The 288358-nt window shown below is 39.2% G+C and overlaps 2 protein-coding genes across 8 annotated transcripts; both read right to left on the bottom strand.

The window, feature by feature from the left end:
* Positions 1-29836: 29836 nt before the first annotated feature.
* scn3b (sodium channel, voltage gated, type III beta subunit) lies at positions 29837-46838 on the bottom strand. 5 transcript variants are annotated; one of them, XM_031905037.1, is made up of 7 exons: positions 46689-46838; positions 45664-46281; positions 37304-37425; positions 36037-36262; positions 35149-35287; positions 33984-34071; positions 29837-30644 (listed from the first exon to the last, which is right to left on the bottom strand). In XM_031905037.1, exons 2-6 carry the CDS (start codon positions 45716-45718, stop codon positions 34008-34010), a joined length of 606 nt encoding a protein of 201 aa, XP_031760897.1. In that variant the 5' UTR covers positions 45719-46281; positions 46689-46838; the 3' UTR covers positions 29837-30644; positions 33984-34007. The 5 variants fall into 5 exon arrangements, with proteins under 5 accessions (XP_031760897.1, XP_012821967.1, XP_012821968.1 ...); XM_012966513.2 differs by having other exon boundaries at positions 37262-37425; positions 46689-46828; XM_012966514.3 differs by having other exon boundaries at positions 37262-37425; positions 45664-46107; positions 46689-46828.
* A 20387-nt stretch (positions 46839-67225) lies between these two features.
* gramd1b (GRAM domain containing 1B) lies at positions 67226-190100 on the bottom strand. 3 transcript variants are annotated; one of them, XM_031905706.1, is made up of 20 exons: positions 190024-190100; positions 163661-163871; positions 135625-135648; positions 113400-113420; positions 89683-89767; positions 88263-88366; positions 84833-84928; positions 84654-84734; positions 84332-84447; positions 80813-80969; positions 78877-79054; positions 78131-78274; positions 73906-74024; positions 73626-73768; positions 73431-73534; positions 71797-72003; positions 71242-71326; positions 70451-70558; positions 69559-69679; positions 67226-67917 (listed from the first exon to the last, which is right to left on the bottom strand). In XM_031905706.1, exons 2-20 carry the CDS (start codon positions 163772-163774, stop codon positions 67834-67836), a joined length of 2091 nt encoding a protein of 696 aa, XP_031761566.1. In that variant the 5' UTR covers positions 163775-163871; positions 190024-190100; the 3' UTR covers positions 67226-67833. The 3 variants fall into 3 exon arrangements, with proteins under 3 accessions (XP_031761566.1, XP_031761567.1, XP_031761565.1); XM_031905707.1 differs by lacking the exon at positions 135625-135648; XM_031905705.1 differs by lacking the exons at positions 113400-113420; positions 135625-135648; positions 163661-163871; positions 190024-190100 and adding an exon at positions 94574-95111.
* Between the last annotated feature and the right edge of the window lie 98258 nt (positions 190101-288358).

Raw genomic sequence — 288358 nt, 5'->3', positions numbered from 1 at the left:
CCCCGACTAAGCCCGGATACTGCTGGCAATTCAACGAGACCAGCTGCAAGTGGGGCACCTCATGCAAGTACAAGCACGAGTGCTCCAACTGCGGAGGTTCTCATGCATACGCCCGTTGCTTTAAGCGGGGAAAAGGGGCAGGCAAGCCAGGCGAGTCTGCAAAAGGGGAGGACCCCGGTGAGGTTAGGCGCGATGCTACCGTGGCTCGCCCGCTACGGTAGACGGGAGGCCGCGGTACTACTGACAGAGGGTTTTCGGGAGGGGTTCAGGATTCCATTTCGGGAGAGGGTGGGGAAATTGGTATTACGTAATCTAAAGTCAGCGGCACAGTACCCAGAGGTGGTGAAGGACAAGCTGTTCAAGGAGGTGGAGTTGGGCAGGATGGCGGGCCCTTTCAGCAGCCCGCCCCTGGACAACCTAAGGGTGTCCCCCCTGGGAGTGGTCCCCAAAAAAGAACCCGGTAAATTCAGGTTGATCCACCACCTCTCACACCCAAAAGGCGAATCAGTCAATGACGACATTGACAGAGAGCTATGCTCGGTGTCATATACGTCATTTGACCAGGCAGTGGACTTGGTACGCACCGCAGGGCACGGTGCACTAATGGCTAAGGCCGACATTGAGTCGGCCTTTCGCCTGCTACCAATCCATCCAGAGTGCCATCATCTGTTAGGTTGCTGGTTCGAAGGGGCATATTTTGTGGACCTGTGTCTGCCTATGGGCTGCGCCATATCCTGTGCCCACTTCGAGGCCTTCAGTACGTTCCTAGAATGGGTCGTAAAGGTTAGATCGGGATACAGATCAGTGGTGCACTACCTGGACGACTTCTTCTGTGTCGGACAGGCAAAGTCAGATACCTGCTTCCATTTACTAGAAACACTCCGGGAAGTCACAGCGAGTTTCGGGGTCCCGCTAGCAGCAGATAAGACCGAGGGGCCAGCAACCGTGATGCGGTTCCTGGGACTGGAAATTGACTCATTGGCAGGAGAGTGCCGGCTCCCAACCCAGAAGGTTGCGGACCTGATGCGCGAAGTGGGCAGCTTACGTAGGGACAAAAAGGCTACCCTCCAGAGGCTTCAATCAGTACTAGGCAAGCTGAACTTTGCATGCAGGGTCATTCCAGTTGGCAGAGTGTTCAGTAGAAGACTAGCGCAGGCCACCGCGGGAGCGCGGGCTCCGCACCACCATGTGAGAATAACCAAGGAGGTCAAGGCAGATCTGGGGGTATGGGAGGCATTCCTAGCAGACTTCAACGGTAGAGTTCTGTTCCGGGCGTCAGAAACCACGGCGCAGGAACTAGAACTCTACACAGATGCAGCAGGAAGCAAGGGCTTCGGAGCTTATTTGGCGGGCCGGTGGTGCGCAGCCCAATGGCCTCAGGAGTGGGTGGAGGCAGGGTTAGTACGCAATTTGGTTTTCCTTGAGCTGTTCCCCATAGTAGTGGCCTTGTTCATTTGGGAAGCAGAATTGAGAGATAGACGCATAATTTTTTACTCAGACAACATGGGGGTCGTACAAGGGATCAACAACTGGTCGGCATCCTCTCAGCCAGTACTCAGGCTGCTGAGGGCATTAGTTTTACGATGCCTCAAGTTGAACGTTAGTTGCAGGGCTCGGCATGTGGAGGGGTGCAAGAACGATATCGCTGACGCCCTCTCTCGCTCTCAATGGGAGCGATTTTGGCAGGTGGCACCAACAGCAGAGAAGGAGGGGACTCCTTTCCCAAGTCAGCTGTGGCAACTGGGCAACGGCGTCTAATGGAGTTGGTGAAAGCGTCAGTTGCAGAGTCCACCTGGGTGGCATATGGTAAGGTGTGGGAAGAATGGTGGCAGTTAGAACAATGGGCAGGCGGTTTCAAGACCAAGGAGGACAGACGGGATGCACTGGTCTGGTATGTAGTATGGCTAGCAGAGCAAAGAAAATCAGTGGCGATGGTAGAGAAGCGCATGGCGGGGCTGGCATTCTTGTTCAAACTCGCTGGTGTGGAAGATCTCACGAAGGAATTCATCATTAAGCAAGCTATTAAGGGCTTCAAGAGAGGAAAGGTTTCTAGAGACACTAGGCGGCCCATTTCATTTGACCTGCTGGGCAAGCTGCAAGCCGGGTTGGTACAAGTGTGTTTCTCAGAATTTGAGGTCCGGTTGTTCCAGACAGCATTTGTACTGGCCTTCTTTGGGGCATTTAGGGTGGGAGAATTGACCAGCAAAAGTAAAGCAGTTCCCGGGGGCCTGGCAGTCACAGATGTACAGGTTGATAGCGAAAAAGTGGTGATCAGGCTAAGAAGGTCAAAAACGGACGTATGGGGAAAAGGTGTGCTGATAACCCTATATAAACTGGATGGGGGGGGTGCCTGCCCAGTGGGATGTTTGCAAAAATACATGGAAGTAAGGCCAAACTCAGGCACTTCGCTGCTGATTCACGAGGATGGTAGTCCCTTAACACGGTTCCAATTTGGGAAAGTGTTGCGCATAGGGTTGCAGGCGGTTGGGGTGAACCCGAGCGACTTTGGTACCCACTCCTTCCGGATTGGAGCGGCAACGGAAGCGGCAAGACTGGGGATGGGCGATGACATGGTAAAAAAAATTGGTAGGTGGGAATCCCTGCGGTTCCGGAGTTATGTACGGCCAGCATTGCTGGTCTAGACACAGTTTAAAAAAAAAAAAAAAAAAAACTGCTTCCACATTGGTATACACACGTTTTCTGGTGTCTGTTTGATTTGATTACAGGAGGACGATCCGTGTGGGTGATCGGCCACTCCTTCGTATGTTGGGCCAGACGGCGAGCCGCAGTTAAAAGACACGGGGTGCAGCTGGGCTTTCCGGAAGGCACGGTGCGGTTTCACTGGTTTGGTAGACCCGGTATGAGGTGGAAGGGCGTGTGCCTCACCTTGATGCAGAATATCAGAGCCGGCGGGCGTCCGGACATATTGGTAATTCACGCCGGAGGTAACGACTTGGGCGTCATCCCGCAAAGGGATTTGGTGGATGTAATGAAACAGGATTTAACCAACATCTGGCGCACATGCCCCGGTGTGGTGGTGGTTTGGTCGGAAATGGTACCCCGACTGGTGTGGAGGTTTGCAAGGGATTGGGCAAAATTGGACAGGAGCAGGGGTAAGATAAATAAGTTACTAGCCAGTTTCGTCCGAAAATCCGGGGGTGTCGCGGTGAGGCACACAACCTTAGAGGAGCGTTTGCCGGGATACTACGGCAGGGATGGGGTCCACTTATCCGATGTAGGCTGGGATTTGTTCAATTTAGCCATTGCGGACGGGGTTGAGAAGGCCTTGCTTTTGTCAAGTGGAGGGTCGTGCCATGCTTGAGGAGTCAAGCAGCCACTCGGTGGCGGGGGGTGGGGTCGACGTTGAGCCCCAGAGGATATTAAAAAGGTGCAGTGAGCGGGTAACCGGGTAGGCCTGGGGTCACCAGGGAGGTGGATAATCCCAGAATGGGACTTGGGTAGTAGGCAGGACACAGGCTCCGGGCCTGGGCTCAGGGTCAGACCTCTTTGGAGGATATAAGTACTGCTGTTTAATGTTTGAATTTACAAACGGTTTAATACTAGTTATGGTTGTTGATATATAGAATTGCTGATTTATAAATGATTTGCAATAAACAACTGCGGCCTTCTCTCCCCAATTAAGTGTCCGTTGTTTTATTGGGAGCAAGGGGGTAAAAGGGTGGGGGGCAACAGGCTCGACGCTGCATTAGTCAGGAAGCCCAATGACCCGAGGGAAGCAAAAGGGAAGAAGGGCATGACTAAGCTAGGAGGCAGACCCCCCCCTTTTTCCCCCCCCCCTTCTTCCCTTTCCGGATATCTCAGTGATACAGGCCAGGGCAAGGAAATAAGAAGGTCCCTCCCCGGATGTTAGCTCACCAGATCTTTTCGGCGGGCAAGAGGAGCAGGAGCTGACAGCATCCCGCCCTCCCTCCCCAATGGGTTAGTGTCAGTAGTCGCAGTGTGGGGGGTGGGGTCGACGTTGAGCCCCAGAGGATATTAAAAAGGTGCAGTGAGCGGGTAACCGGGTAGGCCTGGGGTCACCAGGGAGGTGGATAATCCCAGAATGGGACTTGGGTAGTAGGCAGGACACAGGCTCCGGGCCTGGGCTCAGGGTCAGACCTCTTTGGAGGATATAAGTACTGCTGTTTAATGTTTGAATTTACAAACGGTTTAATACTAGTTATGGTTGTTGATATATAGAATTGCTGATTTATAAATGATTTGCAATAAACAACTGCGGCCTTCTCTCCCCAATTAAGTGTCCGTTGTTTTATTGGGAGCAAGGGGGTAAAAGGGTGGGGGGCAACAGGCTCGACGCTGCATTAGTCAGGAGTCCATTAATATTAGAAGCTATAACTGACATGTTGAGAAGGACAGTCAGGTTGGCAAAGTAGTCAGGTTTAGGAACTTCAAGTAACTATTACTTACAGAAGCAAACCTTTTGATAAAAAATAATCAGCATGAACACTACAGTAGGTAAATTTTCATGTACATTAATATTTTGAAAAGTAGTTTTTGTGTCAGTATCACTTTATTATTATTAACTATATGTACAGCTCATTTAGAAGCACTGGCAATCTTAACTACTGCATTATCAGCTGTAGGCTTTGATAAGTGTAAAAGTGATCTACAGATGGTTTTAGCCCTATAATTTCAGGTTTTAATTTAATAGTGCTTAACATTATATTATACAGCAGAATAAATATTGCATCAACCTAGAGCCATCAAGAGCTGTGCATGAATACAAATTAATTGAAAACTTAAAAAGATTATTGCAATCAGCAAATAAAAATAGAAAACAGCTCTACATTAAGGGCCATAAAGGCAGTGTGCAAAGTGCATTTCCAAATGCAATTGTCGTGTCATTTTTGCATCATGCAATTGTGGTCAATGCATCAAAATGAACACAGTTGCATTCACACTTTCATGCAAATTGGACGTATAGATGCAAGTGCACAAGATATATGCAGGCTTACATCTGCAGTGTGTTACGTGAATGACCTCTACTGTTTTCTTTGTGCTGCTAATATTATATTTACAAGGCAAATCAAGTCTCTACTTTAGTTATCGTATACCTATATACTGTATTTTGAAGGCAGATAAAATATACTATAACTATACTATAACTAGCCAAGAAAGACCACAAGACACTTTGATGAGCACAGGTGCTACTTGGCTATTTCCTCCACCCAGGCAGTTATTGCATTTGCTTTTTCTGCAGGACCACTTATTTTTGGACCTTTTGTTATAACCATCCTAAAGTCACAGTACAGGTATGGGATCCCTTATCCGGAAACCCATTATCCAGAAAGCTCCGAATTACGGAAAGACCATCTCCCATAGACTCCATTATAAGCAAATAATTCTAATTTTTAGAAATGATTTCCTTTTCCCTGTTTTTGGACTTGATCCCAACTAAGATATAATTCAGGTGCCCATAAGGTAGATCATGTTCTACCACTTTAAAGTTTCTGGTAGACCTTGAGGTGGAATGCAGTGGGATGGCATCCCGCCACTTCATTTTTCCCCCCAGCATACTGGAGCTTTTGAGTGCTGCTGCTCAAGCCATCCGTCTTTGTAGTTTCATCCCAGTATAGAAGATTGTCCCCACCGGGCTGCCCGCTGCATATACAGTATTTGTTCCCACTTTATATATGTTTCTGTGTCAGACTACAAAGTGGGCCATAAAGAAGGGAAGTAAAATCTACTAAAATCCTTTCACATTAAACTTGAAGTTGGCACTTGAATAATGTTAAGTGGGCATTAAATGTGAATTTGGCACTGCATTTATATATTGCTATGTGTATTTGTTAAACATTGATTGATACTTTTTCTTGCTTATTGCGCCAAATGATAGACGTCGCACAATTTTAACTGTGGTAGATCTCATGACGGAGGCCAGGAAGCAAGAGTAGATCCAAGGTGACAAAGTCTGGGCACCCCTGATATAATTAATCCTGATTTGAGGCAAAACAAGCCTATTGGGTTTATTCAATATTTAAATGATTTTTAGCAGGTCCCAAGCATTCTGGATAATAGGTCCCATACCTGTACTAATATTTGTGAATGCCACTGTACAGGGATTGCAGCAACAGCAACATATCTTAGCTGTAAGAGATAAAACAAGAAAACAAAAAAAAATAAAGGCACAAAGACCAACTAAAACAGTAAATTAGGAAGAAGACTATAGAGACAGTGAGAATTAGGGCAGGTTGATGTAACCGGTAAGGGAATTAAAAAAAAAAAACAATTAAAGGAAAACTATACCCCTAAACAATGTAGGTGCTTCTAATAATATATTGCATAAAAAAAGCTTATTTGTAAAGCCCTGCTTTATCTGAATGGGCCATTTTCATAAAACGTTTTAAGTAGTGTGTTCCATTTGGTAATTCTAAATAGAAAACTATCATTTTAAGTATTAAGGGCAACCTCCTGGGATCATAGAATTCACAGTGCACTCAAAAAAATCAAGGGCACACATACATATTACATGATCAGCCAGTTACTGGAAAAAGTTCTTTCCCTTGTGTCCCATACGGCAGAAACCCTAATATTTATTTTTGTTCTCCTAATTGGTAGGACAAGGTGATAAAGAGTTAAAAAAAAGTGTTAAAAAACAGACAATAAACCCCACCTATAAGTAGGAGTTACCTTAAATCTCATTAGTGTTTTTTTGTCCTAGGTGGTAGGAGGCGATCAGAGAATTCATCGACTCCAGGGTATTGGGGCCAGTTCCTCTCTCAGAGACTTTTCAGGGTACCTATTCAAGGGCGGCTCTTTCTACGCTTCTGGATAGATCACTTACGACTGCCCCTATAGTCAAGCGGTTTGTGAGAGCCATTTCTAGGATTCGTCCTAGGATCCGTCATCCTCTTCCAACTTGGGATCTTCCCCTAGTTCTGAGGAAGCTGTGTGAATCTCCATATGAGCCTATTCAGGAGTGTTCTTTCAAATGTCTCATGTTTAAGACTATATTTCTGGTAGCCATTACTTCCGCTAGAAGGATTGGAGAGATTCAGGCGATATCCTCTAAGGAGCCATATATCTCTTTCCTGCTGGACAGGGTAGTATTAAGAACTCTACCTTACTTCAGACCTAAAGTGGACACTATCCTGCCAAATGTTAATCTGGAGACGCAGGCTCAAGATAGCCAACCTCATCTTCTGGATGTGGGCAGAGCATTGACGGTCTACCTTGAACAGACTACAGTTTTTACGAAAGATGAAGATCTCTTTATCAGTTTTGCTGGGAAGAACAGAGGTTTGAAAGCTTCTAAATTTTCTATTGCCCATTGGATTAGCGAAACTATACAGATGGCATATATAAAGAATGATCTCATTCCACCCTTCAAGATAAGGGCGCATTCTACACACAAAATATCCTGGGCCGAAGTTGCAGGAGTTTCTATGGAAAATATTTGTAGAACAGCAACTTGGAGTAATCCTAACACTTTTGTAAAGCATTACAGAAGGGACATCTTAGCCTCCCAGGAAGCTTCCTTTAGCAGTTCTGTTCTCCAGAAGGCAACTTAAGACCCACCCTATTTTTGCTAACTTTCAGGGCTGCTGCCATATGGGACGCAAGGGAATTAGTAAACTTATACTTACCGAAATTTACTTTTCCCTTAGTCCCTTCGGCAGCAAGCTTGCTACCCTCCCTATTAAAAATTATGAAGCATATTGCCTGGTTACTGTGTTTATTACACTAATGAAATTTAAGGTAACTCCTACTTATAGGTGGGGTTTATTGTGTGTTTTTTAACCCTTTGTCTTCTTGTCCTACCAATTAGAGGAACAAAAATAAATCTCAGGGTTGCTGCCAAAGGGACTAAGGGAAAAGTAAATTTCGGTAAGTATAAATTTACTAATTTACTCTCACACTTCTTCCTTTTACAGTTAGGGCTACATAGTTTTTGGTCATGTGATTTCTGACCATCACAAAATGGTGGCTAAAGGTAAAAAAATCAAAAGAGCAATATTTAATGATATATTTATATATTCCAGTTTTGTAGAATTATTTACTACTTAATATGATATAAACCAATGCTGTCCAACTGGTGGACCGTGGCCCCCACCTATCTGGCTGCTGTGACTGCTTACCTTTGTGTAAGCTTTAAATGGTATCAGTACTGACATTAACCAGCCCCCTGCATTGTTCACACCTCATATTCAGGCTGTAAACCCCCTGTATTTTTTAACCATGCAATTCCCTGCACTGTTCACACTTTTTAGTCCCTGCATTATTCACCCCCTGCATTGTTCACTCCTCTGGCTCAGACTGTAAGCCACATAATTCACTTGTTCACACCTCATACAGACTGCAGGAGCAGTGCCAGCATTGTGTCACTGTAAGTACTACCTGCCCTATGCTGCCTGTGTGTATGGCTCCCACAGATAGCATAGGGCAGGCAGAGTATGGCACACACAGACAGAATAGGGCAGGCAGAGTCTGGAAAACACAGCCACCATAGGGCAGGCAGAGTATGGCACAAACAGGCATGGTAGGGCAGGCAGAGTATGGCACACACAGGCAGGGTAGGCAGGCAGAATATAGCACACACAGGCAGTACTTTGCCTGCCCTATGCTGCCTGTGTGTGCCATCCTCTGCCTGCCCTGCCCTGCCTGTGTGTGCCATACTCTGCCAGCCCTATGCTGCCTGAGTATGCGATACTCTGCCTGCCCTATGCTGCCTGTATGTGCCATACTCCGCCTGCCCTATGCTCCCTGTATGTGCCATACTCTGCCTTCCCTATGCTGCCTATGTGGCATACTCTACCTTCCCTAGGTGAACCTAGGTTGGTAATAAAAAACGTGCTTTTAAAGCATTCAAGTTAGCTGGGACAGTGGAAACTTTCATCAGGTACAAGGAAGCAAATAAAGCTTGCAAAAAAGCTATCAAGCAAGCTAAAATAGAGATGGAAAGGGATATTGCAGCAAGGAGTAAAAAGAATCCAAAATTATTTTTTAATTATGTGAATAGTAAAAAAATGAAGCAAGAAGGGGTGGGAACTTTATTATCACGGGGGGGGGGGTACGTTGGTTGATGAGAACGGGGAAAAAGCAGAAATTTTGAACTCCTATTTTTCATCTGTCTATACATCTGAGGAGCCAGATAATGAAGGCTTCCCTTTTAATATGCCCAGTTCTAGTAATTTAGCTACTGACGCATGGGTCACTCAGGAGGAAATTCAAAAGAGACTTGAACATGTAAAGGTAAACAAAGGTCCAGGGGATTCATCCCAGGGTATTAAATGAGCTGAGCGCTGTGATTGCCAAGCCTCTTCACATAATTTTTCAGGATTCGTTGAGGTTTGGCATGGTGCCGAGAGACTGGCGGATTGCTAATGTGGTGCCATTATTTAAAAAGGGATCTAGTTCTCAGCCTGAAAACTATAGGCCTGTTAGTCTGACATCAGTAGTAGGAAAGCTTCTGGAAGAGGTAATAAGGGATAGGATAGATGAATACATTGCAGTTCACAATACTATTAGTTTGTGCCAGCATGGTTTTATGCGTAACAGATCTTGCCAGACTAATTTAGTTGCCTTTTATGAGGAGGTGAGCAGGAACCTTGATGCTGGAATGGCAGTTGATGTCATCTACTTAGATTTTGCTAAAGCGTTTGATACAGTACCTCACAGAAGGTTAATGATCAAATTGAGGAATATTGGCCTAGAACATAATATTTGTAATTGGATAGAAAACTGGCTGAAGGATAGAGTACAAAGAGTGGTGGTAAATGGAACATTTTCTAATTGGGCCAGTGTGGTTAGTGGAGTACCGCAGGGGTCAGTCCTTGGTCCTTTGCTTTTTAACTTGTTTATTAATGACCTGGAGGTGGGCATAGAGAGTACTGTTTCTATTTTTGCTGATGACACTAAATTGTGCAAAACTATAAGTTCCATGCAGGATGCTGCCGCTTTGCAGAGCGATTTGACAAAATTGGAAAACTGGGCAGCAAACTGGAAAATGAGGTTCAATGTTGACAAGTGCAAAGTTATGCACTTTGGTAGGAATAATATAAACGCGAACTATCTACTGAATGGTAGTGTGTTGGGGGTTTCCTTAATGGAGAAGGATCTAGGGGTTTTTGTAGATCACAAGTTGTCCAATTCCAGGCAGTGTCATTCTGTGGCTACTACAGCAAATAAAGTGCTGTCTTGTATAAAAAAAGGGCATTGACTCAAGGGATGAGAACATATTTTTGCCGTTTTATAGGTCCCTGGTAAGGCCTCGCCTTGAGTATGCGGTGCAGTTTTGGGCTCCAGTCCTTAAGAAGGATATTAATGAGCTGGAGAGAGTGCAGAGACGTGCAACTAAACTGGTTAAGGGGATGGAAGATTTAAGCTATGAGGTTAGACTGTCGAGGTTGGGGTTGTTTTCTCTGGAAAAGAGGCGCTTGCGAGGGGACATGATTACTCTGTACAAGTACATTAGAGGGGATTATAGGCAGTTGGGGGATGTTCTTTTTTCCCATAAAAACAATCAACGCACCAGAGGTCACCCCTATAGATTAGAGGAACGGAGCTTCCATTTGAAGCAGCGTAGGTGGTTTTTCACGGTGAGGGCAGTGAGGCTGTGACATGCCCTTCCTAGTGATGTGGTAATGGCAGACTCTGTTAATGCCTTTAAGAGGGGCCTGGATGAGTTTTTGAACAATCAGAATATCCAAGGCTATTGTGATACTAATATCTACAGTTAGTATTACTGGTTGTATAAATATAGTTTATGTATGTGAGTGTATAGATTGGTTAGTATAGGTTGTGTGCTGAGTTTACTCGGATGGGTTGAACTTGATGGACAATGGTCTTTTTTCAACCCTATGTTTGAACCTCAATAAGTTTCTGACTGCACAGCGAGTTTGGGAGCTGCTAGCGAGTCTTGCATGTAATTTAAAGTGTTGCATGTAGATTAAGTGTATAGTAGGCGTTAAAAACAAAAAAGGCACTATACAAGGGATTGCACTCGGGAGACTGTAAGTACCCAGTGGCAATATGAGTTGCAGTATGATTGCTGGTGTTACTCAGTGTGCATCTTGCCGCATGTATGTGGTCCTGGAGCAGCAGTTCCATGCAGCATTTACTTGTGAGAGATGCAGGTGGGTTTTCCTCTTGGAGTCTGAGGTGCAGAATCTAAGAGGGGAACTGGCAGCACTGAGGGCAGCTGCAAGCATGGGGGAGAACAGGAGGCTCACTGAGCAACCACTGGCAGGGGCCGGTGTAGTGGGGGTGGAGAAGGGACAGTGGAGGTTAATGAGGGAGACAAATTTGTAACAGTTAAGAGGGGAAGTAGGGGACACAAGGGTAGGGGGGCTGGTTCACAGCTTGTACAATCCAACAGATTTGCCGCTTTAGGTGAAGATGCTGGGGAAGACAGCTCTGAGCTAGCATGTATGGAGCGGGCTGACTCTCAGAGCACCCTGGGAGCCGGCACCTCTAATACAAGTGGGGGGAATAGTGCTAGGAAGGGAAGGCAGGCTATAGTTGTAGGGGATTCAATTATTAGAAAGGTGGATAGGGTAATTTGTCGCAAAGACCCTACATGCCGAACTGTGTGTTGCTTGCCTGGTGCTAGGGTTCGGCATGTGGTGGAACGAGTGGACAGATTGTTGGGAGGGGCTGGGGAAGACCCGGCGGTCTTGGTACACATAGGTACCAATGACAAAGTTAGAGGAGGGGGGGAAGTCCTCAAGAACGATTTTAAAAAGCTAGGTGCGAAGTTGAGGGCGAGGACTTCCAAGGTAATTTTCTCAGAGATATTACCTGTGCCACGAGCAACATTAAGAAGGCAGTGGGAGCTTAGGGAGATTAATGCGTGGCTGAGAGATTGGTGCAGGGAGGAGGGCTTTGGGTTTCTCCAGAACTGGGCTGATTTCTCAGTCGGCTACAGGCTCTTTGCCAGGGATGGGCTGCACCTCAATGATGATGGGGCAGCTGCTTTGGGGGAAAAGATGGCTAGAGGGTTGGAGGAGATTTTAAACTAGGAGTGGGGGGGGAGGGTGCAGAGGGAAATTCTGTGGTAGACAGGATAGATGAGGTAGTGGGCATAGTAAGGGAAAATGGGGGAGGAGACTTGCTTCGGGATACTGATAATGGCAGGGAGGCCCATAATTTGTTTACACTTCATTCTCACGCCGGAACCAGTATTAAATGTATGTTTACCAATGCAAGGAGTCTGACTGGTAAAATGGGAGAGCTGGAGGTACTGGCGTTGGAGCGGAAATATGATGTGATTGGAGTTGCTGAAACTTGGTTGAATGAGTCTCATGACTGGGCAGTTAATATTGGGGGGTATACATTGTTTCGGAGGGACAGGGGCAATAGAAAAGGAGGAGGAGTGTGTCTGTTCATTAAGCAGGAATTAAAAGCAAATATTAGGGAGGAAGTGATGGGGTTAACAGAGGGAGCTGAATCCTTATGGGTTGAGCTTCTCACAGATAGTAAGGAATCTACCAAACTAATTGTAGGGGTATGCTATAGACCCCCTAATGTAAGCGAAGAGGAGGAGGCCCAGCTCCTGTTGCAAATAGAAAAGGCTGCTAGTTTGGGGCAAGTGATAATAATGGGGGATTTTAATTACCCTGATATTGACTGGAGCCATAGTACTGCCAGGACAGTAAATGGGAACAAGTTTATAAACTTGCTGCATGACAACTTTATGTCACAAGTTGTTGAGGAGCCAACCAGGAACCATGCTATACTGGATCTAGTGATCTCTAATGACCCAGAACGTATAGCAAATGTGCAAGTGGTTGAACCCCTGGGTAATAGTGACCATAATGTTATTTCATTTAATGTTTGGTGCAGGAAACAAATTTACACGGGGGCAACAAAGACAATGAATTTTAGGAAGGCAAATTTTAGCTCCTTAAGGGCAGCGCTTCAGGGCATAGATTGGGGCATTATGTTTTCTGATAAAAACACAGAGCAGAAATGGTTGTCATTTAAAATGATATTAAATCATTACTGTTCTCAATTTATTCCATTAATAAGAAAAAGTAGAAGTGTTAAGAATCACCCTATGTGGCTTAACTCTGAGGTAAAGAAGTTAATAGGGAGAAAAAGGAAAGCTTTTAAGAAATATAAGTCAGAGGGGACAGTAGCTGCGTTTAAGGATTATAAACACTATAACAAGTGTTGTAAAACAGCAATCCGGAAGGCAAAGATAGAAAATGAGGAGCGCATCGCGGCCGAGGCCAAGACTAACCCCAAAAAGTTTTTTAAGTATATTAATAGTAAAAAGATGCAGGTTGAGGGTGTGGCCCCATTGAGTTATAGTAACAATATGGTTACAGCGGATACAGAAAAGGCAGATGTGCTTAACCAGTTCTTTTCTTCTGTGTATACAGTAGAGGAGCCAGTGGGACAAGTCCCACCCAATAGCTGCACTGTTGCCTCAGCTCCAACTACACAGTGGTTGGCACAGGATATGGTGCTTAAAGGGTTACACACGATAAATGTAAACAAGGCACCTGGGCCAGATGGAATACACCCTCGGGTACTGAGAGAGCTAGGGGCAGAATTGCAGTGGCCCTTGTTTCTGATATTCTCAGACTCTCTTTCATCAGGTATGGTACCTAGGGATTGGAAGAAGGCGAATGTCATTCCCATATTTAAAAAGGGAGTAAGATCTCAGCCTGGCAATTATAGGCCTGTAAGTTTGACATCCGTGGTGGGCAAGTTATTTGAAGGCTTGTTAAGGGATCACATTCAAAATTATGTAGCGGAGAATGCCATTATGAGCAGTAATCAGCATGGCTTTATGAAGGACAGGTCATGTCAGACCAATTTAATTGCTTTTTATGATGAGGTAAGTAAGAAGCTGGACAGTGGGGATGCAGTAGATATAATCTATTTGGATTTTGCCAAAGCATTTGATACCGTTCCTCACAAACGACTGCTTTCTAAGCTAAGGTCTATTGGTCTTAGAGAAGCCGTTTGCACATGGATAGAAAACTGGCTACAGGATCGGGTACAGAGGGTGGTTGTTAATGGTACATTCTCTACTTGGAATAAGGTCCTCAGTGGGGTCCCTCAGGGTTCTGTACTGGGTCCACTTTTGTTTAATTTGTTCATAAATGACTTAGGGGAGGGTATTATGAGTAATGTATCAGTGTTTGCAGATGACACAAAACTCTGCAGACCAGTCAATTCTATCCAGGATGTGACATCCCTGCAGCAGGATCTTGACCAACTGGCAATCTGGGCAGCTAAGTGGCAGATGAGATTTAATGTGGATAAATGTAAGGTCATGCACCTGGGATGTAAAAATATGCAAGCCCCGTATACCCTTAATGGGACTGCACTAGGCAAATCCCTAATGGAGAAGGACCTTGGAGTCCTTGTAGATAATAAACTTGGCTGTAGCAAGCAATGCCAGGCAGCAGCTGCAAGGGCAAACAAGGTTTTGAGCTGTATTAAAAGGGGTATAGATTCACGGGAGGAGGGGGTTATTCTTCCCATTTACAGAGCGCTGGTAAGGCCCCATCTAGAATATGCTGTTCAGTTTTGGTCTCCAGTGCTCAAACAGGACATTACTGAGTTAGAGAGGGGTCCAGAGAAGGGCAACTAAGCTGGTAAAGGGTATGGAAAGTCTCAGTTATGAAGAAAGACTGGCCAAGTTGGGTCTGTTTACACTGGAGAAGAGACGCTTAAGAGGTGACATGATAACTACGTATAAATATATAAGGGGATCATATAATAACCTTTCTAATGTTTTATTTACCAGTAGGTCCTTCCAACGGACACGAGGGCACCCACTCCGTTTAGAAGAAGGGAGGTTCCATTTAAACATTCGGAAAGGATTTTTTACAGTGAGAGCTGTGAGGTTCTGGAATTCCCTCCCCGAATCAGTCGTGCTGGCTGATACATTATATAACTTTAAGAAGGGGCTGGATGGATTCTTAGCAAGTGAGGGAATACAGGGTTATGGGAGATAGCTCTTAGTACTAGTTGATCCAGGGACTGGTCCGATTGCCATCTTGGAGTCAGGAAGGAATTTTTTCCCCTCTGTGGCAAATTAGAGAGGCTTCAGATGGGGTTTTTTGCCTTCCTCTGGATCAACTAGTAGTTAGGCAGGTTATATATAGGCATTATGGTTGAACTTGATGGACGTATGTCTTTTTTCAACCCAACTTACTATGTTACTATGTTACTATGTAACTATGTAACTATGTAACTATGTAACCTGGAAGAATTTGTTTTGGGAGTTTATTAGCATTTGGAAATAGTCATTACATGGTCCCTAAGGTGAGTAATTATACGCTGGGGGTTGCTGTGCTAGCCACAGGGGAGGAGGTATATGGATTTAAGGGGATGTCTTAATATGACATAATATAATTCTTCAACATATGAATGAAGGGTGATATCCAGTGAGCACCAACCATTTGGGTTTTTGCTGTGCCACCGAGATTAATGTGGTTATGGTCTTAAAAGCTTTTGTGATAACATTTGTGTGGTTTAACGTTGGTGCGGTTTAAAACAGAGGAGTGGTCAAAACTGGCTTCCATTATACGCCCTCCGCCATGTAGGCCAGAAAAATTCCGGCCCTTGGTACCACCGAAGTTGGACATCACTGATATAAAATCTGTTTGTTAAGTATTCATTCTGGGGGTATAGTTTTATTTTCACTCATGGGATATTGTAGAAGTGACAAGGAAGTAGATAAAAAGGTAATGGGTGTGTAGGGTAGTAACATCAGAATATACAATAAAAATAATTTGCATGTTTAATTTTTATCTGCCAGCTTTGGTGTCTCAGACAGTAAAATGTACTGGAACGCCCATGTATATTTTACAGTGAGATTTGTTATTCCCCTATATAGCTGTAGCATGAACCCAGACACAGATCAGTAATGATACTAAAAGCAATGGATATTAGAAATGTTAATATGCAAAGGAAAATTTTGCACACACCTGAATAATAATAATGATCTAGTGTACGGAAAATTCTATCATCTATCTATCTATCTATCTATCTATCTAGGACTTAATTAATAACAAATTAAAAATGGGACCAAAATGTCAACTTAATGAACTTAATTATTTTTCAGCATTAATAATGCCCAATGACTAATGTTTTTATTTTGGGCTATTAATTATTTTTTTTCTAGCACTTGGACCACCATATACTGTATGATTGAAATGGAGTATGTCATTACTCCTATATTTTTGCACAGCAGAATTCTAGAGATTTTTGGAGAGAACAGTGTTTTTTTGGGGGGTCTGTAATTTTTGATCAGGGCAAAATGTTGGGTTAAATTGCCACCCAGTGGCCTTTGCGTTATTTCATGTACCCACATACACGACATAACAGTTAGCTAAAAAATATTATTATTAAAAAATAAAAAACATTATTATGTATATATAATTTCAGCTCTAGTAGTAACTTTAAAAATTAGCACCAGATTTGATTTTATTTGTGGCATCATTCTTGTCAACCTCACAAATTAAATGTATTTCTTTACATGCCCAAACAGTTTTTTTTTACCAATAGTCAATTACTTTTTTAGAGGTGATTGAGGAAGGTGCTTAGTAATAATACAACTTAAGCCCTTAGGACCCTAGCAGTGAAAGGCAGTTATGTCAAACACTGAGCCATCATGCTGCTTTGTTTGTCAATACCAAACAGCTATTCAGAAACATTAAAAAATTCAAGGATGTGTCATCTTGGCAAAGAGATCTGAATACATATAGTGCCAAACTGGGTGGCTTAGTGGCAGATGAAATTCAGTTCACTCTAATGCGCAAGCGAACGAAACAGGAAGAAGGAAGCGATTGCAGCTACCCTGGGCTGGTGCGGTTCTCTCCTAACAGGGGCACCAGCCCAGGGTAAAAGGTAAGCAATTTAAGTCACTTGGGGGTGCCTAACATTTTGGCACCCCCAAGTGACTTAGCCTTTCCTTCTCCTTTAAAAGTAAGTCTAAAGGCATTATTTTTGAGTACTTACTGCATATCTAAATTCCCAGATCCCTGCTTGCTTCTCTGAGATATGGTGCTGGCAGCCTACAGCAGTGTGAAGACTACAGTGACATCACTGAAATCTCTCTTCCCTTCCTGTAAGCTGTCTATTCTCTGAGTATGTGTGTAACTTGATCCTGTCTGCTGTTCTGAGCTGCACATACCCACCAGCCAATCAGAAGCGGATCTGGCAGAGGGGAGGGGGGGAGGGAATGAAACACATGTGCAGTATGAAGCAAGGAGGGAAAGGAAGGGAGAATAACTTTTTAGAGATGGCTGCCTGTTCTAGAAAATGTGAAGTAAGTGTGACTGAGTAAATATTTGATTAGGTGAGCCAAAAATGTGGCGTTTTTACTAAACAATAGGAGGACCATTGGGCAGTATGCTTTTTAAATTTTGACTTGCATTCTCCTTTAAGCCCTCATCTAGAATATGGAGCATAGTACTGGCCTCCTGTGCTAAAAAGGGACAAAAAAAAGACTAGTGAAGAGTGATTGAAATTAACTGAAGTGAACTGAATTTAATGAAATTAACTCTTAATACAAAATTAATCATATATATGATCTAATTACCCTTTCAAAGTCAGAGAGGAATTTTTTTGAATTGGAAATAACTTCAGACAGTGTTTTTGTTTTCCTTTTAAACACCTAGAAGTCATGTAGGTTCCACTTTGACAAAATGATTTTTCAGGCTCAACTATGTAACTATATCATATATGTTCAAGAATATGTTAATGGGAGGGGTGTGGCCACAGCATGGAGGAGTAGGGATGTGTTTCACAGAGGCTTCGGGGCCAACAAGTATTAATCACCACTATAAGCAATACAGAAACCTATCCTGAGGAATCCTATCCTGCTCTGGCTGCTTACAACATTTACAGCATTAAAATATGCTGAGTAATAATATAAGGGGCTCGAAAATCTTCTGTAGAGCCACAGTAACAGTTTGAGGAGGTGATGTGGAGTGCGCACATAGGGTCTGGAACAGTTCATACTGCCCTATCGCCTTTTTGAAACAGCAAAAAGAGGTTTGTTATGATGGTATTTTTGCATAAAGCTCTTAAAGGGGTTGTTAACATTAACATTAGCTATTAGCATGATGTAGATATTCTGAGACAGTTTGCAATTGGTCTTTACTTTTTATGGTTCTCAGTTATTTAGCTTTTTGTTCAGCAGCTTTTTAGTATGGTATTTTAGCAACTAATTGATTGCTAGGGTCTTTTTCCAACGAGGCAGTAGTTTGAATAAGAGACTGGAAAGGGTCTGAATGGGTAGATAAGTAATAAAAACATTAACAATAAAATTGTAACCTCACAGAGCAATAGTTTTTGCATGCTGGGGGCAGTGACCCCATTTGAAAGCTGAAAGGAACAAAAAAGGAAGGCAAATAACTTAAAACTATAAAGAATAAATAATGAAGACCAATTGCAAGATTGCTAGAAAAAGGCCATTCTATAACATACTCAAAGTTAACTTAAAGGTGAACCACCCCTCTAAAATTGAAAGAAAGCTTTATTCACTGAGGAGTGCCAAATGTTAGGCACCCCACAGTGATTGCAATCACTTGCCTGATACCCAAGGCTGGTGCTTCTGTTAGCAGTAAACTGCGCTGGCCCGGGGTACTTCTGTGGCAGCAACATGAACAGCAGAGTAAAAAAGATGGTTTTATTGCTAAAGTTTGGCTTTAAATTTGAGTAAGCGACACAAAGTACCCCGGGTCGCTGCAGTTTTCTGCTAACAGGAACACCAGCCCAGGGTATCAGGTAAGTGATTATAATCACAGGGGTGTGCCTACTCAAGATGGGCTTAATATTTACCTATTCACTGATGTAGGGACCTATAGGGTCAATATCCCCTATAGCTTTAAACTCTACCTGTCTTATTTCCATTGTTACTGGATAGATGCCTATGTATCTTTTTTTTCTATTTACATATTGTAGATTATTGGCCATAAGCCTTATGACCACTACCTGCACACTGTAATATAGTGTTTAGCAGGAGGTGGGTACTTCCTCCTTGGCCTGCATCTGTTGAACCAGGCTGATGTTCCACTGAGCTTGGGATAAACAAGGCCCAAGTAAAGCATCATTGCACTAAAGAAGTCATTTATCTCTATTGAAGATGGGGAGCAGGGGTCCCATGAACAAGGATTAGAGTACTTATGTTTTTTATTTATTTAATTTTGTCTTGTGTTATTGATATTGCTAGGGTGAAGATGACACTGCAATTAATGACATCCTTTTTTGGGGTACGCATTTTTTACATCACAGGAAATTTAAATGCTATACTTTACTAAGGGGCACATTTACTAACCCACGAACGGGTCGAAATGAGTCTGAATGCGTTTTTTTTCGTAATGATCGGTATTTTGCGATTTTTTCGTATTTTTTGCGTTTTTTTCAGCGTCTTTACGAATTTTTCGTTACCAATACGATTTTTGCGTAAAAACGCGAGTTTTTCGGAGCCATTACGAAAGTTGCGTAAAATCGCCCGATTTTTTCGTAGCGTTAAAACTTACGCGAAAAGTTGCGCCTTTTTCGTAGCGTTAAAACTTAAAAGGTGCGAAGTTTCGCGTAAGTTTTAACGCTACGAAAAAAGCGCAACTTTTTGCGCAAGTTTTAACGCTACGAAAATTCGCCAGATTTTACGCAACTTTCGTAATGGCTCCGAAAAACTCGCGTTTTTACGCAAAAATCGTATTGGTAACGAAAAATTCGTAAAGACGCCGAAAAAATCGCAAAAAATACGAAAAAGTCGCAAAATGTTCGTTTTCAAGTCGGAACTTTTCCAGTTGGGGTCGGATTCGTGGGTTAGTAAATCAGCCCCTAAATGTCTGCCCACAGATATAAGGTTTTTCTTTAAACCCCTTGGTGCAAGAGCCTGCCTACCCCATTGGGCAAGGTCTAAAACAAGTCACACTCAATTCTAGACTTGTGCACAAAAGAAGAAAATAAATCCTGTGCTTCTTTTGATAGCATTTTGACAGCATTTCTGTGATTTTTTTTTATGGCTATATTTACATAGAACTTTCTGATAAAGCTTAATTAGTTTTTTCCTTTTCTTCTTCTTTAAGGCTTGGGGAGGATAAGCCTCCCCAAACCTCCCTGCTACATGAAGAATAAAAAAAAAAATGAAAAGAAAGTGATGATTAGCTATGTGGCGCAACTGACACACTGACAGACAGGGTGGGAGGCTGTCCGGTTTGTAGCCAGTTTTTATTCAGGAGATTGGTTACTGTCTGGCTCCATCCTTTGTAAACCATTTCTTACTGCATTCCTGTAGAACGGGATCACACTCTCTTGTCTTGGCTGTTTACCTATATTTGGAATTCGGTAGCCTGGCCCCCTTTGCATGAAACTGAGATTTACATTGTACTGCCTCTGGGCACTGAGGAGTAAACTTCAGGGGAATTCCATTAGGAAAAATAAACACACAGTTTGCTGCAACAAAAATTAACTTTATATAAACGATTAATACACCAGGTAGCACTAGCTGCCCTAAAGAACCTCTCCCTTTGGATAAAGCAGTTGATCCCACATAGCAGGCTTACAAAAAAACACCTGTCCTCACACATGGCACACACAAAGATGGCAACCGGCATCCACAGCAGCTGAACAAGAAGCAGAACACTCTTTCTCTTTAGGGCTGGAGCTCAAAGCTGTCCCAAGCTGAGCACACCACAGCTTCTCTAAATACTGGCAGTTCTTTCACTTCTCTGCTGCTGGTTATCCTTTATAACCTCTGCTGGCCCACCCCCTGGTGCTGGCCTCCAAAGCAAGGCAGTCCCAGGATCCTTCTCTTTTCCCAGAAGTGCTCTAGGGCTCCCAGCCAATCAGATTTCTCTCCAATCTGTAACTAGGCTGGATGATGTAACAGACAGAAAAAGAGGAGAAAGGGTTTTCTGATCCTCTACACTTTCCTCATAAAAATTTCCTTGAACTGTGGGTGGCATGTGGGAGTGAGGGAGCCACATTAGGTCAGATGTCTGATGAAGAGGTGATGTCATGGATCTCCCCTCTCATGTAAAGTTGTGTTCCTAAGCATATGCAGAAGCTTTTGCAGTTGCCATGAAGGAGTAGCTGTAGCTAAGAAGCTAGGCTGCTTCAAACTATCCTAACATCTGCTGAGCTGACCCCTGTCTTTAATTTGAATCATTTGAAATTTGTCACTGTCCTAATCTGAGCACTCTGCAGCCTCTTCAGTTACTGGCAGTTCATTTGCTGCTCTGTTCCTCTAAAACTGGCTCTCTCTGGCTGGCACTGCAGCATGTATCCCTTTATAACCAGCTCGCCCAACCGGTGGTTTTAGCTCCAAACCCAGGCACTCCCTGGGTCCTCCTCTTCTTCCAGAAATACACTGGATCTGCCAGTCAATCTGGTTTCTCTCCAGTCTGTAAGCAAACTAGCAGTCTTTTCTATATGCAACAGGAGCTGAGCCTCTTCACTTACATTAGGGGGTCGGTAGCATATTCCTACAATTATCACATTATGTTCACAGATAATGGCTTGCCTTTAAGTATTTTGGACACTGACTTCTCCTATTGATCTCATATTAATAAAACAAGCTAAATGTTGGCTCCCCCCCAAGATTGTGTGACAAATCAATAGGATTATATGGAGATGTCAATATTAGTGTAATCCTATTTATGTGTGACACTACTTGAAAATAGCCAATACCTTTGTTAAACAATACTTCCTTGATACAACATACCCACAACTCCACCTCTGTGCCCTTGCCACATTGGCCCTACACTTTTACTGAACTCTGTGCCCTCATCCCTGTTCCTTCTCTTATTAAAGTTCCCTTTCCACCTGACTCCTTCTTTAATTCTGTAACCTCAAAGCCTATTTAAGGACAAATGTTTTCTATGTTCAGTCTGTACATTGTCCAGTCTTCTCTCCTTGCTTTTTTGATGTACCTATTGTAACAAATAAGCACTTATTTTTAGCAACATATTATAAAAAAGTAATGCTATTTTGACATCTAATGAAGTTCTGTACAGACCCAAAAGAGAACTATTGAAATGCTTCAGCATATCTTTTAATTTGGAAAACTTAATTTGGAAAATGGTGCCAAATTGCTGTGATAAAATGGTCTTAGCAATTATGAAATAGACCTTAAATGTATTGTGTTTTCCATGTAGCTATTTTAGTCTGCAGCTGTAAATGTTTTCCACTCTTTTTGTAATATTCACAGCAGTGCCTTATCCCCTGTAAAGTAAAAAGCATACACATATGCAGGTTACATGGGAAATTGGAATACTCTAAAAGAATTTATTTAACAAAAGATATTGTTCATTCAAACTTTTTCTTGTTGGCCTGATACTTCAAATAAATGAGGGTACTGTGTGATATTCTCTGGGGTAAAATGCAGTAACACCGCATGAATATTTTTGTACTGTGATCTCAGTAATTGATCTCCTACCACAGTTAACGTCAACAAATATAAGGGCTGATTCACTGAAGTGTGTTAATTTTTATCGCACGCTTTTTTGCGTTAAAATAGACACGAAAAGTAAAGTGTGATTCACTACAGTATTACCGCGTGCGTTAATTTGCGTGCACATGCATTAATTTTAACACATCATTAATTTGCGCGCCGAAATAACACTAACACATGATTCACAAACACTTAGACGAGCTAAATATCGCATTAGTCTATGTGAAAATGAACACCTACTTGGACCAGCGGTAATTATAGAAAAGTACAGTAAATGAGCTTTTGGCAACACAATATGGACTTTGCAGTGTTATTTATTCAAGTATGTGTTGGCCCTAGAGTGACGCAGCCTTTAGTTTGCAGGGAAATGGTCATTTTCAGTACAGTAATTTTCCGCAAGTATTGGCATGTATGGCTAACATGGCGTGCGTTTATTCGCACGACTCAATTGCCTTGAGAGGAAACTTCCGCGATTTCACTGAAATCGCACCGCCGCGTATGCCATTCCACCGGCGATTTACATTTTCGCCGGTGGGATGGCATTTTGGGGGAGATTAGTCGCCCGCGAACAAGGAGATTTGTCGCGGGCGACTAATCTCCCGTGTGCCAGAGCCCTAAAAAGGAGAGAAAGTGCCTTGCAAGTTGTTGCATGACAAGATTAGATAATATCTGACACACAAAATCTGATCAAAATCTCCGGTGGAGTTTAGCTCCTTAGCCAACACCTGCTTTTGTATCATGAAATCATGCCAGGTAGTTTGAGTAAAGGCTAAACTCTACCTGAGATTTTGATCAGATATTATCTGATCTTGTCATGCAAAAGCTTGCAATGCTGAGCAACAGAATGCAAGAATGCAATGTATTTCAATGAGAAAAAAGTTTGTCGGGCACCATCAGATTTTATCTTGTTTGATAAAGACACAGCATGCAATGTTCCCTTCCAAAGGCATGTCATGGTTGATGGCAGTCCTTTCATGTAGTTTACACATCAGATTTTTATATCAGTCCCATTATATTTTAACCCATCTGACTTGTAAGATGTGTTTAATCGATTCAATACCATCCTACAAAATCTTCCGTGGAGTATAGCCCTTAATTCACACAGTAAACAAAGACAATGCTAGCCTGATCCTTATTACAGCTAATGGCTGTGCTTATTGCACATTTCATTTTGCTTCATTTAAAGTGGATCTGTCATGCAGACATAAAAATCTGTATAATAAGTACTTTTCAAATTAAACAAGAAACCCAAATTAATTTCTATATTAGCACATCCAAACCCATTATAAAGGCATTTAATAATCCCAGCAGTCAATCATATATTGCCTGCCATACCTCTATGCCTTAGGCATAGAGGCGGGGTAGATGAGTACTTTAAATTTCAATTCAGCTCTCACTTCCCCCTCCCTCCTAACCATCTAATTGTGTAGCCAGTGCATGGGCATCTGGTCCCCCCGTACTGGCACATACACAAGATTTTGGGGTTATACAAAATTTGCCTTAATAACAGTGTCCACAAAATGGCACCTGCCTATTTGCTGTGATGGTGTAATTCCAGGACTGAAGGAAACAAGATTTATATTACTTATATAGTGTAGTTTATTTTGCTTAACAGACACAACAGAAAATAATTTTGAATTATTTCTTAGGGTGACATGTCACCTTTAATCCAGGGATCCCCAACCTTTTATACCCGTGAGCCACACTCACATGTTAAAAGAGTTGGGTAGCATGAAAAATGTTCCTGGGGTGCCAAATAAGGGCTGTGATTGGCTATTTGGTAGCTCTTGTGTGGACTGGTAGCCTAAATGAGGCTCTGTTTGGCAGTACACCTGTTTTTTATGCAACCAAAACTTGTCTTCAAGTCGGGAATTCAAAAATAAACACCTGCTTTGAGGCCATTGGAAGCAACATCCAAGGGTTTGGGGAGCAACATGTTGCTAGGGATCACTGATGAGACACACAGGTAATAGAAGGTAATTTTGGAAAGAAATCAACAATGAGTAATGGGGATTAACTAGAACCAATGAAATTATTGTGAACATATGGCAGAAGTTGCTAGACATAGCTGCATATTACTGTAGAAGCCAGTAGAGTACAGTAACATATGCACAGCTTGGTGGATTGCAGATAAAATGGTATTGCCCGATGATATTGCAGTGCCATACCGAAAAATCATAATACTTACCATACAAGTGCCACTCAGTTCAAGCCTTAGTTTTCTTTTTTTTTTCTTTTCCTAGCTTCTTCTTTCCCATCAGGTTGTCCTTGTTTTTTTATTATTCTTTTCTTCTTCCTTTATTGGTACTATATACTACAATGTAACCGACTTTGTATCACAGAACAAACAAACCTGTAACCTTTGATTTGTTTATAACACTAAAGATCTTGTTGAAATACAAAAAAAAAAAGGTATTGCCTTGTGCCTTGGTTTAAAGATAGTATAGTCTGGGGGTGTAATAAACTGCTGGCTAGCAGTGAGTTAATGCTTCTGCTGTGTTAGTTCAGGTGAAGTCTGGAAATTTTGGTATATTTATTAGAACATGGCAGGTAGATCTGTCCGGACAGCAGGCTCCGTGCAGGGGGTGGGGTTGTTCTCTGAGCCATCATGCTCAGTCACGTGGCCTTTCTGGTGACACCTGAGGCCTCCCCATTCGAATAACACTCTGCCATGGCAGACAATAGATCCCCTATACACCGGCCTATGGATAGGCTAGGCCCTACGTATCCTAATCCCTATCTTTTCTGGTCCCTAACTGGGCAAGTACCACTGGGATACTAGTCCCTCACTTTATCTTTGCTGGAGCCTCAGCTGCTCGACTCACTACCCTTCTGCTAGCTCTCATCAACTGCAGTGAGCTCCACCAGATCTTACTATTGCTATCTTTCCTACTGTTTCCTACCAAGCAACTACTGAGGAGGCTAGCCCCAGGCTCCCTGGCTTCATGTGTTATCCCCATCTTTATCAGCCAAAACAGGAAGTACACGCTGCTGGACTGCTTTATATATGTCTCCAGATGTGCTTGGTGCCACCTACTGGCCAGCCTTGCACATAGGGTTAACTATTTACATTAACAGAGTAAGACTGAGAAATTAGAGGAGAAATGACACAGATGATGGACTGAATTAGAATATGGCACAAACAGAGGTTTTTGGTTAAGTGGAAAACATGTTCTGTGCAAACCCAGTTTATCTTTCATGCAAAGGGTAGATCCAACACATAGAAATTAAAAAACTTGGATTCCCTGTGCAGAACAAGTAATTACAATACAACAGGTACATCTGTAAGGTGCTTGTGTTGCAAGGAGCAAGGAAAAAAAAAAGGTTGTAATTACATGTTCATAAAAATCTATACAGGAAAGATTTGGGCCTTGCAAGCAGATTTGGGACCATGCCCCTAGAGTTCTTAAGACATGTGGTAGCTTTAATAATTAAAGCCAGTGCTATAAAAGCAAGGGAGCTCTGTACCTTTTCCTTGCAATTAAGGCATCTGGTAAGCCTATGGATGCTTTAAAACACCCACTTGCAAATTTTTTGCACCAGCTAAATAGTACTTCAAAGGAAGGCATGTAAAAGATCTGGGATACCTACTGTACATGAATACTGAAAATTTAGTTACTACAAATAAATGAACTTTAATTTATATTTTTATTTAATTTTTTTGATAAATGCGACAATGTTTTGACACGCGGCAATTTTTTTTGCCGTGTGTCATTTTCCGTGTTTCACGATCTTTCCGCCGTTTCGCAAATCTTTCAGCAAAGCAAAAGGGAATAGATTCACTCAGCACTAGTTATTGTAGTCATCTGACATATAGTTATTTTTAGCTGTACTGAGATATTGGCTGCAAAGCAACTTAGTCATCACTGTCCAAAGAGTTAAAGTTAGATAGTTCCAGGAGAAAGATAATTGTATATAAAAAGAATCAGTTAACAACAGGCAACAGGCACTGTCACTTAATGTGCTGACCTTCTTTTGTGCAGCAGGAACAAACGATTCATTTCACATGTGAAAAATTGCCTCTCCTGAAGTGTTTGTTTTATGCTATTCAAATAGCAGCACATTTTTATTTTGATGGCAGTAAACAACACAGCATTTCAACACATTTGCATTTGTGAATGAAATTAGGTCTGTAAATTAAAATGTTGTTAGTTGAAATGGGCATACCAGAGTGAGTGGCATCAATAATGGCATTTGTGCAGCATTTATTTGGCACAAGAAGGGGTGGCTTTTGGTGCATGCAAAGTTCAGGGCACCTTTGCACCAAAGAATGCATGTGCAGGCATATTGGCACAGGGAGCATGGATAGACAGGAGCATACATTTTAATACCATTTTGACTGGTGCAAATTTATGCCAATATTTTTTATATTTTTTATAAAAGGAAGCCATTTGTTTTGTGCTAAATAACATGGAAAAATATGGGCATTTGCTCTATTTAGTTCTATTCGGTAGCTATGAGTTACCGCTATTTTAAACAACAAAATCAAATGGCAATCTACTAGAGAATGAGTGATCAAGCTCCATAATTTAGTAATTTGCTTGTGAAAAAAAGACACATATGCCACAATATACCCATAGATGCACCTCATTGTCTTTACTTGGCAAAAGGAAATATAAATTGCTTTCTTATTCTTCTGACCGTTTAAGAATTGTATAATAACTGCCACATGTTTTCCATTATGCAGCTCCACCTGCTCTATTCTATCTAATAAGTAATACCACAGAGTGGCAACTTGGCATTGTGTCAGTGCATGGCTGCTGTTCCTTATTCTCTGGTTACAGGCTATATCATCTGCTCAAAGACATTTATAGCTTCAGTTGATATTCCTTGGCACAGTTAATAGAACCATTTCTTCAGGGGAAATAGATGTTCATACCATTTACAACTATACGCATACATTTTTTTAGGCAGAAACAGAATTTGAAAATAAGAAAAGACCACTAAATATAATTTTAATTGTTAGGGTTTTCATCTGAACATAGTCATTTTCCAGATTTGCTTTCTTCTTCTGAAATCACCTTTTGCCCATCCGTTCGCTGCTCATCTTGGCTGTTCTTTCAGGCTCTTACTGGCTTGTCATCATCATAATTTTTCATGTATTTCAGCTACTGTATACAAAATACTGTAAACAAAAAGGGACTAACAAAATCAGCTGTGCAATGATATTGATTGCTGCATGCCCTTAATAAATGCATGGCCACTCCTTATCTCAATCCTGAAACAGAAGAATCCAAGTTGGCCTTTATCTCTGTCCATATTTATACAGTTAGATGAAGGACTGAATTTCCCTAGAAGAAGTCTTGAGAATAACAAGTGAAAGATGCTTAACATAAGCATCATAATTATAGTGCAGGGACATACCACAGGGTATATGCACAGTGTATATTAAGCATGTGTTTAGGGATGCTGTGCTTAGTAAATACATATTTACTCAGAATAGTCAAGTTTAATGAGCATTTCTTTTTTAATGTTAAATATGTTCTGAATAATAACTACCTTTTTCCTGTTTCAGTTTGTATGAGACATTTTGTGCCATAGTATTTTCATTCTGTGAGACTAATAAGATATTTCTCATAAATGTGTGACTATCACAGCACTGCATGAAAGGACAAATGAAGCCTCTAATAAATGCTGAATTGTTTAAATAGTATTAATAGTATTATTGTTTACCTTCACTTGGGTTTGGGTTCATTCAACCCTTTTACATCTAAAAACTTGTGTAGTGCAACTTTTGTATTGGTGTGAGTAACTGTGGGCAAAAAGGAATGTGGGGGTAATGCAATAAATGGTTCAAGGTTTGCTACTTGTCTAATAACCTACAGCAACAAATCAGCACATTGCATTTGCTAGTCATTTGCTAGTCATTTTGACAACATACATCTGACTGGTTGCTATTGGTTACTAGATATAGTCAAACTTTAGAATTTTTATTACATTCTGTCTGTTGAGACATGGATGTGGCTAGACCAGGATCATGGTCTTTTTTGTGGATAATACTAAGTAGACTACTGTACTGTACTGTATTTTCTTTGAAGAAGTCTGTAGTCTGTGTTTGCATTTCAAGTAGGTGGCCCAATTAATATATATTTGTCTATTCATAAGACATATTTGTGTTTTTTTTTTTTATTTGCTAGGTGTATGGACAGTTAATTCAAGTATGCCAGGTGCAGTGTGATGAATTCCCTATATGCAACTAAAGGCACAAAATTTGCCCCATAGTTCTAAGTAGTTTCTATACATTTCTTTATCTGTAAAATCCTGTACCCTTTATTTAGCTAACCAATTAAGTTGACAAGTTGTCACTTTTAAATGATCTGACCTTTACAACTCTGACTTGTGTTAGCAATTGCACAGTAATGTAGCATATAAGTTGGAGCTGGCTCCATGGGTTAAGCTTCCTTTCTCTGCTTTCATGTCCATGCATTTTGGATGCCCATAACTTTTGTAGTCAATAATCTGTAGGAACTGTATTCAGAGTTATCTAGCAATCCGGATAATAGATCTCATACATGTATATAGTAATTGATGAATAAATAAAACCCCTACATCAAATCTTATGACTGCTTCAATGTCATAATGAATAAATCTTCACTTACCACCATACTAGGATGGTTAGAAGATTATTTTCAAAAGTAATTGTGCTCCATTAAAAAGACTTCTGTGCCAGTGTGTCAGATGGAACTTGAAAGTTGTTGTTGTTGTTATATAGCACAGTACCTGCTACACCTGACATAAGTATATAGGCATGATTATCAGGGCCGGATTTCTGTTTTGGGCGCCCCGAGGCCGCCCCTGTCGGTCGCCCCCTCCCCACCCATGCGCATGCGCGAAAGCGCAGCCCCCAGTGCGCATGCGCGAAAGCGCGCGCCCCCCCGTGCGCATGCGCTCCTTAAAACTCCCATACGGAGCAGTGGGGAGAGGTCCCGACTGCTCCGTATGGGAGCCAAATTTTTAAAAAAAATTTGCGGTGGGGCGGCATGCCGCCCCTAAACTTCTGCCGCCCTAGGCCCGGGCCTTTGTGGCCTCTCCACAAATCCGGGCCTGATGATTATTTGTGCAAAATCTTAAGCAGATCTTTATGTGTTACAGTGTGACATTAGCTGCTACGGATTGCACTAGTTTGCAGAACAAATGCTTCTAGTCAGTTTAAAAACGTAAATCTAAAAAGAAGCAGCTATTTGCCTAAAATATATATAAATAACACTTTTTGGTTTATAAAGAAGACATTTATTTACCTTAGATAAGTTTTGAAGGAAGACAATACTGTTCAAGAGCTTGTTCTGTAATGGCAGTGCACGCTAAAGGCAATAATAATCCATTTTCATATTAGATTAAGTCATCCAATATTGTTCCATTTCTTTGCATCTCAGTGTGATCTTCAGTTATTAAGAATAAGCATATAAAGTTATTTAACGCAGTAAATAAATGCATGGACAGGTGTAAGTGAAAAAAATAAGGTATATTTTTATGGTACCACTGGCAGTTGATATAAACACAGGAATACAATATCCTTATCAGCTAAAAAATGCATTCTCTAGTAGTTAAAGACCATACTGTGTAATATCCTAGTAGACATAATGTGCACAGTATATGGCAGTGCAGGGAAGAAGTTCCCTTTTTTATGCAGTGTATCTCAAAAAGTACTTTAAATATGTGGCAGATATATGTTCACTGTAGTGATATTAATATTATAAGCAACCATATCTCTGTGGACATTAAACACATTAACTGTGTAGAATTGTCTCAAAGTTTAAAAAGTCCATGGGATCCTTCTGTTATGTTGCATTAATATAAGCCTTCTTATGCTCCAAGCCAAATTATAGACTACACTATAGGATCTAGTACAGAGAAAGGCCATTATAAATTAAATGTTCTTTAGTGATCTAAGGCATTGTGCTCCATTATGAAGACCTATTATATGGAAAACCTCAAACCATTCTGGATATCAGAACCTATACTTGCACAATATTTTGTAGCCAACAGCTCTTCTCCACTACATATTTCCAAAACTTGTGCTTTGTACATATTCTATTCTTCCCCTTAATGGACACATTTTGGGAGACAGAATACTTACATCTTACTGTAAATAGGAAACTAATAAACACAGAAGTGTATATAATGGCTAAGGCATTTATACTGGATCCCACAAAGAAGTAATAAATTCATTTAGGGAGACTCCACGTGTATGGCTAGTTTCAGTTTGATTGTTGACAAGATGCTGATCAACCTGTTCTGAGGTTCTTACAACCTAAAAGAAATAAGAAAAAAGTGTCATTAGCAGGCTTGAAGGAAGGGATGCAAATTCATGCACCTAGACTAGAAGAGGGCCAATGGGCACTAAAATAATATCTTTTACTAGTTCTTTCTTGTCCTTTAACATAACAAATTAAGCAATTTGCCTGATTTACCTATTATCCTACAGATTGTCTCATATATTTAACAGTTAATATTCAACTGGACAATCCAAAAGGCCAAAATAGCAATAAAAAATTTGGCTCCAATGAGTGGATAATAATGGGAAGCAGTTGCTCCTCACTTCCAGATCTGCCAATGCATACTCAGACTGATGGTGATCCCATTGAAAAGCACTGCAACGTGGCAAAAAATAATCACCATATTTTTCCAATACCCTCATGTATTACATTTTTCACACCAGGGTCCACACAATTTTTGTTGGGTCCCATGTTTGCTAATTGCTATTTTGTTCTAAAATGTTGCTTCACTTATTTGTGAATACATAAATAATAATAAATAATGCTTATAATGAGAGTACAACAGACACCACACATTATTCCATTTCTGGAATATCTTTCTAATGGGCAGATTTATCTAAGTGTGAAAAAAGAGCCCAGCACAGTAAAATTCTCTCACTCTCCTGTTCCCCCAATTTCTATGGTATTTTTAAGCTAATGTCCCACAGAGTGATTAATTCGCCCACGATAGATCTCTGCTACCCCTGGTGACTAATCGCTCTGAAATGCCTTTCCACCAGGAAATTGCCAGTGGAAAGGCCTACGCATCACTTTGGTTTTCAGAAGTAGCGTGAAGTTGCCTGCAGGAGGAAAATTTGCGCGTCTTTGGAAAACCAAAGCTATGTGTAAACCTTTCTACCGCCGATTTCCTTTGTTGCTGGTGGAAAGGCATTTCAGAGGGATTAGTCACCTACGGTAGTAGAGATCTATTGCGGCTGACTAAATTGCTTTGTAGGACATGGGGAAAGGTGCAACTAACCCAAGAAGACAGAGACTCATACTTATATCAACCCCTAATTTGATTCACCTTTTCTTAATGTATATTTTACTGTTCAACAAAGGGAATGTAAGTCAATAGAAGGAATCTGAGGGCAGAACATGCTGCTGTGGAGAATACAATCTTTGATTGCAGAGGAAGTAAGGAATTTAGGGTAGTCCCCTTTGTTACACAGTACAATGTAAACTAGCTTGTGTGCAATCAAGTGGTAAAGTTCATACCCTTCTCAATGATATAAATATGTCTTGGACAACATCTATGATTTTGCACATACTGTACCACCACACACACAAATAAGGGCTCTGGTACACGGGGAGATTAGTCGCCCGCGAGCAGGGAGTTTTGCCGCGGGCGACTAATCTCCCCGTGTACCAGAGCCCTAAGTGGTTTTATAGAGGTTATTTACAAAACAGAATGAGTAAAAAAAAGGTTGCAATTGGGCATTTCCTTGTGTGTCCATTTCAGAGCTCAGAGACCTGCCATGTCATTCACAAATACAGTGCTGACTGAGTTTATAATTACAAAATCCTTAATATGCATGTTGAAAGATTTTTTTTCTTTTTTAATCTTCAATTTTTCTGGAAAATGGGTGCAGTTTAATAGAAATAATATTAGACAGATGTGTACTTGTTGACGTCACAGTCTACACCTCAGAAGGTTTATTTTTTACTTGTCTCAAGGTGCAGAATGCAGCGAGACAAGGAGAATGTGTGTAGCTCATGTTGCTTTTAGGAAACACATTTTATGTTATAGAATATTCATTGTATTTATATAGCTTTACAATAAGTGCCATTACCACTTTAACAAACCATTTTTTATTGCTTTAGGAAGCCTTAACGGAAAACAGCATTTGCACAGAAAAATGCACAATGCTCAACTCTTGTGTTTAACATAATACTGTCAGAGCTGTAAATGAGTGCAGTAGCCAGTTTCAAATGGTGTCTGGAACCCCACACCCACTACTGTAGTAGAATATCACAGCAATGCACAGGTAAAGGTGTAAAGAAGAGTGCCAGCCACAAAGGGACAAGGCACATTGTTGCTGCTGGCCAGAAAAGGGATAGTTGGTTAGTTCAAATTGCAATTTTATTTTTATTATTTTATACAATATCTAATTCTTTCAGGCCATGGTGCCACATGTTCTATGGACTACAATACACCCCATCTTATAACTCTGTAGCCTTAAGCATTGGTTCCTAAATGGCGTGACTGGCTTTACAATATAAAAGTGAGGCCTAACCAAGTCTCTCAATCAAAGGCAGACATTTTGAGGCTTGATTAGACTAGGCAAGTTTAATCTCCTGCCTACTCCAGGAAAATAAAAACAGATAACTATGCAACTTGTGTAGTGCATTGTAACTTTTGTATTGGTGTGAGTAACTGTGGGCAAAAAGGAATGTGGGGGTAATGCAATAAATGGTTCAAGGTTTGCTACTTGTCTAATAACCCACAGCAACAAATCAGCACATTGCATTTGCTAGTCAGCATTTTGACAACATACATCTGACTGGTTGCTATTGGTTACTAGATATAGTCAAACTTTAGAATTTTTATTACATTCTGTCTGTTGAGACATGGATGTGGCTAGACCAGGATCATGGTCTTTTTTGTGGATAATACTAAGTAGACTACTGTACTGTACTGTATTTTCTTTGAAGAAGTCTGTAGTCTGTGTTTGCATTTCAAGTAGGTGGCCCAATGAATATATATTTGTCTATTCATAAGACATATTTGTGTTTTTTTTTTATTTGCTAGGTGTATGGACAGTTAATTCAAGTATGCCAGGTGTAGTGTGATGAATCCCCTATATGCAACTAAAGGCACAAAATTTGCCCCATAGTTCTAAGTAGTTTCTATACATTTCTTTATCTGTAAAATCCTGTACCCTTTATGTCCATCTCCATAGATTCCATTTTAAACAAATAATTCTAACTTTTTAAAAATGATTCCTTTTGCTCTGTAATAATAAGGAAAAACAGTTGTAATGGGTTTAATTTATGTTTAAATCTTTTAGTAAATCTTTTAGTCTTTTAATTATGAAAACACGCCTTATCTGAAACACCCTGGGCCCAGACCATTCTGGATAACAAGTTCCATAGCTTTACCAGCACACTACCTTGCATTTTGTGGACTAGTTACATAGTTAACTAGTATAAAAAGGCAAACTCCAATTTATATAGGTATGTGTATATACAAGATACCCTAACAAAACCCATGTTACTCAGTGCATATTATTGAAAACAAGCTTTGCAATGCATGGATTTGCCAGACTACCACCCTTTTTCCAGTAATGCAGTACAATTGGCAGATACAGATTCGATTACTCATAAGGACATACCTTTTATCTGCTTCTGCTGAAATCTTATTCTTCCACTGGAACAGAACAGTTTTCCTTGTTTTCAGATGGTATGGCTAAATAGTCAGTACTGGAAAAGGTATATAGTTTAAATTATTATTTTTCTCAAAATTCCTACATCCTACTTTAAAATGTACAATGAGGAAAAAAAACTCTTCAGAATCATAAAAAGAGAACTAAAACTTAATTAAGGAAGTAGGCTAGAAACGTTGTACATTATTTTTGGGGGTTCTACAAGCCCAGGGCACCCACAGCCCTTTAGCAGGGAAGATCTGTGCCTCCAAAGATGCTCCCAGTAGCTCCCCATCTTCCTTTTTGCTGATTTGCTGCAAATGCTCTCTGCTCTTGTCACCTGAGATAAGGAACCAACTCACAATATACGGTATATACAGAATATAAATGACACAATATAAGGCTGATTGGTAATTAATACAGATTATTAGTACATGGCAGCTCTGAAAACAGTGCAACTAGAATCAGACAAAACATCCCTTGTTTTCTTCCCACCAGCCAAAATGCAAATTACCAGTGGGCAAACTTACACTGTTTGGCTACTTTCCTAAGTAGAGCAATGTTTCCTTAAGAGCCAACTTCAGGCTATTTTGCGAAGTAGCTGTGCATGTTTCCCCCACCAGTGATTTGCATTGTAGCTGATAAGAAAGCATTTGAAGGAGGCTGATCTCCTCAGGTGTCAGTGCCCTATGGATGATTGTAGACCCTATTGGCAATATGTAACAAAAGTCGTAAAGTGAATAAAAATTTACAAAAATAATAACAATTTGCATTTCCTAAAGTAATAATCGTCTCTACACAGATTATTGGATTGCAAATTTTATAAGAATGCTGTAGATGTCTAATATCTGCTTAAAAGTTGGATGACTTTATGAGGGCACAATAACTGCTCTCTCGGTAAGACATTCTATTATATTCACTTCACCCTGAAATAAACAACAATTTAAGGCGTAATTTTTATGCCAAACATAGCCTAACTGTGCACAGTTTAATACATATTGCGGTACTTAGGCACACTAGAAAACCCTAACAGCATCATAATAGCCATTACTTTACAAGAAAACATCCTTCTTTCATATTTACTTGAACATATTGTGATGCACTTGGCTGCTTCATTGCCTAATTTCAAACTTACACGCTTTCTTGTGTGACTTCCTCTGCCTTGGAGATCTTCCTGTAGCAATATACAACTTCTACTAATAGCCAGAAGGTAAGGAAGGCAAGAAGAAAATACATCATAATTTCAGAAAGAACTGAAGTAAAGTCTTCACCAGCTGTTGGGGAAAGCAAAACTAAGTTGTTAGGCACAATTCAAAGAATACAAATCAAAAACAGTGACTTCATCAGATTTATGTAAGTGTACATTGAAAAAAATACTTTTATTCTCTAAAATGAGCACAAACCAACTACACAAAAAATTGGCATATACCTTATATACCCAGCATAATAAAATATTACCCAGTTACCTCTTATAATACATTACATTGCCTACAGTAACAATTTCACAATACCATAGCACTCTTTTAAACTCACGTTACATTTTTTATTTAAACAAAGTGGCATTAGCTGCTTCGGTGTTCTTGTTTCAAACATAAACCACAGCATATTGTAAGTAGTCATGTGATTTTAAGGATGTGGATTTGGCGAAATCCAAGAATGTGTTCTTAGTTTGTTACAATTAGAGGGAACATGCAGCATTTTTTAAAACCACCTTTATGATGTAGAAAATTCATAATATATGGTGACTTTGTTAGAGTTCCCTATAGATCCTCTCTGGCCCTTTGTCTGTTACAAATATGGATTTTAGTGCTCTTGCCCTTGTAATAAAGACAACTAACACAGAAATGTACCCCATCATTTTACACTGTATCAGGCTTATTGTAACCCATTTAACTTTAAGGGATATTATTTATTTTTATACATTGTTATTATGTCTTTTTACACAGCTTTATAAATAGGCCCCATACTATTAAAGGTGCAAATGCTGAAATGAATGGGTTTGCGTAAGTGAAGCAATTGTCACCTTCTTCCGTGACCTTTAGTGTGATGCTTTTCTTGCTTTGCGTTAAGTGACGGTGTGCCTCAAAGTGCAGAGTACGGTTCACATAGCAGGTAAAAAGTCCTGAATCATTGGTTGTTACATTGAGGATGGTGATAGAAACATCCTGCAGATCTTTGCTTCCAGTCCACTGAAGCCGACCTTGCAGTGGACTTTTTGATTCCAAAGGTTTTCCATCATATTCATAAATCTGTGTTGAGAGAATAGGAAAAACATGTAATGTGCTCTTCTAAAACTGGTCTATAAGTGGCTTACATAGTGACAATGGGCACAGCGGATTACGTCTAGAAATATATCAGCATTGTAAGCTAAGGTAATCGCTCACAATCAAATCAGTCTCAATCCTGAAATTAAATTTTGAAAATGTGCAACAAAGCAACTTTATACAATAGGACTGTTTTAAACATGAAGATGTCTCTAGTCTGCAATGCTGGAGTATTTTGAGTATTTTGCTACTCACTTGGGTGACAATACACCTTGTCTGATGCTGCCTTTAAGTGGTCTCTAAGTTCTAATGAACTAACTCTTATATATGTGTACCCTATATTCACAACTTTTCCCTATACTTTTTTCTTTCTAGCTAACCAGTATATGCAACCACTAGATGCTCATTATGCCTTGCTAGACCTGAAGCAATCTTTGCAATTGCAATCTTTTTAATTTATTTTAGATTGTTTGTTTACTCTACTCACATAACTATGGTAATTTAGAAAAATGTTTGTAGGCACAAAAGAGGGATGTTGGAGACAAAGGGTGCAAAAAAAAAACTCCACAAAACATACCTGGGATTAAATCGAGTATTATTAATATGTAAATGTTGTGTTTGCAAAACTAAAATGGAAAACTAAAATAATACAACATTTCAGTGTCTCTCCTGCCAATAAAATCTTTAATGGAACATTCTCCTATTCTCCTCATATTAATTCATGAAAACATTTTGAATGTACAAAATCACAGACAGCCACAATTTATGTAACCACTCTTAATTTAAAATAAAAAAATAATTGTAAAATTTGTCGTTTGATTTAGAAACACTGTATAGTATGTTGCAGAATTTGTGAGATATCATGTCATTTAGATAATGTAAAAAAAGAGATGTGTTCCATGTTCCATTATTTTGCATCCACTTCAAATCTTGGACAGAACAATATCCATCTCAGTGTAAGTGACAGTAATACAAAATACATACAAGTATTTCTTGCCCATCCTCTGGTTGATAGAACCACCTTACATTGGTGGTGGCAGCAACTTCCTCCCTCTTCATGCAAGAGATGCACAACAAGGTCATGTTCTCTCCCTTTACAGCGTCTGTACCAGATGGGACTTCAACACACACAGGAGAACAAAGGACAACTAGAAAGTATCATAGCGACACAAAGGAAGGAGGCATCCAACAAGCAAAAAAATTGGGAATGGGAGGAAAATGGAACTCCATAGTTGGAAATCCCATAAGCACACACAAAAGCGTAACAGAAACCACAACAGTGGAAACAAAAGGCACAGTTTTATTAACACAACCCAAAGCAAAGTTAGTAGCAAAATAACACACCACACCAAACATGATATATGGGAACAAAGAGAGAGAGAATCACGGAAGACAAAATAAATAAAACACAAAGAAGGGAGACAAAATAGGAAGACTTTTTTAGTTTATTAAACTTTTATGTATATTGCTACATATTTAAATTAGTAAAACTATGGCTCAGATTATCTTATGTTTCTTGCCAAGGGTCTCTATTACTAACAACATTTGTTAAAATTATTATTTCATTACCATTGTACAGAATTGGATCACAGAATTAGATAATAATTCTTAAACTTCCAAAATACTTCCCAAAATAATAAAAAAAATAGTCCACTATTTATCAAACACTGTCAGAGGAGCTTGTCGCCATGACACACTATTTTGTGCTGTTATTTTAACATACACATGGAGCCACAGTACTGCTCAGAGGAGTTATTATCCTTTTTTATATAGTGCTGACATATCCTGGGCAATTTCCAATCAACAGATAAGGCCTCTGCTGCTTATTTCAAAGCCAAGTAAAAATTGAATTTTAGGTAATGTAGGGGATTATTTACACTTATTATATTCATTTAAAAAATGGCCCTGTTTACAGAGTATCCATTACTTTCCATTAGTGCTTTAGGAAAAAGAAAGGAAAATATTGATTTTCTTTTTAAATGAAGCCCTATTTATTGGGCTGTAAATTTATTGGGCTGGGTGTTTATGACTGTTTCAATTTCTTTAGTGGGAAGTGCTTCATTTTTTCTCCATTTTAGACTATGGTGTCTAAAACACCAGAGCAGGTTTCTTTGAACACTTCTGTCACTGCAGATTTTCTGTTGCACATGTATACTATAACTTATTTTGCCATACATGCGTAAGCTGTTTTGCAACATTTACTAAAGACTAGAAATGTCTACTAAACAGTTTTATGACCAATATGCATACAATTTAGGGGCTGATTGGAAAAATTCCGATCATTACGAAAAAAACACATTCGGACGCCATCGGAACAATCGTGAGTAAGTAAATGTGCCCCTTAGTATTTGGCATCTGGGGACCCAATGAAAATAGCACACATACATTTTCTTGACTTGCGCTTCAGCTTCTGCAAACAAAGCAACCTGTCTGCTTATTCTGTGCAGACCCCCTATACATAATACCTAGTGCAAACCATATATTTTTGAAAAGTACAAAAATGTGACAAATTTAAAATTGGTAAAGATATATTTCTAGTCCAAACTACTAAACTGGAAATCTGTGCTAAATGCAGCAATATTGCAATTAAAGGAATAATGTCATGGAAAAAAAATGTTTTTCTCAAAATGCATCTATTAATTGAAATGCATTTTTCAAAAACACAAACACAGATTTTTTTATATTTAATTTTGAAATATCACATGGGGCTAGCCAAGTTCCTCTTTTCCCAGGGTGCCACATACATGTGACCTGTGCTTTGATAAACTTCAGTCACACTTTACTGCTGAGCTGCAAGTTGGAGTGATATCACCCCCCTCCCAGCAGCCAATCCGCAGAACAATGGGAAGGTAGCCAGATAGCCGCTCCCAGTAGATATCAGAATAGCACTCAATAGTAAGAAATCCAAGTCCAGCTTGGGACTCCTCCAGTTACAAGGGAGTAGGAGAAACAACAGTTTACCTGAAAGCAGTTCTAATGTGTAGTGCTGGCTCCTTCTGAAAGCTCAGACTCAGGCACAATGCACTGAGATGGCTGCCTACACACCAATATTACAACTAAATGAAAATACATTTGTTGGTTCAAGAATAACCTTTTAAATGCTAGAGTGAATTATTTGCAATGTAAACAGTGTAATTTAGAAATAAAAAGTACACCATAAAAATCATGACAGAATCCCTTTAACCACATTGACATCTCATACCAAGATAAAACATCCTAAATATGAACACCGGAGGTCTACTGAACAGTTTTATAACCAATGTGAATAGAGTTACCAAGTTATGGGGTCTGTAGGTACCCCAAAATAAAAAAAATAGTAAATATTTTTTTCAGCTGCCAATTCAGCTTCTGCAAAAAAGCATCCTGACTTCAAATTATGTGCCATAAGACCCCTGAAAATCCCTTGTGCATATTTAATTCATGGCTTACAACTCCCCAACTACCAGTACTTATGCCTGTTTTATGTGTGGACCAATGCAAAAACGGCTTCATCAGCACTCGGAACAGCCATGGTATTTAAAAGAAACCTTTATTTATTCCATTTAAAAACACACAGAGGCCTAACGCGTTTCGTGCACTAGGCACTTAATCATAGGCATATATTGAACAAACAGAACATGATTTAAATAGTCTATGCATTAGTGACATCACACAATTAAAACCAATGAAAAACCAGGGAAGGAACAAAAAAAGGCAGGGTTACAAACGAAGCAAACAATTTACCATAGCCACTTATTTAGGAGGAACATAACAGTTAATGTCAAAAGCAGAATTTAAACCATGTGGATGGCGAGTGCCTAAAAGGAAAATCCATTTAACTTCTGCTCTTAAAAGTCTAGTCCATGGATCACTATCTCTCTCATCTGGAAGGATTCTATCTATTACTTGAATTCGCAACAAAGAATCATCCCCATTGCAACAATTTATAAAGTGTCTTGAGACTGGACTGTTTCCATTCCTTGCCACTATGTGTCCAATATGCTCCCGCATTCTACACTTCAGTGAACGAATTGTACATCCCACATACTGAATAGAACAACGGGCACAGGTTTTATGTGTGGTAAAAGAACAAAAAAAGGAATTGTAACCCCTTGAAAACAAAATATTTTTAAAAAGTACACAAACTACAAATCTATGTTAAAAACATGCAACAAACAATAATGCAGGTATAAAAATGCAATATAAAAATTCAAACTTTAAAAAAATATGCAAATAATGATCAAAATACCTGATGCAATAACCTCACTACTAAATAAACAGTTTTAGAGGAAAGAAAAAATCCAAAATAATAACATGAAAAAATCAAGTAGAGCGTTTATAAAATAAATAGTGTATGTGTATTTATGTATGCCTGAACAAGTGTTCTGTGATTGTTGTGTATGTGAGTGTGCAAATGTGTGCAAAAGGAGAAAAGGCATAAAAAGATAAACCAAAAATATAACTTTTGTAAAATGTGTGTTTTGTGTGTGAATTTGTGTAGAAATGCAGGTCTTGCCTTTTTTTTTTTTTTTAGCAGGAGGGCCACTAGCAGCAATGGAGCCCCTTTTCCCTTGTGCAGCAAAGAATGATTGACACATGTCTTATATTTGGTCCTGCCATAATTGCTTCACAGGACCGTGTTGACAACCCTCGTGGCACATTGTCCTCGACTCTCACTTTTCTTTTTGCCACCAGTGTAGAAAGAAACTCTGCAAAAGAAGGTATGTGCTACTTTCCTGGATAATAGAGCCTTTGCCTGGGGGTATGCAAGTGCAAAAGCACTAAGGGGCAGAAGAGTGCATCCATTTGTGCCCATCTATGGAGCCCTGGTGGCCCCTCTACTCTGCGCTGAGTGCTGGGTAAAACATTTGGCATCAAGGAGGAGTGCAGAGTCAGCATGCAGAGCTAGCCCTGTCCTTAAGGTACAGCAAAGATGCATGTGTCTATTTGCACAATGCCCCACACAGTGGACAAAAAAAAATGTAAATTGTAAATAAGCATTTCTATACTATACTACTGTAATTCTTCTTTAAAAATGCTTTCTTAAGGTAACCTGAAATAAACACCAAACATTAATAAAGCGTACGGAAAGTGAAAATAAATTGGTTTGGGTGATGTGTTAAGAGAAAAGGAAAGTTATACTGTAATCAGCTGAATATCTTTTATCTTTTTATTATTTAATCAAAACTTAATATTTCTGCCTTGAAGGTCCTGAATTTCTAGTTGTTTTATTATAATTCACTGAAGGAAAATGTCATTATAAGTAAAGTATAAATCAACAAAAAAAAAAATCCACGTTGGTTGTTACAGACATTATTCTAAGGCACTGGAAGGATGAAGACATGACTGGGTGTCGCACACATACTATGTGCCATTTGACAAACAATAGCATTTAATCCTTTGTGTATAAGAAACACAAAGAATAATACGTGCAGGTTTTAAGGCTAAGGCTTAGTATTAACAAGGGCATGCTACATTATTTCCCCTTAATATTTACTCTTCCTAGAAGACACATTCATATCAATCATCCATCCTACAAAGCACTAACATATTACAAAGCTGATTTAAATGAGTGGTGTAACAGGTCTGGAAGATTAATTATTACCATTGATTTTCCATTTTAAAGGTGACAGGTCACCCAGACATAAAAAGCTGTATAATAAAGTAAATTTTAAATTAAACATGAAATCCATTTTTTTAAATTAAAACATCCATACCTGTTATAAATGTATGTAAATGTATCAGCAGTCAATCATATATTGCCTGCCCCACATCTGTGTCTTAGGCACAGCAATCACTTTCACTTTCCATTCTACAATTCCCAGATGTCACTGTGCTTCCTCCTCATGGGCATAGGAATTAGATCTCCTATTCGTGCACATAAACAAGATTTTGGGATGATGTAAAGCTTTCCTTAATAAGAAAATTGCCCCTGCCTGCTTGTGCACAGAAGGAAATAAGATTTAAATAATTTATGTAGTGTAAGTTACATTTATTTGACTTGACTAAAATAAGAGAAAATAATCTGAAATATTTCTTAGGGTGACAGGTCCCCTTTAAACTACAACTTTCTACCCGATTGCACTTTGTGAAAAAAAGATTCTCTTATAGACATAATCACTTATATACAGAAGTTTTTCTCACTTTACAAAGAACTTGGATTTTCAGTTTAAGAGGAGGAAAAAGGAACTTGCCTTAATATCCAGTGAGATTTGCTCAGACTCATGCACATGTAATTGTTCAAAGCTGCTTCCAATACAGATTTATGTTAAAGTAATGTGCCTGCTTTTTGCAAACCTCACATTGAATTAAAGTGAGTGTGTCATTAACATTTCATGTGTTCCATCCAGCTCAGTCTGCACTCACAGATAAACCACTAACATGCATTAGACCTGCTGCTACCAGGCTTCTGACAGCTCAATTGGAAATCTTATTACCAAAATACCTTCATTTATACTAATCGTTATTAAAGTTTAATTTAAGTTAATAAAAATTTTATTCATTAAGAAAAAACAAAATGTCAGAAATATTGTGTCACAGAGAAAAGCAAAATAAGACAGTAGTGTTTGATACATATCAGGGTTAGTGATAGTGTGTATGTTAATAATAAGAGCACAGTGAAGTTAAGTTAAAAGAATGCATGATTCTGAGCAGTGGGAGAAATGTGAAGCATGTTTAAATAATAAGAATGTAAGTAAAGCTTGGTAACACAATTGTGAACTCAATACATACTCAGTACAGAACAATATATGTCATTAAGAACCTTATGTTAAAACTCTGAAACTCCAAAGACAAACTACAAATAGGTCAGATTTCTGCAGCCCCTGACAAAGGAAGAAAGTAAGTGGGTAAGGACCTAGTGCATGATAGAAATGTTAAGTGAGCGTTGATGTTTTAATTGTGGTTTGTGGTATTTTACATTTCCTACCAGTATGCAGTACACTTACAAACACACTATCATCATCATTTATTTATATAGCACCAGCAAGCTGTGCAGCGTTTTACATAAATTAATAATGAAAAGATGTCTTACAATAGTTTAACAAACAAGGGTTACAAAGTAAAAAATAGGATCAAATGACCCTACATGCTAGAGCTTACAGTGCTGAAGGTGGTGATGTGAGGGTCAGCCCAAAACCTGCAGGACCTGTGGGTGACATTTGCACAACATTTGCGGGGCCGAGTTCTTCCTTCCACCCTGCCCACCCTTACTGTGCCCCACTTCTGCTTCTGGCAGCCTCTATTTATAGGTGCGCCTGCCCCCTTTGTGATGTCTGAAATGGGGTGAGTGGGCCTCAGGTCTATAAATAGATGTGTATTGCCCGGTCAGAAATGCATTGGGTTGGGTGCAGGTGGGTTAAGGTCAGATGCTGGTCACATTTTTTGTCAACCCACACAGAATACTTAAGGAGTGTGCCTGAGAATAGTGCATTCTGTATGTTGGTGTCACCTTTTCAGACCCATAACTTGTGTGCCATTCAGACAAGATATTGAGTGCTGGATTTTGAATCTCACACAAGGTACAGATCACAGGTATGCTGGATGAGGCAGCAGAATTCATCTGAGCTATCTTAGTAATAATGGTACTAAGAATAGTCCAAGAATAGTCCAGCCAGTTTGGTGTTATATATCAAGCCTGACAGCTGAAGAAAACAGGCCGCAACTTTTAAGTTTTTTAATAAAGCTAGCATGCTTGCTGCAACCTCATTGTACGTAAGCTGATAAAACCTGCCCCCATTCTCTGTAGGAAGCTTTTTGGTAGACCTTTCACATATTTTTTTACGTCACAGAGCCAGCATCACGTAACCAGTAAAATGAAAAAAACTCAGTTAAGAAATTATGGTTAAACTGTAGAAAATTATGAAAGTCAAAGAAAACTAGCCAACCTATAGGGCTCATTCTCAAAGCCTCTGGGTGGAAGTGCAAGGGAAACAATAGCATACCCCTTAGTACTCATTCTGTGTGCTGTTCTTTGCAGGGAGCCACAGATAAAAATAAAATCCAGAGCTCCCTGCAAAGAACAGCATCAAAAGGTTCACTCCAGCCCTGTCCTTACTGCCTGCAAGATACAGAGGCAAGATAAAGATCTTTCAGAGGCACAAGGTAGGGGCAGGGGAGAGGATGTCTACTTGCCTCCACTGTTGAATCCTGCCTACTATAGATTCGAATTTCAGTCTGCAGGTCTTTGTGCTCTAAAACAGCAAGCTCCTACTGTTCCTTTTGCACTTTGCACACTGCATAAGGGCATTGTTAGTGTGCTTTTATGCATTCCACTAAAAACCTGCATAGCTAGCAAGCTACAGATTATTTTTTCACAGTTTCTTTAAAGGAATTCTGTAAAGTTCTGCAAGTTAAGGAGCAGCAGTCCGCAAAGGGGCCCTGTGCAGGACAGACCTGTCCTTGTTAGAAATATAGTTGTTTGCACCTGTACTTTGCTCTTTGTACCCTGCCATCAGTACAGTGAATGAACCTTCTGTTATCTTGATCAGTGTCATACTGGGGTGTCCACCGGGGCTGCCACCCCAAAGGCCCCCACCTCAGTCATGCACCCGTTCCTTACCCTTGCAGCGACTGCATTGCCACCCCCTATGAATGTGTGCTTGCACTTTTTATGGCTGGGTGGAGCATATAAGTCTCAGGCATGGAGCGGACCTGCTCCACTGGGGCCCACCAGCTACTAAAAATACCTAAGCATAAGCATAAAATAAGGTCATTTTGCAATCAGCAAGTACAGGGTAGTGACTTATTATTACCGAGAAAAATTATACCATAATTATAAATATCAAAAACAAGAATTAATAATTTAATCAAATAAAAATTGCCTTGCAATATACAAGAACTCTCTGTTTTCTGCATTATATGTCCTATAGCTGTATATATTTTTAGTTTTTACCTAAAAGATGAAAATAATTCCATACCATGTCTCTTAAAGCAACAGCTTACATTCTTACCACATTTTTATATTCCTTTGTATAATATTAAAGAACTGTAAAATAACACTAATCTCATTAAGCTTAGATGAGATTTTAGCTGTTCAGAATAAAGCAGGTTATCTCTGCTGCAGAACATTTTAGGGAGCAATTGATATAGTGATTGTGCAAGTTACACCTTACTGGGACAATGTTAAAAAGTGAAACCTTGCTCCCTTCTAGATGATGCTACAACTACTGATGTATTTACTTTTTCCTTAATTATTCTACTGGGTGAGAAATCTAAAGGTCTTGCTATCTAAACATGCCATAATAAATCGTTAGAATTCAAACAGCTTCAGATGTTGTCCAGCATTTACATTATGGCTAACTCTCTGCGCAGAAGCAACATTTACCTTAATGTAAGCAAATTTACCTTAATGTGAGCAATTTGAAATAAAATGTGCTATCAGGTATCCTAATTCAAGGCACACATACCCATTAAGAAGAGCAGAACTGAATCAGTCCAGAATATGTTCTCCCAAGCAGCCATGATCACTCCTCTTTCTTTCCTCTTTAAATGCCTGCCAGGATTGTCCTTGTAGTAAGATCTTCTGGTTTGGTTTGAAGGCAGACAGGCCCTTATATTTTCCAAGATTACATTTTCTGTCGCAGCCCCTGGGAGCTTCCCAAGGATGTGTTATTCTTCAGCACCTTGGACAGGGTTGGCGCGGCTAGGAAAGGAATCGGTGGGTGCAGCTGTAGGTGCTGCCTGTGTGAGTAGTGCTTAGGGAGAGGTCAGCGTACAGCTTTGTCTTTGCTTCTGGATACGGGTGGATCACTTATGTTTCCTCAAGTGATTGTGGCGCCAGTGAACTCAACTCACTGCCCATACATGGACGAAGCAGGCTCCTTCCCTGTCCTGGGCAGCTATCTGTTTGACTCAAATCCAATAAACAGCAATCACAATGGGTAATTTGGGAATAAGAGCCAGAACAATAAGTGATCAGATTGGCCACAAGGTGGAGACAGAGAGTGAGATGGCTGCTGTTAAAGAGCTCTGAGTCACTTCACTCTTTCCAGCCCAGCACGGACATACAAATACAAGTCGAAGCACTGTAAGAACAGAGACTACAGGTCAAGATTAGGCTTAAGCAAAGTTAAATGTATAACGATGCAGCTGCCTTCTCCTGTTTGGGTCAATGGATCGCCTCAATCCAGTGCTTTTAGCTAGAAATGATCAATAGGTGTGTATCACACTATTGTCACACCTGTATGTGTTCCAAACAGAGACAGATAGGATCTGAAAGGAGATACTGAAAGATAATTCGCTAAATAAATGGTGTGGGTGGGTACTTGCAAACCACTAATGGTTTAAGCATATATAAATTCTCTCCTAAAATGAAAATGCTATAAATCTCTTCAGATCCTTGCACACTAACACATATAAAAATGTGGGAGCGCCTGGCAGTTAAAAACGTCATTTTTATAAATAAAAATGTATAAAATTGCATTGCACTTACTAAATGTCCATGCAAGTGTAGGTACTCGAAAACACTAATTCCTCTAAGGTTTGAGTCTGTGTGCAAAGATGAAATCTGAAACCGGCATTCCTCACAGCCACAAGTCCCTTCCCTGCTAGCGATGATGTCACACCTGACGGGCTGTGTAGGAGATACAGTGCTGTAGGAACACAATGGTTGCTAGGCTATCCTGGCAATAGGAACTCCAGTGGTGGTTTCCTAGGAAACCCAGGGGGCTTAGAGAAAGAATGCAAGGGTTAATGAATGTACACAGTGATGTGATGACTGCTATGGCAACTCAGGATCTGGAGAGCCCTGAAAAGAAACATGATAGCAGACACAGTGACCTAATAGTTGCCTTAGCAACACAGGAACGAGTAAAGGTGGCCATACACAGGCAGATTTAAGCAGCACATTTAAGTGCTTTCGGCAGCTTATATGCCCGTGTATGGGGCTCCAGTATGGGCCTCCTGGATCAATGTCTGGCTAAAAATGCATAGTTTTCATATTTTTAGTGACTGAATTTGACTGGTACTGAAAATTCGAAATTTTTTCGGCTTGCCGAGAATACGCCCGTGTGTCATCAGCCTTAGAGGTCTTTGCTCTTGACCCACTTACGGCAAATAGCAGCCCTGCTTGTCACTAGGTGAGAAGGTGTTATGTTAGAAGAAAATATGTAAAAGCAACAGTATTGCATATAGACAGACATGTCACACATTGCTTTAATACAAATTATACACATATATTTGAGCTCTGTATGTGGAAAGAAAGGTTTACCTAAATACCCCACATATGGAGAATAAAACTGTATAGGGTCTTCTGCAAGAACTGGAGCACTAATGGAAGCAAAAACATACCCTTTTTCATTCACTTTGACTTGCTACTTGGGCAATGCTGCACTCTTCACCCCATGCTGGATAAAAAAGGGCAAGTTGCAGGATGCAGCTTTATTGGTGCAAGGCTCTCCTGCCCTTATCTCATCTACCATAGAGTAGGGTGATAGCACATAGCCCTTTGAGCCCTATGCTCTCAGGCACTCACGAATTGCACAAGTTAGGAGGACATCTATGTGCTTTGTTGCAGGTCCCTGCTGCAATTTTGTAAAGCTCAGGTCAGGGTTCAAGTGCAGAAAGATAGTGCATATTGCACCCTGCCCTGCATGTAAATGTTCCCCTATATGAGACAGTAGAGGTTTTCCATAGTCTTGCTAGAGCTGACCTGTAGGCAAATCTGACATAGTAAACAAAGTTTGAGTCAGCTTGGTTTGCGATATGTAGGAAGATTCCCAATAGGGCTATTTTTGGGTCAGAGGTCAAGCTGATAAAGGTGCATTTTCTGTAAGATCAAAGGCATTTGCCTGCAGTTTACAGACCTTTAAAACTGGAAATAATCAGACTGAACTGTCTGGTCTCAAACTGGCTAGGTAACAAACTTACTTTCACAGAAATGAATATTAGTGCTCAACATGAATTTTATTAGGCCTATTCTCAAGGTAGTCCCTTAAAGAAATATAGGAAGCTGTGGGAATACTGGTTGTTACTAATTTTTCCAAGCCCAAAGCTATTATGTGATTGCAAATTGATTCTTCTATGCAGGGCCGCCAAGAGTGGTGCAGAGGGGGTTCTGTTGTGCCGGGCCCGATTAAATCTGCATCTTGCTTTACAAAGCTATGCAAATTACCTATAAAGTTATGCACAACTTATTAAAATTACAATTTACTTACAAAACTCCACTGCACCCCAATGGAGCAGGTTACATATCGTGCTGGATTTCTAATCCTGGAGCCCCGAGGCCATCCCCGTTTGTTGCACCCAGCCCCCCCCTCCCATACACTAGTGCGGAAGTTCACACTTGCATACGGAGCAGTGGGGAGAAGTCCCCGTTGCTTCGTATGGGAGCAAAATGTCAAGATTTAGGTGTGGCGAGGCTGCATGTCTCCCCCAAATTTGGGCCTCTCCACAAATCCAAGCCTGGTTACATATAAGGCTGATGTCAGATGAGGTGTACGGCAGATATTTTCGGCAAGCGAAAAAATGCTTGCTGAAAATTCCGCCCTATGCCTGCTACTTGTGCCTGCACCCGAATGAATAAAATACGCTCAGGTGCTGGCACATGTAGCCGATATACGCATGAAAACGCGAGAGTTTGAAAGTCTCGCGTTTTTATGCGTATTTCGGCTGCATGTGCCTGCACCCGAGCGTATTCCATTCATTTGGGTGCAGGCACATGTAGGAGGCATAGGGTGGTATTTTCGGCAAGCGCTTTTCCGCCTGGCATTAGCCTTAAGCTTCATTTTAGCTTAAGTACTAAATGTGTGGTCTACCTATTATAGATTCATATGATCTCTCAAATCAGTTACTTGTCAGGAACAGGAATACAACAATTGCCTCTTATCCATTATTATGATGTCATATTTATTAATGAGCAACATTTTTCGGCAGGTTTTTCTGCAAAAAACACCCAAAACACCCAAAAGTTACATGGAATGGAAAAAGTCTCAACAAAAAAATTCCCATTGACTTCAATGTCTTTTGTGAATTTTGGCAAAATGGGACAGATTCCCTCATCATTTGTCATAATGCATGCTTCAGCCAGTTTCTGCAATATAAGCAACTCATCATAAGGACTGACAATATATTTGTGTAAATGATAGGGATTTTAGATTGTAAACATTACATGACATATATATTCTGTAAAGTTCCGTATAATGTTAACACATAAACAAACAGTGATAATATAAGATGGGGATAATGTAAGACCCTCTTTACTGCTTTCACAGTGAAAATCTCTGTTTTGCATGTCAAAAAAAGGTTAATGACTTGTAATTAACAGACTGCAGATGGCTTGCTACAAGTAAAAACTGAAATATACAGTTGAGAGGGGTTGTTTGTCAGAAGAAATTCTATGTATAGTTTTCTTAGTACCTACTATAGGAACCCAATGCAGTGAATTCATTTAAAAGACGACTATCCAAAGAAAATTGTTTCCTCCATGGAGGTGCGAGCTAACAGAACCTGCAATCCTGTCAGGTGAAACAATACAATTTTGCCCAAAACACTCTCATAGCAAGTGCACAGAACAGGTGACACAAGGAAATAAGTGCACTTCATGGTTGTAAGTAACCAATTTTACATAAATGAGTACATTCATATATGTGCATATTATGCAATTAACACAAGCTTCAGAGAAGCTGAACAGCATGAAATGATTTGGGTGCTTTCCATGCAGCATTCTCTATGAAGTCAGGCCTTTATAAGGAGGCAAATTGATTAAGTAGCTGAGTCATTGCAAATCAGATACAAAATATTCCACATAATAAATAGAACGCGGCAGAAAATTCTCTGTCCTTCCACCCAATTATTACTTTAATAATGGAAACAGTGGTTATAGTTAATTATAACTTTGTTACAAAGTAGGACAAAGCACAAATAAACGTGAATCTCAGGAAAAACATGAATTTGAATGTTAATAAATGTCCCCCTGGTTGCTTTAAAAAAAAAAAATGCAAATAAATGCAACATACAGATTTTGATGTGCTCAGCATGTTCTATTAGACACACACATACAAAACACCCATGTGTATGAACCATAAGAGAAAAAACACTCATAATCACTTTGTTAGGATCAGCTGGGACTCAAGCCGACAACTTATTGGTTTTTGGCCCCTTCCTTAACCATTAGGCCAGGAGAGCATAAGCTTAGTTTTCTCATCTCTGATTTACACTCATCCTTGTCCATTCTCATGTTTTCACCTGGCCCTCTCAACACATCCCAGCAGCATTATTGCCAGACAATCAGAGCCAGTTGTGCCCTATTAAAATCCAGTTCATATGTCCCTTCTTAGCATGAGCATTAAGATAGTTTCAGCTGTAGCTGTTCCTTGCTCTTTCTTTCCCTTGCCTTGGTTCTGTTCCTGCTCCAGTCCTGGTCCTGGTTCTACACCTGCTCCACCCCACTCCTGCCTTGGCTCTGTTCTGTGCCACTCCAGGGTGTCCAACTTGCTCCCAGTTTGTTGCCCTAAGTACTCACCACCCATCTGATCCGTGCTTTGGGGATTTCCCCTTAAATCCCTTGAAGTAATATAGACATTGTAGTTTTTTAATGAGTTTTCAAGTATGATTGCAAGTGAAAACAAACACACTAAAGAAGTCACATTATGCTTGTTTGAGCAATAATTTAACTCCCTTAGTATCTAATGGCAGCATAAAAAGTTATCCCATACCCTATGTCTCATACTCTTTCTCCTTTTTTTTGTAAGTTTGTTTGGGCAGGACCATTTTTACCTCCATTTATTGTACATCACTGCGGAATATGTTGGTGCTTTATAAATAAGCGGTAATAATAATACCATATAACAGAGGAGACTCCAAAATGGTTGAGACATGGAAATATTCTGTAGGGGGAATTCACAAAATCAATGGGAGTAATCCACAGCAACTAATCAGCAATTAGCTCTGATTGGTCAGTTGCAGCACAACTAATTAATGCAAGATATTGATTGGTAAACTAAAATGTTTTGTGAAATGTTTTACGGAAGCATATGCATGCACGGACTCCACAATAGAACAGCACCAATTTTAATTTTTATAAGACCACCTTATTACATTACAGCGGTATGTACAGCAATGTTTTTGGCACCAAATGCCCATTTGTCAAGCTACCGTTGCTATTTTTTAGATTGCAAGCTCTTTACTTTTTCCCCTTATATTGGTTGTATGCAAATCTGCGTGTTCAAAGTATATACACTGCAGAATATGTTGGCACTTATAAATATGTGAACAATAATAATATGCTATACTGCACATTGTCATCTAGTGGCGAGATTTAATGGTCAAGTCAACCCAAAATGTCATTTCTTTGCTTAATTAAAGAAAACAAAATTCTAAACAACTTTGCAATATACATTCATTATAAATTTAACTGCTATTAAAAACAGCATTTGTCTGTCCTTTTCTATTCACTGCCCTGGTGGCTCAGACTGTTAAAATTAATGTAAAACAAAGCAGCAGATTTCACAGACCTGTCTTGCTGGATGAGCTTGGCACTTGCAACATTGTTTAAAAAGTAACAACCAGGAGTTCAGCAAATGCTGCTTTCAATAGCAATTACATTTACAAATAACTTTAAAAGCACTGAAAATTTTTAATAAATTCATATTGTAATGTTGCTTAGAATTATGTTTTCTTTTATTAGGCAAACAGTTATTTTTGGGGTTGACATGCCCTTGAAAACAAATTTGTAGGGTACAATAAATGAAGGGTGAATACTTGATCCACTACTACTAGGGGTGTGTGAGGGCCCGGATACCTATGTGCTTCCCCTTGCTTGCCCTCATGAAAACACGGCTGACAAACACAGGCAAGCACAGTATCCATATGGAAGGTGTAGGTCTTGATCTCACAAAAATTGCTGACATCAGGACAAAAATGCCAAAATTTGGAAATTTTGTTTTAAAGGTCTTATAAAGATTATGTTATAGTCCAAATAGAAGCATGCCCTATATATATATATATATTACAGAATAATGCAACAGTCTAAAGTATGTACAAAATGCATTCTGTAGCATCAGTCTATAGTACCAGAGCTTGCTGGAAAAGTGTCCAAAATAGCCTAATGTGTACTGCTGCTTTTGTGCCCAGAAATGGTCTAGTGACAGTTTTTGAGCTGAAAGGTGACTCATTGCTTTTCACATGGATAAAAAGCATTAGTGTCATTGGCCAGAATGAAATATTGATTCATTTCTAAGAAGATAAATGCCACTCCGATGCTTCTTCAGTCTAACAATAATCTATTATTAATCAAGAATGACTGAAAGATTGCCTAATGTTCAGCTTTTCTGAAATAAAACTTTTTTATTACTTTGTATCAAGAGGTTTGTCTAGTTATATCATTTGATAAACATTTGCAAGAAACAGAGTTTACGGGAATTCTTTGTGTCTCTACTCAGGGAGCTCCGATAGTTTCAGTAGTTTGATGGTTCCTCAGAAAAGAGTGAAAAAAACTGTGTCTATATATTATCGTCAGAAAAGACATTAAATCCTGCCATTACAATTTCACCTTAAATTAAAAGTTATACTGTATATAAATGAAAAGATTTCATTGCTAAAAGGGAAGTTTAACTTCTTGGTATAATATAGCTAGACATTCAGCACCACTTTCACTGCCCAGTTACTGTTATTTCCCTATTACCCTCGGTCAGCAAGGGGCATCACTTGAAGCCTAGAATTTAATGTTATGTTATTATGCATCTTCCTTTTCAGACTTTCTTCTATTCACTATAGTGTCATTCAATCATTTAAACCAGCTAGATAGCAGCTAGATAACAGTTAATATTCACAATGGAAAGCTTCATAATATAAAATATAAAAACACACACAAACACTGCTATGTTTTTGTACAGTATCATTATATACAGTGCACTAAAAGGTCATTTTAATATGAACATATGAACAATCCCTTTAAATCTGTATACCATTGCTTTTTGTTTTGCCCATTAGTTTGTTGATTTGCACCGTTGCATTAAGTGTAGCTGCATATGATAAATAATGAATTGCCAATGATATTTCTGGTCCATAGCATTCATATCTGTCTGAATGTAGGAGAAATGATTTAACTGACAAATTAAGTATGGCTTTTTTTCTAGTTATTAAAGGAGAACTAAACCCTATCCTATTCTTAGCCTCCTCTCCAAGCTCCCTCCATGCAAGAGGATCTGCTCTCTGTTGTCAGTAAGGATCTTGCAGTAGCATGCACAGTTAAAGCTGATTCAGGACATGTATTCAACTGCACATGCTTTTCCAAGATCTGTGTCGGTGCTCTAACAGAAGAGGATCATAAGACAGAGGAAGATAGCCCTTTTAAACTATTTGCAAATTTGTGGCAAGTCAGGACACAGGGTGACATCTGAAAACAATAGATGCTGCGGGGAGGGAGCTTAGAGGGGGGCAGTGGAAGGGGGGGAAGGAAGTTTATTCCCAAAAAAAACCTAAGAATGAGGTCACATGGGTACATGGAAGAAATAGGGCTATGTTGGAAATGCTGGAATTGGTGTGATATTACTCTGCAGTCCGACCCAGACTGATGCTCAAGTTCTGCAAATGTATAAGACAAAATACCTTCCTGAAGGGGTTACTTTTGTTGTAAGCCCAATGACAAAAAGTTGTAACAGGGACAACTAAAGACTGAAAAATTCTAAAAAAAGAAACATCTCACCCATTGGCAACTGGTCAATAACATGATTGGGTATTAAAAGCTCTGCATGGGGTGCAAATACAGCAATAATTTAAAAATAACTTTCCTTAATGTAAAATTGAAAACAATTTAATTTCCTTATCTACAGTACATAATATCATTAAAGGATCCAAAAAATCTCTGTTTGCAACGGACAAGGCTGCACTTAGGTGGCACTTAGGTGGCACTGCATTAACAACAGACACAATTATATATCACTATATCTACAAATGCAAGTTAAAACTCTCCCATACAAAGAAGAAATTATATGTAAACATGATTCAGAAGCACTGCAGCCTTCTCTGGACCTAAGCTCATTTTAGATGGACTGAGCCAAAGGGAAATCCTGTCATCTGGGCTAAAGATAAGGACCATCCTGCTTGTTATCAGCATATGGTTTATAAGCCAACATCCGTGATGGTATGGGGGTTCATTAGTGCACATAGCATGGGAAGGTTGCATGTCTGGGAAGGCACCATTAATGCTGCGGCCTTTGTGCAAGATTTGGGTTTAGGAGCGACACAAGATTTTTCCGGTGATCTTACAATAACAGAGGGAATATCCAAGGATATTATCACAATGACACTGTTTATATAATGGTAATGGAGGAAAATGGACTTTGAGCCCTCCCATATAATAAAGGTTAATAATGGATTAAATAAAGCCAGAATTTTCCCTCTGGCTTCTGCAAATTCACTTAAGTCAAAAAGGTATTGCTCACATGCACCACAAAAGGGGAAATATTTTGCAGTGGAGCACTGATTTGAGTCAGCTGATGTCAGCAACAGCTTTATCTGACCACTAACTTTCATAAAATATAGACCTTGGCTGATTTTCTGTTTTGGGAATTGTAAAAACGATATTATTTCTGTAAACCAGATCATTAGAAGAGTTGGTAAAATGGTCAGTTGTAATGAATTTTGTTAAAGAAGAAGTTCAAATTACTTTTGGAATTTTTTTTATTACTGGTGTATCAAAGCAATAAGGCTATTATCAGACAGGGCCTAGAATCAGATGATACACTGGTGTTTGCTCCCTCCTGTGTCTACACCGAGAGGCACTGCGCTGGCCTGGGTGCAGACACATGGATCAGATTTCAGGGCAAAAATGCATATATATGTCACATTTCTGCACTGAAATCTTTTCCTTGTGTCTGCACCAATAGCACAGTGCCTTTCAGTACAAAGGCAGGACCTAGCAAATCGACTGACTCTGCTGGCTTAAAATGAGCCCTGTTTGACATAAGCTTTAGTGAAGTAAAATATAGGTCAGAAAGTATGGGAAACAACACTTACTGGAGTCCTTACATATAGGGGCAGATTTATGATCTCTCAAGCCTTTCAGCTCAAGCAATCATAAAGGAAACCCTGTGTGAGTCAAGGAACTCACTTTGGGTTTTGTGGAAAAAACTTTGTTAGTTGAGATATTTTCCCCACCCACTCAGGGAAATATACCTCAACTAACCAGGGTTTTTCCTCTTTTGGCTCGATCATAAATCGGCCCCTTAGTATCAGCAACTGCCCAGTTTTGAATTTTAGGTTAATGCCAGAAAAAGCAGGTTTTGTAGAGGAAGCACAAGTATGCATTTTTGCTCCAAAATCCACTCCTTACATATGTCTGCACCCAGGCCAAGCTCCAGGATGGCCATACCTGGTGCATATGTGCATAATGAGTGCTTCTGGTGTGTGACATTAAATGTATGGCATTCCTCCTGGTGCAGGTGGCCTACTACTAGTGAGGCAAACTTTTCCTTAAAAGAAAATAAAACAACTATTTCCCCCAACCAGAATGTGGGCTCCATTAGCCTGCATCTCTGGTGGGGAAACAATTTTATGGTGACATGTACCTTTTAACCTTGTATCCATAACTTTCATTAGCACATGCATGTGACTTTGCAGAGACTAGCTGTCTGCAACCCCTTAATAAAGATCCTTTATAAAACAGCCCATTGTACCTTCCAGTTGCTTAATCATTAGCTCATGCTGAATCTGGCCCCTGTCACCCTGTAACCTATTATTTGGACTTGCATTACTGCCCTAACCTGTTATGCAAACTTTCTATCGTTTGCTGTTAGTTCTACATTGAATGACTACTTTTGGCCTTTCAGGCAGGCATAAAAGAGCCCAATTTACTGTTGTTATTATGCTAATGGCTCCAGTCCTACACCATTCCATTTGTTTCACCTGTCAAAATCATCATGTCTTACAACAAGAAGCTAGTAGCACCCTCTTCAGACAGAAAGAGGAACTAAAACAGGCTGCTCTGTAAAAAGGTTAGCACCTCATTTTTAAGAAAGCTCAGGCACTAACAAAAAGAAGTCACATAATTCAGTTGCTAAGAGTTTTGTACCAGGTCCAAACTGGACTGTGCTTAGGGCAGCAGCCCTAGAGTGCCTATATAACTAATAAAGTTTCAATGATAACAAAAATAAAAACCCTCCACTGCCACCACCAGATCTACTGGTGAAAAATCTGGCGGCAGAGCTGGGGGGTGAGGGGTCCAGTGCAATTTCTCCCTGGATATAATATCACGTGTGCTGGAAGTGACATCATGTGCAGCTGCGCAAGTCACTTCCATCGTCTGGAGAATACTTAGGACCAGTGCGTAGGGTGACACCAGACCTACATACTTCCCTAGCTAGAGGGGCTGCTGTAAGATGCCTTTTACAGTCACTACTTAATGTGCTGGTGCGGGGGCTGTTTGGACCTCTGTGTAGTTGAAATCCAGGGCCTATTTTGATTCTGTTTGTACTTATATTTCATTGCAAAACACAACTGAAAATCTCAGGGACTACTACAAAGAAAGCCTGTCTCTCAGTAAATTAACCGTGAATTTACGTTATGAAAAGTCACTATTAAAAAGTGCACCCTATACACATATACCCATGTTTCTACCTCAAAAAAACATATATTAAAAAAAGTACTGCTTATTGTATTACCTTTCAACCTCTCTTTGTTTAGTCATTCCAATCTCTCCATGTGTCATTCATCTATTCTTTCCCATGGGACATTATTCTACCCCTCACCATTTTATCCAAATACTGCACCATTCTCCTATCCCTTTTTCTGTGTTCCATTCCAACTGCCTTTATCCCTCTTTGTAAATGCCATTATATCTTCATTTCTTCTTCCTCCACATGCCTTTTTTTCCTTCTGCCACCCTGTGCCTCATGGGCCTACCATACCCTTCACATGGCAAATGCAATCATTCACTTCCCACAAAAAAAAAAATCCAGTATGCCATTTTGCTCCACTCTGCCTATGGGGAGAGTATTTGCCAAGCTAAATAAAAAGTAAAGGGGGGGGCATACAACAACTTACATTTAGGATACATTTAAGCAACTGCTGATTTACAATAAACTTTGAAAATTTTCACTCATCCCTTAAAAATAAAAAAGTGAAAAATCCCAGTGCTCTATAGCTGAGAAAATCAGATTACATATACTAAAAGAGTCGGAAGCTAATCTGCCACTGTATGGGACCCTTAGACGGGCCTGCCTAATGTCAGCCAGATTTCGATTGGGCAGGTTTAAAATTCTGTTGGGGTGAGGAGCACAAGCTGAATTCCAATGTGAGCTGTTTTTGTGACCCCAGGACCTATAGGTGAAAAAAGATCTGCTTGTTTGGCAACCTCGCCAAATGAGTAGATACTGTATAAACATGTATGACCACCTTAACAGACCTAGCTGGGGGGGGGGGGGGGTTACAGGGACCAAACCTAGGCACCCAGGTGTTATAAGTATTTAGAGGGGAGTGAGAATAACTTTTGATGTGCTCCAGCTATTTGCAGGATTTAAAATACATTAAAATATTCATAAATTATTGTTTGAGTTAAAATGAATAGATAAAAATAACTAAGTAGAAGGAAAGGTGTCCTTTTTAAAAATGCAGTTATCCCATGTATACCCCAGGTGTATTACAAAAATGTTTGTGTAACCAATATGTAAGGTACATTTAAAGAAAGGTTTTGCGTAAGTGCCAAGTGTTTGCAGTGCTAAAGAGATAAATAGCCAAACATCTTTCCTTGTTGTTATATAGCTTTTATTATTCATAGAGTTGAGATAGCTACTTCACATTGAGTTTTGGCTTGATAGCCATTACATACCTATACTACCAGGTTGTGAATTATAATCCCACGCGCACAGCGCTAAAGGAAGTTGCATTTTTTGTGTTTGTTTTTTTTACATATAATGATTAAAACATGTTTAACACCATCAAGAAGCCCATTTCCAAGACATGATTGTAGAGATTTATTCATATACAGCCATTATGTCTAGTGACCAAGGAAAATGCAAACCATGGTCAGTAAACACCACTAACAGATAGATTACAGTACACTCTTCATTCACTAGAGACACTGTATCATTATTGTTACATATTCTAGATTTCGCCACCAATATGAAAGAAGTTACACTTTGGTTTAGATGAGCATTGTGTTATTATGTAAAATGCAATTTAAATTAATCACTTTAAATAAATGAGAGCATTTAAGCAAGTAACCATATTCCTTGAATACGACTGTTCCCACCACAGATTTTTTGACATACATAAGATTCTAGAACCAGCTACTCTCCAAATGTATGTGGTTTCTGAACCATAAACCTGTGTGATCTAAAAAAGAACAATATGTGTAATATATGTATAGATTTTGTCTCATAGTGTTGATTTCCACAAGTCATCTTACTGGCTCAGTCTTAATCTCTTTGGCTTTGCTCTGATCTCCTGCCCACTCATGTACATATTTTAGGTTTTACATGGCCATTTAGCAAATTATACTTAAGGATAAAACTACTGGGGTCAATGGAAAGAAAAATTTAAAAGGAAAATAAGGAACCTTCACCCTCAGTCCCCTACCTATCCTGTACTACCACTGGGTCAAAATCATTGTAAAATACAATTTAAAAATCCTAACTAAATGGTCTATGCTCTCCGTACATTATATTTTTAGGTTAATAAAAATATAGAATCATTTAATCAAAAACAGTAAATACTTCATATGTATTTCAATTTCATAAATTTAAGCATAAAAAAGAGAAAACCCAAAATTAAATGCCCAAATTATTGATACCAGCAAGTATCTATCTTACAATATGACACTGCTATCTAGACCAATGCATACTTTGTCAGTGCAGCTGTCATTTGTGCAACAGAGAAAGACAATCCATTGCATTAGCACCAGATTATTCTGAGATGAATGGAGCTCTAACAGTATTAGTGCTATATTGCAAAATGGTCAAGCAACCTTTTTTCCCTTCTGAATTGTCTATCCCATTCTAATATTTCAATGAGTATAAATTCAAAAAGGGTAATACTACCATTATATATACCATTTATGGGCATTTATTTGTTTCATTTATGAAATATGGAATGGCACAATATTGCAGTATTGCATCTTAGAAGTCTAAAAAGGTGATTGGCTGTTACCGCCATCATGGGGAATGGGCAAATGAAGACCATTTGCAACATAAAACTATTGGCAATACATCATGGTTGTAAACCACTGAACCATTTTTATTATCAACTGGAAACATAAGTTATGAGGGTAGAGTGGACAGAAGTCACTGTCGAATATGGAAGCACCAGCTCAACCGGGACATTTTCTAAAGCAAAATCACATTGGGACATGTCTATGTCATTTCTGTAATGGTCATGCCATTTTAAAGATTAAATAAGTTGAACAATATCAATACAAAGAAAAATGAAGGGCAAGATTCTATTTTCATACACATTGCTTTGGTAGTCCCAGTAAACTTCCCCATGCGTTACTGGCTTTCATGCACTTTGGTCATGCAAAAGAAATGGGTATCACTTGGGGAACCATCAATTTAAAATGCAATCGTATCTCACGATTTTAATCAAGTTTAGAAGCTCAGAATAACCATAGTAGAAGAACTTCCTTCATGGGAAAACCTTTGTAAAAGAACCTGTTGCAAACCAATCAAAAATGAAATGGGTAACGCTTTGTTGCGCTTTTTTATGTCAAATATAAATATCATGATCACACACAGATTCTGTTACTTCCTTGACATATTCAAGTACATGTAAATGAAACCTTCCAAAGGGAATGAGGAGAAGTAGTGTTGAGTGAATCTGTCCCATTTGCCAAAAAATTTGTGAAACGTTGGAAAAATTTGGGAAACAGCATGTTCAAAATATTATGCAAATTTCAAAAACATGCACATGTAAAAAAAAATGCTGCATGTGACAATTTTTTTTACATGCACAACAATTTTTGAGACACGCAGCAAATTTTTCCACCAGTTTCAAGAAAAAATTCGCCAATGGCGAAATGTGGAAATTCGCCATGAATCCAAGCCTGGTAAAAAATTTTGTTCATCACTAAGGAATAGCGATAAGTGGGTTCTTCATGTCTTTGAGAAATTATACCTAGAAACACCCTCTGTGCCTTCTGTGTGCAATATGGTATCAAGTACATTGGATTGCCCTGCACTTTGTTGGTAACTCCTATTTAGGTCTATGAGAAGCAATCCTCAGCAAGAAGTGATTTAGTTTAGTCACATCATGTTCTGTTTTCAATAAAAATACAAAAAATTACCAATCATACTTCTGATAACAAGCTGTTTGTCACATTTTTAAATTCCAGTTATATACAAATTCAGCTGCAAAATAAAATGTTTACTAATTGTCTGTTTTTGGAGTTGCATCAATGCAGACTAGATTTGTCCTGCAGAACTGGAACAAGCCTGCTGTAATTTGTGAATAGAAAAATAAACTGAATATACAGTAAACTAAAGACATACAGAATACCAACAGTGGAATTTGCAAGTAAAATGATTTTGTTAGGTGGACAGTGAGCATAGCTGCTTTGAGGGGGCTGGTATTATATATCATAGCTAAAAATATAGTGACCCATACACATATGCATTGCTTATACAAAACAGTTTAGCAGACATACATCTTCAAAATACATATCATGAAGCTATTAGAAACCAGCCAAAGGGCAATGATTAAACTACAGGTACCGCGTTTAAAATGAATGCCTGGTTATCATAGTGGCCCACACAAGCAGGTCTGCTTCATTTAAAGCCAGCATCCTTTGAAATAAATCTCACATGCAAGAAAGTGCTTTATGCTCATTAATAAATAAAAAGTGCAATCTGTGTTTCAATGCACAGCCCTACATTTAAACATTCCAGCTTTCATAATTTTTTTACTTTGTATTAGTACAGTGTTTCCCAGTGGCATGCAGTGACCCAGTTCAGAAAGTAAGATTCTTTTTACAGCAGAATGCCCTTTACTTTAAAACAAAATTGAGGAGTATTGAGGACCGACATGGCAAATGCATGTAAAAAAAGAGAGAGAAAGTAGTTTTCCTCAGAGAGCAAGTAGTGGCAAGCAGCATAATGTAAGCCGTACTGGATAAATTAGTAGTTTAAAACACTATCCTCCAAGTTTCTGTTGCGCATGACAGTTGTTAGTTATATGGAATTAATGAGCTCAGTATTGGAAAAGTGACTGGTAAGACTCTTAAAGGTGTGTTTTTTCTGTTATGTAGCAAGAAAGAAATAGTGAGCAATAAAATGAATAAAATCTGACTTAAAATCCATTGTTTTACATCACTTTAGGACTATGGCACATGTGGAGATTTGTTGCCTGCAGAAAATTTATGCTACCAACTGCTGAGAAATCTCCCGAAAATACTTTTCCCCAGTGGATCACAGTGATCCGACATAATTGTTGAAAAATTTGGTAGAAGGCATTTTCCAGTGATAATGATACAGTAAAACAGTTTACATGTGGCGATCCACAGGTTAGTAAAGGAATAAGCATTTTTGTTTAATTATGCCTGCCATCTAGAGTGTTGTTTACAGTCCATTTCTATTTATCTGGAGTGAAAGGTACTTAAGGGAGATTTGTTGCCCACAGGTGACATAGCACCCAGCCTACCCTCACCCCTAGGGCAATAGCATGTGATGCTATTCTGAACAATTTCAGTAATTTCCCAGCCAGACACATGCCTTATTTTTTGTCTTTTTTGTCACAGTTTAGGATTTTGCTAAGCAGCATTATACTGATTTGGTTGCTTACCCAAGTGGAGAGAAGGATTTCAGAATAGAGGTACCTATGGAACTCTCTACAACTTTTTTTTGCCTGGGAGTGAGCTGCATTTTGAATGAAGCAACTGGACTCTGGTTTTCTTATAGATATGTCAAAGAAAGTATCTATAAGTGTACAAACGCAGTAAGTGAGGGGTTGAGGGTGTGAATTTGACTGTGGTTTCTAAGAGATTGTTTATTTAGCAGGGTGCATCTGTCAGTGTTGGTTTGAAAGGTCCAGTGAATCTAAGATTGTGGCATCTGCAATTGTGTTTTTGAGTAGTTGAGTATGGAATTGTGAAATAAAGATTAAAAGTCCTGCCATAGCTACCAGTGTTCTCAGTGGGTACTAATCAACAGGTAACAGGCCCCGTGCTGGCTGTACACATTCCAAATTCAAATACGAAAAACCCGGAGAGTACACTTGTTCTCAGTGAAGTGGTGAAATTTATTGAGACATCACAGCACTACATGTTTCGGCTAACAACCTTCACCTGATGCACCTGAGGGAAGGCTGTTAGCCGAAACATGTAGTGCTGTGATGTCTCAATAAATTACACTGCTACACTGAGAACAAGTGTACTCTCTCCGGGTTTTTCGTACTTGAATTTGGAGTATGGAATTGTGTTAGAATGTGTGTAAATCAGTAAGTCTGCATGAGAATGGTTTGTTATGTGTTAGCATACCTGTGCAATTGCTAGTGTATTTTTATGTGGGAAGCTATGAGTGTAGTTTTGTACATGTAAGCACTGACATAACAGCAGAAATGTGTGGATATTGAAGGACTTAGTGCATTCACTGCTGTATACAAAAGTCAATGTTATACCATTTTTAGTTATTCTGAGGAGCAGTACAGCAAACTGAGTGGCTAAGGTGGAATGGGTAAGGTTGGACTCAGACTCTAAAAGTGGTGGATAGTTTAGTTTAGGGAGCAAACTTACCTGGTGGCAAGACAGGAAAAAAGCAGATACTGTACTGTGTTTTTTGTAATGTTTCTAGTGTATATAGGAGTTAGGGTACAGGGGTTGGCACTGCGCCCATGCTCTGGGGCCTGAGAGGGGAAAAATAATAATATGATTTACTACGTAAAAGAAATTAGGAAAAGGTTGTTTCAAAATGTCACATGACTTGGGTTAACATTTGGATAGAAGCAGTGCGAGTATGAAAATGGAGCTTAGCGGGAAGGAGAAAGTCAGGCGATATACAGAGTGGTGAATATGAAAATAAATCAAGTGAATTTGCAAGGAACATATTAGAACATTGGAATCAAATGCAGTGACATCTATCTAGGAATAAAGGTTGCCTAAAGGACTGAGGAGGAGGCTGAATAATGTACATCAAGTACAATAAGCTAAAATACATCCGTGCAATAAATATTTCATAAGCCGTACCAAAATAACTACACCATGAAACAACAGGTTTTCTGTAAGTCAAAGAGAACTGTTTTGAAATAATCCCTATTAACTGAGCCATAGAACCAAAAAAACTGGGCATTAAGACACTGGTTTGTTTATAACAATAGTATAGGTCCCCCAAATGGTTATTTACTTAAGGCAAGATCTAAGTACAAAGTGGGGCTCTTGGTTTCATGTTGCTGCACACCCCTTTTGCCTTAATACCTGGGGGAGATGTTAAGAAGCAAATTGGATATATTAACCTCTATTTATAAGGCGTGCATATATACTGCAGCGCTGTACAATATAATTTTACAACAATAAAATGCTACATCACACTAGTTGTACTTTTTTCTTTTTTTAATGCAAATATATATATTTTAAATACCTTAATGTTATTCAAATTATTTTCATTTTTATACAGCACATAAGCCTATATCTGTGCAACATACTGTTCACTGCATTTTTTATTATTAATAAAGAAATATGGGAGAATTTTGGTCATATTCCATATTATTTTCCCCAAACATATATTTTTACCCCATATATTTGAAATTCTTAAAGCTCAACAGGGTCCCTATCTGAATCCCTTTAGGCACCAGGTGGCCTTGTATTTATACAAGAGAGACAGGGCCATTAGTAGACCAGTAGACACTCTGGTTAACTCAAAAATGGAGTCCCCAGACTGAAGTATATCTTTATGCCCACTGTGAGAGGCCCTGCAGTAAAATGCATAAAAAATGATTATACACTCAGTAACTGTAGCATGTAAATAAGAAATAAGATGCAATGTTTGTTTATGATAAATTAAATATGGATAAATAGAACTGTTTCACTACATGTTTGGCAGATGTGCTCAGCAATTCTGTCAATTCATGTAAACAACCCCTTGCAATTTCTGCTTTCAAAGCAATAGCCCTCAAACTGCATACAGTACAATCATTAATGATTCACTTCTTTTTGAGTAAACTATTCATATGCTCTAAAGAACATTAACCTCTATAGCATTCATTGTAAATATTCACACATGACAGAAAAGAAGAAAACAATATATAGGTATGGGCTCTATTATATCTTGAAATTTTCCCTAGTTTCCCTAATTTAAAGAAAGTATTATTAATTTCTGACTGATTTGGTTTTTCTCTGTAACAGTACCTCGTACATGATGTTAACTAAGCTAACATGTATTTTTACTGATAGCAAAACAAACATATCTAGTTTTCAAATATTTAAATGACTTTAGTAGCCTTGGCATGGTGATCCACATTATGGAAAAACCCATGACTCCAGTATTTTGGTTAATATATCTCATACATGTATGAAAACAAAAATACAAAGTGTAATGTCAACTATTCAAATCCAGGCCTAGAAAATATACATGGTATTCACACATACACATGCTTTTTTAGAGAGGAAAAGAGATTTTTGACTGAGTATTATATTTAATGTAATTGAATCAGTCATAGTCAGCAGACTCTAATATCTATGAACAATACTGTTTGGGCCATATATATGTCACTCACAGGACTTGAAAGTATGTTGTAAAAAAACTAAAGTTTATTTGTTATTTCAACGTTTTGGTCGAAAACATTGGAATAATTTATAAAATTTCTTTATTTTTCACCATACTTTTAAGTCCCGTGAGTGCCCTGCTTTATATATGTTCTATATTTACTCCTTTGTGGTGTGCACTCCAATAAGTGAGTGCAGTATATATATATATATATATATATATATATATATATAGGAACAAACGGAGCACACCCTATTAAAGTTCAAATGCCCAAGGTGCTAGCAAAAATATATAAAGCAAGACAGTGAGCTGCACACACCAGGACTTGGCAAAAAAATTTAAAGTTTATTTAAGCAAAGAAATCTAACGTTTCGAGCACTAACTGTGCTCTTCCTCAGGGAAAAAACCATGGTTTTTTCCCTGAGGAAGAGCACAGTTAGTGCTCGAAACGTTGGATTTCTTTGCTTAAATAAACGTATAATTTTTTTGCCAAGTCCTGGTGTGTGCAGCTCACTGTCTTGCTATATATATATATATATATATATATATATATATATATATATATATATATATACACACACACACAATCCATAGGTTTTCAGCACACCAACAGACCGAATGATCTGGGTGCTACCAGATTATGCAAGGTTATCCAGAAAATCAGGAAAAAACAGGTTCACTCCAGGAACCTTTAAAAATAATCAATGATTTTTATTTTTAAAGGTTCCTGGAGTGCACCTGTTTTTTCCTGATTTATATATATATATATATATATGTAAGTCAGGAAAAAACAGGTTCACTCCAGGAACCTTTAAAAATAATCAATGATTTTTATTTTTAAAGGTTCCTGGAGTGCACCTGTTTTTTCCTGATTTATATATATATATATATATATATATATATATATATATATATATATATATATATATATAGCAATAAATGTTCTGTGACTGGCAACCCCTTTAAAAACATCTTAAGTTTATTGTAGTTATATTGTTTAAAAGAATCTGACGTTTCGGTCCTCAATAGCTCAATAGGAGAAATAGGACCGAAATGTCAGATTCTTTTAAACAATATAACTACAATAAACTTATGATGTTTTTAAAGGGTGTGCCAGTCACAGAATATTTATTGCTGAATACTCAAAATGTGGCTGTGCACCCCGCAAAGTTATAAGCTTTGGAGTGCAGACACTATAAAGACTGACATATATATATATAGAATTACAGTGAATGCTTATGATTAAGACAAGCCTTTTTAACATTTTTCACCCCAGACCTGAAATTTAACCAGCATTTTCTTTCTCCCTTCAGTAAATTAAGTAATGTGTAGATAACCGGTGTCTAGTCCCATGTGGATTAAACACATTTTTTCAGTCTCCATTAGTGTTAGCTAATAATATTAAGAACACAGACATGCATTGGCTATAAGATACTTCAAAAGGACCACAGTAAACATTTCTTTGCTTTTTTGTACTGCAGCTTTCACCATCCTGTGCAAACCAATGGCACAACATAGTTCTTAAAATATTTTCCAACACTGAAAGGTAGCTCTTTATAATAAAAGTGCTAAGAATGGGTATTAATATAGCTCCCAATTCTGTGATCATACTACATGGAAGGGATACATGCTCTATCTTATTAATGTAAGCATTCATCACACTCAGAACACAAATCAGGCAGCCAGCTACCAAATATACTATACTTTCAACACCCTCAATATAATTTGCTGCTTCAAAGCATGTGCCATTGAGCAGAAATATGGCAGTGTTAACCAGAGCCTGCAGGTCAACAAAAAGCCCTTTCCAAAGGTGTGTCAAGAGCTATCTGGCTCCCAGTACACACCATAATAGATACACTATAGTAGGAAAATGAGCAAGCAGCAAGAAGAAGAAAACAAAATTGAGATGACAAAAAGGCATCTCTTTCAATGCCTGTGAAATATATATATATATATATATTTCATATATAACCTGGAGACTCGCATGATTCTTAGCAGCACTCCCTTATTTGCACCATTGAGTAACCAGTAAAGTTAAGGTTAGGCAAATGGTAATTCAAACTGTTCTGCTACAGAGGCTGTAAAATTTTTCACATATAACTAGAAACATCATATTTCAGAACAAACACTAATAATTAAACTCCCTGGATTTTAAAAACAAGATACTCATTGGTCATCTCCAAATAATGGTCTGTATGTAGATTCACTGCCCAACAGCTACTGTCTGAGAAGAAACTGTAGGTGAAACTTAATCCACACTGGGAATTACATACATATGAAAAGTAAGACAAATAAACCCTTATTATTCAAGCTTTAAATTACTCAAAAAAAAAAAGAAAAAAAGTATTGTTAAAAAAAAGCTTCTTCCATGTATTTTCTCCATCTAGGAGACAAATTATTCACAGATGGTGCACTGTCAGACATGTGCTTAGTGGCAGTGGAGTCTTGGCAGATGAGTCACTTAATTTTGCACTGAAATATCCACATGGAGCTTTGTGCAACAGCCCCATCCTCTTCTCATCATCATTCTTCTGGGCTGTCTCTGTGTATCTCCACAGCACCTATCGATTTAGGGCACCAGTGAACAGCTCCATGGTGAAGGGCAGTGTCAGGCTGACATCTGCAAGGTTTGTGACACTGGAGGTAGAGCAATGGAGCAGAATTGTACATTGGATTGGGAAAGGTCCTGGTTCCATGGAAGAGCTGCACAGTCTTTTCTTTAGAACATACAGTAAGTGCTGCGAAATTAGGTCAGAAACATCTTTGCCAGTATCTCAAAACCTCCAATATCAGACAGCAGGAAGATGACCATTCATCCACATAGCTGCTCTCTTTTTAATTCATTATATAATATAAATTTATTTCCATAGTATACATATATATGTATCTACATTCAAGTCTTCTCTATACACATATTGCACTCTTTTCTCTGGCTGTCGGCACCAGGAGCTCTCATTGGTACTGTTTTTCTTCTGATTCTGAAACAAAGTCTCGGGAAATTATTCCATTCTGAAGGTTTATTAGCGAATCCTTCATCTGTAGTAGGAGAGCAGAGCAAAAACAAAATCAAACAATATACAGCTTAACATTCACACAAAAGAAAGTTTGGGGGATATTTTCTCAAAATAACTAAAATGACACAATGGATTTATATAGATAATTAAATATTTTTTTCTGTTAAGTTTTTGCATTTTTCCCATATTTTTCAAATGTTCCAAAATGTATTTCAGTGTTCTAAAAATGCACCCAATATTCTAGAAACTTTTCCAGAATGGAAAAATATTTTAAAGCGGGTGTACCACCTTCAAACAAGTGTCTGAATATGAACAGCCCCTGTCATTCTTAATAGATCTTAAATATAGGTTTGTGGTCTGTTATCCAGAATGTTCTGAATTACGGGACATTATAAGATTATAATTCTAATTTTTGAAAATGATTTCATTTTTCTCTGTAATAATAAAACAATGCCTTGTACTTGATCGAAACTAGTGATGAGCGAATCCACCCCGTTTTGCCGAACAATTTGCAGAACTTTGAAAAGATTCGCAAAACAGCAAAAAAATCACAAAACACAGAAGATGACTCATGTCAAAAAGAATTGTTGCACGCGGTCAAAAAAATTGCTGCACATCTTTTTTTTTTGACATGGGCAACTTTTTTTGTTGAATGCCGAACGTATCCACAGCAAATTTTGCGCCCGTCTCGCAAAACAATTGGCCAGTGGCAAAAGGCAGAAATTCGCTGTGAATGCATGCCTGCCGTAAAATAGCACTAATTACTGATTGCAACTAAGATATCATTAATCCTTACTGGAGGCAAAATCAATTCTCTTAGGTTTATATGATGTTTTTAGTAGACTTAAAGTATGGAGACCCAGGTCCCGAGCAATCTGGATAATGGGTCCAATACCTGTACCACTAAAGCAGCACATCGTCTGTCTGAAAATCTTCTCTAGCTCCTCTGTCTGGCTGTTATTATTATTATTATTATTATTATTAACATTTATTTAAACAGCACCAACATATTCCGCAGTGCTGTTGCTCCAGAGCAGGGGTCCCCAATCTTTCTTTCTCGTGAACCACAGTCAAATGTAAAAAAGACTTGGAGAGCAACACAAGCTTCATAAAAGTTCATGGAGGTGCCAAATAAGGGCTAAGATTGGCTATTATGTAGCCTCTGTGCACACTAGTGGCTTACAGGAGGCTTTATTTGGTAGTAAATCTTGTTTTTATTTGACCAAAACTTGTCACCAAGTCAGGAATTGAAAAATTACTACCAGGTTTGGGGGCACTGAGAACAACATCCAAGGGGTTGGTGAGCAACATGTTGCCCCTGAGCCACTGGTTGGGGATCACTGCTACAGAGTCTTACCATCTTAAGGTCAGGCATGAAATGCTACTGCTCATGCCCCTCCCATTCTGCTTCATTTGCATATCTTAATATGACTAGCTGGCACATTCAGTCAATCAGATCAATGACATGCAAATGAAGCAGGAAAAGAAGGCCATGTGCATGTCATGTGTTTTTTTTTTTATAAAGATCTATTGGAAAAATCTTTTTTGTGGCAGCATATGTGGTAGAGCTTTTCTTCAACTGTTTATGCCTCCCCCTTCTACCAGGTGGACCCTGGAAACATGCCCCTTTTGACCTTTTCTTAAAATAACCCTGCTTACATACCTGGTCCAGCAGCATCACAGAAGACTTAATGATTTGCTTCCATTTTTGCATTTCAGTGTCATGGTGCTTCTGTTGTGATTCTAACAACTGTGTCCACTCAGCTTGTGATTGAGGCAGGTGGCTGTATCAGCACAACAAATGTAAGCATCATATTAAGCTAAATTGTGTACAATATTTTTTTACTTAATGAGATAATAAAAATTAAATGGTTTTCTAAAATAAATTCTCACACTACCTTTTGTTTACAGAAATCGTGGTGCTGTGAAACTATAACCATTTGCACTTGAAGAGTGAGTTTTGGATGCAATATATGGCACTCTAAAGCACATATAAATTTATTATTACATAGTTTGATCAAATTTGACACTAAATGCTACACTAAGGGGCAAATGTATGAATCTTCCCACCTCTAAATGTTTTTAAGACAAGAAAGTGTTGTATTTTTTACTTTGACAAAGGCTATTGTATTAGGAAACACCCATAAATAAAGTTTTACTTTATGCTTCATAAGATGAGTGTGGCTTCCATTACATAAGTGCTTCTTTCAGACTTACCCTTAAATGTGGCTACTAGCTTGTGTACTGTATTTTTTTTACTGCATTACTCCATCAGTTGGTGTTGAGCACTGGTCTTTTTAATCTGATTTCTTTGGAGCACTGGAACTACTCCTTCAATGGATCACCATTTTATGTGCATTTTGACTAGGGGGGTAATTCTAATAAAATGTACAAAGTTTGCTACAAGTCTAGTTACCTCTAGCAACCAAACAGCAGGTGCCATTTGTTGTTCACCTGAACAACTTCTGATTGTTTTTTATGACCTCAGACAAACATTTTACTTCTTATTACATTCCCTTTAAGTTAACTGATTTAAGTAAAGCTATTGTCTTTACCTGTCCTGAAGCCTGAGGCCTTGCCATGTTGTCAGTGCTTGTGTACTATATTCCAGCACCCACAGCTTATAAAATAGCATTGCATTGAGCATCACTAGCAGCACCAAACTGAAAGAAAGAAATGTACATATATTACATTCCACATGAAAGTAATTTTATCAATATAGAAAATGAACATATAATATCTTAAATGGCAATAAAGTTCTAACACTTGCCAAATTTGCACCTGATCAGTACACATAGTAGCCATTCAGTCATTATTTTTTTTTCAGCCCCCTGCCATAGTAAAATAAAATGAAAGCAAACATCTGGTTGCCATGGGTTACTGTCTAGGTGCTGATTTGGCCAGTGTTAATAAGTAAGCCCAACAATTAAGTGCAATTAAATGGGGGTAGAAATAATTTTAATGAGCGGCTTTTGAGCAAAGTGTTTATTAAAGTTGATACCATTGTAAGTAACACTTTTTCATAGGACTTGATTATGACTTGAAATGTACTGAATCTCATCTGCTGGATATCTAGGCAGGTAGACATTTCAAACAACAGTGAAAGATCAGTTTGAATGGAAATAATAATAATTGGTGTGATAATTTTCCTATACTTTTGAATCTGCATTGTGCTTGTGTGTAAGGAAAAAAATAAACATTTTAGTTGTAGAACATTAAAATAGCTGAACATATACAAGTCAAAGACCATGACATACTGAAACAACAGGCTGACTTTTAATTCGATCTATATGTGATGCATGAAAGTGTATACTTTGATATCTATAGTAATTTTATAAAGACTTACACACAGCTGATTACCAGCAGAAGTTTAGAAATGCTTTGTAAATGACTTGGTTTCTCTTCTGGAACATGCCGCGTTTGAGTAGAACCTAAAAAATATCAAAGCATAACCCACAAAATATTCAAAAGGTGACAAAAAAGTAATTATTCCATCAGTTTCCACTCCAGGATCAAAACTCTTTCCTTTAAAACATTTCAAAGACATTTTTTATCTAAAACAAATTAGTAGTTTAGACACTATACACTTTGGGTTCTCCTGGAACCAATAAAGAATATGTCCACCAAACACTAGAACATGGGATGGTTAGGATTGCAAATACACCTTTAATCAAAGAAAACCACCAAAGAAAGTGCTACAAGCACTTTTGTAAGCCAGCAAGATCCAGTAGGTGCTAGAAATGCAAGTATTTAGGGACAAACATAAAAAGTAAGAAGTACAAGTAAGGGGTGATTGCATACAGAAATTTTAGCGATGGGTAAGTAAAAGGAGGGATGGAGAAAGAGGCCAAAAAGACCCATGGTAGAAGGAATGTACAGTGTTTTTTAAAGTTCTTCCAACCTGCAACATGTCTGATGTGATGATGCTGCCTCTCTTCATCGGTGGGAGTTGTAACTGGGCTCAAGACTTCCTGTAGATGTGGGATGCGCAGGTGAGTATGGGGACGTTTCCTTCTGCGCGTGGAAGTGATTTTGCTGCTTTTTACTTTGGGGGACTGTTGATGTAGATCAGATAAGTATGCCGTCTCTGCTTTGGTCAGTTCATTCTCTATAAAATTATCCATGTATTTAGCTATTAGAAGATATACTTGTATATTTTTATCAGTGCTCTTTTTTGGCATACTAAATTATTTTCTGGTGTTTTGTAGCTACAACAAAATTTGGGCAATAAAACGTACCATATGTCATTGCCCTAAATAGAACATTTATATCAGTGTTTACACTGTGAGAGTATGCAATATTTTATTCTATTAACAAGTTGCCTGGTTCAATAGATTCTAGCAAGACTCGAGAAGTTAAATGATAAACTTGTAAATGACATGACTGATTTATTTGCAGGAGAGAGAAAAATGTTAAGTTTAGGTAGCACCCTAATAAACCATTTATTATGGTTTAAATTCAAACACTACAATTTGGGTTACTATTTACAGTATGAGAGTTCCCCTTTACAGTGATGCTATAATTTGTTTTGTTTTTTTACTAATATTTTTTTATATTGTTTTTTTACTTATATTAATCTTACTGTTTAGAGTTAATTTTGCTCATTTATAATAATAATAATTATAAATATTTAGCAACATTTTCTGCATTATGGCACCAGGAGGAACATGAAAACTAACAACAGAGGAATGCTAAATTCTATGGAAATGACTTTGATGCAAATGATCCACATAACATCATTTTTATTATCCCCATGTAGACAAACTACAATACAGGTATTGGACCCCTTATCCGGAAACCCATTATCCAGAAAGTTCCGAATTACAGAAAGGCCATCTCCCATAGACTTAATTTTATTCAAATAATTCACATTTTTAAAAATGATTTCCTTTTTCTCTGTAATAATAAAACAGTACCTTGTACTTGATCCCAACTAAGGTATAATTAATCCTTATTGGAGGTAAAACAATCCTATTGGGTTTAATTACTGTTTAAATAATGTTTTTAATGACTTTAGGTAGGAGATTTAAATTACGGAAAGATCCCTTATCCGGAAAACCCCAGGTCCCAAGCATTCTGGATAATGGGTCCCATACCTTTACCTTGGAAAAGACTGCCATTATAGACTACATAGTCACAGCATAACCTGAAGGGGCTTATGGCAGAAGAATGAAGTCAAAGACTTCAAAGACTTAGCTGTAGTGTCTACGCATAGCTAAATAACTGCCTAGACATGCTGGCCCCCTAAAGAAAAAAAAATATGTTTTTTGATCAGCATTATAGCTTAGTTAAATTAACTTTAAAACGTAAGACAGTTAAAAAAAAGTCTTAGGGGCAGAAATATCAAAGTGGGAATTTTTGAAGCATATTTATCAAATTATGATCTTTAACTTTCATCCATTGATAAATACGAATCTAAAGATTCCAAAGGAATGAATAGAAATTAGGTGAGTTTTTCTTTAGCGAGCTCTAAATTTACACTTTCACAAATCTTCCCCATAGTGTCACTTTATCTACATTTTCTTAAGAACTAACCTAAATGATGAAAATACTCATCAAGTCCACTCCAAAAGTTTTTTTCTATGAAGGTTTTGACAAGACCCCATGGTTGTTTCCGATAACGTAACTCTGTTGAGATCCTGTGGGACAAAAGAATGTAGTACCATAAGGGCAAATACACAGGTGGCCAAGTTCAGCAAAGACAGAAAAAAGCTCTCTAATCTGCTGTACCTGAGTCTGCTCTTATTCCTGGCCACTCTTGTCAATGTGTACCGATTGATGGTGTAAAAGTAATCATGATAAGGAATATCGTGAGTCTGAACTTCGGCATCTACCACATAGCACTCACTCTCTTGGCTTGCCTTGTACAATGTCTGAAACACATAGGTACACCTGTCAAATATACAGAAATCTTTCTTTTTATTTAATGATATATATCTGTACAACATTAGACACGGTATATGCATAACATAATTGCACTCTGTATGTCATTCTTTCACTCATAGGTTACCTGATTCTCTGTGACTGTGGCTGATTTGGGTGCTAATGGGTTAGAAAGTGCAATGGTGTAAAGAATAACTCTTGTCTGGTTGCCATTTTCTTCCTTCTTCCAGGGGTGAAATATTACTTCTGGCAGAAAAAATAAACATTGTGAGATCTTGAATTGTGAGGGGAAAAAAACAAAAACACTTTCAAATGCCTTAAAATTACTTCTAATGGCAATGTGAAGAAGAGCATTGCCAAGTGAAAATTTCTCCCTTTAATACTTCAGCTTCTGTCTAAAATGGGTCACCCAATTTGAAGTATAAAAAGACAGTAACACTAAAATACATGAAAAAATACACTAAAATAAATGAAAAAATATATAAAAATACAAACTAAATTTAATCTTGACTGATGAAAATATATGACAGCATGTGCAGACACAAAGATAGCAAAATTCCTTGGGGAAGTACACTTTTCAATGAACATTAGGCCTTGGGCAGACAGAGTGGTTTGTCCGCTTCTCTCAGCCTGCATTTCTCTTTTAGTCTGAGAGAAGTGGATCTGCTTCCATTCACTGATTTGTGTGCCTGCACTGAAAACTCTAGCTTCCTCTTCAGTGCAAGGCACACACAGCAGAGCTGAGCATAGGTCAGCCTGAAAAATGCGAAAGCCGACCTATGCTCCGCTCACAGTGGGTGGTACAGATATCCTCTGGAAAGCAGAGAGACATCAAGTCCCAGAATAATTTCTTACTAGAACAAGGTGAGAGAGGGGTTGCATTACACTTTGACCAAAAGAAGGCTGGGGAACAGGTTCTTGCAAAGAAACACAAACTACCATGGTTTCTTCCAACCTGTAAAATCAGGTATGCCTGTGTAAAAAAAAATATACTTATACTTTATTTTATTCAGTGTTTATGCACCTTTTCTGTATAAGCCCAACTGAATGAGGTCATGTCAAAAAGGTATATTTTCCTTGTAAAGGAGCAGCATACCCCCTTATTTGGCAATTATGTGGAACATACCTTTTGCCTACTGTTTTACTATGGTGGGCATTTACTAATCCATGAACGCTCCGAGCGTTCATTCGGACACACCGAGCATATTTTTCGATGACTTTTTTGTACCTTGCGCAACTTTTTCGTATTTATCGTGACTTTTTCATACTTTGCGACAAAATTTGTGTGACAAAATCGTATTGTCGCGCCGAGTACGAAAGTTTCAGATTCATTCAAGCTTCATTATCGTGACTTTCCTTGGGCCAGGTTGGAGCTGCAAAGTGCCATTGTTTCCTATTTCGTGACTTTCGGATCGCCAATACGATATTATCGTGACTAATACGATTTTTCCGCAAGCATATTCATGATATTTGCAATCTTAAGAAATTATCGTATCCAATCCGAATTTATCCCATTCGGGATTCGAACTCGTGTTTTCATGAATGTGCCCCTATGTGTTTTACTATGTATTTTTATTTCTTGAACTAAACATGGAAAACATGGAAATTACACCTATTCCATGTTTGGTTCCTGTGAGGCAGATAATTAAATTATCAATGCAGAGAAAAGCAAAAGTCCATTATGTAGAGGATTATCTGTGGATTAGCTGCCTCACAAGAACCAAATACGGAGTAGCTTTCCTATTTGCCCTGCTTAGCTCAAAAAATAGAGCTTTCATGAAGAATACAACAGACAAAAAGTATGTTCAGTCCTATTCACTGAACTGATGTCAATCAAGGGGGATTTACTATTCCTTTAACCCTTTAAGTGCCACAGGATGTAGAATCTACGTCCTGTGTATAAAAGTAGATTCTACGTCCTGCTGCACTTCCGGATTTTTCCTCCGATCGAGTGGCCCCTGGGGCGCGATTGCCCAGGGGCCCCATAGCAAAAGCCTGGCATGTGCATTCTACGTGCCAGGCTTTCCCTGCTCTCCCTTCCTTCACTCCCCCTCTGCTCTTGCATAAAAAAAATGTTTTATTGCCATTGCGGATAGCATATTCGCTAACCGCACTGCGCAATACCTTTTGTGTATTATTTTGGTGTGTTTACTACATTTTCTGTGATTTTGGTGCATTTTTAGGTATTTTATTGCATTGTTAGCCATTTTATTGCATTTTCAGTTATGCATCATTGTTGTTCGCTTGACTTTGTCTGTAAAACTTATATGCCCAAGCCAAAATACTCAAACTGTTATTCTGACCGCAGATATTACTAGGAAAAAAACCCATTGATTTTATATTTATTTTTAGCAATTGTATTGCATTTCACATTGTTCTTAGTTACTTGTCTTTGCACATGGACATTTTGTCTGCTGTATTTCAATTTGGCTTCCTCTGTACCCCACATAGTTTGATAAATCTATGCATATTGGGCATCAAACTGTTCAGTAGACCCCTGGTGTTCATTCTTAGAGTGTTTCATGTTGGTACGTTACTAAATGTGGGGTACATAATGGGGCAACATGCAAGCTTTGTGACGATTTTCAGAAATGTCACAAAAACCGTTCTGTTTAGCATAGCTTTGGAGTTTGGTAGTTTGCAGTAGAAAGTTGTATTTACCCATTTTTGTTTTGTCAGAATGTGTACTTTTGGAAAATATATGGTTTTCTAAGGTCTTCATACTGTTAGGGGGTCTTATGGCACATAATACACATACCGGGTGCAAAAACTGCACGAGCCGGAGCGTCTTATGTGAAAATTCATATGCACTATTTTTATTTGGGTGCCCCTGTACACCACATAGTTTGGTAAATCTATGCATATAGGGCATCAAACTGTTCAGTAAACCCTTCATATGTAGAATGTTTTATGTTGATACATTACAAAATGTGGGGGTACATAATGAGGTAAAATGCAAGCTTTGGGGCGATTTACAGAAATGTCATAAAAACTTTCGGAAAATATATAGTTTTCTAGGGTCTCTGTACTGTTAGGGGGTCTTATGGCACATAATGCACATGCCAGTAGCTTATATTGCAGCTTTCTATTGGGGTCTCTAAATGCCAAATACATTGGTGAGCCTATGCACAATGGGCATCAAATTGTTCAGTGGACCCTTGGCTTTCATATTTAGGATGTGTTTTCTTGGTGCCTAATGTTATGTGGAAGATAAGGTGCTTGAAAGTGGAAGGTTTGATGGAATTTTCAGGTATTTCATCAAAACCGGCAATTTTTTTGTGTTTCTACCCCACAGAAAATGCAGTAAACATGTTGAATTTTCAGTAGCTAAAGAGATCTCCGGGGCAATTTGTATGTACTAACTTCCTTTTGGGGTCTCTAAATTCCAGATACTTAAGTAATCCTATGCACAATGGGCATCAAACTGTTCAGTGGACCCTTGGCTTTCAGATTTAGGATGTATTTTCTTGTTATCTAATGTTATGTGGGAGATATGATGCTTGAAAGTGGAAGATTTGAAGCAATTTTTTAGAATTTTCATAATTTTTTATATAAGCTGCTAAATTCAGTAAAGCATTGCTGTTTGGTACTTAGAGTTGGACATAGTTACCCATTTCGGATTCGTCAGAATGTGAACTTTTCAAAAATATATGGTTTCCTGGGGTAAACCTAATGTTCCAGGATTTTTGGCTTTGGAATCTAAAGTATGCCGTATTCTGCTGTAATGCTTTGAAAATGTAGTAATTTACTGCTGGGAGTTTTTGATCTATAGAAGTGAGAAATCTCCATAAAACTATACATATCAGGTATTGGCACGTTCGAGAGACATGAGGCTTTCCAAATCAGTTGAATTTTTGTCCATAAAATAAAATACGTTTCTGGTATAAATCCCTATATCATGAAAAATAATTTTTTCTTTTTTTTTCTGTATTTCAAGCTCTAAATCTTGTTCCAGAAGTGGAAATACACAAAGACGCTCAGGTTCTCCTGAAAAAAACAATATATAGTTTGCCTACCTAAACTTAACCCTTCCCCCAGTAAAAGCCCCTAAATTGAGAGAGCACAGAATGTTTACAAAACGTCTGGCACTGAGGGGAACCGAAATGTCAAATTCTGCTGGCACTTAAAGGGTTAATGGCATCTTAGCAGAACCTAAAGAAAGGAAAGTAACTGTAAATCTGGTTAGGATTGCCTAACCAGTGCCTAACTCTACAGATAATATTTAAAAAGAGGGAATATAACTGAAAACATCTTCTAACTATATTTAGCTAACAAAGCTGTTAACAAAGCAGTTCCCGGCATTTTGGAATTAAAACATTTTTAACAATGGCACCTAATATAACATATCTCACCCGTGAAGCGTCTCTGTTCCATGAAGTCTCTTTGGAACTGAGATTCAGTGAAAAGAAGGCTGAAGAGCTTGTCCACATTAAAACTAAATACCTCATTGATATACTGTCGACCATTCAGATCCTCATAAAAGGCCTGCACTTCACCTTTGACAAACATAGGGAGATCAAAGAAACTGTGAGCTAAAATGCACATTTAAAACTATTATTTACACCAGCTTAAAACAGACAATTAGTATATATGTCCTCAATTAAATACAAGCTGTAATAGAATTGCAAAGAATAGGTTAGTATTAAGTAAACCTGACACTATACTTTGTATGGCTTTCCATTACCACAAAGTCATGAGTTAAGCAGATGAGAGATGTTGCAACTGCCATATAAGCAGTGGCATAGCTAAGCCATGCTGGGGCCCCTCACCAAAAATTCTGCAGGGGTCCCAACGTGCACAGTAACAGGAACCCTCTGCCCCCCCCCACCCTTCCCATATCTAGCAGCCTGACTGGCCCGCTCCCTACAAGCTTGCACCTGCTTGCTTTTTAGGTAGGAGAGCTGCTGGAAAGCAGGGGGCAGCCAATTACTACACTTTCTAAACCTAGAAGAAGTTTTTAGTATTTTCTTGTATGCATCTTTTACTATATTATGAGTAAACCTGGAATTTTCTTGATAATGACTATTAATTTGCACTTTCTCCAAACCGCAAACCACACTGCTTACATCTATTGCTTGTTATTATGCGTTCTTCTAACCTTCATCATGGGTATCTGAGGAATCGCTCAACTCAGTGGGGAGATCTTCATTATCATTAAAGTCCAAGGATGGTGAAGTCACAGGAGGAAGAAGTACCACCTTCTGTTCCTCAAGATTTGCAATTAATATCTCCTTATCTAATGAGCTGTCGATCTCATCTAGCATTCCCCCATCAAACTATTAAGAGAAGTACAGAAAATATACATTTTTAATGTAATCACCAGATATGCAATTAAAATCATCTGCAACAAATATTTTATATTACATTGAATGTTCTATAATTCATAGTCCATGAGACTCAATTGTTCACAAAAGGTACATTGTTTTTTATTATCAATATATTTACTATGTATATTTTCTCTAAGGAGGACAAACTAATAAAAACACACAAACAAAATATGTGTTTAAAAAACACACACATAAAAAAACACATTTGTCCCTAACATAAGTAACATTTTCCCTACTACTACAAAAGGTGACTTGACTGATAGCAACAGAAAGTGCTGCAAGTAGCACCAGACCCATGAATATTTTTCCACAAAAAACTTGGGTCAGGGATTAATAGTGGTTCTTCTTATTGTATTAAGGCAAGTAACATACTGTGTAGCTCTTTCTTTTTTAATGTCACTACTGAGAAGCAGAACAATAATGTATTTTAATGCCTTAGCTAAACAGGGCTAACAGGGAAACTGAAGCTACTCAATGATTGGTACTTGTGAGGTAGATAATTTGATCATCAGTATTCACACAATAGTCATGCAATACATCAAGGCATTAGACCCTTATGTAGACTGCACCTACTATCCCTCCCTAACATGCATGTCTGAATGAAGCTCAAGTTAGGGGGTGGATAGGGGGAAGGAGAGGGATCGCCGGGATGCCTCCCACCAACCCCCTCACCAATACATCAGGGGGAGGGGAAGCTGTAAGTTTCTGTGCTCTGCAGCCATTCTTTAATAGCACCAGACAGTGTGTAGCATCCAAAAAAACAGACAATTCTGGACTTTTTTTTGCACTTTGGCACTGCGTGGTACTTACGTATGTACTGTATGTATGTATATGACCCATTATGTTTTTTTCTGATAATTACTGACTAATTTATGTTTCTTCCTGCAAAATGTACTATGTTTAGTTCTGCTACTTTTTGTTACTGTCTTGCCAGTTTACCTATTATTCTAAAATGGCAGATGTTTATTGACAGGGTCAGCTATCTACCTTGATTAGACCTTAGGCTGATGTCAGACGTGGCGTATGGCGTATATTTTCGGCAAGCAGAAAAACGCGTGCCGAAAATGCCGCCATACGCCTCCTACCTGTACCTGCACCTGAATGAATGAGATACGCTCAGGTGCAGGCACATGTAGCCAATATGCGCATAAAAACGTGAGACTATGGCGGTATTTTCGGCAAGAGTTTATTTGCTTGCCGAAAATATACGCCATACGCCACGTCTGACATCAGTCTAAAAGAGAACCATGTGCACATGAGCAAGTGCTACCCAAAGTGCACATAATTCTGTATAACAAGCAATCAAGGCAAGCAGCTATTAGCAGCACAGGAATCTCTTCCTGTTAGTAAACACCTGCATCTCCAGTAGAAAAATAGATTTAGCAAAAATACAGATGTTCAGACAGGCAAGACTGCAAGGATTTTTAGCACTGCAATTGGTAAATGTTAAAAACAATTATGGTAAAATTTACAGATTTGCTGTCTGGACAAGGGAATATTCATTTTGTGGACCATAAACATTTGTTAGAAATATGAGATTTACAGCAATGTATCCCAGATTACCCCAGTTTGGAAACAGCAAACCACAAAGATCAAACAGCAAACCACAAAGATCAAACAGTCACTGATCTTATGGAGGCCATGGAGAGATGTATCATTTTGTGGGCATATGTTTTAGTTGAGTGGTGATATGGATGTTTTACTTACTGCTGGGGCATCACTGCTGGCAGTGGATGTCACATTGCTACTAGTTAAAGATGGGTCCTGTAGGTTTGAGTTGGTCTCTGGTTTTACCTCATTGCTGCTTTTTGATGAATTGTAGTTTACTACTTCCACTTCTTCCACAGGAATTTCTTCACAGAATCTACAACAATGTAATACAGCCACATGTGTCAGTCATGCAATACATCAAAGCATTTACATAAAGCAAACTAACTAGATTTACAAAAACTCTAACAACTAACAATAAACCTATTAAGACAGTATTCAATTATTAGGACCTAAAATGAATTTAGTGTTAACTCAATACATTATGTTCTACACTATTTCAGTGGTTAGTTACATTTCCTCTAAAGCAGTGCTGTCCAACTGGCGGCCTGCGACCCCCCTCTGTGTGGCCCCCCACCTGTCTGGCTGCTTTGATGGCTTACCTTTGTGTAAGCTTTAGATGGTATCAGTACTGAGATTAACTGGCCCCCTGCATGGTTCTCACCTCAGATTCAGGCTGTAATACCCCTGTATTGTTTAAACATGTAATCCCCTGTACTGTTCACACCTTTTAATCTCTGCATTGTTCACCCCCTGCAGTGTTCACACCTCAGGCTTAGGCTGTAATCATCCACATTGTTCACCTGTTCACACCTCAGACATTGTATGTAGTGCCTGGATTATGCTGCCTGTGTATATGGCACACACAGACAGCATAGTGTAGGCAAAGTATGGCACATAGGCAGTATAGGGCAGGGAGGGTATGGAACACACAGGCAGTATAGGGTAGGCATTGTATGGCACATAGGCAGTATAGGGCAGGGAGGGTATGGAACACACAGACAGCATAGGGCAGGCATAGTATGGTACATAGGCAGCATAGGGCAGGGAGGGTATGGAACACACAGGCAGCATAGGGCAGGCATAGTATGGCACATAGGCAGCATAGGGCAGGGAGGGTATGGAACACACAGGCAGCATAGGGCAGGCAGAGTATGGCACACACAGACAGCTAAGGGCAGGCAGAGTATGGCACACACAGGTAGGGCAGGCAGAGTATGGCACACACAGGCATCATAGGGCAGGCAGAGTATGGCACACACAGGCAGCATAGGGCAGGCAGAGTATGGCACACATAGGCAGCTAAGGGCAGGCAGAGTATGGCACACACAGGTAGGGCAGGCAGAGTATGGCACACACAGGCATCATAGGGCAGGCAGAGTATGGCACACACAGGCAGCATAGGGCAGGCAGAGTATGGCACACATAGGTAGGGCAGGCCGAGTATGGCACACACAGGCAGCATGGGGCAGGCAGAGTATGGCCCACACAGGCAGCATAGGGCAGGCCGAGTATGGCACACACAGGTAGGGCAGGCTGAGTATGGCACACACAAGTAGGGCAGGCAGAGTATGGCACACACAGGGATCATAGGGCAGGCAGAGTATGGCACACACAGGCATCATAGGGCAGGCAGAGTATGGCACACACAGGCAGCATAGGGCAGGCAGAGTATGGCACACATAGGCAGCTAAGGGCAGGCAGAGTATGGCACACACAGGCATCATAGGGCAGGCCGAGTATGGCACACACAGGCAGCATGGGGCAGGCAGAGTATGGCACACACAGGCAGCATAGGGCAGGCCGAGTATGGCACACACAGGCAGCTAAGGGCAGACAGAATATGGCACACACAGGCAGCATAGGGCAGGCCAAGTATGGCACACACAGGCAGCATAGGGCAGGCAGAGTATGGCACACACAGGCATCATAGGGCAGGCAGAGTATGGCACACACAGGCAGCATAGGGCAGGCAGAGTATGGCACACATAGGCAGCTAAGGGCAGGCAGAGTATGGCACACACAGGCATCATAGGGCAGGCCAAGTATGGCACACACAGGCAGCATGGGGCAGGCAGAGTATGGCACACACAGGCAGCATAGGGCAGGCCGAGTATGGCACACACAGGCAGCTAAGGGCAGACAGAATATGGCACACACAGGCAGCATAGGGCAGGCCAAGTATGGCACACACAGGCAGCATAGGGCAGGCAGAGTATGGCACACACAGGCATCGTAGGGCAGGCAGAGTATGGCACACACAGGCAGCATAGGGCAGGCAGAGTATGGCACACATAGGCAGCTAAGGGCAGGCAGAGTATGGCACACACAGGCATCATAGGGCAGGCCGAGTATGGCACACACAGGCAGCATGGGGCAGGCAGAGTATGGCACACACAGGCAGCATAGGGCAGGCCGAGTATGGCACACACAGGCAGCTAAGGGCAGACAGAATATGGCACACACAGGCAGCATAGGGCAGGCCAAGTATGGCACACACAGGCAGCATAGGGCAGGCAGAGTATGGCACACACAGGCAGCATAAGGGAGGCAGAGTGCTGCCTGTGTGTGCCATACTCTGCCTGCCCTATGCTGCCTGTGAGAGGTGAACCTGTCAGGGGTTTGTTCTGGGAGTTTGTTAGTAGTTGGAAACAGCCATTAAATGGTCCCTAAGGTGTGTAATTTTGTTGCTGGGGGTTGCTGTGCTATCCACAGGGGAGGAGGAGGCATATGGATTTAAGGGTGTGTCTTAATATGACATAATATAATTCTTTCATATACGAATAACTGTTGATATCCCCGCAGTGAGGGCCAAGCATTTGGGTTTTTGCTGCACTACCACCATTGTGATAAAATGGGTGTGGTTCAAAAAAGGGGAGTGGCCAAAACTGGCTTCCATTAGCGGCCCTCCACCATGTATGCTAGAGAAATTCTGGCCTCGGCACCGCAGAAGTTGGACAGCACTGCTCTAAAGCATAGGTTGCAATTATTTAATAAACTCTCCTTAACCTAAAATCCCACTAAGTATAATAGACAACAGGTCTATTAAGAACTGTAATTATAATAGCTAATGAAATACATTCATGATAATTTATGGTACAATTATTCTGCAACTGAATTAGAATAATACTAAAAAAGTAGAAAAAGGTAACCATAACTTACATGTATAAAAAATACTCTGAGAATGTAAAAATAAAACTATTTGTAGACATGAGTACTCATGCCTTGGGTTGTTGTTGCAGTGATATTTAAATTAAGAGGATAAGACCAGTTACTAAAACAAATGTGAACAAATTATTAGATAAGAGGATTACATTTAAAGGCTGTAAGGGAAATTTACAATAGCAGCCTATAATATTCACATTATGCGATCTTCCAAGTATACTGACTTTGTTGCTGGTGCATGCAGATCCTAATCTGTTCCAAATGTAGTGTGTTGCTACAATGTTTGTATAATTCTCTGCATCTTTGCACAGAGTAGGAATGTAGAGTGCAGAATAAAATGCACTGTATATTTAGGGAAGTTGAGCAAATCAGTTACAGAACTTTTGTAAGACTATGTTCTTCACTAACTACACACAAATGGGTGGTAAATCCCACACACAAAATCATGGCCCAAGTCACCTCTCAGCATGTCATATCGAGACCTCAATAAAATACATTCATATAAACAAATACCCCATTGTATTAAAGTCATCATCTGGAGGCACATAGTCTTCGTCATCACTTGTAAGCCCTAGCTCATTCCCGTAACACTGATGGACAAAATGCCAGAGCTCCTTTGGACACAGAGGCTGAAAGACAGAAGGAAAGGTCAGTGACAATATCTGAGCTAGTCATGGATCACAGTAACAAGAAAAGCACAAAAGAAGTCAAACAAATAGGGGTTACACTAACTTTCCCCCAGCACCGATCTATTGGCTAAAAGCCCTATGGGTTCAACAATGCTGTTGCAGGTTTTTCAGGGTAATTGATTAATAATTACAAATGATATTATTACCTTTTCCAGCAAAGCATTCTGCCAAAGCCGGAACATCATCATGTAGGTTCGATCACGAGCCCCAAATGATGTAAAAAAGTGCTAAGGAGACACAAAGAGTTGATAAAGAATAGAGTTCTCTTCTGGTAAGTCTAATTATAATGAACTGACAAGCAAAGCTAATGTTTTAAGTTATTCACCTTTTCAGTTTCAGTGCAGAGTTGGATGGCATTTGGAATAAGTCTGGCAGTCTTCTCCTTGGTCATCGAACAGATATCTTTTAATCGTACTGTTAGCTTTAAAGGAGAAAGAAAGATAAAAACTAAGTAAGCTTTATCAGAAAGGTAAATACAGCCATAAGCACCCAGAAATGCTCACTGACTTCTCTGTCTTGTGTCTGTAATTCATGTGCCACAGACACGCAGCTCTCTGCTCTCTCCTGCTCTCTCCTGCTCCCCCCTCCCTCAAGAATGCTAAGAACTCACTCCCCCCCTTAGGAATGTGGATCTGAGCCAATCAGCAGGAAGCTGACTCATAGTCTAACTAACTGAGCATGTACACTTGGTCTGGGTCTCGGTGCCAGAGTGAGGCATTATGGGAACTTTCTTAACACAGCTCAGCGTTTTTTCTTCCTGTTTGGCTTCAGATCATCTGAACAGGTGAAATATGGAGAGACTTAAAGAAGAATGAAAGTCAAATTCTATTAAGCACACTATTCACTAGTACTACTATTGTTAAGTAAAAACGCTATATTTCTGGCTTGCCTAATGAAAGATTTACAGAGTTACACTTACTACATGCTGCATACTCATTTCTTTTCTTTGAAAAAGTTTGCCCACTTCCTTTCCCTCACCGTCTATACTGAGCATGTGCAGCATTCCCTCCCACCCTGAGCCTAGGTAGCACAGAAGAAATGAACAAGTCAGTTGCGGACACACGTTGCTATGGCAAAAGTGATTCCGCTTTTCATTGGCTGGGGGCATTTAGGGGGCATTACTAAGGGAGAGTGCATAGACCAAGCAGGGAAGGGAGAGCACAATATACACATGCGCACAAGAGCAAAATACAAGGCACTGCAACTTAAGGCTGCCGCTGGCAGCCCACAGGAAGAGGGGGAGAGATTCTGTGATGTCACAGGAGTCTTCAGAGTGCTGTAGGCTGCCAGTGCCATATCAGACACAAGACAGCAGGGATCTGGAAATCAAGCTATATAGTGAGTACTTTACACCAATGCCTCTAGACTAAGGGGCAGATTTATCAAAGCACGAGTTTGAATCCCGAATGGGAAAAATTTGTTTTGGAAATAAAAATTTCTGAAGATCGCAAATATCACGAAAATGCTTATGAAAAAATCGCATTATTCACGATAATATCGTATTGGCAATCCGAAAGTCACGGAATTTTCGTACCGAACAATTGTAAACAGCTGCAAAACCGATCCGATTTTTTCACACTAAAAAGACGTAAAAGACGTGCAAGCATCGGAAAAGTCACGGAAAATACGATTGGACCGATCGAACACTCAGAGCGTTCGTGGATAAGTGAATGTGCCCCTAAGTGTTAATTTATAAGAACCTTTCCTTGCCCTTTAAGGGCACTATTGAGACAACTGAAGGTATGCCTGCAGCTTGAGATTAACTCTTTATTAGCATTTCCTTCTCCTTTAAGATGCAGGGTAAAAAGAGAGAAATACAAAATTGAGTGAAAGAAAGAATATGTACTGTATATAAAATAAATGAAGCTTATTTACCTACTGGCTACTCTAATTGGATAAAAATGCAATTTTTTCCTGCCTGAACAGACTGAACTTGGATTCCTGTACTTCCTAAAGTTACATATGAATATTCTTTTTTAGAAATCAGAATCCTGTACTTCCTAAAGTTATTCATGAGTATTTGTCATGTCTCCAGCATAGCTTCCATCATCTAGTTGTTTATTGTTGCTCATTAGCAGTGAACTCCCTCTGCTGGCTGTTTGCTGTAAATGCAGTGAAACATTATCTGTGGAGCCTCTGAGCCACCATACTCCTGACATGTGACCTATTGCAGTGTATTGTGGGAGTACAGACTATATTTTGTAGCCCATACTGTGGAAGAAGTACACTGCATCTACCTTCTCCCCCATGGTAGCATCGCTGGTAAGCATTAGGGACATAAAACCTGCACTGAGCCACCATTAAAGCTGCTAGCACCACCGAGACACTGTTGCATATAATTTGTGCCAGCATTGCCATGTTTATGTTGCAGCTGTTTTTCTGTGTTACTATATTTTTTCATATACTCATTGTGTTTTATTTCATTTACATGACAGTTTCACCTCATTTTCCATAATCATCCAGTAACGTTGGATGTAAGTAACAGATTTCACCCTTGGTCTCTTTATTGGAGTGTGGGGAGGTTTAGCTGTATGTCAAGCTACACACTGCCTCGGGGTAACACGTGGTGAGGACAGAACAGTATTCTTTTTCAGAAATCAGAATGTGAATGTTATATGACAGCTACGAGGCCAGTGTACAGTTCGTCACCCACCAATAACTTAAACAGGACAAACAGAACAAATTTGACTGGCACACAAGATTCTTCCAATGCAGGGATCTTCCTTGTGTTTATTCATTGTCTGATGAAGGGGCCCATTCCTGAAATGTTGTATGTAATGGAATAAATGCAAGGGAGATCCCTGCATTGCAAGGTGTGTAGCAGTCAAATTTGTTCTGTTCAAAGCTTGCAACTTTGTTGTAATTTGATACATATTATTGTACATATACAGAACTATAAAATATATATTTGATAAGTTATTACTGCTAGGATTTTGAATAAAAATTAAAAGGCTGGTTTATTAAGCTATGTAGGGCTATATAGCCTGAAAATAAATTGTCATTGTCAGTTTTTACAAGTAGTAGGCATCGTTAATCAAAATAATAATTAATGATAGTTAACAACTTATTTTCATAATTGGTTTTAAAATCTTTTTTTTTCTTAAAGGAATACATAGACATTATTATTAGTGATTAACAATAACCATAAATAGAAAAAGATAATAGGTATATTGTCATGGGAATCTCCAGCAGATTCTCCATTTTTCAAAAACACAAACAGATTTTTTTTATATTTAATTTTAAAATGTCACATGGGGCTAGCCAAGTTCTTAATTCTCCAGGGTGTGACCTGTGCTCTGATAAACTTCAGTCACACTGCTTTACTGCACCCCCCCCCCCTCCCTTAATACCCCAGCAGAACAATGGGAAGGTAGCAAGACAGCAGCTCCCAGTAGATATCAGAATAACACTCAATAGTAAGAAATCCAAGTCCGGCCTGGGACTCCAGTTACATGGGAGTAGGAGAAACAATAGGTTATCTGAAAGCAGTTCTAATGTGTAGCGCTGACTCCATTCGAAAGCTCAGACTCAGGCACAATGCACAATGAGCTGGCTGCCTACACACCAATATTACAACTAAACGAAAATACATTTGTTGGCTCAAGAATAAAATTTTAAATGGTAGAGTGAATTATTTGCTATGTAAACAGTGTAGTTTAAAATCTTTTTAATTTAGCCGAAACCACCCCCCCCCCCTCCAGTCCTGTACCTGTATTTCTTTTCGATACAAAGATTGCATAGTAGGCAATGCTCACCAATGTCTCCCAACGGAAGATGTTGCTGTAGAAACAGATCCAATTCTCAGACAGGTAGAGCCGCCCTTGCAAAAGGATGTCCCTTTGCAAAGCACAAGAATAATCTGCAAATGAAAAAATAACACAATTCATTACACATAATGGCTTGTTGAAATGGAACAAAAAAAAATCCAACACATTAAAGCAGGTACATCCCTATAGTTAAAGGCATAAAATATCCCTCCTTTTTGACATGAGTACATCCAGTTGGCCTTATGGAAACAGGTTAATTAACAATATCTAAATATCTAACAATAAATATACATTTTACATGTTAGTTATAGTGACCACTTCCTGCATCACTGTAATATAGTATTTGGAAAGGGGTGGCACTTCCACTTTGGTCTTCCATTGTTGCACATACAAGACATACAAGAAAATTTACTAAAATTCAAACATTTCTCTCTCTCAGCGCAGGAAAAACTCTGCACCACAACCTATACTTTTTCACTATTTTGCTTAAGTTTTTACGCAAAAGAAGGATCATTCAAGGAAGGGACATCTGTCATTGACTTCTACGTGATCTCAGCAAGTTTTAGCTGGTGAATTGTCGGATTCAGATTTTCAGCTGATTTTACAACACATACGGGGCCATTTACTTACCATTGGATTTTTATTTATTCAGATTTTTTGTGCTAAAAGTCACAGAAAAAAAAAGTTGCGAATTTTCTGTGATTTACTATGCGTCAAACCAGCTAAAAATCCAAATCTGACAATTCGCCAGCTAAAATTTGCCAAGATCATGTAGTAGTCAATGGCAAATGTCCCTTCTCTTCCCAGGAGGATACTTCTTTTGCTTCAAAACTTTAGAGGTTTCAGATTTTTGATGCTGATGTTTTGTGTAACAATTCGAAAAACTTGCAGTTTTCTCAACCTCTCTGCAACTTTTACATGAGTTTTAGTAAATCTGCCCAGTAGTAAATCTGAAAAAAAATGTATGCAACTTTTAGAGCTAAATAATCCAAATCAGAAAAAAAGTGTTAGTAAATGCCCCCCTAAAGCTGGCCATACACGCACCAATAATATCGTACAAAACCTCGTTTCGTACGATATTCGGTGCGTGTATGGCAAGTCGGCGAGTCGACCGGTATCGCAGGAGGCTGCTGATATCAGTCGACTAGCAATCGATTTTGATCGGGCGCCATAGAAGGCGCCTGAGCAAAATCTGCCGTCAGGGCTGAATCGGCAGAAGGAGGTAGAAATCCTATTGTTTCTACCTCCTTATCTGCCGTTTCAGCCCTGAAGTTTAGTGGCGGATCTGACGATCTTTCATGCGACCGATGGTCGCACGAAAGATCGAAGATCGCCACATGTGTGGCCACCTTTAATGTTACTTACAAAGTTAACACAATGGCTAGACACTAATGGTATTGTTTCTTACCTACAATGAGACGCTCAGAATCTGGTAGCTGTTTAAAAAGTTTTCGAAAATCTTCATTTCTTTGTTTGTATGTTGGACTAAGTACCTGAAAATGCAAATAGAGATTAATAAAATAAATAATTTAGAATTACTTATGAACAGTTAAGTATTTAGCAAAACAGAAGGGGAACAGCCAATAGCAAGACAGTCATAAAAGCAGACAGACACCTACAGTGCAGTATGCTAGCTATTGCCTGATGTGCAAATCAACTGTAAATCTATCAATGAGACAAACAAGGAGATGGTGCCAAAGGAAGTGGAACGGAGACAAGAAGAATGAGGATCTAGGAAGGAATGATTAGAAAGCAAATCACTTAGTGCTGATAGTGGGATTGTCTAATGGAAACAGTAAAAAAGTCTTCTATCCTAAAAAGGTTTAAAGTATTTACTGCCTTGCTCTAAGCATCAAAAATATGAAGAAAGCAGACAGACTTGCATTTTCATATTTATCTTTATTCTTATTTTGAATTGCTTATATTTTCTTTTCATCTTTTGTTTTTTTTTTTCTTTTTAAATTGCAATTTCCTGGTCTCTAGGGTAATTTATCAATCCAATAACAGGTTAAATTGCAAGCTTAAGAGCTAAAGAACAAAAAACTTAAATGTAAAACAAGTACAGAAAAAATAAAACAAAGACCTACTGCAAATTGTTTTAGCTTAAACTTTATATTAAAAGTTAGTTTAAAGTTAAACCTAAATATTTTAAAACTTCATTTAGTTGTATATGTTGGCTAATTCTCACTATTTAGATGTATGTCTACCATGGACATATATATATTCAACAATATATTCAACAATACATCTCTCATGAGTAGGAGGAATCAGACTTCTTCTCTCTCAAGGTCCAAAAATGAACTATACTTTTTTTTTTTTTTAGAAACACAGAAGCTTTTCTTTTGCAATATAGATATGGTATCTGTTATCCAGAAACCCATTATCCAAAAAGCCCTGAATTACAGAAGGGCCATCTCCCATAGACTCTATTATAAGTAAATAATGAAAATGTTTAAAAATGATTTCCTTGTACATGATACCAGTTAAGATATAATTAATCATTATAGGAGACACAGCAATCCTAATTAGTTTATTTAATATTTAAATTACTTTTTAGCAGATTTAAGGTATGGAGATCCAAATCATGGAAAGATCCCTTATCCGTAAAACCCCAGGTCCTGAGCATTCTGGATAATAGATCTAATACCTGTACTTTACACTTTACATGTTGCTTTTCAGGATTTTATTCTGGTGACAGTATCCATTAAAAGTTTTTCTGCAGTTTCTCATCCATGCTAAAAGTCTACAAAAAGTCCCATGCAACCTAACCCTAACTAAGGATCTGCCTCTAGGTGGACTAATCTCATGTCACAGCATTTAAAGGCAGCCTGGACAGCCAAAAGAACCAGTATTTTTTTTATTATCTATAGCATCGAGTTAATTAAGTTGCCATCTTAACATTGAACACCAAGACTTGTGGAACTGCATATGCATATCCATACAAATAGAAAAACCTGACAGTTTATCATTATTTATACCACAAGAACAACTGACTGGAGGATGTCCTTATGTTTGCCCTATTATTTATAGGCCCTAGGGCTAAACACCAGGAGCGCTTCTTTTTTTTTTTTTAAAGGTTTTTATTTTGCATTTTTAAACAAACAAACAAACAAACAGAAATAAAACAAAATAAAACAGATAAAGTAAAATAATTGGCACTTACATCATCTTTATCACTTATATATCATTTACATTATATACTTGGTGACAGTTAGAACTCCATGTGGTATCAACTTGTCAAGGTACACCAGGGGTTATGTGCGTATTAATCATCCGGTAAAGGTATACTGGGGTTGGCATCTAGCCAGGGTTCCCATATTTTCTCAAATTTCCCAGGTGCTCCCCGGGCCGAGCCTGATCAGTGGAAGTTTCCCATTTATTAGTTCTATCCAATGTTGAATTGTGGGAGGAATGGGGCTCATCCACTTCATTATTACTACCTTCTTTGCGTAGAACACAAGGGAGCGTAGTAATGTTCTTGATTTTTGAAGAGGTATTAATTCGTCAATTATTCCTAATAAGCATACTTCGGGGGACCTGATGCCAGGGAGGGACAATTGTCCCTCTATATAGTGAGTGACTTCTGTCCAGAATGTTAGTACTTTGGGGCAGTCCCAAATCAAGTGGAGGAACCCTGCTTCTGCCATATTACATTTCACGCATTTAGATCTTTATAATTTCCCCATGGCCTTGAGTTTCAGGGGGGTAACGTATATTTGGTGAATCATCTTAAATTGGATCATTCTATCTCTGAGTGATATTAGGAAGTCATATAAGTTATCAGTTGTTTCGTCCCACTGATCCTCGTCTAGGGATGGGATAGTTGCCAGCCATTTACGTTTGGCCTTATTAAATGGAGCCGGGTGTGAGGCCTGGATTATGCTATATAGTTGAGAGACTAGTTTGGTGGGGTCTAAGGCCCAGAGTCTAGCTTCCCACGACAGTAGTGTGGGTGAGAGTTGGTAGGTCCCAAACTGGGAATGAAAGGCATGTCTAAGTTGAAGATAACGAAAAAACTGAATATTTGGCCCATTGAGTTTGACTTTCAGTTGTTCTAATGATGCAAAACAGTTTTCCACCAGTAGATCATCTAGGTGTCTGATTCCTAATTGTGGCCAATATTGGAAGTCGACTAAGCGTCTCATTTGTGGTAGGTTGGAGTTTCTCCATAGGGGCGCTTTGCCTGATAATTGAGAAAGAGGGGTACGGACCTTAGTTTGTAGCTTAACCCAGGCTTTCCTAGGAGTGGTAAGTACCTCGGGCAAAGGGGGGAGCAGGAGCGCTTCTTTAATCACATTTTGTGGGTCAGATTTTATCTGATCTTGTCATACAACAGCACAAGATTTTTTAGGATCCTACAAAATCTGATCTCCACAGCTGTAATGTAATGTTGGATCAGATGAAGTAGCCTATTTTCTTTTTTTCATGCATCTACATCCAACTGTCAATGTATTTCAATGACAAAAAAAAAGTCTTTCCAAACCCATCAGTTTATCGTGTTGGATGCAGACACGGCATGCTGCGTTTCCTTCTGACAGGTGTGTCGTGTCAGATCGCAAAAGTTACATGTAGTTTACACATATATTTTGACTCATGCGACTACATCCAACTTGTCAGATGCGTTCTGTCGATCCAACACCATCCAACAAAAAGGCTGTTGAATTTAGCCCCTAATCTTAAGTAAAATCTGTCTTTAGTAACACATCCCATAACAAAAAAACTTGCATTTTACTATAACTCTCTGTTGATTAAGTTTAGAATACTGCCAAAACTATTGCCAGAGTATATTATGTAATCACTTTGGGACAAAGTTTGCAGTTGCAGCACTAGAGCTTAGTCATAATTTGTGGTAGGTATTACTCGCTAACAACAGCCTTGCCACCATATTTTGTCATTAAAGAGGTTTAACTTTTTATATGCCACAGATCATAATATCCATGGTGGTCACTAAAGTTACAGAGGCCAAGAGCAGTAAATTTCTAGAGTAGGTTCTTATGCAGTTCAGTTTATTTATGACCTATACAGCAAACAACGACATGTATAAATTGAAAAGATCCTTTGGGGATGATATGATTGTTGAATGCACTGGAGGGCGAGGCTCACATTGTACAGGTACAGGATCCCTTATCCGGAAACCCGTTATCCAGAAAGTTCCGAATTACGGAAAGGCCATCTCCTATAGACTCCCTTTTAAGCAGATAATTCTAATTTTTAAAAATTATTTCCTTTTCCTCTGTAATAAAACAGGACCTTGTACTTGATCCCAGCTAAGATATAATTAATCCTTATTGGATGCAAAACAATCCTGTTGGGTTTAAATGATGTTAAAATGATTTCTTAGTAGTCTTAAGATATGGAGATCCAAATTACGGGAAAAGTCCCAACTCCCAAGCATTCTGGATAACAGGTCCTATACCTGTATTGATATTGACTGAACAATTGGGCCATACAAAGGCCAATAAGCTGCAGTATCAGCCTTTGTATGCCCACCTTTGCAGTAAATAAATACTTATTATAAATGGCTGCTTTAGTCTGCAAACTTTTCTGCAGACCCAAAATACCTTCATTAAATTACATTTTCAGATAATCACCAAAAAACACATTTTTAGTAGTTTTATTTTTCTTTTACTCTCTTTTTGCCTTGACAAGCTGTGAAGTTTATTGCCACTTTCAGTCCTGGAAGTGCTCTCATGGGTGGGTTTGGGACATTAGGAGCAAATGAATACATTACCAGGGACAGACCTTGTTAAATGACAGCAGCCATAGATTTAGCAGCATAAAATTGCAAATATGCCTTTCTTTACTGATGCTGCTTTTTTATCCATTTAAAAAGGAACACAAAGTTAATGTTTCCTTTTCAAAAACAAATTCCCTCATATGCTTATCGGTCTACTGACAATTTTTTTAGGGACATCCAAATGCTCACAACCTAGAGCTATGGCAAGCAGCAAACTGGCTATGCTAACAACAGTATGTGACTTTCTACTGCATTTATATTCTGGTTATTGATTTGATATATACTGTACATACCATGTCAATTTAAAAGAACAGTGCAGCATAAATGCGTAGTGCTATTAAACAAGATATAATTGGCTGATTCACACACATGCACATATCGCAGGTATATTTCAGCGCCAAGTTTTTCATATGAGAGAAATAATTTTTTATATTTTTACTATTACTTTAAATGGACTTAATTGTAAACATGAAGTAATAGAAAATGCTAGTGTATAAGTTGCTTGGATGTGAGTCCTAATAGATAACTGATACTGAGAGGGTCAGACGAGGGTCAGACTTACAGCTGGAACTTCTTCACACTCAGAAGTGTTGTGGAGCCCGCACTCCTGTGGAATGTAACTTAACCTGTCCAGGTACCACAGTAACGCTTCTTCCTGAAAACTGTCCATTTCCCAGTCTGTGGTGCACTCCATGGTGTCCATTAGATGCTGCTGGAAGGAATTCTCAAAGGGCATGGAAAGTGTTTCAACTATTGACTTCTCTTTCATCTTCAATCCCACTGCACTCCTCTTGTTCCTCTGTTTTGTTTGCTTTTCCCCTCACCTCACTATGCCTTCATGCCATTCAGAATAGTACAATCTCGATGACACACAGGTCTCAGCTGCAGAAAAACACTGTTCACTTACTAAGTTCACTTCATTCACTAAGTTCTTGCTCAACATTTGTTTGATAGTCTCTCTGCTGTGAGTCCCTCAAACACTCTGCATTTTACCACTCCCCTCTGTTAAACCACGTGGGTCTCTGACCTACAGTAACCCTGGCTGTGTCAGTGCAGCCTCCAGCAGATGTTATCCCAGAGACAAACAGAGAAGCAGCAGCAGCAACATGAGACGGGAAGCATGTGAGATAAACAGAGAAGCCCAGCTCAGGCACTCCCCACTCCTACCAAAATCTCTGCCTTCTCATGCAAGGGTCACTCAAGAGCAATGACCCCTTGCTAGTCTGACAAGATTTCTCTAGTCCAACTCCCTATTTCAAGTAGGAATGGAATATTACAAGCAGGAATAAAGACTGTCAATGTCTCACTGAGCACTATTAAGAGTTTCTAGTACTGCATTCAAATAGCTCACACAGGGTTTCAACACGCCTGCATTAGTCAGCCCAAATCAATAACTGACCCGAGCAGAGTCAGCACCACAGAAACCTAGCAACAGTTTATACTGCCCTTTATGGAAACCATGAACCTGTGGCTAGCTACCCCTTACTCACAGAAGGACTAATAAAGCAATATACAGTTTAAGGGCCGTGGCAGATGGGCAGATTAGTCGCCCGCGGCAAATCTCCCTTGTCGCGAGCGACTAATCTCCCCAAAATTTCATCCCACCGGCAAGAATGCAAATCGCATATGCGGCGCCGAGATTTCCCCGAAATCACAGAAGTTTCCTCTCAAGGCAACTTCTGCGAGCCATGTATGCCATCCCACCGGTGATTTACATTCTCGTCGGTGGGATGGCATTTTGGGGAGATTAGTTGCCCATCTGCCACGGCCCTTATGCTACTGATTAATTTGCCCTCCAATTTCAAAACTTTAGGGCTCTGGTACACGGGGAGATTAGTCCCCTGCGACAAAACTTCGTTGTTGCAGGCGACTAATCTCCCTGATATGACATCCCACCGGCGAAAATGTAAATCGGCGGTGGGATGGGATACGCGGCGGCGCGATCTCCGAAGTTGCCTCTCCGTCGCCTGCAACAAGGGAGTTTTGTCGCAGGGGAATAATTTCCCCGTGTAAACTTCCTTGTGTGCCAGAGCCCTTAATCTTTTTTCTCCTATCTTATCACAATAACTGTGAAACCAAACCCACTCATTCTCGAGTTACTACTGAAGTTCTTAGTGCTTGTGTGTTGCTCAAGAAGAAAGAAACTCTGTCCATTTAGCTTTCATTATATAGTGAGTAATATACCCCCTATTGTAAAATATAAGCAGGTCATGGAATTTCTGAGGTAATTTCTACTACAGGGGGTACATTACTTTTCATGTTCCAGTAAGTCATGTGACTTAAGTTATATAATGCCTAATTATAACTGATGACATAATTAAGCAATGTTTAGAAGGATATACTTTACCAGACATACATGGCCCTTGTGTAGTATCTGAACCACCCCCCCCATTTTTTCGGGAGTTACCCTGTTTTGGCTTCTCATGCCCGGTCTCCTGTCACCCATTAGCATTCTACCGGTTTTTGCACATTCTCCCAAAGTTCAATAAGCATTTGGAGATGTTCTAGTAAGCAGTTATGCATGTGTGAATATGATTTATGGGCTTTATTTGTGCATGCACACACTTCCAGAAGTGACGGCACGCACTTCCAGAAGTGACGGCACGCACATGATGCCACTTCTGGGCATCCACAAAATGCCGCACAGATGCTACTATTTGCAATAAACCCCCACTACAAAAGACTTGAAGCAGAGCATATACACCATCTACACTTTATAGCTCTGTACAGGTATAGGATCCCATATCTGGAAACCCATTATCTAGAAAGTTCCGAATTACGGAAAGGCCATCTCCCATAGACTCCATGATAAGCAAATAATTCTTATTTTTAAAAATTATTTCCTTTTTTTCTATAATAATAAAATAGGACTTTGTACTTGATCCCAACTAAGATATAATTAATCCTTATTGAAGGCACGACAATCCTATTGGGTTTAATTAATGTTTTAATAATTTTTTGGTGGATTTAAGTTATGGAGATCCAAATTACGGAAAGATCCCTTATCCGGAAAACCCCAGGTCCCGAGCATTCTGGATAACAGGTCCCATACCTGTATTATCAGTTTTGGCACCCTCAGGAACTTGCATGCTTGTGTTGTGCCCCAACTCATTTGAATGTGGCTCATGGGTAAAAAAGGTTGGGACTCCTGTGTTATATTATCCTAATTTTGTGTGTTTAGCTATGATGGTACTTCTATGGTCTCTTTAATCCAAAAAGAATAGGTCAATCAATATCACTAGTCTGGCTTGAAAAACATCTGAAAAATATACATTTTGAAAGGGAAAAACAATATAACAGGCATTTTGCTAAGCTTTAGTGAGTGTAAACAATGACATTTTTAATCAGGGTGGGATATCCCACTAGAGTCACCCCATTTCATTTTCATGGTCCTAGTGCCATGCGATTATTTCACCATTTTATATGGGAATCCTTCTGTTATGGTGGGAAGGTGCTAATGTTTGTCTCTTTCTGAGGGGACTTTTTCTCTCCATCAAAATCTTGTAGTTTAATCCAGGGCCTCAAGGTAGCCATACATTGGCAACCCCACATACTAGTATTGACCAATTAGCACCAAAGGGTCATAAAGACATGTTCGCCTTTCTGTTGTTTCGATTAGTGATGAGCACAATTTTTCCAAGGCATGTATTCGCTGCAAAATTCCACATTTCACCATGAATTGTTTAGCGAACCGGCCTCAAAAAAGTTACGGTCGCATTGAGACAGTTGCGGTTGAGTCAAAAAAAAAGTAGCGGTCATGTCAAATAAACAGTGGTTGCATCAAAAAAAGTTATACATGTCAAAAAAAGTAGTGCGGTACCACCGCTCACTAATTTTGCAGTGTTTTATGAATTTTTCGCCAAAGTGAAATGGGACAGATTTGCTCAACGCTAGTTTAGATTATCCAAGCAGCCAGCCTGAATGATCGGAACAGCAGGAAGTGAGAATAAGCTGCAGTTCCTCTTCATTTTCCTCATCTGCCCATGACCATAAAATAGCAGATATGGTGCATGAGCAGATAACATTTTCAAGCAAGTCTGATCCCTTTTAGCAATATTGTCCCCTTTCCTTTTTCTTATAAGATGTTTAATTAATAATAAACTCACAATACATTGTAGAATAAATGCATTGTTAATGTAATGTATAATATGGCTGCCAACACAAGGTGAATAAGAATGACATTAGACTATTTTATATGAGAGAATATTCCATTCTACAGTTTAGCAGGAAGCCATGGATGGACTATATAACTGTGGACCTTTAGGCAAAGGGCACCCTGGGCTGTGCCTCCGCTTAGTCTGGCTTAGTGTTCCATCTGATTCTTTGTGTATGTGCACTGGCAGGTACAGTGTTAGTCTGTGTGCAGATACAACAAGCTGATTTCAGGCATGAAAATGCATACCTTTGCACATTTTGCAGGCAGAAAAAAGCCGAGGCAGAGCTCTGTGTGCCTTTCACCTAAAGCCCAATTTTAAATGGAATGGCTGCCCCTTTACCAACAAAGCAGCTTATTTATATAAACTGTAACAGTGCTTCTAATTAAAACATACATGTGTTACCAGGGCAGGGATTTTTAAAGGTCATGTCACCCCAAAGAAATAATTTTTTGCTGAAAAAAAACCACTTAGCTATAAGCAACTGTGCAAAAATTTGTAATGGGTTTTAAGTTATTTATATATTGTGTATATTATATATTGTGAGAGATGGAAAATGGAAAAGATCATGGTTTGATGTGTTTTCCACCAGTGTTAAAGGTGGGATACAAGTAGCACAAGGTAAAAGGCCTGATTTTGCACCAGGTTCTACTGTACAGCGCTGCGTACATAAGTAGCGCTTTATAAATAAAAATATACATACATACATACATACCAGGTAATGCTGTGTTTTATGTTACTGGCTAAGGAAAAGCCAAATTAAAAGGTCTCTGGAGTGAATGAAGGGAGACCCTCCATTCCATAATCCATTTAACATTTTCAGTTGGCCAGCTGTAGGGAGCTGCCTGATTAGGCTGCAGGTGAACAGCAAATAAAAGGGCTATATGATTACACAGGGGGTAGAGTTGGAGGTTGATTCTTGACTCAGAAGGTCACTCTCAGAGCGGGGCACAGGGCAGGAGGGCTGCCTGTGTTAGGAACTCCCAGAGGTGCTTGGGGGTGAGCAGAGGGAGTCGTGACCAGGTGGATGAGTGCTGAGAGGAGTCAGCAAGGCTTAATGAGAAGCCTTAGTGTTCCAGAGTGTGGAAGTAACCCTGAAAGGTGAGAGCCCTAAAGAAGGGACAAATCATATCCATGAACTGTATGTTGATGAACTGTGTTCCTTTAACCCTGCCCGTAGCTCCTACGTGCTGGCCGAGCACGTAGGAGCTACATTTTCTTTACTTTGCGCTCGTTCTCTGCGCTCACTGCTTCATCCGAGTGCAGAGAACGATTGCAAAGTAAAGGACCCCCCTAGGGAACCAGCGGAGGGGGGTTACTAGTGGCCCCTGGGGCGCGATCGCCCAGGGGCCCCATAGAAAAAGTCGGACACAGCACTTACAGCACTCACAGCACTCACACTTACTTGCACACACACATGCATCGTTTTTTATTCTAGCCTGAAAAAAATTGTTTTATTGCCATTGCGGATAGCGTATTCACTAACCGCACTGCGCAATACCTTTTGTGTATTATTTTGCTGTTTTTATTACATTTTCTGTGATTTTGGTGCATTTTTAGTCATTTTATTGCATTTTCAGTTATGCATAGTTTTTGTTCGCTTGACTGTAAAACTAATTTGCCCAAGCCAGAATACTCAAACTGTGATTCTGACTGCAGATATCACTAGGAAAAAAAAACATTGATTTTAGGGTTTTTTTTTGTGATTTTAGCGATTTTATTGCATTTCATATTGTTCTTTGTTACTTGTCTTGCACATGGACATTTTGTCTGCTGTATTTCAATTTGGCTTCCTCTGTACCCCAGTTACAGTTTGGTAAATCTATGCATATTGGGCATCAAACTGTTCAGTAGACCCCTGGCGTTCATATTTAGGGTGTTTTATGTTGGTATGTTTTGAAATGTGGGCTACATAATGGGGCAAAATGCAAGCTTTGTAACAATTTTCAGAAATGTCATAAAAACCGTTCTGTTTAGCATAGCTTTGTAGTTTGGTAGTTTGCAGTAGAAAGATGTATTTACCCAGTTTTGTTTTGTCAGAATGTGTGCTTTCAGAAAATGTATGGTTTTCTAGGGTCTCCGTACTGTTAGGGGGTCTTATGGCACATAATACACATACCGGGTGCAAAAACTGCACGAGCCGGAGCGTCATTCGTGAAAATTCATATGCATTATTTTAATTTGGGTGCCCCTGTACTCCGCATAGTTTGGTAAATCTATGCATACAAGGCATCAAACTGTTCAGTAGACCCCTAGCGTTCATATTTAGAGTGTTTTATGTTGATACGTTACAAATTGTGGGGGTACATAATGAGGAAAAATGCAATCTTTGTGACGATTTTCAGAAATGTCATAAAAACCGTTCTGTTTAGAATAGCTTTGTAATTTGGTAGTTTGCAGTAGAAAGATGTATTTACCCATTTTTGTTTTGTCAGAATGTGTACTTTCGGAAAATTTATGGTTTTCTAGAGTCTCCGTACTGTTAGGGGGTCTTATGGCACATAATACACATACCAGGTGCAAAAACTGCACGAGCCGGAGCGTCATTCGTAAAAATTCATATGCATTATTTTCATTTGGGTGCCCCTGTACTCTGCATAGTTTAGTAAATCTATGCATATAGGGCATCAAACTGTTCAGTAGACCTCTGGTGTTCCTATTTGGGGTGATTTTCCTTTGTACGCAAGAAATAAATGCGTCAAATTGCAACATTTTTAGTAGATTTTCTGAAATGCCATAGAAACGACTAACTTTAGGAAAGCTTTGCAGATTGGTACTTTGGTATAGAAAGGACTCTACCCATGTTGGATTTGTCTGAACGTGTACTTTCCAAAAATATATGACTTTCTGGGGTGAGTGTACTTTTTACTAACTTTATCCCACACAAAATGATGTAAATGTGTTCATTTTGCAGAAGCTGAAATGACAGAAATGGCAGATCATATGGGTTATGTTCACATTAGGGCCCCTACATGCCACATACTTAGGTAAACCTAAACATATTGGGCATCATACTGTTCAGTGGACCACTGGCGTTCAAATTCAGGGTGTTTTATCTTGGTACCTAATGATACATGGGAGATAAGATGCTGTCAACTGGAAGCTTTGAGAGGATTTTTTTTAAATGTTATCAAAATTGCCAACTTTAGGAAAGCTTTGCGGCTTGGTACTTTGGAGTAGAAAGACATGGGTACCCATTTTAGATTCGGGGGAATGTGTACTTTCCAAAAATATATGGCTTTCTGGGGTGAGCGTACTTTTTTTGTAGTGTTGTCCCACACAAAAGGATGTAAATGTGTTGATTTTGCAGAAGCTGGAATGACAGAAATGATAGATCATATGGGGGTATGTTCACATTGGGGCTCCTACATGCCACATACTTAGGTAAACCTATACATATTGGGCATCACACTGTTCAGTGGACCCCTGGCGTTTAAATTTAGGGTGTTTTATCTGGTTACTTTATGACCTGTAGGAGATAAGATACTATAGACAGGAAGCTTTGAAGCGATTTTTAAGAAATTTCACAAATTTTGATAAAAACCAATAAATTTAGGAAAGCATTGCAACTTGATAGTTTGGAGTAGACAGGCAGTTCTATCTATTCTGGATTCCACAGAATCTGTTCTTTCTAAAAATGTATAATTTTCTGGGATAATCCTTCTGTTAGTGGAATTTGTGACCTTGAAATCTAAAGTATGCAGCTTTCTGGAGCAATGCTTTGGAAATTTGGTAGTGTACTGCTGGGAGTTTTTGACCTATGTCAGTGAGAAATCTCCATAAAACTATATATATTTGGTATTGACGCGTTCAGGAGACATGGGACTTTCCAAATCAGTTGTATTTTTGTGCATAAAATAATTTTTGTTTCTGGTGTATGTGTTTATATTATGGAAAATATTATTTTTTGTTCATTTTTTAGACATTTAGACGCCTATATCTTTCCAGAATTGGAATTACACAAAAATTCCACCATATTTTGAAAGCTTAGGTTGTCCTGAAAAAAACGATATATAGTTTTCCTGGGTAAACTAAAAGTTCCCCCTAGGAAAAGCCCGTAAAATGAAACAGTGCAAAATGTTCAAAAACTGTCTGGCAGTAGAAGTTCCACTTTGTTCAAAACGGCTGGCAGTGAAAGGGTTAAGCTTGATGTTGGGAAGAATAAACCTGTGTTTTGCCTGAAGAAGTTGTGTCCCTGTCTCTTATGCTCCAGATCCTCTGCATGCCTGCCTACCATTGCTAGTTCCCCCAAAATTACATGTACAGGCAGTTAGCATGTCACTATATATATATATATATATATATATATATATATATAGCTAAAGCAGTGTTTGTCTGTCCTTTTCTATTTTCTGCCCAGGTGGCTCTGACTTTTAAAAAAATGTAACACAAGCCAGCAGACTGACAGCTGACCTGTCTTGCTGAAGGAGAATGATTTTTGCAACATTGTTTAAAAACTCATAACCAGGAGTTAAGCAAATGCAGCTTTCAAAAGCAATTACATTTACAAATAACCTTTAAATTAGGGGTCCCCATCCACCGGACCGGTGTCGGGCCGTGGGCTGTACTGAACTAGGCAACCTCTGGTCCCAATTATCTGTGATCCCCAATGTGTTACACAGCTATGCAAAGCTCAGGAAGCTTTCTACTGATTGGGACAAAGACCAAAGTCTAGTCTATACTATAGGGGCAGGGGATGTCACCACTTATGTGGGAGTTAGAAGAGCAAGGGGGCTGGGTGCATCTAGTTGCAGGGAAACAAGCTCAGTTCTCCCACTGATTTTGTATTATGATGAGCTGTATTATATTTTATAATGTAATAATAATAATAATGTGCATAATATAAAATGTAATACAGGTATGGGACCCATTATCCAGAATGCTCGGGACCTGGGGTTTTCCGGATAAGGGATTTTTCCGTAATTCGGATCTCCTGCCTTAAAGTGATACTAACATAAAAAAATGACTTTTCAAATTATGAATCTACATAAAAAGTTACCTATAGGTCATGTTGATCTTTTTTCACTGTTAGGGCTGGTTTTGTATCTAATTGTTACTTGAAGTTCCTAAACCTGACTGTTTTGCCAACCTGACTGTCCCTTCTCAGCCTGTCAGTTACAGCTTCTAATGCTAACAGCCTCCTGCTGCACAAATATGGCCGCCCCCTCATAGAAGAATATGGGGATCAGATAAGGAATGGAAAAGCATCAGGAAATACTTTTTTGGCAAAATTATAAAGCTCATGCAAAGACAATGTTATGATAGATGTAAAAAAGGTTTCATTTCTGGTGTCAGTATCTCTTTAAGTATACTCAAAAAATTATTGAAACATTAAATAAAGCCAATAGGATTGTTTTACTACCAATAAGGATTCATTAACAGATCCCATACCTGTACAAGGTATGGTTTTATTATTACAGAGAAAAAGGAAATCATATTTAAAAATGTGAATTATATTATATTATTAAAATGGAGTCTATGGGAGATGGCCTTTCCATAATTTGGAACTTTCTGGATAATGGATTTCTGGATAAGGGGTACCTGTAATTACATTTACATTATATATGTAATAATTATATTATATACTATGCACTAGTTGCGCCACCCCTGGTCCTTGGAAAAATTGTCCATGGTGCAAAAAAAGTTGGGGGCCACTGCACTACAAATTTTTAATAAAATCATATTGGAAAGTTGCTTAGAATTATGTTTTCTTTTATTAGGCAAAAATATATTGACATGTCCTGATATGTCTGGTATGTCTTTTAAATGTATATAAAACCCTTTCATTTTTTGCCATTACTGGTCCTTTAAAAAAGCTGTTCAGGCCAAAATGACCACATCTCAGAGGGAATCAATGGGCAACTGCTCCATTAGCAAGCAGCATACAGTATGATAAAACAACATTAATTTAATGACCCCTAATAAAAAATATAGTTATGAAATGCCTTGCCCTATTTTTACCAGCCTGTCCAAGCCATGCAAAAATCATGCAAATAGAAATAAGTATTGCAAAGACATGTTTCAGACGTTAATAATTTACTAAAGTTGCGTTTCAGACGTATAATCTGAAAGTGTCTGTAGGTGTTGGGAAGGGTACAACACAGTAGCTGGGGCTTATCTCTGCCTTGCACCGAAACTCCTAGAGAGATAACACTGCTTAGTGATAGAATATTAACTGAACTGTAAACATGATAGCTGGGACTGGCTGGCACTACCTGGCAGGAAACAGCGAAACAGGATCATCTGCTAATTATATACCTTCTAATTGGTTTTGTTATGACAGAGAAAAACCTCCCACATGCTGCATTTGGGGATGCATGATAAAAAATATCATTAAAATATATAAAAAATATAAAACATATATGAAATAAAGCATGCCATATAGCAACAGTAATAGTAATTATAATGTTAAAAAAATAACTGGAAGTATTACTGTAGCTTCCAAGAGGTAGATACATGGCTGTGATAATTTCTGCTGCTTTTTGAGGCAAGATATTTGCTGCATAGTATAGTCCCCAAAATAGCTGCTGCTGCAGTAACACACACTCTCATGGAAGATTTCATGTTACACAAACCCTAGTGGGAACATTGCTAAAGTTGTGCTACTGGTGGGGGTGCTGGGGGACAGATGAAAAGAAGGTGCAGTAGGGAAAGACAGAAACAAAAAGGAAAGCAGAAAACTACTATTCAGCATGCTGTGGAAATAAAGTGAACGTTAACCAAATATATTTATAGGAAACTGTGGTCCCAGAGAGCTATATTGCCCTGCTTGTTTCTATGGATTAATCCTGTGATAACGTGATCATATTAGTTTCTCTGACAAAGTAAAACACACCACTCCATTGGCCAGATTATCATGAGTTATGGTAAAATACTCCCGTTAGTTTTACTGAGCACATCCAATCTAAGAATTTTAGATATGTGAGCACCCTTGTTTTACTTGCTGCTTACTATGCTATAATGAACAGTTTCTCATTATATTCCATTAAACTATAACATATGGTCACTATTCCCTTTGTGCAAATCCACAGAATACTGATTTACAAAATAAGAGAAGGGGATTATGGGATCACCTCAGTCTTTTATAATTAAGAAATCATAGACAAAAGTGACCCCAATAGGTTTCTAGCATCTAAGAGCTGGAGGTGGTTTAAGGGTCAGTACAGTAAGATCCTTACTCTGCGGATGTGCTGTCGCTCATGCTGAGGGATAAAGAAAAGAAAACAAGAAACCACAAACATGACACAATGACACATGCAGTGACAAATAAACCAAACACACAATATGAAGTGAGTACAACAGTAAGGCAGCATACATAAAGTCAGCACTAGCCATTTTGGTTTCTGAAGCATGGCCTCATTACTAGACAGGTAAGCAATCACTTGCTGAGCCACAGCTAATGTAAATAAATATTAGTTTTGAAATTAAAATGGCGTCTGTCCTTTAACAGGCAGAATTGTTATAGAAGTAAAATGTGTATGTGTATGGCTAGGGTAGGTTCCAAATTTTCTATTTCAGGAATCTTAAACCCGTTGCCTTGAGGTGAGCTACAACATCCAAGCATTCTGTTATTGATGGCATAGTGGCCATTCCAGCAGCTGGAAAACCAAAATATTTCAGGCAGGGCTGTGGAGTCGAGGTGTCGGAGTCGGAGGCAATTTTGGGTACCTGGAGTCGGAGTCGGCAAAAAATGAACCGACTCCGACTCCTACTAAATTTAAATGGGAATAAAAAAAAAAAAAATAAAGCAAGTTTAAATGTCCCAATTCACAAACCGTCATAATTAATTACTTCTCTGCTATAAGAATAAAGCCCAATGCACACAGTGCATAAACGAACACGTTGAGTGACAATGAAGCATGCTTTTCATTGACTGTATGAATGTATAAAATACATTAGCATATTAAAAACAGAGGAGTCAGAGTCGTGGAGTCGGAGTCGGAAGTATCAGAAACTGAGGAGTCGGAGAATTTATCTACCAACTCCACAGCCCTGATTTCAGGTCTCCTTTGTGACAAATGGGCAGAAATTCATGCATACTGCTGTTCCATTTGTGACAAAACAGAGCCATTACACAGGGGTTTTGTACCTGCTTTGCCATGACATGCAGCACAACAAAACCAGTATTAATTGATTTAGCCTGCCCTAAAGGCCTGGTCCCATGGGAGCACACATTCAGGCTAATAAAATTACAAGTGCCTTGCGTAAGGGCCCTTAGAGTAATTAATGATTTATAATATGAACTGGTTTATAAATCTGTAAATATTTGGGGGTTGCAATCTTCTGATTTAGACAAAGGCTGTTCAGCTGGGGCCAAGTGTGGCCTTCTAATTAATTTTTAAAACTCTCAGCCAATCTAAGGAATCCATTAGTTTTTAGGTAAAACACCATCACTTTATTATAATCTGGCCTGCAAATATGTAATATAGTAAGGCCAATACTGATTTAAATATGCTTATAGTGATGAGCGAATCGGCCCCATTTTTCTTTGCCGAAAAAGTCACAAAACTGCGAAAAAAACCCTTTTTTTTACATGACCACAACTCAATGAATTTTTTTTGCGAATCCATGCCTGACAAAAAATTTCTCTCATCGCTATATGCTTAACTTATTGCCACAACTTTTTTTTGGAAAACTGGCAGCAACATAAAGGTAACCAGTCACTTCCTATTGTGGACAAGAAGAAAAGAATGAATACAAACATGACTATATGAAACATTTGTCTTACATATTTTGATATAAAATATAAGGTTGTATTTCAGTCTTTGGTAATTTTTTGACCCTGGCCTGCAACTTCTAAGCATCAAAAGTCATAGTTCAGCAACAGCCAAATAGAATTAAAAAAGACCAGTAGAGGGCAGCAGTAAAAAGCTCCAGTGCAACTAACACTGAACAAAAGCCAGTGATACAAAACAGAACTTGTGTGCAAGTATACATAACTTTCACATGCATTTCCAGAAGTGCATATGGTATATCTACCGTATTTAGAATATTTTACTATCAAATGATTGGAAATGCATTCCCTAATGCTCAAATTTGAATACTATTGTGGTTGTTACTAAATATGTTTGCAGACTGGGACTGGTATTGTCATGTGATTTTCCAGGATTGCTGCAAGTGATTTACATGCATCAAACCACAAGTAACAACACCAATACCTGTTCAGAACTACAGTGTTTCCGATGTTATTGCTGTGCCCTTTCTCAAGTGATAACATACTGCAGAGTTCCCAGCCACTTATATACCCAATTGTGTAGTGACACCTGGTGGAATATCCAAATGGTGCAATATAGCTTTAACATGTTCACGGTTAAATGATAGATACATTATATATCAGTCTATAAAACCAGAGAAGAACAAACCATTAATAGTAGTTATAGTACAGGCTGAGGAACAAAGAGAATATATGGATGGACTCAATTAGCGTTTTCTTTGATTCTAGGGGTCAATATATATACTATTTGTATAGCTTATTTATATCTTTAATTAAACATGTTAAAGCTATGTTGCACCACTGGGATATTATAAACTGTTAGAGTATAAAATTGGTTGGGATCTCTATAGTGGGTTATGACTTGAGGAAGGACATGCTATTGTCCTAAAAAACTGAGCACCACAAGAAAACTGATAAAACCCTTATGAACTTTCTTTCAAAGGAGTGTCCCTTGTCTTTTAGGTGTAGAAATACAGCAGAGTCCTGACCTGTAGTGTTCGCCCTCCTATGCTGAGCCATTCGCTTGGAGAGCAGTTGCTTTGCCTCACCAATGTATAGGTCTGTGCACTCCTCGCTACACTGGAGTGTGTATACAGCATTGCTTTGTTTTTTCCTTTGGTGTTGGATCCTTTGGGTGTACAAGTTTTTTTTGTCTCAGTGTGTTGCTAGGTTTGAAAAACACAGGGATATAGTGTTTGTTGAAAATTCTCCTGAGTTTCTCCAACACTCCTGCTACATATGGGATGACTATATTGCGCCTTCTCTCTGTCTCAGGACGGTTATTCCTTTTGGTGTTCCTGTTGGGCTTAGTTGCTGTTTTGACAAAGGCCCAGTCTGGGTAGCCACAAGCTTTCAGTGCTCCTCTGAGATGTTTGCATTCCTTGTACTTGGACTCTGTATCGGTTGTCACACTTTCTGCCCTGTTGTGTAGAGCTCTAATGACACCCAGTCTGTGTTCCAGCGGATGGTGGGAATCGAACAACCGATATTGATCCGTATGAGTGGGTTTCCTGTATACTTCTGTTTTCAAGTTACCCCCCTCTTGGATGGATATCAAACAGTCCAAAAAAGCAAGTTTGTTCTCATGAACATCCTCCCTCGTGAACTTGATGTTATTGTCCACTGAGTTAATGTGTTCTGAAAAGGCCGCCACTTCGTTGGATCTGATTTTACATCTACATACCTGAACCAGTGACTTGGTGTAGTTCCATTGAATGCGAGTAGGGCCTTCCTTTCCACTTTCTCCATATACAAGTTTGCTACAATGGGAGAAACTGGTGAACCCATTGCACAGCCATGTTTCTGCCTGTAAAATTGGTCCTTGTATTTGAAGTAAGTGGTGTTAAGACACAAATCTAGCAATAAACATACTTGGTTAGGACTGAGTTTCGTTCTGCTGCTGAGGGTGTTATCGTTCTGCAGTCGATTTCTTACAGTCTCAATAGCCTCTGTGGTAGGTATACATGTGAACAGTGAAGTGACATCATATGATACCACAGTTTCTTCTGCCTCTAGTTAAACTCCTTGAATCTTGATGACAAACTCTTTGGCATTTTGGATATGATGCACTGTTTTACCTACAAATGGGGCTAAGATGTTGGCCAAGTATTTTGCAATCCTGTAAGTCACTGAATTAATGCTGCTGACACTAGGCCTGAGTGGTGCTCCATCTTTATGTATCTTGGGGAGTCCATATACGCATGGTGTAGCTTCTCTGGGGTACAGGCAGTGGTATAAAGCTTGATCAATGGCTTCCTCCTTTTCGAGTTGTTGTAGGCAATCTATCACCTTTTTCTTGTAACTGGTGCTTGGGTCTCTCCTTAAAGGTTCATATGTATTGCTATCACTGAGTAGCGAGGTCATTTTGCAGTGATAGTCAGTTGTGTTGAGCACAACAGTGCATCGCCCTTTATCTGCTGGCAGGGTGGTGATGTTCGGGTCCTTACTAAGATGTGAGAGCTCTCCTTTCTTGTGTAAAGAAAAAAGTTAGAGAGGGGCGTTCTGGCACTTGACAAGGCAGCTGACAGTTTTAGTCAGAGTTGTTCTGCTTCCTCCACCTTTATATGATTGTTATTGATGGCAGATTATGTGGCTGTGATGAGCTCAACCACTGGTATGTGTTGTGGTGTCCCTGCATAGTTTAGCCCCTTGGCTATGTGGTAGAAAATAGAAACCATCTTGTTTCTTTACTCCATCTTGTTCATATCATTTAATATCAGAGGGGTTTTGAAATACATTGTATAAGAATGTTTTTTTCTTGCTGTTTAAAAACTTTTTGATGAGTCTGCAAACTTGTGAAAAGGGGCCTCATGGGTGTGTTGGGCGTGTTGGTCGACCGGGACTCTTTGCCTGTTCTGTTCTTAGAGATAGCAGAGCTAACTACTGATAAGAGTGCCTCACAGTTAAATGCAACATGTTTTGTTACATTAGATGTAGTATCATCTTAGAGACAGTTCTGTTAAGAATGTCTGGATACTGCCTTTGTACGAATAAAATGTAGCTACAATCAAACTGGCCTATCCAACAGTTTTTCCAGCTAGCACATCCTTTTCTGGCTGGGTAAGTACCCTGTCTGATACGTTCTTAACCCGTGTATCCTTGGTGTTCTTGGATGTCTCATCTTTCTGCCTCCAGGTTAGTTCTTCTGTCCTTTTCAAACTGCTGCTATGTGACAGTAAGTTGGTGAACTTGCTTATTTGCCTCTCCCTACTCTTAATGTGTTGGACTACTGTGCATGTGCGAGTTTTATCAGGTAGCTGTTTTGTCAGACTCTGTTTTAGTTGTTCAATTTTCTGTTTAAAGGACAATGAAAGGTTAATATAAATTAAAAGTAAGTCTAAAGGCATTCTTTTTAAGTACTTACTGCATATCTAATTTCCCAGATCCCTGCTTGTTTCTCTGAGATATGGTGCTGGCAGCCTACAGCAATGTGAAGACTACAGTGACATAACTGAAATCTCTCTGCCAGCGGCAGCCTTCCTATTCTCTGAGCATGTGTGTAACTTGATCCTGTCTCCTGTTCTGAGCTACACATGCCCACCAGCCAATCAGAAGCGGATCTGGCAGAGGGGAGGGGGGGAGGGAATGAAACACATGTGCAGTATGAAGCAAGGAGGCAAAGGAAGGGAGAATACCTTTTTAGAGATGGCTGCCTGTTCTAAGGGCCTCAATAGTGAAGTTGATCTGTCTAACCCGTTCATTTAGTAGATGTTTTTGGGCCTTCTGTAAGATATTGCTGGCTCTGTGACCTTTTACAGTGGAACCCAGGCATAGACTAAAAGGAGTAAGTCCCTGATGTCTGCATCTGAGATTGAAGCGTAGATGGTTTCGATAGTCTGCGAGTTTTCTTGCTGTTCTTTCATATTCCCGAACCAGTTTTAGAGTATTCTCTTCAAAATGAATGGCAATATGTCTATGAAGATTTTCATTCATCCAGGTCATGGTATATCTAGTATAAATAAATCTAAAGCAACTGAACTTGTTAGGTAATCATTGAAGACGTTTCACTACTCATCCGAGCAGCTTCTTCAGTTCAACTGACTGGTATGGGAAGTCCTCAGCATATGTACTCTTCCACTAATCTAATCGTAGTGGCACTTTGTAACTCTTCAGAGAGCTGGATGTAAACGCAGCATGCAGAGCTGTCAACTTCCACTTTCTGCTGACCAGGTGGAGCTGTGTGGCACTCAGCACACTGCTGCAAATTTTCCCGAAGACCAGAAGTGATTTCACGAACACTGCTCCGGAAGCGATGTCACATGCATGTGTATTTGCTCTGCTCACTAGCCACTGAATGCTACCCGTGCAAGCGCACATGCTTCACTTGATGGTCACTGAACACTTATTGCGCATACGCACCCAGAAAATAAAGGAAAAGTCGTTAGAATGTTTAAAAATCGGGCACACGCAAACATTTAGACTAACATTTAGACTCCCATACGGAGCAGTGGGGAGAGGTCCCCATTGCTCCATATGGGAGCCAAATTTTAAATTTTATTTTTTGGGCCGGGCGGCATGCCGCCCCTAACTTTGTGCTGCCCTAGGCCCAGCCCTTTGTGGCCTTGACACAAATCCGGGCCTGTAGGGCTGACGCGGTGATCGGCGGTTCATAGGCCCGTCCATTTAATGTCACTGCCCCGCCCCTCCCTGCCCCACAACATTATGGCCCTCCCTCTTCCTTGCCTCCAGTGACGTCACCCCCGCCCCCTGCTTGGCTAAGCTGGGTAGATGTGGCAGCCCTACTGCCCTGTCCCCCTATCTTCCACTTTCCAAAGGAGGTAACACTGTGTAGGCCTCAAAAGATTGTTGAGATATCTATGCCAGCCCACTACAACAACAAAGGTGTTTTGGCCTGGAGCGCAAACAAGCTCAGAACCTTGTGTGCGCATTTTTAAAAACTGTGTGCTCAGGTAAGAATAAAAGCAAAATTTTGTGTTTTCATACAAAATTCTTTGTTTGCACCACAATTCTTATAGTGGGCCTATGGAGACCTGCTGGAGCAGACCTGCTTTATAGGGCCCCAAACATGGGCCAAAAAGTTGACAACTTATTTTGCAGTTAGGCTGATAATTCTGTGGGTCAGTTTTGAGTCAAGTAATTGACCCAGACTGTGACACACTGCATACTATGCATTGGATTCATCTTTCACAAAAGTATCCTTCACAAAACATTGGCAAAATACAGAACTGACCCTGTACAAGTAAAACAAGAATACATGTATACATGTAAAATTTTTCCCCTTTCAGTTGTACATACAGAGAACATGGGATGCTGTTAGATGGTTGTAAATACTTTCAAAGTAAAACCAACTTTGTAAAACAAAGTAAAACCAAAACACTGTGCAAAATAAATAGGGTGTATGGGTGATGCCATCAAAATCAACACTGCACACTTTTCAGTCTCATGCAATTATTGTTTATTTATGGCCTTCTGCATACACACACACACAAATTGTTTTAGGTTTTTTCTAGAAAAAATTATATAAGCCAACACCTCAAATGGCCATGTAGTTCAGTCTTAGCCAGGCTTTGCCAAAATAATACTATGCGTATGACGCAAAATGGATATTATATAATAAGTGGTATTTTTCATAACCATCTGTATCATATAAAACACAAAAAACGATTATTTAATTAAGCACTGTGAGAGAAAAAAAGAAACCATCTTGTTTCTTTACTCCATCTTGTTCATATCATTTAATATTAGAGGGGTTTTAAAATACATTGTATAAGAATGTTTCTTCTTGCTTTTGAAAAAACATTTTGATGAGTCCACAAACTTGTGAAAAGAGGCCTCTTGGGTGTGTTGGGTGTGATGGTCAACTGGGCCTCTTTGCCTGCCAGTAGTTAGCTCTGTTCTTAGAGATAACAGAGCTAACTACTGATAAGAGTGTTTCAGGACTATAAGATGTTTTGTGACATTCAATGTAGTATCATCTTAGAGACAATTCTGTTAAGAATGTCTGGGTACTGCCTTCGTACGAATAAAATGTAGCTACAATCAAACTGGCCTATCCAACAGTTTTTTCCTTGACAGCACTTAGCTGGAAAAATAATCATTGCTGAACCAAGCAAGAGACTGTTTACCTTTAATATTATAGGAATAGGATCCATTGTCCAGAAACCCTTTATCCAATATACTCAAAAACAAAGAATTGCCATTCCCCATAGTGTGAACAAAAATTTTCTGTTTGACTGTTTTGATAATAATGAGTACCTTCCTCGCTCTAATAATAAGACAGCACCAATTAATATTTGTTTTTAGTAGCTGTAGAGTATGGCAATCCACATTATAAAAAGATCCCTTATCCGAAAAGATCCAGGTCACAGGCATAAATGATATGGAATAAGAGATCTTTTACCTGTATTGGATCTCATAGATTATGTACTCCCCTGTGACCTGAAGAGGGCAGCACTCTCCTATAATTTGCAATCTGCCATGTTAATATGTATATAGCACAGATAATATAAAGCAGGCTTAACATGCTAACTAAAAGCAGGCAAAATACAATATATACTCACATTGTACCAGCTCTGGCTTTTCTGCAATACAAAAAAAATGCATGTTAGAATAATATGAAACCAAAAAAGAACCAGAACCAAAGTCACATATGCAGTAGCAAAAATCAATGTATATTAAGTAAACAGTTTTGGAAAATGTGGTTCACTCAGAATAGGAAAAAGGGAGCACTAATAAGGATCTGCATCTATGTCTCCATGCCATGAAACTGGGTTATGGGGAATACACGTGAGCATACCTCCCAACATTTCATTAAGAGAAAGAGGGACAAAAATATGTGACGCGGGTAGTGCAGCAAAATTTCTACATGCCCCAGATGTGCCAGTATAATCACTAAATAAAAAGAATAAAGGACATATTAACTTCAAAAGTGCCAGTATGACTACATTAAATTGATAAAGGGCATATTAACCCCGGACATGCCAGTAAAATTACTAAATGAAACTGACAAAGGGCATATCAGCTTCAGACATGCCAACAGCTCTGTGCATTTTCCATAGTTATAAATAGGGACAATTCCAGTGGTACATAAATCTGTTATTTCCTTCCATTCTTAATCAGTTCAAAGCAAAACAATATTAATGTACCACTAGAATTTCTAGCCATATTAACAAGGCCAGCCTAAGGTTCCCAAACTTATAAGGGCCCCTTTTAAATGTCTGCTATATTTTATGAACGGATCAGCGATAAATCTGTCTTCTATTCTGCATGCTGTGCTTTGCCAGAGATTCCCAGGAGTGAGAGATATATGTTAGGGGTGGAAAGGTGAAACTGCCCAGCACACAAATAAAAGCAGCAGCCTCTTCTGCCTGATAAAAGACAGAGCGCACCCTCAGCCCCTGACCCCGTGAGCAGAAGCAAGGAGAGGGATGCCGCCAATGCCGATAGTTGACCCTTGCCTGTCACTAGGGATGTAGCGAACCTCAAAAAAAAAGTTCGCGAACCTGTTCGCGAACTTCCGCCGAAAATTGCGAATATTCGCGAACTTTGCGAACCCCATAGACTTCAATGGGAAGGCGAACTTTAAAAAATAGAAAAGCCATTTCTGCCCAGAAAACTGATTTTTAAGTTGTTTAAAGGGTGCCACGACCTGGACAGTGGCATGCAGGAGGGGGATCAAGGGCAAAAACCTCTGAAAAATTGACACACGCCGTTTTTCGAAATGATCGGTAATTTTGCGACTTTTTCGTATTTTTCGGCGCTTTCGTAAAGTTATCGTAAGTTTTGCGACTTTTTCGGAGCTTTCGTAACGTTATCGTAAGTTTTGCGACTTTTTCGGAGCTTTCGTAACGTTATCGTAAGTTTTGCGACTTTTTCGGATCATTCGTACCGTTATCGTAAGTTTTGCGACTTTTTCGGATCATTCGTACCGTTATCGTAAGTTTTGCGACTTTTTCGGATCATTCGTAACGTTATCGTAAGTTTTGCGACTTTTTCGGATCATTCGTACCGTTATCGTAAGTTTTGCGACTGTTTCGGATCATTCGTAACGTTATCGTAAGTTTTGCGACTTTTTCGTACCGTTATCGTAAGTTTTGCGATTTTTTCGGAGAATTCGTACCGTTATCGTAAGTTTTGCGATTTTTTCGGTGCCGGCGAACCCAAATTGCGAACATCACGAAAAGTTCGCGAATTTGCGGACTTGCGAACACCCGATGTTCGCGCGAATTAGTTCGCCGGCGAACAGTTCGCTACATCTCTACCTGTCACAAATGCTCCTTCCAGGACAATTAAACATCAAGGTAAACCTGTGAGTTTGAGGTAGCAGGGGAGATTCCAGAGTTAAGGGGGCAGGCTTTTTTTCCCAGAGCAGAGCAGGCACAGCAATCAATTAAATGGCAATGCTGAGAAGCAGGACATCTAACAATGAATTCGGGGACAGCGGGCAGTGCCAAAAATATAGGGACTGTCCCGCTGAAAGCTGGACGGTTGGGAGGTATGCGTGAGTTACTTGCTACAGGTATGGGACCCCTCATCCGGAAACCCGTTATCCAGAAAGCTCCGAATTACAGAAAGGCTGTCTCCCATAGACTCCATTTTAATCAAATAATTCAGGATTTTAAAACTGATTTCCTTTTTCTCTGTAATAATAAAACAATACCTTGTAATTGATCCCAACTAAGATATAAATAATCCTTATTGGATGCAAAACAATCCTATTGGGTTTAATTAATGTTTTGTTGATTTTTTAGTAGACTTAAGGTATGGAGTTCCAAATTACGGAATGACCCCTCCCTTATTCGGAATACCCTTGGTCCCAAGCATTCTGGATAACGGGTCCTATACCTATATTTTATAAAATACACCTTTTAACATTTTAAAGGAGGGCTGGATGCAAAATGCATAAAATTGCCCCTTCATTGCCCTTAATGGTAACAACCTGGAACCCATCAGTGCACTGCTCAGAATTGCTGAGAAAATAAGCATTTCCAAGCAATAGGTGCCTAGGGTCCAATCCAATTGCTACAACAGCAAAGCAAATAATTAAAAAAAATAGAACAAATATAAAATAAAGATCAATTGAAAAGTTTCTAGGACTTTATATTCTATAACATTCTCAAAGTTAAAGGGATACTGTCATGATTTTTATGGTAAGAAAAAAATTTCTTGAACCAACAAATGTTTTTTTTTAGTTGTAATATTGATGTGTAGGCAGCCATCTCAGTGCACTGTGCCTGAGCCTGAGCTTTCAGAAGGAGCCAGGTAAGCTATTGTTTCTTCTACTCCCATGTAACTGGAGGAGTCCCAAGCCAGACTTGGATTTCTTACTATTGAGTGCTGTTCTGATATCCACTGGGAGCTGCTATCTTACTACCTTCCTATTGTTCTGCTGATCGGCCGCTGGGAGGGGGATGATATCACTCCAACTTGCAGATCAGCAGTTAAAGTGTGTCTGAAGTTTATCAGAACAAAAGTCACATGGCTGTGGCACCCTGGGCAATGAAGAATATGGCTAGCCCCATATAAAATTCCAAAATTAAATATAAAAAAATCTGTTTGTGTTTTTGAAAAAAGGATTTCAATTCAGGATTCTGCATTTACTGATGCGGATTGAAAAAACATGTTTTCCATGAGAGTAGAGCTCCCTTTGATGTTGTTATATATAAAGTACATAGATACTGTAGCAAGTCCTAATACCAAGATTTCCGTTCCAAAACACAGACACATGAAAATACTGCCTAAAGGAAACCTATATCTGTGGTTCAGTACAAACAGAATATGTATATCGCTTATTTTATCAGTCAGAATCATGAGGCTAAATACACAGGCCTGGCAGTTTCAAATCTTGTCATAACCACAGTATGACCACTTCTGCTTATATGAAGCATGTTTGCTCTGAGAAAAAAAAACTGGCAATTTGTAACCCCTGGGACCAGTCTCTTTGCATCTTTATACTGCTATATGAATATATAAAATTGGTTAACTCTACCAGGGACACCCCCCTAGAACAGACCACCCTAGTATATTATGGGTAGGAGGATCAAAACTGCATGATTGGTGTTACCCCCAGAAAAAAGTAGAGGTAAGGGATCCATTATTCGGAACCAGTTAACCAGAAAGCTTCAAATAACAGTAAGGTCATCTCCCTTTTTGCTTTTTTCTCTGTAAAAATAAAGTAGTATCTTGTATATGATCCTAACTAAGCTATATTTAAACTTTATTAGGGGAAAACCATTCTATTGGGTTAAACTAATGTTTCCATTATTTTTAGTAGACAAGGCATGGAGATCCAAATTAGGGAAAGAGCCCTTATCCAGAAACCTCCAGGTCCTGATCATTCTGAATAACATTTCCTGTACCTGTATTGGAGTGCTTAAAGGAGAAGGAAAGGCTAATAAAGAGTTAATCTCAAGCTGCAGGCATACCTTCAGTTGTCTCAATAGTGCCTTTAAGTCTCCCCCTATATTTCACCTGTTCAGAAGTTCACATCAATTCACAATTGGTGTATTGACTCAGGAACTACAAGTCATATGACAAATGATAAAAAATAATTCACTCAGCTTGATCAAAGCAAAGCAGAAAGAATTGCTATAGCTAATGGGCAATATATGGTATCAGAGGGAGTGGGGGAAGGTTTTCTTCACTGCCCTGTCTCCAAAACAGTCACCAGAAAGATACCTGTCAAGAATATCCTATATGTCCCAGCTCTTGAAAGTAAATTGTTGTCCGTGAAAAAGCTAACTAAGCAAGGGAATACAGTTACATTTAAAGGTAATAACTGCATTATCACAAAGGAGCGTTGCATACTCCCAAAGGGAAAAATCAGAGATTAACTTTATCAGCTGGACTGTAAGGAAATGGTTAAGGCTGCCAAAGACGAGAGACATGTGAACTGTATTCATACATGGCACCATTGCCTTGGGCACAGAAATCCTGAAGCCATAAAAAGACTAGTTCAAGATCAGCATGCCAGTGGTATAAAAATTGATGCATGTAGTAAGCAAATGAATTGTCCTAGCTGCATAAAAGGGAAAATGACAAAGAAACCTTTTCCAAAAGCCAGCAACAGCCGAGCTCAACAACCCCTGGACCCAATTCACACAGATCTATTTGGTCCAATGAAAACTCAGACTCCAGGATAATAGAAATCTTTTCTTACATTTATTGATGATTTCTCCAGGTACACTGTAGTCTACCTTCTGCACAGCAAGGATGAAGTTCCAGAGAAGCCTGAAGAGTATCTTGCTCAAGTAAGCAATAAATTTAGCAAATGCCAAAAATACTGCGAGCAGACAATGGGACGCACACAAGTGGCAAAACACAAGCCATTCTGAGAAAACATGGAATTATGTTTCAGACTGCTGTACCATACAACCCAGAGCAAAATGGTGTTGCAGAGAGAATGAACCGCACATTGTGTGAAAGTGGAAGAAGCATGCTCTTTGATGCAGATATGAGAACCATGTATTGGAGAGAAGCAGTTATGACAGCCTGCTATCATCAAAACCGCTTACCCGAAAAAGCAATAGAGAAGACTCCATTTGAGCTATGGAATGACAAGAAACCAGACTTGAGACACATTAAAATCTTTGGAAGCAAAGCCTATGCACATGTTCCCAAAGAAAACCGTACAAAGTGGGAAGCTTGTGCTGAGGAAGGGATACTTGTTGGCTACAGTATAGTGAATCTCAGAAGGGGTACAGAATCCTGCACCCAAGCACCAACAAAGTAACAATCAGCAGAAGTGTGATTATTGATGAAAACTCTGTATGTCTAAAGTTTCATGATGTGATAACAACTGCCCAATCTACAGAAGAACCTCAACCAATACTACAGAGCACAGAAACTGAAGTCAGTATAAGTGATACAGAAACTAAAAAGGCAGAAAACAAAACCTCTACAACTTCAGTCACAAGACCTCAAGAAGCAATAAGGGCATCCCAGCTAAACCCTTGTCCTATATGGTTTGAACAGCACCACAGCCTGAACCAGCATCATGGGAGGAAATGCAAAAGTTGCCTATGTGGCTGCTTTAATGTGGATTAAAGCAGCCAATGAAGAAATGGCATCTCTCAACCAGCTCCAAACTTGGAAACTTACTAAGTTACCCAAAGGTAAACATGCAATTGGATGTATAAAGCTTGCAAACAGTGAAAAGATTAATGCCAGAACCAAGCACATTGATGTTAAACATCACTACCTGCGTGATCTACTGCAACAAAATGTCGTTGAGCTTGTATACTGTGAGACTGACAATATGATAGCAGATGCTATGACAAATCCACTACCACTATCTAAATTTGAGAAGCTCAGAACAAGAATGGGACTAATGTGAGAAGTATTTGTTGAGTGGGGGTGTTTGTACACTGTCAGCAACAACAACTTTCTCTCTAATATACTGTGTTATACTGTTATGTTCTGCCAGTAGGCATCGGTATACATATTGTTTTGTATTTATAAAGTTTTTATGAACCTGTGCATTCTGTAAAGAGTCTCAGAGGCATTTGTAACCGGGGGTCAGCAAAGCCAGCTTAGTAGTGATGTCATTTGAATGTCACTATCAAAGATATTAAAGGAAGATGCCCTTCAGCTCTTGGAATTGATGAAATTATCAGTGGAGAGGAAGAGAATTCAGTAACATGATTATTGAAGTATTTTATGAGATCTAATGTACATCTGTGAGTGCAGTGAGAAAAATGCAAATTCAAGTAGAATTGCCATGTTTTTTTCCCCACAATGTATTTTTTTCCCCAGAATTCCAGTGTTACTGAGGGCAATGCAGATGAGTGCAGTTGAGCCGTGATTCATCAAAATTAGTGCAATTGCATGTGCACTGTAAGAAAGTATAAAGGGGGACATTTTGCATTGCATTTAATGCAAGCACCTTTAATGAAAGCGGTTTTGTGTGCAACTGACTGTGAGAAAATTGTGGAAACTGCAGTTGCAAACGTATATGAGTCCTGTTGTGTGTTTTTTTTTAAATTTTAACTTGTGCCTGATGTTATAGCGAGATACCAATACTACTAAAAAGACAGCAAACTGTGAAGAATAACTACATACTGTATAGTTATAGTTACATAGTTACATAGGGCTGAAAAAAGACCAGAGTCCATCAAGTTCAAGCCATCCAAGTAAACCCAGTACACACAACCCACACCTATCAATCTATACACTCACATACATAAACTATACTGTATATACAACCACTAATACTAACTGTAGATATTAGTATCACAATAGCCTTGGATATTCTGATTGTTCAAGAACTCATCCAGGCCCCTCTTAAAGGCATTAATCTTCCATAATCTTCCATTACCACATCTCTAGGAAGGGCATTCCACAACCTCACTGCCCTCACCGTGAAAAACCACCTACGCTGCTTCAAATGGAAGCTCCGTTCCTCTAATCCAGTGCTGTCCAGTGGCCCCCCACCTGTCTGGCTGCTTTGATGGCTTACTCTTGTGTAAGCTTTAAATGGTATCAGTACTGTGATTAACTCCCCCGCCCCTGCATGGTTCTCACCTCAGATTCAGGCTGTAATCAGGCTGTATTGTTTAAATATGTAATCCCCTGTGTTGTTCACACCTTTTAATCTCTGCATTGTTCACCCCCTGCAGTGTTCACACCTCAGACTCAGGCTGTAATCACCCCCATTGTTCCCCTGTTCACACCTCAGACTGTAGGAGCAGTATAAACCCACAAATAATCCCTGCACACTACAAAAAGAACATATACTAAGGTGGTACTGCAATTAAAAAGTTTTTTAATATATAGTTATTGTGCAGACTGTAGGAGCAATGCCAGTATGGTACACACAGGCAGGGCAGGGCAGGCAGAGTATGGCACACAGAGGCAGGGTAGGGAAGGCAGAGTATGGTACACACAGGCAGGGTAGGGCAGGCAGAGTATGGCACACACAGGCAGGGTAGGGCAGGCAGAGTATGGCACACACAGGCAGGGTAGGGAAGGCAGAGTATGGCACAAACAGGCAGGGTAGGGAAGGCAGAGTATGGCACACACAGGCAGGGTAGGGAAGGCAGAGTATGGCACACACAGGCAGGGTAGGGAAGGCAGAGTATGGCACACAAAGGCAGGGTAGGGAAGGCAGAGTATGGCACACACAGGCAGGGTAGGGAAGGCAGAGTATGGCACACAAAGGCAGGGTAGGGAAGGCAGAGTATGGCACAAACAGGCAGGGTAGGGAAGGCAGAGTATGGCACACACAGGCAGGGTAGGGAAGGCAGAGTATGGCACATACAGGCAGGGTAGGGAAGGCAGAGTATGGCAGTTTTTTTGCTGTACTACAACCATTAATATGGGTATGGTCATGTGATAACACGGGTGTGGTTTCAAGTGGGTGCGGTTTCAAAAAGGGGAGTGGTCAAAACTGTATTCCATTATCGGCCCTCCACCACGTAGGTCGGAAAAATTCCGGCCCTCGGTACCACAGAAGTTGGACAGCACTGCTAATCTAAAGGGGTGACCTCTGGTGCGTTGATTGTTTTTATGGGAAAAAAGAATATCCCCCATCTGCCTATAATCCCCTCTAATGTACTTGTACAGAGTAATCATGTCCCCTCGCAAGCGCCTCTTTTCCAATGAAAACAACCCCAACCATGGGCGTCCGCAGAAAATTTTCCAAGGGGGGGCAAGTAAGCTAGCATCATCCTGCAACAGATAAATATATATATATATATATATATATATATATATATAAATATATATATTTTTTTTTTTTTTGCAGGATGATACTAGGGGAGGCTAAATATGGCCCATACACAGACTGACCTACAGCTAATGTGACACTTAGTGGATTCGCTGCTGACGTAAAAAGTTAACCTCCCAACTACCTCTTGCCGTTCCCACTGACTCCCAGGGATACTGTACAAAAGTGCGCGTGGGGGTGCTTTTTTTTTTACCCTAAAATGTTTAGTATTAGTAGTAAAAGTATTCATACGCACACTTCTGTTAGGGGATCTGCAAACATTTGTGTTTGTGATCAGTTAGCTTAAAGGGGTAGTTCGCATTCGAATTCACTTTTATTTTTAATGGTTTTTCAGTTATTTAGCTTTTTGTTCAGCAGCTCTCCATTTGGTATTTCAGCAGCTATCTGGTTGCTAGGGTCTTATTTACCCTAGCAACCAGGTAGTGATTTAAACAAGAGATGGGAATATGAATAGTTAAGGGGCCTACTTGGAAAAATAAGTAATACAAAATTATAATAATAATAAAATTGTAGCCTCACAGAGCAATATTTTTTGGCCCCCATTTGAAATCTGTATAGAGGCAGAAGAGAAAGGCAAATTATTCAAAAAAATTAATTAGGAAGACCAATTGCAAAGTTGCTAGGAATAGGCCATTTTATAACATACTAAAGGTTAACTTAAAAGTGAACCACCCCTTTAGATGTGTTTATGTTAGTTTTATAGCAAGAAAGGCAGTGGGTACTGACTCCCCATTATATACAGTGAGATGCAGTCCGTATTTACAAACCCAGCACATTATATGCCATGAGGAGCAGTGGGTACTAATGGCAGATATTCAGGCCCTGGCACTATAACACTGGCACTGATACACAACATTGGCCCCACTGTAACTTACTATAAATGAACAAAACAATGACAAAAAAAAAAATAGTAAGTGCAAAAAACAACAACACATATATAAACACACAATGAGCTTTTTCAGAGGGAAAGAGTTAACTTACCCTCCATGTGTTAGGGTAGGGGATAGATTATAAATTATTATAGATGTCAGGCAAAAAACAATTTAATGTCAGCTAGTGATTCTTTAGAACTGTATAGTACCTGTGGGATGAAAACTGCAGCAAAAGTTGAGAGTTGGTTCTTAGGTAAAGTTACAGGGGCAGATTCTTCTTTTCAGTCTTTATTTCTGTTTCCAGTTTGCAAAATCTCCCGATCCCTGTGTGCATCTGTGCTCTGATTGGTCAATTTTACTGTCTGTCAAGGAAGCTGTGCTCTGATTGGAGAATCCACAAGAAGAAAGATCCAATCGGAGCACAGCAAAAACGGGCTTGAGGGGACAGTGCAGAAACGGAGTAAGGTTTTTGTTTTTTTTGCTACTTTTCCAGGGGGGGGCAAGTGCCCCCTCTTGCCCCCTTCTGTGGACGCCCATGACCCCAACCTAACCTCATCGTTTGAATCTTCCAAAAGAAAAGGGGCAAAATTATGTTCTCATCCCTTGAGTCAATGCCCTTTTTTATACAAGACAGCACTTTATTTGCTTTAGCAGCCACAGAATGACACTGCCTGGAATTAGACAACTTGTTATCTACAAAAACCCCTAGATCCTTCTCCATTAAGGATACCCCCAACAAACTACCATTCAGTAGATAGTTATATTATTTAAAATACCTTATCTTACAAAACACAATTAATTATCACTCTGGCAAAATTACAGCCAAGCCCAGCAAGAAAGATCAAACGTATTTTGTCAGTTCCATCACCACACCTGCATCCATGGCGGGTGCAGAAATTAATAAATTCCTCTTACCAATGGAGTTAGTAACTGCCTTTTTCCTTACAAATAATGTCATCAATCGTTACTATACTCCAGTCCAAGGTATAGGGTAATACGCATTCTAAGGTAAATAGTCCCAAGACTATCTTTCTTCTAACTGAACACACAAAGGCCCATAGGTGTGGTTCATAGTGGTTCACAACATATTGAGGAACTAGTGCAACATCAGGACAAAACAATGTATTATTGTAACAAGCACAACATTAACACAAAGGGGTTGGATTACAATACGAAAAAACTTTATTTTGAATACAGAACAGTGTAGATATGGCTGCTTAGCACTCTTGTTTCCTTTTTTTTTAAATGGAACAACTTCCAATACAAAAGTTAGTTTTTGAAAAATTCTCACAGATATTAAAGGGGTTGCTCACTTGTAACAATTCTCTCTATGTGTTAGAAAACCAGTTTTTCTTTAAAAAAAAAAAAAATCAAAAGGTGCATTGTAGACTGATTTTTATACCTTATTAGTCAGTCCCTCACCTGTCTCCGATCAGTTTTCTGAAGGGATGGGAGTGGCCTATTTGGAACCTGACACACTGAGACCTTCCTATATGCTTACATCATTACTCCCAGGCTTTGCACCTACTTGTTTCCTATTGGACATTGATACTTCCCTACCCTGGTAATTCATTGGGTGCTTATGCACTTAAGCTGCATAGTTCAATGGTCACTGCTTGATTTCTACCTTTCAATGGCTGCTATCTTGTGTGCATTGCTGTTTTAGACATAGGTAAATTGATTCAGAATATCCCAAATCTATTATCTTTTTACTTTGCATATCCTTTGAAACTTTTTTTATACATACAAATATGAAACTCTTTCTGCATACATGACCCCATGACAAGCCAGGAACCCCTGGAGAGATGCCCCTGCCAGCGCTGGGCTACCCGCACCAGAAGAGAGCCCCCAGTGCAGGCAGCCATGTTGGGGCACACGCATGTGCATAATGATCAAGTGCCACAACTCGCTCATTATTTGCATGTATAGGATGTCAGTGGGTGATTTATATTCACCGCACTTACGTCAGGCAAATGTGCATAGTAATTGTGGTGAACTTTAAGGAAACAAATGCCTTTATCAAACATATTTATTATGTCAAATTAATCTATCATTTCAAATCCTAGCCTTGAACATTATTGCTAGTTATCTTACAGTAAAATTCTCTATTACATTTCACCGTTGGCTTCACTGTTCCCAGGGCACTGTACCCACTGTACCAGGGCAGACAAATTGTAGTGTTAACATAGAATTATGTGTGAAAGCACATGATTTTGTAATGAACACATTGTTTTAAAAAGTCCACACAAAAGAAATAAACACAGTTCTAGCAATGCAGGCTGCCATGCAGAGACATGTAGAGTAATACTGTCCATATGGTACATATTTGGGCCTCATGAGGTAGATAATTCGAGTTTCATTGCACTGGTAATGCCACTGCGTCACAAAGCAGTCACAAAAAAGGGGCAAGTATACTGATAATCAAATTATCTTCCCTGCAAGGAGCAGCCAACACTAGCCTTGTTCACTGAACTCATCTTGAACTAGCTGGTCCCCACTTATATGCTGAGAATATTTCACAGTGTTTTAAAGGAAAATGGCATCACCACTCAACTTCAAGTCAAAAAGCAAATGGCAACAACAGAGTTAATGTTTAAGGCAGCCACTGTGGAAGAAAAGGATTCCAGAAATAGAACAGAATCCATTTATTTATCCCTGACAATTTGATAAAAAATGGCTGAGTGCAGATATTTTCTCCAACTATGATAGGAACTATTACGTTCTTTTTCCTGGGGCTGCAATTATGATGGTGGCAGCTCTCCTTGACAGCATGTATACAGCACAGAATGTTGAGGGCTATTTGAAAAAAAAAAACAGTGTTTATGCTAAGTTGACTTTGCATAGCCATTTGTATGTTCAGATGCAATCTAAAGATCAACTTTGGCAATAATTGCAGGATAAGCGGTGTAAGTGCAATACATATGCTTCATATGCAGGCCTCACCCCAAAGGCACAGATCCTGCCCATCTGTGATGTCATCTGGAGGGTTTGGGCAAAGGTCAGGTGTGGGTCATTCATCACTACAGTGCAGTGTCTTAACAGCACTAGAACTAGTTATTTAGATCACTTCAGTTTAAATCATAGGATTTTATAATAAATATGTCAGAATCACTTTTATGGAATTTATAGACTTTTCGATTCAAAAACTAAATAGGCTTTTACTGCATCTAGTGTAAAGTGACAGAAGATATTAGTGTTAACGTGAGAATATTATGTCTTTTCAGCATCAGCATCCCAACTGGAGGGTTAAGGCATATGGCATAGCATGTCACTGGAGCTGAAAGCTGCAAAACCACACGGGAGATGTGGATTGACTATAAAGCCCAGTATTTTCCACCAAAGTCTTCCACTAAACATAGTAGAGATGTCTTGGTTTTATGCAAGCAAAACCACCATGTGCCATATTTGATAAAATGAGGTAATCAAAACTTTATTTCCTCATTCCCTGCTACTACTGTATGAGGATGCAGGTGGATATTTAGGCCCTTTCTCCTAATATGTCTAAATGGTTGCCTGCCACACTGTGTGGAAAGCACTTCTGCTAATATACACGCTGCTTTCTAAACTTAGGATTTAACTGTGAAGAACAGTAAATGTTTTGGTTAAAGTCATAATTAGTGCATAGTTAGTGTATCCTTCCAACAGCATACAAACATCTACTGTTTCATTGAAGTTCTACTCTTCCGTTCCAGAATCCCGTTAAAGGACAATGAAAGGTTAATATAAATTAAAAGTAAGTCTAAAGGCATTCTTTTTAAGTACTTACTGCATATCTAAATTCCCAGATCCCTGCTTGCTTCTCTGAGATATGGTGCTGGCAGCCTACAGCCTCTGTCCTTCCTGTAGCTGCCAGCGGCAGCCTTCCTTCCTCTGAGCATGTGTGTAACTTGATCCTGTCTCCTGTTCTGACCTACACATACCCACCAGCCAATCAGAAGTGAATCTGGCAGAGGGGAGGGGGGGGGAGGGAATGATATGTGTAGTATGAAGCAAGAAGGGAAAGGAAGGGAGAATACCTTTTTAGAGATGGCTGCCTGTTCTAGAAAATGTGAAGTAAGTGTGACTGAGTAAATATTTGATTAGTGAGCCAAAAGTGTGGCATTTTCACTAAACAATAGGAGGACTATTGGGCAGTATGCTTTTTCAATTTTGACTTGCATTCTCCTTTAAAGGGAAAAGAAAGTCAAAGTCACTTGGGGGTGCCAAAATGTTAGGCACCCCCAAGTGACTTTGACCACCTACCTTTTACCCCGGGCTGGTGCCCCTGTGAGGAGGGAACAGCACCAGCCCGGGGTAGCTGCAGGCGCTTCCTTCCTCTTGTTTCGCTGCGCGCGCATGCGCAGTAGAGAGAAAAGCCGAACTTAAACATTAAAGTCGGCTTTTCACTCTACTGCGCATGCGCCCACCGCTGGCATTCAGGAAGAGGAAGCCAGAACACGGAAGCGCTGCGCTCCAGGTGCCCCGGGCTGGTGCTGTTTTCTCCCAACAGGGGCACCAGCCCGGGGTACGAGGTAAGCGGTTAAAGTCACTTGGGGGTGCCTAACATTTTGGCACCCCCAAGTGACTTTACCATTCGTTTCCCTTTAAGTGACTCTGGTCCACTGAGTTAAAGTGGTCATACATGGGCCAATTTTAGCTGCCAATATCGGTTCTTTAGACTGATTCAGCAACTTATCTTTCCGTGTACTAGCACCAACGATGGGCCTCCCTGACTGACATCTTCACTGAAAGCTTGATTGGGCAGGTTTGATTTTTCTGTCGTATCAGGGACCGCATCAGCTTGACATTGCCCTTATTATTTGGTACCCATATAAACTTTTTTCATACTTGTGTTACTCCCCAACTCTGTTAATATCTCATAGTGGCTCACTGGTAAAAAATGTTGAGGGCCCCTGATTTAGGCCCTTGGGCATAAGCAGGTTTTCTCTATGGAACTGCAACCATCATGTAACTTAAACAAGACAACTCAATCAACCTAATTTATCTTTTCATCATTTTTTGAGACATATATTTTTGCAAAACAACAAGTGAAAATAATTTATACAGATTTACAGAGTCTGTCTGCATGTACCTGCTATGTCCTTCTTTTTGGAGATTTGGAAAGAGCCTCCCTAGTTTTGACTATGTTACAATTTTGTAGGTTGCATTGTCTAATACATTGATTTTTTTTCTTTATACTGTCAAGTAGGATGAGCTGTGTTGATCTCATCAGCTGTGATTTGCAGCTTCAAAATCCATGTCTGAGCACATGCTGACATGCTCAGTAATAGGTAAAGGTTTACAGGAGTCCCCCACCAAATGGCTAACGGCGCTCTGCTAGTGCGTTAACACATGACAGTGTATGTGAGAGATAAGTAGAAGCATTTTATTAGTGAATCCTGTGTACTGGAGAGTCAGGCTTCCAGTGCTTAAGTGTGTAATATTGCCAACCCTGTGAAAGCTGCTACAATAATGATTGTGCTTTGGTTTATCATACCAGCATGTATCATGTTCAATTCTTACAATAATGGCCTATCCAAACATCTGTTTAGTGACAGGGGCTCACCAGCTATGGATGGCCCTTTTACACTGATTTAATAAATGAGGTAAAGAAAGGGGATAGCAGATACTGTTATAGAACACTTTAGGAGTGTAAGATAGACAGGGTAGCTAGAGCAACCTGTGCTCCACTGAGGAGATATTGTGTGGAGTAGTTCCCCATGGGGTATTCCTTAGGTGTAGGTATTCAGGTGGGTAGGGACTCAAGGAGTTCTGTGTGCAATCCCTTGGAGCACCCTTGAGGCAGCCTGAAACACTGAGTCCTGGCAGTGTGTGAGTAATTCACCAGAGAGCTTGATGTGAACAGTGCCTCTGTATCTGAATTACTGAATTTACTGAGAAGGATTTGCTGCTACCTGTTTCAACAGCCACTGCTGCCCTTCATTTTTTTTATCACAGCACTTAAGGTTGGAGGTCAGCCACATCACCCTTCCTCTAGACAACCCAATGAGGGTTCATCTGAGAAAGAGGGTTGTAAATGTAAAGGTGTTCTGCCTGAGAGAAGCTGGCAAAGGCCACTACAGCCAAGAAAGGGTTACAGGTCCAACTCAAAAGATTTAACAAAGATATCTTTAAAAATACTCCACGTCAACATTTTTTATTAAACCTGTATATACATATTAATTAAATGTAATATTAATATAATAATATAATAATAATGTATCTCCTGTAAAAGAATGTGGATTCTTTTACAGTATAAATGCCACACAGTTCTAAAGCATGAACATATATAGGGGATCAATTTAGTTTTGTTCCCGTAGCAGAACCTCAATGCAAGGGCCAGAGATCAAAAGAACAACAAACTACATAACGCAGGCTTCATCACTGTAATGATTCTGTCCCAAGCTGAAACAGTACCTTATTCATGAAGAATATTTCTTAAGGATGCTAGCTCAGAGCAGCAATACTCACAAAAACCTGGCAATACACAGTTAAATCCAGTGCATTATTATTTGTTAGACTGGATGCCCCAAATAGTGTCTTGGACTCTGAAATATTTATATAGGGGCAAAAGCTTTTACAGATAAGAAAAACTCCAGGTCTTAGTAGGAAGAGATGGAAAATGGGGGGGGGGTTGCAGATAAGGCTACTGCAAAATCTGAAAAGTATATCGCACTTTCCAGTCTATGTTTACTATCTAATATATATCTGCTATGTATTATCCAGATTTTCAAGTGGTACCACTGCAACCATTATAACCACACCATAGCCCACCAGTCTGACATATGAGGCAAATTGGAAACATTACCTTAGGTGCCAGTGTGTAGCACATTAACAAGGGCTATTTAAAGCAAAACCTAGTAACTTTAAAAGCCATAATGTTGTTTTCTTGTTGAAGCGAAAATGTAAAATTTAGAGGCTTGAGGTGTTCCCAGCTCAGGCAGCATATCATATAGATCCCTGTCCCTGCCAGAAAGTTGCAACCTGATGTGGAATCTTTACATACCTCCCAACATTTCATTAAGAGAAAGAGGGACAAAAATATGTGACGCAGGTAGTGCGGCAAAAATTTTTGGCCACTCCTGCTTTGTGACCATGCCCCCACATGCCACACCCACTTTACATGCCCCAGATGTGCCAGTATAATCACTTAATAAAAAGAATAAAGGACAAATTAACTTCAAACCCCAGACATGCCAGTAAAATTACTAAATGAAACTGATAAAGGACATCAACTTCAGACATGCCAACAGTTCTGTGCATTTTCCAAAGTTATAAACAGGGCCAATCCAGTGGTACATAAATGTATGTTATTTCCTTCCATTCTTAATCAGTTGAAAGCAATACAATATTAATGTACCACTAGAATTTCTAGCCATATTAACAAGGCCAGCCTAAGGTTCCAAGACCTATAAGGGCCCTTTTTAAATGTCTGTTATATTTTATGAACGGATCAGCGATACCTCTGTCTTCTCCTGCATGCTGTGCTCTGCCAGAGATTCCCAGGAGTGAGAGATATATATTAGGGGTGGAAAGGTGAAACTGCCCAGCACACAAATAAAGGCAGCAGCCTCTTCTGCCTGATAAAAGACAGAGCACACCCTCAGCCCCTGACCCCGTGAGCAGAAGCAAGGAGAGGAATGCGCGCCAATGCCGATAGTTGACCCTTGCCTGTCACAAATGCTCCTCCCAGGACAATTAAACGTCAAGGTAAACCTGTGAGCTTGAGGTAGCAGGGGAGATTCAAGATTTAAGGGGGCGGGCTTTATTCCCCGGAGCAGAGCAGGCACAGCAATCAATTAAATGGCAATTCTGAGAAGCGGGACATCTAACAATGAATCCGGGACAGCGGGCAGTGCTATAAATATTGGGACTGTTCCACTGAAAGCGGGACGGTTGGGAAGTATGTCTTTATGTGTGGCATATTTATGGGTCCCTATCTTCAGCTAATCTGTTAAGGGAAGGCACAGGACCATGTTCTGCAGCAAAATATCTGGGCCTCTACTTAGGAATTCTCCTTTAAAAATCACCATAATCTTACAGTAAGATAGTGAAGATGACAGAACAGAAGATGACACGTAGAGAAAAATACATTAGTATTAAAATCTGAGTAAAAAAAAAATTAGTCATTTAGATGCTACTGAGACATTTTCTGTTCTGTAATGGCAATTCATAAACACATTCAAATATCACAATTTAATTTAAAAGGCAAAATAACCTGTGAATGATGGCTCACAGAAAAGGAAATGTTATTAACAGCAACATTAAGCAAGAGCCAAGCCTTGTCTGCACTACTGTAAATATAGTCATGCACTGTACAATTTGTATCCACCTAGATAATATGCACCATATATAGGTTTCAGTGCAGGTTAATTAAATGGAGACTGGTTTGATCTGTAATTCAATTTGAACAAGTAGAAAGAAATTATCATATTTAGATGTTACAGTTAGAATGAATACACAGCGACCTGCAGAGCACAAGCTGCAATATAACTGTTACCAGAGATATGTACTAAACCAACTGTTTATACATGATTTTGCATCCACAGAGAACAAACCAGGGAAAAAACCTTTCAGTTATGCTACCACAGGAAGCCCTTAGTTTCAATAGGAAACAGGCCCTCAGTATTTAGAACTTACACTCCCAGGTGCAAGCAGGGTTGGCCTCTCCCAGGGGCTCCACCAAGCAGAAGCTAGATATAAGATAGATATAAGAAAAGTAAAGAAAATCTTTTTATTCTCCATACATGTCTCTGTTTTGATCTATTTTCTGGAAAGGAGCTTATTCTGTGATACTGTGTGTAAGGCAAAAATGTATAACACCATATCAAGGCTGGCCAATGTAAATCCTCTGGCTGTTGCTGAACTACAGCTTCCAGCACCAACTAATAGATAAAGGTCAAGGCTAGCTACCAGGCACCCACTAGTGAGATCTTTGCCCATAAAGCTGCCCAAATTAGGAGTTTTGAAAGCCGTAATTCAAAAAAAGGTGCATCTCCACATTGACCAGCAGTGGTATAAAGTTTTGATAAGATCTTGCCTCGCTCCAGAGATGCTTTATGCAGCATTATAAGTGAATGGGCCCAACACAGGGTATATTACCAAAGGCCCCACCATAACTAAAGGCAATTCGGACTGTACAGAGCAATATCAGTATATGAACAATGACTTTGTTCCTCAAGCACTTATAAGATTCTCATATATGCACTGCCTATGCACATGCAGTGACAAAAACAAGTGCTTGAAGTAGGATATTTTTTACTGGACTATAACTGTAATAGATTTAATATATTACATTACCTTCTGTAACAACCAGTATTATTTACCCCTACAAAGGTACATGGAGTACTTTCCTATACTTAGATACAGAATTCACATAATCATAGGGTATTGATAAACACTGACAGATAAATCTAAATTTGTAATGCTTACATCTCTAACTTAATGTAAACAGACAGATACATGTTTTACACTAATACAGACATGTGCCACAGGGATGCAGACATGCTTTTCATACACTGGAAAAAGCACTGGTGAAATCCAATCTCATTACAAACCCTTCTTTCAAGAACATGTACTACTTTCCATGGCTTCTACAGAGGCTGAGCAGCTTTGCGACCAAAAGGAGGATGTATGTTTTCAGGCCTGCTTAATGCAGCCTTGTATGTGTAACGACCCTGGAAATTTATACCCATTGTTTAAACAGTTTTGGACTGCCAAAGGTGGTACAAAGTTCTGTGTTGAACAATATTTTGTTTTGGTCAAAAGAGAGTGTCCTTATAGTTTCAGGAATGCTCAATAGTAGAGGCAGTGTGGTCTACTATAAAAGAAGTAGCACACATGTGCTCAGGGTCTTTCCTGGGATCTCCCCTCGCTGGGAGGTAGTTACAGGGTTGAGGATTAATTAGGAAAAGTTAGTGTTCAGTCAGTTTAGGAGTAAAATACAGACAGGGAAAGAAAGCTGAGCACCTCTGCCCCACTGAGAAGTTTAGAGGGGTTAGGACCTGTGGAATTAAGGCTGCCAGTTCAGGGACATTAGTGGCTAAGCTCAGGGGCAGGTAGTGTGCTAGGGAGCAAGACACCACAGTGGGATTGCCTGCATTGGGGATTGTGATTTACCTCCAAGGAGGGAAGTTCTCTAAGGGAAGGTGTAAATTCTAAACATTGCATTGTGTTCAAGAAGCTGTTTCTCATTATTGCTTTATGTGTGGGTTCTTCCAAACCTTTGTTTTAACCAGAAGTTATATTTTCTGGAGTTCAAGACGGTGGTCCAGGTCATTACCAAAACATGGCTAATACTCATTCGAGTTAGCAGTTAAATCAACTTGAATGCTGCTTGAAAAGCATAAGAAATTGAATTTTGCATTACAAAGTGCACTGAGTGATAGGGTTGCAGGAGTTTTTTTCATGTGCCAATTTCCTTGTAGCTTGTGTATATATATATATATATATATATATATATATATATATATATATATGCAAAAAAGACCAGCAACACCGAGTTATGTTCCAAAAACAATCAATTGTGTATTAAAAACGCATGAACAGCCAACGTTACGTTTCGGTCCCCATCGGGACCTTTCTCAAGTCCCGATGGGGACCGAAACGTAACGTTGGCTGTTCATGCGTTTTTAATACACAATTGATTGTTTTTGGAACATAACTCGGTGTTGCTGGTCTTTTTTGGATATTTAAGTCATTTACCTTGCACCCGAGCTAAGAGCTGAAGCAGAGTGCCACCCTGGGTTCGCTATATATATATATGTATATATATATATATATATATATATATATATATATATATGAGAGAGAGAGAGAGAGAGAGACTACATAAAGGATGGCTACTAACAGACTTTTTGTTTTTCTAAAACAAGTTTTCCTCTTAACCTATAGGGTAAGGACCCATGAACTCCTTTTATAAATGGTTTTATGAGATTTCTGCCTTAAGTAGAAAATGTTAATTAAAACAAAATAAATTACAAATCAATATGTGGGACATGGAGCTAATCTTTTGCCCTGTATGCAGAGTATTTGGTCATTACATAACCTTGATTCCCTTTTTAGTGGTTTAGAACAGCGTTTTTCAACCACTGTTTAGTGTGCCGCGAGATGTTGCCTGGTGTGCCGTAGGTGAAGACAAGACTCCCTCGGTCCCCTCTGGGACACCTTCCACTTCCTGGCTCCATGATGCCCGGAAATCGTCACTGCCTGTGACGTCATCCGGCATCGGATCCAGGAGGGCGGAGCAACCAGAGAGGAGAGGCAGCTCTATCCTGCCCTGGCACAACCCGACCGTGGGGAGCAACTGCCCAGGCCCTGCCCCGACAGACCAGATCCACCAGGGGCCAGGTCCATGCACAGCCGCCCTACTCCCCACCGGAGGACAATCCCGGGACACCCCTGGATGCCGCAGCCTGACATGTAAGAAAGCAATTAATAATAATATATATATAATATAAAATTTTTGTGTGTATAAAAAAAAAAAAAAAATCAGTGGGGGGGTGGGTTTGTGGAGAAAATGTCCCGGAAAATACTTTCTTTGTGTTTATATGATTCCTATTCAAGAGAATTACTTTATATATAGTCAATATAGGCACAGAGTTAAATTTTTTAACATTTTCTAATGGTGGTGTGCCTCGTGATTTTTTTCATGAAACAAGTGTGCCTTTGCCCAAAAAAGGTTGAAAAACACTGGTTTAGAAAGTCATGTAGCAGTCTTATGGTGGCCATACACAAGCCAATAAAAGCTGCCAGTTCAGTCCTTATAGTGGGCATACTGTAAGGCCAGCTTTAAACACATAGCTAAGGTAAAATAAAATAGCTTTTTCCCACCAAAAAAGGCTTATGTCACCCTGAAAGATAAATAGCTCCTACTCAAAGCTGGCTAAATATAGTCTTCATTGTTTTCTATGGGGCAATTAGTCAAGAGCTTTTGATGCCTGATGCAAGAAGCTACTGATAATGTCTCTGTGTGACAGGAGCTTTCCTTTGATTTATGATTAAAAAGGTTTGTGTTTCTCACCATAATGTGGTGAGTTCCTCACTTACTTGTGGCAGCTGGGAGAGCTAGGTCTTTCTGTTTTTTAACATCACACAAAACTCGCTGCTCTTGGCTGTTAGCAACTGATATTTTAATAAGAACTATAGTGTGATCTTCTCTCACAAGACAGTAGCAGGGGAAGTTAGAATAGGTGACACAATGGGAGGATGTGGTCTTAGGGCAATGACACACAGGCCGAGTTTTGCCGCCCACATGATTTCCAGCTCAATAGGTGGGCAAAAAAGCCCCTCCATAGCCCTGAGTCATAATTAGCTAGAACCTGCTGGTCCACTTGTGGGTTTTGTTGAAACCAGCTTCTGTCCTGCATTGTATTCCAGTCAATGTACTATACTAGCTCATCACTCAGAGTTGCATTCAGAAAAGTCTTGAATTGTTGCCAATAGGGGTGGGTCTTGTTAAGAATTAACTTGTGTAATGGGACAGATTAGGGCATAGTTGGCAGTGGTCGTGTGAGTGGACTGAATGTCTGATTTTTTAATTTTACCTCACTAATAAGTCCAAACCTAACAGAAGCATTTCACAACCAATTTTATAAAATTTTTGCCTGTATTTAATTGTATTAAAACCTGCATTGCCAGCAACCAGTTTTTGACCCAAGAGAAACCAGACAGCAATTTTTCTCATTACGTCATGCAGCATTATCTTGGACCCTTAATCCCTTGTGGGTTTCTGGTTGGGGGACTGCTACATGGCCCTCCCACTCCAAAGCAGTTAAGGCAAGATATGTGCTCTGTTGACATTTACTATGGAAGTTGCTGGGTTTAACCAATTAGTTCTGTGGGCCCCAATAATTTTTTTTAATGGTACCTGAACTATAGTACGAAAAACAATTATAAAAATTTTGTTTGTATGTGTGGTTAAAAAATTGGAAAATAAATGGTCTAGATTGACTATGTATTACCTTACAAAAAGATATATGATATAAATGTAAGAATATCTGTGAGCCAAGTACAAGCTAGGTTTTCTTCTGTGGTAACTCATAGTACATTATCTTCAGTATCAAACAAAGCAGCAGGGAAAAAGTAAACATACTATAAAAAATAAAAGGGTTCTACAAAAGCCAGGAAATGGAATGAGCTAATATGTTTCTAATCAATGAAAAGGAAAAAATACAGGGTTTGGGGTTAAACAAAACAAAAAAATCTTACTTTGATGAGGTTAAGTCTGTCATACTGAAACAAAAATACAAAGAAATTAGAACAAAAAATACTAAGAAATTAGACCTAAAACAGAAAGTACAGACGATATAAAAACACAGAAATACTTAGTTGGCAGCTAAAGCCTACCTTTAATCAGTTGGACTGTCGGTATTGCTATTAAAGGAGAACTAAACCCTAAAAATGAATATGGCAAGACATGCCATATTTTATATGATGAACTTGTTGAACCAGCCTAAAGGTTCAACATCTCTATTGTAGTAATAATCCAGTGCTTTAAAGTTGTCACAGGGGGTGACCATACTGTACACTTCTGTTAGAAGTGTCTGCGACACTCACATGCTCAGTGTGCTCTGAGCAGCTGTTGAGAAGCTGAGCTTCGTATGTACGTACATACAAAAAAGTTGGGGCAATGTTATGTACATTTTTATGTAAATGTAAATCTTTTTAGAGTATGAATTGGCCTATATTAAACCCTATATTTAATGTAAATAGTACAGGTACGGGACCTGTTATCCAGAATGCTCTGGACCTGGGGGTTTTCGGATAAGGGATTGTTCTGTAATTTGGATCTTCATAACCTAAGGGGCACATTTACTAACCCACGAACGGGCCGAATGCGTCCGATTGCGTTTTTTTCGTAATGATCGGTAATTTTGCGATTTTTTTCGGCGTCTTTACGATTTTTGCGTAAAAACGCGAGGTTTTCGGCGTCTTTACGATTTTTGCGTAAAAACGCAAGTTTTTCGGCATCTCTACGAAAGTTGCGCAAAGTCGCGATTTTTTCGTAGCGTTAAAACTTGCGCGAAACGTCACGCTTTTAAGTTTTAACACTACGAAAAAGGCGCGACTTTGCGCGCAAGTGTTAACGCTACGAAAAAATCGCGACTTTGCGCAACTTTCATAATGGCTACGAAAAACTCGCGTTTTTACGCAAAAATCGTAAAGACGCCGAAAAACTCGCGTTTTTACGCAAAAATCTTAAAGACGCCGAAAAAATCGAAAAAAATACGAAAAAGTCGCAAAATGTTCGTTTCCAATCGGAATTTTTCCAATTCGGATTCGAAATCGTGTCTTAGTAAATCAGCCCCTAAGTCTGCTAAAATTCATTTAAATATTAAATAAACACAATAGGCTTATTTTGCCTCCCATAAGGATTAATTCTATCTTAGTTAAGTACAAGGTACTGTTTTATAATTACAAAGAAAAAGAAAATCATTTTTAAAAATTAGAATTATTTGCTTATAATTTAGTCTATGGGAGATGGCCTTTCCGTAATTTGGAACTTTCTGGATAACGGGTTTCCAAATAAGGGATCCCATACCTGTACAAACAACATATCAAATGATGAAACAAAAATGTTATTGTTTTCTGAAAATATTATACTATACTATATTTTGCTATTTGCAATAAACCGTAAGGTTTAAATGATTTACATTTTATACTGTTACAACTTTTTTTAAAACAAGGTTGTGGAATAAAATAAAACTAACATCAAATACCAAACCAAAACTTTAAATATAGAATATAAAGATAGTAAGTAAATAAAATTAAAAAATTACAATATGTTTTTACCTAGCCAGCGGTACATGGCAGAGTGTACAAGTATTTGATAAGCTTAACAAGCAATTTAGACAATTTAAGTACAATAAAGGAATCAATATACAACCAAAGATATCATATTGTAAAAGTTAGCATTGGACATATTTAATAATTCTGTCATTTGAAAGCCAGTTGTACTTTTGTACTTTTCATTTTTAATTAAATCAGCTCTACAATTTGCAATAACAAAATATCCATTTAGTGTCACAAATACCATAAATTATTTAATTTATTATTACTATATTAACTAGTATTTATATATTCTGCATTGCTGTACATCAAACATAGAAATATAGAGTGATATAGAGTGAGCAGAAAGTGAGTACACTAGTGATGAGCGAATCTGTTCGCCGTGCGACAAAAGAATAGCTGCGGGCGACAAAAGAATAGTTGCGGGCTGCACAACATTTTCACCGTTTCCCCAATTTTTAGCCGTTTCGCGGATCTTTTGAAAGATTGACAAATTTTTTGGCAAAGCGAAACGGAGAAAAATTGGGGAAACTGCGAAAATGTCGTGCAGCCCGCGGCTATTCTTTTGTCGCACGGCTATTACTTTGTCACCCGCGGCTATTATTTCGTCACGTGGCTATTCTTTTGACGCCCACGACTATTCTTTTTTGACGCCGGCGACAATTTTTGGACGTGCGCCGAATTTTTCCGCGGCAAATTTTTTCATCCGAAACAATCCGCCAATGGCGAAAAAATTTGCAGTAAATCCATGCCTGCCGAAACATTTCGCCCATCAATTTCGCCCATCACTAGAGTACACCAAATGAGCAGGTGGATAGATTTTTCCCAGTTTGTTTCTAGATAGTAAACCAGACACCCATGGGTCTTTTCAGAGAAAGGTCTGACTACGGTATATGTTGTGAGAATTTGAGGTATAATGAAAGTGTACTAAAAACCAGTATTTTTCAACATCTATGACTTTGTTGGGAGTTATCTAGTAGGGTTGTATAAAATCTCTATAATGATTCAGGGCTTCATAGTTGTGCACAGGGGGTCACCATCTTGGATTTTGTTAGAATTGTCAGTGACGAACACATTGTTAGTGTTCTCTGGGCAGCTGTTGAGCAGAAAATGACAAGCAGACTTTGCCAGTATAAGGGCATCTCTGCAATGTGTCAGCTGGGAAAGGCTTTTCATAGGGTTAGACACAGAAGGAAAATGGAACATCTTTAAAACATTGCTTTGCAAGTATACACAACAGTATATTCCACTTGTAAGCAAGGAGAGGCATCGCAAAGCAAAACCTTTATGGCTGAATAAAAGTGTTAGTGTTGAGGGTGGTAAGAAAAAACATGTTTTTAAAGCATTCAAGTTAGCTGGGACAGCAGAAACTTTCATCAGGTACAAGGAAGCAAATAAAGCATGCAAAAAAGCAAGCTAAAATAGAGATGTAAAGGGATATTGAAGGTAGGAGTAAAAAGAATCCAAAATTATTTTTTAATTATGAATAGTAAAAAAATGAAGCAAGAAGGGGTGGGAACCTTATTATCACGGGGGGGGGGTCAGTTGGTTGATATGACCAGGAAAAAAGCAGAAATTTTGAACTCTTATTTTTTATCTGTCTATACATCTGAGGAGCCAGCTAATGAAGGCTTCCCTTTTAATATGCCCAGTTCTAGTAATTTAGCTACTGACGCATGGGTCACTCGAGAGGAAATTCAAAAGAAACTTGATCATGTAAAGGTAAACAAAGGTCCAGGACCGGATGGGATTCACCCAGGGTATTAAATGAGCTGAGTGCTGTGATTGCCAAGCCTCTTCACTTAATTTTTCAGGATTCATTGAGGTCTGGCATGGTGCCGAGAGACTGGCGAATTGCTCATGTGTTGCCGTTATTTAAAAAGGGATCCCGTTCTCAGCCTGAAAACTATAGGCATGTTAGTTTGACATCAGCAGTAGGAAAGCTTTTGGAAGGGTAATAAAGGATAGGGTACTTGAATACATTGCAGTTCACAATACTATAAGTTTGTGCCAGCATGGTTTTATGCGTAACAGATCTTGCCAGACTAATTTAGTCGCCTTTTATGAGGAGGTGAGTAGGAACCTCGATGCTGCAATGGCAGTTGATGTCATCTACTTGGACTTTGCTAAAGTGTTTGATACAGTACCTCACAGAAGGTTAATGATCAAATTGAGGAATATTGGCCTAGAACATAATATTTGTAATTGGATTGAGAACTGGCTGAAGGATAGAGTACAAAGAGCGGTGGTAAATGGAACATTTTCTAATTGGACCAGTGTTGTTAGTGAAGTTCATTTGCTTTTTAACTTGTTTATTAATGACCTGGTGGTGGACATAGAGAGTACTGTTTCTATTTTTGATGACAACACTAAATTGTGCAAAACTATAGGTTCCATGCAGGATGCTGCCACTTTGCAGAGCGATTTGACAAAATTGGAAAACTGGCAGCAAACTGGAAAATGAGCTTCATGGTGGACAAATACTATAAAAGTTATGCACTTTGGTAGAAATAATATAAACATGAACTATCTACTAATTGGTAGTTTGTTGGGGGTATCCTTAATGGAGAAGGATCTAGGGGTTTTTGTAGATAACAAGTTGTCTAATTCCTGGCAATGTCATTTGGTGTCTACTAAAGCAAATAAAGTGCTGTCTTGTATAAAAAAGGGCATTGACTCAAGATATGAGAACATAATTTTGCCCCTTTATAGGTCCTTGGTAAGGCCTCACCTTGAGTATGCAGTGCAGTTTTGGGCTCCACTCCTTAAGAAGGATATTATTGAGCTGGAGAGAGTGCAGAGACATGCAACTAAACTGGTAAAGGGGATGGAAGATTTAAGCTATGAGGTTAGACTATCGAGTTTTCTCTGGAAAAGAGGCGCTTGCGAGGGGACATGATTATGTGACCCCAGTAAATATGAGGTCACATTTACATGAATAAATGTATGGATATACAGTATATACAGTTTAAAATAATACAAAAGAAAGGAAGTTAATGTACTGACTATAGGTCAGTAATGTATGGCTTGAATATCTATTTTCACTCCCCCCTGTAGAAGTTGCAGATAAGCTCATCCCAGGAAGTAGTTTAAACACAGAGAGCTGTTTTTTTTTTTTTCAGTTGACAAGAAGCAGCAAACCAGGACTTTGGCTCTGCGTCTCCACTAATTTTCTTTATCAGAATAGCTGTTGCTACGGCCTCACCGTGGGTCTGTAACAATTACTCTGTACAAATACATTAGAGGGGATTATAGGCAGATAGGGGGTGTTCTTTTTTCCCACAAAAACAATCAACGCATCAGAGGCCACCCCTTTAGATTAGAGGAACGGAACTTTCATTTGAAACAGCGTAGGTGATTTTTCACGGTGAGGGCAGTGAGGTTGTGGAATGCCCTTCCTAGTGATGTTGTAATGGCAGATTCTGTTAAAGCCTTTAAGAGGGGCCTGGATGAGTTCTTGAATAAGGATATCTACAGTTTTACAGTATTAGAAGTTGTATATATTGTTTATGTATACGATAGTATAGATTGGTAAGTATAGGTTGTGTGTGCTGGGTTTACTTGGAAGGGTTGAACTTTATGGACTCTTTTAAACTTTATGGTCTTTTTTCAACCCTATGTAACTATGTAACCTGTCATTGAAGCTGATGCTACAGGACTGATTATTAAATTTTGATGCAAAGTTTGCTGATTTTTGAGCTGTTTTGTAATTAGAATCAATATAAACACTAATCAGCCTTGTATTGTGATATTTATATTCTATATATGCAGTATATTGAGACTTGGTTACTAAGCTCGGTAACTGAAAGCAGCACAGAGCATATGCAGTAAATTAGTAGAAAAAAAGATGGGGAGCAAATGAGGACACCTTCAGCGGCACAGATCTTTCCTGTTGAAAGCATGTGGTCCCCCATTTTTGCTTAGTTGCCTGTGATATCCTGATAACTAGAGATGTGTTCTGCATACACTCTTGCAGAAGAAAAGTGCCGCTCATTCTGGGATACTGTACTTTGTAAGAGAAAAAGGCTTTTTTCTCTTGCCAGTTAAGGAAACTTATACAAAGGAAGGTTGTGTTATTGCACATTACTGTAAAATCATTGGGTTACTGGTCAAAGATCCTCATGTGTTCACACAAGAGCCTTTCTCTTGAAATGTGTTCTCACTTAAAAAATGAGAAGTATACATTTTCTCAAAGTTGAGTTTTATTCCTTACAAACAGTGCATAAAATACTGTATATATTACTGTATAATATATAATACTGCCCCGTAAGTAGCACACATAGATCTGGCTGTACAACCTGATCGGATCAGATAGACCATGATAGATCTTTGTGCATTACATACAATGTGATTAATGTTATTTTTCTTCTGTGCGACCTTGAAGCCACATGTGGTTAGGCTGCTTCTGAAATGACAACGTCACATGTATTTAGTTACACTGGATATAATGTCAAGTTTGACAAGTGACACTAGCTACTTCACACATAAACACAGTAACTGTTAAGTGGTATTTGGCTATAATTCAGTGTTAAATAGTGATGAGAACATTTTAACTGATGTTCAGTGAATTGTGTCTATGACATATAAAGCTTATTCCAGGAAAGGAAAGCCCTGGAGATATAAGCGCAGGGGCTGCATGACAAGGGATCCGAATAACCAGCAGCCAGATTACACTGGTTTATGTTTAGAGATTGGAAGAACCAGGTTCAACTGTGATTAGGTGAGAAGGAAAGAGTTAAGGCAGGAGAAGGCTGGCCTGGGGAGGGGCGGAGAAAGAGAGGGATGTGATGTCAGAAAAGCACTCACTTCCTTATCTTCTGAGCAGGTAGAAACATGAGGCAGAGCTCTCTCTGTAATATAATGTTATTAGCTGCAGTATATACACACTAACTCCTCACTATACTGCTGGCTTTAGTGGTAGAACTATTTGGGCAGGCTGCTTGTAGTCTTTTGCTGTATATTAACTGTTTTAGAGCAATTAATCTCACTGTAGCCACTCAGGCAGCATGGTAATCAGCCTAGGCCCAAAAAGTATCCTCTGTATTGTATAGAAATCCAGGCTGTGACGCTGAGCTGCTGCTACTGCAACTCATTACAGTATATAGAGAGCTGTAACTAGAGTATACAGAGAGAGTTATAGTTGGAGTATACAGAGAGAGTTATAGTTGGAGTATACAGAGAGAGTTATAGTTGGAGTATACAGAGAGAGTTATAGTTGGAGTATACAGAGAGAGTTATAGTTGGAGTATACAGAGAGAGTTACAGGTGGAGTATACAGAGAGAGCTGTGAGACTCAGTCAGGAATAGGTGCAAAGCCTAAATACAGTAACTGGCCTGGCCGTTGCTTTATTATGCCTACCTATGATATAGTATATCCATAGATATAGTTGATCAAGCAGCCCGCTTCTGACCTCAAATTTTACTGGGTTTATTAAGTCCCTAAATTAATCTCTGTATGATTTGTCCGTGCAGAGCTTCTACACTAGCTATATATGTATTGGGACATCATTCCTGCTGCCCCTGTTATATCCTATAGAGACTATAGACTCCTTTTCAGTTGTTTGGTGTGCCTTAGGCAGAAGTAGCTTTACTGTGTGTATATATAGGTATATAGAGGGATTACAGTACAGTTGCCCCTGTGAGTGTATCATGGGGAGTCGGCACACAGTAGCTTCAACTTTAACAGCAGTTTGCTTAGCTCATATGCTATTTGGGGAAAATGTAGCTTTTCCTTGATTTTTCCAGGTGTTCAGGGGACAGTGTTGCCACTGTGGATGGAACCTACATACAGTAAAATCCTCTGTTAGTATGCCTAGTAGGTTTGGATGTACCAATAGGAAATGATGCAATACAGAGCCTGCTTATTGTAGCTTGGAACAGATGTAACGTAGTTTACTGTATTTATGTATGAATATATTTATATATATAAACATATATATATATATATACGTGTGTGTGTGTATAATTACCACATAGCAACAGCACCCGGTAGGTCCCACAGAGCCTAATTTATATATATCCGGGGCAGATAGAGTTTTGCCATATTTGCAGATATGAATGTAATTTATCAACCCCCTTTTTTAATCATATAAGGCCGGTTCACTATGCTTTACTTCCTTGGTGCCCCTGGGGCAGATACAGTTCTACAGTATGTATATATACTTGGGTTGCAATCAGCATCACCAGTAAAAATATCATTAAGCCCCTGCAAAATGTTGCTTTCAGTTTCACAGCACTCAGTTTGTAAACGACTTGGGGTAAAATGCAGTTTCACCATATTTGTGCATATATAATGAATTTTGGCAGCCCCAGAGATTATATAATACAAGACCTGCTCACTACAGCTTTCCTTTGTGTGCCAGGGGGTAGAGGTACTATATTTATATACATTTAGGTTATTATTTAGCACTCCCTGGACTATATCATATAGTGCCTGTGCAATGTTAGCCTTTACTTCTATAGAGCTCTGTTTTTGGTTGTATAGGCAAAAAAGCAGTTTATAACATTTTGTAAACGTGTAGCAGCCCCCATTTGATTACACCTTTTGCTAAACAAGTCCAGTTGCTTCAAATTTATTTATACTAGATATACCATGACCTGGATGAATGAAAATCTTCATAGATATAATGTAAGTCTGTTATACTGCTAATTTAATTATGAAGCTTGAAATTGTTTAATGCAGTTAAGATGTATGCAGTTTTTTTTTTTTGCTACATACTGTTTGGCAATATTGGCAATGTTACCCTTAATAGAATAAGGTAACATAGTATGGCGGCTAACACATCCAGAGACTGCATCGAAAGTAAAGCTAATGCATAGCTTATAACTTGTTAAAGTTATCACAAAATTCGCATGAATGCTTTTAGACTTAAGGTTAGTGCTTGTCTGGGTATTGAATGCCTAGATAGATTTTTAGTTAGTTTACTTAGAAAGCTTGGATTACATGGGGGGGGGGCGAACAAGGTCTATAGGTGCAAGCAATCGAGAAACGAATAGCCCCCATCCCAGTCATGGCAAGGCTATCAGTTACAATAATTCTTTCTGTGGCTACTTGTCACTACAGTGGCCATAATATCAAAGTCCAACACTAATGATTTTAGCAGGAGCATGTTTAATCTCAGGAAAAGTGTTGTATGTTGCTCTGACCCCGAAGTGGGTGTCTGCAGTGTGGTGGTCTAACCCCAAGGTGGGTGGCCGCAGTGTGGTGGTCTAACCCCAAGGTGGGTGGCCGCAGTGCGGTGGTCTAACCCCAAGGTGGGTGGCCGCAGTGTGGTGGTCTAACCCCAAGGTGGGTGGCCGCAGTGTGGTGGTCTAACCCCAAGGTGGGTGGCCGCAGTGTTATGGTCTAACCCCAAGGTGGGTGGCCGCAGTGTTATGGTCTAACCCCAAGGTGGGTGGCCGCAGTGTGGTGGTCTAACCCCAAGGTGGGTGGCCGCAGTGTGGTGGTCTAACCCCAAGGTGGGTTGTCACAGTGTGATGGTCTAACCCCCAAGGTGGGTGGCCACAACATTTCTTTAACGGCTACGGTGATAGCAGCACGTCAGAAAGGTCAGGTAAGCTTACCCTCTGAGCTGGGGAGTTTTGTGTACAGAGTGGATGGACTACTAAGGAAGCAGCATGGCAAAGCAGCTGGTTGACATTACCCTCTATACGTGGCCTTCTGAGCTAGGCACCTGCAGCTGGAAGGAGATCTCTACAGAGTTAATGGACTGCTTGGGAAGCAGCATGGCAAAGTGGTTGATTGACCCTACCCTCTATGCTGGGCCGTCAAAACCAGGCACCTGCGGCTGGAGGGAGGTTGACCTTACCCTTTATGCTTGGCCCTCTGAACTGGGCATGTGCAGCTGGAGGGAGGCTGACCTTACACTCTTTGCTTGGCCCTCTGAACTAAGCACCTGCGGCTGGAGGGAGGTTGACCTTACCATCTATGCTTGGCCCTCTGAACTGGGTATGTGTGGCTGGAGGAATGTTGACCTTACCCTCTTTGCTTGACCCTCTGAACTAGGCACCTGCGGCTGGAGGGAGGTTGACCTACCCTCTTTGCTTGGCCCTCTAAACTAGGCACCTGCGGCTGGAGGGAGGTTGACCTACCCTCTTTGCTTGGCTCTTTGAACTGGGCTTGTGCGGCTGGAGGAAGGTTGACCTTACCCTCTTTGCTTGGCCCTCCGAAACTGGCCATGTGCATCTCGAAGGAGGTATCTACAAAGTGGATGGGCTGCTAAGGAAGCAGCATGCAAAGTGGTTGACTTTTTCCTCTATGCTGTGCCATCTGAGCTAGGCACCTGCGGCTGGAGGGAAGTCTCTACAGAGTGGATGGGCTGCTATGGAGGCAGCATTGCAAAATGGTTGCGCTTACCCTCTATGCTGTGCCATCTGATCCAGGCACCTGAGGCTAGAGGGAAGTCTCTACAGAGTGGATGGGCTGCTAAGGAAGCAACATAACAAGGTGGTTGAGTGACTCTACCCTCCGAGCTGGGCATGTTCAGCTGAGGCCCTTCAGACCAGATGGGCAGGTTGACTTCCACTCCATTATCAGTAAAAGAACGGTAAGTTTAGTATCCAGGATGGAATCAAATTGGAATCAAAAAGTCTGTTTAAGCATCCTAATTTACCACAGAGTAAATGGTAATTTGTTGCAAGATAATGCTACCATCCAATGTAATATGCTAGTTGCTTTGGTTTCTATTAAATATTCTTGTTGTTTTGGTTTTTTGGTACCCAGCCAGTCCTCTAGCACTGAACTGTTTGGTTTGGCATGGCAGGTAACCTAGTGGTAGGTCTGCCTTGCTTTAACTTGCCCACCCGATATACAGCCACAGGAAGGTGGCTGGATTTGCTGTCAGTACACATGGTCACCGATGATTTTAGCTGTATTTCAATAAAGGAATCTATTTATGTTTTTTGCACGTATATAATGTTAAGAATATTTTACCAGGCTAATGCCTGCATACATATAATGTTAAAAAACATTTTATTAGGCTAATGCCCAGTTTTATTCCATCCTGGGGTACAGTTTGTTACATAGAACATGTTTTTGTGTATTTTATGACTATATTATACATTTTCCATGTTTTATTATCTAATAAGCAATAATTATAAAGGTATGGTGGGGACGAGCCCAACTGAAGGTTTTCAGTTGAGCTCGCTGTGGCGGTAGGACCTTGCCAGAGTACTGCACAGGTCATTTTAGCAGAGGGAGAAAGGAGGTTCTCTCCTGTGACTGCACGGTGGATTGATAGATACAGACGCTACTACTGCTTGTGCTAGGTGACAGCCTGCTTGGATTTCCTATCATCGAGACACTGCAGATCCAGGACCGGCAGCAGGGCTGCTGAACTTCTCTCATGGTTGGTAATGCAGCTCCTGCTGGTAGCAGAGTTTGGGGCCATCCTCTCTGTAGGTAGAGGCAGTCTAATACTCCTTCAAGTCTTCAGCGAGGAACGGCAGAGCATAGTAGCGACCTCTTATGGAATTATGGCTTTAGAATATTGCCTTGGGTTAGGCTGGCAAGGTCCTATTTATTTGATAAAATGTGAATAAATGCTGTGGCCATTTTCTCCACCTCTGTCTCCTGGTGTTTCATTGAGATATGTAACAAGGGGGTTCAGTGGGGTGCCTCAAGGCGAAGGGTCAATTGAGGAGTCCCCTTGTCATGCTTTTCACTCACTTACATAGCTTATGTGACAATGACATGTCCTGAATATTTACATATTTCTACTGAAGCTAATTCCAGTATATTAGAATGCTTTGCTCTGAAGAAAAATAATAATTTTTAATTCAACCATGAAATGGTGCTGCCACCCAACAAATTGTCCAACTGTTCTTTAAGGCTTTACACACGTTTGTCAGGATCTGGTGTGCTATCTTATTCCATGCAATGCATTATGAGTTTACTGATGTCACTTTTTACAATGCTGAATGTAATAAATATTGTTTCTCTTACTTTCACTGTGTTCAGCATTAATATATACTCCCATGGATACAGACCCTATTGGGAAACATAACTTGCATGTGTTGCAATACAGTAAGTGCAAAAAGATGCACAGAACTTTACTTTTTACTTTTAAAGGCATGGCAGCAAATGCGTAATGCAGATACACTCCAAATACTTTTTTTTTTTTTTTTTTTGAACTATGTTTTTATTTATTTTTAAAGAAAAACAAGGATAAGACATTGTTACATCGAGGTGACGATACAGTGTCCATTTTTAGGATTTAGTAAGTACATCTGAACACAGTAATCATAGGAAAAGTATACATTAAGTAGTGTGAAAGTATCAGATACATACACTTATTTTTGCATTTGTTTTTGCTTTTGCCGTGGGTACCGCATGTCTTTCTGTTATAGACCTAACAGGTAATCTTGATTTATTATAAGTTCTAAAATTTTTAGTAACTACCCTGTGCTCTTACTGCAGTTCAGGACGTGTCTACGTGATTATGTAGTTGTCCATAGTATGAGTCCCATAAGAACCAATCTTCTAGAAAGGATAATGCTTTGTCCTGTAGTGTGGCTGTTAAGTAATCCATGTTCCGTATATGTTGCACCTTATTAATCAGTTCGGGTATGGTTGGCATTGTAGGAGATTTCCAATGGGCTGCTATCAGACAACGTGTCCCTAGTAGTACACTTTGCACCACTTTCTGAGTCCGCTTACCTATTCCCTGTAGTGGTAGTCCTAGGAGATGTGTCAGCGGGTCTTTTTGCAGGGTGAGGCAAGTGATTTTTAAAGGAACAGTAACACCAAAAAATGAAAGTGTATAGAAGTAACTAAAATATAATGTGCTGCTGCCCTGCACTTGTAAAAGTTGTGTGTTTACTTCAGAAAGTCTACTATAATTTATTTAAATAAGCTGCTGTGTAGCCATGGGGGCAGCCATTCAAAGGAGAAAAGGCACAGGCACATAGCAGATAACAGATAAAACACTATTGTATTCTACAGAACTTATCTGTTATCTGCTATGTAACCTGTGCCTTTTCTCCTTTTTTCCAGCTTGAATGGCTGCCCCCTTGGCTACACAGCAGCTTATTATATAAATTATAGTAGTGTTACTGTAGCAAACACACCAATTTTACAAGTGCAGGGCAACAGTTCATTATATTTTTATTACTTTAAAGCTCTTTTATTTTTTGGTGTTACTGTTCCTTTAAGAGAATTTCCATAGTTTTGTCCCATAGGGTTGTTATTACTGGGCAAGTCCAGAAAATATGGTACAGACTGGCTTGCTCGTGGTTGCAGCGCCAGCATGCGGATGTTGTTCCTGGGAAAAGCTTTCGGAGTAGTGCTGGTGTATGGTACCATTCGAATATTATTTTGTATAGATTTTCCTTTAAAGTGGTGCATATAGAGGTTTTGGCAGCAACTCTCCAGATTTTTTCCCATTGTTCCAAGGTTATATGGATGCCAAGTTCCTTGTCCCAATGTAACATATAGGGGTGTGGCGAATTTTCCATTTGTTGGTCAGTAAGCATATTATATAGTGTAGAGATCATGCCTTTCTGTGATGTTGACCGTAGGCAAATGTGTTCAAAGTTTGTTAAGTTTCGTTTTTGCAGTCTCGAGCACAGGGAGTTGACATAGTGCCATAATTGGTAGTACATATAGTCCTTCAGATCATGAAGTTGGTAGTATTGTATTAGTTCTGCTTTATCCATAAATTTACGTGCTTTCCCGTCAAATAGTTGGTAAATCTGGAATACCTTGGTATGTTCCCAGATTTTAATAAAATGTTTTTCCTTTCCTAAACTAAATCTAGGATTCTTTAGGAAGGGTGTCAGCGGAGATGTTGTAGGGTTGAGTTTTAGTAAATTGTCTTTGGAGAGCCAAAGTTTGAGATTAAATTGTGCTGGCTTAGATAGGGGTCCTGTATCCCATTTCAAGTCCTCAGACCATAATAAGGCTGCGGGGTGAATTGGGTCTAGCTGCAACATTTCTATTTTGGCCCACTTAGTGTATACCATTTTTTGGTTCCAGTAGACTTTTTGTCTGAGGTGTGAGGCTAGGTAGTATTTATAAAAGTTGAGGAATCCTATGCCCCCTTGTGTACGTTTTGCCTGTAGTGTACAGTGGTGTGAAAAACTATTTGCCCCCTTCCTGATTTCTTATTCTTTTGCATGTTTGTCACACAAAATGTTTCTGCTCATCAAAAACCGTTAACTATTAGTCAAAGATAACATAATTGAACACAAAATGCAGTTTTTAAATGAAGGTTTACGTTATTAAGGGAGAAAAAAAACTCCAAATCTACATGGCCCTGTGTGAAAAAGTGATTGCCCCCCTTGTTAAAAAATAACTTAACTGTGGTTTATCAATTTCAATTTTCAATTTCAATATCAATTTGTGTAGTCACCCCCAGGCCTGATTACTGCCACACCTGTTTCAATCAAGAAATCACTTAAATAGGAGCTACCTGACACAGAGAAGTAGCCCAAAAGCACCTCAAAAGCTAGACATCATGCCAAGATCCAAAGAAATTGAGGAACAAATGAGAACAAAAGTAATTGAGATCTATCAGTCTGGTAAAGGTTATAAAGCCATTTCTAAAGCTTTGGGACTCCAGCGAACCACAGTGAGAGCCATTATCCACAAATGGCAAAAACATGGAACAGTGGTGAACGTTCCCAGGAGTGGCCAGCCGACCAAAATTACCCCAAGAGCGCAGAGACAACTCATCCGAGAGGCCACAAAAGACCCCAGGACAACATCTAAAGAACTGCAGGCCTCACTTGCCTCAATTAAGGTCAGTGTTCACGACTCCACCATAAGAAAGAGACTGGGCAAAAACGGCCTGCATGGCAGATTTCCAAGGCGCAAACCACTTTTAAGCAAAAAGAACATTATGGCTCGTGTCAATTTTGCTAAAAAACATCTCAATGATTGCCAAGACTTTTGGGAAAATACCTTGTGGACCGACGAGACAAAAGTTGAACTTTTTGGAAGGTGCGTGTCCCGTTACATCTGGCGTAAAAGTAACACAGCATTTCAGAAAAAGAACATCATACCAACAGTAAAATATGGTGGTGGTAGTGTGATGGTCTGGGGTTGTTTTGCTGCTTCAGGACCTGGAAGGCTTGCTGTGATAGATGGAACCATGAATTCTACTGTCTACCAAAAAATCCTGAAGGAGAATGTCCGGCCATCTGTTCGTCAACTCAAGCTGAAGCGATCTTGGGTGCTGCAGCAGGACAATGACCCAAAACACACCAGCAAATCCACCTCTGAATAGCTGAAGAAAAACAAAATGAAGACTTTGGAGTGGCCTAGTCAAAGTCCTGACGTGAATCCTATTGAGATGTTGTGGCATGACCTTAAAAAGGCGGTTCATGCTAGAAAACCCTCAAATAAAGCTGAATTACAACAATTCTGCAAAGATGAGTGGGCCAAAATTCCTCCAGAGCGCTGTAAAAGATTCGTTGCAAGTTATCGCAAACGCTTGATTGCAGTTATTGCTGCTAAGGGTGGCCCAACCAGTTATTAGGTTCAGGGGGCAATTACTTTTTCACACAGGGCCATGTAGGTTTGGATTTTTTTTCTCCCTAAATAATAAAAACCCTCATTTAAAAACTGCATTTTGTGTTTACTTGTGTTATCTTTGACTAATAGTTAAATGTGTTTGATGATCAGAAACATTTTGTGTGACAAACATGCAAAAGAATAAGAAATCAGGAAGGGGGCAAATAGTTTTTCACACCACTGTATGTACCCGTATTCTCTGTCTCTTTCTCCCCCACATGAATTTAAGGCATTTGCTTTGAAAGTGTTTAAGTGCTAATTTTGGTACTGGTATTGGCAGGGTTTAGAAAAGGTATAGTAGCCTGGGGAGTAAATTCATCTTTATTGCTGCCACTCTACCAAACCAGGAGAGATTGTAGTCGTGCCATGTGTTGAGTTCTGTGGTCAGGCGTTTCCACATTGGACTAAAGTTATATTTATAGAGAGTATCATAGTTGGATGTAAGGTGGATGCATAGGTATTTCAATGTGTCTTTTCTCCAATTGTAGTTAAAGTTGAGTTGTAATAGTTTTACTCTCGGAGCTGGGATATGTAATGGGAGGGCTTCTGTCTTGTTGTTATTGATTTTTTAACCTGAAAGTTGTCCTTATGTGGTTATTATTTGGTGTAAATTTGGTAGGGACACTAGTGGTTTGGTTATTGTTAGGAGGACATCGTCTGCATATAGGCATATTTTATATTCCTTTTTTTTATTGTCACTCCCTTTATGTTTGGGTTCTGTCGTATTTGGGCCGCTAGGGGTTCTATGCAAAGAACAAATAGAAGCGAGGATAGCGGGCATCCCTGCCGTGTCCCATTTGTTAAAGGGAGTGGCTGTGAGAGAAGCCCTGCTGTCTTAACTATCGCTGTTGGGCAAGAGTATAGTGCTCTAAGTGCTTGCAGGAATGGTCCTTGAAATTTCATGGCCTCCAGGGTGGCAAACATAAAGCCCCAGTCCAGATGGTCGAATGCCTTTTCGGCGTCTAAGCTTAATATTAAAGCTTCCTCTCCTTTTCTACTTAGGCTGTCAATGAGATTTATAACCCGTCGTGTATTGTCCCCGGGTTGTCTATGTTTCACAAAGCCCACTAGATCTAGGTGGATTAATCGCGGTAAAATTAAGTTTAATCTGTTTGCCTTTGTGAAAATTTTTAGATCTGAATTTATGAGGGAAATGGGTCTGTAATTTGCACATAAAGAAGGATCTTTTCCTTCCTTTGGGATTACGGTAATGTATGATTTCAAGGTCTCTTTATGTATAGGTGTCCCTTGCAGGTATCCGTTATGGAGGTCTAGCATGGCAGGAAGCAATTCTTTTATAAATAGTGTATAGTATTTGTATGTCAGACCGTCTGGACCGGGGGTTTTGTTGGAGGGTAGGTGTTTGATCACTTCTGTTATTTCCTCTTCCGTTATTGTATTTAAGGCTTTTAGTTCTTCTATGCTTAGGGTGGGGAGTTTACTGTCTTGGAGAAATTGGTTTCCCTTATTTTATTTCGTGTTTGGATAATATCTAGCAAAAGGTGTTTTGTTGGTCTTTGAGAGTGTTTGTATTCTAAGTGTTGGAGGAGGTTTTTTTGTTCTTGTAAAATTTTGTTCCTGTTTTTCTTAACTGCACTCGCTAGTGAGATGAGTTCCCCCCTGATGCAGGCTTTGTGTGCTTCCCATAATATAGCTGTATCTAGTGTAGTTTCTTTATTTAGTAAAAAGTATTCTTTAATTTTTTCGGTGAGTGCTTGTTGGGCTAATAGTGATTTGTTAAGTCTCCAGCAATTTGTTAATCTATGGTTTATTTGTAGTGGAATAGTTAGTAGAATTGGGGCATGATCTGACCACGTGATTTGGTCGATATGCTCCTTTAGATTCTGTAGGCTTAGCTTGGGTGATATAAAAAAGTAGTCTATATGGCTAAATGTTTTGTGTGGGTGTGAATAAAAGGTATACTGTTTCTGGGTTGGATGTTTGATCCTCCATATATCTAAGAGTAAGGCTTTCCTTATCAATTTTCTAAAGTTTTGGGAGCAGAGGGTTGCCTCTTTATTGGGTAGGGTTGAGTGGGGCCTCATAGTATCTCTTAGCTGAGAGAGGGCCATATTAAAGTCTCCGCCCAATATAACCTTTTGGTTTTGGTATGTGGCTACCTTATTAAGTACCTTTTGTAAGAAATGAATCTGTCTAACATTTGGGGCATATAGGTTGGCTATTACTATTTGGACTCCCTCCAAGGTACCTTCTAGTATAATATATCGGCCATTCGGGTCCACCTCTTTTCGCCTAAGTTGGAATGTGGAAGTTTTGTGAAATAATATCGCAACTCCTGCTTTTTTTGTTCTGTTTGAGGCATAAAAGTAGCGAGGATAATTTCTATCTCGGAGTCTCCATACTTCATCGTTTGCATGGTGCGTCTCTTGAAGGAGAGCAATATCTGCGTGTTGTTTTTTAAGCTCCGTTAATATTAGTTTCCTTTTAATCGGGGAGTTCGATCCCTTTACATTTAGGGATAGTAATTTAACCATGTATACTGGTAATTGTATATCTATAGTGTTTGTTTGTATTTTTGGCAAAAGAGGTGGAGTCGGTTGGACCTGGTTTGATGCGGATACCCTTTTTGGCAATGCAAAGTTTATGATTTACAGTTATGTTTGTCTTTGTACTATAAACATTTTGTACCGATTTTCTTATAAAGTAAGTCATAGCATAATAATGAACATCAACAGCAAAACATTAAAACAAGAGTTTAGTGAACAGTTAGGCATCTTTATACTCATCTCGCTCTGTAGCCACTCCTGTGGTAGGGGAGAGGGTCTCATGTTTGATGTGTTATACGTAAGCTTTGATGCGTTAGGTTTGTTAGTCTCGTCGCTTTAGGGCTCCTTCCCTGGGATATATGTGGGGTTTGGTAACCACAGTCTTTAGTGATTGAGGGTCGCGTGAGAGTCCTGGTTGTTACAAGATGTCGGATATATCCTGAGCTTTATCCGGTTCTTTTCCATTGGTCGGTGAAGTTGGTCCTGAAGAATTATGGTGTTAGAAATACTGGTTTTCTGTTTCAGGCTGCCAATAGGTCATATGGGTTTCCATTCTCTGTTGGGGATGTAGGCTTGTTTGCATGTGTCGTCTTTTTCACAGTAGATTTTTCCCAGATGGGTTGCATTGTGTTGTATCTGGGAGAGGATGGAGGGGGTTTGGAGGGCCTTCTCTCCGCTATGCCCAGTGTTGTTAGCAAGCGGTCGCTTTGAGAGGTATCAGTCAATGTATATTGTCTGCCTTCTTTGTCAGCAATAATCTGAAAGGGGTATCCCCACCTATAGTGGATCTTGTTGTCCCTGAGTTGTTGAGTAAGTGGGCGTAATGCCCGTCTTTTAGCCAGTGTGATGGAGGAGATGTCGTTAGTTGTAGCGTGGCTCCCTGATGCTCAATCATTTGCCGCATCCTGGTAGCAGTCATTACTCTGTCTTTACTCTCAAAGTATTGTAGTTTTGTAATTACGTCTTTCGGTAGTTTTGAGTTTGCTTGTGAGGCTCCTAGAGCTCTGTGCGCTCTGTCTAAGCGCCATGCTTCTGGTGGTAATTTGGGGACCAATGTTGAAAATAGATTTCGCAGGTAAGCTTTTAGGTCTGGTTGTTTAACGGATTCGGGTACACCTCTTATCCGTATATTGCACCGGCGGTTTCTATTTTCCAGGTCCTCACATAGTAGTTTAATTTGGTTTAATTCTGCCCGCAAGGTTTTGTTTTCTTCTATCATGTTGTTTTGGCCCGTTATTAGATCATCTACTACACTCTCTACTTTCTCAGTTCTGTCTCCCAGTTCTGTAAGTTCTGCTTTGACACTGGTTAGTGCTTGTGCTACTGCATCTGTAATGGTGGCGATCAGTGTATTACGTAAGGTAGCTAGATGCTGGGTTAGAACAGTTTCTGTAACTGGATTAGAGGTGTCTAGTGTAGAGTGCGGCTCTAGGCTTTGTACCTGTTTCGTTGGGCCGAACGGGCTGTTACTGTCACTTTCTGACGCAGTAGTAGGGGAGTTTGGAGATCGTGCTGGCGCATCTTCCTCCTCGCCGCCATCTTGGGAAGTTATGTGTTTATCCGTTGACGAGTATTTGTTGACAAAGGGTGACATCGTTCCCGCTGTTTCTTTGATTTTTTTCTTTCCCATAGTTGTAGGTAGCTCACTCTTTAACCTGCGTTCTGAGATTTGCGAATTAGTTGAGTATGGGCAGGTTGTAGGCGAATGTGAACCGGAGCTCAGGTAAAGTGCGTCCTGCTCAGTCCATGACGCGCATGCGCCCCACTCCAAATACTTTTTACCATGTCTAGTTCCAAGCTCCAGCGTTGAAAATAAAAATAAACAATTTTCTTTACATATTAGTATAACTAAGCAGCTCCAGAACCACAATGCATTCTCCAATATACCCACTTTCGAGCATAATAAAATACTAGGTGTTCTATAAAAATATAGAAAATTTCAAAGGGTACACAAACTTTCAAGTACCTCTGTACCCATTCTGAATTGTTTGTAAATATATGGTTTTCTATGATCAGTTTACTGTTAGGGGCCCTTGGCACTGCATTCTAAACTATGCTGATTTCTGGTGCTTTGTTTTGAAACTTGAGTTTTCTGTTACTGTGGATACTGTAATCTGTTTTGGCTCACTTGGGGCATATTAGGTTTTTATTGAGTGTATTTTTATATGTATAACACCTTATGCTTCCATTACATTTTTGCAACATATTGATACAGGTCTATATCCAGAATTCTTGGTACCCGGATAAAAAATCTATCCATAATTTGGATCACCAATCACCAACCATCATTTTAACATTAATATAAATAAAGCCAGGGAAGCGCAGAAACAAACGCACCCTCTTTTTCCTAATGCGCCCATACTCACACAGGTGCATGTAAATGCCCAAAGCACATGGAGCACAGCAAGTTGAGTCCCACCTGCATTCAGTACTTGTGTGAGTACAGGTTTGTACAGAAGAATAGCTTGTGTTTTTTGTGCGCTCCCCTGCGGTTGAATGCAGAGGAACACATCACAGGGAAACACACAAACGGTAATGAGTACGGGCCCTTATTTTGGTGCTATATAAATAGTAATGTAGTGTTAACGCCAGTGGCGTAGCGAGGGGGGTGCTGAGGGGGCCATGGCCCCGGGCGGCGTATCAGAAGGGGCGGCGGTGGCTCCTTCTCTCTTACAGGCAACAGGCGCTTTTATAAGGTTGCGCCCGTGCGTATGACGTCACACGTCAGCGACGAGGCGCAACCTTATAGAAGCGCCTGTTGCCTGTAAGAGAGAAGGAGCCGCCGCCGATGGTCTGTTGGGGGTATGTACTATGGGGGAAATTGGGGGCACTGTGTGGGGGCTACTGTCTATGGGGAAATTGGGGCACTTTCCATGGGGGGGCCAGGTCTTTGTGGGGTATTGTGTATGGGGGCACTTCCTATTGGGGGCACTGTGTATGGGGCAATTGGGGCTCTGTGTATGAGGGCACTTTCTATTGGGGGGCAAGGTCTTTGGGGGGTATTGTCTATGGGGACACTGTGTATGGGGCAATTGGGGCACTGTGTATGGGGGCACTTCCTATTGGGGGCACTTTGTATGGGGCAATTGGGGGCACTGTTTATGGGGGCACTTTCTATTGGGGGAACTGTGTATGGGGCAATTGGGGCACTGTGTATGGGGGCACTTTCTGTGGGGGGGGGGCAAGGTCTTTGGGGGGTACTGTCTATGGGGGAACTGTGTATGGGGAAATTGGGGCACTGTGTATGGGGGCACTTCCTATTGGGGGCACTGTCTAAGGGCAATTGGGGGCACTGTGTGGAGGGGGCTGTCTATGGGGACACTGTGTATGGGGCAATTGGAGGCACTGTCTATGGGGAAATTGGGGCACTTTCTATGGGCAATTGGAGGCAATGTGTGTGGGGGGCACTGTGTATGGGGGTACTGTCTATGGGGCAGTTGTATGGGGGGACCGTGGCCAGAATAGCGTTAGGGGGGCCTGGCCAGCATAGTGTTAGGGGGCACTGTGGTAGGGTGACCCTAATACTTTTTATGTCTGTGTGTCCTGTACTGATGGGAGGGGCCCCGTGATTTCTGATGGCGGCCCTGCCACCATGGGCAGCCATGGACGCACAGCTGAATCCACTTTTGACAATTATGACATGCGCACCGCATTTCAAATTCAATAAAAAAAAAAAAAAAATTTAATGCTGCTTTTTTTATTTTGTCGATTTTTTTTAAGAATAACTAAATAGAGGGGCGGCAAATTTCCAGTCGGCCCCAGGCGACGAAAGCCCACGCTACGCCACTGGTTAACGCTTCTTTTAACAAACTCCTACCAGTAAAAATGATGGTAAAAATTAGTATTGTGCTATTCATAGCAAACTGGGCTTTGTCTAAGCTTTGTTTTGAATCATCTACCCTGGCTAATAACATTTGCCAACACTTGCTTTTCAACACAGTCCTATTTAAATCTTAGAATTCTGTGCCATCTGAACAACCTGGATCAGCCTTTTATAGATATCAGTATAATTAGTCTAAAATTGTCTGTGCTTGTTCTCAAAACTACTGGCAAGGAACCACAAACATTGGCAACCTTGCATTAAGGGTTTCAATTAAAAAATGTAGAATAAAGTTAAAAAGTAAGTCTAAATCATAATTAGATGATCCAATAAAGGTTTCTTCTTTTTGATGGGCTCTATAAATACATGAGCTCATCAGTATAGTCAGGCATTTTCATTTACACGCCCTAAAGACTCTTGACAAGGGGACTCCTCAATTGACCTTTCGCCTTGAGCCGACCCACTGGCCCCCTTGTTACATTCCTTAATAAAAACACCAGGAGACAGAGATGGGGTAAAATGGCCACAGCATTTATTCACATTTTATCAATAAATAGGACCTTGCCAGTCTCACCCCAAGACAATATTCAAAGCCAGAATTCCGTAAGTGATCACTAAAATGATCTGCCGTTCCTCACTGAAGACTTAAGATCAGCACTATGTCATTATATCCACCACTGAATATTGGACTGCCTCTGCCTACAGAGAGAATGGCCCCAAACTCTACTATCAGCAGGAGCTACTACTCCCACCGTGAGAGAAGTCATGAATCTTCAGTGTCTCGATGATAGAAAATCCAAGCAGGCTGTCACCTAGCACAAGCAGTAGTAGCGTCTATATCTATCAGTCCACCCTGCAGTCACAGGAGAGTACTCCGGCAAGATCCTATCACTGCTATGACAATAAAAACTTAAAACAAAACTTAAAATACATTATCATATATCCACTGTTTCGATCCAGAGGAAGGCAAAAAACCCAACCTGAAGCCTGTGGCAGTTTAGCCTCAAGAGGGAAAAAATCCTTCCTGACCTCTACGGCGATCGGACCTGGATCAAACAATCGTAGATAACAAGAATTAATACAATGCTAACTCTCAAGTTTATACTGTATAAAGATACAAAAACCACAATATACCAATGCATTCAGGAAAACATAATCAATATATTATTAAAAGATAATATGAGAACATAAAGATGAAAAATCCTTACATTTTTGCAAAATATGCAAAAATAGGAAGGGAGGGTGCTCAGAAAATAAGTAAGTGAATGCTTCTTTTTCTGACATCACATCCCTGTTTTTGTTCACCCCCCAGCCCAGCTTACTCCTGCCTTAACTCTTTCCTTTTTACTTAATCAAGGTTGCACCTGATTCTGCCAATCTCTGAATATAAACCAGTGTAATCTGGCTGCTGGTCATTCGGATCCCTTGTTATGTAGCATGGAGCTAGAGAATCTGCCAATAAATTGATTTGGGCACTCAAGCACTATTTGTCATTTGAAGAGTTCATAGACAGCTGTTGGCACCAGTGCATTGGTGACACAATACTTTTGAAACAATGTAAAATAAAGTTGTTTGGTTACAGTTACAAAAATACTTTTTATTCTCATGATTTTTTTATATATGTAAATTATAGGGGAATAAAATAATTAGGTTAACAAGGTCTGTTGTATTAGTACTTTACAAATAAAGATCAGCACTTTGTCATTATATCCTTGTATTAGTAAATACTGCAGTCAAATAATAAATAAACCCTAATTCCAGGGCTTTTTAAAAAAAATTCAGCAAAAATACAAGCTACTTGTTAAACTGGCTCAAAGCTTTTCAGAACAATTGCCGTAAACTAAAAGCAAAATCAAGCAAATACAGTTAACATAGCAAATAAGCTTCCATATGGAGCCTGGCAATTATCCGTTCATTATAGCATAGCCCATTCAGTAAATACCTACTTAACTATGCTAAATCCAAAGTAACATGACTAATACTATCACTCCATTGCTTGTAAGATTTAACTCTTTAAATGGTATAGTCACCATCATAGCATGACGCAGAGCTACCCAGATATAGCACAATTGCAGCTCCCTGAGGATGATGGGAGGTGTTGTTTATGAATAGTTAAGATCACAAGCATGGCAGAAAAAAAACAACAATATACTAGTTGTTCTAACACAGTGTACAAGAAAACATCTCCCTTCTGCTGTTTTTTAAAATTTCTGAATCTAACAATATATTTTGCAACTGCTTCTCAGTAGCCTAAAAGCCTATAAAAGAGCCTATTTCAGTGAAGCCATGATTTTTTTAAATGAATCTCTCTTTACAAAGGAAAAAATTAGTGTTTTAGTTTTGCAATGTGTACCTTGCCTTTATTTCCCCCTATTTCTTAAAATAAGCAGAACATATATTTTATTATTTTTGCCTGTATATGTTCTACATATATATATATGTATATATATATATATATATATATATATATATATATATATATATATATATAGATAGATAGATAGATAGATAGATAGATATATCAGTCCTTGTAGTGTCTGCACTCGAAAGCTTGTAGCTTTGCGGGGTGCACAGCCAAATTTTAGGTATTCAGCAATAAAAATTCCGTGGCCGACGTTTCAGTCCTCAAAAGGACCTTGAGGACACAGAATATTTATTGCTATATATATATTTGATTTATATACATGATTTACAGAAATGCCAAACAAATATGTAAATACAGATGAAAAAGTGTTATTTTCTTTTTTTCTTACATTTACATTTTTTTTTGTAATTTTTTAAATCCTGTGAGCATGGTTCTTGTCCCTGTTTATTTTATTTGTAGGAGTATCCAGGTTTTGTTGCTGGGCCACACGCACACGCACACATATATATATCACCACCACCTTAAGGGTGTATTTACTTACCCTAACCTAACAGTTCTTTTAAAAACATTTACAGCATTCTTTTTTTACACAATTGTCTTACAAGCATGTGTTATAGTTCTAATAAGTATATCCTCATAGAAGCACAGGTGGTTCTGTCTTAAGCCGTGTTTGAACTGTCAAAATCACTAAGTGGCTAAAGCATCAACATGTCATCCTCAAAACTTGTACTGCTGGTAGATCTGAAAACAAAGAATAACTTGCCTGACAATAATATTTGTTGAAAATGAGTCTGACTGCATAAAATATTGGTTTTTCATTTTACCCTTTTTAATTTGTGTGTGAAAAGCCATATCACACATCTAATCGTATAAATATATTGTGAAATACAGATCAAGAGAGTTTAAAAAGCTGAAATGTATTTTAGGACAAACACTAAAGGGTTGATTCACTAAAGGTCGTTAAGTTTTTATCGCACTTTTTTGCGTTAAATTTGATGCGAAAAAAACATGCGATTTGCTAAAGTATTAACGCATGCGTTAAGTTGCATATCGCGTGCGTTAAATTTTGTGCCAAAATAATACTAACGCATGATTCACAAACACGTGCTAAATATCGCATTTGTCTGTGCGAAAATTAACACCTACTTGAGGCAGGCAGTAATTATAGAAAAGTACAGTTAATGAGCTTTTGGTAATAAAATATGGACTTTGCAGTGGGATTTATTCAAGTCTGTGTTGGCCCTAGAGTGATGCAGCCTCCAGTTTGCAGGGAAATGGTCATTTTCATAAAAGTAGTTTTACGAAAGTAATGCCGTGTATAGCTAATATGGCGTGCGTTTTTTCGCACGCGGCAACTATTTGTGCACGATTCGTTGATTAGCGTGTGTTCCGTCATATACCGCACGAAAATAGTCTTCGCGACTTAAATAACGCAAGCAGCATCGTGTCTAAATTAACGCAAGTATGCTTTTAGTGAATCGTGCGTTAAGATGCGAAAAATTAGACACAATAAAATTTTAACGCATGCTATAAATAGCGCACGTTTTAACGCCCTCATCTGTCTTTCAGCTCACTTTTAACAGAATCCTTATATTCTAACACAGCATAGGGGTGGTTAACATTGACTAATTGCATATGAGATCAGAGACCCCAGATTTTTTTTTTGAGACATTTTGCTTTTATATATATTTAGCACATTAAAAATTTTAGCCCACTACAATAGAAGCCCATGATTATATTTAATTTCATATTCCTTTTGTGTATAGTGACATCTTTCACTGGAAAACCTCAGTTTAGAAGTGTAGTAAACAGATAATCTAATTAAACCTGATATATAGAAGTAGAAAAAGATTGGGTTTAAGTTACTTCTGTAAATAGACCAGCACAGTTTAGTAATTATATAACACATTTCTGAATATTGTATCACAGTACCTATCTTTTCATACTAGGTTAAATAACAATATGAACCAAAAGTGCCATAATACAGTTTCAAACTGTCAAGCTCTATTATTATTACTATTATTTTTTAAACATCTATGGATAGCAAACAATTTTTATTCAGAAAAAATTTTATACCATATTTGAAAACATAAACCTTGACAGCTTATTGATTTATTTTTCATCTAATTTCCAGGTAAACTACAAGCATAGGCACATATCAGAGAAAATGGGTCGGCATTCACATTACTAGAGGCTATAGCACCTGGGTGCAGTTCTCAAAAATCTCTATGTAGGCATTCGGCGATCAGAATCCGCACACACAGGACTTAAGGATAGTTAAAGAAGCTTATTAAATGGCACAGAACTAATGTTTTGGCTGGTACTTTGATAAAGGCTGCGGTACAGGTATAGGATCCCTTATCTGGAAACCCATTATCCAGAAAGTTCCGAATTACAGAAAAAGGCCATCTCCCATAGACTCCATTATAAGCAAATAATTCTAATTTTACTTGATCACAACTAAGATATAATTAATCCTTATTGGAGGCTAAACAATCCTATTGGGTTTACATTATGTTTAAATTCTTTTTTAGTAGACAAGGTATGGAGATCCAAATTACAGAAAGATCACTTATCCGGAAAGCCCCAAGTCCCGAGCATTTTGGATAACAGGTCCTATACCTGTACCAGCTGAAAGAGTCAGTTTCCAGTGTGGGTTTTTTTATGTCTACATAAAAGTTGCATCAACATATACTGTCTGTTGATTTAAGCCCATGATAAATATTTTGGACTGACCGCTACAGCTTAAGATGCACATAAATCTGGCACAACAATAAGCTCATTTCATCCCAGCACCCACAGTTGACATTACATTACAAATGCCTCTTGCCACTGAACTATTCAAAGATAATACAAGAAATGTTCACCTCATGACAAATGAATGCCACATATGGATACAAAGGAAGGTGAATACCACGGTCATTTGAATGCAATACAGCACTGATAAACAACAAATTAAATAAATTAATTTAATTAAATTAATAAAACACTATGATATCTAAGCTCAATGACAATCACCTGATTATGCACAAATCCAAGCAGACATGCTCTAACTGCTGTATATCTTTTATTGTGATAAACATAAAAGCTGGTTTAAAAAAGGCAGATTATTTGCAGATACAGGTATGGGACCTATTATCCAGAATGCTCAGGACCTGGGGCTTTCCAGATAAGGGATCTTTCCCCTAATTTGGATCTCTGTGGCTTAAGTCTGCTAAAAATAATTTTAACATAATTAAACCCAATAGAACTGTTTTGCCTTTAATAAGGATTAATTATATCTTAGTTTGGATCAAGTACAAGGTACTGTTTTATTACTACTACAGAGAAAAAGGAAATCATTTTTAAAAATTAGAATTATTTGCTTATAATGGAGTCTATGGGAGATGGCCTTTCCGTAATTCAGAGCTTTCTGGATAATGGGTTTCCGGATAACGGATCCCATACCTGTACTGTAATCAGGGATGTAGCTACTAGGGAACTCCTATACTCAAAGGCATTATAGGGAGATACATTTTATTATATAAAAAATGCATTATAAAAATAGGCATTTCAATTAAAATCCGCCATTTTATAATAAATGTTTATTTGATATTATATAATCACATACTTCTATTTTTAAACAATGTTTCTTTGAGCTGCACACTTCCTTATCTGCACAGTATACATTCTGTATCAGTATTGCAGGCAGTTTCATTTAAATCTGTTCTGAGGCAACTTGTATTCTGTCTCTCTAAACTTTGGAGGGACAATGAATTTATCTCGTTAGTATCTATTAGCTGTCAGTCCCAACATGTTTAATAATATAAACTCTGATAAATAACTCATAGGGACAAAATAATATATTTGCCAAACCAGGTTTTTAATGATATCTGATATGACTTCAGAGCACAATGCATGCTTTCTTTGCATCTTTCCACAGAAACATTATACCTAACCTCTAAAGCAGAATGCATTGGGAGTCAATAACATGAAGGAAGAATAAAGCCACCAAAATATAGTGTTATACGAAAGAACATGGAGGGGGATTTTAAAGGTCAAACCTACAGAGTGAGCAGCTTTTTTTACAGTTGACAGCTATGCAAGCTATGCAAACAAAATGTACATCCATATCTATTATTATAAACCTAGATCCTATTGCTTTTATTCTGTATATTACTAAGCATATGTAGGTAATCTATTTTAGCTAGTCTATTTTAGCTACAAGGGGTGGGGGAAGTGTAATGACAAAATAAAACAAGCTAACATACCTTTGAATTTTTGCCACTGCTACGTCCAGACTGAGACGATCCACTTCGTTGCACACCAGGTTCTGGTGTAGGAGGAGATTTGTCTGAAGAATGATCTGAGCTCTTCTCCACCATGATTTCTCCCTCACTTTGCTGGGGTGTTGGTGAGCGGGAGCGCTTTCGCAGAATGGGGGAGCAAGCAGGAGAACTTCGATTTGAGTTACTTGCCGTGCTGGGGGGAGAAAAAAAAGAGAATTTTCAATAATATTCTCTATATTAAGGTCAATATCTTTGTTAGTTGAAATGTGCAACAACTAAAACCAACAATACCTAAAGTAAAAACTGGATCATAGGCACACAGCATCAGGGTCGGGGGAAACAGATAAAAACATAAGATTTTAAGAGTGAATATATCTTATGGGAAAATATCATAGAAATAAATGTGTTTTAGTCCTTTCCCCATGCCTTAATGGTGTTATTGAAAATGTGCATAATAGCAATAAAGTACAGGTATCGGACCCCTTATCCGGAAACCCGTTATCCAGAAAGCTCCGAATTACGGAAAGCCCGTCTCCCATAGACTCCATTTTAATCAAATAATTCAGAATTTTAAAACTGATTTCCTTTTTCTCTGTAGTAATAAAACAGTACCTTGTAATTGATCCCAAATAAGATATAAATAATCCTTATTGGATGCAAAACAATCCTATTGGGGTTAATTAATGTTTTATTGATTTTTTAGCAGACTTAAGGTATGGAGATCCAAATTACGGAAAGACCCCTTATCCGGAATACCCTTGGTCCCGAGCATTCTGGATAATGGGTTCCATACCTGTACCAAGTGATGGATTAATGCCTTTTTATTTCTACTCCCTGTCTGTTATTTGTGCCCTATGCAGTTTTCAGTAAACCTGTGGTAATATATAATATAAAGAAATGTCTCTTATAGCAAATCATTTCATGGCAACCTTGTTTTCTGTAGCTTAAAAGGCAGCTCCACAGTTATTATCTGGCAGCAAACCTTTGACTGCCACAATTGATCATTCCATTGTAGAAAAACTCAAAGCAAGTGAAAAGTTATTAGATCAAAAGAGAAGAATGCTTCAGCTACAAGTTTTGTAACAAACAAGGCACAACAAAGTTAAATAAAGAAATATAGCAAAAATGCAGTTGCATGTAGAGTTATTAAAATTAAATAGTAAATAGTTACTGATTTGTGCAACATAAGTGTTAACAGATATCTTTTTGGATCCCTATTTCTACTTCCCATCTTGTTTATTGGTCACAATACAGGCTGTATATGACACTTTAAGCCTGGTTTTAGGTTTTATACAAAAGAAAACCCTATCGTTATTCGATGATATTGCTCTTATAACAGAGCTCTTATATATAGCAAGTGAGTTGAGAAACTCATTAATAACAAAAGTGACACTATAGACACTACACACTATACTATATGACACTATACACTATACTATTCTGTATCACTTGTTCTTCTGTTGCTTTGCAACTTGTAGTGTGAACAGAGGGAATACAATGTAATCCCAGTAGGCCAAATAAACACTGAATTTCGTTCTGTTTTGGTGGTTTTCATTTTGGTTAAAAAGTACTTACAGGAATAGGATTAGGACTAAATAAACCTTATGTCATGCTACTGAAGTTGAACATAATTTAGAGAACAACCTGCTTCACTACAGAGAGGCTGAATTATCTATGAAGTGCTTGGCTCTGTCACTTTGCACTTGAATGCTAGGGCAGAAGCAACTGGAGAGCAATCAACATCAGAAGTGAAAAGACCATCCAGAATGTATATCTTCTGCCTAGTGCATAAGCTCAGTAAAACATTTTTTTAGTGCCCCTGTAAGTGCAAAATGGCAAATTTATCAAGTCTGGTTATTTATAATATAAGAAATTAAAGGAAGATATAGATAGGAAGAAAGGAAGTGTAAGGAGGAGTCAATGTCATCTAGGTGAATGTCATCTCCGCTACATGGAGTATTGGGTACAAGAGCTGCCCAAAGAAAATGACTAGTAGTAGAATTGCCACAAGGGAATATGAGAGAGATGGAGATTGCTTTAAGTGGATGCATACAACATTTGAAAATGAAAAAAAACAGGACATTTTAGGCCACTCTCAATCCACTTACCTTTTAAAAATGTTACATTTACTATCCTTGCCTCATTCTAACTAAATATTGTTTTTCTTTTTATAAAGTCTTCATAAACAAATGTTCATTCTCTGCTAGTAATATTTCATATCTCAACCATCTCATTCTTGTTAATCTGATCTTACCCCCTCTTTTCCTTTATTGTCTTACCTATCATACCTCCTATGTCTGTCTTTCCTTAGGTGTTGTTATTCTGAAGCTGCCTTCTGTAGGTTCAGAATCCACTAGCTTTTACTGTAAAAGTGATCATGCATCTCCTGTTTGATTAAGATCTAAAAGTGCCTCTCATGCATTGCAAACTTGGAAAACAAAAATAAAACAGGTAGCAATAATGTTATTTTTTAAAGGAAAATTATGACTAGAAATGCCTAATTCTTACATGTCTTCTGAGTCACGAATGCAGCATGCTATATATAGCTTATTTCCCTTATGACCAGTAAAGAGTAATGACCGCTGCATTCTGAGCAAGTGGCTATGGGTTTTTATTGCCAGCTAGAGACTTGGAAATCAGGTAGGAGTAGCAACTCTTGTCAGCTGGGATTTGCAGTATTGATCCTTTTATTGGCACCAACTAAATGTAGTTGTCATGCCCACATCTTTCCCAAAGAATAACAAAATAGAAATTTGGTCAAGCTATATGTTTGGTATATTGTAAACAGAGATATACTTGTTTGGAGAAACAACCAATATGGAGAAAGGGAAAGCACTTTAGACATGACAGTTTTTCCAAAAAAATTGTGTTGATATTCTTTTGCCTGGTAGAAGGTTATGCATTAGAAGGTAGGACTTGGTCATCATGACAATACATAGTCAGCCCCAGGGCATATTGTCTATTAAAAGTTTGCCCTCCTTTATCAAACCAACTTCTGTCCAACTGAAGAATGCAGGAAAGGTGTGATCCACAATTTTTTATGGGCCTTGTCCAAGGACTCCACCAATTGCATTATAATGTTCAGCACTGAATGTTTGGTACATAAGTTATATGCAGTTATATGCTCACTACGTCAGCATTGAGCTAACCCTTACAAAATTTTGCTGTCCAATGCCAGTAAGGGTCAAGACACTAATTAATATAAATCCAAAAAAGAAGAGAGAATGAAAAGTAGAAAAAAAATCTGTTTCTCCTTTGCTGCAAAGGATTAACAATGCTAATGTATGAAAAACCTATATAGCTTGCTTCTACACCAACATCATGCCCTACCCGGTAATGGTTTATCTGTATCGAGAACAACTGTGTAGTACCCATTCTACACCAAATACAACCTAAGACGAAAAGTTGCTTGGTACCATTATTTTCATCATGTTGAACCACAGGAAGTTTGTGCTGTAATGCTTGACATAAAATATTCCCTTATAGTTGATAGTCCACCAGAAGAAACTTTTTAGCTACCATTTGCCTTCTCTGTAAGAAATCAATGTTACTCTATTCTGTTGTACAGGTTACTTATACAGATGCATATTCCTTCTATTAAACAAACAAACAAACAGCCAGGCTAAACAGATCCATTCTTCAATGAAATCATCCTAGAGTTGCTTTATCATGAATTACAGCATATGCTTTAATCTTCAAAATGCACTGCCAGGAAAGTCGGTATTCTCACACACCAATCATATAGGAGCCAATTTGTTTATTGCAGATTCTAACCACGTTGATATATGCTGATCCAATCATATTTTCCATGTGACCTCCAGACACATGAATTCGACCGTTGTTTTGCATTGTATTTTGTAAATGTACCACATCAAAAGAGTAATATGTCCTTGCCTTCAGAAACAGGTGCCCATTCTCAGTCCTCCAATTATAGCTGTTTGCCTTATAGTCTTGAAAGTTCTGGGGTGGCTTAATGTCTCTGTCTCTGGGGATATGATAATAACAGGGGGTGAAGAGAACAAGAAAGTAAAGATCTTGCTGCATCACCTGTTCTCTAAGCTATACTCTAGGGAGCTCACATAGAAAAAAAAGCCTATTTTCAATAGTGCCTATGAATATAATGATGTATAGGGCCACAGTTATACTATAATGTAGTTTGCTTTCATATACAACGCAAAGAGAGATACAAGAAAGACACACCCTGTATATTTTGTAAACACACTGATATTTAGCTGACTGATATTTAGCAGTTAGCTGGCAACAATGTCAAGTTCTTATATTTTCGTCACTTACGGATAAAAGCAAGTGCACAGTACTACATTAATCTGTATGCAGGCTGTGCATTATGTAAAATGTTCATGCTCCAACACATATATATTCTGCTACAAATACTGCAGATACAATAGCATGACGCACTGGTAATTTAAGCATCCACACTATTTGACTGGGAAAAGCCACAGCCTTTTGTTTGCGCCCCATCCATGCCACATCAAAAAAGGGGGTTGCTTTAACTCTGCATCTAAATATGTTCCATTGCAGTACCAGCAGCACACAGCATGGATTCTACAACGTGCTAGAAAATGTCCTCATCAACTACTGCAGTAGCAGATGTTAATTACCACAACATCGGATAAAGACAGGCACATGCATACATACTTACAAGGTCACAGGCAGACACATCCACAGTCAGCCACACAGTCGCCCAGAAGCTGAAGCACTAACCTGGCAGCCATGAGAGGATGAGCCAGCAGCATTGCTTGGTCCATTCATTCATGCAGAGAAAGCAGCAGGGGGAGGGAGAGCAGTGAGCAGGCAGGAGGGCTACTCACCTCCAGTTCCATCTCAGTGCCCCTCTAACATATGGGGAAAAGGGAGAACATTTGAAGGTCTGGTGGGGTTAAGATGCCTTTTTTCTGCTGTTTCTCTCCTATTCTTCTGCAGTTCAGTATAAGCGATAGCACTGGGAGGGATCTGCCACTCAGAGCACCCCTCCTCCCTAACTCACAGCTGCTCTATGTATCCCAGGTTGCATTCAAAAATATATACTGTGTATATATGTATGCTTTTCTCACTCTTCTCTTTTCCACCATTATCTACTGATACCTTTTCTGCATTTTCTATTCATGAGTAGAGAGCTACTATTGTGCAATTTTAAGAATTAGAGGAATAAATACAATGTACAGAAGCATGATATGACCATTCTTAACATGGGTCAACTGTTTTACTGCTGACAGTTGGCCCTGATGCACTGCAATAGGCCAATGTACATTCCTAGAAACTTTGTACTGAAGAGCAAGCAAGCTGTGTGCCGTTAGTTGTTACTTTTTATGTATGCATGTATGTATATTTTTATTTATATAACACTACCTATGCATGCCGCATTCATGGGAACAATAGATAGAAGGGGATTAACAGAAGTCAAATAATATAACTTCTATTTAGTAATATTTCTTTCGAAATTTTTATTTGTGTGTTTGATTGCAGTCAATGAAAACTTTCTGAGACTGGAATTCAGTTCTTCTGCACATATTGTAATGGCTAAAAGCAGGAAAAGCAGCTGGGTACATGCGCTTACATCCCTTCCACAAGACTTTTCTTTAACCCTTTAAGTGCCACAGGACGTAGATTCTACATCCTGGGTACCGCTGCGCTCGCTTTTAAAGCAGCGCATCGCTTGTAAACCCCCCACAACCCCCTAGGCAACGAGCACTGAAGGACATACTCACCGATCCGGTCCCCCAGCCAATGACAGCAGTGGGCACGCGATGATGAGGTGTCCACTGCTGTCCCTTTAAATAGCACCCCCCCTTCCGTCGCCTCCTCCTCTCCTGCCTGCCAGGTGTGACTGCTGGAGCCCCCCCCCCCTGCCTTCCTGATGGATTGGTCGCCCCTGATCGCCTGCCTGCCATGGGTGAGCTGAACTACAACTCTACACCACTGTTTATTTTGCTTATTTCTAAACTGTCTAAAAAAAAAATTTTCTATTTCTTATTCTGTCTTTCTCATTATCACACTTTTGCACACATACACACTTACAGAAAACTTTGCCAAGCACACACATACACTTACACACACACTTACACTTTTTTTTTTTTCTTTATTTTCTTTTCTTTCTTTCTTTGCTTTCTTTGGCAGTCTTTTTTTTCAATAAAACGTTGTTTCTGATCTTGTTCTATAATTATTTGATTTATTTGGTTGCATTTTTGTGTTTTTTTGGCGTTTTTATAATTTATTTCTGTTTTTTAATTATTTTATTGCATTTTAACTTTTCTATTACTATTGGGTGCTGAAGGTAGTGCACATAATGCATTGCCCCTGTTTGGGGACATTTGGTGGCCACGTCTTTATGTGCACCCATACATATGGGATATCGTTTTATTCAGGGAAACTTGCAGATTGATGTTTAGTAAGTTTTTGGTGGTTGCCATGGAGATTTTGTGGAAAAATCTAGGTTTGTATCTGGTTTTTCCTTGATTTCTGACCAAAGTTCTGATTTCTGCAAGGGACTGCGGCCACAATTTTCCATGTAGAAAGAGAAGAGTGGTGTCTTTGAATAGCTGAAGGTGAAATAGTTTGTGGGGGTTATTTCACAGGTAGGGGGGTTAACACTGAAAAACTGCAGGTAGTGCACATAGAGTGCAGCCCCCCAATTTTTTTTGTAATTGCTCTTATGCATTGCCCCATTTGATCTTGCGTCCAAGTATACGTTTTAGAAAAAAAACAAAAATGCAAAAAAAAGCTCTAAATTTCACAATGCACTGACAAAAAGTATTTGGCTTTTGAGTGAAAACTAGATTGCACCTAGAAACCTGAAGGTCTGCAGTTTCTAAAAATACCAAACATGAGGGGATATTTTAGATTTACATATAAGTTATGCTGCATCAACTGTTACAAGCGCTTTTCCACTTTGTACTGCTTTAGTTTGGGGGTTACTTCTGGACAGGAACAGTGGGTTACCACCACATATTTGGTATTGTTGGACTTGGGAGTATCAGGGCTTTTACAAACAACAAAAAAATGTGTGTAAAATCAACTTTTCTATGGAAAAAAAACTCAAAATATACAGAAATGTTTCATAATTTTATTTTTTTTTTTTACATATTTCACCCAAAATACACATCATATCTCCACAAAAGTTATAAAATTCAGTGTGTATATCGAAGCCCAATTAGTGATTAAAAAAAACGATATATAATTTCCCTAGTTTCATGGAGGTTTTCCTACCAAAAAACATTGTTAAAGTGAATGATTACAAAATGCTTAAAAAACGTCTGGCACTGGGGGGAACTGAAATGCCAAATTCAGCTGGCACTTAAAGGGTTAAACAACATGACTAGGCTTAATGCACAAAGTAAATAATTGGAGCCACGTTATGGAACCTAATTTGCACATATCTGCAGTGGTTTTGGCATTAGTGTAGCCCACTTTTGTGACAGTGCTGCTACTGCTAATGCTGTTGGCGCTGAGCCCTGAGCCCCGCTTACTATGGGGGAACAGGTTTACTTTTCTGAATGGCGTGCCTCCACCCAGGGTAGGTATAGGTAGAACTATAACTCTGTAATGTCCTCCTTAGACAGGGGCTCCCTGCAACTCCCAGTACCTTGCCCCTCCCTTGGGGTAGCTGCTTACCAAGCAGTTGAGGATCCTCTGTGTATAAATAGTCAAGACACCAGTTAAAATGATGAACCAGATGAACTTGCTTTATTATTTGAGTGCAGGCAGAACTTCCAGGTTACAGTGCATGAATAGTTACGGTGACACTTCACCTTTAACTGCTCTCTCAAAGGGCTACTCACGGTACTCCCGCCAGGTGATCCTATCTAGGAGCTCCCCCCGGTACTCTCGCCAAGAGACCCTCTCTTAGGGCTCTCCCCGGTACTCACGCCAGACTGACCCTCCTCAAGGACTCACCCCGGTACTCACGCCTAAGTACTCTTGATTAGGAATCTCCCGGTCTGGTCACCTAACTAGCTACTACATGCCCTGAACTCCAGCCATGAGTGCTGGGGGGGTCTTAGCCCCTCTTGCTTCTGGTGGGGCGATCTCTGCCCGTCTAAATACCCTGCCTGTCACTCCTAGAGTGATCTATTACAATACTCTACTACCTAGAACACTAGGCTGGTGTACACCTCTTACAGAGGGAGGTTCCAGGCTAGAAAACCTGCTGAACATGGGAGTCATCCCCTTTTATACTTTTAGCACACCGCCATTTATTGGTTGCTGTTAACTTGCAGGGAAACTCCCTTTTACCACATAAACATCTAGGACCACCTTTAGGCATCCAAATCCATAAGGCCACCCTCTAGTGCCTGTCTAAATGGGAACCCACCTAAGGGGCCCAAATCTGGGGATTCCTACATTAGCAAAAAGTGGCAAATATTGTGCATTAAGACACGGGATCTATCATTGTGACCATTGGTAGCCACACAATGAAGCTGTACATGCATCATACTCACAAAAATGGAACGTATAGTTAGGCTAAATGGACATATTTATAAAGCTACTTTCAAAATTTTAAATGGTGCTTATACCATAAATAACTTTTGAGCTAACATAATTAGTGCTTTCTTTTTTTTTTTTTTTAAATAAATTCTAGCTTAATTCTAGGTAATGGTACATGGGCATTTTCTCCTCTGGCTTATACACGCAAGTTGAGAAAAGCTGATACATTGCCTTCAATACCTTGTATGTGTGTACACTTATAGGCACAAGATCAGCCTGTTGGTGCACACACTGAGCAGATTTTGGCATGAAAATGCAGAGAAAATCTGATCTACTGCAATAGTACTATTTTTCCTGAAAATGTGGCCACTGGAGGTCAGACATTCAATATGTTTTACAAGGGAGGTTTGTATTGCTCCTCATAACAGCAAATAATATAGTGGTAAAGTTGGTAAACATGGCTAATTTGTTGCAGCAACTAATCGCCCCGTGTGTCTTCGCCCTTAAGCAACAGACTGTAGAAAGAGTCAACTTTGATGCATTCATTTCCTGCCAAACTATTTTTTCTATACAAATGACATATTTAAAATATTTCTCAAAACACAGCACTGTGGTTTCCATCTCTATAACAGGGGGATTTATTTTCCTGTTGCCCACTCATTTTAACTGAACTATGCTACCTTGCCCTTTGGCTATTACCAGTAAATACTGCATTCATAAACAGTCAACAGCTGGATTCCAGGGACAGTGGCCAGGACAAATATTGCACTCACAAGCATCAGCAGGCATTAGCTTGGAGCAGAGTTGTGGGAAGTGAATGGCATTACAAAGAGAGAGATAGCGTGCATCAGCTTTATATAATAAAATGAAAAAAATGTAGTAAGATCCTTTCTTTTTACCATTAAAGCTTCAAAGGAACACAAATACTACCTCCTGCCTGGGTAGCCATAATAAGTGTACAGGGTGAACAACCATGGGGGACTTGTCACTGCCAGGGCTCTGAAAAGCAATATTTAGTAATTTTCAGTGTGACACATGGGCCATGAATGTCTAATATGAATTGGCTTCCAGTTTCAAAGACAGTTTGTGATGATAGCCCTGCCTCCTAAAACAAGGACACATTAGCTGATCTGCCCATTCAGTCCTTACTGTGTGAGTCAGTGACCCCAGCAGTGTAGCCTGCTGTACTAAACAACTGCTCAGCTGCACAAGTTATTCTCTTACACTATAAGCACTTTGAGCCAAGGCCTCCCCCATTTGTATGCAGACTAAAGTATATAAAGTATATATATATATATATATATATATATACAGTATATAAGCATGCATTCCTAAGTATTCCTACCCCTCATTATATATACTTCACAAAATATATCTGCTAACTTTCCCACCTTTTTATGGTGAATAAAGGCTTGCACAAGCAGACGAAAGGGTAATTAGGACAGATCGGGGATGCCAAAAAAATGTTGCAATTTTACTCATAGACTCTATATAGACGATATTTATACTTTATGGCGGCAATCTTTAGTTCCAGCTCACAAAAACGTTGTATAACATAATGTAAAATGGCAAATTTACTTAACAGCTGATGCAGATTAGAAATTAGACTGCTATCTAGCTGCTATACCTACTAATACAAGCAACCTCATATTTAGTTGAATATTAAAATGAGGTATGGATAAGATCTGAATACAAAAATAAACAGTTAAAATTAACTTTAACAATTTACCCCCAATAGTTTTTCTGGGTACCCAGGTTTCACAAAAAAAGGGGAAACAACATCATAAACAAATATATATAAAAAAAGTCCCGAAAGGAATGTTGCTTACAAATACAATATATCCCCAGTTATGCAATTATCTGTTAACAGGTGAGGTTAACTTTTAGATGTAATAAAATGCAACTTTTCAATTGATCTTCATTTTTTCTCTCCTTTAATTATTTACTCTTTTCAACTTTTAAATGTGTCACTACTAACCCTAGCAACCACACAACTATTGTTCTGTAAAGCTACAATTTTATTGTTATTTTTACTTTGTATTATTAATCTTTCTATTTAAGTCCTCCTCTATCTCCCTCTTTATATCCCTGTATCTTTTTCATACCACTACCTGGTTGCTAGGTTGAATTAGACCCTAGGAACCATATAGCAGCTGAAGTTTCAAACTGGAGAACTGCTGAACAAGATCCTAGTTAATTTAAAAACTGCAAATAATAAAAAATTAAGACCATTTGCAAATTGTCTCAGAATAGCACTACATCATACATCATACTCTTATTTACAAAGATACAGTATATGCTAAACTGTACCAGTGCAGTTACCTGTAGCAACCAATCAGATAATTGCTTACATTTTCTAACTGGTTGACTGATCAAAACTAATTACTAATTGTTTGCTATGGGCAACTGCACATATGTAAAGTGTGTCTGGTGCACAGAACAGTGAGTAGCCTGTACCTCACAGGATGAAACTAAGCTTCAGAGACAATACAGAGACAATACCAACCTCTATAATGTTCACCCAAGCAAAATAGAATGGGAATCAAATATTTACAATATTTTGTACTTGATCCTAACTAGGATATAATAAATTCATACTGAAGACAAAACAATTCTATTGGGTTTAATTAGTTTTTAAATGGTTTTTCAGTAGTATGGAGATCCAAATTATGGAAGGCCTCTTATACTGAAAACCTTAGGTCCTCAGCATTCTAGATAACAGGTCCCATACCTGTACCATGTTTTATATCTAGTGAGTTTGAAAAAGCTTTTAATTGGTTAAGCTAGACTTTCCTGACCATCTTCTTGAATTAAAAACATAAAGAATAAAATAACTTTATTCACACATTTTGCTGCCAAAGGCCACATCTGTAGGTCAGATTTACTCATAATCATACATGGGACAAGCAATGAGGCACTCTTCCATGTCTATGATTTACTGTTTAGGTGCTACAGAATTATAAGCTATTCTGGCGTTTAGTATTCAAGGTGTACATATATTTTAAAAACACTGCAGTGGTACAAGCATCCCATAGCAAAAACTAGAAGCCAATTGGATGAGAACCCGGTTCTTTATGGCTTTTGATTGCACACCGCCTGCAGGTCAGATAAAGTTAATAAATTACTTCTGTTCATTTATGAAATCCCAGAATTATGCCTCTCTTCAAACTAATCTTCCGGTGATAACAAAAATATTGTGTGATTTGTAAATGATCACAAGCTAAGGGCAACATTAATTTTTAGCAGTGGAACTGTTAGAAAACAGTTGTCAAAATCCTTTCTTTGTGCATGAAATTTCCATCGGGGAGTAAGGATTTTGAGGGGTGATAGTGCTTTCCCATCTTTATCCTCTATGGATGGATAAAGTATGTCATGTATGACAACTCTGAGGTATTTTTTTACAGACCATCCTGTGGATAATATTGTATCACAGTTTGCTTTTAAAAAATAATGCTTGACAGAGCAGCACTATGGCAGCTAATAAACAGCAGTCAGACTGGCAGCACAGTGATAGTAAAATATTGCCTATTCTTCAGAAGCAGAAGTTATGTCTCATCAGCTTGCCGACTGTTCACCATGAAGCTGCAGTCATAAGAAAAGCCCATTCTATGACACTGAAAGGGTCACTTATCACTACATTTGCGGTGAGGCAGCATTCTGATGCCAAATGCTGGGAATGACACCATCACAATGACACCAATAAGACAATTTTTCTTAAAAAAAAATTGCGAAACAGCAAAAAATCCGCAAAACGAGTTTGTCATGCGACTATTTTGTTGCCTATTTTAATGCAACTGCAACTTTTTTTGATGCATGACAAATTTTTCCATGGAGAATTTTCACAGAAGTTTCATGAAACAATTCGCCAATGCCGAAATTCGATGCGAATCCATGCCTGCCAAAAAAAATTGGCTCTTCGCCATAAATGACCACATTTAGTTGTCTTTATGTCTTTTTCCAGTCAGCAGTGCTCTAAAGATATACAGTATGTACCTTTTGGCCAAATTAATTTCTCTCAGGCAGATATTTGTTTTCCATTTATCACATTTTCTTCTCTCTTTGCAGGTATTTTGGGCAAATTAGGAGCTCAGAGTTGCCAAAATCCATTCAAAGCATCATTGGGTTTTTTTTAATGGAAATATTTTAATAACTGCATTTAATTCTAAAGAGGAGAATCCCAAGATGCTTTACCAACAAAGTCTATGTGAACATTTTGCAATGTGAGAAGTAATATTTGGTAATCACCCAGGAAAGGCAAAAAAAAATCCCTCTGGGGCATTTTCAAGGCAGAAAATTATACAAGAACAACCTAATTTAAGAATTTTAATAAATCTTACAGTTACTGTAACTTTTGTTTTCTTCTTCAGTTCTCGGGTGACTTATACACATGGACTGTCCTGCTCATTATATATGGGAGGAAGCTGGATGGAGACCATGCCAGCACCAGATATAAATCCTACACTGGATTTATATCTGGATTTAAAGAGGAGACCAAGACAGGGCAGATGTACTGCTCATTATGTGATAAAGGGCACCCAGGTGCCCAAACATGTTGTGTTGTATAAGTCTGCAATAAACTCACTGTGAGATACATTTGCACTGCGGTGCTCTCCTCTTTATTCCAAGATGTAAAAATCTAGGTTTTCATGAAATGGATACTAGCTGCTGTTATCTGAAAAAGCTTTATTTGTACACTTTGTTACAATGTGAGCATCATTATTACTACACTGAGAAGTAATGACTGTTGATCAAGAAAGATTGCTATACACATGTAAATGATGATTGTATAGCAAATATAAGAGAAAAAATGTATAATAGTGTTGATGTGAATTTAACCACGAAACAACTTCAATGAAAGAGATTGATGCATTAAGTATAATAGTCCTAGTGCTCTTAAAACGCATTTAAAATCTATCTCTGCAAATTGTACCAAAGATGGCTGTGTCATTGTACCATGCAGTTATTCATCAAGATTTTTTTTGCCAATATCCTTTATTTAACACATGATATAGAATGCAAATTACTGTAATTAATATTTCTATAGACCAGTGCTGAGTGCTGTCTAACTTTTGTGGTGCCGGAATTTCTCTAGCATACATAGTGCAGGGCCACTAATGGAAGCCAGTTTTGACCACTCCCCTTTTTTAAACCACAACCACTTCAAACCACACCCCTGTTATTAGAATGGTGGTAGTGCAGAAAAAACCCAAATGCTTGGTCCTCACTGCAGGGATATCAACCAATATTCGTATGAGGCAGAGTATGGCACACACAGACACAGTACTCTGCCTGCCCTATGCTGCCTGTGTGTGCCATACTCTGCCATACCTACCCTGCATGTGTGTGCCATACTCTGCCATACCTACCCTGCATGTGTGTGCCATACTCTGCCTATCTTGACCACTCCCCTTTTTTAAACCACACCCCTGTTATTAGAATGGTGGTAGTGCAGAAAAAACCCAAATGCTTGGTCCTCACTGCAGGGATATCAACCATTATTCGTATGAGGCAGAGTATGGAACACACAGACACAGTACTCTGCCTGCCCTATGCTGCCTGTGTGTGTCATACTCTGCCATACCTACCCTGCATGTGTGTGCCATACTCTGCCTATCTTGACCACCCCCCTTTTTTAAACCACACCCCTGTTATCAGAATGGTGGTAGTGCAGGAAAAACCCAAATGCTTGGTCCTCACTGCAGGGATATCAACCATTATGCATATGAGGCAGAATATGGAACACACAGACACAGTACTCTGCCTGCCCTATGCTGCCTGTGTGTGCCATACTCTGCCATACCTACCCTGCATGTGTGTGCCTATCTTATGCTGCCTGTGTGTGCCAGACTCTGCCTGCCTTACCCTACCTGCCCTATGCTGCCTGTGTGTGCCATACTCTGCCTGCCCTATGCTGCCTATGAGCCATACTCTGCCTGCCCTTAGCTGCCTGTGTGTGCCATGCTCTGTCTGCCGGCAGGTAGTACATGGTGTAAACAGGTAAACAATGAGCCTGAGGTGTGAACACTGCAGGGGGTGAACAATGCAGAAATTAATAGGTGTGAACAGTACAAGGGATTACATGTTTAAACAATACAATCTGAGGTGTTAGCAATGCAGGGGGCCAGTTAATTTCAGTACTGATACCATTTAAAGCTTAAGGCGCCCATACACCTTCAGATCTGCCCGCTTGGCGATGTCGCCAAGCGAGCAAATCTTCTCCCGATATCCCTCACCTATGGGTGGGCAATATCGGGAGAATCCAGGCCGGATATCAGTCGGGCAGGCCCGTCGGTAGTGCTCATACACGGGTCGATTAGCTGCCGAATCTGTCTAAGGGACCAACATCGGCAGCTAGAATCGGCCCGTGTATGAGGACCTTTACACAAAGGTAAGACATCAAAGCTGCCAGACATGTGGGGGGCTGCCAGTTGGACAGCACTGCTACAGACATTTTTGTTTCTATAGTCTTATCTTTATGTAGTAAATTAGCTCTGATTATATAAGACAGCATCGACCTAGGCCTCTAAGCTTATTATTACTGTGCACATTATCTTTGCATTTTTGACAACCCCATATAGGGTACTAGCTCTCTTTGTATTTTTATTACTTTTGCATGCACTAATACTTTTCTAGAGCTCTGCACATCCTCAGCACATTTATAGATTTCAGTACCATTGTAGGTCAGTGCTTGCAAGTGTAATTATAACTAGATTCATGTCATATACAGTATCTGTTTACATGACCTACATCTCCTAACCTATACTTGCACTATTCTGTGAAGCTGCACAGCTTTGTTTACTATACTTGTCATAATGCACAACCTATATTAGCTGTGTTCCAACCTGCCCGTCACTATGGTGTAAGCAACTAAGTACCCTCTGCTCTCACAAAACTAGCCAGGACTTTAACATCATTTCCCAGTATAATATTGTATTTCACTACAAATTCACTTCCATAGAATCATCTGTGCAAGTTGGCATGCAAAAATCAAAGCAACCTGTATTGTAGTCTAAGCTTTTCATCACAGGCACAATATATAGACATGAAGGAAATACACGGAGAACATTGCTGATTACTTCTTACTTAAAAACTACCCTGAATCAACTGGCATTTGTTGTTATCAAGGAGATGTCGATGTCAGTAACAGATGTTTGATAGCACATGATACAATGGTGGACTATGAGAAATTCTGCCAGTGAAGTAACATACTGTTAAACCTAATCTAAACCACAATCTTTTTAATAAAGCCAGCATTTTGTATAAAACAGCACCATCTCATGATATGATCTAGAGCAGTGTTTTTCAACCTTTTTTGGGCAAAGGCACACTTGTTTCATGAAAAAAATCACGAGGCACACCACCATTAGAAAATGTTAAAAAATTTAACTCTGTGCCCAGCAGCAGTGCCCCCCTAGTACATTGGTGCCAAGAGCAGTGCCCCCCTAGTACATTGGTGCCCAGCAGCAGTGCCCCCCTAGTACATTGGTGCCAAGAGCAGTGCCCCCCTAGTACATTGGTGCCAAGAGCAGTGCCCCCCTAGTACATTGGTGCCCAGCAGCAGTGCCCCCCTAGTACATTGGTGCCAAGAGCAGTGCCCCCCTAGTACATTGGTGCCCAGCAGCAGTGCCCCCCTAGTACATTGGTGCCAAGAGCAGTGCCCCCCTAGTACATTGGTGCCCAGCAGCATTGCCCCCCTAGTACATTGGTGCCAAGAGCAGTGCCCCCCTAGTACACTGGTGCCCAGCAGCAGTGCCCCCCAGTACATTGGTGCCAAGAGCCAGCCCCCCTAGTACATTGGTGCCCAGCAGCAGTGCCCCCATAAGTCAGTGTGCCCCGTGGCCCCCCCTAATACATTGGAGCCCAGCAGCATTTTACGCTTCGGCGGCTTCAGCAGCATCTTCCCCTCACGCGCGCCGCCTCTGCACTTCTGCCTACACGCGACCGCACACAGGCCCTTTTATAACGTTGTGCCCCGTGCGTACTGACGTCACCCATACACACGGGGCGCAACCAATGACAGGGCCCGGATTTTTTTTTTTAAAGTAAAAATTGCGGCCCTGCCTACGGCACACCAGGCAACATCTCGCGGCACACTAGAAACGCTGATCTAGAGCACAAATGACCTACTTGCCAAATATTCATGTACTAGCCCAATTTTAAATGGGACAATTTCAACACGTATTGTAGTGTATTATGTAGGGTTGTCATCTGTTATCCAGAACCCATTATCCAGAAAGCTCAAAATAACATGAATGCCATCTGCCATAGACTACATTATAATCTAATAATTAAAATGTTTCAAAATGATTTCCTTTTCTCTGTAATAATAAAACAGTACCTTGTACTTGATCCCAGCTAATATATAATTAATCATTACTCATACCCCCCAACTGTCCCGGTTTTAATAGCGCATCCACTGTCCCAGATAGTTCAATGAATGTCCCGCATTTCTGTAATAGATTACGGAAATGCGGGACATTCAGTGAACTATCCGGGACAACGGGATGCACTGGTTGGAGCCAGGCGCTCCTACTCCTTATGCGGCAGCGACAGGCCCTTTTATAAGGTTGCGTCCTGTGCGTATTGACGTTACAAGGAGCCACATAAGGAGCAGGAGCCGCTAAAGAAGAAGGAGTGTCTATGGGGGCACTGTGTATGTGGGTACTGTCTATAGGGGCACTGTGTATGGGGGGTACTGTCTATGGGGGCAATTGAGGGCACTTTCTATGGGAGCATTGTGTATGGGGGTACTTTCTATGGGGGCACTGTGTATGGGGGCTACTGTCTATGAGGCAATTGGGGTCAATTGGGGGCACTTTCTATGGGGGGGTACCATCTAGGGGGCACTTTCTATGGGGGGCACTGTGTATGAGGGGGTACTGTGTATGGGGGCACTGTGTATGGGGGGTACTGTCTATTGGGTCATTGGGGGCACTGTGTATGGGGGGGGCAAAACTGGTACATAGTTATAACTCACTTATAACTGACGGCCTTCTCTCTATATTTGTATTTTATATGTAGGAGTTGCTATATTGTTTTCCTTAGGTAGTACAGTATGAGGGTAAAGCACAATTTGCGTCAGATCCCACCATTTCAACTATATAAAAGGAGTGTTTTTTGGAAAAAAAAAGGCGGGGGGTGGTAATTAGGGAATGGCCACAAAAGTGGGCATGGTCAAAACAATGCCAAATCTTTTTGTCCCTCCTTTCATTTTTCAAATGTTGGAAGGTATGATTACTGGAGGCAAAAATATTTTTTAGTAGACTTAGGATATTAGGATCCAAATAACAGAACAACCCCTTATCCAGAAAACCCCAGGTTCAAAGCATTCTCCATAACAGGTTCCTTGTATCCAGAAAGCTCTGAAATACAGCAGAGCCAATTTAAAAATATGCCGACTGATTTGTTTTTTTATGTTTCTGTAATTTTATGTAAAAATGTATTGCACTTGATAATAACTAAAGCATATTGAACTGGGTATCTTAATATAGAAATGTTTTTCATTTATTGGGCAGATTATTGTTTGGGTTTCACAATAATGAAGATCTAACAAGGCCTTACAAAAAACCAAACTGTTTGGGTCAAAACCGAACAGGTAGCAACCTTAGTTTTATGCCATTAGTTCCGTTTAGTGGGCTTGTTATAATCACTTGAAATTGTAATCTTTTCTGCATTTAGTATTTGAAAACAGATTAAGTTGTTTATTTGGCCATTTGGTATTTACCTTATTGTTGCTCAGCATTCTTAGGGTTCTGACTCTATTCCATTGCCCTAAATAAGCGAGTTTCTCAGGAAGATTGCTATTAATTTGGATTTCTTCCTGGGAACAAGATGTGTTTAGAGGAAGAACAGAGGCTAATGGGTGGATAACATGTACCTACTTTGACCCCTCTTATTTCAGAATGCACATTAATAAGGATAATTTCTTATTAGTTACAAAAGCAGAATAAAGGATATTTTAATTTTTCAAGTATAGCTGTTTTACTGAAAAATGCTTTTCTGTTACAACTAGCTGAGACTAGCTATGGTATACAAATCTGTAGAATGGTACTAAAACTGCTAGCTCTGGGCTACAGTCCAGCATTATATCACTGGCATACTAGTTATTTTTACAACCTGAATACTATTACTACAGACATTATTTAACTGTAATTTAACTGTGATAAATAGTTACATAAGTTGAGTTGAAATAAGTGCAAAGTTCATCAAGCTTAACCACTCCAAATGAACTCCAGAGTGCAGACACATATATACACATACTTATATCGACCTATCTATACACACATAAATAAGCTATATATATTGACACCTATACTAACTGAAGATCTTAAGATCACAATAGCCTAGGACAGTGGTTCTCAACCTTCCTAATGCCACAACCCTTTAATACAGTTCCTCATGTTGTGGTGACCCCCAACTATAAAATTATTCCTAAGACCATGGCAAATATGTGTTTTCCAATGGTCTTAGGCGACCCCTGTGAAAAGGGTAGTTCGACTCCCAAAGGGGTCACAACCCACAGGTTGAGAAACGCTGGCCTAGAATACTATGCTTGTTCGGGAAATCATCCAGTCCAACACAATAAAACCCGACAGGGCATTCCATAACCTCATTGCCCTCATCGTGAAGAAGCACCTACACCAGTTCTCTATCCAATCACAAATTTTATGTTCCCAAACAATATTCCTTAACAGAAAAGCATTCACATGTGTCCATTAAAAATATTGCAGACTGCAAGTAGTTTTTAGCCCCAAAAGATGATTAGCTTTAGCCATTAGATTTATTAAATAACCAAGTCAATATGTTCTACTGATTTACTTAACAAAAATTGAATCATTAACCCAGGTGACATATCCAGGAACATGAATATTAAAGCCAATACAAGCCTTGGAGATCTAGACCGGGGAGTAAAACACAATGGAAAGGATATACCAAACACATTCAATATAGTTTTATGATATTCTTGCAATGCATTTGTGGTATGGTGACAAAAAGGTCCCCGGTTTCCTGGGGAAAAGTGATTGACAACAGGTATGTTGGGCCACGGATTCTCAGACATTTTTACTGAGGTGAGACCAGCAGTGTTTGGGGCATAGAAACACTTTGTTTCTCTGCAGTTTTTTAAATTGTTGATCCGGGGCTGGTCTTACTGGGAATCCGCAAGAGCAGGGTGGGTGGATTCCCAAATCCATAGGCCAGGTTTTTCAGGAGGCCCTAGGCCTATTTGTAGTACACCTGAAGCTGTGCAGGGGAGCTGATGAGCCTGTGTGTGTGTGAGAGAGAGACACGCTGCTGGATTTGCTCAGCTTCAGGAGAAAGAGAAGCATTTATTTTTGTGTTAGCCAGGAGGCTTGATATTTCTGTTTGAACCGTTGTTTTATACCCCCTGCGAGGGGAAACTTCTGCAGCCGCTGAAAAATAAACGCGGGCAGGAAGCCCTTACACCGGTCTTGGTGTGTGCAGTTGCCTCATTTGCAGCCTACCAGCGAGTGAACCCCCACACATTGTAAACATGAACAAAACATAGGATAATGCTAGAAAAAACATAACATGTGAATTTATCCTTAATAGCAATAATGATTTCTAGCCACAAATATCCACCTATCCAGCAAATTTTAATATTTAGTGATATTCAGAAATATAAGTAACAAGAAAACCAGGTGCATCAAGTTAGTGGAACGTGTAGTGATGCCCTAAGAGGCTGATTTTTCATTGTTCAAGTTTGAGAAAAGAACAGTTGCCAAAACTCACTTGACTTTTTTCATGACTGCAAGGTTTCACTAATCATTGCTCGAGCCTGAAGGTTTGAACAATCATAAACAGGGCTCTAAATGACATCAACATAAGTTGATTAGCACCCTTTTTTCATTGGAATACACTGATAATTTTCAGATTATTCTTAACTGTCCTAGACTCAACCCAGATCTACTGAAATCTGCTCTTGTTTGTCAGTCATTTCTACTTGGAAGCCCCAGCTCTACTTTAAAGGTAAAATCACTGGGGTGCGCATTTTGTTTGGCACCCCTCAGTGAATATAATCACCTACTTGTTACTCTGCAATCTTTTCTTGCAGAGTGTACTGCCACCATTTACTTGTTTGTTCCCTGGTATCCCCTATCCCAGTGCTGTCCAACTTCTGCGGTGCCGAGGGCCGAAATTTCTCTAGCATACATAGTGGAGGGCCGCTAATGGAAGCCAGTATTGACCACTCCCCTTTTTTAAACCACACCCACTTCAAACCACACCTATTTTATCACAATGGTGGTAGCACAGCCAAAATCCAAAATGCTTGGTCCTTACTGCGGGGATATCAACCGTCATTCAAATGTGAAAGAATTATATTATGTCATATTAAGATATACCCCTAAATCCATGGATAGCACAGCAACCCCCAGCACATAATTACACACCTTAGGGACCATTTAATGGCTATTTCCAACTGCTAACAAACCCACAACAAACCCCTGCCTGGTTCACCTCCCACAGGCAGCATAGGGCAGGCAGAGTATGGCACACATAGGCAGCACTCTGCCCTATGCTGTCTATCTGCCATAATCTGGCTACCCTATGGTCCCTGTGTGTGCCATACACACAGGCAGCATAGTCCAGGCAGTACATACAATGTCTGAGGTGTGAACAATGGGGGGTGATTACAGCCTGAGTCTGAGGTGTGAACACTGCAGGGGGTGAACAATGCAGGGATTAAAAGGTGTGAACAACACAGAGGATTACATTTTTAAACAATACAGGGTGATTACAGCCTGAATCTGAGGTGAGAACCATGCAGGGGGCCAGTTAATCTCAGTACTGATACCATTTAAAGCTTACACAAAGGTAAGCCATAAAAGCAGCCAGACAGGTGGGGGGCCACACAGAGGGGGGTCACGGGCCGCCAGATGGACAGCACTGCCCTATCCTAACTTCAGCAGGGCCATGAGCAAAACAGAACTTCAATGGAAATTTCTGTACTGCATGTGCATCCGGCTTGTATCCATAGAAAACAAGAAGATGGCAACAGCAGAGAAACTCTGAAGGAAAGATCAATTTGTTTTTTTAAACAGAATGTGTACCTGCATGGGATACAGATTACAATCACTGAAAGGTGCATAACAACTTGGCAGGCACACCCTTAGGTAATTTTATTCTGTTTTCCTTTCAATTAAACTTCTCTGTGTTTTCACCCCCAACACCCCCCTTACCCCCCTTACCCTTCAACATTACAGAAATTTCTATCACAGTTATCTACCCTTTTAATACCATTGTTGTTTTTTTTACCTATGCCATGCATTCCAAGTACACATAAGCTTAGTGCAGATCAAAGAACGAACAGGAACTATAAAATTTATGGCAATGTAATATATGGCCTTTTTTATACAGATACTGTAGATAATATGTTGTACGGCACCAAAAATTCTAAATGGGAACCACCACGTTCTTAAAAATACACCAAACTGTTGTAAATACTCAACAATTCTTTTTCACTAACAGGGTTAAGCTAGTCATTAGCAGTGCAATATACTCATGCATTATCAGCCCCTTAGAGTAAACGTGTCAGTGATTCACAGCATTAGTGTGTTGGTTGTAGCCAAAAAATGTAAGGTTGAACAAATCACAAATAAGTCACAAAAATATACAACTGTTAGAAAAAATGTTAAAAAAATATTTAAAACAGTGGTGCTTTAAAGGTTTTTGAACCATTTTTGAATTTTAAATACATGTGCATGAATATGACCATGCATAATCTAGATTTCCTCAAACTATTTAAAGAGAACCCAAATAAACAAATAAGCTAAATACACAATACTTGTTCATTTATTGAGAAAAATGATCCAAATATAGGTATTTGTGTGAGGCAAAAGTAGGTGAACTTCATGCATTCTCGGTATTTGAATAAGAAAATAGAACCAGGTATTCCAAACAACAGAATGATCATTAGGAATAAGTGCGCAGGCTCTGACTTCTTGAAAAAACAGAAATGTCTAGAGGTTTTTTTTGCACAAAAAAGGTAAAAGCTGAAGAAAGTTATTGTTTTAAAATAGTCAAAGTCCTGACTTTAATGCTATAGAAATGAGATATATGGACTTAAAGCAGTTCATGTGAATAAGCCCACCAACATTTCTGAGTTGAAGATGTTCTGTAAGGAGGAATGTGCTAAAATTCTTCCAAGCTGATGAGCTGGATTGATTAACAGTTACCAGAAGCAGTTGCAGTTATTGCTGCCAAAAGTAATGCACTTGGCAAAAGAAAGAACACACATTGACTCAAATGCATTTGGCGCAAGATAAAATGTGAAAAAAATACACACTGAGTCTAAAGCATTTGGCACAAGAAAAAATGCCAATCGACTACTGCATTTGTATGCATGTACAAATGCACATTGATTCTAATGCCACTCCTTGACTCTAATGCATTTGGAGCAAGAAAAAATGCCAACTGAAGAAAAAATGCGAGTATAAATGCACATTGACAAATGCATTTGACAATGCATTTGACAAGACATTGTTTCCATTCATTTGGCAAAGTAAAAGCATCTATTAAAAACATGCAAATATAAATACACATTGACTCCAGGGCTGCTCCTGCCTTGCCTCAGGTAGAGCAGGAAGAACTTGTGCATAAAAAAATGACACTCATAAAAAAAAATTGTCACATATGCCATTTTCTGCCGTTTTTCACAGTTTCGCAAACATTTCAGGTAGGCAAAACGGGACAGATTTGCTTATCATTCGCAGCAAAAAGCCACCTTTGGTAACTTTAAGATCAGAATTTTTATTTTTTAAAATGAAAATTCTGCTCTGCTAGTGCAGAGAGCACAGAAGCTCTCTTTACACTAGTGATGCTGCCCCCTCCGAATCTATTTTGATGATGTGGCTAATGCGACACGCAGCTTTTTTTGGCAAGCTCAAAAAAACTTGCCGGGAATACACCTCTACACTTAAAAATCCTCCTACCTGTGCCTGCACCTGAAACAATTGAATAAGCACGGGTGCAGGCACATGTAGCCGATATCAGCCAAAAAAACATGTCTTCGCATTTTCGGCAGATATCGGCTACATGTGCCTGTACCCAAGCTTATTCAATGCTTTCTGGTGCAGGCACATGTAGGAGGATTTGTAAGCATAGGATCGTATTCCCTGCAAGCGTTTTTCAGCTAAACCTGAAAACAGAGCGAGAGACAGGGGGCAGGTGATTGATACTAATGCATTTGACGCAAGTAAAAACACTTTAATTCTTTTGGTGCAAGTAAAAGCAGCAGTTATATTTGCCCATTGATGCCAGTAGATTAGGTGAACTTTTGCTAGTTTGTGAATTTTTCTGCGGTTTTTGGTGACTTGGCACATCAGTCATTAATAGAAAATGGACGCATACATTTGCTATACACAGATACATTATTTTGCATATTTTTTCTCAATAAATAAATGAACAAGCATCCACAAAGGCTTAAGTTAATTTTTTGTGAAAATCATTCCTTCTTCCATGAAAGATGTAACAATGATGTTGTTACTGTTTCAGATACCACAACTTATTTCAGATACCACAAAGTACAGTCTAGTAATAGCCAAAAAATAGTACAGGTATGGAACCTGTTATCTAGAATGCTCAGGACCTGGGGTTTCTGGATGAGGGACCTTTCTGTAATTTGTATCTCCAAACCTTACAGTAACACCAAAAAATGAAAGAGCTTTAAAGTAATAAAAATATAATGCATTATTGCCCTGCACTGGTAAAACTGGTGTGTTTGCTACAGTAACACTACTATAATTTATATAATAAGCTGCTGTGTAGCCACGGGGGCAGCCATTCACGCTGGAAAAAAGGAGAAAAGGCACAGGTTACATAGCAGATAACAGATAAGTTCTGTAGAGTACAATAGTGTTTTATCTGTTATCTGCTATGTGCCTGTGCCTTTTCTCCTTTGAATGGCTGCCTCCATGGCTACATAGCAGCTTATTTATATAAATTATAGTAGACTTTCTGAAGTAAACACACAACTTTTACCAGTGCAGGGCAGCAGCACATTATATTTTAGTTACTTTTATACACTTTCATTTTTTGGTGTTACTGTTCCTTTAACACTATGTAAAAGGTCTGTGCTGATGGCTGGTCTTTTATAAAAGGTATGCTAAATTACTATATAAAATATCATGTTCATACGCTAATCTCCTTGGGCATTATATTTTAAGCAAATTAAATAGGTAAAACCAGTTATAGTGAACCAGATATACTTTTGCATGACCTAGCTTTGTTATGTAGGCCAACAGGCACGGGGGTAGAGGGCAGTGCATACTGATACCAAATCTTAGCAGAAGGAATGTTTTTACATCTGTTGCCCTCCAAGATGGGCAAAATGGACGAATATGCATGTTTAATGCTAGGCTACCAAAGAAGCAGCCCAATTTGTATCAAGCATCCAAACATAAATGTTAATTAGCCGCGCAGGATGGCTAAAAAAGGTTGTGTTTTTTAACTTGGCAACATCCAGTAGAGAAAGCTACACTGGGTCACAGGACATAATTGCCAACCATCACCTTTAATACAAAATACAGATATACCTTAGCCAGGGCTGCAAAGATTTGAAAGCAGTCACATGTAAAAAATATTATTGTGTAATATTACACCAGATTCGCAAAGTTTTACTCCATCGCATGAATACTGTTTTGTATGCTTTAGCATTATACTGACATTCTGGTCATTTTGATAAATTATGAGTACCAAATTACTTCAGACTAGGCATGGATTTGCTACGAAATGTCACTTTGGGCCATTAGCAAATTTTTTTCCTAAACTACCACGAAAATTTGCTGCAACAAAAAATTTTGTTTAGAAAAAACTTGCGGTTGTGTCCCGTTTTGCTTCGCCGCAACAGGACACATTCTCTTATCACTACTTTACACTACACCATAGTACAGTTTACTACAGTGTAAAATTGTTGTAAGTTTGTTGGCATTATAAAAGGAGAACTAAACTCCACACAAACAAAAGTCCCCACCCACTGCCCCCCATTGGCCCCATTCCCTACTCCCCCCCGCAGAGTTTCAGAGTTTTTTACATAGAAAAGTGACCCTATTTATGAACCTGACATAAAGATGCAGATTAGCGCAGCAACCTTTACAGGCCTCTTCTTTTGTATGCTCAGCTTTTCTTCTATCAGTTTCCCAACATGGAGCTTGCAGAACCATGTGCTGCTGGAGCTAGTTAGGGATTAGCATGCTCCTGCAGGCTCTGTCTGTTGATGAAATTACAAAAAGGCACCGAAGATGGCACTGGTGAACTTCACTGTGCTACTATATGTCAGGTTTAGAAACAGGGACACTTTTCCATGTAATAGATTCTGTAGGGAGAGAACATAAAGCAGGGCTGATGGAGGGCAGTGGATGGGGGCTTTTGTTGTGGTGGTTTAGTTCTTATTAAAATGGGAACACAGGTTAAAACAGTAATTATAGTAACTTTGATGATACCCCATGCTGGTGCTCCTGTTAACAAAAAACGGCAAAGGCCTGGGGGTATTCTGTAGAAGTTCTTTCAATACTATATACTTCCTCTTCTATCTTATTATCTTTAGGCACTGGTGAATCAGTTCAGTTTTTACTCTACTCAAAATATTTTGGAGTAGATAATCGTATTCCCCCCAAATAAGATTATATCTCTGCAGATATTTTTCTGTATCATCCAATGTGTACCATTAAGGATACTAAAGAAACTGCATGAACAAAGCTGCTGTATTCAAATCTGCACAGCAAAGTGCCAGGTGTTCTACATTAGGAAAGGTGGTGTTGGCAGAAACACATATCTGATGCATTTTTCTTGAGTGATTGCTATGGGGACTTCTATTTTGCTGCTATGTTGACTTAACTACTAATTCCATTTAATAATTTAAGACTAAATTATATGTTTTTTCCAACCTTCTCTTGGGTCGTTCAATGCATGGTTTCAGGTTTCGGACATGATGAATCTGCTCAGAATGAGACCTCCTGCTGCACCTGGGCTACCATGAGATCAGGCTAAAAACATACCTTGTTGGGTGGGACTGACAGCACATGTGGAACAACAAATTTTGAAAGGTATTGCTATCACCATCACCAAAGCAAAGTAAAATCTTGTATTATAGATGTCAACTTTTGCCTTTAAAGAGGGAGCCTTATGAAATATTAATTGGGAAGGCTTGTGTAGGAACATAGCCTGCCACACATTAAGCTTGTATCATACGTTTCTTGCTTTAAAGGTGATTGGTAGAAATGTGTGTAACTATTTAAATAATGTACCTTCTGCTTGTTATTTTCACATGAATCCTACATAAAGTAAACTAGTAAGTTAGTGCCATGTAACCTTTAAAATCATATCTTTGTATCTGATATTGCAACTTGTGGAAGATAATTATGGAATGGTAACAACACATTTTGTAGCTAATACTGACCTTTAGACTACAAACATGCCAAAACCCCCAGCATCTTAAATGAGCTGCAAGTTATCTTGTTGAATGAGAATGCTGGGAGTTGTAGTTTACAAATGATAAGTGGGGGTGCGATAAAACATCCACAATATACATAATATAACAATTATCTGGGGAGTAAGTAATTTTTCATTATGCAGAGAACAAGAGTTAGAAAAAGGCTATTAATAATAAAGGACTGGGAGGAAAGGAAGCAGGATAAATGAAAGAGGATTAAAGGCTCTAACTACAGATGGCATCCCACAATGTCCTCACTCACACTTCTTGCCACATTCCCTGTATCTCATTGGTTTGTCTTCGTCATTTACCATGTATATACAACTCCCATTAATGATATAAAATAAAAATATACCAATGTATCCAGTTTAATTCATGCAAGTGAGCGATCTGATTTTTTAATAACTATTGGTTAGTCACTAGACCATGCTGTTTAAAGAGTCTAGGCTGCAGTGACTGTAACAGTTTGTAGAAGGGGGCCACAAATATAACAGAAAGTGTATAAATACAGGCAATTGAAAACACAGCCTATATAAATGATGTTGAACAAAGAACTTGTCACTGCAGGAACACAAGAACAGGAGCCAGATGCAGATACAACACAAACCGTGCATTGCCATCATACATATAGTCCATCTAATGCAATTATAAAACCATGCATTTACCAGCCCCTGCATATACCTGTAGTTTAGTGGAAGTGCACTAAAAAGCAGTGGAAGGCACCACAGCCTGAACATAGAACAACCCGCCCCACCCCCCCAAAAAAGAAGAATGGAAACAGTAGCTTCAAATATCAAATGTTCAGTTTAATGCTACTTTCTCCTTGTTCTCTAATAAATAAAATAGTGGTTGTCATATCAATACAATTAAGCTGAAGGTAAAATACAAGTAAAAAAGAAAAATGAGCAAGGATTACCACTGGTTTACTTAACTTAACTTTGCTAATATTAGCAATACCCTTAATCCATTAATGACAGAAAGAGCACAGCAGTGGGTATGTATTTTTCAGAGTTAAAAGTGGTACATAGAGTAGAAGAAAAATAAATTGGTGTTCATCTAACCTTTTTCTTTAAAAAAGCTAATTTGTTCTAAAATAAATATATAAGGCTGACCACAGACTTAATCTCACCAGCCCTGTCAGTGTGTTTATGGCCCCTTTAAAGATATGCAGTATGGAGCATGGGTAGCAAGAAAGGGGATAACAAATTCCAAATCTTTTTGCTAATAGAAGCACAAGAGCACATAGGCTAGATCAACCTCTAAATCACTACATGCATAAATCAAACACTTTTCCTCAACATTCAACACTTTTACCAATAAATAAGAGCATCTGCAATAAATAACAAAAGATGTTTAATAGTTTTTAAAACTAGGAAACCTTAAAGAAGCAATGAATGAAAAAGGTAGATTTATATAAGCAGGAGGAGGGGAAAATGTCATAGTCATGACTAAGATGCATCCGCTTATCTGCACCAAGACTAGAATCAGATAAACAGAGGATGATAAACCTGCATGCCATCCTGTGTGCATCCCAGCATCAAGGTACAGTGCGTCTCTTCAGTCCATGGATAACCTCCTGATAGCTGCAGTCTGGCAGCGGAAGATCACAGTAAGTGCTGCAGAGAAAACGAGCAAGCAGAAGCCAACTTCCCTGAGCCCATATTCGAACCAGTGCCTGGGATTGAAGGGATTAGGTATTAGCAGGGCAATGGGTGGGAAGGATTGTTGATTTCTCTGCTTACCAGACAAGCCTGAACCCTTTCATTAGTGCAGAGATGCTAATCCAGTGGGCACATCACTACCTGCCCACTCCAAACTGTATCTGATCCAGGACATGCTGGAAAATGATTTGATGATCATCAAGCCTGATTTTTGCAGTAATATGTTCGCTAGTTGTTTTTTCTTATTTTTTGTAATATCCCCTCTTGTCCTCTCTCCCAACAGCTCTGCTGAATACAGTTCCTCTGCTGACACTGTGAGCTGAGCATGTGCAGAATGGAGGGGGTAGTGGGAAGCAATGCTAGAATTGGCATTCTTACTAAACATGCTGCCTCACAGTGGGAGGGATAGAGAGGGGAGCGATCTGCAAAGTAAGGGACAGAAAATCAAAAGTTCCTGAGGGACACTGCGATACTACATTTAGAAGATCGTAAAAGGGACAGACTTGACCATCACCTATTAATTTTTTCATATTCACTTATCGGTTATTGTCATTACTTTGCCTATTTGCCTAGTAAAGCACATCATTCCATACATCCAATACCCCCTAAATACTAATTACTGCAGCAATTATTAATACTGGTACTGATTTACTTAGTGGTCTTTAAACAGTGGTCGTAAAACACTTATTATGCTGTCTTAAATTGCTTGTTTATTTTTAAACTCTATCTGAGATGCTGCTTTAGCAGGACCTAGAAAGCAATGTGCCCTTACAGTGTTTGTATGCTGTACCTTAAGTTTGATGGAACTTTGCACCTTGCAGCAAAGATAATGCCATGAACACCACATGATCACCACACCACTGAGTAAAATGTATGCAGTACAATAGGAAGATAGGCTTGTCATACTGCAAAGAGAAGCTTCCTCACTAGCCGGTCCTGCATACAATGCTGCACAAAAGGATTTGCACTCTGTCACAGCTTCTGTCATGTAATAAAAAAAACATGCATCAAGCTAGAAGTTTTAAGACCCCTCTGGGCCTGAGAGTGGGGGCAGTTATATTTTTTTACAGATGGAGGAAAAGCACAAATCACTGACTTGCTCTGGAGATATAAAATGCCTTGTTTTACTGCTCTCTTGCAACATGGTGATCAAGCATGTTTTTGCATATTATAGGTATGGGATTCTTTATCTAGAAACCCATTATCCAGAAAGCTCTGAATTACAGGACAGCCATGTCCCACAGACTCAATTTTAATCAAATAACTGAAATGAACAATGTGCTTTTTGTTTCCAAACTATTATCTCTTGTTGTATTCCTATACACACAATGTACTGTATATTGTATGGATGCATTTATTTGTATCTACTTTCTTGTTCCAGGTTATACATTGGAAAAGATGTTGCATTTCCAGTACATGTTACAAATAATGTGCTAGAGCAGCGGTTCTCAACCTGTGGGTCGGGACCCCTTTGGGGGTCAAACAACCCTTTCACAGGGGTCGCCTAAGACCATTGGAAAACACATATTTCCGATGGTCTTAGGAATAATTTTATGGTTGGGGGTCACCACAACATGAGAAATTGTAATAAAGGGTCGCAGCATTAGGAAGGTTGAGAACCACTGTGCTAGAGTGTTCATAAACCACTCAAGGCAAGTGCTGGCCATAATGATGTGAGGCTATAATGGTATGCTTTTAGGGGATTATTACTAGCCCTAACTTCTTATTTAAGCATAAATTCGTAAAATATGCTATATACCTGTATACCCTAAACAGCCAGCTGCAGTATTAGCTTTGTTATACGTATGTCAATACTCCCATCTACCACTGCCTGCGGTTCTGTGTATAAAAATACATATATTCATATGGCCATCTGTTCCTTGTGTTAGATGCCTAAGAACAGCCAATCAGCTTCTCCTATTCTCTGTCAGGTGACTATGCTCAGCTGTCACTCTGAGTGAGCATCACATTCCTAACATCTTTGATCTGTTTGCATCATAGTATATACTAAAGTACTGTTGACATAATATTATTGTGTGAATGTACTATACCAGAGTTGAACAGAATAAAAACAGGCATTTGTCTTTCATGAAAAAGGGCAGCTTACAAAAAAAAAATCTTCTTGCTGTGGAAGATCGACATGACACTAGTCTTGCACCTTAAAACAACATTTTCTTTCATATTATTAGCAACAAAAGGTGACATTAGGTAGACTGCATACGAAGCAATATGTCAGATTAAGTAATCCACTGTTCAACTTTGCCCTTAGGCAAAGCTGAGTCATATTAACCACCTAGGAGATGCAATTATGAGAAAAGGCCAAACACCTGCAATAATATTTCTTTAATTTTTATATTTTATTCAACATAATAGTCATTAAGAATCACTAAGGCATGTTCTGCTATTATTGCATAAGCAGCCACCATAATGCACAGTGTGTTATGGAACTTATACAGGTACCTGCTCAATAGTAAGGTTAACTATAGGACTCTACTGATAATCTGCTGCTCTCTGTATAACCATTTATGCACAAGCTGCATGCCCAGTTATGGGGTGTCATCTTACATCATAGCCAAAAACCACAGATGAATTAAAAAAAAATATATATATAATTTTTTTTTATATACAGTTGTTAGCTGTACTTTGTCTTCAGAGACCATGCTAAAATGTAGACTCTTTTGGCTAGAATGCAAATCCCAGTGTCACCTATAGTTATTGCTTATTACAAGGAGCAATAACGCACACAAGCTCCACCATAGATTGTGGGAGCGTTGCATTATGGCTTCATATCACTCAGTGGCTGTGTATGGTGGATATGCCACCCTGTATTCAGCAAAGTGTCACCGAAAATGAGCTGTACAATGAATAATTTCCAGATAGCTGGTCTGAACTCCAGTGTCTGTAATAGATGCTATAATATAATAACCAATGTACGGAATTCCATTTAGGGAAGTCTACAGTATGTACCTATAGCAGATACATGGGTTAAGTAAATAGCTATAGATATAACAGCAACTAATGTAAAACAAGCTGCTTTGGGTGATTATCTGAAACATTAAGAAGGGATGTGATAGCTAATACAGTAAGTGTTTATTGCAATAAAGGGTTTAATAAAAGGAGTTGTAAGCAGAGCTATCAGAGATACAGATGTCTGTGGATTAGAAGAGGTGACCATTAGCAGATATGTTGTTCATATAAAAAGTGTAATGTAGAAACCTTTCTTTGTCCCCTGCATGTATATGAAAGAAGCAGTGATGACATTAGCAGATAGAAAGTGTCACATTACTCTGAGTTAGCAAAACAAGCCCTGTTTTTGTTGAGATCAGCAGAGCGTTAATAAGCTCTGGCCTCTGTAAAATAATCACACCACCACCAATCCCTGCACTAAACAGCTTTCCGCATTACAGTGGCATCTCCTTGCAGATACTCATTCATTCATGCGCGTATAAGAAGCCTTTAAAAGATGAGGCATTGGAAGTCAAATAGATTTTGAAATGTTTCCAAGTTAGGCAAAACGTGTCATTGTAAAACAATTAAAATGTAAAATGATTTGAGAACCCTAAATATTGGCAATATTCACAACTTAAATCCTTGTTCTCTAATCTTGCTTTGTAGAACACTTATTCATGTCAAAATAAAAAATGTGCTGGACCTGATGTATTTGAGGGCATATTATTTGCAATTTCTTATGTTAATGTTTGTCCAAAATGCATCTCTGCAGTGCCAAATTACAGTTGCCCAACAACCAACTGTCTATCCTCCTATGCTTCTAGGTAACACTACGGGGCACATTCATTAAAGCACGAATTTCGGATTATTAAAAGCATGATTGGAAAAAATTAGTAGTAACCACGATAATTTCAGATGTGCATAAATATTGTGGTTACGAAATTTTCATATCAGAACAATCGTAAACGGCACGAAAAGCTTTCTGACTTCAATGCGTGATTTTGGAAGCCTTCCATAGGACTCAATGGCACTCTACAGCTCCAACCTGGCCAAAAGATACCAAAGCTTGAATGAATTCTGACATTTTTGTTGTCATCGCACAAAGTACGAAAAGTACGAAAAGTCGAAAAGTATTCGTGGAATATGAACATATCGTTAACAGTACGAAAAGTTCTAAACTTTAGAAAATACACAATTTCTTTCTAATCGTGGTCATTGTGCTTTAATGAACATGCCCCATTGTAAGTTACATTGGAAGGTGACAATTTCTATTACTTTACTTAAAAGTTATGCATGTGTATGTTTGTTTGCCATATTATAACTTCTACTGCTAGCAGCTATTTGATCCCTTTAACAAAGTCTTCACTTGAGCTCATGTTTTGTCACCTCTAAAAACCTCAGTTCTCTTTTCACTCAGAAAATACACTATATTAAAAAAAGAACCCCAGTGATTAGTATTTAATAAAGACAAAAAGGAGATAAAAGATGTCAGCATATCATGGCTCAACAGTGAAGCTTAATACAGGGACTGAGTGAGGTTGTGGCAAATCTGTTGTGCTCACGTAAAAAAAAAACAAAACACATGCCAGCCCATCTCACTTCCTCTCGTCACCTCTTTCGCATTACTTTTAAGCTTATTCATATATGTCCATTAACTAAGAAGGACATATTGATGGAAAAACAAATGGGAAAGAATACATATATATGGGAAAACAGAGAGAATACATAAAGGGAAAAATACCCCCTTTTTGACATGAACTCATTAAACTGGGCTTATATAGAAAAGGTGCTACTCAAGAAAACACTACTCATGAGTCTATCTCTGACGGATAAGAACCATTTTCCAGTCCCCTGAGGCTCATGCAACCCCTTTCTCCCCTCAAGTTGGCCATACACGTTAAGATCTTTTCATTATTGTAGGACCAAGCTTATCCTGAAACAGTCGTTTAAAAGTACAATTTACCCGCCCATCAATGAAAACAACCATTTCAAGTGATATCATCTCATTAGGAAAGCTACCTGCTTGTTCCTACAAACAGTTGGACAATGAGCAAATTCTATTTTTCACAACAACATTTTTTCAACACGATTGATTTTCTGACCAATATCGGATAAAAAATCACTAGATGTGCAATCGATGCTCACTAACTGTGCAATCCGACAGATTTGTCGGATCGCACTAAAATTGGTCTTTAGACCACCTTTAGTCTATTGTGAAGTGATGGGTTCTGTGTTTTAACATCCCTATGCTTTACAAAAAATCTGGGGACCACCCGTAATGAAAACTCCTGGGATCTGTCACTTCACATTGGAACAAGGTGAGAGGAAGGGCTGCATGTTGGATAAATGGTCTCTCTCTCGTACTCATAAGAATCATCAAGGATTCCTTTCAATTACCTTTCCTTTTCAATCTGTGGAATCAGGTATGTCTGTGTCAAAATATATATGTATAATTAAAGGATTATGCACCTTTTCTACATAGGCCCAACTGGATGAGGTCATGCCAGAATGGCAGATTTTTTTTAAATGTTTTTTTCAGTTTTAAAACTTTTATTAAAGATTTCACAATATATACAGAGATACAGTATATTGAAAATATTGTATTACAGCATAGTTTTGTAAAATAAACTTATGTTTGGTAACCAATTTTTGTGTCTTGCATCTCTTTATTGATGAGGTATTTACGGGTAGGCTGGGTTCTTTGCTTTCTGGGTTCCAGACCTATCCTGTTTCTTTAAACTCGGTTCATCACATGAGAATCACAATAGTAAGCACAGTTTTTCCAGAGATGGGTGGGGATTATATAAGGGAGCTGTGTAACTGTCACTTTCTTTTTGATACGATGGAGCTGAAGGAGATGCAAGAACCCTGGGTTTCAGGACCTACTGAAGTTTAGCTAGTGTTAGGCTAGCATTTGCAATAGCTCACTTTTGCAGTGAGTGGCACTAAGGCTAGGAAGCATGGGCAGTCTGGCACCCCACCAAAGAATTATAGATGGGTTACTATACCATCAAATACCCTGCCAGCTAGATATATGGAAATGATATGGAGAAAAGGTGAAGTAATAGAAGGTGAACATTATGTGTGTAAAAGGTATGTGAAGTAATATTAGAGTATCTGTGTGGAAACCAAATGTTAAAAAGTCTTTGCAAATAATACCATTTCCCAAATACATCCCTTTACAAAAAAAGATAGTTTGCATAATGTATTCATTAAAGTTGGTACTTTCCACTGTGTAAATGCAGAGATCAGCAGCGGATAAGAATCTTCTGTACAGGACTGCACGACTGTATGCACTACTGCCCATGCCTTACATCTCTGCCCCTGCAGCCATTGTATCTCTGCTGCCCTAGTATTGGAGCACAGCCAATGCATGGATAGTTGTGCTAGAGGTAAGTAGTCTTATACAGAGGATTGTTATCCTCAGCTTTTTGCAGGTGGTGTACCAAAGAAACCAAGGAGGCATGACCTGGTAACTTTAACAGTGTAGCCAGGGTAAAGGGCCTGATAATGTCAAAGAAGGCAGCATAGTACCCCAAATGTATAGAACTATACAATGATATGTATTTCCCTATACTAATTCACAATTAGTAATGTTCCTTAAATTATACTAGCTACTGGGAAATTTGCTGTGTGAATGAGATCAGCAAGGATGTGGGGAGAAAAATGAAATAAAAAAAAACATGAATAGCATGCTCTGCTGTTAAGAAACAGGGATAGTAAAACAAGCAATTTAACTGACTGCCATTCTCAAAATGTAGAATTTATGAATAAATAAAACAACATTTTTATTTTATTTTAGTCTTATAGTAATAAAAAAAACACAAATACAAGAGTATTGTAGAAATGATACCTATATTGGCTAACAATAAAAATACATTGCAAACTTTCGAAACTCTAAGGCCCCTTCATCAGGCGGAATACAAATGAGAACTGGAATGGCACATTTGTATTTAGCCTGATGAAGGGGCCTTAGAGCTCCGAAAGCTTGCAATGTATTTTTATTGTTAGCCAATATAGGTATCATTTCTACAATACTCTTGTATTTGTGTTTTTTTTATAATTTTTGACACTGGTTAACATGGTACTACAGTTTTTGTTTTGTCTTATAGTAGCATACCCCCCAACTGTCCCGCTTTTCGCGGGACAGTCCCGCTTTTTATGGCGCATCCCGCTGTCCTGGATAGTTCCATGAATGTCCCGCATTGCTGAACATTCATGGAACTATCCGGCACAGCGGGATGCGCTTGCTGTGCCGGATGTTCACGCTTTGTCGGCTGCTTCGTTATGTCTCTCCTTGTGCAGCGCGACAGTCCCTTTTATAAGGTTGCACCTGTGGGTGTGACGTCATTACGCACGGGGCGCAACCTTATAAAAGGGACTGTCGCGCTGCACAAGGAGAGGCACAATGAAGCCGGAGCGCCTATGGGAGGTACTGTGAATGGGGGGCTACTGTGATAGGGGGACACTGTGTGTTGGGGGACACTGTGTATTGGGGGGCACTGTGTATTGGGGGGCTACTGTGTATAGGGGCACTGTGTATTGGGGGCTACTGTGTATGGGAGACTACTGTGTATTGGGGGCTACTGTGTATGGGAGACTACTGTGTATTGGATGGTACTGTGTATGGGGGTACTGTGTATTGGGGGGCTACTGTGTATTGGGGGCTACTGTGTTTTGGATGGTACTGTGTATGGGGGTACTGTGTATTGGGGGGCTACTGTGTATTGGGGGCTACTGTGTATTGGATGGTACTGTGTATGGGGGTACTGTGTATTGGGGGGCTACTGTGTATTGGGGCACTGTGTATTGGGGCACTGTGTATTGGGGGCTACTGTGTATAGGGGCACTGTGTATTGGGGGCTACTGTGTATAGGGGGACACTGTGTATTGGGGGCTACTGTGTATAGGGGGCACTGTGTATGGGAGACTACTGTGTATGGGGGGCTACTGTGTATTGGATGGTACTGTGTATGGGGGTACTGTGTATTGGGGGGCTACTGTGTATGGGGGGGCTACTGTGTATGGGGGGCTACTGTGTATGGGGGGCTACTGTGTATGGGGGGGCTACTGTGTATGGGGCGGGCTACTGTGTATGGGGCGGGCTACTGTGTATGTGGGGGCTACTGTGTATTGGGGCACTGTGTATTGGGGGCACTGTGTATTGGGGGCTACTGTGTATGGGGGGGCAAAACTGGTACTTAGTTATAACTCACTGCCTTCTCTCTATATTTGTATTTATATGTAGGAGTTGCTATATTGTTTTCCTTAGGTCGTTCAGTATGAGGGTATAGCACATTTTCGTCTGCTCCCGCCATATGATCTATATAAAAGGGGTATTTTTTTTAAAATGGGGTGTGGTAATTGGGGCGTGACCACAAAAGGGGGCGTGGTCAAAAAAATTGCCGCGCTGCGCGCACCAAGTCTTTTTATCCCTCTTTTCATTTTTCAAATGTTGGGAGGTATGTAGTAGTAAGCATACTGGAGTTGCTTTGTTACATATAATGAACAATAAAGATAGCATTATATAAAAGAAATATATATATAATTTCAGAAGATTTAAAGGGGATATATATTGATGTAAGTACATTATATATATTAGTCCATCTGTAATAAAGCACCTTGTCTCTTCACTGGTTGCACAGTGTCAAACCCTTGCCAGGGGTAAACCACATACAAGATTAAAAGCAGCATACAGAATACATGTGACATTTAGGGACTCGCGTCCCTTTCTCAAACATGATATCATGTCTGAGAAAGTGATGTGAGTCCCAAAATGTCACATGTATCTTGTATGCTGCTTTTTATCTTTTCAATATAGATGGATCGTTACATACTTAAGGAGTGCTGGTGACATTTGTTTTGTGTATATATTTATATCCATTCCCAATAACTTTGCGCACTCTGTTATCCTTAAATCTGGTTTATTTCCATTTTTTTTTCTTAGCACTAAATTTAAATCTTTGAAATATGTGTCTTTTAAAAATGTGGTATCTGTTCTGAGATACAATGGATCTTTTCTTCAGCTTTCTTTTCTCTTCCTTGATCATAATCCCCCTTGAAGTTCAGTGACCGCTGGCCATCCTACACCCTGGTGCTCTGAGGGGCAGCAATTCCAGAACAAATATGTAGATATATGAGGGTTAAACACCCTTGACCCCTGTCCAACAGTTAAGCGTGAGAGGGGCTGCCAGCGGCCGCTGAACTTCATGGGGGATCGTGGTCAAGGGAGAGAAAAGAAAGCTGCAGAAACGATTGCTTGTATCTCAAAACAGGTACCACATTTTTAACAGACATATATTACAACTTGTATCATTTAGTGCTAAGAACATATATATATATATGCGTTTTTAAAATAACTTTACATTCCCTTTAAAAGACAGTGTTATTCTAAGGTATTCTGAGGTCAGAGGTAATATTCATTGGAAGTTGCCTAACAGTGAATTTATTCTCTCTGCTCCTCTTTGTTGAAATATGCTCTGGCCCAGGGTACTATTCCAAAGCAACACCGCCATCTTTCCTAAAGACTCAGGTTCATAAATCACTAGGACTTCAGGAAAGATGGTGTTGCATCGCTCAGTGGGATAGTACCCCCACTTTTCAGTGAAGAGGACCATCAGCCCAAGGTCTAACGTTAAGATTATATTCCCTCGGGGAGAGTTTAACAAATTGGCAACCCATACGAATAGCACTTTGCTTGTCTTTTAAGTATTTTTTTAAATCATATAAAAAAGCCCAAGATATCCATGTCATAATAGAACATAAGATATCGATATGGCTTATATTCAGTTTGTGAGCAAGTCATTGCATGCTTTCACTTTTGATTTGAACTCAGAGAATACATTTGTGGGCACATAAGATTGCCTTGATTCAATTCAGTAAGAATTGGGCAAAAAATATCAAAATATTTGGCTAAAAAGCAATGCTGTTCAGTTTGATTCTTAAGTGCCTATTCCATTAAATACAATAGTGGCATCTAATGGGCACCATTAAAAACTCATGCCATGTGCAACTTTGTCAGCACTTTTATCAAAGACAGTTGTACCTGTGTGAGCCTGTATTCTTGATGAAATGTATGCTGAATAAGGGTCTGTGCGTGTGTGCAGTTTGCAGATTTAAATGTAACGGATTATGTATCAGAGGAAAAATGGCCACCGGGTGAAAACTGCTATTTGCTTTAGGAACATGTGATGGTGCTGGCAAGCAGAGGGGATTTATGCAGTACAAATAATGTCATTTGGGTGGGGGGGACGTGCCCAACTGATATACATTGCAGGCAAATGTAGGCTTTACATGTCTTTTAATTGCACCTGCAGAAAAGGTGAGCTGGTGACTGGCAGCCAAGTTTTACTGTCCTCAGGAAACATGCTGAAAAAATACCACTGCTCCTTCAAAAATAAGAAATAGGTACAACCCAGAATAATGCTACAAACTTTGTCTATTAACACGTGTTTTGAGCACACCACTTGAAAAAGAGCTGATGTTCTCAAGTTATCTTGGGCATTTGCAATGCCCCACACAATGTGCAAAGTGCAAAAAAAGGCAGCAATCGGTGCACTGTGCCACAGGCTAGTGATGAGCGAATTTTTTCACCAGGCATGGATTCACAGCGAATATCCATAATTCGCCATTGGCAAATTGTTTTGCAAAACTTCCATGAAAATCCGCTGTGGAAAAATTTGTTGTGTGTAAAAAGTTTTTTGTCGCGTGTCAAATTGGACGCGTCAAATTGGGCTTGGTCAAGTCAAAATTTGGTTGCGGCAAAAAAAAACGAGTGACAAATGAGTTTCACGAATTGAGTTTCGTGAATTTTCTTGCCGTTTCATGAATTTTATGGCAAAACGGGGCAGATTCGCTCATCACTACTGTGAACTGCAGCTTCAACTGAACACTGCATTGAATAGAATGCTGCCTGTGTTAGGTGGGGGGACGGGCACATAGCCATAGGCTCTTTGGCCCCTTAGTGCTCATAAATGACCCATGTAGTTTTTATATACAAAGTTTGCAGCATTATTCTGGTTATGGTGTACTTTCCCTTTTAAAATGTTGCTATATTATTGCTTGAGGATAAGAGCCAGGTAAAAGTGTAGCCGAAGATTTATTCTAAATATACTGGTAACTACTGTGTTTTATTACCATTACACTTATTAACATAACTATACCCAAGGCTGCTGATAATCAACCCCGATGATTACACTATTACAGATAAAATGGCTTGTATGCAAAGCATTAGACATTAGTTTGAAAAAAGTTATCCAAGGGGCCTGCAACAGAACCAACCACTTTTCCCTCAATCCTTCCCTTTGCTAAGAGAGTTAAATAGGAACTGCCCTTTGTGTCCAAGACAACAGTTTCCTCAAACCCAAAGTTGTAATATGTGTACAACATTTTAAAACATACTAAGGCCTGTTCACAGAAATGCAATTTCAAACACCTTAAGTTTCGTGATATAAAATGTTGTGATATAAAATGTTGCTTCACACAATTCAGTGAATCTGCTTTTACGCGTAAACTAGTGACTGAGAAACTAACAAACATTTATGTTTTAACAGTATGGGGTGATAATAATGAAACTAGGTTGGGGGACACAAGCAAATGTAATGGATGTGGGGTCTTTTGTCTTGCATACAGGTTTCATTCAGAGGAAGAAATCACTTACGCACAAGGAGCTGAGCAGCATTTCCATCCTACCTTTGCTGTAACCACATCTGTTCCCTCCATGGTTTGCACTCGGCCTATCAGCAAACAACCATTTAAGAAAGAGTTGTGTCAGGTGTGAAAAGGATGTTGAACCAAATAAAAATGTCAAGCTCATGTGCGTCTTTGTAAAAACCAGTGGTGGCTACCCTCTGCCAACCCAGCCAAATATTTTTCAGTAAAAGATGCTGGAAGTTGCCATAGGTTATCCATGGCTGATGAAGGTTCCTCTACATGCCACATGCTATACATTCAAGATTAAAGAGTTGTTTGAACATGACAAACATTTACATATTAATGGAAAATAAGAATGTCTACATTGACAAAAGCATTAGGAATTATATAACTGCATTGCAAATGCTTAATCTATAATTATATCAGTTAGGATATAGTTATATCACTTAAAGCATTAACTATTAAAAGAAGTAGTAATCATAGGTTGAATTTTATTACATATAATATCATTAAATTTGTGGTTTAATTAGGCCAAAAGTCTTCTTTGAGATATGCTTAGAAATGTAAATGTAAACTTAACAATTTTGTTGTTGATGGTCTGATCAGATATGTGTTTTCCTTCACCAGCATGGAATTCTATTCATAAATGGATTATCTTCTATTTTTGCAGTATTTTCCTGACAACAGTTGCCTAATTTGTAACATGTCTGTATATTACGTTTTTCTCTATATTAGTGATCTTCAACCAGTGGCTCATAAGCAACATTACTCACCACCACCTCAAAGTAAATTTCTGATTTGGAGACAAGTTTCAAAAGCCTAGAGAAGCAGTTGTACTCTAAGCAGAGCCTGCTTCTAGCATTCAACATGTGATTGCAAACAGCCCATTGCAACCCTTATTTGGCATCCCCAAGTTACATTTTATAGTTTTCTGTAGCGCAGTAACACATTTTACATCTGATTGTAGCTTACAATCAGGGCTGGAACTAGGATTAGGCAGAAGAAGCACCTGCCTAGGGCGCAACAATGAGGGGGCGGCAGACAGGTACCTCTCCTGCCTACCCCTAGTCTGCGCTCCCCCTGTGATGCCATTATTGTGTGTGGCCCACATGCACATACACACGGGGGAATGAGGGAGGTTGCAGGGGCGAGGTAGCTGACCAGGGTGCCTGGTTGGCTTGGCCCACCCCTGATTGCAAATAAAAAAGGTTGAGGATCTCTGCTCTATACCTTGCTAAAACAAAAAAGAAACTGAGAATCCTGATACAAATAAAACCAGAAATAAAATATTAATGTATGTTATAGCTCAGGCCCTTCTACTGTAATTTTTTTATACATTTTTTGTAATTTTATATACATTATTGTATGATAAGCCATGGGTAATGCTGTTCTTATTTCATGAAAGTTAATCAAAATCTAAAGTGAGAGTAGAGACAAAGTTTCAATAGGCTTGTAAGGGGGTACACAAGGTAATGGATGTTTATTGTGACTATGAAATGATGAGTGAAAGTAATGTAAAATGAAAATTGTGATTTCATGTATGTTTTTACTGAATATGGATAATGTAAAAAGTTTTCATTTGTTAACTTGGCCACTAGATGGCACTAGACTAACAATATCAGCATAATTCTGCAACTAAGAGGAAGTAGAGACAGGGACATACAGTATAAAAGCCAGTGATTATACTTGGAGTTCCGTTTGGGAACTGCCTGCAACCCTCCAACAATATCTTCTGCCTGTTGCAGTTAGCTTTGGGAGTAATGCTCTGCTGCTTTACTCCCACATGATTCTGTAGCAAAAGACACACTGGGCGTCAGTAGGAGAACACTAGCTTGATTGATTGGCCAGAACATACTGACCAAAACCAAAAAAAAGCAGAAAAAATAAAAAGCAGAAATATTAAATTCAAAGCAGAAGCAGAGTAGGGATATGCAAATCTAGATCAGACACCAGAATCAGTTACAAAGGGCTGGAAGACTACAGCACCCAGAAACAAGATGAACTTGGATTCCAGTGGGCAAAGGGTAGATGTCTGACAATGGTATATAGCAACAGAATAGTCATCAGCCACAAAGATTTTTTTGCATTTGCAGATTCATGAATTTGCAAAATAATTATCTGGGTGTATTAAATTATAGAATGCCTTTTCTTTTATCAGCCTATACAACAGTTCTAGCTGTTATACTATAAAAGACTCATTTTTGTTTTATATGTACTCTTCCATTTGGTGTATTTAACTTTATATCCTTTGCTATGACACGCACAATCTCTTTTTTTCTTTGCATCCTACTTTCTTTCTTTTCACATTCTATCATTTACTAGTTATAGTCTTGTTTAGCTGTAATCGTTTCATTTAAAAAAAAAAATTATCATTATTCTGAAATATTTAAAACTGATATAAAATAAATATTTATTAGTAGATGGGGTAAAGGCAAACTTTTACATATTTACAAAAACATATTGGCCTATTAACAATAAATGTTGCTTTAAGTTATTAATGGAGAAGTAAAGCCTAAAAATAAATATAGGTAGCAATGCCAATATATCGAACTTACTGCAACAACCTTAAGTTTCAAAATCTCTATAACAGTAATTATTCAGGTCTTCAAACATGTACACTAGAGGTCACTACTTTGGAGCTTGTTAGGGGTGTCAGTGACACTGCAATTGCTTAGTGCCCTCAGGTGGCTCTTGGAAAGCTAAGCTAAAGGGCCATGACAAATCATCAAGCAGAAGATGAGGTTCACATGTCATATAAGCTGATGCTGCAGGGCTGATGATTAAATTCTGATGCAAATTAAACTGGTTTCGGAGATGTCATCTAATGAAAAAATGAATTCATTACAAGTCAGCCTTGTATTGTAACTTTTATATTCTAAATATACATTATGTTGTGACTGGGTACCTAAGCTCAGTAACTGAGCACAAAGCATGTGCAGTGAATCAGCAGAAATTAAGATAGGGAGATACTGAGCCATAAACAGATGCACAGATCTTCTCTAAACTGTGGTTGCCTTGGGCTGGTACAGAAGCCCAAAATATGTACAGCATTTCAACCTATTTCTTTGTTAAGCTTTAGTTACATAGTAAGTAACATAGTAAGTTAGGTTGAAAAAAGATGTACGTCCATCACATTCAACCATAATGGCTATACATAACCTGCCTTACTGCTAGTTGATCCAGAGGAAGGCAAAAAAAAAACACTCTGAAGCCTCTCTAATTTGCCACAGAGGGGAAAAAATTCTCCAAGATGACAATCGGACCAGTCCCTGGATCAACTTGTACTAAGAGCTATCTTCCAGACCCCTGTATTCCTAAAAAGCCATCCAACCCCTTTTTAAAGCTATATAATGTATCAACCAGTACGATTCGGGGGAGGGAATTTCACAACTAGTTCTCCTTTCATTTGTTTTGTTTTATATATGTTTTTACTGTCTATATAGAAATCTGTTTCACCAAAAATACTTAGATTTGAACACATTTGTATTTGATTTAATTTTAACATAGTAACAAGTTGTTATTTGCTATTGTGGACAAAGCAATTTTTTTTAGTAATATAGTTAAAAAAATAAAACCTCAAAATGACGTGACATTAAAATATTATTATAAGTTATCAGAATTCAAAAGAACTGTTAGATATACAAAGCCATGTATTGCAATGACACCACCTAGATTGTAAGATCTAGTTCTATGTTTTGATATTACTAGCACTTCCAAATGTATACAAATAATTACAATACAATTACAATACCTAGCAACCTTTGGTGTCCCTAAAGCCCACAACCCACAACCACCTACAGTCTATATTAAACACTGCTGCCAGAATTCTCCTCCTCTCATCCAGGAGAGTTCAGGCCCTTCCCCTGCTAAAGTCCTTAGAATAGTTTACAAACTCCTTCTCTTAACCTTCAAAGCCCTCCATTCCTCTGCTCCTCACTACATCTCTTCCCTGGTGTCTCCGTACGTTCCTGGCCGACTCCTTCGTTCCTCGCAGAGCAACCGTTTGGTTGCGCCCCCAACTACTACTGCTGTTTCCTGCCTTAAACCTTTCTGCCTTGCTGCCCCTTACATTTGGAATGCCCTCCCCGATTTCCTCCGGAGAGAATCCTCCCTCAGTCTTTTTAAAACTAAACTTAAAGACTACCTTTTGGAGCACTCACCCAGCACCTGATCTGGAAACTGGCACTTATACTGTAATGTCACCCACTGTGACCTACAGCACTTACATTTGCCAATTTGTGTCTGTTAGTTACCCCTCCCATATAGATTGTAAGCTCTACGGGGCAGGGACCTCCTTCATCTTGTGTTTCTGACTCTTAATGCAACTGTACCTTGTATTTATTTGTATTTATCCATTATCTTTAACCCCCTGTTTGTATTAATGTATTCTACTGTACAGCGCTGCGTACATAAGTAGCGCTTTATAAATAAAGATATACATACATACATACCACTTGGTAAAACAAAATATACAGATTTACATAACTTTTCAAAGTTGCACAGAAAAGAAGGTCTAAGAATTAAAGCCTCTCCCCAAGATTTGCACTCCATTAAATTAACAATGTTTTGGACAAGCTTTCTGATGTAATAGTTCTTATAGTTCTGCACATCTGCTGAACTATAGCACCCCATAAGTAAAAACAAATCAGTTCTGACAAATTGGCACATTTGCCACAGCAGGAAAAACATTGTGAAATATTCCAGTTCATAAGAAAACACATGCCTGATATGTGATATCATTTTCACAAACTGGTATGGCTAATGTCACATGCAGTGGTTTTCCACCAGTGTAAAAATGGAGAAACGCCAGCAGAGGCACCTTTGATTTGGCCAACTACCACCCTGTGTATATATGTGCAGTGACAAGAATGCAATCCACCTGTCACTGCACACACACACATACTTGAGTGGTTTGGGGCTGTCAACCCTGTATGCAAAGTAACAAGTGAATTGCATTCCCGTCGGAAACATTTAGATTGCGGTAGGGGACTAGGTCGTTTCCTGTTAATAATATTGCCATTAAACATCATCCAAAGACATTTTATACCTGAAATTCCTAACTTGGTACTTAATGTGAAACCACAGCAACACAAAATGTCATTGTTCTTCCACACTGAATGTCAAGTTTAAGGTGCTCTCCTATGCGGCTTACACTTAGGGGTCTGTTTATTATACTGTGTAAAAAACAACAACAAAATTAAAAACACATTGCCAGGCTTCGCAGGGTAACTTTTTTTATGCATTTTTTTCTTTTGCCGAAGCTTACGTAACATAATGGTGTAAAATCTGGTATTTGGATGGTGAAATGTGCCATTTATTTTACACAGCCTTTTACATTGTTTTTGGGGGGTTTTTTTGGCAAATTTAATTTTACACAGGATAATAATTAGGCCACTTACTGTACCTACACTGGCTCTTCCCAGTGCCCAGGACAGGGTGAAGTGGGGCAGAGTGTTCAAGTGATACCTTTGGTCTTCATTCTATTTGAAAAATAAAAGGTGCTACTTAAAAAATTTTAAGCATTTCTACCATCAGAGAAGTCAAAATAAAAGTTGCTTATAAAAGTTGCTTGTACTATTTGGAACAACTAAGAACCCAGTATGTGAAATGACAGGGTATTATACCAGCAAATTAGTTAATTGCAATTTATTCTCTCTTACGGCAAGAGGGCAGAAACATGGGCTATATCATGTTGCAAGTAATTGTCAACACTGTTCAAGGTATAATATGCTACCATTCACCCTATCATTATTGTAAAATATTTAATATATGCTGGGTAATGTGATTAAAGGTGTACTTTGGTCACATCTAGTATGTTATAGTAAACAATTAGGTGTTTGCTTTTAAACAGGTGACTAGTATATCAGCTACCTGCTAACTGGTTTGCACCTTGGTACATTTTTCATTTTATAACTCCAATAGTTTCGTTTCTATTACTCCAGTTTTTTTTAAGAGAGTACTTGTGGTAACATACTCATAAACGTAACACCCTAAAATCTATACCTGACTATGTCTGCAGTTATTACACTAATATCTATCTAATAATAGTACCAAAGACTTATATTATGGGAATGCAATTCCCATAAATTCTCTTCCTTTAAAACATACATTTTCCAGTAATATAATGTTCTCTCTCTCTCTGCTTTATCATTGAAGTGGCAACTTATTTGTTTTAAAAGGATATTATTGGCTATTTACATTAGTCATGGGTTGTAGCTCTTTAAATGTTAAGACAATACATCGATGAAGGTCATTCTCTACCGAAAAACATATTTTTTTGTATATGAGTGTTAATTTCTATGAGTGGGAGCTGCCATGCTGGTTGCTGTGCTGTGAAATGATGAAATCTCAGCCACAAACTCCTAACAAAGTCATGTCTTCCATGGTCAAATTGTCATGAAAATTGCAAAAGGTGGGCTTGGCAGGCAATCTACCATATACAGAATCCGGACACTGTTTTACATATAATAAGAAAAATACATATTACATGATCAGAAGTATATAATTTCTACATCAACTAGTCATATTCTATAGTCTATATAGTCTATTGAAATTTTAAAAGCATATTCATTTTTTTGTATTAAGTAAGGATAAAAGGAAGGGTGAGGCAGACACTAAAAGTTTTGTAACATGTCTCATTCGCACAATTAAAAGTGATGTTTCCAAATTTCAATAAATTTAATAGGCATAAATAGCAGTTGTTTTCTTCAAAAGACTCCAGAGCCACAGGTAAAGAAACAAGTAAAAGGCAACAGAGGAAATGTTAGCAAGTAACAATTAAAATAGGTGCATAGTCTCAAATGAGATTCACTGGTTCATGAGAGTAAGGTCAGCATGTGCAGTTACTGGGTAAATTAATATTCATCCATGTATTGAATAAATGTGAATGTGTACATTTTGAGATATCCAGTGCATGTATATTATACACATTGAGTGAATATAGGAATAATGAAGATAATAGACTCTACTAGATTCCAATCTTTAATATTTCAAGCCATATTCTGTCAATTAAGAAAACATAATAGTCAAATGATGTGAAACAGAGCAAAGTTATTATAGTCATCCCTACCCCTGTACAATGGGATTTTTATTTAGTGCCAGAATATTATCACATATGGAAGAACAATATCAGGATTTTTGTATAACAGGCTGGATGCCAGCTAAAAGCTGATGCAGGGAAAGCATTGCTCTTGATAGGGGTGTCGTAAGGAGAGGATGGAGAAAAACTAAGTGCAGAAACACTGGGTGTTGGTCAGAGCTTTGGTGCAGAGCAGGGGGAACAGCAGAGGTCAGAGGAATGAAAGAGATTGCTCTGCGGGACATTGCAGGAAAAATCATCATATGCATTTACAAGCAGAAAGCTGAATGTGAAATTGCAAATTGCATTCACCACACTCACCTTGAGCCTTACTCCAAGACCGGTTAAAAAGAACTTATGACTAAAGCCTGTCAGAGAGCAGGGGATGTGTTCCCATTCTGACTGTCTGTGATGCTCAGTGCCTCTCCAGAAGCTGCTCAGCCTCCCTGGAAGCTGCAATGCGATTGGCTGCTTGCAGTGACTTCATCGCACTACATTCATCATTGTAAACTCGATGTTCCCAGCACTGGGAATGCAGATCTGCCTTTGGCCTACTTACACTGAAACCAATAGATGTCCAGAGACAACCTACGGTAATATTGCTTGTGCTTTATAGCAAAACACATATAGTAACAAGAAAAATGCCTCATAAATAACATTTATACATTAGCTATAGAAGCATATCTTTGTATGGCATGTGTGTTTTAATCCAAACTTTTTGACCATTTGTACTGCAGGAATCAGAAAATCTAATTATTTAATTCCCTTTTAATGGGATAAGCTGAGTCCATTAACACTCAAGTATCCATGTAGAACAGACATGTTGTAATATTAATATTAAAACTGTGACTGGAACAAATATGTATTAGATACTTATTATCAGCTACACTTAGGGGCCGATTTATCAAAATGTGAGTTTAGAGCTTAATACATAAAAAATCACTTTCTGTGAGATTTTTTGAAGCGTATTTATCAAATGGTGAGTTCTAAATTTCACCCATTGATAAATATGCTTCTTAAAATCCCATAGGCAAATGATAATGATGCAGAAAGCCTCATTTACAGGAGGGGTAGGGTGTAAAGTATAAAAACACAGGCAAAACCCACCATATTTCTCATAATTTTCATCCTGCCCTGCTGTCGGTGTTTGTGGGCTACAATGCGGTCTAATTGTCTACAATAAAGCTTCTTTGTTTTTATTTACTATTGCCTGCTTGTGGGATCTGTGAGTGTCTGCCATATGTATTGAAGTGAGTGTCTGTGGGCTCAGACCTCTAAATACAGTGCTGCCTCTATTTAGCAGCATTGTTTAGCAGCAAATTGGGGGAGTGCAGCAAGACCTCAGGCACAAGTGTTTATTGAATGAGCACTAGGGGCGTGATTTAACTTAATAAGCATATTTAATAAGAAGGAACATTTGTATTCAATTATTAACTATTGCAAAAATAGGCTGAACAGAAAAATAGCATTTCACATTCATAAAAGCTCTGTAGAATATAGACAGGAGAGGTTGCACAAATAAGTGCACTGTACACAGCACTAAGCAAAGAGGAAATGAACACTAGGAAGCAGGCCCGGCCTGGCAATCTGTGGATTCTGGCATATGCCAGACGGGCTGATGAAGGATGCCATAGATCGCAAGGCTGGAACTAGGGGTAGGCAGAAAAGGTGTCTAAGGTGCAACAATAAGGGGGGCCAGGCTGGTACCTCTCCTGGTTACCCCTATTCAGTGCTCCCTTGTCATTGTGTGGCGGGGGCAATGACACCCCCACGGTGATGGCATTGCGTGCATGCACGCAGAGAGGAGGGTGGTTGCAAGGATGAGGTGGCATGTCCCTAATAGACAGTCATTATTTATTAGACTGGTGGGGGTCTGTTTGGGCCTCTGTGTACTTAAAATGCAAGGGCCTATTTTAAATCTCAGTCCAGGCCTGCAGGGCACGTGAGAGTGAAATACAAAAAAAACATAGGTCAGACACAGACAAGGTTTAAAAATGTAACTGAACTGCAGTGTTTCATATCTGGATATTATTTACAATTAATAAGTCAATTCAGTCTTTTGTACTTTCAGATCCTCACACAGAAACAAATTTCTTCGTACAAGACAAACCCTTACACAATCTATTAGGTACGAAAATCATGGCCAAACATACTAAGCTTTGTTAAAAAATGCACCAGCAATGCCAGAACTGTCTGAGGCAAAAACATGTAAGAAAACATGGACAATCTCAAGTTCCTTTTACCCTGGATTGCAATGTTTTAGGTGGTTTGAGGCCAATGACACTGTAGAGAATAAGCTTGGACATGGACACAAGAAAAACATTACTGGAGAGAAGGGTTGTTCAAAGTATAATTAAATAACTTCAACAATCAACTTGCAACTGGATTTTGCCAAAACTCACCTAAACAAGCCAACATCCTTTTTGAACAATGCCCTGTGGGCAGGTGAAACACGATCAGAGTTTTATGGTTAAGTTTGTTCACAGGAAAAAATGAAGCCTTTAAAGAAAAGAACACCACCTCTACAGTTAAACATTGAGATTCTTCTTGGGTTGCTTTGCTGTCTCTGAAACTGGGTGTGTGGCCTCTGTGCAACGCATCATGAAATCAGGGGAATACCAAAGCACTGGCACAATACTGAACCCAGTGTCAGACAGCTGGGTCTCTATCACACATCATGGGCCTTCTAGAAGTATGAAGCATACCTCAAAAGCACTCGGGAATGGATAAGTACAAAATGGAGGGCTAGCAATGACTCTAGGCCTAAAAAACAAATTTAGTAACAGGCAATATCCTTTGCATGGTTAAATTTAGTTTGCTGCCTTGTTTTATTAGTGATGCAGTTAGGAGAAGGTATCTCTGAAATCTTTGAGAAATGCAGCAGTTTGTGGTTTTGCATCTCTTAGCACTCTAGCACTTGCATCAGGGGATTTAATTAATGACCCCTAAAATCTACAGAACTGGCACTGTGGTACGTTCTTTTACATTCTATGGCATAAGTTAAGGTTAAACTTTTGATAGTGTTTACAAGTGAGCTTCATGTGTAGGACATAAACGTGATGCAATTGGAGTTCAGGGTTATTAGCCAAAACATTAGCTAATAGAAAGCAAGACACGTTTGCAGTTAAAGTGATATAAAACATATACCAAGATCTGTATTTTAGATCAAGAGAGGATCACTGAAATCCCCTTTATCCCATTTAGTCTCACAAAGTCTTGATGAAGAGTCATGTTCCCTTTCCCAATATATTTAATTAAATCATTGCTTCAAAGTTTCTAGTGTGAACGTTCCCTTTGGTTTCATTGTTTTGCAAGAAAATAACAAATTCTCTGCTGAAGTCTGAAAAATAAAAAAAGAATGGAGTGTTATGACCTATTGTCTTTCCTACTTAAATGCTACCTCTGACTCATTAGAGTGGTTAGAAACCGCTCTGAACAAATACAAAAGAAAAGAGAAAAAAGAAATCAGGAATAGTAGAGGAATCATGAGTAAACCAACCACACAGAGTCATGCAGCAAGAATGACTTTATAGAAAGGAACTCTGCTCATAATTAGTCACCCTTCTTTGTGAGGAAGAAAACGTAGGAAGGATGGATGAGAAAGTGGTACTTTCCCAGTTTTGTTACTGGTGACAAGATAACTAGGTCTTAGCAAGCAATAAAATATACAGTGACTGAATAACAAGGCAATTGTACTTTGCTTAATGTACTGTGGATGTACAGTACGTGTGCCTTTACAGTATGTTTTTTTCTGTTTTGTTTTTGAGTAGTGATGCTGACACCTATTGCTTAAAAGCTCTAATTGCATGCCTTTCTGCTGCATAATAATTCTGTCAAGTAATGCAAAACTAGGTTCGACCCTGTATACTACTGTGTGTGAAGTGGCACAGCTAAAATCCTCAATAAGCTGCTCAGTCTGTAACCTTTTAAATCAATTGCTTTCAAGTTCTGCTACTGCTTCACATCTGTTAGTTTAAGCACAGCGACATCTGTTGGCTACAAGTGGTTATTGCAAAGAGTGCTGCTTGTTTTAGATAATAAATGGTCGCAAGCAGAAACCAGTAAAAGGAACCTTGCTAGAGTTCTGTGGCAGATAATTCTAAAAGTTGCCCCCAGGATAACTCAGTTACACCAGCCCGATAAATTAATTCTGTTCTTTGTAAAGAAGAGTTATTTTATCTAAGCAAGTGACAAACTTCTATCCTGTGTCCTGGGATGATATTGATACAAATGTGCAAGAAGATGCCATAATTTTCTTATGACATGCTATTCTTGAAATTCACCAGTCAAAGATATTTACAAATTTAATGAAAGCAATTTTAGTTTACTAGAATGAGCAGATTCAATTTTTTATTTTTTTTAAGAACCCCAGAATACTAATTTAGTGGTCAGTTAGCAAATGAGTAGTTTGAGAGCCAGTTTGCTATCTTCAGCATAGAGGGCTACCCTAATAGGCATCACAAGGAACTGGCATGTTTTTGTACCATCCCACATGTCATATCCCTTAGATTATACAGAGATTGTACAGGTCTACATTCACTGTATATCGAGAAACTCTAGAGACTAAACATATTCTAGCGGCTAAACACCTTCTTCTACAAACAAATGCCATACTGTTGTCTTCCTGAGTGCTATTTTCTTGTTAAAAGGATAATAACTTCTTATGCAAGTGACATTGATATTGGCTAATGTCATAAAGTTTGGGTGCAGCTAGAGTATGAGGATTATGTCACTAAATACTTACAAACATAAATTGCTAAACCCACCTGATATTTCTAATCTTAACCCCATACACCATTGCTTACAAGAAAAAGCAAATGTAAAGCCAGCAAGCAAGCATTCATATACGTAGTATATTTAGAACCATAATATATACAGTAGTTGACATATCATAGCATAATTCTATGACTTTGATATGTAACCACTGACCCACACACTTTTGCTGTAGTAGAACCTTCAAGCCTCAGCCTTTGGTAGTCAGGACATGCTATTTTAGTTCTACAGCACTTGGAAGGGTAAAAGATAGCAGGTGCTGTAGCAAAAAGATGCGGGGGGGGGGGGGGGGGAGTGAACCATAGGGATTAGCTATATAATAGAGCTGCAGGATGGAACAATATCTTCAATTGTACAGCTTGCTCAGCAGAAACATATTTGTACATGGGCAGAATGTAGATTCCAGTGCCTGTAAAATATGCCACTGGGTTCATTTTTTTAGGAGTCAGATGCAAAGCTACTTGTTGCCAATTTGAAGAATTGAATTTGAAGTACTTTATGTGCATGAAGTTGTGTCTGCAGGTAATTGCATACTTATACATTAAGGTGGGATACTAAAAAGTCATGTGATAGGCAAGAACAGAGGGAAAAAACTTGAGGTCTAGAATAATGGATTACCTTTTTTCCCTTATTTTAATAAAATAAAAAGCACAACTAATGTATAAAATATTAAGAACTCATACAAGTTTTTCACAGCTTACACCACAAATCCAAAATGTATTTAACCACACACACAGTACAGACTCAACCTGTATTTCTTCAGACCTTACATAAATATGAACATTTACATTCATATATATGTATTTCTATAATTGTCAGTACTTTGGCCCTCTTCATATCATTGTAGATACATTTGGGATTCCAAGCCTAATTTATTCCCTCCTTCTTCCCACTGATTGTACTGTAATTAATCAGGCCATCAGATCACCTGTAAAAGCAATATCCATCTAATCCTCTTATAAAAAATGATCATTGCCCATTGTCTTTCAAGGGATACAATATCCCAGACCCGTCATTCTTTTGACTCTGTAGACAGTCTTTGCCCCAAAGTTGTCGTTTAATGGACAGCTAGCTCTAATTAATCATTGGTCCATGCTGCCAAAAAACTCCCCCAGTGTCATGAAGAATATGACAAATTTATAGGTACATTGGAGGGCATAATAGACAGATAGCAGAGGCCACCCCTTTAGATTTGAGGAACAAAACTTCTTCCTCTTGCTTCATCTGAAGCAACATAGGTGGTTCATAACGGTGAGGGCAGTGAAGTTGTGGGATGCCCTGCCGGTTATATTGTAATAGCAAATTCTATCAAGGCCTTCAAGAGATGATTTCCAAGGGGATGATTTTCCACTAAACTATAGTATTATATAGATATATATGTGAGTTTATAGGTAGATTGGTATAAGTGTGTGCGTATGTATATGTGCACTGGGGTTTGTTTAGAGGGGTTAAATTGATAGACTTTTTTCAACCCAACATACTGTAACTATGTAAGTAAATCCCAGCTTGAGAAAGGGCTTATGCCCGAAATATTACCTGATTTGTTGGAACAATAAACAATTTGAACACACTGCAGCACTCAAAATCTTGTGCATATTTCAGTTACGTGTGATCTTGGGCAGTGGTATCAGCAGCTTGCACCCAACGCTACAACAAGCAGTTGGTATAGGTGAGCATTACCAAAATTGTTTGGTTATGTAACTATGTAAATCCCAGCTTATTGTGACCCAGGGCAAACAGCTGCTTCTTGTTGCCATTAACTGCGATCTTAAAGCTAACTTTCTCACTTTTTTTAGTTAATTGCACTGTTGGAGTAATGACATGGTTAGGTGGCTGTTGACCCTGTCTAACCCAGTTCATCACTTGCTGTAAGGATCGGTCCTTTCTTTGTGACTTCCACCTCACATGCAGGGTATAGATTTCTGTGAGTGACTTATTCATGGCAAAAAGCTGTTGGGCCTTTAAAGCAGCTCCTGCTTGTTCCCATATCCAATTCTTTATGCTTCTCTTCTGGCTGTCTTTTCAACAGTTATACTAGGTTTTGGGACAGAGTGTTTGCATTCCAGTGAGATTACACTGGTTTGTAATGGATATTTTTATTAAATTCGGGCTGATGAGAAACCCATCACTGTTCCAATGCACCGGCCAAGATACCCCAGATATGTCAGTTGCCTATCGTCCATATAGATGCCCGCATGGTGACCTACCAGGTACTCTGCAAACTTATTGGAAACCGTCCACACAATAGCCAGCAAATCCAAGTTAAACAATCAGTAATTGTTCTTGTTCAACTTCCTAGGCTCCCTACTGTGGCTTTTCATAGGTCACATGTCTTTCCCTCTTGTTGCTGTGCCAAGTTGGTGGCCAGCCCCTTCAAGCTGCCATTCATATAGAGAAGAAGAGCAAATCATAGTTTGCTCTACACTGGAGAGGACACAAAAGAGGCCTTCAGTTCCACAAAGGCTGCTGTTGGACAGCAAAATCCTTGATATAATATAGGTAGTACCTCACTAGACCCAGGATAGAGCGTAGTTAACTCACACTGTAAGGGGTCAGCCACTGCTGTACAGCCTGCACTTTTCTTACATTTTTTGCATTTACTATTACTGTAGGAGTTACTTCCTTTCCGCTAATGACCATTAAGTCTTCGGAATTCTGTTTTGCAAGTTTCTGTTTCATACATACAGTACACTATGAAGCATTCCCTTTTGGTAACTTCATTCTTCACATACATTTCTATTGTAATGATATATGCAGGGGAAAGAAAAAGATAATTCTGCCAGAATATGCTAGCTTGGCAAAGTGTGGGAGGGATAATTACTAATTGCATATATCACAGAAGTCATAGAGACAGAATCAGAAGAAACACTGACATATTACTCTGTTTCAGCTAAAGAAGAGACACATAATTTGTACCATCCAAACGTTGTTTTTCAGATGACAAAATGTTGTACTATGCCAAAGGCAACATGGTGATCACTGCTAGCAATTTAGAGAAAAGGTTTTGAGATGTACTATATCTATTTTCCAAGCAAAAGCTTGCCTGTTATTCTCGAAATGTCTTAGTATTTTCCTATTGATACCTTCATAGTGATGTAAAATGTTTAGATAAAATGTTCATTAAGTGTCTGGATTCCCTAACACCCCTCCATACCAATTAAATCTGAAATTTATACAGAAATATCATCTCCAGTTAGTGATGAGCAAAATTTTTGGCCATGAATTTTTGGTATGAATTTGAAGCCATTGGCGGATTTTTTCACAATACTAATTCGGAAATTTCCTGCCACAAGAGTTTGACAGAATCTAGACTTCCTTACGTTTATGGTTTCCTCCGTGAAACTTTCCTGTTGCCCAAACAAACATTAAATACCTGATGATGTGGAATGCAAAAACAAATGAACTCTTGGAACCCACACATAATCATATTCTTAGCAAATTTTAGGTTAAGCTATTTCTGTTATGTCAGCTGGTATGAGTGGTGTACAATCAAGTGTATTTATTGTACCTCAACCCTTACATTTAAGAAACAATATTCCCCCTTAATCCCCTTTTTAAAAGCTACTTACGAGAAATATAACATAGTTTTCAACAATTTTCATGAAAATGTTTTGGCTGGAACACTGTTTCATTGCAGCCTAGTATAACAGAGTTTTGGCTTGAGAAGTAATGCTTTCTGTCCAAGTCCTTTCTTCCCACTGGCCAAGTCCCCTGCATGTAATGCTTGGTGTTACATGGAACCTTGACCTTTAGACGGGTCTCTGCTAAGTGGTCCAAGCATAATGGATCTGTAACACTGATTATAACCTGACATTAAAAGCTGAGTTCTTTATTTAGCAACAACACACACATAGTAAACAAGCTGCTCAGTAAACCTTAAGTAATTAAATTAAGTTATGACATTTTGCATTTGAGGGTACAGTGGTTACATATACCTTTCCTTCTCTTCCAGTTCTGACCCTGACTGTAGATTTAAAGCACAATTTGCACATTCATTGAAAATAACTTGAGTGCAGGACCGTCCACCCTAACCTAACTAGCCAGAAACTTGCTCTAAACCGCTGGAATTTCTGTACATTATACACCTGACTAATCACTAACTGCATCTCCTTGATGCACATCTGTATCAAACCTTGACCACTTACAAAACAAAAGGGTTTATTTACATACTGGAATCCAATGTGCAAAGTGCAAAAAAACCAGTAAGTCCATTTCGGGTCCAAGTAAATTAGCCCCCAAATATGCTGTCTTTAGGGGGCCTTATTTATAAACTGTTAAATACTATACTAGAAATATTATTTTCTACTTGAAAATGTACAAGTGGGATTACTAGCAACAGAAGGGGGGAAAAGACCATTGAGGTTTATTAATTTAAGTATCAGGAAAATCAGCTATAGCACAGCAAAAAGGAGATTCAGTAAATATGGTCCTCCACTTCCCTGAGCTTTAATATGGTAGTTCTGGCTTGATTCAGTACTAACAAGGGGGTTGTGTCACAAGTGTTGCAGGTTTGCCCCTGGGCAGTAAGCTATAGCAACCAATCAGCAATTTTTTCAGCTTCAGGTAGAACAACGAAATAAAAAACAATGAAGGAAATATATTTTCTGCTCTAATTATCAATTTTATTTTTCAACAGCTATGTTGTAATTTTATGATTTCCACCATTAGAGTACATCAAACACATTTCTGCTTTTAGAAAATTCAGTCATACTTCCAACATGACAATCTCCTACATTCTTCCTTCCTCTTACCTTGCTGTGAAGGGCAAAATGCCTTTGCTTACCAGCTGGTGTGGTTTAAGCAGAGTGGAAAAAATGTGACATGTTAGTGTGGCCAAGAAAAGGGCTAAGGATTTAGGATTCAGAATTAGAAATCTTGTCTTCTGTTACTGGAACATGTAAGCATTATTCTAATTTGAATCCCACAGGAGGTATGTTGTAGTAAAGTACTGTATATAAAGTGTACTACTGGCCTAATTCCAGGATCAGACAAGCATCCAAGGCAGGAAATTAGCAGCCTTATCATGAAAAAAGATACTACAAAAAATCTTGATTATTAAACATAGCTGTAATATTCATTTTGTAGGTATCCTTTAAGGTACAGTGACATATTATCACTCCACTATCCACCATAAATAGCATCCGCTGGGAGGAAGTACATGGAACAAGAAAAGATGCCAACTCTTGCATAACGCATTCAACTGACTAGTATGCATACTTAAGCTCAATTGCCCCAGAACATTTTATTCTTAGGACTGAGCAATACAGCAGTGTTGATGACCCTAGCAGGAAAGATTATATAACAAAAAAGGTGCAAGTACAAATCGTACAAGTACTGAATATGAGCTTGTAAAGTGTAGGCATCTGTCACAATACAGAAAACATATGTGTATAAGGGCTATAAATAATACTAAAAGTGAGTGCTTATTAAATAATCAACAAATAATTATACAACAGAGGCCCAGTGGACCAATATTTTGGTTACCATGGTAAAAGAAAGAGACTGCAGGGACCTTTACACATGGCATTCTGTACAGAGTATGCAGATTAGTTGCTATAGGCTTGCACAGACCTGTAGCAAAATCTGTACCTGTTAGCAGGCGCGGTGCTGCCATAAGGCAAGTTAAGAAACCTGCTTCAGGTGGCAGCAGCCAGCTAGTTACCAGGGGTGGCAAAAACCCACTCCTAGTTACTTCATGAGACAAACTTCCAATTTTTAAATTGGAATTTCAGCTCTTCTTGTATAGCACTACAACAACAACAAACATTTGTAAAGCGCTTTTCTCCCGTGGAACCCAAAGCGCATATAGCACTATAACTACTGCACTCTTTGCCTGTTACAAAGCACAAAAAATATGCACGGGGGGGGGACAGGATCCACTAGGTTGCTTCAGGGTGGCACTTACTGCCCAAATGCTCCTGCCTCTTATAATATAAAACTGAGAAATGTATTACCAGAAAAGTATTGTTTTTTCCAGCCAATATATTTGGAAACTGCTTAAAATTCAAGACTATTTTGTGATACAGGAATCCGGTGTCTCCGCCATATGAAAGAGCTGGTACAACTATAAACTGGCGTGCCTCCACCCAGGGTCAGGACATACTGTGCTGTAATAGCTTTCCCTGGGAACTTCTATGATCTGCAAACACAATTCTAAGGAAAGGTTGTCAGCTCACGGGGGTAGGCACTCCTTCCCCCTCCCTGCTGCTATTAAAACAGAGTAAAGGTGGCCATACACGGGCCGATTCATCTTGTGGGAGTTATAAAAATGTAATTAATACAGGTGAATCTACCACTACACTTTATACTGACAAATGTGATCTTATCATTTAACTTCTTTGAGAAAAAACAAATAGAAATATTGTAAGTCACATAATCACTGAAATTGCACTGAAATTGAAAGCGTTTTCTTAAGAATTAGTTGTTTGCAGTGAAAATTGTTTAAAGACAATTAGGCTGGTTTACAAAGATGGGTGTTAAATTGCAACAGTGCAGCTGCAATTTCTGATCTTTGCTTTTATTTTCTCATACACTATTAAAGACTCACCAAAACTACCTGATGATGGTTTCTTTGTGCAACTGCACTGGTGCAGTTTATAGCCTATGTTAATAAATGAGCCCTATTGAATGCAAGTTGATTGAATTATCCTGTGGCCTTAAAAGAACTAGAAAGTTATTACCAATAACACAAGAGAGGCCCTGTATTCATAAATAGTGGGTGCTGGATGGCAAGTGCACTGTCTCTGCAAGTTTATAGTTTTGTTAAGCTGTAACAGCAAAAGAAACAACCTAGAGAGACCCAAGTACAATAATTTGTTTGCAACTTTAAAATATGGGTTACAAATCTATAAGCCAAAAGTATGTTGGTGAAACCTTTACGACTATAACACTAAGGGGGAGATTTATTAAGACACGAACGCTCGGAGCATTCATTCGAACGCTCCAAGCGTATTTTCGCCGATTTTTTCGCGCTTGCACAAATTTTTCGTACACCTGTGTGACTTTTTCGGACGCTTGCGTGGCTTTTCTGTACACTTGCACGAAAAATTTGGAAAGGTTCTGCCACTGTTTACAATCGGTCGGTAAGAAAATTTCGTGACTTTCGGATCGCCAATACGATATTATTGTGACTAATCCGATTTTTTCATAAGCATTTTTGTGATATTTGCGATCTTCAGAAATTATCGTATCCAATCCGAATTTTTCCCATTCAGGATTCAAACTCATGTTTTAATTAATCAGCCCCTAAGACTTATGAATAGAGCCTTACACAATATATTACGCCTTCATTTATAGCATGCACGTGCTAAAATTATGTCTGAAATGGTCATGTAGGCTCATGTAATGACTCTCTGATCAACCAGCTTGTCAAAATATACAACATACCAAAATTGATTACTTAAATGGCACCAATGTAGGTTTGATGAGTTTCTAAGCTGGCTATACATGTAAAAATCTGTTGACAGAAAATTAGCTAAACTACTGGATCTTTCAGAATTCTTAGCCATGTGGTAGAGATAATTGGGCTTATCCAGAGTTTGTCCCAGGGGTAAATGTTTAGGCCATGTGGTGGCCTTTGCAATTAGGTTAGAAATGGACCACATCTACTGGCTGATTTGAACTCTGTCCAGCCTGATTTGTTTACCAAGGCTAATTTGCCTGATAAGTTAACTTAAAATAAAATATTAATTGTGACAAATTTGTTTTTGTAAGATGATTAGCTGCCAATTCAGTCAATAAAAATCAAATTAGCAGCTAATATCTGGCCATATATGGGGACATTTACAAAGTAAAGAGCTTGTATCCAAGTAAAATATTACAAGGACTTGAACTTGACATTTCAGTTTAAAAAGAAAAGAAATAATACAATTTATAATATGTAGCCATTTATGGCTATAAATATAATCACTCCACCTGAAACTCTACCTATTTTCTTGTTCATCTATCTTCCATTTTGGGTCCACGATGCTGGACTTCCCTGCTTAGGGCCATGGGGAAAAAATAGCTTACGGTATGGTAATTTTATTTTTTAATATAGTTGAAGTATCTCTCTAAATGTCACATGCCCACACTTGTGTCCACTAGATCATTGTAAAAGTCCTAATTAACAGACTTAGCTTATTTTTAAACTATTGCTTTTTAAAATGATTCCTGCTTTTCTCTAAATTGTGGTTACCTTGGCAGTATGTTAAAGGGCATTATCATGCCCAGTGCTGAATAAAAAGTCTCAAGTTTGCGCTAATCTATTAACTCGTTGTTACTTATCAGATCTGTGTTTCTTAAGCATATTGCATGCTTTTTTGCAATAAAAAGCATGCGATAAATAAGTACTGATTCATTGCGTTAAGACGCATATCGCATGTGCAGAAAAACACACTATCGCAAAGCGTTTTTTCTATTGCATTGAGTTAATTAGCGAATAGAAATAGTGCTAATGCATGATTCACAAACACATATGAAGCATTAAAGGAGAAGGAAAGTCAAAATCTATTGAGCACACTATTAAATAGTACTACTATTGCAGTGTAAAAACACTATATTCCTGGCTTGCCTAATGAAAGATTTACAGAGATACACATACTAGAACTTATATGCTTGTTTCAGTGAATGGCGCCGCCATCTTGTCCAGCGTGTCTGTATGGGCTGAAAAGCACAAGCCAGCTCCCCGCTCCTGTCACAAAGATTCTGCAGCTCCACAAACCCCCCCGCTCCTCCCCGCTCCTGCCACAAACCCCCCCAAGCTCCACAAACCCCCCCACACCTGCCACAAACCCTCCGCCGCTCGCAGCACCTGCCCCCCCCCCCCGCTTCCCCTGCTTGCCTGTCACAGAGTTCAGTGACGCTGCGTCGCCATGGCAACCGGACGCTCTGGTGTGTGCGCATGCGCCGCCTGCATTAACAAGTCGCCAAGTCTTGAAAGAGTGATGCATTATGGGAATCTTCTCTACCCAGCTCAGCGTTTTATTTTTCTGTTTGGCTTCTGATCTTCTGAACGGGTGTGGGGGAGACTTAAGGGCACTATTGAGAGAACTGAAGGTATGCCTGCAGCTTGAGATTAACTCTTTATTAGTGTTTCCTTCTCCTTTAAACGCGCAAAATATCGCTTTAATATTTGCGAATATTAACACCTACTTGGGGTAGGCGGTACTTAAAGAACTTTGCGGTTTGTGAGCGTTTGGCAACACAACATGGTGTTTGCAGTCGCATTTTTTCAAGTATGTGTTGGCCCTAGAGTGATGCATCCTCCAGTTTGCAGGGAAATGGTCATTTTCAGAACAGTAGTTTTCAGAAAGTAATGCTTACATGCGCTAATATTGCACGTGGCGAAATATATCACACGTAGCGGAAAAAAAATGCATGCGGCGGGAAATAACGCAAGAAAATCTCTCATCGAGAGATAAATAATGCAAAGAACATCGCTTCTTAATTATGACAAGCGTCCTTTTAGTGAATCGAGCATTAAGTCGCAAAAATTAAGAAGTGATAACATTTTTAACGAATGCTATAAATAGCGCTCGTTTTATTGACCTTTAGTGAATCAGCCCCTAAGAGCAAAATAGGATCTTATTTATTGTGTCAATAAATACCTAAATAGGTGCAGATATTTGGAAGACTATATACTAGTTAATCTACTGTTTAGCAATTTACAAAATAATAATTAATTGCCCCTTTAAAGGATCATTATAAAAAATAATAACATAATTGAAATACCATAAAAAAAAAATTTCTACAGAAAAACAGAAGTCCCTTTTATGGCAGTGTGTTTGACATCTTTGCACTGTTACCTAAACAACGCACTGTGTTATATATATAACTTGAAATGAAATATATAACTTGAAATGAAATACAAAAATGCAACATATTTTGCTTTGTAAAAGTTATAATTTAAGTTAATTGCTTTTAAAAAGTGGTTGTGGTTAGCATTAAAACCTAAATCATATGATCTACAAGAAGACTGATTGAAGAAGAATTTGTGTAAAACTGTTTCCCGTGGAAGATTAAAAATTAAGATTTGAATAATGAAAGAGTTTTTCATATGTATTGTGTTCTGGCCGTTATAGTGCAGTCATAGCTGTATGCTTCAGTATTATCCTGGCCACTCACTCAGATTGTGAGGGACAGAAACTTCCTCCCTCTTTTTTCTTGAACATGTAGTATTTAATCTTTAATGTAACTGTACTGTACTTATTTGTATTTATTCTACTGACCCCTGTTTGTTCTATTAATATATTGTTCTGCTGTACAGTATAATCGTAACCTAAAGCAAATAACTGACAGCAAAATTTACATGCATACATAAATATATATTTTGTTGTGATTTTTTTCAACTGAGCATTCTTTGGAACTATGCCAGGAGTTGATCAGCACATCAGTACATAATAATAATAACACCCATACCGCACATTAGATAAAATGTACTCAATTAACATATTAATTAATTTCAATTAGCAGTCTATTTTTAGTGCCTTAAACATAAGGGCCAACTGGGTCCATAAAAAGTAAGAGAGATTCCCATAGCAATCTGATCTATGCTTTATTTTTCTAACTGATCACAATAATATCTAATTGATTGCACTGGGTATATAAATTAGCCCTGCAAGCTAAGTAAGCTTTAATGTTTGCCTAATGCATACCCTGCAAATATGAGTTCCCTCATTAATTAAATGAAATAAATCTATAAATTGGGTATATGGCTGAGGTGCAGTCAATTCTTTGCAGGAGCACAACCATTGTATGGCACCCAGAGTGAACAGGAAATCCCAACTGAGCTAAACTTCCTGAATAACACCCACTGAGCACAGAAACCAGTACAATAAGAATCAGAATTTAATTATCAGCCCTGAAGCATCATCTTCTATGACGTAATTTTCTATTTGATAATTTGTGAGGAGCTTAGCTTCTCAACAGCTGCCCAGAGCACACTGAGCATGTGAGTGTCGTAGACACTTTCCAAGATGGGGAGCCTCTGTGACAAGTCCTGGATAGTGATGAGCGAATCTGTCCCGTTTGGCTTCACCATCATATTCGCGAAACAGCAAAAAAATTCGTGAAATGCATTTGTTGCACGAGTTTTTTGTCTCCCGTGTCTTTTTTGCCACCCGTGCCTGCGCTTTTTTTTACGTGACCGCGCCCTATTTGACGCACAACAAAAAAAAATTCTGCGCATCGAATTTTTCCACGGCAAATTTTCATGGGAGTTACGCGAAACAATGTTCCAATGGCAAAATGCAGAAATTTGTTGCAAATCCATGCCTGGCGAAAAAATTTAGGCTGGTGCAGGAAGTTCAGTATATAAAATATGGCATTTTTAGCCATATTCATTTTTAGACAATGGGTCTAGCCCAGGTTTGCTTTCATGGGACAGAGACCTACTCTCAGTGTGCATGAACCACATGCTAAAAATGTGAGTGGGGTCTCAAGTAATCTGCCTTTTTATCCACTGTAACCTGCTACCCAACCCAAACAATAAATACACAACCTGATCTGATTCTCACTGACCAATGTAGAACCAATGACATCTGCCTAGACCACAACGTTATCATCTGAGGGTGGGAACACAAGCTCAAACAAACTTCTGTGAGGATATGTATGTCTTCTTAGAAGCTGAGCACTATGTGGTCTTATTAAATAATGTACTATTTATATACAGATTTTGCGATATGGCCTATTTGGTAAAGTACCTACTTGATGTTTTTACACTTTGCAATTTCCATTTTATGTATTGTAAATACAATATTTGTATGTAATCATTTCCACTATCCATCTAGATAATAGGAATTTATTTTTGAACTCATGTCCCATAAAATCAATCCCTTATACTTTCTAATATTTGACAGTTGTCTATGTTATGAAATGATTTACTAATTTACTTCATTTATAACTAAATTAATGCTGTATATGTATGTGTTCTACTTAAATATGTCAACAAATATCCAATATTTACAATTTCTACAGAGACACCAAAAAACCTTGTTCTAGATACAAAAGTTTTAAGAGGTTATAGACGTGTTGCAGTGGTGATATGTGCCCTGTTGCTATGGAAACAAACTCCCTAAATTAGCAGCCTCAGTAGGAGAGTTATTTCCCTGCTATTTCCTCAAGGGAACCCACAGAATGGAAAGCACAGCACAGCTGGACTGAGTTCTTAATAAGGCAGCAGAAAGAAATCAGAGCTAAAATACACATACACCAGCCTAACAAATTCTGTTTGAAACCACTTTGTTTGATATATTGATGATTTGTTTTTTCACATACAGAACATTAAATACTACACAGTCTGTGACCACATGCACTGCACACATCCCTCGCAGCTATATACATGATATATAGATAACAATGTACCATTAAAGACATTAAAATGACAAATAGAACATGTATTACTGACACCGTGCACTTGTATCTACTGTAGAATTTCCATACCAGGACCCAACATAATTGAAACTGCTAGACAATGACAAAATATAGCTCCCATTCCTCAAGGAGCACCTGAAGTTGGGGTTTTCCCATAGGACAGTGCTGTCCAACTATTCATATGTAGTGGGCCGATTATATCTGATGCAGCATGGTTGAGGGCCAGATTTAATTCAAATGAGGATGTCATACAGTGAAGCCTATGGAGCCATAAAAATAGTTTGGAAAGAAAGATTTTGATTAAAGTACCATCTCAAGACCACTGGGCCCTAATTTGTAGACAGCGAAGAAAACCCTTGCATTTAAAGTGGCAATTCATTTCAAAATTAATATTTAATTTCTAAGGGGAACTGAATTAATTAAATATTTTTTTGTGTAAATATTAAAAAAATAAGAATACCAGTAATACTATGAGAGAAAAACTCTTACCTGCTTTCACTCTGGCCTTGATTTTCTGGTTCATTTCCCTCTTTTAGGTTATTTGTCCCCAAATTTTTAAATTTGAAACTATGTCGTCTTGGGGATGTACTTGGTGTGGAAGAGTTTGATCGTGTACTGTCTTCATCGCTTGATGGAGTTATCTCTATGGATGGAAGCTGTAAGTACTCTGAATTCCTGATAGAGTCCAAACTCTCTCTGGTTTCATTGGTTTTTGAACACTTTGATCGTCTCATTTTAAAGCGTCTGTGGCGTTGGTTCAGGGTGTAAGAAGTTGATGATGATGATGATGAGGTACAATCTGTAAGATTGGGAATCTGCAATTCGGGTATTGGGAGACTCTCATTTATATCTCCACCTAGCATCATAAGACTCCTTGTTAAAACCAAAAGCAACTCCCAAGAGCCAATCAGACAACTTTGCAAGCATGAGAACTAAAAAGAGTGACAGGAAGTATCTCTTCACACAGCTGTGAGGTTCCTTCGCTTAGAAGTAGCTCCTTTTGGACCAGCCTCATTTGTGTTTTCATTTACTGTACCTCATCCCTCTGTTCACCCTGTTCAATGAGCCTGTGCTGAAAAGGGAAATAAAGAGAAAATGGAACAAGTCCTGCCTCCAAACAGACTACGCATGTAGCTGTGACAAGAGAAACCTAGAAAGATACACATATTAAAAACACAGACGTGATGACAGAGATAACGGAAAGGAGGGGGGAGAGTTTATGTTTGTGTGGAATGGATACCAAATGCAGAAGCAGCAGCTGCCAGTGTAACCCAAGCTCCTCGCTTGCTAGAGACTGTGACATGGGAAAACTCTATGCACAAAATGGATCAAAGTCAGTTTAAGAGCAACACCAACTTTCCATATGTTGCCATTATAAAAAATTCCAGTGTATTACCAGATTCAAATAAATGGAATTTGAAGGTCTATATACATAGCAAGCGCACGTTGTAAAGAAAAAAAATAAAAAGTGTTTGAAGTAAAATAAAATGGCAATATCCCTCTATGCTGCTAAGTAAAGCAACACCAGCATGAATTAAAACTGGAGGTGAAGGAAAATCTTTTAATGTATTTATTCAGGCTCCACCTGACTGGGGGCAGCTCCTAAGCATGAAATGTCATCACATTATAGGGAATTCATTACATATACAAAAGGATAGTGTAACAACACTTCCCTCTAGTGTGAGATATCTGCACTTCTCTAGGTTGCCAATAATAACTAGTTATTAGATACAAAAAATGTAGATGATAGATGACTAACAGCATCAAGATTGGCAATCAGTTCCCAATAGAAGAATGTAATCAAAGTTGCAAAAAAGAAAAATGATGTCTATTAATAAGAATAAAAAATTATACCAGATTTACCTGTTGGAAGGTAGCATGTTTTTGTGGGAGATGATGAGGTTAAAAACTAAAAACTTTTTTTTAGTAACAAGCCTTACTATATATACACTGCCCACTTGGTCAAACTGTAACACATGCAATTTTTTTTTCTATTGGTGGCTAAGGTGCTACAGGCACCCAAAACCTATATTATATATTTGCAAAGGAAAATTTAATGATACTATGGGGTTTATTCACTAAAGGTCAATAAGCGTTATCGCATGGTTTGTTGCGTTAAAATTGACGCGATAAATCACAACCAATTTGTCGAAGTAATTTTGCATGCATTAAATTGCGCGCTACTGCAATGCGTTATTTTAACACATGCGTTAATTCACGTGTAGAAATAATACTAACACATGATTCACAAACACATATGAAGCGTTAAACGCGCTAAATATCACATTAGTCTGTGCGAAGATTAACACCTACTTGGGGCAGGCAGTACTTTAAAAAAATTGTGGTTGGTGAGCTTTTGGCAACACAAGTGGGATTGCAGTGGGAGTTATTCAAGTATGTGTTGGCCCTAGAGTCATGCATCCTCCAGTTTTCAGGGAAATGGTCATTTTCAGAAAAGTAGTTTTGCGAACGTAATGGTTACGTGCGTTTAATTGTGCGTTAAATTGTGCGCTAATATAGCAAGCAGCGGAATATATCACGCGCAGCGGGAGTTAACGCACGCATGGAAAATAACGCTCATTGGGCCCGATTCACTAAAGTCCGAAATAAGGAGTGCTATTTATAGCATGCGTTAAAAATCTTATCACTTCTTATTTTTCACTCGATTCACTAAAAGGACACTTGTCATAATTAAGAAGCGATGTTCTTGGCGTTATTTATCTTGCGACAACATATTTTCAAGCAATATATTACGCAGTGCACAAGATATTACGCAGCGCGCAATATTTAATGCAGAGCGCAATATTTAATGCAGAGCGCAATATATTATGCAGAGCGCAATATGTTACGCAGAGCGCAATATATTACGCACGTAACCATTACTTTCTGAAAACCACCATTTCCCTGAAAACTGGAGGATGCATCACTCTAGGGCCAACATATACTTGAAAAATACGACTGCAAACTCCTTGTTGTGTTGCCAATAGCTCACGAACCGCAATTTTCTTTAAGTACCGCCTGCCCCAAGTAGGGTTAATATTCACACAGATTAACACGATATTTTGCACGTTTAACGCTCCATATGTGTTTGTGAATCATGCGTTAGTACTATTTCTATTCGCTAATTAACGCAATGCGTTTTTTTTGTGCATGCGATATGCGGATTAGCACATGCGAAATGACTTTGATGAATCGGTACTTAATTATCGCATGCTTTTTAATGAAAAAAACTATGCGATAAGCGTTATTGACCTTTAGTGAATCGGCCCCTATAACGCTTATCGCATAGTTTTTTTCATTAAAATATGTAATCGTAAGATAAATAACGCCAAGAACATCACTTCTTAATTATGACAAGTGTCCTTTTAGTGAATTGAGCGAAAAATAAGAAGTGACAAGATTTTTAACGCATGCTATAAATAGCACTCCTTATTTCGGACTTTAGTGAATCGGGCCCATTGTGTCTAAATTAACGAAAGTATCCTTTTAGCGAATCGCAAAAAATAAGAAGCAATAACATTTTTAACACATGCTATAAATAGCACTCGTTTTAACACACTTTAGTGAATCAACCCCTATGACTTTTAATACATTCACCCATGTCAACCTACAGTTGTAGGCAACTGAAAATCCACATATTTCACCCTAACCATATACAAAACCATAGTTTTAATAATTCTGTCCCCTATAATGCCATATTGCCACAGAATAGTGCCACTTTGGATTTGCACTTCAGATAAATTATAGTTGTTTGAAATGGAATATAAGAAAGAAACATAACTAAGATATTGAAAAAGGGTAATATTACCTGTGTAAAATGAGAACAGTGCCTGGTTCATTTTCCTTGTGAAGCAAATTGTGTACTTTTTCAAAATAAATTGTTCAAGGTTTTAAACTATAGCAGCAATGTACAGTATGTCAAGACCCATAGCACACCATAAGCAACATAACAGGATAGGTTCTTTGACAGTACCAGTTTATTCATCGTTATCTTCATTTATCTTTGCCTGCCTACTTATGCTCCTTTCCTGTGATAGGACAGTAATCAGATTTAGTAAATCCTGTTGACCAACAACCAACGTATACAGTTAATTCCCACTGCTTCCGACTGCTGCCGAAAAGCTGCAAATTACCCTAAAATACATAACAAATGGTGCATATTTGCATTCTCCACATTGTTTTGTTATTGGTTAAAAACTTCTGGTTTTTATTTTGTTATGCATTAGTTTTCATTTAGTCTTTGTTCCTTTTAGCCAGGGGTCCTCAACCTTTTTTACCCGTGAGCCATATTCAAATGTAAAAAAGATTTGGGAGGCAACACATGCATGAAAACATAACTAGGGGTACCAAATAAGGGCTGTGATAGGCTATGTGGTAGCCCCTATGTGGACTGGCAGCCTACAATAGGTTCTGTTTGGCAGTACACCTGGTTTTTATGCAACCAAAACTTGCCTCCAAGCCAGGAATTCAAAAATAAGCACCTGCTTTGAGGGCAATGGGAGCAACATCCAACGGGTTGGTGAGCAACATGTTGTCCCGAGCCACTGGTTGGGGACCACTGCCTAAGCAATATCCACAAGAAAGGCAAAAGGTTTATTAAACTCTAAATCAGGTAGCCCTCCCTCCAACTACTTTGTACAATTTGATCCAGGGACTGGTCCGATTGCCATTTTTGAGTCAGGAAGGAATTTTTCCCCCTCTGTTGCAAATTAGAGAGGCTTCAGATGGGGTTTTTCATAGTTTCAGACTCAAAAATCCTTTTTTTGTTTTACAACTTATCATTTCAAATGTTGGTTATGTGTGTATTTAGCTGTCAGGAAAGGCCATTACCCCTTTTAAGATGAAAAAGAAAATAGTGAGGTGTTTCCTGTATTATGAAAACCTATTAAGGCACACCAGGTAACATAGGAAATAATAAAATATTTTCAGAGTATTTTGTTCAATCTAAAACCATATGATGAAATCCCAGTCGCTGATTTCATGAATATTTAATAATATGGTGCTCTAACTTGTGACAAACAACCATAATTCTGGGAGAGTTTGAAATGTAGCAAATAATTTAATCCTCCTGTTTATGGGTAAATTAAAAATGAATGCTTAGCATTAATTAAATACAATGCTTAGTATTAATGTTGAATAGTATGTAGGTTCCATAGTACTCCATATGGGTAGTTATAGAGTTAACAGTTCCAAGGCTGACTTATGAACCGCTTCAATAAATGTTCATTAGGAATGGAATTTAACTATGAAGTCCAGGCAAGCGTAACCATGGTAACAACTCTATCTGAGTAACCGGGGCAGCTGCAGGATAAAGACTGCAGCTTCCATCATTTCTATTCTGCTATTTTGGGTCTCTGAGTGCACAGGAGGAACTCTAACCTGTCCTCTACATCATATGGGATTTTTTTTTTATCCAGAATGCTTGAATGGGGTTTTCTGGATAATGGGCTATGTACTGAGCACCAAGCCTTTAGTTAACTAAAAATGTAAACAGAAAAAAGCAAAAGGTATGTTTAACCACGGATTTATGCTAGTTAAGTGAATATCAGGTACAAGGATGTCCCATTATTACATTTAGAAAATAACAGCCAGTCAAAATTAGGAAGAGAATGTTGGGAAATTACCATAATAGCACAATACCAGACATTTTGATATTGATAGGCATATGAACCAAAAAATGCAAGACAGGACTCAAAGGAGTCAAATAGTGGCTTTACTTACTATCTGCTCAATCTTGTTCCTAACTAGCTTTGTGTTATATTCATTTTTAGGATAATTATTTAGCCAACATGTCACCTTTTGGCTTAGTACCTTCCTAGAATTAGAGGTTTTTTTTTCTTTTGCTGAAGGCAATTTTTTACATTAAACCATTTTGTAGATGATATCTGGCCTTTATGGAGATTATAAGGAATATAGTTATATTTGCAGTGAAACAGTATAAACATGAATAATAAACTGCTTCAAGTTCTTGCTTTCTCTGAACCATATGAACCTTATCTGAACCATATAAAAAACTCGGGTAACCTTTCTAACATAAATAAGCATCTGAACTGCTCTGTAGAAGTAATTTCTTTTCCAAACTAATCTCTGTATTGCTGTTAACAAATATTACATTTATTTTGTTAATCAAGGGGTCAAACAGGGGTATATACAGGAAAACAATCAATAATGACAGTGACTACACAAAGATGAAAATCTTAAAAGGCACAGTTGAATGGATCCCTTAGTAAAATATTTCCCCCAGAAGATGTGCTGAATACAGCAATAAATATAGATATTGATCTTCAGGAGAATCTTATGAAAAGAGTCAGAAAACTGATCTTAAAAACAGATGTCCAGTAAAGTTGTTTTAATGATGCAGAATTAGGGACAGGACTATGGTCCTAATGTTTACAAATGTAAACAAATGTTTACATTTACAAATGTAAATGTAAATGTCTTAGGCTGGCCATACACTAAGGGGCACATTTACTAAAACTCATTTTTTTTTTCAAACATTGTTGTATTTATAAAATGTCATGATTAAAACTCAAAAAACTTGAGTTGAAATGGACGTTTGTTTCCATGAATCCTCTTTATTTTTCACAAAAAGGAATTGCTCCAGCAGCCATTTTAGTTGCATTGGCACTCATTCTTGTTTAATTTTCTCTTGAAACTGGGTGAAATAGAAAACAATTATGTAATTAACTTTCCCTTGAAAATGAGTAAAACAGAAAACAATAAAGGGATTAACTCCTCGTTGAAAATGTGTCAAGGTCAGGCTGTTACTGACTAGTCTATCCCTCTACTATTCTAAACCTCCATAGTATGTACTCGACAGATCAAACCTACCGTATTTGTTTTACAAAAAAAGTTAACTAAATATTCATAAATCATGAATTATGGCAGTTATTTCCAAAAAAAAAGAAATTTGGGGGGGGTAAATTTCAGAGAAACTTGAATTTTTAGAGAAACAATATCAGAAAAATCAAATCACCCAGGGGTGATACTATGCCCTGAGCCGCATCTGAGATGCCATCCCCAGCGCTTACCTTTCCTGTGCCAGAGGGGGTCCAGGGGAGGGCTGTATCGCTAGTGCACACTAGAAGAGAAAATTTGGCTTTTAAAGTTACCAGGAGTGGCTTTTGCTGCCCCTGCCAACTCGTGGGGTGCTGCCAGGCAAGTTGGTCAGCTCGCCTAATGGAAGCAGCATCCCTGGTATTACCTCTATATTTTGAGTGCTAAAGAACATGTCATTGGGCACTACTTAATTAAATCACATTAAATTAATGAATACAAGCATATAAAAATTTCCATGTCCTTTATATTTGCCTAGTTGTAATGTACATACTGATTGTCAGAATAACTTTTTTAACCATATTTATTTCCAGTTGAACTTAACTACTTACAAAATAAAAGGTTAACAATTTAGTTGTAATATATGTTTAATATATGTTTTAGATATAATCTTAATTTGTATCCGTAATCTTAACTGAATCTGTAAATTATCCAACTATGTTTTTAATCATTATTTTGACAAACCTATTTTTTTGTAGGAAAACATTGTGTCCTCTTGGATTGTAACATATAATTATGTGCAACACCAAGCCAAGGTCATTTTATAGAACTAATTATCAGCAACACTGTTCTGAAGATGAGTAATGAAACTGCATAATTAAGAAACAAGATTTCCTTCTATTACAAAGAATATCCACTGTGAGGCAGCCAAGTAACGTGGCAAAAATGGGAAAGTAACATTTTTCATGTTTCTTAAAACATCTCCAGCCACATCCTCCATCTAGTCAGAAAGGTTTAAAAATCAATGCCTCTCTCCTCTCCTTCCCTCTCAGCACATGAAGTTTTTAAAGTGCTTTGCTCTATAACTCCAGTTAACTCTTTCTCCTCACATAAAACAAAAACATACAAATCCCGCTCTCACCTTGCATTCCTCTCCTTCCTGTTACTCGCTGCTGGTGACATTTCCCCCAACCCTGGCCCTTACCCCATCCCTGTTCTGTTAGGGTCATGTTCTCCAAACCCACCTTGTACCCCTTTAAAGTACAGAAACCTTACCCCTACACCCAAAGCCTCTGTTCAAATTTCCTGTGCCCTCTGGAATTCCCGCTCCGTCTGCAACAAACTCACCTCCATCCATGACCTTTTCATTTCCAAATCGCTTAACTTATTTGCAATAACAGAGACCTGGCTTTCCTCTACTGACACTGCTTCACCTGCTGCTCTGTCCTTTGGGGAGCTACACCATACTCACACTCCCAGACCTGGAAACAGGGCGGGGAGTGGGGTAGGACTCCTTCTCTCCCCCCGCTATTCATTTAAAGTCCTTCCACCTCCTCCTTCTCTTTCATTTTCCTAATTTGAGGTTCACTCATTAGGCTCTTCTCCCCTGCTTTGCTTCGCATTGCGGTCATATACCAAACTCCTGGACCAACCTCACAATTCTTTGACAACTTTTCTGCCTGGCTTTCTTACTTCCTTTCCTCTGACTCTCCATCCATTGTACTAGGTGACTTTAACATACCTGTTAACAATCCTATTGCCCCTGCTGTCTCTAAACTCCTTTCACTAACATCCTCCTTTGGGTTATCTCTGTGCTCTGACTCCCCCTCTCACTCCAATGGAAACTCCCTGGATCTTATATTTACAAAAGGTTGTTCTATCTCCAACTTTACTAACTCCGCTTTCCCCCTCTCTGATCACAATCTGCTCTCATTTCAACTCTCGCTAACTTCCACTACTGTCCCCCAAACATGTACATACCAAGACCTGCAATCCCTAAACACGTCACATCTCTCTTCTTCCTTTGACTCTCTTCATTCTAACATCCTAACTGTCTCTTGTCCTAATCAGGCTACCTCTGTCTACTACAGCACACTCACCACTGCCCTCAATGAGCTTGCTCCTGCCAAGACAAAACGCATGAGGCCCAAACCACTCCAACCCTGGCACACTGCTCATACCAAATCCCTCCAAAAATAATCACGTACACTTGAACGCCACTGGCGCAAATCAAGGTCAGAAGCAGATTTCTGCAGCTACAAATCTGCTCTGCTCTCCTATAATACCACCCTCGGCCAAGCTAAACAAACCTGCTTCACTGCACTCATTAACTGACTCTCTAAAAAACCTGCACAACTCTTCTCTACCTTTAACTCTCTGCTGTCTCCTTCTCCACCCCCTCCGTGTGCTTCGGTCACTGCTCAAACTATTGCAGAGCACTTTAAAAATAAAATTGACACCATCCGAAGTGATACTGCACAACTTAATCCCCATAACCATTCACCTCCCTCCCTACATGATACCCAGTCTCTTCTTGGCTCCTTCTCCTCAGTGACTGAAGAGGAAGTCTCAATACTTTTGGCTCCCTCTCACCTTACTACCTGCCCGCTTGATCCCATTTCTACCAAACTTTTACGCAATGCCAACCCGTCTTATCAAAGCCTTAACTCATCTATTCAATCTCTCACTCTCTACTGGAATCTTTCCCTCCCAACTGAAACATGCACTTGTAACCCCTATTCTGAAAAAACCCTCCCTTGATCCCTCCAATCCTACTAACCTCCGCCTTAGCTCTCTGCTCCCATTCAACTACTTAAGCGCCTAGTTTACAACCGACTGACACTATTACTCTGTGACAATAACCTCCTGGATCCCCTACAATCCAGTTTTAGATAACAACACTCCACCGAAACTGCTCTAACCCGACTAACAAATGACCTTCTATCAGCTAAAGCCAAAAAACACTACTCGCTACTTATACTTCTCGATCTCTCTGCTGCTTTTGACACTGTGGATCACCCTCTTCTCCTCCAGTCTCTCTGCTCTCTTGGCCTTCGTGACACTGCCTTATCCTGGTTTTCATCTTATCTGTCAGATTGATCCTTCAGTGTCTCTTACAATGGAGCATCGTCTACTCCCTTACCTCTTTCTGTCAGGGTTCCTCAAGGCTCTGTCCTGGGCCCCTTACTATTTTCTCTCTATACCTCCTCACTTGGCAAATTAATCAATTATTTTGGCTTTCAGTACCACCTCTATGCTGATGATACTCAGATCTATCTTTCCTTTCCTAATCTCAACCCAGAGCGTGTCTCTTCCTGCCTGTCCGCTATCTCCACTTGGATGTCCCAACGTTAACCTCTCTAAGACTGAATTGGTTCTCTTTCCCCCATCCAATGCCCACATTGTTCCCGAGGTATCTATAAAGGTTAACAATTCTACCATCTTCCCAGGCCCGGTGCCTTGGGGTTATCCTTGATTCTGCCCTGTCCTTTACTCTTCATATCCAGTCACTTATGAAATCATGTCACTTTCACCTAAGAAATATTTCCAAGATACGATCATTTATCACCCAAGATGCTGCCAAAATTCTTATTCACTCTCTTATAATATCTTGCCTGGACTACTGTAACTCCCCTCTCCAGTCCATAATGAATACTGCTGCCAGGCTCATACACCTCTCCAACCGCTCCTCCTCTGCCATGCCACTCTGCCAATCCCTGCACTGGCTTCCCCTACCATCCAGGATAAAATTCAAACTAATGACTCTCACATTCAAAGAAGTTCATAACTCTGCCCCACCCTACATCTCTGAACTTATCTCTAGGTACCATTCAACCCGCTTGTTACTCTCCCTACTGACCTGCTCCTCAACTCCTCTCTCATTCCCTCCTCACACACACGCATTCAAGATTTTGCAAGGGCTGCCCCCCTTCTCTGGAATTTGCTCCCACAAACAGACTTTCTCCCAATCTCTCTGCCTTCAAGAGATCTCTAAAAACGCATTTATCTAGTTTAACATAACCTCAGTGTGCTGCTAAAAGCAATAACCTGTACCACACCTCTCACAACTCTGGTCATGCCCATTCCCACACCTTGTGTCTCAACCCTTTCTCCTTGTAGATTGTAAGCTCTTTTGGGCAGACCTCTCTTCACCTCTTGTATCGGTTATTGATTGCTTTATTTTTACTCTGTATGTCCAATGTATGTAACCCACCTATTGTATAGCGCTGCGGAATATGTTGGCGCTTTATAAATAAATGTTAATAACAATAATAATAATTTCAGGTATCCCTTGTGGATGATTTTGAGAAGCCCTACAACAATTAAAGTATATCAGCCCCAAATGAGGCAAATGTATATTAAGGAGATATTTAGAGGCAATGTTAAGGAGCAATGTTTAATAGCAGATTATTAGATAAAAGTATCTGATGTCACAGAATTAAAGAAATCCAGTGGAAGATCCATTCCCTATTCAACCTGGTAATAAGTAGAAGGCCAAAAGTGGAGTTGTTTAGATGTTGGGAAAGAATTTAAGGCAAAGGAAAAGAAATACTAATAAGTATAATAATAATCTGCCTGGGGTGACTGTAGAGCCCTTAAAACAGGTCTCCCCAACCTTTGATACCCAATAGCCACATTCAAATGGAAAAAGTGTTGGGGAGTAACACAAGTATGAAAAACATGAAACAAAGCATGTGATTGCCTATTTGGTAGCCCTTATGTGGACTGGCAGCCTATAGAAGGCTCTGTATGGCATTACACAGGGTTTTTTTAGGGTGGATGAATTGTGATACAGTTTAAATCTAATTATTTCTTGGAAATTACAGAGAGGTTTTTAATGATAACATCACATATGTGGAACTGATGGTAGTTACACAGGGGAATATTTAGAATTGAAGGTTAATTTTAGAATTAGGTTATGTGCACCATGTATTATCACTGCATGAGATTAACTTTATTTGGAATCCTTTTACTAGGATGCCAATCTTTTATCACCAGCCAAAACTACACAAGGATTTGGCATGCTTTCCTTGGCTTTCTGTTATGTTAGTTGTGGAGTCTGCACACCTGTCTCTATATACTTTATTATATTTACTAATATTATGTTTTATTACGTTTAGTTACATAATTGCCAGTCTATATTAGTGATACTATGGATATAATAGATAAACAATGAGGTTAAGTGAGATGCAAATTATTTGCTAATTACTTTTAAAACTATAAGTAACACATATTTATAAAGTGCCAACATATTCTGCAACCCTGTACAATAGCAAGGGTGTATACAGTATGTCAAATATACAAATATTGATTGATACAGGAGGTAAAGAGAGCTTCGCTCAAAAGAACTTACAATCTATACATGTATATCATACAAGGAATGTTTGGAGGTTTTTATATTGATTTGCCATGTACACAGCATTTTTTGGGTTTAGGTATTACATTTAATTTTACTCATAACTATTCTGAATTTGGAAAAAAATGTATGTTGCAGACAGATCTGCATAACTGCCAGGGGAATTCCCTTTACACACCTATGAGGGCCTTTCTGGGACTGGGAGAATAAGAGTTCATTTGGGTTGATTACAATATTTTATCCCATATGGCCCTGAAGAATTACTTATTGTGGATATGAATGTGAGAACAGATCACATCAGAGCACAGATGCTCTCTTTTTCTTTGGAGCACAATAAAGGTCACTACATTCCTTTATCTTGAGATAAGGATTTGTAACCCCTATTTGACTGTAAAACAGTCCAATACCAGCTAGAATAGGTTAGAGCATGGATGGATAATATTGGATGCCAGAAGGTTCTTGATGGTGAACAAATAGCAACTGGGTTTATTGTCAGAGACAAATCAAGATGCAGGGTTACCATATATACTCACAAAGCAGATGTAACATGCAATATTATACTCTGAGGACAACAAGAGAGAGAGGACGCTACTGGTCTATCCCACCTGTTTGGGAGACTGGGCAAGGTAAAGTACCTGGTCAGCTCGGCACCCCTTTGGAAGCAGTCTGGATAGATACCTCAGTCCTCAGGTTGAATACCTCTAGCTTTAAGAGTCCTACAGCTGACTGTGGATCAGGGTTAAGGTACTAGCCTGTATCCTGTGTCTTAACTGTGGCCCTATGCTGAGGCAACAGTGCCTGTATGGAAAGGTACTTCCAGCTACTTTCCTTGGTTGGAGCCAAAAGCTGTTCTAGCTTCCTTCACATAACTACCTCACTTTCCTAGAAAGTGCTTGACAGAGTATAACTATATAACTGGTCCTCATTCACAGGGTCCCTGTCCCCAACTTCACTAGAGTGTAGATGAATACTCTAGAGCAGTGCTGTCCAACTGGCGGCCCGCGGGCCGCATGCGGCCCGCGACCCCCCTCTGTGTGGCCCCCCACCTGTCTGGCTGCTTTGATGGCTTACCTTTGTGTAAGATTTAAATGGTATCAGTACTGAGATTAACTGCCCACCCTGCATGGTTCTCACCTCAGATTCAGGCTGTAATCCCCCTGTATTGTTTAAATATGTAATCCCCTGTGTTGTTCACACCTTTTAATCTCTGCATTGTTTAACCCCTGCAGTGTTCACACCTCAGGCTCAGGCTGTAATCACCCCCATTGTTCCCCTGTTCACACCTCAGGAGCAGTAGAAACCCACAAATAATCCCTGAACACTACAAAAAGAACATATACTGAGGTGGTACTTCAATTAAAAAGTTTTTAAATATATAGTTATTGTGCAGACTGTAGGAGCAGTGCCAGCATTGTGTCACTGTAGGCTGCCTGTGTGCTATACACACAGGCATCATAGGGCAAGCAGAGTATGGCACACACAGGCAGGGTAGGGAAGGCAGAGTATGGCACACACAGGCAGAGTATGGCACACACAGGCCAAGTATGGCACAAACCAGCCAAGAATGGCACACACAGTGAAAGTATGGCACACAGGCAGGGTAGGGAAGGCAGAGTATGGCACACACAGGCAGGGTAGGGAAGGCAGTGTATGGCACACACAGGCAGGGTAGGGCAGGCAGAGTATGGCAGGTTTTTGCTGTACTACAACCATTAATATGGGTATGGTCATGTGATAACACGGGTGTGGTTTCAAGTGGGTGCGGTTTCAAAAAGGGGAGTGGTCAAAACTGGCTTCCATTATCGGCCCTCCACCACGTAGGTCGGAAAAATTCCGGCCCTCGGTACAACAGAAGTTGGACAGCACTGCTATATATAACCTGCCTAACTACTAGTTGATCCAGAGGGAAGGCAAAAAACCCTATCTGAAGCCTCTCTAATTTGCTGCAGAGGGGAAAAAATTCCTTCCTGACTCCAAGATGGCAATCGGACTAGTCCCTGGATCAATTTGTACTAAGAGCTATCTCCCATAACCCTGTATTCCCTCACTTGCTAAGAATCCATCCAGCCCCTTCTTAAAGCTATATAATGTATCAGCCAGTACAACTGATTCGGGGAGGGAATTCCACAACTTCACAGCTCTCACAGTAAAAAATCCTTTCCAAATATTTAAATGGAACCTCCCTTCTTCTAAACGGAGTGGGTGCCCTCGTGTCCGTTGGAAGGACCTACTGGTAAATAAAGCATTAGAAAGGTTATTATATGATCCCCTTATATATTTATACATAGTTATCATGTCACCTCTTAAGCGCCTCTTCTCCAGTGTAAACAGACCCAACTTGGCCAGTCTTTCTTCATAACTGAGACTTTCCATACCCTTTACCAGCTTAGTTGCCCTTCTCTGGACCCTCTCTAACTCAATAATGTCCCGTTTGAGCACTGGAGACCAAAACTGAACAGCATATTCTAGATTGGGCCTTACCAGCGCTCTGTGAAGGGGAAGAATAACCCCCTCCTCCCGTGAATCTATACCCCTTTTAATACAGCTCAAAACCTTGTTTGCCCTTGCAGCTGCTGCCTGGCATTGCTTGCTACAGCCAAGTTTATTATCTACAAGGACTCCAAGGTCCTTCTCCATTATGGATTTGCATGAGCTTACATTTATCCACATTAAATCTCATCTTAGCTGCCCAGATTACCAGTTGGTCAAGATCCTGCTGCAAGGATGCCACATCCTGGATAGAATGCATTGCACTGCATTGAGTACACTATCAAGTGGGATATCATGTTTGCCATTTTGCAACACTACATTGTAAGATCACATCCACTGTTATATGCCTAATGCACATGTGGGAAAAAGAGGAAAAGAAGGAGTGTCTCCTACAGCTTCCTGAACTAAAGAGTAAAAAACTGAATCTTACATTTTTCTGTACAAACATCAGCAGATTTTTTTAAATTTTATTAAAATGACTGCACACTGTCCTGCATTTTGTTTTCAATCTTTTTCTGTGATGTATTTTTTGACAAATGATCGCTGGCTCTATAGGTCAGTATAATTTATACTCACTGATATAACATAGCATTTTCATTGTGGTTCCATAATAATAATGTAATTTTACATTTACAATTTTGCCAGTCTCTGTATAGTTGGCAGACAAGTTTATCTCTCTAAGCTGAGCATTATATGACCAATCAATGGAAAATTCTGTTAGGTTTAGATGCTGATGGCATGTACAGGGCTAAGAGTGTTCAGTGGCACAGATAGCTCTAAATGGCACAGGCCTGCAGAAGATGAATACTCTGGACAGGTCTGCTGGGAAAGCAGCTCCTCTAGCAGAGACCTCAGGGCCTGTCAAGAACAATCACTAAAAACAAGATGCAAAGAGCTTGAGTACTTGTGGGGGTGGCTAGAAAAAGTCTTCCTACAAGACATTCTTTGCACCTCTAGCCCTGAGGACTGTCTTTATTCGCACAAGCTAATAAATATTTTCTTTATTCCATAGCTATAGACAGAGAAAAGACAATGTTCTGCTGAGAAAGGGATCTGAAAACAAGCAAAATATCTGCCAGTTCATAAAGACTATATTTCAATGTATTAAATGCAATGGCTATAGAAAAAACTTAATAGCTGGTAGGAGGGCATTTCTATTTACTTTTAGGCAAAATTAGTTTAAAGGGGAACTCCACCCCAACACAACCTAAGCTAACAACAACCAACACAACCTAAGAAATTAATATCACAGTACAGTGCATGATGGGTTATTTAGTTCCTGCATGCTGTCTGTAAGCTGTAGTGAAGTTGTTACAAATATAATATGTTTAGTCCCTCCTCCTCTGCCAGGATTTTGAAATGATGTAAAAAGAAAAAAATTCTTTTGCAGCTGGATTTCAGCATATAAAAATTGTATTTATTTATACTTTTTGAATGAACAGAATTTAGTGATATTATACATTATTACATGTATATTAGGGTTTTCTGTGGTGTGTGGGGCTCTTTAACAAATTTTGGTTCAATAGCCAAAATTCCTCCTTAATAAATCAACAGCCACTTAATCACACATATTCAAAATTATTTGTGGCTATTAATTCTTAAACATATATTAATATTTTGTAAGCTTCTGTATTTTTTCTTCTGTCTGTGCTGATATATACTGTATTCAGTTTAGCTTGTATAAATTAGTGCTGCCAATATCAATGATTTAATCCTTAGGCAGAAATGTTCCTTTCTTAAAAAAGGATTACCAAAGGAGTCATTGTAACAAGGTTAGAAATTGAAACCTATTATTTAATTTTGTAGCCATTGATGTTTAAGGGTTTTCATTGAATTAGATGCAGTCACATATTTTTGGGCTCAGTTATCAGTTTTAGGCCGATGGCTCACAGAGCAATTTAGTCGACACATAGGCATAGGCCTTTCCACCTAAGACTCCTATTGTTGCCGATAGTAAGGCATTTCAGAGCAGTTAGTTACCCGCGATAGCAGAGATCTATCACGGGCAACTAAGTCGATCCATGGGCCATCAGCCTTAAAAGGGATTTCCAATGCCCCCTTACCTGCCACATAAGGAATAATGGAGTTTGCTGAACTCAGACATCTCTTCAGTTCTATGTTCCAACAGCCACTAAACTAATCATATTCAAAACAGCTGTGCTACTAGGAGGGGTAATTTTGCAGCAGTTGATGACTGAGGGGGGTGGCTATGGAGCAGAGTGTTAGCCTTGCTTCAGGGAAATGTAAAGTGGGATAAGTGCAGAAGAAATACTCTTGCGCCTCTGATTGAAAATGATATAGGTGTTTTAATTGAGGATCTAGAATTGCTACAGGTGTCAAGGTCCTTAAGTACTAATCCAGCAATGGCCTATTCCTAGCAATTTTGTAGTTGGTCTCCATTATTTTGCACAGGTTTTAGGACGATAATAGTCAATTTTTAATGCAAAAAGTCAACTAACGTTTCGGCCTCAGCACCAGCCTTTCTCAAAGCTACACCAAAAAGTGTTTGTTGGTGTAACACTTGTTGGTGTAACTTTCAGAAAGGCTGGTGCTACAGCCGAAATGTTAGTTCACTTTTTGCATTAAAAATTGACTATTATCGTCCTAAGACCTGTGCATGTGGCTTCCAATTTTTCCCAGTGCATATTTCTGAATTCTGCCCCCAGGCATATTCTTTTTCGTGAGTGCTGGCTGCTCCTGTTCCTATATACCTGTATATATATATATATATATACCTGTATATATATATATATATATATATATATATATAAACCATGCAAGGCAGGCACTCACGTAAATCATATAGCAAAGAATGCCTGGGTGCAGAAATAAAAGCAGATGCCGCGCTCACAGGGCTTAGTGAAAAAATAAAGAATTAATTTATTGTTGCAAACGTCAAACTAACATTTCGGCTGTCTCCACAGCCTTTCTCAAAGTGAACAAACATTGCACACAAACCCACTCATAAACCCAAATTGGCGCCAAAGTACAGCTGATGACGTCACTAAATTAATGGTAATCACCCACCAACCATGGATAAATAAACCCATAAAACTATTCTACATTTTAAAAAACTAGTCAAAAAGGGTTATAAACAATATAGCAGTCATGATCCAATAAAGATAAAGCAAAAAAAAAAAGGAAAAGAGAGATATGAACGAAGTAAAGGGGAGCAACCTGTATGGCTGAACTGCAACTCCAACACTGTATCGGGTGCTTCAGAGGGAGGTCCGAAAGAATGTCTGGAGACAGAGAGACATGGCCAGCTTGTAGGTGCTTCCAACCATTGATCTCGGCTTTGTTAAAATAACTTTACATGGCAGAGCTATAACTCGCCGCCTACAGGCCGCCTATGTACGGGTTACCATAGTAACCAAGATGCCAGTTGCGCAGTTTCCAATCCTCCGTGCACAGAGTGATCGGTTTCTTACTTTTGCGCACAATGTTAGTCACATTCAGGTGCGATAAAAAACCGAGGGGCTAGCCCTCCATACACGATCTTACCACCAATACAACTGGCAGATCTGTAACTATAGGAAGATGTATGATTGTGGTCCCCTACAGGGACAAGGAGAGCGGCAGTGGAATAGGAGTTAATGTGATGCCATCGTTACTCACAGTGGCTCCCACTTTCTCCATAATATTTATCATCGCTTCCCTGTGAATTAAGAATTTTTTACTCACGGTACCGTCAAATGCTGATTCATTACTCACCCTGGTGAAGCTGAAGGAAAACTTTCAGACCCCACATGAGTCGGTACACACATTTAAACCCCCGAGCCAATATAAACCACCCAATACACCAAAATCCCACTGCCTGACTTTGAACTATTTCAAGTTTGAACACATATATAATTTACAGACCAGTGGCACTAGTATGGGGTCAAATGTAGCACCAATCCTTCGTCACAACTCTAACCCAAGCCCTCGCCCAAAAATCAAGAGACAGAACTGACCCCAATTACTGTTACAGTCCTCCACCCCAAACACCTGGCTCCCTGCCACGAGATTGGGCTGTTACAAATGCCCCACCTGCAATGCCCTGAACTTGGGACCTTCATTCAATCACCCATATACGGGACGGGTGATACAGATTCAACACAGAGTGACTTGCACGTCCAAATACGTAATTTATTTTATTAAATGTCCTTGTGGCATAAAGTGGACCAGTCACCCAGGCATAAAATTATAAAAGCATTTAAAAATCCCAACTGTCAATCATATATTGCCTGCCCCGCCTCTATGTCTTGCTGCACTCCTCACATTTCCCCTCCCTCCTCACATTCCAATTTTGTAACCAGTGCATGGACATGGGTATCAGGTCCCTCCATACTGGCACAGAAATAATATTTTGGCAGGATGCAAAGCTTGCCTTAAAGGACAATGAAAGGTTAATATAAATTAAAAGTAAGTCTAAAGGCATTCTTTTTAAGTACTTACTGCATATCTAAATTCCCAGATCCCTGCTTGCTTCTCTGAGATATGGTGCTGGCAGCCTACAGCAGTGTGAAGACTACAGTGACATCACTGAAATCTCTCTCCCCTTCCTGTAGACTGCCAGCGGCAGCCTTCCTATTCTCTGAGTATGTGTGTAACTTGATCCTGTCTGCTGTTCTGAGCTACACATGCCCACCAGCCAATCAGAAGCGGATCTGGCAGAGGGGAGGGGAGGGAGGGAATGAAACACACGTGCAGTATGAAGCAAGGAGGGAAAGGAAGGGAGAATACCTTTTTAGAGATGGCTGCCTGTTCTAGAAAATGTAAAGTAAGTGTGACTGAGTAAATATTTGATTAGGTGAGCCAAAAGTGTGGTGTTTTTACTAGGAGGACTATTGGGCAGTATGCTTTTTAAATCTTGACTTGTATTCTCCTTTAATAACAGTGTCCACAAAATGGCACCTGCCTGCATGCTGCAACTATGAATTCCAAGACTGAAGAAAATAAGATTAAACTAATTTATATAGTGTAAATTAAGTTTATTTTGCTTGACAAACACAAGTGAAAACAATCTGGAATTATTTCTTAGGGTAACAGGTCCCCTTTAATGTACATAGGAAAGACCGTTACAACATTCAGATGGCATCACATTAACTCCTATTCCACTGCCGCTCCCCTTGTCCCTGTAGGGGACCACGATCATACATCTTCCTATAGTTACAGATCCACCAGTTGTATTGGTGATAAGATCGTGTATGGAGGGCTAGCCCCTCAATTTTTCTTGCACCTGAATGTGACTAACATTGCGTGCAGAGGTTACTATGGTAACCCGTACATAGGCGGCCCGTACTCGTGGCGAGTTATTGCTGTGTTATTTTAACAAAGCTGAGTTCAATAGCTTGGAAGCACCTGTAAGCTGGCCATGTCCCCCTGTCTCCTAGACATACGTTCTTTCGGACCTCCCTCGGAGGCCGAGGTGTGTGAGTTGCAGTCAGCCATACAGGTTGTTCCCCTTTACTTCGTTCATATCTTTCTTTTCCTTTTTTTATGCTTTTTCTTTATTGGACCATGACTGTTATATTATTTATAACCTTTTTTGACTAGTTTTTTTAAATGTAGAATAGTTTTATGGGTTTGTTTATGCACGGTTGTTGGGTGATTACTGGCCATTCATTTAGTGATGCATCAGCTGTACTTTGGCGCCAATTTGGGTTTATGAGTGGGTTTGTGTGCGATGTTTGTTCACTTTGAGAAATAAATTAATTCTTTATTTTTTCACTAAGCCCTGTGAGTGCGGCATCTGCTTTCATAAATATATATACTGTATATATATATATATTTGGAATTTTTTCAATAAAAACACTTTTTCTTTTGTATCAAGTCCCTGTGTGTGCGGCACTCTTACTATTATATATATATATATATATATATATATATGTATAAAATCATAACGAGCACTATATAAGCATAAATACTAATACATGTAATAAAATTAATTCAACAATAAGAACAGCAAATAAACACAAATACGAATATACTCGAGAATATTCTTAAGAACCACAAATATTTGGTATTTGTGAAAGAAAAAATCACTGAAAAGTAAAAGCTGCCATGGTTCAATACAAGTCAATGAGAATTGTCTCTAACAACATTATTTATTTATTTTCCCAGTTCATGAAAACTTTTGAGTTTTTAAGCCTCATTGAAAATGAATAGAACAATGTGATTCTCGCTAGTATGTTCCTTTTGTTTTTTACAATATTCTGTTGCATTTTTTTCTTAAGATAGTGTTAGAGAAGAGAAGTGGCGTGAGGTTTGCCGCAGTTATTTCTTTCACGTCCGTTTGCATATATCTTGCAAAAAAAGTAAAAAAGTGAAGGAAAAATAGAAAATTCCAATAACAATAAATTTGGATTGTCTCACAACTTGAACCTCAGTCTCTGGGTTATAGGTAATGACCAATAAATTAACACAAAAATACATATTTAATGAATAGATTATGTGCTGAAGATACATTTTGGCAATTGTTTTAATCATCAAAAATATATGATAATCAATAGATTACCAGTAAACAATCCTTTATCTTCACCCTTTGTTGTTACTGTTTTGTTAACAGGAGTCATTTATGCAGGGGCATTATATTTGCGCTGGGAATATTATTATCCACCTTCATTTTCCCTGTTTGCCCTGTTAGTTTAATCTGTGCTTTGCACTGCTGGCTGGATTTCTTACTCAACATGAGGTGCTTAAGACACAAAACAAAGCTGAAAAATTGCCAGTACGTGACAATTACAGGAAAGATATGAGCATATGCTGAAGGGTATATGGTCTAACCAATGCTTATTTGTAGGAGATGTTGACTTTAAGTGCTTAATTGCAGTAAAGAGCTGCAAAATATGTAAAAAAAAGAATAGTAGCAATATGGCTGCACAAATGCTGAAGTGCTAAGGAGTGCTCTTCACACCAAGCTCTTGCCTTTAGCAAAACACAAAACTGTGGCATTACATAATTGCCAGTCTTTGCTTTGATTCTTATTTGTATTTCACTATGCTTATCATCAGTAAGATGTGTTATGTTCTCTTTATATTCCCCGCTACATTAAATTCTCCTGTTTCTCCTTGGTTTACCTTCATCCCTTCCCTGAACTGTAACTCCAGATTCTATGAATGATATGAGCATTCCTCTCCCCCACCCTACCATGAATAATGAGAAACAGCAAACTGAACAGTGTTTCATTTAATCTGCATAACTAATACTGTAGCAAGGAAGTCATCAGTCACCTGGCTTCTCCACCAGCCCCCTCTCAACACATTCCTACATTGCTGTGTCTGTTCCCCCTTTCCCTGTAAGTGACCCTCTTGTGTGCTCATATTTAATCCTCTCTGGATACATGATAAGGGCAGCGTCAATTTTGTGGTCCTCCCGAACAACCCCTCACCCTCTTGCTTTCCTCTTCTGTTCCTACCAAAACATTCACACGACAACCTTTGTGGATAGAAAAGGCTGCAGCCTGTTTATTTGCAACATTATCAAATTTGTTAAACAATAACATATTAATGTAAATAAATAACATAACAGTCTCTTGGTAACATAACAACAATAAGTCGTTGAAGGCTGCTTTGTGGAAGCTGTATCTGCCTCCACCGTAATCAGTTCCCTGAGGTTAGGAACCCCCTTTCTCTAGCCACCACAGCCCCATTTCCCACCAACCTATGGCTGTAATCCATAGCCTCCGTCTAACCTTCCGCCCTGATCACCTTAAGCTATGTCCACCACAGCTGCGACTATGACCCTTCTATTCACCTGTACCCTATAACCCTTCCCCCCCTTTTTTCCTTAAATAAGGGAGGGAGCTGCTATATAAAAATGGCTCCTTCACTTTGTGCTCCGCCCCTTTTGCTTTGTTCCTTCCTCGTCTTGGCCAATCCGCTTCAGGACAACATTCCCCACAATGCATCACCCCCAAACACCTCATCCCGCTGGGCCTTTTCCTAACCTTATCATGGCCCCGTGCCCTAACTCCTGCCTCGTTTATTACGGGGCCCCTTGATAAGGGCAGCGTCAATTTTGTGGCCCTCCCAAACAACTCCTCACCCTCTTGCTTACCTCTTCTGTTCCTTCCAAAATATTCACACGACAACCTTTATGGATAGAAAAGGCCACAGCCTGTTTATTTGCAACATTATCAAATTTGTTAAACAATAACATATTAATGTAAATAAATAGCATAACAGTCTCTTGGTAACATAATAACAATAAGCAGCTGAAGCCTAACATACGCACTCATCAGTTTGTTCACCTTCACTTTACTCCTTTCCATTGCTGCCTGGTTTCTGGCCCCTTTCCCCTGCAGTCTACCCACCATTTCTGACCATACTATTTTTACCCCTAACAAACATGAGTGTAGCGTGTCTACGTCACATTTCATTAGTCTCACCAATTCTTTTTGCTCAACGACGCCCATGTCGTTGCCTTCTGCATGAATCCCCGTCAGCCAGTGTGCAGCACACCAACTACCGCCCAGATAGGCACCAAAACCTACACTGCTGGAGGCATCTGTGAACAATTGAATTTCTTCGTTTGTGACCTCTTTACCTTGGAAAATTACTTTGCCATTAAACTCCTTCAAAAATTTTGCCCATATTTGCAGATCTCCCCTGAGTTCAGTTGTCAGTCTCACGTGGTGATGCCCTTCCTTACTCCCTCTTAACAGTGCACTCAGCCATCTACAAAACACCCTGCCCATTGGGATTACCCTGCATGCGAAATTGAGCTTATCAAGTAGTGACTGAACCGTTTTAACTGTCGCCTTCTTCTTGCCCATCATCTCGCCTACTCCCTTACTCAAGTATGGGCAGCAAGCGAAAAGCCGACTCTATGTCTGCCTTGGCCATTAGTGCCCCCGGTTTTGTAGAAATTCACGGGAGCACTTACCGAGCTAGCAGTGCGTGCTCAAACGTACAGCCGAAACCCAGACGGCAATTTACTCTGCAACCAAAAATATCACGTACGGAGCAATAACAACACTGCTAGTTAAAAAATCATACCTTTATTCAGTCATCTTAAAAGCATATTGTGCTCACATAGACCAACCATACGCTTGACGCGTTTCGTGGTGTCTCACCACTTTTTCAAAAGCTGCATGGTATATCCATTCCAAAAAACACCCTTTATAGGCAAACATAACTCCTCCCACCCATTAAGTTAACCCTTGCAATACATATAAAAACATTACATATGATACAAAGCATATATAGAACTTATACAAAGCTTAGCAGCATCCATCAGTAATTGGCAGATAAAATCCATCATATAATTGTGGATCTATAGATCCCCATATAAACCCATGTACAGAGATACATATCAAATACCCATGTACATCAGATACTCATGTAGATATTAATCACATATACGTATCTATCTATCAATAGAAGCAGGTTAGTTCCCACTCTCTGTTCATACCTCCTAATGACTCTATGGTACCCAACTGATAAATCCAAAAAGCTTCTCTACGTAGCAACCTATTCTCAAAATCACCTTTCCTTATATTAAAACCACATGAGTCTATGATCTGAAAATAAAAATCCATATTCCCTCCGTGTTTATCTAGGGAATGTTTAGCTATAGCAGATTTAGTATCCCCTCTACCCATGGCTGATAGATGCTCCAAAATGCGTTCACACACTTTACGGACAGTTTTACCTACATACTGGGCTCCACATTTACAGGTAATCAAATATATCACCTTATGAGAAGTACAATTAAAGTACTGTTTAATAGCATATATTTTCCCAGTATACATACTCCTAAAATCTCTAGACACCTTTATATATTGACATGCTTTGCATCTTTTTCTCCCACAATGATAATTCCCATTGTTACTAAGCCAAGAAGAGCCATTCATTTGCTTAGAAACATATAGACTCCGAGAAAGTTGAGATGCAATATCTCTATCTTTCTTATAAACAAATGAAGGTTTCTTATCTAAAATAGTAGCCAGCACAGGATCCTCTAACAAAATTCCCCAATACTTCATAACACTCCGTTTAATATGATGTGAATCATTACTGTAAGTCATACACATCCGTATTTTAGGTGTTGTAATCTTATTACTAGATTGTGTAGCCAACTTATCACTACCTTTATCCCTCAATAAATCATTTCTGTTACTCGCTACTGCTCGTTCATATGCAGATTTAATTATATCTGTGCTATAACCCCTTTCAAGGAAGCGATCCCACAATTGCATGGCTTGATCATGAAAGGTGTCCCATGTTGAACAGATCCGGCGCAAGCGTAGAAACTGTCCAACTGGGACACCTCTCTTACAATTTGCTGGATGAGAGCTTTCAAAGTGTAATAAAGTGTTACACGTGATGGGTTTCCTATATAAATCCATGTGTACTCCAATATTAGTGGATGTCAATTGAACATCCAAAAAAGAAATAGTGTGTACATGTGACTCATAAGTAAAAGTAAGACCTCTAACCCTATTATTACAAAAATTCACAAACTCCCTTAGTGAAACATCATCCCCATCCCAAATACCCAGACAATCGTCTATATAGCGAAAAAAACATACAAGTTGTGACCTATGGGGGTTAGACAATCCAAAGACGTGGAGCCGTTCGAACCATCCCATATAGAGATTGGCATAGGTAGGGGCGAAGGAGGCACCCATCGCGGCCCCACGTCTTTGGAGGTAAAACCGCCCGTCAAACATAAAGTAATTAGAATTAAGTAAAAATTCCATAGATGAAAGAATAAAATCCTTCTGTGTTGAGGGAAACATATTCTCTCTCTCCAGCCAAAATTTTTATTGCCTGCAAGCCATACTCATGTTCTATAGATGAGTATAATGACACTACATCCATTGTAAACCATCGATAAGTGGTTTTCCACTCTATTTGTCTCATTCGATTTATGCACATAGTTGTATCTCTCAAATAGCTAGGTAGGGATTCCACTATAGGACGTAGTAATTTGTCTACATAACCTGACAATCTCTGACCCAGAGATCCTATACTGGCTACTATAGGTCGACCCTTAATATCAGTCAATGACTTGTTGTTATTGCTCCGTACGTGATATTTTTGGTTGCATTAGTGCCCCCGGGCCAGCTTCCTGGACCACTGCCATAGCCTTATCAAAGGAAGTATATGATACCGAGCAAAGTTCCAGATCTATATCATCATTCACCAACTCACCTTTTGGGAATGACAAGTGGTGTATCAACTGGAATTTGCCTGGTTCTTTTTTGGGGACCACCCCCAAGGGGGAAATCCTCAAGTTATCCCATGGTGGGTCCTTGAATGGCCCCGCCATCCTCCCTAGTGCCACTTCTTTGGTTACTTTCTCTCTAGCTATCCCAGGGTTCTTATCCAATGATTTTAAATTCCAATATGTACCCCCCCTCCCGGGGCCTAAAGGGTATCCTGAAGCCAAACTGAAAGCCGTTTTTTAGGAACTCCGCATCCCCTCGCCTACCGTACTGTTTTAGCCAAGGCAGCCTAAGCTCACTGGCGTCTTCCCCTTTTCCAGTGTCCGTGCCTTTTGTGCCCCCCTTTCCCTTCTTGAAACATTTGCTGTAGGGGTGAGACCCCCCACAGCCCGAGCATTCATGCTTTTACTTGCATGAGGTGCCCCATCTACACTGTCTGTCATTATACATCCAGCAGCATCCCAGTCTGTAACCCGCCGGTGGGGCCACCGACTGCCCCCCACCAGCGGGCCTGGGAAAGGGGGATGTTTTTTGTACCATCATGAGCCTCATCCACAAGGTCATGTCGACTTGGTCCCATCTCATCCCAGGGTTAACAGCGAGGCGTTGGCGAAACTGTTCATCGTATCACCACTATGCTAACCCGCCGTAAACCCTCTATGCATCCTATATCCCTTTCAAGTAACAAAACAGCGCTGAGCACTTCTCAGGGTGTTTTTCTCCTGTCACGCTGGCCAATATGCAGAATACTCTTAACCAGTTGCTGAATGTTTTGGGGATTTTTCTATAACGCTTTGCCCTCTCCTCCTCCTCCTTCTTCCCGTCCTTTTTGTCGTCCTCCTTAACTTCCACTGTCTCCTCCAAAGGGAGCAGGGAAAAAATTTCCACAAACTCCCCTTTTTCAGTTTTCTCCCTTACCTCCTTTTTGAGGTGGGCTCCTAATAGCCCTGCAAAGGATGCGTAGGCGTTTTGCCTGGCTGTGTCAGGTACCCCCCCTGTCATCGTGTCTTTCTCCTTTTCCCTCTCTGTCACTCCCGCCTCCTCTCCGCTCTTTTCCGCATTACTTCCGGCCCCCCGTGTGGTGGCCCCTGCTGTCCCTGCTGCTCCCGGGCTCCCAGTGGCCCCTGCCTGCCCTGGGGCCGCCTTAGCACCTGTTCACACCCTTGTTGCCCCCTCTGTGCCTAGACTGGGGTTTTCCCACCTGGCCAGTAACTCCTTTAAACTCTGCAGTATGCTTGTGCCACTCCCCTGTCTTACCACCTCCTGACCCGCTGGCCATCGCCTGTCCAGGGGCCGTCATCACCAGTTCCTGTGACTGCCCAGCCCCAGGTTGCTCCTGTCGTTCCATAACCGCGGCCGCCCGGGGGGTGTCCTGTACTCGGCTGCCCCTGGTGCTCCCGAAGGCGTTGGTGCTCCTCACCAGCGCGTCAGGACTCCTCCTGTCGCCTCCTGTTAATCTTCTGCTCCTTGACTCCCTACCCCATATGCTTGTGCTCCATCAGGGGTATCCTCTGGGCTGCGCCTCTCTGCCTACTCCCTGTCCTGCCACTCCCGCCTGGGTTCTGGCCTCCTCCGTGTGCTGCTGGGCCGCTCCCTCCCTCTCCATCCAGTGTCCCCCGGAGGTTGGGCACTAGCTGTCCCTCTTGCAGGCCCCGGGCTGCCACCCTTATTGCCTAGCCCCTGCTGGCCTGGTGCCCCGCCGCTGGCTGACTCCCCTTGGGTGGCCATTCCTTGCCACCTGCCGCATCCAGTGGTGCCATCCGGTCCGTTTCCCCTGCCTGGGCCCCACTTGCTTGCTGTGTGCCGGGCCCCCTTGTGTCCCCCCCCCCGTCCCGCTCCTCTGCCTCTCCTCCCACGCACCTTCCCGCCGCTGCGGTCCTGCGTCTGGTCCCAGGGCCTGAGCCGTGTCTGCTGCTGCTGGCTGCGGCCTCCTGATGGTCCCCTCTCTTCCGGCCTCCCCGGCGTGCACACTCCGGGCCCTCCGCCTCTGTGCTTCCTGCCGCCCCTTCGGTGATGCGCTCCTCCTTCTCCTCCGGTCCTGCGGTGAGCCTGGGCTGAGCCTCTCCGGTGGCCTGGTGCGCTTCATGGTCCTCCTCTGCGCCGTCTGTGCCGCGCCCGACTCGTCAACTCCCAGGTGAGCCACCAACATCCAATCAGATTGATTTGAATTTTATTGGTTTGATGCCAGGGTTCTCAAACTTTGCACAGTCAGTCACTGGGTGAGTTTGTACTCAAGGTTAGAAAAAGTGGGCGGGCCAACAAATGCCAATCAAATTCCTTTCATTGTTTTCAGTGGGGAAATTTTAACTGCTGCCATTCTCACATATTTAATGTCAGGGCCCCCAAACTTTGCACAGTTTGTCATTGGGTGAGTATGTTCAAAGTTTAGAAAAGTGGGAGGGGTAACAACAGCCAATCATATTTCACCTACAGACTTCATATGTTTAAATTTAAACTGCTACCATCCTTTAAAAATTAATACTAAGGTCCTCAAACTTTGCAGAGATAGTCACCCGGTAACTGTGGTTCAGAGTTAGAAAAACTGGGTGGAGCCACCAACAGCCAATCAGATTTTAACTATTGATTTTCAATAGGGAAATTCAACCTGCTGCCATTCTCACAGTATTAACACAAGGGTCACTAGGGGACTGCATTTTTAAGTTTTAAAAAGTGGGTGGAGCCACCAACAGCCAATCAGACTTCACCTTTTGAATTTTGTTGTGTTTAAATTTAAAATGCTGCCTTTCTCACACTATTTATGTCAGGTTTCCCAAACTTTGCACAGTCAGTCACTGGCTGACTACATATTCAGGGTTAGAACAAGTGGGTGGAGCCACCAACATACAATCCATTTCCACCTATTAAATTTCAATTGCTTATATTTAAACTGATGCCATTATTTAAGTATTAATTCCAGGATTGTTAAACTTTCCAGAGTTAGTCACTGGGTATTTGCAGTTCAATGTTAGAAAAAAAGTGGGCGGAGACACAGCCAATTACATTTTACCTATTTACTTTCAATGGTGAAGTTTAAAATGCTGTCAGTCTCACAAACTTTGCAAAGTTGGTCACTGGGGGACTGCAGTTCAAAAATAGTAAGAGTGGGTTGGGACAGTAAAAAAGTTTGGTCCCTAAACTTTGCAGAGTTAGTCAATGGGTAACTTCAGTTCCAGGTTAGAAAAAGGGGGCGGAGCCACCAACCGCCAACCAGATGTCACTCGACTTTCAGTGGGGAAATTTAAATTGCTGCCATTCAGACACTGTGAAAATCAGGGTCCCCAAACTTTGCACAGTGGCTTTTACTATATAACTGTGGTCCAAGGTTAGAAAAAGTGGGCGGAGCCAACAACAGATCAGATTTCATTCAGTGACTTTGAGTTTTTCAACCCAACATTAAGTTTGTTCTCAAACTTCCTTTTCTAGTTTCCTATGGGATTTTAAGAATCATATTTATCAATTGGTGAAGACTTTGATAAATAAATACAATCCCATAGAAATGAATAGAATATGGGTTTTTATGTAGTAAGCTCTAAACTCACATTTTGATAAATCTGCCCCTAAGTTTACCCAGGAGCAGTAACCTATAGCAACCAATCAGCAGAAAGCATTTTCTGGTCACCTTTTTTAAAGTATTTACTTGGTTGCTATTGGTTACTGCTCCTTAGTTTTTTGTATTACATATGGGGGCAAGTGTTTGTGCCTTAGGGAATGAATCATTGCCACTTCTTTGTTTAGAACAGCATATAATTCTGATTTGGTTCATTTTCAGAATATTAATGAAAGCTGGAGGAGAAAAGTTTACATTGCCAGAACATTACGACATTACCAGTGTAATATATATATGTATGGGTATCTAAAGTGCATTAGGTACACACTAGAAAATGTACATCAAATGTGAGGCATTAGTGCTTATCTATGAATGCATGCAAGTGGAAAATATAAATGTGCAAGACTGAAGGCATTTAAACTCTATTCACAATGGCAATCTCCCCTTTACACACTTCTTACAACTTATCTCTAGCACTTTCATACCAACTTTGGTGGAAAGATACTACAGTAGTATTCTTCCTTTGAACTAACATTAATCCATGATTGTTTTTACCAGATGAAGTAAACAGTGTTGCCTTCCCTAAGGAATCAACTTTAACAGAACCTTTAGTGATCCCATCATATAGTAGCTGGTGTGTCTGGGCAATCGGATCTCCTAGCCATGCTGGTCAACCCAACAGGGGCTGAACTTCCTTCCTGCTTTCCCTAAAATGTTGATGTTAAAAACAGATTCTTCACACATGTCAACCATTTAATAATAATTATTATTATTAATAATAATAATAATAACATATTTATAAAATGCCAACTTATATTCATTGTGTAAAACCTACAGCATGTTGGAATTTTTAAAGGAATACCCTAAAAACACTATGACTAGAAATGCTATATTTTATATGCTGAACAAACTGCACCAGCCTAGAGGTTCAGCATTCCCTATAACAGTAATGACCCAGGGCTTCATTTTGTTAGGCTTTCTTTTAAGTGTCATTGACACTGCACATGCTCAGTGTGCTCTGAGCTGCTGCACAGAAGTTAAAATTACAGGTCACTGCAAATTATTAAGCATAATATGTGGTTTACCTGTTGAACTAACTACAGAGCTGATTATTAAATTCTGATGCATAGTGGACTGTCAAATAAAATTCTAAATTAATTACTAATCAGCCTTGTCTTGTGATATTTGTATATGTCTATATATTCTGTATTTAGTCCCTAAGCTCAGGTAGCTGACAGCAGCATAGAGCATGTGCTAATCATCAGAAAATAACATGGGCAGCTAATCAGGCCCGGATTTGTGGCAAGGCCACAAAGACCCAGGCCTAGGGCTGCACAAACTTAGGGGCAGCATGCCGCTCTGCAGCAGCGAAATTTTGAAAAAATTTTCCCATACAAAGCAGTTTAAATGTGCGCGCAGGGTAAAGGTCTTCCTTGTTAAAGGGCTGTAGTCACCTTGGGCTGGTACATAATAATACAAAACATAACATGCAGCTTTTTTTTTTAAAAAAATCCATAATTAAAAGCTTTCTGTACAATGTGTTTCCAGATAATAGATGCTATACCTGCATACCACAATTTCTTAAAATTTTTTGATGGGCTGACTTCAAAGAAATGTTATGCATTTCTTTTCTATCTGCTTTATTTCTCCAAATGTCGTAAAGCAGTGGCCCCCAACCATTGGCTCAGGAGTAATGTGTTGCTCACCAACCTCTAAGATGTTTGTTTTTCCATTGGCGCCAGAAAAGGTGCTAATTTTTGAATTCCTGGCTTGGAGGCCAGAAGTTTTGGTTGCATAAAAACCAAGTGTACCACCAAACAGAATCTCCTGTAGGCTGCCAGTCCATCACAGCCCTTATTTGGTGCCCCTAGATACCTTTTTCATGCACTTCCCATGTGACTTCTATTGTTGATATACAGTAATAGTGTAATAATAAGTCTTGTAGGACAGGATCTGATTGTTATCTAGGTGTAATCTGACATAATTGGGGGTACAGTCAAATGAACATTATCAGAACTCTTCATACCATGGAAAACCTTTGAGTCTTCTTGGAACCTCTACAGATTGATACCATATGTCTATATATAAAATTCTGTTGAAAACCTGAAGGGGAATTTTTGCTATTAAGAAATTGCATTGGGAAAAATATATATATATTTTTTGCATTCACCATACAAATTATTGATTACATTAGGTAAAAATGTTAGCATGGGAATATTACACATCTCTATTCAATATTTCACATTAGGAGATGCCAATAATCATAATCTTGAAAGTTAATATTTTTACCTAACCAGCCAATAAGCATTATCATGCAAAATACTCTACTACTCTTTCTAACTAGCCAGCAAGTTATAGCACATTGCTGACAACAGGAAAGAGGAAATCTACATGACCTATAATAGTAGATAGAAAAAATAAAATGTGACTTAGCAAACTGTTTTCAAATTTAATTAACAGAAAATGGAACATATTTTCATTGGATTTATGGCAGTTGTGTGACCCCATTGGTGCTTTTTCCACATTACAAAAAAACACTAGTGAGCTTGTAGTGTTTACCAACCTATACTCACAGACAACACTTTGAGCTGTGGGACTGTTCACACTTTGGAAAAAAGAGCACAGTCTTAGACACAACATAATCCAAGAGCTGTTATTTGTTCCCTTTAAGAAGCTCCATTCATGAACCCGAAATTACTTCTCCTTAGGTTTGACATGGTATTTTTCCACTCTAAAATATGTGTAGCTCAGCACTTCAACAGCCGTTCCTGTAATATAGGTCAACTTCAGTTTCAGGTTCAGTTTCACTCTGGATTAATATGCCATAGCAGTCATTCAGTTATACTTCTCATCAGTAAGACTATTAAAACAAAGTTTTGATTTGTTACTATGGATTGCTACTCCAGAATTAAACAACCTTACCCTGGCTTGCAGTTTTTTCATTCACAAATTTCCTTTTAGCCCTGTCACTGCAACACAAAGTTAGGGACTCATTTCCTGACATGGGTACTAAACTGCACTAATTACATTAACACTAGAAACCAATCAGCAAATATCTTTAGCCAGTCTATGACAAATTAACGAATCAAAGCAAAGATGTGGCTAATTCCTATGGGTAACTGCACTGGTGCAATGTAGCATTTGTGTTAGTAAATAATCCCCTTGGCCTTTCTCACTTAGCTCTGTAGAGTTACCTACATATCTTGTAACATAACGCAATGCATCACACACACGCATAAATATCTGTAAATAAATATTTTATATAATATCTATTGCGCAGAGGAAGTATTAGCATTTTCCTTTTTAGAGCAGCAATATATTATTGGTTTTCTACAACAATGAACATTATACTGAAAAATGATTGTCTATCAAATTCAACCCTTATTGCTATCACACACAGTCTAAACATTCTGGCATTTTCTTGGATGATAATTGTTGCTTCGGGCTAATACACAGTATGGAAAAGAGATCTGTAAGAGATAGAGCATCATGATCTCTACAAGTAGCAACCATCAAAACACCCCTTGTACCACTGCTCTTCACAAACCATTTATAGCCATCCACACAAAAAACATATAAAGTTAATTGCCAATTAAAACTCAAAAATAAACAACTATTTTAGCCAGTTACAAATATCAGGTACAAGTAATATAATTTTCATTTGTGGCATCAACATTTCTTCACCTGTCCCCAAGAACCATAGCATAGGGATAACCACTTGGCTCTGCAGTGCGGGGTACCCAGATCTTAATCTCTTTTTAATGTCTGCTATATGCATCATGATGCTAAAATGAACTTTAGTAGCTTTTCAGTAGCATAATGGAGTGTAGATCTTAAGTATGCTCAGCAGCTCCTTAGGCTGTTTTGCCACAAAAAGCAACTGCCTGAGTTTACCTGTGAAAACCGCAATGAATAGGGTGACTGATAGTTAAGAAATATGTATAAATATAACCAAAATAGTTGAATTTCTGGTTATAAATGTCTCTTAAAGTTTCCTAATAGGGGAAAGGTTCTCATGCTCACAATGTACCTATTTATGTTAGTGTTTGGTCTATTGTGTGTTGTGCTGTTCAAATAATCAATTCTACCATTTACAATTGTATTTTCAAACTAATTAACTTTGTTTTTAGCTCTAGTGATGAGCGAATCTGTTCCGTTTCGCTTCGCCGAAAAATTCGCGAATCTTTGAAAAGATCCGCGAAACGGTGAAAAATTCGCGAAACGGCGAAAATGTCGTGCGACAAAAAAAATTGTCGCCCGCGGCTATTATTTTGTCGCGCGGCTATTGTTTCGTCTCCCGCGGCTATTGTTTCGTCGCGCGGCTATTATTTCGTCGCGCGCGGCTCTTGTTTCGTCACCCGCGGCTCTTGTTTCGTCGCCCGCGGCTATTGTTTTGTCGCGCTGCTCTTGTTTCGTCACCCGCGGCTATTGTTTTGTCGCGCGGCTATTATTTCGTCGCGCGCGGCTCTTGTTTTGTCGCCCGCGGCTATTGTTTTGTCGCACGGCTATTATTTCGTCGCCCGCAGCTATTATTTTGTCGCACGGCTATTGTTTCGACGCCCGCAGCTATTATTTTGTCGCACGGCTATTGTTTCGTCGCGTGCGGCTCTTGTTTCGTCGCCCGCGGCTCTTGTTTCGTCGCGCGGCTCTTGTTTCGTCGCCCGCGGCTATTATTTTGTCGCGCGCTATTGTTTCGTCGCCCGCGCCAATTATTTTGTCGCCCGCGACTATTCTTTTTTGACGCCGGCGACAATTTTTGGACGTGCGGGCGAATTTTTCCGCGGCGAAATTTTTCATCCGTTTCGCGAAACAATCCGCCAATGGCGAAACGCGGAAATTCGCCGCGAATCCATGCCTGGCGAAACTTTTCGCCCATCACTATTTAGCTCTAATAATAACAGCCGCCTCAGTTCATTATGCATGATCCTCTGCTTGCATATACAGCCAACACATCATCATGCAAGTTATTTCAGACAGGTACTGCCTCAGCCATTCACTTCTTATCTCTGTATCCCATAGGACAGAGCTTTAAAGGAAAAGTAACACTAAAATTTTTTAAGTAAAAAAGCTATTCTACCCTGCACCAATAACTACCCTATCCTGAAAACCACTTAGTATTTTAAATGCTTTAATAGAAAATACCTGCTAAAACTTGGCTTCCTGTCAATTGAAGTACGGCGATAAGGGCAAAGGAAGGAGCAGCAATCACTATGCAATGATCGATTGATCGAGCCTAGCCTTCTTTCTGTATAGGAAGGAGTCAGACTAGGCTCGATCAATCGATCGTCGCACATTTACAATTTTAAATGGTAGAATTGATTATTTGAACAGCACAACACACAATAGACCAAACACTAACATATCTCTGTACTTCAATTGACAGGAAGCCAAGTTTTAACAGGTATTTTCTATTAAAGCATTTACAATACTAAGTGGTTTGCAGAATAGGGCAGTTATTGGTGCAGGGTAGAATAGCTTTTTTACTTAAAAAAAAATTAGTATTATCCTATTATCCTGCTTACTTCTTTTTTCACATCTACCACTAGGAGGCAAATAGATGTAAATTAAGCAGTGCAGACACTTTCTCCTTTTTTTTAGATAATTTGACCAGAAGTATACCTACCCCAGCCTTCACGTAACCTGCTTTTAAAAAGGGTAAGAGAGTCTCAGGACCCATTGCCTTTTTTAAATGCAACGTATTTGAGGTTGAAGTTCCCAGTTTCACTCTTTAAGATATTTAGTTTAGTATGTGGGGAGAGTGTTCTTGGGGGTCACTGTGCCACCATTGAAAAGTGCATAAATGTATAAACTGATTCCGAGACTATATAGTTCATGGTATGTAGGGGGCTTTACAACAGTGTATTTTAGCTGGTAGTGAAACCTCAATGTAAGTTAAAACTGCCCGACACACCATTTGCAGGTAGTTCTCTGCCTAAAAACACATATACAAGCATTTAAATACACTCCTATACTAGCAGTGTTAGGTTTTCATTAGGCCTGTTGCACATAGGGCATGTTGTCTGCCAGGAGTTAGCACCAGCTAAATGCCTCTGCACCAACCATGATAATAGTAAATAAAAAGCACCCTAAGTGACACACATGGAACAGTGAGGTGGACTTCAACAGCAAAAATGTTCATGCGATTATCAGCCACAGTGCTTCCCATTTGATATTATCAAAAGTCAAGAATGATGACAGGCAAATAGATGTTTTGACCATTGCTGTATTTTGATGGGTAGATGGATGGGGCCATGCTGCTGCTTCTATCCATCAAAAAACAGCCAAAACATCTATTTGCCTGAACCACTCTTGACTTTTGATACTATCAAATGGGAAGCACTGTGGCTGAAAATCGCATGAGCATTTTTGCTGATGAAGTCCACCTCACTGTTTTGGCTATTTTATTATAACACAGAGACATTAAAGCTCCTATGAGTTCAGGCAGCTGAAGCCTTTAGAAGAGGTGCAGTGAATCTGTCTCGTTTGGCTTTGCCCAAAAATTTGCAAAATTATGGAAAAATTCTTGAAACGGTGAAAAATTCGGCAAATGCGGATGCTGTGCATCTTCTTTGATGCACTCACATATTTTCCCTATGTGACCACGCCTATTTTTATGGGACTGCAAATTTTCATGGAGCAATTTCACACAAGTTTCACAAAACAATATGCCAATGGTGCAATGCGGAAATTCGCTGCAAATCCATGCCTGCTGAAAAAATTCGCTCATCACTAAAGAGATGAGAATGAGAATAGTTATTTTGTAACATATCCATTCTTTGAAGGCTTAAGAGACAAGACTCTTACTTGCTAACAAGTAAGACTGCACAGAAACTGAATTCCTCAGTGTATAAAGAAAACATTCCATTTATTCCTTAAAAGCAACCTTTTTCAGTAAGAGGTGAAAAGGCAATTGTTTTAATGTGCACAACACTTTATTTTATACTTTAGACATACTGTGTATTGATAAGCCACCAGCATCCTATAGCAACATAGAGTATACTTACTTTCTGGGCACACCCTACTGTATACAGGAAAACGTAACTGCAGGAACAGACTTTGTAACATAAACACCTTGAGATTCTGTTAATTCAAATGAAAGCCTCTTTGTTACATCCTCTCAGGGCATGCCCACGGGTACATTGATTCACCTGCATGTATACTGTAGATATGCAAGAACAGGGAAGTAAAATACTGTATCATGGAAGTGATTTTTCTTTGCTTTTTAGGTCATATTTAATTGTTATTACAATTTATGCCATAAGGGATATGGTTCTTTATAAGAATAAACATATTTAGTAAATGAACCTTTAACATGAGTTCTAAAGTTTACACTCTAAATTTAAAAGAATGACAAACATTAATACGACCTTTCACATAATCAGGAACAAACAATGAAATGCAAAGTCTTGTGATTCTTATTTGTGCCTGAGAAAAAGGATTATATATGTATGTGCACCATGTATCTATTGTCTTTGACTTTGGGATTAATGTGACAGCAATCACTGACATTACTCCTAAACTGTTTTGTTTAGAAACCAATGTTTTAGGCAAAAATAAAGAGAAAGAGATACTTTGTTATATATAATGGTAATGTATGGCCAAACAAATTAAACAATATAAAATATCTCAGTTTAGTAAAAATAAATAAATAAATCAAGTCATAACTGTTCTGTTTCTCAACAATGTTAATGGTGAACAAATGCAGCTGGACAGATTCAGTATCACAGTTCTCTAGATTTTGTCCCCGTCTACAGCCAAACTACAACTACAGCAGTGAAACCCTAATCAACTGTCAAGGAAAAAACAAAGGCCATAAGCAAAACAGAAATGCTGTCAAGAAAACAAAACAAAAAGCACATTTTGATTTTTATTCCATATTCTTAATATCTTACCTGGGTAAACAGACATGGAAGAAACATACCTCACATAATCAGTTATTGACAGAGGAACAGAACCCAGTCTTTCCATAACAGAATGCCATGTCCCAGCACTAGCCAAGGAGATTTAATAGGAAAAAACATTTTCATTGTGTACTGACCTTGACAATAATACTACTAATTTATCACATGTCAGCTCATGGTCACTGATATAAGCTATTGCTATAGGCAATTTAATAAGCTGCTATCCATGAAATATATTGAATAAATAAAGGCAAAGGCCAAGTAACTCACTGATTACTGGTTCCTAAGTAAAGCATCATACACTATAGTACCACGTATATATTTATAATTAGTTTATGCTGAAAATACAGAATGAATCTGTGAGTAAGAATAAACCCTTCTCCCTGACTAAACTACTATAAATACATAGTTCTGTAGCAGACAAAATGTTTACTGCTGGTTTAATATACACATTTTTAGTTTTAAGGAATACCCTATGGTCCTTACAATGTAGAACGTTAAGCAAAATAATTTTTTTTTGATGTTTTTATTATGAGTAACTGGTAACACCACACTAAATAAAAACAAACTTTGAGCAACAGAAGCTGAAAATCAAAAACAAAGTGACCTTACACACTCACCAGTTATCAATGTGTGTTATACACAGATTAAAGGCCTTGATTGTTTTGTGAATTACCAGTTGCAATGTTCCACCCCTTTTAACGCATACTCACTTGCCACAGAATATATTATTACACATCATTTGCCATTTTTACACATATTATATAACACTGGAGGTTGGAAGTTTCTTATGGATATGGCATATAAACATATGTCACCTAAGCCATTCTATCATTAACCATGTATAGTTGTATTTCTTCAGGACACTCTACTGAACTAAGCTAAGAAGCTTTGGACCCAAAGACATTGTGACAATCTAACCCCCCACACAATCCTGCCACACCATTACCCCTACCTGAAGGAGTTTGTTGTATGTGCAGACCAGCTCATATGGGAAGAGCAAGGAGAGACAAAAAGCTGGTATAGTGGCATGATTGCTATCCTTATTAGCTGCCTTGTGCACTCTTCTTGACTTGACATCAGGTTGGCAGTTGCTGCTATTAGCCAATAGGTTTATTTAGAGAAGATGATCCCACAGGGTACATGCTCATATATGGCACCATGAAAGCCATTTTCCTGGCCACTGGTGCAATAATATATGTTTTATGAAGGTGTGTGGCATTTGGATTTGGACAATAAAGTGCAATAAATATATTTTCTAGAATTATACTAAACGTTTGCTTTGCCCTTTTCTTAAATGCGTTACATGTGCATGCAATGCTGTACAAAAAAAGAATGCATTAATAGAACAAACTGGGTTCAATACAATAATAAAATAAAAGATACAAAATAGGAAAGAGGTCCCTATCCCATAGAGCTTACAATGGAGCAGGTGGATAAATTACAGACAGCAATAGAAGAATAAAAAAAGCTGCAGATTGTAGTGGTTGTCACTGCATCTTATGTGCCCTATAGAGTTAGATGTTATGTAAGTGCTCCAAAGAGGTAGTATTTGAATCTCATTTGCCACTTAGTTGCCAATGAAATGCTCAATGCTCAAATCACTACTTTGTCCAAATATAATTTTGTTATTATTATTTATAAAGGGTCTATTTCACATATGATAAATGTTATCCATATATTTTTTTAAACTTTCCAAGTCATCAATAAACTGATCAAATAATAGTGGACACCACTTCTATAGCCATGTACCAATAGCGCCATCAAGACAGACAGACAGATCTTAGTTTAGAAAGCAAATGTAAATTTCTAGCAATTTCTAACTAAAAGATTTCTAAGCAAATGTTTAGAAAGCAAATGTGCCACTTAACAAAAAAAAGTCTTGTCAAAAATAGATCACTTTTTAAAACTTTTTATGCAAAATCTTGATAGATGACACCTGCTGCATCACTTTTGCCCAGCATCCTGATCATTTACATTTACCTCTGTCTCTTATAACACTATACTGACTCATATATTATGCTATTCTCGAAAACATAGTAAAGAATATGACCTTGTAACAAACCTTCCAATGGCAAATGGTATGTAACACTTCTGTCTGCATTACCCTAGGTTCAGCACTTCTTGCTCACCAATTCTCACTACTTGCTGATGTTCTTGTCTCTCTATGGGGGCATTTGGTGTACAGAGTTGTGTAGGGTTGGGGAAGATGTGCAGGTCCAAGCAGGTCTGGGTCAAAGCTTTGCACAGAGGTGGGAGGCATTGAAATTGAATAGGGGAGACCAGGGGAAGGGGGCATGCCTTGGGTCCCCTTATGTGAAGAATATAAGCACTGCCTGTGCTTATATTCTTCAAATACTTTAGGCCTAAGTTGTTAACACATTTCCCTCATTTAACATTTTCCTGAATTTTATACCATTTTGAAGGTCTTCCGAAAACAAAAAAATGGGGAGTTATACTGTAATAATGTATTATGTAATTTGCAGCACATCTCAGGTTTTAAAAGACACCAGAGCAAGTCTCATCTTTACATACAAAGGGTTTAATGGCACATACAGTATTTGGATATTACTCATGGGCTGCCAGCTGTGCTGGCTGTACTCTTAAAAAGGCTAACACTTCTCTTTATAGGTTAAAATGGACCTTGAATTTATTACCATTGTCTCGCTTTAAAAGTGAGCAAATCAGTAATGGCCCTTCAGCTAGATTGGCTATTAACCTTAGCTCATTTATACTATTCCCAGCTACGCTAATGAATCATTCAGTGACTGTAGTGTGAGCAACAATTCACAACAGTGGACATTTTATCTCCCACGTTTCACTCTACAAGCATTTATAGTAGTTTGCAGGAAGTATATTGTGTCCAGCAGAAGGAGGAGAGCCTTCTGCATATTAAACATATACATTGTATTATGTTGTTATTTGTAGTATATTCACAAATCTAATTTTAAAAGGTATTTTATTCACCATTATATAAATGAAAATGAGAAAAGTGATGCAGGAAGCAAAAATATATTCTGTTACTAGGATTAGATGAGGCAAATATTTTCTCATTCTAAAAAAAACATAGGTGCACATTTAAAATCCTTTTGTCTTTAGAAATGTAGGTCTTGCTTTTAGTGTGCAAACATTAAAAAAATAAGAAAGGGGAGGTGAGCGCTATGAAAACACAAGAGAGCGAGAGAGAGAGATTTAATTTCCAGGAAACCAAACTTAATGCATCATGCAGCCACGTGTTTTTGAGTTCCCTCCTGCCTCTGTGCTCATTGGAATGTTACACAGCAATGAAATTAATCAATCTAACATCCAAGAATTATTACAGCTGTTACTGCACAGAAAAAACAGGGCAGTTAAAGACACATACAAGCATGAGTCACAGCGGAAAATTCATACAAGCAATCAGGTTAAAAAGGGCAGACTGTTAAAAAGCAAATAACAGAAAATAGCAAAACTGTTCTTTTATCCTCAAAAAGGCATGGCGTTAAGATCAATTTTTAGTGGGATAAAAAAAATGGAGAGCTTAGAAAGGATTTTTTTTTTACATTATTACAAAACATTTCTTGATATGGATGCTTTTCTTCATAACATTTACAAACACAACAGCAAATTTCAAACTGACGCAAAACTGAGCTCTCATTGATAGTATCGAGAATAGTATTGTGTCCATACATGCTGCTTTGCAACATACAGCAAGAGAACATTAGTGAGCAGCTCTTTTGCCTTGTACTTCTGGGTCAAGAGTTTGATTCTGACTTGGGCACTATATGCAATATGTTTCTGTGTTCTCCCAGTGTCAGTGTTGTTTCTTCCTACACTCTAAAAACATAAAGGCGGGTTTACTGGTTCCTAATAAATGTGACTACGGTGTGTATAAATGGCATAGGGACTGCTCCACTGAAGTAGGGACATGTGCGAATAATTTATAATCTCTGTAAAGCACTGCTTAATGTGTTTGCACTTTATAAGTAAAGGATAATATAATCAAGAATTACTGCCACCTTGAACCTGCTGATAATTCAGCAGGTCTGCGGTTTCTTGGTTCCGTTACCACAATGCTGTCCGACTGGTGGCCCATGGTTCTACCTTGTGTTTCTCCCATTAATACTGGATGCTGAAACTACTTACCTTGGGTAAGATTTAAAAGGTATCATTACTAAGATGAATTGCCCCTGCATTGTTCACACCTCAGTTTCAGGATGTAAGGCCCTATATTTCTTTACAGTTCACACCTGTAAAGGTGGCCATACAGAGGCCGATAAAAGCTCTAGCAATGTAAGTCAGTTGAGGCTAAACAAGGAAGAGCAGTCCTAAGCTCCAACGTAGGAGTGGCAGATTGGAGGTTCTCTCCCAGGCCATATTGCCTGTAGTGTAGAGATCTCAGTGGATAGGAAAACTGTGAATTAAGTAATCCTGTGGATGTTAAATAAACCCTTTTTGTTTTGTTTGCAGGAACCTCTGACACCATCTGTCTTAATTTTTCTGGATAGCAGAAGACCTTCGTCTTCCACTAAGCAAAGGCTCATTCTGGGTGAAAGAGTCCAGTGTGACCCATGTTCTACTGGTAATAGTCTAGGAAGGCAGTTATGGAGCTGAAGTAGAGGTTATAAACATATCAAAGAAATATAAGCACTATGTTATTTATACATTATCTAGCGGAGCATTTACGTTGCAAAACTTCAATCATAGCAGATAAACTAGCAATACATTTTGCGTCTGAGCTACCATTACACTTTCCATATTAAAATGACCTATGTGATATACTTGACGCATATTCTGTGAACTGCCAGTAATCTCTTGCACATCTCCTGCAAACTAAGAGGTAAATCTTTAGAGAGCATTAGACAGTATTGTTCTGTTCCCCCTGTCACTGCTTGTGCTTTGCAAGTGTTTCTCAGACAAGTTTCCATTTCCACTGTTGTCATAGCATTGTGTGTGTGCTGGAGAGTCTCACATCTGACACCTGCCACTTTGTATTGAGTGTGGAGAAAAGGCAGCTACAGCAGAGTCTGGCTAAAAACGGCAAACACTTTCATTGTCGTCAAATTCAAACAGGTATAAGAGAGTGTCTTACCCTTAGATCCTTGAGATTCAATGAGAGCTGAAACAGTGACCAAACTTAGTTTCCTTTATGGAAACACTTTTTTTCCAGTGTTTTCATTGGTAGCATTTATTGTTTTCTGCTATGAACCTTTTAATTTAATGCTTCCCATAAAAGAAGTACTGTATATATCTGTCCTGTCAGCCTGTCACAAGCCAAATATAAAGATACAGCCCTGCGCCTCCACTAAATATCTTCTTAGTTATTGAGCTTCAGCCACAATGAGCACAATTTGTGTACATGAGCATAAATGTCAGGGGGGCAAGGCGTGTGACTTTGTAGGGGCCATATGCTCTATTTATGCCACTGTTTGTGTACATTCTTTCTCTAGCTTTATGGTATAGATTTGTTTTTTAATTAGGTTTGGGTTGAGTTGGGTTTGCTTACTGTAGTTTGTATCCCTCCATCTTTCTTACAGTTCAAAATACAATTGCTTCTTTTTTCCAGTGACAGTGGTTAAAGAGGTGGATCACCTTTAAGTTAACTTTTAGTATGTTATCAAATGTCCTATTCCTAGCAACTTTGCAATTGGTCTTCATTATTTATTTTTTTATCAGTTTTGAACTATATGCCTTCATCTTCTATATTTTTCCAGCTTTGAAATAAGGGTAACTGACCCCAGCAGCCAAACAACTATTGCTCTGTGTGGTTACTGTTTTATTGTTATTGTTACTTTTTAATACTTATCTTTCTATTCAGTCCCTCTCTTATACATAGTCCAGTCTTTCGTTCAAACCTCTGCCGGCTAAAATTTCAAACAGGAGAGCGGCGAACAAAAAGCTAAAAAACTTAAAAACCAGTTACAAATTGCAAACTCAAAATATCATTGTCTATGTCATACTAAAAATTAATTTAAAGGTGAACAACCATTTTTATGTTAACATATGGCTTTAAATCCCCACAGTTCCTTATTCCTATGTTACTAGGCAGAAGCCTATGTATCTACTTTGCTTATCAGCATATTTTTATTATTGGCCCTTGGGTTTATGACCATTTCATGTCATACTTTAATATAATGTTTGGCAGGGGTGAACCTTCAGTTGCTGACCCAGCTGGGCGTGCTCCGGGGAGCCTAGGATAAGCAAGGCCCAGTAAGTGTTCTGCCCTGGAGGGATGATACTTTAGTGAAGTGAAGTGAGGCTTAATCAGATACAGGTTACTTATTGTTATAGCTCTTTCTAGGAAAGTGAATCAGAATTGTTTAATGCAGTCTGTGCTCCAACTAGTAGAGGTAGAAGGGAGTAGCCTCCCCTAGGCTCTGCTCCCTACGTGAAGGGGTTGCAGTACTGAAGAGGGAATCAGGCATAATTCATCTTCCTGATCCATTTCTGCCGTATGGGATCTAGACCACATAAGACATTGAAACCCTAGGGATGAACCTTAATCTTTCCCAAGCTGTCTCCGCATGGTGTCACATTGTGCAGTCTTATCTTTGACTGTACTGACATAGATCATTATTAATCATTAATGTACATTACTGCTTGTGGGAAAAAAAATTCAGGAGTAAACGCAGTAGAGCAGATTTATCAAGGGCAACTAATTTCCACAACTGCCATAGCTTAAGCAACAACTCCAAAATCTCACCTATGTACCTTTCACTTTAGAATGTAAGAACCACACCTTATTCACAAATTTAAACAATGCCAGATTTAGAGTGGGGTAGCTTAAAGCAACTTGCAAAATCAAATCCTTCAGATATAGGGCCAAAGGAACTGAAAGATCCTGGTTATTGTTTTAAAAGAGAAGGAAAAGTCAAATCACTGGGAGATGCCAAAATGTTAGACACCCCCAGTGATTGTAATCACTTACCTGAAACCCCGGACTGGTTTTCCTGTTACCAGAAGACCACACCGGCAGGGTCCCGGCAACCAAGCAATCCTCTTCCTTTTTCTGTCTTTGCACCTCTTGCACATGCGCAGTAGAGTGAAATGCTGAACTTAAACAAGAAAGTCATTTTTTCACTCTGCTGCACATGTGCTGGCCCCGGGATTCCAAAGATAGATGGTCCGGTGCAGTATTCTGATAACTGATTTATCATTCTTCTATAAAGCCTTTTCTTTCATAAAGTCACTCCTTTCTCCAATACAGGAAAGTCTTGATAAATCCATACACAGGTGCAACTGCCAAGGAATCCTTATGGATTCCCCAGTTCAGTCTTCGATAAATCATTACCTAGGCTGGACCAGAAATAAGTTTAATGCATATTGCTAACTAAAATATAAATGGATAACTAATGCTTGCTTGTTTACAGGACATTTTAAAGTAATTATGCTGCACCAAATGTCCACATTTTTTATTCCCCTGTATATTTTGCTTTTATAAATATTAAGAACAGAAAGTGTATTTACCTTCTTTAATGGTATATTCTATAAATCTATTAAGGTTTCTGCAAATGTGGTATTATGACCCCATCCCATAGCTCGTCTTGAGTGCAAAAACGCCATGTGTGCCACAGTCCTTTGTGATTTATCACTCAGCTTAGTGCAGTGGTACACAGGGTACTTTATCTCTCATTGAAAATCATGCTCCCTGCAGGTGAATAAGTGCCCACAAATAATTTCCTCTGCAGCACATTGGAATAATCTAAGTCAAAACACTTGAATTGTATAATTGCATAAAAATGCCTTCTTCTTCATTTTCACAATTACGTGATAAAAGTGAATTGGACAAGGAAGCAAGGAAGAGTTATTTTTTGGATGTTTTGTTGCCTGTAGTTACACACAGTTTTCTGCATGTGCTATTTCCAATAGTCCTGCATATGCAGCTTTGTCTCTCCTTATCACCTACCACAGACTTTGTGTTATAATTCTGTTAAAAGAAGCCAGAAAGAAAATGTGTCATTGTTGAATATGTAGCCAATAGACAGGGCCTTTAATGGCACACATCTTTGCACAGAGCACTCCCTGGGTTAACCTGTATAGAGAAACGCCATAAAAATATTCCAGCAATAGATATTGCCCAGTACATAAAACAACTCTACAGGACACTAAGGGGCAGTTTTACTAAAACTTTAGCATTTCTCTTTTCTGTGAGAGAAAAGTAACAAAAGTCTGAATTTTTCGACTTGTCACATTAAAACTGTGACTTTTTCCAAATGTTGCACAAAAAAAGTAAAAAATCCAAAACCTGTAAAGTTTTGCAGCAAAAGAAGAATCCTCCAGGGAAGCGAAGGGATATCTGCTATTTACTTCTACATGATCTCAGCAAGTTTTAGCTGGCGAATTGTTGGATTCTGATGTTTAGCTGTTTGGATGCATCTCGAAAAAGTTGCAACTTTTTTTTCTGTGATTTTTAAAACTAATTAAAAAAAATCCAGTGGTTATTAAATGGTCCCCAAAGTGTTTAGTGGCCTTTTAACCACCTTAAACATATTCATAAATGTAGCAAAAGAAGATCTTTTTTATTTGTAATAGTTTTAAAAAATAAAATGTTTCTAGTGATATCATTTTTATAACCAGTTTGTGCTATGTCATATCTCATTGATCTTTTATTTAACTTTGCTGTGTACTATCATTGGGGCTCATGACACTTTTGGAATGGGAGTCAAACTAAGTGATATCTCTTTGAGCTGTAAATACAGAGCAAAAAAATGAGAAAGCTATAGGAAAAGATTGTTGTACATAACTTGGATTAGCAAAAATGATAATGTGAAGATGTGGTTGTTAAAAGGGTAGGTAGGGTTAAAACTGAACTCTGTTTAAATGAACACTATCATTGCATGCTTATACTGTATACAGAAGGGAATGAGCTAGTGGTGAGGCTAAGATTGAGTTTGATTTGGCGTCTAGGGATGTACACAGAAAACAGAAGAAATCTAAGGTTATCGGGTCAAGCAAGGTAGGTAGTGAGGTGGAAGAATGTTTCAGGCAAGGTCGCTCCATCTTCTGACTCTCTGGCAAAGGAGCTGAAGATTGATTTCTGTTTGGAGTGGGCTACAATTGTTATGTGCAGCATGATGTGCACCCAGCAATCTCAGAAGAGTGTTTGCTAAGGTTACATTTTACAAATTAAAATGAGTGATGAAGGAACATGTCCAGTAACTGTATCTTGTTCTAGTCTATTAATTAAGTGCTTTTACATTTGTTAGTTGCCAATGATGGGTAACATATGCAATGAGAAATTACGTTTTCTATAGAATTGTCTTTTAATTATAAAGCCTTAAAGGAGAATTAAAGGTAAAAACTAAGTAAGCTTTATCAGAAAGGTCTATAGGGCTCCTTTAGGTTTGGGGCACGAGTCTGCACAGCTCTCTCCTCTCTTACCCTCCCTTCTCCTGCTCCCCCCTCCCATAAGAACTCACTCCACCTCCCATAGGAATGTGTGATCTGAGCAACCAAAGGCTAGAGCTGCAGCAGGAAGCTATGAAGACCAAGCTAAAATAATATATATATATATACAGTATATATATACTCTCCAAAATGACTTAATTCTTTATAATGTACAGAAGACCAGAGACCAGAATATTTTATTTTTAGAATTCAAATATATTTTACATTAACGTTAAAAAATAAAATGCAGTTAAATCATCCATTAGTGTATATCCCCTCTGCAATAATTATTGGATTAGAAAGGTATGGCCCCTTTGACATATTACTCTATTTAATCATTTTACTCTTTCCATAAACCCAGGTTAAAATGTTAATATTTTTAATTTAATAGTAAGGTGTACTCAATAACATTCAAAATACATTGCTAAGTTTAATAATTCATATTTTAATGGTTAAAACAATGTTATTTGCTAAATGGCCTGACCATAAAAAAAAAGAAAATGTTGTATTTTGTGCAAAAAAGATGAAAATGTGCATGTATATATATATCTTAAAAGTTTGGCACAACACAGGACTTAGCAAAAGTTTATTTAAAATTAGTGTTTAAAAACCAACGTTTGGCCTCACACACACACACATATATAAGTATATATAGAGAGAGAAAGAAAGAAAGAAAGAAAGAGACGTAAGGTGCACAACATAAACAGCTTTTTGAATAGATGGTCAAAGTGGGAAAATCCCAGAAGAGGATCGCTCCTTGGTGCTTGCTGAACAGTACTCTGCTCTGGTCAAGTTTTTGCTAAAAAGATCACCAGTCTGGGCTATCAGGTAAGTGACTGAACCTTTATCTTCTCATTTAATGTAAATGAATATTTTAAAGAGCAGCGTTTTAGAGTCAGTATCAGTTTGCTTGTATAGAAATTAAATATGTGTGTGATATTTGCAAATGTGGACTGCAAAACTTGAGGCTATTTTCAATACAGAATGACAAGAGTATTTATACAGTACAATCTAACTGAATATAGCCACTTGCCTTTATCTAATTTTTTTGAAAAGCAAGAAAAGACAACATCTCTCACAATTTGCCCCATAGCAGTTTCTAAATACAGAAGTAGCTTAATCATTGTGTCTAACTGCTGTTTGCACATTACAGGATGCGTAAATGTAAGCCCCGCTGGAGTTGTTATTGTCTGATGTTATCAGGACAGTTAGATACTGTATGTCCCCTAAAGGGACTTCTATTTTGTTCTCCAGTTAGCTTAAAGCTAATTATGTTGATAACCTCTGAAGCAATATCAACAACTGTTTCAATCTACAGTCACAGATTAGCCTGAGAAAACAATAAAATAATAATCTAGGTGTCTCACTCTATATACACATATATTGATATACAGTATGTATGTATGTATATATTTATATGTATGCATATATATATATATATGTGTGTGACAATTACCATCTAAATAACCCCATCCCCTTTTTTATTTAAAAATATATGCTTAGAAGATATTTTCTAAAAGCCACAGACTTAGAAGATTTTAATATTTCATAGAGTTTAAGATGTGGTTCATGAAGTTGCATTTTAGCAAGTCTTATAAAAGCATCACCAGTTGTTTTTAGCTGACAGAAGATTTTACATGGAGTAAATGTAACACGAAGCTTTCTGAAAAGATGTCACATTTATAGCTTAACAATCTGCTAAAATCATGATTGCTTGCTATGTCTAGAAAACTTTCAAAGTTCTATATATACGGATTTCTCTTTATGGGAGTTGAATTTTGGATCCATGCTCATTGTCTAGAGGAGACTTCTGAGGAGTGTTAACATAACATTATAAATGTATTGTTTGGTCAACTAAATCATTGATTGTAATCTGATATGAGAAAGGCCAAGCACATTATTCTGCTTTATCTAAATCTTGTAACTGTATACATTATATACCTTTTAGGGCTCTGGCACACGGGGAGATTAGTCGCCCGACAAATCTCCCTTGTCACGGGCGACTAATCTCCCCAAACTACCATCCCACTGGCGAAAATATAAGTCGCCGGTGGGATGGCACACGCTGAGCAGGCGATTTCAGCAATTCGCCGAAGTTGCCTTACCAACCCCAAAGTGATTTTTTTATTCAGGTTATGTTATGTCATGAAAGTTCTGTCATAGGTTGCCATTTTGTCTACAAGGAGCACCAAATTTGAATCCATATCTAATGATCAGCCTTTCAACAAGAGAAAAAGTTAAATGGATTAGAGTATTTACTACAATTTTCTTTTATGGTTTCCAGGCTATGTACAGATGTACTCTGATATGAAACTTTTTGGAAAAGCATGTTTGAAATCTAGATTTTATTATTTTACAGCCTCTACTCATAAAACTCATCAGATATTGCAATCACATTTTAGAGAATATGTTAGTGCTATCCTAACTGAAGGCTCCTGGCTAAGCCTTGTATCAAAAAAACTGTAAGACCATATTATTTAAAATGCTTGAATAATCTAAAGTTTGTAGGGGATAGAAGATGTATTTTGGCAACCATGTTATTTGTAACTATTTCTTTTGGGACAATTGATATTGCCAAACACCTTTCTTGTATCTCTTCTCTTAGGACATCCTTTTTATTATAGTTTTAGTTTTTTCTACATTAGAAGAATGCCCTTGAAAGAATAACCATTTACTAATATCACAGAAACATTTCCCTAGAAATTAGTGCAACAAAAGACGCATTGCCTACTAGATCTATTCTTTGTTTGGCTTGAGATCTGCAAAAATCAGGGCACTGCCCCTTGGTGATATAGATCTGTGCCTTGGGGAAGGGGCAGTATAATGAAACATTTCAGCAAGTATAAGTAATAATGTAGTGATTATTACTTGTTAAGAGGTGGCCTGTTCCATTATTCAGTAAAGCTGAATACTGGTACCTGTTTTGTATATACATGAATCCTCTATGCGTTCTTCAACCTAAAATGCTGCAAACAACACATTCCTGCTTTCACATGATCTGACAGACTCTAGCATGACCAGTATTGTGCAATGTTTGTATAATGTGTCATTGCACAAATGGGTCATTACTGCCAGCTGTAGTCAGACCTTGTGTTTAGGGGGACTCCTCTACTACCTTGTTGCCTAAGTCAGTTAGAACTGAAGCAATCTGAGAATTTACATAAATTTCACATTTGATCATTTTTACAAAGTAACATAAACATTTTATTTGTTCTGCCTTTAAAAATAAAATCCACTGGCTCTTTAAATTAGAATAGAATTAGATTGCAACAGTATATCAAATAGCTTTAGGGGCTTTATTAAAGTGTTCTGTTGTGACTCAACCAGTGTTTTAAATGAAAAATCATATTTCCAAATGGTGTCAGTCATGCCTTCATAATGTCTGAAAATACATGTGAAGCCCGAGGTATCATAAGGCATTGATCCCTGCTTTAAAAGGAAGCTATTAAACCACTTACAGCTGCTGGTTTTGTGGCTCCTGGCCATTGGTTCTCTATTGTTATTGATCACGGTAACATCACCACCAGGTTTTGTGAAATGCTTTTCTATTGATTTTAAATACTAAATATATGTATAACTGTGTATATATATATATATATATATATATATATATATATATATATATATATGTATATATGTATGTAACATATTGCAATACATAATTGCACTGCATCATTTGTAACAAACATTTCAGTGTGAGTGTGTCTGTTTAGAATCACAGGAAAGTTACAACCATATAGAGTGTGTATTTGAAATCATTTCTTCTGGAATTATCATATTGTGAATTACACTTGTCTAATATCTGGTAATTTTCCTGTCCTTGACTTGTCACTTTAGTATCTTATACAAAGGAGTGAGAAAGAGAGAGAAATCATTTTCACATAAATTGCACTTCTCCTTGTGTATATATGGATCTATATGCATTTTGATAAAAAAAAAAAAAAAAACCTGTAAATCATAGAGAAATATAAACTACTTAGAGTTACCCAGTATCTTTAGACGATGGGGCAGATTTATTAAAATGTGAGATTAAATCTCACCACATAAAAATTCCCCCATATATTCACCCACTTTCTATTCATTATTTTTAGAAACAAATTTATCACTGGGTAAAAGTTAGAGTTTACCATTTGATAAATACAGTTTTATATATCCCATAGGAATGAATAGAAATTGTATATGAATGTACAGTGGAGGGAGGCACATAGTCTTTTGTCCCGCTTGTTGCTCTTCCATTTCTGTCCAGGGGGAATAGTAATTGACCCCTTTTAAAAGAATTATTTCTACATTTGTTCATATAATTATTTGTAAGTTATGTTGTCTCACTTTGGTACTTGTGAGTCATTAACCAACAGCTGCTTTAACTGTATGAGTGCGCCAACTTACAAAGCTCTACTGACGAACAGCATGGCTAAAGCAGTTATCTGAAGCAGACAAAACATTTGGTTCAGGTTGCCTATTCATGAACCATTTAAATAAAAACATGTATACTGTATTTGTGAAAAATAATTATGTAGTATCTACTACAGTTTTGGAGCATGCTTATAACAATAACAATAATAATAAGTTCCCTTTAACCCTTTCACTGCCAACAATATACGGCGTACATTGTCGCAGTAAAAGGCTTTATCTGCCAACGACGTGCGCCGTTGTTTGGCAGATAAAGGTAGCCAAGGGGGCTGTCATGTCCGGGGGCATCGCGTCTGCTGCTTAGTCTTCACTTCCTGTTTGCCCCCCCCAAGCACCGGCCCGGATGAAGACTGTAGCAGGAGGACCAGGACTGGGATCCCTGCTTCAGGACAGGTAAGGTGGAGTTTTTTTGCACTTACACACACTTAATACATTTACACACACTTACAGCAGAAAATGTAGCAGTTTTTTTTTGTTTTTTTCATTTTGCACACTTATATACACTTATATACACTAATATACACACTTACACACTGTCACACATATTTTACACATGTACACACATGTATACACAAACACTTTTTTTTTCACCACCTAAAAACTGTCTATTTTGACAGCGTGACTATTGGATCAGATATTCTGCCCACTAATTACACTGCTGTGTGACTTATTTTGTCATTTCACTAATTTTAACCAATTTTTGTGATTTTATTGCATTTTTATCCCTGTATTAGTGTTCCTGATCTGCTTTTAGCATAGCTTTGCCATGTGTAACTTTGGTGTAGAAAAATAACTTTACCTATTTTGAATTCATCAGAATGTGTACTTTCCAAAAATATATGGTTTTCTGGAGGTCTCTGTATAGTTAGGGGGTTACGGCACATAATACGCTGACAGGGGGCTCTGTGTGCAAAAGCTGAGTTGGCAGGCGAGAAATCCATATGCGCTATTTTCATTTTGGGTCAGTACATACCACAGACTTTGGTATATCTATGCATATTGGGTATCAAACTGTTTAGTAGACCTTAGGTGTTCCTATTTGGGGTGATTTGCCTTTGTACGCAAGAAATTGTGTGAGATAAATGCAGCAAATTGCAAAATTTTTAGGCAATTTTCTGAAATGTCATAAAAATCAGCAAACAGGAAAGCTTTACGGCTGGGTACTTTGGAGTAAAAAGAAATGTGTACCCATTATAGATTCAGGAGAATGTGTACTTTCCAAAAATATATGGCTTTCTGGGGTGAGTGTACTTTTTTTGTACCAATATCCCACATGAACGATCATATGGGGGTATGTTCCCGTTGGGGCCCCTACATGCCACATATTTGGGTAAACCTATACATATTGGGTATCAAACTGTTCAGTGGACCCCTGGCATTCAAATTTAGGGTGTTTTATCTTGGTACCTAATGCTCTGTGGGAGATAAGATGCTGCAAATTGGAAGCTTTGAGGGGATTTTTGGAAATGTCATCAAAATTGCTACATTTAGAAAAGCTTTGCAGCTTGGTACTTTGGAGTAGAAAGACATGGGTACCCATTTTAGATTCGGGAGAATGGGTACTTTCCAAAAATATAAGGATTTCTGGGGTGAGTGTACTTTATACTAGCTTTATTCCACATATAATGATGTAAATGTGTTGATTTTGCAGGAGCTGAAATGACAGAAATTACAGATCATATGGGGTATGTTCACATTGGGGCCCCTACATGCCACATACTTAGGTAAACCTATACATATTGTGCATCAAACTGTTCAGTGGACCCCTGGCATTCATATTTAGGGTGTTTTATTTGGTTACTTTATGACCTATAGGAGATCAGATACTATAGACTGGAACCTTTGAAGTGATTTTTTTTTTTTTAAATTTCACAAATTTTGATAAAAAGCAATAATTTTAGGAAAGCATTGCGACTTGATAGTTTGGAGTAGACAGACAGTTGTGCCTATTCTGGATTCCCCAGAATCTGTTCTTTCCAGAAATGTGTAATTTTCTGGGATAAACCATCTATTAGTGGATTTTTTGGCCTTGAAATCTAAAGTATGCAGCTTTCTGAAGCAGTGCTTTGGAAATTTGGTAGCGTACTGCTGGGAGTTTTTGACCTATACAAGTGAGAAATCTTCATAAAACTATATATATTTGGTATTGGCATGTTCAGGAGACATGGGACTTTCCAAATCAGTTGTATTTTTGCGCATAAAATAATTTTTGTTTCTGGTATGTGTGTTTATATTATGGAAAATGTGATTTTTCAAAAATTTTTTAGACATTTAGAAGCCTATATCTTGTTTTGAACCTCTATAAGTTAATGACTGCACAGCGAGTGTGGGAGCTGCTAAGCGAGTGTTGCATGTGATCTAAGTGTTGCATGTGAATTAAGTGTTTAGCAGGCGTTAAAAACAAAAAGGCGTTTAAATCTAAAAAGGCACTATACAAGGGATTGCACTCGGGAGACTGTAAGTACCCAGTGGCAATATGAGTTCCAGTATGATTGCAGGTGTTACTCAGTGTGCATCTTGTCACATGTATGTGGTCCTGGAGCAGCAGTTCCATGCAGCATTTACTTGTGAGAGATGCAGGTGGGTTTTCCTCTTGGAATCTGAGGTGCACAATCTAAGGGGGGAACTCGCAGCACTGAGGGCAGCTGCAAACATGGGGGAGAACAGGAGGCTCACTGAGCAACCACTGGCAGGGGCCGGTGTAGTGGGGGGGTGGAGAAGGGACAGTGGAGGTTATAGAGGGAGACAGATTTGTAACAGTTAAGAGGGGAAGTAGGGGATGCAAGTGTAGGGGGGCTGGTTCACAGCTTGTACAAACCAGCAGATTTGCCGCTTTAGGTGAAGATGCTGGGGAAGACAGCTCTGAGCTAGCATGTATGGAGCAGGCTGACTCTCAGAGCACCCTGGAAGCCGGCACCTCTAATACAGGTGGGGGAGTAGTGCTAGGAAGGGAAGGCAGGCTATAGTTCAATTATTAGAAAGGTGGATAGGGTAATTTGTCGCAAAGACCCTACATGCCGAACTGTGTGTTGCTTGCCTGGTTCTAGGGTTCGGCATGTGGTGGAACGAGTGGACAAATTGTTGGGAGGGGCTGGGGAAGACCCAGTGGTTTTGGTACACATAGGTACCAATGACAAAGTTAGAGGAGGGGGGAAGTCCTCAAGAACGATTTTAAAAAGCTAGTCGAGAAGTTGAAGGCAAGGACTCCCAAGGTAATTTTCTCAGAGATATTACCTGTGCCACGAGCAACGTTAAGAAGGCAGTGGGAGCTTAGGGAGATTAATGTGTGACTGAGAGATTGGTGCAGGGAGGAGGGCTTTGGGTTTCTCGAGAACTGGGCTGATTTCTCAATCGGCTACAGGCTCTTTGCCAGGGATGGGCTGCACCTCAATGATGATGGGGCAGCTGCTTTGGGGGAAAAGATGGCTAGAGGGTTGGAGGAGATTTTAAACTAGGAGTGGGGGGGGAGGGTGCAGCGGGTAATTCTGTGGTAGACAGGATAGATGAGGTAGTGGGCATAGTAAGGGAAAATGGGGGAGGAGACTTGCTTCGGGAAACTGATAATGGCAGGGAGGGGCATAAGTTGTTTACATGTCATTCTCACGCTGGTACCAGTATTAAATGTATGTTTACCAATGCAAGGAGTCTGACTGGTAAAATGGGAGAGCTGGAGGTACTGGCGTTGGAGCGGAAATATGATGTGATTGGTGTTGCTGAAACTTGGTTGAATGAGTCTCATGACTGGGCTGTTAATATTGGGGGTTATACATTGTTTCAGAGGGACAGGGGCAATAGAAAAGGAGGAGGGATGTGTCTGTTTGTTAAGCAAGAATTAAAAGCAAATATTAAAGAGGAAGTGATGGGGGTAACAGAGGGAGCTGAATCCTTATGGGTTGAATTCCTCACAGATAGTAAAGAATCTACCAATCTAATTGTAGGGGTATGCTATAGACCCCCTAATGTAAGTGAGGAGGAGGAGGCTCAGCTCCTGTTGCAAATAGAAAAGGCTGCAAGTTTTGGGCAAGTGATAATAATGGGGGATTTTAATTATCCTGACATTGACTGGAGCCATAGTACTGCCAGGACAGTAAATGGGAACAAGCTTATAAACTTGCTGCATGACAACTTTATGTCACAGGTTGTTGAGGAGCCAACCAGGAACCATGCTATACTGGATCTAGTGATCTCTAATGACCCAGAACATATAGCAAATGTGCAAGTGGTTGAACCCCTGGGTAATAGTGATGATAATGTTATTTCATTTGATGTTTGGTGCAGGAAAAAATGTACATTGTGGCAACAAAGACACTAAATTTTAGGAAGGCAAATTTTAGCTCCTTAAGGGCAGCGCTTCAGGGCATAGATTGGGGCATTGGGTTTTCTGATAAAAACACAGAGCAGAAATGGTTGTCATTTAAAATGATATTAAATCATTACTGTTCTCAATTTATTCCATTAATAAGAAAAAGTAGTAGTGTTAAGAATCACCCTATGTGGCTTAACTCTGAGGTAAAGAAGTTAATAGGGAAAAAAAGGAAAGCTTTTAAGAAATATGTCAGAGGGGACAGTAGCTGCGTTTAATGAATATAAACACTATAACAAGTGTTGTAAAGCAGCAATCCAGAAGGCCAAGATAGAAAATGAGGAGCGCATCGCGGCAGAGGCCAAGACTAACCCCAAAAAGTTTTTTAAGTATATTAATAGTAAAAAGATGCAGGTTGAGGGTGTAGCCCCATTGAGTTATAGTAACAATATGGTTACAGCGGATACAGAAAAGGCAGATGTGCTTAACCAGTTCTTTTCTTCTGTGTATACAGTAGAGGAGCCAGAGTGCCAAGTCCCACCCAATAGCTGCACTGTTGCCTCTGCTCCAACTACACAATGGTTGACACAGGATATGGTGCTTAAAGGGTTACACAAGATAAATGTAAACAAGGCACCTGGGCCAGATGGAATACACCCTCGGGTACTGAGAGAGCTAGGGTCAGAATTACAGTGGCCCTTGTTTCTGATATTCTCAGACTCGCTTTCATCAGGTATGGTACCTAGAGATTGGAAGAAGGCGAATGTCATTCCTATATTTAAAAAGGGAGTAAGATCTCAGCCTGGCAATTATAGGCCTGTAAGTTTGACATCCGTGGTGGGCAAGTTATTTTAAGGCTTGTTAAGGGATCACATGCAAAATTATGTACTGGAGAATGGCATCATGAGCAGTAATCAGCATGGCTTTATGAAGGACAGGTCATGTCAGACCAATTTACTTGCTTTTTATGATGAGGTAAGTAAGAAGCTGGACAGTGGGGATGCAGTAGATATAATCTATTTGGATTTTGCCAAAGCATTTGATACTGTTCCCCACAAACAACTGCTTTCTAAACTAAGGGCTATTGGTCTTGGTGAAGTCGTTTGCACATGGATAGAAAACTGGCTACAGGATCGGGTACAGAGGGTGGTTGTTAATGGTACATTCTCTACTTGGAATAAGGTTCTCGTTGGAGTCCCTCAGGGTTCTGTACTGGGTCCACTTTTGTTTAACTTGTTCATAAATGACTTGGGGGAGGGTATTATAAGTAATGTATCAGTGTTTGCAGATGACACAAAACTCTGCAGACCAGTCAGTTCTATCCAGGATGTGGCATCCTTGCAGCAGGATCTTGACCAACTGGCAATCTGGGCGGCTAAGTAGCAGATGAGATTTAATGTGGATAAATGTAAGGTCATGCACCTGGGATGTAAAAATATGCAAGCCACTTATACCCTTAATGGGACTGCACTAGGCAAATCCATAATGGAGAAGGACCTTGGAGTCCTTGTAGATAATAAACTTGGCTGTAGCAAGCAATGCCAGGCAGCAGCTGCAAGGGCAAACAAGGTTTTGAGCTGTATTAAAAGGGGTATAGATTCACGGGAGGCGGGTCTTATTCTTCCCCTTTACAGAGCGCTGGTAAGGCCCCATCTAGAATATGCTGTTCAGTTCTGGTCTCCAGTGCTCAAAAGGGACATGATTGAGTTAGAGAGGGTCCAGAGAAGGCCAACTAAGCTGGTAAAGGGTATGGAAAGTCTCAGTTATGAAGAAATACTGGCCAAGTTGGGTCTGTTTACACTGGAGAAGAGGCGCTTAAGAGGTGACATGATAACTATGTATAAATATATAAGGGGATCATATAATAACCTTTCTAATGTTTTATTTACCAGTAGGTCCTTTAAACGGACAAGAGGGCACCCACTCTGTTTAGAAGAAGGGAGGTTCTGTTTAAATATTCGGAAAGGATTTTTTACAGTGAGAGCTGTGAAGTTGTGGAATTCCCTCCCCGAATCAGTTGTGCTGGCTGATACATTATATAACTTTAAGAAGGGGCTGGATGAATTCTTAGCAAGTGAGGGAATACAGGGTTATGGGAGATAGCTCTTAGTACAAGTTGATTCAGGGACTGGTCTGATTGCCATCTTGGAGTAGTTAAGGATTTTTTTCCCCTCTGCAGCAAATTAGAGAGGCTTCAGATGGGGTTTTTGCCTTCCTCTGGATCAACTAGCAGTTAGACAGGTTATATATAGGCATTATGGTTGAACGTGATGGATGTATGTCTTTTTTCAACCCAACTTACTATGTTACAGAATTGGAATTACACGAAAATATTTCATATTTTGAAAGCTTAGGTTGTCCTGAAAAAAAAAATATATTGTTTTCCTGGGTAAACTAAAAGTCCCCCCAGAGGAAAGGCCCCTAAAGTGAAACAGTACAAAATGTTCAAAAACTGTCTGGCAGTAGAAGTTCTACTTTGGTCCAAAACAGCTTGCAGTGAAAGGGTTAAGCAGACTCTGTGGGAGAAAAAATATCTAGTGGGTCTAGTCGGTGTCTAGCTGAGAAGGTCTTTTTGCATTTAAAAATATTAAATAGGATATAGATCAGGTTCAACTTTTACTAATGGGTAGAGTTGATCTACCCTCTCCACAGTCAATTATCTGTTCTCCCACATTACGTTACAAAAATGTCTGCCTAGAGGGTTTTCTGTGTCTTTATTTTTAATTCTTATGACATGTTCACATAATTTACTCTTCAGTGGTCATGAAATATAGTTTACCAAGTTGACACATTAGCAAGTGCACAACTGAAGAACTCTTATTATTTATATTTAGTCAGCTGTACCAGTTAGGCTCTTAATGCTTACATGTAACAAATATCCATGCTTTGTATTTAACACATTCCACAGCCAATTATTTTTTGGGTTTTTTGTATCAGTTTTGGTGGTACTATGGGGCCGAATCACTAAAGGTCGTCAACGCATAACGCATAATTTTATGCATTAAAAAGTGTTCATTAATTAAGTACTGATTTATCACAGTAATTTTGCATGCGCAAAAATTCCAATTATCACAAAACGTTATTTCCATTGCATTGCGGTAATTATCTAATGGAAATAATACTAACGCATAATTCACAAACATATATGAAGTGTTAAATGCATGAAATATCGCGATAATCTGTGCTAATATTAACACCTACTTGGAGTAGGCGGTACTCAAAAACCATTGTGGTTCGTGAGCGTTTGTCAAGACAAGATGGAGTTTGCAGTCGGATTTTTGTTGGCTTGTGAAGAAGAGGATCATCCTAGAGTGGATTTTTTGGATTTTTGTTGGCTTGTGAAGAAGAGGATCGTATGTGATTGTTCTAGAGTGATGCATCCTACAGTTTTCAGGGAGAGATCAACTCTAGAGGGATTATCAGAGGAGGAAATAGTGAGGTGCTATAGGTTGAATAGAGCAGCAATCTATGGCCTGTATGAGGTACTGGAGCCTTATCTGCAGCCATTAATACGCAGAAGCCATGCTGTTCCTGGCACTGTCAAACTTCTGTGCTGGGGTTGTGAAAAGCCGCTTCAGACAAGTTGGGAGGAAGCCTGATGTACAGCCCCAGTAAAGTGGTACAAATTGTAGTAGCCTTTGCTGTACTGCACAATATTGCCAATCATCATGGATTGCCTGGGTTTGTGGCTGATGACCTAGATGACCCAATTCATCCCATATATCGTGTACAAAGTGCAAATGACAGAGGCAATCGAGTACGGGGAGTACGTAAACAATGACTTTGCGTGTAAGTACCTACAATCTTTACTCGAATAAAAAAGAAACACAAAACAACATCTGAAACAATACTCTTTTTATTTACAGTGAAAATAGTTGCACACTTTTAAAAAAAATGCTCATTTATTTTATTGAGCTCAGCAGTAGTGAGTGACAATATGCAACATTTCTGCATTCACAGTAACTATGATTCGCTAAGAACTTAAGGCTCATGTCCCTTGGAGCAGGTGAGCCCCCCCCCCAACAAATAGTAAAAAGAGAAATTTTAATTACATAGCAATAGAATCACATAGGACTATTGTTTGCATCGTTCTTGCATTATCATTAACAATAAACCTCTTTTCCATTTCAGGAAATCGTTGTTGTTCTCTGCGGAGCTGTCTTGCTGACGTCTTGGACGTTGATCTAAAAAAAGGATATATTTTTTTCAGTCTTCTAAATGATGTTCATCATGACATGAAACATACAACTTAATGGAGAATAATGTAATTCTGTTATTTACAAAGTTCATGTGAAGAAAACCTTTTTGGCAGGACCACCTCCAGTTCCAGACCTAAACAAAATATATGAATGCTATTATTGTGTTGGCTACAATAAGCAATCTCACAACAACGTAGTCACTTTTTGACCAAATGAGTCCCTTTCTTTCCAGTGTAAGCAGAAGAATACTAAGACATGCTCTGACACTAACCCTACTAAACTACTGCAACTTGCTACTAACTGGCCTCACTAACTCCCATCCCTCTCCTTTATATTCTGTATTAAACAATGCTTCCAGAATCATCCTCCTTCATAAAGGAGAGTACAGGGCAACAATTTTTGTTGGACAAATGTGAAGTTGAACAAGTTTGACTGTTTGCACATGGTTTTTTTTGTGTTGAGTTTGTGTTCTGTCATATTTACTAACATCTGAACTGTCACTGCTGTCATTAACATGAATAGGTATTTCAATTTTCCATTCATATTTACTAACACTTGCATGTTTGGCGGTTTGGGATAAATCTCTGATATAGAAGTTGCTTTCAATTGTGAGTTTTGTTGATTGTGGCCTCTGCTGGTGTTTTGTACTGTGTTCTTTCCTTTTTGGCATCTGTGAGCACCATGCCTCCTTAATTTCATTCAGGTCTTTATTACTGCCACTACTGGGTGAAATATCGCTGTTGCCCCTCCTCTCCCCTCCTCTCCATTGTTTGCCAAGGGGTTTTTTAGAAGCACTCCAGGTGGTGCTTGCGCAGCTGC

This window comes from Xenopus tropicalis, chromosome 7 (genome assembly GCF_000004195.4).
Source record: "Xenopus tropicalis strain Nigerian chromosome 7, UCB_Xtro_10.0, whole genome shotgun sequence".
Taxonomy (NCBI): domain Eukaryota; kingdom Metazoa; phylum Chordata; class Amphibia; order Anura; family Pipidae; genus Xenopus; species Xenopus tropicalis.
The sequence above is the reverse complement of the archived record's forward strand: the minus strand, read 5'-3'. Positions and strand labels throughout refer to the sequence as shown.

Bases quoted from the DNA above. Each gene is read 5' to 3' on its own strand.
- scn3b (XM_012966513.2), bottom strand. From the start codon at position 45,718: ATGGCTGCTTGGGAGAACATATTCTGGACTGATTCAGTTCTGCTCTTC. The intron at 35,288-36,036 runs GTGACAATTGCT...TTTCCCCAACAG, and splicing joins ACTAAAGGTCACGGAAGAAG to CTGGTGAAGACTTTACTTCA. The intron at 34,072-35,148 runs GTAAGTTTGAAA...TACCTTTTCCAG, and splicing joins GAAGTCACACAAGAAAGCGT to TACTGACTATTTAGCCATAC.
- gramd1b (XM_031905705.1), bottom strand. From the start codon at position 94,780: ATGAAAGAGAAGTCAATAGTTGAAACACTTTCCATGCCCTTTGAGAAT. The intron at 84,929-88,262 runs GTGAGCATTGCC...TCTCCTTTAAAG, and splicing joins TCTTCCGTTGGGAGACATTG to CTAACAGTACGATTAAAAGA. The intron at 80,970-84,331 runs GTATTTGTTTAT...ACATTGTTGTAG, and splicing joins GATGACTTTAATACAATGGG to ATTCTGTGAAGAAATTCCTG.